General features: G+C 53.2%; 3 protein-coding genes across 6 annotated transcripts; 1 reads left to right on the top strand and 2 right to left on the bottom strand.

The window, feature by feature from the left end:
* Positions 1 to 74,691: 74,691 nt before the first annotated feature.
* Positions 74,692 to 154,746, bottom strand: SETD3 (SET domain containing 3, actin histidine methyltransferase). Of its 4 annotated transcripts, none has more exons than XM_044232152.1 (14): positions 152,637 to 152,905; positions 151,311 to 151,425; positions 139,672 to 139,781; positions 137,828 to 137,920; positions 134,360 to 134,508; positions 131,771 to 131,843; positions 131,220 to 131,476; positions 91,438 to 91,496; positions 90,072 to 90,186; positions 85,224 to 85,298; positions 84,019 to 84,185; positions 82,995 to 83,080; positions 76,713 to 76,873; positions 74,692 to 76,023 (listed from the first exon to the last, which is right to left on the bottom strand). In XM_044232152.1, exons 3-14 carry the CDS (start codon positions 139,772 to 139,774, stop codon positions 75,589 to 75,591), a joined length of 1,773 nt encoding a protein of 590 aa, XP_044088087.1. In that variant the 5' UTR covers positions 139,775 to 139,781; positions 151,311 to 151,425; positions 152,637 to 152,905; the 3' UTR covers positions 74,692 to 75,588. The 4 variants fall into 4 exon arrangements, with proteins under 4 accessions (XP_044088087.1, XP_044088086.1, XP_044088090.1 ...); XM_044232151.1 differs by lacking the exon at positions 152,637 to 152,905 and adding an exon at positions 151,809 to 151,938; XM_044232155.1 differs by lacking the exons at positions 151,311 to 151,425; positions 152,637 to 152,905 and adding an exon at positions 154,649 to 154,746.
* A 541-nt stretch (positions 154,747 to 155,287) lies between these two features.
* On the top strand, positions 155,288 to 182,884 carry CCNK (cyclin K). Its single transcript, XM_044231627.1, has 11 exons — positions 155,288 to 155,369; positions 165,946 to 166,194; positions 166,868 to 166,949; positions 168,347 to 168,478; positions 172,945 to 173,050; positions 173,565 to 173,622; positions 174,335 to 174,504; positions 174,813 to 175,084; positions 175,843 to 175,876; positions 178,513 to 178,584; positions 181,528 to 182,884. The coding sequence occupies exons 2-11, from the start codon at positions 165,998 to 166,000 to the stop codon at positions 182,151 to 182,153; spliced, it is 1,749 nt and encodes a 582-aa protein (XP_044087562.1). The 5' UTR covers positions 155,288 to 155,369; positions 165,946 to 165,997; the 3' UTR covers positions 182,154 to 182,884.
* Positions 182,885 to 183,303: 419 nt separating this feature from the next.
* CCDC85C (coiled-coil domain containing 85C) lies at positions 183,304 to 257,237 on the bottom strand. The gene is made up of 6 exons (XM_044231628.1): positions 256,442 to 257,237; positions 200,660 to 200,733; positions 191,594 to 191,701; positions 188,240 to 188,335; positions 187,344 to 187,442; positions 183,304 to 186,659 (listed from the first exon to the last, which is right to left on the bottom strand). Exons 1-6 carry the CDS (start codon positions 257,235 to 257,237, stop codon positions 186,570 to 186,572), a joined length of 1,263 nt encoding a protein of 420 aa, XP_044087563.1. The 3' UTR covers positions 183,304 to 186,569.
* Between the last annotated feature and the right edge of the window lie 28,431 nt (positions 257,238 to 285,668).

Raw genomic sequence — 285,668 nt, 5'->3', positions numbered from 1 at the left:
GACCCAAATAAATAAAATTATGGATTAAAGAGAAGAGATCACAACCAACATTAAAGAAATATAAATAATTATAATAGGATATTATGAGCAATTTTATGTCAATAAATTAGGCAATCTGGAAGAAATGGATGCATTCCTAGAAGAATACAAACTACCAAAACTGAATTGGGAAGAAATAGAAAACCTAAACAGACCCATAACCAGCAAAGAAATTGAATCAATAATCAAAAGTCTCCCAACAAATAAGAGTCCAGGGCCAGATGGCCTCCTAGCGAAATTCTATCAAGCATTTAAAGAATTAATACCTATTCTTATGAAACTGTTTCAAAAAATAGAAATGGAAGGAAAACTCATTGTATGAGGCCAGCATTACCTTGATCCCCAAACCAGACAAAAACCCCACCAAAAAGGAAAATGACAGACCAATATCCCTGATGAACATGGATGAAAAAAATTTGCACCTAGATACTAACTGAAGGATCCACCAGTATATTAAAAGGATTATTCACCACAACCAAGTGGGATTTATCCCTGGGCTGCAAGGGTGTTCAACACCCACAAATCAATCAATGTGATACACCACATTAATAAAAGAAAGAACAAGGACCATATGATCAACATTAGTCAGCATCAAGGAAATACAAATCAACTCAGGAAACAGCAGATGTTGGTGAGGATGCAGAGTAAGGGGAATCCTCTTACACTGTTGGTGGGAATGCAAACTGCTGCAGCCACTGTGGAAAACAGTATGGAGGTTCCTCAAGATGTTAAGAATACATCTATCCTATGATGCAGCAATTGCACTACTGAGTATCTACCGCAAAGATACCTGGATTTAGGCTTTATTTGTTGTTCTTTTTCCAGCTCCTTTAGGTGTAAGGTTAGGTTGTGAATGTGAGACTTGTTCCTTGTTTCTTGAGAAGGATCTATATTGCTATATACTTCCCTCTTAGGACTGCCTTTGCAGTGCACCATAACTTTTAAAGTAACCTTTCACTATCTACTTTTGAACTATCTGTCTTTTCATTTAATGTACATCCATTGCAAATAGTAGTTAGCTGGGTTTTGCATTTTTGTCTAGCCTGACAGATTTGCCTTTTGGTGTAGAGTGTGATCCATTTATATTTAATGTAATTACCCATTTGGAGGGTTTAGGTCTATCATTTTCATGTAAAAATGCATTCCCACCAACAGTGTAAGAGTAGTCTCCTTACTCTGCATCCTCACCAACATCTGCTGTTTCCTGAGTTGTTAATTTTAGCTATTCTGATGGGTGTGAGGTGGTTTTGATTTGTATTTCCTTGATGCTGACTAATGTTGATCATATGGTCCTTGTTCTTTCTTTTATTAATGTGGTTATTTCATTTATTAATGTGGTATATCACATTGATTGATTTGTGGGTGTTGAACACCCTTGCAGCCCAGGGATAAATCCCACTTGGTTGTGGTGAATAATCCTTTTAATGTACTGATGGATCCTTTAGTTAGTATTGAGGTTCCTTGAAAAGTTAAAAATAGATCTACCCTATGACCCAGCAATTGCATTACTAGGTATTTTTCCAAAGGATACAAACACAGTGATCCGAAGGGGCACATGCACCCCAATGTTTATAGCAGCAATGTCCACAATTGCCAAATATGGAAAGAGCCCAGATGTCTATCAACAAATGAACAGTTCAAGAAGAGGTAATATACATATAAAGATATATATGTATAAAATATATATAGATAAAGAAGAGAATACGCACACACACACACACACACACACACACAGCCATCAAAAAGAATGAAATCTTGCCATTTACAATGCTATGGATGGAACTAGAGGGCATTATACTAAGTGCATTAAGTCAAAGAAAGACAAATACCATATGATTTCACTCATATGCAGAATTTAAGAAACAAAAGAGATGAACATAGAGGAAGGGAAGGAAAAATAAAATAAGAGTAAAACAGAAATGGAGGCAAACCATAAGAGATTCTTAACTATAGGGAGCAAACTGAGGGTTGTTGAGGAGAGGTGGGTAGGGGAATGGGTAACAGAGTGATGGACATTAAAGAGGGCACTTGAAGAAAGGAGCACTGGGTTTTGTATGCAACTGATGAGTCACTGAATTCTACCTCTGAAACTAATAAAACAGTATATGTTAATTTAATTGAATTTAAATAAAAACTTTAAGAAAGAAAAAATTATGTTGCATCTACACTCTAAAATACCATGTAAACAATTTTTTTAAAAAAGATTTTATCTATTTGAGAGAGAGAGCATGAGGGGAGAAGGTCAGAGGGAGAAGCAGACTCGCCATGGAGCTGAGAGCCCGATGCAGGACTCGATCCCCAGAATCTAGGATCATGACCCGGGTTTAAGTCAGTTGCTTAACCCACTGAGCCACCCAGGTGCCCTGTCATGTAACCATTTTTTAATGCAGTAACTTTCCCTATATGTACTAATTTGAAAATGTTCTTTACATACCTTAAAGAAAAATAACCCCCCTGAAAAAATCATATAGCATGATATTAAATTTTAGAATGATCTATTTATTACACACATAGGCGTGTGTATGTATATGCACACATTCATTTTAGAAGGGCGGATAGCTGAAAAAAGAGGTACTAATTGATAGTTTTGAATGAAGCACAAACATAATAAATTTGAAATTCAGAAGAGTCCCAACCAATATGAAAATTTTCAAAGAAAATATCTAAGTCAGTGGCATATCATGGCATATGAAATATAAGTTCATGAGCATATTCTACCCTGTGTACAGGCAATTATCTACAGATAATTTTAAAACAATAATAAAACCAACAAAAAGTTGATATGCTTTTTATTAACACCAGGCTTTGGCTATTCTAAATAATGTCAGTAATAAAATACTTTCCTTGGAAAAAAAATTTTTTTTGGTCTAAGTTCTAAATAATTGCTGTTATTACATTTGAGTTTCAATAATATGTAGTTTCAAATTAGAACATCTTTATTACTTATCCTTTCTTGAATATTGCATCCTACAAAGAAATTAATTCAAAGAACTTCTAGTTAAATGATTTGCCCCCAACACACATGCACTCAGTTACATGTGTTCATTTGGAAAGTGAGTTCATAATGGTTGGAGTAATTGTTCAAGCTTGTAAACTGGAAATGGGTAGCAGTTTTGTTTGATAAATGAAAATTTTAGATCACAAAAGACTTTGCTGAATTTAAATATATTTAACATTGGTATTTCTTCTTTAATTGTTAATTATTTTAGAACTAAAAAATAATCAACAAAATAATGAGTATTACTGATTATTGCATAATTGTTACTGAAAATAATTTTATTATATTGAGGAGGGAACATGTTTAAAAAAAATCATCTGCTGCAGGAGTTAAACACACATATATGCTACTATTTCCCAAGGATACTATAAGCACTCAGTAAGAAAAAGTATACAAAGCTCATGGATAGTGCCTAGTATATAGTAGATACTCAATGCATGGTAGCTTTCATTGTAAACATCAACAAGTGTTGGTCCCCTATCCACCTTCCTCAGCCTCTTATCCCTCTATTTGAGAAGTTGAGATTCAAATTGAGATCAAAGTTCCAAATATGCACCAAGTCCTGTGATTAGTGTTTTAATTATCTGATTATTTCTCATATTATCTAATTTATTTCTCACAAAAATCATGTGAACACTATTTTTATCCCTATCTAATATATTACAAAAATACAGACAGTTCAATTTTCTCAAACTTAGTCAGCTCAAAATGGAAGTTTTATGATCAAGCCTAAGTGTTTCTCATACTAACCCTGCACTCATTCTGTGTATCCATCCTGCAACTTGTGTTTACCATTATCATCATCACCATCATCACCATCATCACCATCATCACAACCACTGATGAACACCTATTCTATATTGCACACATTGGGTGTTCCCATACTTTGTTTTATATACTCCATATAAAGCCCTTTCTACCCACATTTTAGCACTTTCTTAGTTCTTCATTCCTTCTCTCACTTCCCACCTTTCATCTGGGATCACTTCCTATCTGCTTAAAGTATATTTTTTAGAATTCCTGTAGTGAGGGTCTACTGGTGACAGATTTTCTGGGGTTTGTTTATATTTTTTTAAAAACCTGTATTTAATTCCCATTGTTAAAAGATACCTTCACTAGGTATAGAATTGACTTTTTTTTTTCCTGTACATTTAAGATATCATCCCACTGTACCTTGGCTCTAATTGTTTCTATTGAGGTCAACTGTCACCTTGTCCTTCCTTTATGCTAAATCTATTTATACTCTCCTGCTTACAAAATCTTTTCTTTGTTTTTACTACAGTTTCTTGGCACTGTTTTTCTTTTAATTTAACTTGCTTAGAATTTATTCGGCTTCTGAGGATTGTTCTTCTCTCAGTTCTGGAAAGTTCTCAGCTATTATCTCTTCATATTATTGGCTTTGCCCCATTCCCTCCCCTCCTTAATCTCCCATTATTCCTCTACTCTCTTCTCTCCTTTCCTTTTCGAGATGTGACTAGGCTACATTTCATTCCTCACTGTATCTTTTAAGTCTCAGTCTTAATGTTTTCATCTTTGTCTCTTTATCTGGGCTGACTATCAATAATTTTCTTATTTCCATCTTCAAATTCACTAATTCTCTCTTATCCTTCATCTAACCTGGTGTTAAATCTGTCCTTTGAGTTTGTAACTCCATTTAAATGCATTTTCTTTTTTTTTTTCAGGAATTCACTTTCTAATCTACTTTTTACTCACTTATTTTATTATTTTTTTTAGATTTTACTTATTTATTTATTTATCAGAGAGAGAGGGAGGGAGAACACAAGCAGGCAGAGCGGCAGGCAGAGACAGAGAGAGAAGCAGGCTCCCTGCTGAGAAAGGAGCTGGATGTGGGACTCGATCCCAGGACCCCAGGATCATGACCTGAGCCAAAGGCAGTGCCTTAACCAACTGAGCCACCCAGGCATCCCTACTCACTTGCTTTAAACTTCCATTTACTTCTCAAATATATTAAATATATTTTTTCATTCATTGTATAATCCTAATATCTGCAGTTCTTCAAAGTCTGATTATCTGATTCTGTTCTCTGTCTGTCTCTCTCTTCTGTTTCCTGGTATGTCAGTGGTTTTTAATTCAGAGTTTCTCATTTTCCATGGAACTTTATAGAAATTGTTTAAAGCCTAGGATGGAAGTGATTTCCTTTTGAGAGAATTTGTGTTCTCTTCCGTCAAGTACCTGGGATCACTACCAGGATGGGACCACTTTAAGATAAAGTTTTGGCTTAAAGTTCTTTGGATTCCCAGATTGTGTTAATTGAGGCTACAAACTGTCTTGGTGACAAATTCTGAGAAGAATTGTCTTCCACCCAGTCCCCAGGTTCAAGACAGGCAGTGCTCCTTGTGGTCTTAGGAGGGGATATTGATTTCTATTTGACTCTTAAACTTTTTACTTCCTTGTCTCAGAATATGTAAAATCAATGTTCAATTATATCTGGCTCAACAAATATCCTCAAGTCCAAGCTAGCTTCGGCCCTCTGCTCACTTTCCTGAGTCTCTGTCTTCACTTATTTACTGGCTGTGTATACCTTATTTCCTTGCCAACTCATAAATGCATTTAGGATTCTTTCAAACCCAAGACTTTTAGTTGGCTCCAGTAAGAGAAGTATCCTTTTGGTCTACAGTGTTGCTAGAAATAGAAATTCCTGGGCCTCAGCTTTTCTATCTTCAATGTGGGTTACCATCCTTACTCTCCGGGTTGGTTGGAGGACCAAATGAGCTAGCGATTTTGTAAATAAGCTGTAAACCAATGTTTCATCTGTGAGAAAACAGGGTCAAACACCTCAGAAAACAATGGGGATGCACACAAAGGCCCAAAGTCCAGGGCTTCAAGTGAATCCCATTCCAAGAAATGGAAGTCATTCCATGCCACAGAAACCCTTTGCATTGCCCACTGAGACCCTTGGCATCTGAGTGCCATGACACTCCATTCCCTGCAAAAATTGTGGGAACACACACAGGCTTCAGAGACATTGTGGCATATGAGCCAGGGCTTGAAGGGGCTTCAGACTGGGTTAGGAAGAGACTGGGAGAGAGCATTCCAAGCAGAGGAAACAGCACTAACTGAAGCACAGAGGCCTGCAAAGGCAGAGTGATTGCAGGGAACCACAGGTCATCCCATGAGGGGAGTGAGGTTGCAGTTAGAAGGGAAGGTGTGTGCTGGGTGGTTGATACCTGAAATGCCAGGCTGAGCAATTCCCTCCCTGCTCTTAGGCACTGGGGAATCCTGGCAGGTTTGTGAGTTAAAGTAAGATAGCAGCTATGTCTGTTTCACTCATCACTTTCTGTCCAACACAGCACATTGTGGCACTCAACAAACATTTGATGGATGGATAGATGGATGGGTGGATGGGTGAAGTCTATTGGTCTGGCTTCTTTTTTTTTTTTTAAAGATTTTTATTTATTTATTTGAAAGAGAGAGAGAGAGCGCGCTTGAGATGGGAGAAGGTCAGAAGGAGAAGCAGACTCCCCATGGAGCTGGGAGCCCAATGCAGGTCTTGATTCCGGGACTCCAGGATCATGACCTGAGCGGAAGACAGTTGCTTAACCAACTGAGCCATCCAGGCGCCCTTTGTCTGGCTTCTTTAAATTGAGGCCATATAATGTATCTTTGATAGTTTAGTCTAGATTTCTTTGTAGCCAAAATGTGGATGGGACATTAAATAATTTTAATAAACATTTCTAAGCATTCATTCAGGGGTTCCCTGAGTGATCTGTGTTGCTGTTGGTTACTCACTGGCAGTTCCAAAATTCCCTTGCTATCTTCAAAGAGTTTCTCTAGACATTCCCAGACAATTCCCTGGACATCTACACAATTTTCTGAGGCCTCCCATCTTACTGCTTTTTTAGCTTAGCACAGCTCCCCTGTTGGGTGGCAGGGGAACTGGTCCCACCTCCTAACCACAGGGATGAGCTCAGAGTCAAGGCTGAGTCTGCTAGTCACTGTGATCAGTCCAACCATGGTTGTGGGATACAAGATGGCCAGTTGGGTCCTTCTCCAGCATGGCTTACAGAGAAGGCTCATCTTCCCTCTCAAGTCGCTAAATGGAAGGGTATGATTCTGGAACTGGCTGGGGTCATAAACTCCTCCCGGATTTGTTTTGCAGGCCATGGAGGCAGAATGCAGAGAGAAACTGAGATTATAAGATAAAGAGAGAGAAAGATGGGAAGAGGAGAGAACAGTGATGTCTAAGCCTTTATCTCCCTTCTCCAACTATCCCGAGGGCAGCTGTACCCCTGCCCTGAAGGACATTTTATCACATGAACTCTTTCTCCCTTAAGGTAATTTGAGTTGGAAGTCTATCATTTGTAATCAAAAGATTTCAATGAATTCAGAAAACTGTATTGTGTGTTACTTTGATGACATATATAGGCTTCTTTGTTCATTCAATCAATTATAGTCTAAATGCAAACAGTTCTCCATCAATTTCCTCTGGCAATTAGCAGCACAGAAGTTTTCCAGATACCACCTCCACTTTCTTGCAGCTACCTATAACTCAGGAACTCAGACCAGGTGCTCTGATCACCAACCATTCTCTCTCTCTCTCTCTCTCTCTCTCACCCTTGCTCTCTTGTTCTTACTCCGTGTGTATGTGTGTGCATGTGTGTGTGTGTAGTCACCGAGCTTCCCCAGGCTCTGGCTCTTCCCCTGGCTCTGAACCCCACACACACACGCCTGCACACACATGCACACACATTCCACTGGGGTGGCAGCAGCTCACCCAGAGGAGATGCCTGGAGCTCCACCCGAGTGAGAGCCCCGTTCTCTCCAAGTGCGTCCGGCATGCATCCTGCACCATGCACTCATGCACCCTGCATGAGCTTTTCATGACTTCCCTTTGCGCTGTCCAGGCACTGAGACCACCATCTTCCAGCCAAAAACACTGAGACTCAGAGATGTTCAGATGCCCCACACCAAGCAGCTACCAGGAGGTGGAGTTGGAAACCGAGGCCGGGCTTCCCAATTTGTGTCCAAGATATTTCTTCTGGAGACTAGGAGGTTTGTAGGAGAGGATAAACGGAGATATGGACACAGGCGGCCCCCGTTCTGCCACCTTTTTTATTGCTGAGCAACCCCAAGCAATTACCTAACCTCTCTGACCCTCTGCTTTGACCTCTTTGAAGAATAGAAAAGTGCTTGGTCAGTACCTGGAACAGGTTAACTATTGCTATTTGTGCATGATGCAGGACAGATTAGTGGGATGGAGGGGGTCATGAGGAAAGGGGTGGATGGAACTAAAAAGGGGCTGCAGGAGAGAGCTTCTCCATTATGAAAGAGAATTCTGCATCTTGACATTGACGGTGGCGTTACTAATCTACAGGTGTGATAAAATGTCAGAGGACTATTCCAGAAACATGCTCCGAAAACCAGCACATGCACACACTGGAGAAATCTGAGTTAAGTTCTCTAGTCTAGTTCATCATATTGTGCCCACCAGTGTCCTGGTTCCGACAACGCACATAATCATGTTAGATTTCACCCTTGGAGCAAGCTGGGTGGTGGGTAAATGAGACCTCTCTACTCTTTTTGCAATTTCTTGTGAGTCTATACTTATTTCAAAATAAAATTGTTTGCAAAGAAATCTAGGCCAAAAAACAGAGGGGGGAGACCTTCTCTGAGGTACAAAATAGTGCCTATAACTTTGCTCTTGCTAATATCATGTGATGTTCGCTCATCCTTACTTTCAAATTACAGTAGTTGATAATCTAGTAGTTGGTAAGCGCTTATGATTTAATACACTCAGAATGAAGCGCATGTATTTCTATATCTCAAACTGGATTTTAATACGTTGGTCATTGTATTTCAATATAATCAATTTCCTTTGCAATCATTTGGTTGTATATTATGCATTAAGAAAACATGGTTCTAGGAAGAGGTCCTTCAGCTTCCAACAGCACAGGAAAGATTAAGAACCTTCCTGGGGTGTGGACTGTAGGCTGACCACCATGGTCTGGACAAGGAATCTGAAGCCTAGACAGGGGGTCTAACAACGCCTCGAGGTCTCTGATTTGCAGACTCACCTGGAAGAAAGTATCTCTTCCAGGAGAAAAAGAAAGCTCTTCACATTGCCACCGGCCACCTCTGGGTGAGTGTTTACTCTGCCAGGTGGAGTCCATCTGGGTCCACTCTGGGGCCACACGGTGGCCTTTGAGACAGAGAACAATGCCACATTGTGGCCCTGGCTTCAGATGAAAGAGAAACTTGGCCTGATTGCCCAAGCAGCAGCGACTGTCCTCTTAATATTAATACAAGGAGGGTGTGCCCCTCGCCCACACCCTCGCCACTTTCACCGTTGTGGCAGTTGTGTAGAATGTGATCCCACTGCCTTCTAATGGATGGTCAAAGGCCAGAACACCGGGCACTTTTATTGTCAGCTGCCTCAGTAATCTTTAACCTCCCACTGGCCAAAGGGCTGAAACCCAGAAAGACAAAACAAACATGGGTTGGGCACCGGAGTAGAATGACTCAAGAGAATCAGGACTGGAGGAAGACCATGCACCCCCCACGATCCGCCGGCCATGCCTTCCCAACATCCCCAAGTCACAGAGCTGGTCTGAATGTTGGGGGACAAGTGCCGAGACCCACCCCCGAGATGCCATCAACATCTGTCCCTTATTGGTGGTGGAACACAGGACACTGGGGAATGGCTATTAGCTTGTCACTGCAGGTTCAGGGAACAAAAGCAGATGCCACACCGGCCCTGCCTACCCTGGCCTGTGGCTAAGATGCAAGTCTAGCTGGGCCCACTCCAGGAGCAACCCTTCTGGGGTCAGTCAAGGGGGGAGAGGCACAGGGTGGACAATAGGATGGGCGAGCATCAGACAGACCTGGCTGGCTCAGCTCGACCATTCCTCTGACCATCTCCCTGGAGCCTCAATTTCCTCCCTGTGAAATGCGACCGCTCACATCTCCTCTCAGCCTCAGTACCGGCTGCCACCATTGCTGAGCATTTACTATCACTGAGGACACGCTTTGCTCCAACTCTCACAACACCCAAAAAGTGGGTCTCACTGTCTCCGTTTTGCAAACTGGCAGGTGTCATGCAGAGGGCGGACTTGCCCAATGGCGATGCCGAGAGCTGAATCCAAGTCTCCATGACTGCAAATCTGTCCTCTTTCCACCTCACTGCATATGGCAAGCCCTTCCAGCAAACATGCATGGAGCCCTCTCACGGCGGCTGTGAGGTAGGGATCATGGCTCGACTTGGAGGATGAGGACAGTGAGGTTCGGTTCCCGTGCAAGTGAACAGGCTTCTGGTTGAAGCCTGGGTCTTTTGATTCCATGTCCAGTTACTTCCTATCAAACTGAGGAGGGCTGCCCACACCCATGGGCAACTATTGTAACCATCATAAGAAGGTTTAGACACAGAGCCAGGGTCTGAGTCCATTTTAAGGTGCAAAGAGGAGACCTGGGGGTCCCTAATGGGCCCCGGTAACATGGGAGTGCCTGTCCCAGTCAGCCACCTCACTCTTTGATCAGAGCCATTGTCACTGTGCAGGGAAAGGACAGACAAGGAGAACTGGGCTGAATTTAACCCCATCCCCACCCCCAAGGAGCAGGGGCCACAGACAGTTGGAAAATACACCAAGAGATAGGGATTGGATTCCTTAATCCCTTTCCTTCTAAAAGCTGGGCAGCTCTGGGTCTCTGCTGTGCTGGCAGAACTACCCCCCCCAGCATCCTGGGCTGGGGCCCCAGCCAAGCCCTCACCAGCCCTGCTAATAAAGTTACTTTCTGTGCCTGGGGCAGAAGGTCAGGAAAAGCCAGCAGCAATTTGAGGAAGGTTATGGTCTTGGGATCTGCACTGGGGTGGGGCTTGGGGAGGGAGAAAGATAGGAGTGGGCCATAAAAGATAGTCAGAAAGAGACAGTATGTGTGTGTGGGGGGTGCGGTGCTGGCACAGAAGCATGGTCCCCAGCGGTACCATCTCTTTACGACCTATAAAGGGCACATAAACAGGCATCAACAGCAGCTTTATCTCCCCTCCAATCTGTAAATGATCATCCAGAGTCCACTACTGGTCTCAGAAACACACCTGTGCTGGTCAACCAGTGGGTGCTGAGCCACAGGGGACAAGGCAGCCCAGGATGGAGGGGCTCTGCTTGGCTCTACCCACAGTGGGGAAGGCCCTGGGCTGCTGGACTCCCTCCCTGGGGCCTCAGAACCTGTGGCTGCTGAGTGAGGGGCCCTGGACGTTTCCAGTGGAACATAGTCTTTTATAGGCCAGGGAAAACCCTGTGTGGGTGGTGGGCACCCTGGGTAAGGAACCCCCTCCTTTGGATGGTGAAGATTGCCAGGGGTCATCCTTTGTGGCACAAAATGTGGCTAGCCTGCAGGATCATAAGGAAGGGGGGACCGATCCCTACTGTGTGAACAGCCCTTTGTGCATTTTGTGAACCACTAACTCAGAGGCATCCCAAACACACAGTCAATGGTCACTGTGCTTTTTGCTCATTGTAATCCTTGTGCCAGGCCTGTGAGCCGGGCCTTACTCTCTGGAGCCCATGCAAATGCCCCGATCGGCCTCCAGTGTCAGGCGGCCGGATCAACCTGTGCCCTCCATCCTCCCCCCCACCACCCCCCATGCCCTGTGGTGCTCTGGAAACCGTCACCACCGCATTCGCATTAAGGCCAAGACCTGGCTTCCCACAGGCAGCTCCAGCTGAAGGATGAACCCACAGGGTCCTCACATCCACCGTGGAGGCCCCCCCTCCTCTACCACCTCTTTAAAACATGGGGAATGTCACGGATGTGGAATGAGCCTTTTCCTGATGCCCCGGCCCCCAGGGATTAGGTGACTGACTCTGCGGACTGTTTCCCGGGTGCCACCCCTTGCCCACCCCATGAGTCACTCTCTGCCCTCCTCCGTCCTGCTCTGGGGCCCAGGGGCCAGCTGCTGGCCCTTCCTAGGCGGCTCTGCCCTCTGACTTCCTGTTGGGGACCAGCCAATAGGAAGTCCAGCTGGGGACGAGATGGTGGGTCATGGCTGAGGTCGGGGTATTCTCGGCTTACTTAGCTTTCTCCTCACGTGACTGCAGCTTTGTCAGGTGACATCCATCTCCGCACACACACCCCCCACCCTGAGCCGGGGTTCCCAGCCTCCTGCTGCTGCTGGCCTCTGTTAGTGCCTTTAACCTGGTTCACACGTCTGTAGAATGTCTCGGTGTGACTCTCCCTTCCTGCGGACCTCGGCTGGTGGAGAACCAAAGCCCACCCTCAGGGAGGCTGAGAGGCCGGTGGCTACCCCGTTGTCCTTGGCCATCACCCCCAGGAAACAACAGGGAGTGACCCGGTCGGTTGTCTTTTGGGGCAGTGGGTTGGCTGACCGGCCACAGCCCGTCTCCCTGCAGGGGGAAGAGAACAAGAGGCAGATGGCGGCAGTGGGGAGAAAGCAGAGGGAATTCCGTTTGGCACGACTCTCTCCCTGGGCAGGCACACACCATGTGCACCGTGCACAGAGCAAGGTGATGAGGTCTGAGCTCACCCGAGACAGCCACCTTCGAGGAGAGGGGATGCCCATGGGCCATGGGACAAGGCTGAAGAAGGCTGCATTGGACAAGGCTGAATAAGGTCAGCCCTGCCAGGCCAGCAATGGTGCAGTGGGACAGCCCCACGCACCCTCTCTACTCCCCCCACTCCCCATGAAAGCCAGCGTCTGGACGGCGCCAGCCGCCCTGGGACCAAGAGGTCAGGGGTTAAAAGAGGGCAGGGGAGATGTGGCGTTGTCCAGATGGGGCCAGAGAGTGGAGAAAAGGCAAGCCATTTTGCGTCTGGGCCCCGCCCAGCTGGGGCTGGTGAGTAATTCCTGTAAGGCTCCGGCCCCTCAGCTTTGAAAAGCCTAAGCCCAGAGCATCCCAGCCAGTGTAGCTGGGATAGAAGAATGACTACGCACCTCCACCTGCGCCCCACTGTCCCTTTGCCTCTGTGCTCAGTCCCCTCCTGGGGCCACACTGTCCTTTGCCAAAGCAGCCGCCTCAGAGCCACCTGCTTTACTCCTGGGGCCGCTGGTGCATGAGCCCGCTGAGTCAGGCTGTCTCCTGGCTGGGGTAGAGCCCACAGGAAGGAGGGCGCCACACAGGGGTGAGGAGTTTGACCTTGAATGTCAGAAGACGTGGGGGATGAAGTCACTATGTACCTGTCTCCTAGTCTTAAGCACTTAATATGCACCTACTGTATACCAAACTGACCCGGGCCTCCCCTTGCTATGCAACCGCATGTCTCTGAGCCTCCGTGTCCTCTTTGACTGAGCATGTGGGGCCCTGGTGTCTGGAGTGCTTTGGAAATGGAGTGTCTGTGAATGTCTCTCCTCTGAAGGGCTGTGGGCCCTGTGTCATTGGCGCCCCAGCCCCATGGATAAGGCCCAACATGGGGCAGGAAGCAGCTGTGGGAAGTGTTTTCTGGGATAATGAATCCAGTTATTTTACTTTTTTAATCAATCGTTTTGGGGTTTATGATTTTCAACAAGAGTTTAAGCCCACATACAGGTGACTTCCATCTTCCAGAAACCTCAAATACAAGGATTTGCTGCGGCATGATCTGGCCACATGAAGGAAGTCGCAGCGAATGGACAAGACTGAAATTAAGAGAAACTCCCCTGCTTCCATCCCCCATTTAAAAGCTCCTCAAGGAACCAGAGAATTTCAGCGTGGGTGAGGCAGAGGGCCCTGTGAATGTGTTTGTTGATCTGCCACAAGGGGGCGCCACTCTAGCGGGTACTCCCTGGTCCCAGAACCTGGTCCCAGCTGCCCTGCTGGCGGGAGGTCTGAAGACTGGCAATGGGGGTGCAGAGAGCAGGTGGGTGGTTCCAGGGGACCGAGGTGGGTGGGAGGCCCACTTGGAGGAGCTCCAGGAGGACACCCTCTGGGGTTGGTTAGGATAGACGGGGAAGCAGGCGAGCAGAAAATGGTCAGTCCCAGGGAGGTCAGGAGGCTTCTCAGGGGCCCAGGGAGGCCAAGGTCAGAGGCCTGGGACAGCTGCAGGGTGGGGTGTGCAGAGCTGTTATGTGAGCCCCAGCAGAGCAGCACCCCCGCCCCCGCCAATGCTGGGCAATTGTGGGGGGCCACAGAAGGGTGACCTTCCGGAGTCAGAGCCTGGGCCGGCTGGCTGACCACACAGATGGGCGGCCGGGCCGGGCCTCTGTGGAGGGGTGAGAAAACCCCCGGAGCTGAGCTGTGTTCTCACCTCCGCCCACCCAGGTGGCCCCTGCTTCCACTTCCTCCCTGGACTGTCCTCAGGCATCTGGCCCTGGCAGGCCACTCTGCTGGTGTCCCTAGGAGGACATCCAGGAGGAAGGACATGCTTCCCCCGACCAGACGTGCCAGGGGGCACCTCACCTGGCACAGCTTCCCTGCTCCACCTGTCAGGGCTCAAGGTGAGCTCACGTTTCCAGGATCAGACGCGAGCCCCTGCCTGCCCAGAGTGAGGCGGCTCCTCGGCTGCCCTGGGTCGTCTGCCATAGTGACACTAAGATCCCGGCCGCCTCCTCAGGTCTTCCTGCCCTGCTTCTGGCCTCTTTTCTTGGGAGACAGGCCAGAATCTCTGAGGTCAGCCAGCTGAGGACACCTGGCTCGCCTCAGCCCTCGTGGATCCTACAGTCACGGGCGATGCCGCCGAAGCACGGGTGACCAGCTGTCTACATGCCGTCCTCGCCCACTCACAAGTGATCAGCAGATTACAGGGCGTGAGCCCACCACCACGCCCTGAGTGTACAGTCCCGTGCCTGCGGAGCAAATACACCCGCCCAGTCTGTGCCCAGACACGCTCTGGGTGCCACGGACACTGGTCTGCCCAACTTGGACCTTTCGTGCATCTGTTCATTGACCACCGCTTTTCGAGGGCACTCTTGTCCACATGCACACACACAGCCAGACGTGCATGCACACACACTCAGCCACGCATGCGTACACACACTCAGACATGCATGCACACACTCGGGCATGCGTGCAGAGACACACGCACACACACTCAGACATGCGTGCACACACAGACATGCATCACTCAGACACGCAGACGTGCATGGGCACACACACCGAGACACACACGCACACACTCCCTACCCCAGCGAACACTGGCGGCCTCAGGAAGGCCTGCTGTACGATGTCCAGGTCCTGCTGTACGATGTGTCTGGAACCCCAGCCAACGCCTTCTCCCACTGCTGCCTCTCACCTCACTGGCCCAGCCCCTGAGACAGAGGATGTCCCTTCCTCTCTGTCCCAAGACCCACTCCTCAGGTCAAGTCCTAATATGGGTAAGCCCCTCTTCTTTCCCAGCATCCCCCTGGTTCCATGGCCCGGTTGCTGGGAAGTTTCTTCAGGAATCAAACTGGCTCCACGCACCCAGACACAGACCCTGGCCTCAGGCTGGCCCTTGGGTTTAAATCCTGACCTCACCGACCTGTTGCTTCCTGTGTGCTGCTGGGCAAAACTCACCTAACCTTCGGAGCCTCCACTTCTTTGTGTTTGCATTTCAACATCTCAAATAGATGCATAGGTGGAAACACACTTGCATCCCCTCTTTTCCTCTGGCTTAATTCCAGCTTACTTCCATGGCTGCTTCCTCCTGGAAGCCCTTCTTGATCTCCCCAGGCAGTCAGCGACTTTGCTTTCTGACTATCTGGTCCCTGTCACCTCTTATCCCTGTGTCTCCCCATACACACTGTGACTCCCTGAAGGCGAGGGCTTGGGTGACCCTGATGCCATTGTCAGAAGCCTCTCAGAGCCAGGCCGTAGAGACTCTAGTCACTGTCCCCGGAAGGCACCGGAGGGAACAGAAAGGAAATGGGACAGCAGGCTGTGGAGGGGCGGCTGCCTCTCCCGGCAATGTGGAAGACGCTGGTTTTTCCATATGTTTCTCTCCCCCTGTTTCTCCCCCAACGGCATTCGCCTGAGGAGCGAACTTTGGTTTTGGCAGCGACCCCAGGACTCTGTGTTTCTCAGTTCCTTCCAAGGCTCCAGGAAGCATCTTCCTGCCCAACGAAGTTTGGATCCTGTGAAGGGGGCTCCCCGTTCCCAAGGTGGTTCTCCCTTCCGGGCACCCCCGTTTCCTGCCTCTGGTTCTCTGGAGTATTGGAAGGAAGCTCTGGGAAGGGGCCAACTGGCCTGAACTAAAGCCCCTGACCTGACCTTGCCCTGGGAGGCCTGCCACAGCTGAGGGTGCCCCCTGCCTTGGCTTTGTCTTCTGTGTCCCGGCCCACTTCCTCCCAGGGACGGGCACCCGACCTGACCTCTTGCAGGGGCCTCTACACCCCGTCACATCTCTCGCCGGCTGCAGCTCTGACCCCAGGCCCTGGCCTCGGAAACCACGCTGCTGCAGGGAAGGGAGTAGGCCACAAATGAGACACTGAGGTTTGACCTTGGCCTGTTATGTCACTGTGAGACCTGGGCCTCAGACGTTCTCACATGCAGAACAAGGACCTTGGCCCTGACCCAGGGAAGACTGCAAGGCTCACGTGTGCAGGTATGTACCTGTTCCCGTTCCTCCCGCGCTGCTTCTCTTCCTTGCACAGGCCAGCAGCCCACGCGCCCCTGCACCCTGACTCTGGCCAGACGCAGCCTGGAGCCCATCCTCGTCTCCTTCCCCGCTCTGGTGTCTCCTCCTCCAGGAAGCCCTCCCGTAGCCCAGCCTCAGAGACGGCTCTCCCCTTGAGCCCCGCCCTACTCAGCATCAAGCCCCAGCCTTCACCGGATGGCCTGGTCCTCCTCAAACTCTTCCCCTATTAATTTCTCAAGAAATTAAGAGAAGGCCAAAAGGAGTTTGGCTCAAGGCCAAGCACTGTGTGCGGCCCATAAGGGGGTTTGGTCTGGGTGTCTCGGGCCTCAGGGAGTCAAAGGAGCCCTGACTCCTCCCCTCTGGACTGCCAATCACTTCCCCTCTCCGATCTCAGCCTCAGTTCCCTGCCCTGTCTAATGGGGATAAAAAGGTGCGGCCTTCTAGAATGCAGTGAGAATCACAAGGATTGCCCCGGGCGCTCAGCCCGCACCTGGCACGCATTTAAGAACCAGCAATCTAGAAAAGTAAAGCCTGAACCGTCGGGCTTCTCCCTCTTGTGCCTGTCTTCCTTAAAGAAAAGCTGTCTGGTGATCCCTCCTTGCATTCCTGTCCTGGGCCGTCCGTCCAGCAGTCCGCCGGCCTGTCTCCTCTTCCCAGGAGCTCTAGCACCCCGTCTGGGGCTGTGAGGACGTGGCCAGCAGACACGGCCCCCAGACGGGCTGTGTGGGTCTACAGTGTGACTCAGGTGCTCAGCGGTCACGAAGGAGCCCAGAGGCTCCAGGCCAGGGCAGCAGGGAGGCCCAGCTGGCTCAGGTCCAGCCCAGCTTCCTACGCACCAGAGACCACAGCGGGAACACCGAGTCTGCCTTGGCCTCTGGCTAAAACCAGGCGTCCAGGGAGGCTGGCAAGAGGACAGGCTGCTCAGGGCCACAGCTACTCCGGGAACATGTATGTCACTCACAGGAAGACATGAAAAATGTATGCATTAGCGCGAAGGGCAGGCCGCCCGGTGTCTTCGTCGGCTTGCATGCCCAGTGAAACACCACTGACCTGGGGGCTTACCCAGCAGACATCGACTTCGCGCAGCCCTGGAGGCCAAAGTCGAGGTGCCTGCAGGGTTGGTTTCTTCTGAGGCGCTTCTCTGGATCTGCGGCTACTGTCTCCCTGCGTGCCCACGTTCCTAGCACGAGAAGCAGGAGAGCCAGCTTTCTGAGGCCCTTTTCCTGAGGACGCTAATCCTATCAGATCAGAGCCCCACCCTTCTGACCTCATTTAACCTTGATTACCTCCCAGGAGGCCCCATCTGCAAATAGAAGCACACGGGCCATCAGAGCTTCAACACGTGCATTTAGGGGGACACAAACATTCGGACCGTAGTAGCCACGTTCGGATCCTAAGATGCCCCCCGCTGTCAAGAGAGTCAGGAGGGAAGCAAGGGAGAACGGTGCCCCAAAACGTCCCCTGCCAGCCCTCATTTGTTCCCTGGATTTTCAGCCCAGGGAGGCCAGGGGCTGACCACCTGGGTGTCCACCCCCACAGGCCCCCTCCCAGACACACACACACACACACACACACAGGAACGGCCCCGTGCACACTGATGCTTGTTTGTGTGGCTGCATGCACGGAGGGATATCCTGGCGTGTTCTTGGGGACACACGTGTTGTTTTGTGGCCAGGTATACACAGGAGATCACACGGAAGCGCACAGACCATGTTTCCCTACGCCCTCCCCTACGTTTTGCTACCGTTGCCATTTTCTGACGATGTTTTCTGCCAAATTTGAGTGCCTGCCCTTGTCCCATAGTTTCAAGACTCATAGCTGGCTTTTAAGAACCTCAACTTGCAGAAGCAAACAGGAACTTGAAAAGGAATGTGGGTGGATGGGGTCTGAGTCACCGGGAACTTAACGGGCAGGTTCAAGGGCCCAGCATCCCCTAGAATGGCTCCCCAGACATCCCCACTCACCTTGAGAGCCCACTGTGGCACCCACGAAGGCAGAGCTTTGCCCGCACCTCTGTGGGCTGTTGCCAGAGATACTCAGCCTCCGGGGTCATGGAGCACCTGGCCCAGGCCCTGGCAGCCACAGGAGGCTGTAGCTGAGCGTATCCCCGGGGAGGACCAGAGCCAGTGAGGAGGAGAAAGACAGAGGAGACAGAGAAAGACAGGTACGGCAGGTAGCGTGGGGCCATGGAGATACCGCCTAGCTCCTGGATCCTAACTCTTTGTGCTCCCTGATTTTGTGGAATAGAAAACACTTTTGTTTTTCCTTACTAGGAAGAAAAAAAGAAAGTTAATTGGGAAATTCAGCTCCCGGGAGGACAAGCCAACCACCGCCAGCCCCTCTGTGCGCCTAAGGATGGTCATTGCGGTGCCCTTTTTCCCACATAGACCTACAAGAAGAGATGTTGTTCATTTGCTCAGCAAATGTTTACTGAACGCTCTGCCCAGGCCACACCGTGATGATTCTGTGTCGAGCAAGGCAGACGGCGTGGCCCTGCCCGAGGAGGGCTCCCTGTCACTCAGGAGGCCCAGTCGCCCGGAGCTGCAGGAACACGGCCTTAGAACCAACTGCACAGACTCAGGTTCAGATCCCAGGTCGGCCCTCTCATGCCGGGACTCTGCTTGCCCATCTGTGAGATGGGCACAGCAAGCCCGCTCCCCGTGGCTCCTGGGAAGTTCACAAAAAGAGATACCTTTTTCTGAAGTTTTAAAAATGTAAAAGCAGACATACCTCTTCTCATACTTCCGTGTGGAGACCTGGATCACTTTCTTGTTTAATGTCACACACGAGTTCAGGAGTGTGGCCCCGGGGTTAAGGGGAGAGCAGAGGCCCTGGGTCGGGGGAGGAAGTTATCGACAATGTCCTGGTTCTGTGTTCAGTGGTGGGTCCCAGGGTCTCTCACTGACGTACATAAACCATAACACACCGGGCCGGTCACGAGCGTGGGGCGTAAACCGACGACCGCCTCAGGATCCCGTCCTGTGCTTGGAGGCCCTCGCCAGGATGACACCAGAATGAAACGCTGTCTGTGGGGAGCCTGGCTCACAGAAGGCACTAAGTGAATGCCTCCTCCCCATCTGCCTTCCTGCCATATGACATTTTCCTTGCTTTTACGGGGCAGATCTGTGCCATCCCGGTGCATTATAGAAGAGAAGAGAAGCCTGTCTCCCTCCCGAAGAATCAGTGTTCACCGCAGAGCCCCTCAGTGGCCGTGCGAGCCGGAGACAAGCGCCCACTACGCCGGCCTGTGCTGGGCCCCCCCAGCGCCTCAGCTGTGTTCTGGTGTCCACTGGCCCTTAGCACACTCACGTACATGGGGCCTGCCACAGGGAGCAGCGGCAGCTCCTGGGGGCCATGAGGACGGGAGCTTCTGACTCCCCGTCACCATGGCTGCTGTCCCAGTCAGAGCTCCCCAGACAGGTGGGACCCACACGTAATACTTAGGAATTAGCCTTCATGTATTACTTATATTTATTATAAGGAATTATTATTATTTTATGATAAGGAATTGGCTGACATGATTATGGAGGCTGAGAAGTCTTCAGCTCCGCAGCCAGCAAGCGGGACACTCAGGAGAGTCGACATTGTGACTCTAGTCCAAACCTGAGGCCTGAGCCCCGGGGAAGCCAAATGATGGTTCCCGTGTGGTCTGGAAGGCTTGAGGCCCAGTGATAACTTGCATTTCAGTTCAAGTTCAAAGACTGGAAAGAACCAATGTCCCAGCATAAAGCCGGTCAGGAGAAAGAAATCCCTCTTACTCGGAGGAGAGGCCCCCGTTTTGGCGCTCGTCGGGCCTTCACCTGCTTAGGTGGGGCCCACCCTCTTCCGGGACAATAATCTGCCATGCTCAGGCTCAGCACTCACAGGAACACTCACAATAATGTTTGACCAAGTATCTGGGTACCCTGTGAACCAGTCAAGCTGATATATAGCATTAGCCATCATGGCTGCCAAGTGTCCACACGGGAACTCCGTCTCAGAGCACCCACAGACTGGGCCTGGCAGAACCCCACTGTGCGTCATGTCCCCGGGCCCACATTAAAGACAAGACAGGAAGTTGCTGGGACGGTTGCCGGTGGGCTCCACATGGGGCGTGGAGCTGCTTTTAAAAAGAGAGAGATTTTTAAAAATGCAGGACGCTCCGTCGATGTAAATTTCAGGTGCTTGATACACAGTTTTAGTGTAAGTACATCCCGTGCCTGCTTCTTACGTACTTTCCGCACTCATGGTTTCACTTGATTTTCCTTCATTCTGATGTTCTTTTGTCTTCAGGTTTAGGGGATGGACAGAGAGACTGGGAATGGGGCCCGTCTCCTCACCCTGCCCTACTCTGCACGAATCACCCTTAATGTGGCCCCATGGTATCCACAGGACCCCCGTGCGGTTCTCCACCTCGGCCTTCCCTCTGCCCTGGCAGAATTCCCCCTCTCCTCTGTCTCTGCCTCTGTCTTTCTCTCTTCACTCTCCTTGGCCCTAAGGGCTTTGTTCCCTTGGTGTTCACTCTGAATCAGACCGTGCCGGCTGAGCACAGGCTCCTTCCTCCTGATCGCCGGCCCGCAGCCCCAGCTGTGCTGGTTCCTTCCCCCACCCCCGAGTGTCTCCTGAGGATCCAACGCCCTGAGTCCAGAGTCTGATGGAAACGCTAGCGCTGTGGTTACCCGGTGGAGAAGATGCGTCTGCTTAGGGGACCTGCAAACCTCAAACCCTGCCAGACAGACTTGCCTGGCTTGTGACCAGCCAGCAGAGGTGCGAATCCGGGCAGACCTGTGCACACCCCACGGCCACTTCAGGTTACTGCGTGAATTTCAGCAATGACCCCACCCTTGTTTCTTCATCGCCATCGGCAAGGGTCCTGCTTATCGATCGTTCTAAAGTTTGTCCTTCTACCCCAAATTCTGTGATTCCGTAGAGGGGTAGAGCGGATAAGCTGGCCGGTGCCAAGATGAGCAAGACGGAGAGCCTCAACCAGTATTCAGTCTGCCCCAGAATAAACATTCATCCATTTGTTCAACAAACACCAAAGGTTTGCTCATTGGTGGTGCACAGAACGAATCACCCACACACTTGAAATGCTCACAAATGCTGACTTCCAGGGCTACCAATTTAATGGTGGAAATATCAGAAAGGCTGGTTTGGTCTTCCAAGTTTAGACACTGGCCAGGCCTCTCTGGCTCATGCCAGAAGGAGCTGGTGAGCCCTGACCTTAGGTGGACGCCACGTGTTGCCGCTCTGTTCATTTCGTGTTTCGAGGAACCAACGGCAGAGAGGAGAGGGTCCCAGGCAGACTGGGGCTGGGGCTGGAGGCCGCTGACCGTCCTCTCTCTCCTGCCTGCACCACACAGGATATAAAGTGAATCTTTGCGGGACAGGTCAGCAGGTCAGGGATCGACTCCCCCATCTGCCGCGACGTTCAGCACCATCTTGGTTTTGCCAATTATGTCCCAAAATGACAAATTACTACCAAGTTCCCCATAAGAACGTCCTACAAGTTCCTCAGATCCTCCGCCACAGACAGAAGTCATTCAAGCCCTAACGAACCGCTAACCTTCAAACTGAGAGCATGTTTGCTGGCTAGCAGGGGTCCACACCCAGGAATCAACCTAATGGCTCCAGGAAACAAGACATCGTTTCGAAGGGACTCTCTGTCCAGTGTTTAGACGGGGACGGTTAGACGATGGAAAGATTTCTCTGCTGAGACCACATGACATCGCGCTGGCTGGGCAGGGTCTGGAACCGATGCTGCAGGGGGAGCCCCACGAGCCCCTCCCTGGAGCCCCAGCATGCCACCGGACTCTCCCGGGTCTCTGAGCTTGACAAAGGGATGGCCCGAAAGAGACAGACGAGATGAATTCCAGGAATTTGATCTTTCAACACCCAAGTTGCTGGAGCCTGGAGCAAAAAATTCCTTCCTGCCTCTTTAAATGGCTTCTGTGCATCTGGGATTTGGTGTGCGCATGTCCTCTTCTGATCTGTGGTCATTCATTCATCCGTCCACAGAGGCAGTGAGGGCCTACCGTGTCCCCGGCCGGCGGGGCACAGCCGTGCTTCCCCACCCACTCCCGGGGTCGGGACCCTGTGCCCTCTCTTTCGGGGAACACATCACCCCATCTTCCACCAACCTTTGGTGTGTCTGATTTTCCCAGCAGACCATAATGCTCACAGGCAGAGTTAAAACAGAATAGGGTTAAGGTGAAGTCCTGAGGGTAGACCCTAATCTAATCTGACCTCCTCTTTATCAAAGATGAAATTTGGACACAGGCACCTGGGACAGTGCCTTGCGAGGGTGAAGGCAGAAATTAGCAGGATGTGTCTGCCAGCCAAGACCACCAAAGACCACCGGCAATGAGCCAGCCACCTGGGGCTGACCCAGGAACAGATTCTGCCTCCCAGTCTCAGAAGGGACCAGCTCAGCGGACACCTTGACCCTGGACCTCCAGCCTCCAGAACTGTGGGACTATCACGGTCTGTTGGGTGAGCCCCCAGTGTGTGCTGCTTTGTTACAACACACCTAGCAAATGGAAGCAAATTTTGGTGAGAATTTGGTGGGAATCAGAAGGCAATGACGTGTGTGCCAGCACCCCCCCTCAGACGGAGGGAGGAGGGCTCCGGAGTCAGATACTGACCCTAAGAACAACGGGACTCGCTGAGCACTGTTGTGCCCCAACGCTCTCCGTGTTTCCTCACCGGCCCACCCCACCCCACCCCCATAACCTGCGAGGTGGGCGCTGGGCTCACAGAGGTGAGGAAGCAGAGGCCAGCGGCTGGCTTGCTGGGGAAGCGTGGGATTCAAATACGGGCAGCTCAACCCAGAGCCCGCCTTCTTCAGAGTACACTCCCTGCTCTGTCGGGCAGGTAGGGGGGTCCCCACTCTGCCTCCTCCAGCTGTGCTGTTTGAGCAAGTCGCACACCCCTCTGAGTCTCAGTTTCCCCGTCTGCAAAAGGGAACCACCCCGGCCTTCCGTAAGAGGTGGTGAGCAGAGCCCAGGACCCAGCCTGCAGAAGGGCTTCCCTGGGAAGTGCTACATTCAGGAGGCTTCCGTGCTTAGACCCCTGCCCTCTGACCTCAGCATGCTGGATGCTCCAGTTCCCTGGGACCCCCAGGGAGGACCCACAAGCCCACAGACCCTCCCCCATTTCATGCAGGACTTGCCAGGGAGGGGTTAACCGTCTCTCTAGCCCCCCAGGCATGTCTGAAGACAGCTTGGGCAGGAGAAGGGGGTAGAGGTGGGGGGCTCTGCATCCTCTCATAGCTGGCGACCTGGCCTTGAGCCCCTGCAGAAGGAGCCCACTGCCCCCGCAGTTGTACCCCCCCCCGCCTCCAGCAATCCGCCTCCCTGTTGCTAGTATGGATCTGGGACCCCTCAGGGGAGAGCCAGTGTCCCCAACAGCACTCACAGCCCTCATGCCTGGCCTCCTGCTGGCGGGGACCCCCAGATCCCCATGGGCCACCTGGCTTCCCCAACACCGGGTGCTGCCCCCACTGCCATAACACCTGCATTTCTTCTGCCCGGATCACCCCCCTGCCCTTCTTCACCTGCTGAAGCTCTGCTTTCCCTCCATCCCCCCTCAACAGGCCTGACCCTGTAGAGCCTCCCAGAGTGCCAGGGGACCTCCCAGCTTGGGTCTCGCCGTCCCACCTAGAACTACTCAGCACCGAGGAGAGGTCAGCTGAGGTTCCCTGAAACATGCCAAAGAGCGCGTGCCTCTCCTGCTCAAAAACCATCCATGGCTCCCACTGCTCATGGGACAGCCCCGGGTCCTCGCCTGGTCTGCCGCCTTCCCTGGACCTGCTGCCGGCCACCCCCCACCGCTCCTGCTTACAGCCTCTGCTTATTCTATGTCCCCTTTAGGGCAGGACACACCTGGGTTTGCTTGTCTGCTCCGTGTAACCTCAGACATGCTGCTGAATGTCTGTCCCCAGCTCTGAGTGGGAAAGATTCAAGACGTGAGACTCTGAAGTCCCTCACAGCTCTGTGACTCCAAAGCCAGAAGGACCACAGGCTGGGAAGTCCCTTCCCAGGGCCACCACGCACCCCGGAAAAGTCTCCCTGGCCACAGCAGCCAGCAGGAACATCTGCGAAGGGCTCCCATGTGTGACCCTGAGGTCTGCTCTGCAGAAACCACTAACCTTTGGAGTCTCACAGAGACTAAAATAGGAAGCCGTCTCTGCCTCCCACACGGGGTAGACAGTTTTCACAGTTCACACGGCACTTTGGCTCAGAGAACCACGGCTGCCATTCCAGCATTTTCAGACGTGACAATCAATACTTGAGATCGGGTAAAAGCGGAAAGGTGAGTGGTGGTGCCGGCAGGCTGCCCGCTTCCCAGAGCCTCCACCTGCCTTCCAGAACACCTCCCCTGGCTTCTGAAGGGGTCCAAGGGGGGACCTGCACACACGTGCACACACATGTGCACACACACACACGATGAGCATGCGTGCAAATGTACTCACAGAGAAACACGTGTCAACACACACACACACACACAGCCACATACACATGCGCGCGCGCGCGCACACACACACACACACACCATCACCTGGGCACAGGCACGGCTGGTGGCCAGGCGCGTGGCAGGTAGATCATCCGCTTGTATACATACCCCTCTCCTGGGTGTGTCCCGCCTGACCCTCTGTCCGTTGCCCCAGTGCTCCCCTCTTGATTCTGGCCCCCCTCTGGCCAGATCTACAAGGTGACGTGCAAAGACACACACCAACACACGCCCATGCACCCTCTTTGCTCCCTGAGCTGTACACACATGTGCAAGCGCACGCCCGCGGGCCGATGGGGGCACACGTACAAGCTCTGAGGCGGCCGTTCTGTGCTGTGGACAAGCTCAAGCTTCCAGGAGCCCCAGAGGGAGCAGAGGGTGGGTGGGCACAGGGGAGCCACGAGTCAAGGCTGGGAAGTCAGGTCCTGGAGAGGCAATTGTGCGACAATGCTGAGACTGCTCTGCCTTTGGGCCCCGAGCTGGTGTCCCATCCTTCTACAAATGGAGAAACTGAGTCCCAGAGAGGGGCTGCCAGGGGCGGTGGGAAGGGCTTCTGGGCTTGGCCTCCAGGCCACTCCAAAGGCTGGGCTCCTGGAAGTGTCCTCTGCTCCCTGGACACAGAGACTGGCTGAACCCCTCCTGTGTGCCGGGGTCCCTGGGTATGGAAAACAAAGGGAGGGGGACAGGCATGCAGGGAGAACAGGGGCGGGGGCGGGAGGGGCATTCAGGAAGGGGATGCAGGAGGTGACGGGGACAGGAGAGCTTGCAGAAGCTACAAGTGGTTTGAGGCGGGAGCGCGCGGTGGGCGGAGCGGGCTGCTGGCGCTTGCCGGCAGTTTGCCTGGGAGTCAGGGTGGGCTTCTGGCATCCAAACCGCTTCTTCTGGAGCTGCTGGCGCCAAGAACCCAGAGGAGGAACTTCCCTCGGTTCCTAGCTGACAGTTTGCTTTTTGGGCAACCTTTACCATCTCTGAGTTGCACGCTCGGCAAAGACTGCGGGGTGTCGCGCTGACATTTCAACTCCTCCAAGCTGCTTGTCACCTCTGTGTTTTATTTCTATGCAGCGAATAAGAGGGTGGTGTCTGGCCAGCCCCGGAGCCCAATGAACAGGTCTGGCCTTTTCTTGGGGAACATTTGAGAAGCTCTTGGCAGGACCCTGAATACACATGGTGGGGGGGGGGCTGCCGGGCCCACTGGAAAGACTCCAGCGGGGGAGAGAAGAGACTTCCAGAAAGCGAGGGAACTTTCTGAGCCTGCAATCTCAGGAAAGCACCTGCTGGCAGGCTCCCCCGATCACGGGTTCGCCGCAGGCAAGGCCATAAACCCGAGAAAGTAACCCCTGTCCATTGCCATGTGACATGGGACCCGTCCTCTTTGTAGCTGCGGGGGGCTGGTCCGCTCGGCGAGGGCTCTGAGCTTCGGCTCGTTATTTACAGAACTGGGAGAATGATCAATCGCTCAGAGGGGTCTTGCGCTTTGTACAACATCCATGCTTTGTAAAGTGGAAAACACCATCTGCACATAAGTGATTATTGTTTTCGTTAGTGACAGGAGGATGGAGGAACCGAATGCCTGAGTCACTGCCAGGAGCGGAGCCGCCCACCCAACGAGACACCCCTGCGGGAACGCCGGACCCCCTTCCGGTCTCCATGGAGTCCCTGGATCGGGGGCTCTTCATGAGCACGGTTTGCCCCCGGTCACGCGTGTGCCTCTGTACTCACCATCCCGGGCTACACTCCTTCCCTGAGAGCCTCGTGTCCCACCGGCCGGGCAGCGTGCAGGTCACCCGGCAAATTGGTTCAGGGGCTGAAAGAAGCAAAAAGCAGCCCGGGGTGGGCCCAGGGTTGGAGCACCAGAAAAGAGGATGAACAGACAAAGCTTTCAGGAAGTCTTCAATGGGGGAAATCACAGGGGGTCAAGGAAAGAATTTTAAGATTTTATTTATTTATTTGACAGAAGACAGAGAGCACAGGCAGGGCAAGGGGCAGAGGGGAAAGTAGGCGTCCAGTTGAACAGAGAGCCCGATGTGGGTCTTGATCCCATGACCTTGGGATCATGACCTGAGCCGAAGGCAGACACTTAACTGACTAAGCCACCCAGGTGCCTCCAGATAAAAATTTTAAAAAGATCTTTAGTGTGTTGAAATATTGATGGGAAAGAGCCAGATTTGGGGGGGGGGCACGGAAAAGGTGCAAGTATAGGAAAGAGGTAGTTAATGGGTTGTATGAGGTCCCTGAGTTGGGAAGGAGTTAGGGTCTAATGAGAAGGTGGAGGGTCAGGCTGTGGGTAGAGCAGGCCCACGTCAAGGTCACCATAGGTAGTTAATACTGTGAACCCCATTAGTGGTCAGCACCCAGGAAAAACTATTCTCCTGTTAAATGGTGCTGCTTAAGAATGGGGTTAAATGATCATTTTGGCCAAATGTTTTTTGGGCATCAGTTGAGATCATCACATTTTTTTTTTTCTCATATGACCTAGTGATGCGATTCTTCTACGATAGATTACCCACACCATTCTCACACTGCTGGGACAAAGTCGACCGGACTTTGATGAAAAATTAGCATGCTCCTGAACTTGACATGTGCATGTTTTATTAAGAATTGTCATATCTGTGTTCGTAAGTGATACAGGTCACTTGTTTTGAGGTTAGCTTTCATAGATTTTGGTGATGAGATTATTTCAGGTTTGCAAGATTATTTGGGGAGCGTTTGGTCTATTCTGTGCTTTGGAAAAGTTACACGTCTGATCCTAAATATTCTCAATAACTTTTATACGCAAAACTACCAGGCCTAGGAAAGTACCTTCTTTTGAAAGTATTTTTATTAAAACTTCAATGTGTGCAATAATCATGGAAGAGTTTGATATTCTCTCAAGATTTTTGGTAATTTATAGCATTCCAGATAATTGCTTATTTTCATCAAGATTTCCAAAGCGTTAGCATAATTCCATATATTATTCTTTTCATGAGCCCCCTCTCTGCAATCACATCTTAGCCATGTCGTACGTGTATTGTGTCTTTTTATTTAATTAGAGTCCCTGGATTATTAAAGTTTATTTTTATTTTTCAAATCCACTCACATTTCCCTGTCAACTGTGTTTTTTTTCCTGCATTAAGTTGGGCTTTACCTTTTTTATTTTATTCTGGTTGCATTTCCTGCTTCTCTAGATTATTGAATTGAATGCTTCACTCATACCTGTTTTAGCTTTCTTTTTTGATAAATAATGCATTTAATACCGTGAACCTGCGAAATTTATGGTTTGGGGGTTGTTTCTTTTGCTGTTGTTGGTGGTGTTGGTTTTTGCTGGGTTTTTTTGGAATGCAGTTGGATTTTTTTTTTAAGATTTTATTTATTTATTTGACAGACGGAGAGCACAAGTAGGCAGAGAGGCAGGCAGAGAGAGAGGAAGAAGCAGGCTCCCCGCTGAGCAGAGAGCCCGATGCGGGGCTCGATCCCAGGACTCTGGGATCATGACCTAAGCCGAAGGCAGCGGCTTAACCCACTGAGCCACCCAGGTGCCCCGCAGTTGGATTTTTTTTTTTTTTAAAGATTTTATTTATTTATTTGAGAGAGAGAGACAGTGAGAGAGAGCATGAGCGAGGAGAAGGTCAGAGAGCGAAGCAGACTCCCCATGGAGCTGGGAGCCTGATGTGGGACTCGATCCCGGGACTCCAGGATCACGCCCTGAGCCGAAGGCAGTCGTCCAACCAACTGAGCCACCCAGGTGCCCCGCAGTTGGATTTTTAAGACCTAACATATCCTGGGCTCTGGTCATGTCCCACGGATGCCTAAAAATAAAGTGAATTCTTTATTTCTGTGCACAAAAGGAGACACTTCGTTGTGACTATTATTCTGTGAGTCTTTAATTTTTATTAGATGTTTTGCTCACTTTTATCTGTTCTGTGGGAGGGGAGGGGCTATGGAGGGAACGTCTGGGGTGACGGCTTCGTGCACTAACGCGACAGCCGCTCTGGTGTGCGGGCCAGAGCGTGTGAAGCATCGAGCTGTTGTTTGCACATTCTAGTATACGTCAGTAAAGATGTTTTTATTTTTGAATTAATTAATTCATTAATTAAAGTAACATGGGGCTCAAACTCACGACCCCAAGACCAGGCGTCCCATGCTCCACGGACAGAGCCAGCCAGGCGCCCCAGGGAAGCTGCTTCAAAATGCCTGCGGCCTTGTTGTTAAAGATTTGCCAAGTGCCTGGAGATGCGCCCCTGGGACCCCAGCCCTCCTCGCCCCTCCCCGTGGCAGCCTCCCTTCCTGCGGACAGCAGCAGCGAGGGGACCTTCCCTTCTGAGGCAGACATGAAGACACCCCTGTCGCGGCATTCTTCATCTAGCGTGCCTCGTCATGATTCGGGTTCTAGCAGCTAGCTCTCCCTGAAGAGACGCGAATGCACACCCCGGCTTCTATTTCTAGATGTGCCCACGTCGAGAGCAGTGTAGCAGAGCCTGGCTGCGTGCTCTGTGCCTGGAGTCCTGCTCCAAAGCCTCCGTTCCTTGCTGGCCCCCAAGTCTTGGTGGCTCCAGTTTGGGGTTTCAGATCCAGCCTCTTCTTCAGATAGTTTTTAATTTTATAAATCTATTTTTTTTTTCACGAATTTTGGGGGGCTTTTTCCATCCTATCATGCTGCTCTGCGTAGAACAGCGCTCATACCTCCGCCTGTGTTGGCCTCAGCGCTGGGGGCCGGCCCGGGACACCACCGTCTTCATTTCGTCTCCTCGCTCCCTCGGCTGCACGTCTTTGGATAATTGCTTCCCAGGAAGGTGACAAGAGCCATCGTTCCCCAGTCTCTGCCTGTCTAAGGATATGTCCCCGTGCCGTTCATTCGCAAGAGACACGTGGCAGGCACATAGCTCCCGGCCCCCAAACGTTTCCCCCTCAAAGGTCTGAAGAGAGCTTGTATTTGCTTCTATCCTGCAGTAATCCGAGGAGAAATCTGGAGCAACCTGTGTTCTCTCCCTGCTTAGGGAGCCTGTTTTTTAATACCTCTCCGCTCGGTGAAAGAAACTCAAGAAACACAAAGAAAAATAACCAATCACCTATAATCACCCCAACCATGGATAAGATTTAAATACTTCAACGCCTTTTCAATCTTTTTTTTTTCCTCCCATAGGTAAGACAGTGCTTTCCATTCAAAGCTGACCAGAGAAGAACTACAAACAACAAAAGTGTAGGAAATATTTGCTTAAAATTTTCAGCGACTTGGAAGGGAATTAGCAAGTGACTCTGTTTCTGAATACAGTTTTTATTAATAGAAAATCACCTTCTCTTTGAGCTCACAAACTTAACTTGAAGCAAATATTTAAAGAAGATGCATGGCCCTGGGGAGCAGCATTAATGACGAATTTGTGTGTGCTGACCACAGGCCTCGCTGTGAAGAAAAAAAGCCATCTGTCATTTTGTGCAGCGATACCAGGCCAACCATTTCCTGTTGGCCTCCTCAAGGCCTCTTCAGCCTCTTGTCCTCCTGTCCTCTATTTTCCCCCTCCGTGGCATCACCCCATCCCTCACCGGGACCGCCACCTGGTCTCATCCACTCTGCTCGCCTCCTGCCCTTTCCAGATTTCTCATAAGCATCACAGATATTTCACCAGAAAGATCTTTGCATGTCATGTGCTCTTCCTTCTTCCAGAATGTTCTTACCTTCCATGACCAACTCCTTGTCATTACCTCCTCTCTGGAGTTCCAGCCACCCCGCAAGACCTTTCTTCCATCCCAGTTCAACATTATTTCTATACCTTGATCAGAGCCCACCTCCTCCAAGAAGTCTTCTCTGACTTCTTCTGAACTCCCCAGCATGTTCCGCTTCTCAGAAATGCATGCCACTTTCAAGGATGGTTTTAAAAGGTTAAGTTTTCCCAATGACCGGTATATTCGCCAAACCAGACCTCAGTGTGTGTGTGTGTTCTTTCCAGAACAAATATGCTCTGAGGAGTGGAAGAGAACACAGCATTTAATGAACCTAAATTTTTTCTGGGAAGTCTAGGATATGTGGTTTCTAGATTGTTCTGCTTCCGCTAAGAGAAAGTACAACAAAAAGGAGCCAGGCAGAGCAGCTTCACCACTTACCACCCCACAGCCTCAAGTTTGTCCCTGTAAAATGGGCCTAATATTGATATCACCAGGAGCATTCGCTGAGAGAAGGAGAGGCAGGAGTTAATATGTTTATAAAGAATGAAAATGGGCTTTGAAATTACAAACTCTGTGAGTGCAGATAAAAAGTCCCCTGTGATGGGTGCCATGAACATCTCTTCTTTGTGTCCTCTTCTTCTCCAGTGTCCCTGTTAGGGGACACTCAGAGAACATCCCCTCCACCGGCCTTAGAATTTCTATCATCACAATGTAACTAACCATTTCCCCCTCTTATGGAAAACAGATGGGATTAACAGATTGTAACTATTGTCTCTTGTTCTTAAGCAAGGTACACAAGGATCTGTGTGTCCCCTTGCAGAAGACAGCCTTGAGAGCCACCACAGAGAAGGGAACATGTGAGGTCCGCAAATACCCTCAGGGTTCCCCTTTGTTTAGAAATCAAGTTTGCTTGGTATATCTATTGGACCTGCGTTCAACCACATGTGCCTGAAAACCCCAAAAAACAGTAATTCAAATGCTAGAGAAATTTATTTCTCTTTCACATTAAAGAGATCCAGAAGTAGAAAGCACAAAACTGGTAAGGGACACAGGGCCATCAAGAATCTGGGCTCTATTAGCATACTGTTCCACCATTACTATGGTGTGACCCTTATGATATGAAATGGCTGTTGGTGTTCCAGCCATCACATCTACATTCCAAACAGCCAGACAGAGGAATGATCAAAGAAGGGCATGCTTCTAACTTGTTAAGAGAAATTCCTTAATTTCTCTTAACAAGTAGTTAAGAGTAGTCCCACAGGACTACTGTGGGTAGTAGTAGTCCCACAGGATATTTATGCTTACCCTTCACTGGCCATAAATTATTCACTTAGCTGCAAGGGAAACTGGGAAACAGTCTTTCGGATGAGTAGCCATTTACAAACTAAAATTCCAGGTACTGAAATGGCTCAATCATAGGCCCACTGACAGAAAATTCCAGGGACTCCTGAAGGGGAAAGCACAGTGAGGAACAAGAGATCTTGTGAGGTGACCCTTGGTTTCTTGAGGGGGCACGGGTTGTTGCTGGAACATGATCTGGTTCAGCCACTCCCCCCACCCTACCCCCCCACCCCCCCACCCCCACCCCCACCTCTCCCCGCACAAAAAGGAACGGATGGGGGCCATCCCTCTCTAGTGGCTGTGATGAAGACCTCCGGCCTCAAGGGGGGGTGTCTGAGTTGGATTTCGGTGTGGACTCAGGGACCAAGGTCTTCACAGAGTCCACAGGGGCAGTTCTTGTAGGTGATGGGAGACTTTAGGAAGGGAAGCAGCACAGGGCACTCCAGAAACCACCGGGAGGGGCTCAGGGTGGTTAATATAAATACTACATGGCTGTGGGTTCATTTTTGTAGCCCAGTCTGCTGAAAGAGAAATGAGCAATTTCGGGTGGAAATGCGGGGTTGGGTCTGAATGTTTGTGGGACCTGAACCCCTTTAGGTGGGGCTTCTTCAGGTTGGAGGCAGGAGAGTGTGATGGGGCCAAAGGAGACACATTTGCATGTGTGAATACCATCACTTATCCCAGAAATACAGAGAGCCAGTGCCAGGAAGCCTGGAGCCAAGAAGGGCCCTTGTGGACCACACGCGTGCACACACAGGCACACACATGCACCCTCACACATGCAACCTTCCTTTACAGGGGAGCAGTGTGGCCAGAGAGGGAAGGACCCGGATGGGGTGGCACAGGCCAGCATCTACTATCAGGAGGTAAGTATGAAGAGAGTGCCTGGGAGCTACCAAGGTGTGGAAATGAACTCCCACCTCCGTTTGATTGGGAAGATGGTGGGAGATGATTCTTCCTGAAGACAGATCAGCCGGTCCCCAAGGAAGTAGGGGGAGGGGGCATCCAGAGCCTTCCTGATGACGGTCACATGTCACACCTTCCGATGATGGTCACCCATAGAGCCCAGCTTGGAATTCAGCAAATGAAATCTGTAGAGACGCAAACGTGGCCAGCCAGCTTCCAAGCAGAGGAGTGACCAATTGTGACCGCGTGTGACTACAGGGCACATTGGTGTGTCCTGAAAATGTGCCAAACCTAGTGTCCCATGTTCCTCCTTGTCTGTCCCGTGGGGCATGCAGGTTGATGGAAAGAAGGCTGCACCAGGACCCAAGTACCTGACCCTGGCCTCCAAGAAGTCTCGGGCAGGTCACATGGTGTTTCCGAGACTCTGTGCCCTCGTCCTCCATGCAACGCGTCTGAACCGACTGTCCCCAAATACCGTCACATCTCTGAGAGCTCTGCTGTCTGCAGGGAGCTCAGTGGGAACAGTATAAGCCTGATGCGGGACGCAAGGATGGGTCAGGGTGTGGGGAGGATGGAAAAGGGAGAGAGGGAGGAAGCATCCAGGACGTCTGTGCGCTGGGATCGAAATTTCAATCTCCAAGGAGCCGTTTCTTTGCCAGTGTACCTGTTTCCTCATCAGCAAAATGAGATGAAAGTCTCCGCCCCGATTACCTCCCAGCATCATTGTCAGGACGGAAGCAGAATGCTTTGCCACCTGCCAGCCACTAAGCACCGTGCACAGGTGGGCAGTTCTCAGATTTTATTTTTAGCTAATTGGATAGAGAATGGAGAAATGCAGGCTCCAGTCTGGTGACCTTGGGTGAGCCCTTCTCTCCGATCTCTGATTCTCATTGCTCCAGGGGGAGGCCGGCCCCGCTGGACTGGCCCCAAGGCTCCTTGCGCTCATGTCTTCTGCAAGCCAGGTTCCTGCTCACCAGAGCCTCAGAGTCCTGGGAAGCAGCCGGAGGAGGCCGTGCAGAAACGGGGTCCCAGAACCTGCAGGGAGCACGGCGTCTTGCTGATGTCACCGACTGTCCTTCTCCACCCTGCAGGGTGGGTGGGGAGGCTTGTATCGTAGTATCTAGAATGGCCCACTCATGATTACATTTGTGCCTTAGTTGACTCTCAGTGCCTTGTGGACACACTCATGTTCCCAGAGGAGGCATCCGTCTTGCTGATCCTGGCTTTAGCTCATTTATGGGTCCATCCTGGCTGGCTTGAGTTGTAAGTCCCTTTAGGTAGATGCAAAAAGTGAGGCCCATGCCATCTGTCCGTTTTGACCCCATCACCCTGTTTAAGCAATGCATTCTTTGTAAGCCCTTGAGGACCATCCTCTAGAGGTCTAAAGCAAAACAAGACTACAGAATGCTCTAGCACTCTGCCAGGGCTTCTTGACATGTGGTATTGTCGCCTGCATGGCGATGGGGTTCTACGTGGCGTCCTGGGTCACACTCGTGGGGTTCTCAGAAACCCTGCCAGTGTTCTGGGGGAGCTGGTGGGAGATCTCCACAAGGGAGATCTCTCTCTCATCCATAAGGTGAGAGAGAGCACCCGCTTGGTCTCAGATGGGACGTGGGAGGAAACCAGAAGCCCTGGTCTGGGCATGTGGTAGATTCCAAGGGCTCGAGATGCCAGGGGTCAGGGGTCGGGGTCAGTCAAGCCTATAGTATTTTCCTTTATTCTTAGTCTTTCAACTCCCAACTCCCGCCTTGACTCATGGACTGTCCCTCCCTTTCTGTCACCTCCTTTCCCACCCAGGAGCTTGGCTCTGTGCACAGAGGCCGCGAGTCACCAAGACCAAGGGGCTGAGTGCAAGTCCAATGCTCACCCGTGCTCCAGCCTCTGGAGCCCACTAAAATAATACATGACCTTGCTTTTAGCGAACCTTCCTCAATCTGGTTACATCAGCGCCCACAGACAGTTGTGTGTATCTTTGTTTAAAAACCCCAGGAACAAATTAAATATTAAAGGTTTTTCTGTATGCAGAGTAGCCTTCTATTTCCAAAACATGGGACATCGGGTGGAGGGACAAGGGTTGGATTAAGCCAAGAGAGAACCACTGTCCTCTGTCCATGGTCTAACCCAGCGTCAGGAGACCAGGGGCCCAGCTTCATCACGCTCCCAACCCCCTCCCCCAACCCGCCCAGCTCGAGACTGTGCTCCAAGCCTGGTAAGACGTCCACCGATACGTTCGCTTAGTGAACACACGTGGGCCCACATTCCACTGTTTCCTGCTCCTGCCAACTGATGTGGCCCCCAGCACCGCGCAATCAGCCCACTCCACACGCACGCACACGCGCAAACACACACACACGCGCGAGTCTTTGGGGGGAATCCCTCCTGGAGGGGTCCTATGGAGGCTCGTGCGCAAGAACACAGCGTCATACCCCCCGTCCGTGCACCAGGACTCTGAGCGCCAGCATGAAGTGTCCTCCTGGCCTCTCAGACGGTTCTGGGAGGAGGTGGGAGAAGCCTTCTCCCCAGGTTATGCTACCTTTCCCCACGACGGAGGCTGGCAGACCCGGGGAAGACCCTCCGCATGGCCCGATATCTGAGGCGTAAAGCATGAAGGAAGGAAATGTCGGTTTTTCCTGGGAGACTCGGCCGTGGAGTGTCAGTGGAGACCCATGACCGTCAAGCAGGATCCGTTCACCCACGAAACGGTTTTCTTTCGACCTATACCGGGCTAGGTGGTCTCCGGGCATGACGTAGACAGACTCACTGATTATGTTTTAGAGCTTCATCAGGTAGAGGAATCCAACACCGATTTGATTTGAATCAAATAATCAAATAATACAGAAGAGTACATTAGTTGAAAGCAGGAGTCAGTAAATTTTTTCTGTAAAATGCCAGAGAGTTTCCAGCCTTGCGGGTTGCGTGATCTCTGTCACAGCTACTTGACTCCGCCACCGTGGCTGGACAGCGCCCCTAGACCCCGTGTAAGTGAACGGGCATGTGTTCCAATAAATCTTTATTTATAAAAGTAAGCGGCAGGCAGATTCGGACCTTGGGCTGTGGTTTGCTTATCCTTGATGTAGGGTAATGTTAGCTGCTGCCATAAACCAACTCAAAAGCATCCTCATGGAAGTTTTTCTTTCTCTGATGAAAAGCCCAAAATAGGCATTTCTGGTCAGTGGGCAGCTCTCCTCTAAGCTCTGATTCAGACTCCCAGACTCGTGCCCCTATGGAGTTCTAGCATATTCCAGCAGGACTCTGAGCTCTGTGCTCATCAGCCCATGAAAGGGCAGCAGAGAGGTGGGAGTCCTACAAGCTAGGGGCCAAGCCTGGAAGGGCACAGAACCCTTTCCCTCGGGTCCCTTGGCAAGAGCTAGTTCTGAGGCTCCACTGAGGTGCAGAGGGGCCTGGGAAAGTCCCCACCGCAGTGACTCCCCTGAGTCAACTCCTGGCCTCTCTGCTCTAAGCTGGTGGGAGGGAAATTGCCAGAAGTATCTGTCTGTAAGACACAGAAGGAATACGGATTAAATCCAGAAAGGACGCAGATTTTGAAAGAGTCACTGGCATCTCTGAGACTCAAGAGGGTGGAAAGGGTGTTTTTAACTGAGAGAAACCCACCTAAAGACCAGGAGCGAGTGGGAGATGCTGGGAGCCAAAGGACAGTCCCAAGCAAGGTGCACCAATGCTCATGGCCCCAGGCTTCACCTTGGGGGGTGGGGGGTGGCGAATGTGTGAGATGCGTGTCTCGGGTTATTCGTGTCGTTGTCAGGAGGACGGCTCAGGAAGGAATGAGATCAGAGATGGGGAAATCACAGAGTTCCTCAACAGGATTTACCAACAGGAGAAAAGAGGGAGCGGCCTAGAACGTTTAGGATGGAACCCCATAAAATGTGTCAGTGACCTTGTAGGCATGCAGGTTTCTTGGTTGGTGACTGGGTGGGTGGTAGGGACCCGTGCAGAAATCAGAAAGCCAAGAGGAGCAGACCTAGAGAGGGGGGTGAGGTTTTGGACCTGTTGGACTGTCAGCGTCGGGGGACATTGGGTGAAGAGGGAAGGCCCACCAACACTGGGCCCAGCGAGCTTCCAACCGAGACCCCAGAAGCCGTGTCGCCGGCTGGGCCAGCAGGGAGGGGACCCGCCAGCCAACGCTTTAATGGGGAGCTGTCTGGAGTGAGACTGGACTGTGGCACAGTGCAGAGGAATACTGACCAGAGAATATTGATTTCAAACAGGTGGGAGACACAACCAGCAAGGGAGACGGGAAAAAGACTTCATCACCCATTCATCAAGGGCTGTGGGTCAACAAGACCAGATGTCGCTGCAACAAAAAATGCAAAGAATTTCATAATTCATCCCACAGACCTGTAGAGTCTATTAAGGCTGGAGCAGGCAGCCCGGAGTTCCAGGTCAAGCAGGACGTCCAGGCTGGGGAGGGGTGGCGAAGGTGATTGCCCGTTACCAACCCATGCCAGGTGGGGTCAGACTTGCTCCTCCTGTGACACCAGCGCTGGAGACACTGCCATGGAGAAGCAGCAACATCTGGATACAGACATACCAACGTTGGGCTCCTGGGGGGAGCCTTATGACCCAGACATTCTGAACACTTTTCCCAGGGACATCTGTGATCCGAAAACCCGGTGTTACTACTGTCTTCCTCCAGCGGGGCAGACCCCCTGCTGGGCAGGCCCATCCTACATTGTTGGGTCCCCCCACAACACAGGCCATAGGGACTGCTCCTTCCATTTGCCTCAAGAGGAGTCCAAGGGATTGAGAAGGAAGGTATTTGTTTGTTCCCACTGCTGGGACCCAGCAAAGCCCATTTCCACACACGTTTTGGAGGTCAAATAAGTTATTATTTCTAAAGTGCTTAAAAAAGAAATGTCTGGTCAATTAAAACTCAGCTGGGTCTCCCAGATCCAGGTTCACTCTATGAAGCTGGACTGGTGTCCATGGCACTTGTGATGGTGTGTAAGAGGCACCTGGCTGTTTTACACAGGTGATATTATTTCCCTGTGCATGTGACAGAAACCAGAGTTTTGACATTTATCGTCCATCAGGGCAAAGCCTTGTGTCCTGTAAAATCTAGACCTCTCCGTTCATGGGGCCCAGATTCCAGCTGAGTCTGTGACCCCCTGGGGAGGGACCAGGGGGTACAAGCTGCAAATCTCCAGTGGCCCAAATCCTCAATAGCACATTACAAGGATCATACACCATGACCCAGTGGGACTTATCCCAGGGAGGCAAGGATAGTTCAACCTCTGTAAATCAATCAGTGTAACCCAAATGGAATGAAAGGTAAAGATCATACAATCATCTCAATAGATGCAGATTTGATAAAATACAACATCCTTTCATGATAAAAGCCCTCAACAAACTGGGACATACCTCAACATAATAAAGGCCATATATGGCAAGCCCTCAGCTAACATCACACTGAGCATTGTAAGGTTGGAAGCATTTCTTCTACAATCAGGAAAGACAAGGATGCCTACTCTTTCTGCTCCTATCCAACCTGGTCCTAGAAGTCCCAGCTGGAGCAATTAAGCAAGACAAAGAAATAAAGGTATCTAAACCGGAAAGGAAAAGTAACATTGTCTTTATTTGGAGATGATATGCTTTTATACATAGAAAATCCTAAAGTTCCCACCACAAAACCATTGGAACTAGCCCAAGAATTCAGTAAAGTTACAGGATATAAAAATCAATGTAGGGAAATTGGTGGGGATTCTATGCACAAGTGACGAAAACTCTCCCATTCAAATTCAAAATAATAGAATACTTGGGAATAAATTTAACCAAGGAAGTTGAAAGATCCTTCCCATTCCATTGTAAATAATGGTAACTATAAGACTTTGATGAAAGAAATTCAAGAAGGCACAAATGGAAAGATAGCCCATGTTCATGAAACAGAATTAATATTGTTAAAATGTCCATACTACCCATCCGCAGATTCAATGCAACTCCTACACAAATTCTAAATGTTCCAAATTTGTCCTTGAAAGAGACCTCGTTATAAGTCATTGGCCCATCACAGACCCTCTCCCACTCTCCAAATGACCCTGCAGCCATGGCTACTGCTCTGCTCAGCCCACCAAGAGTTCTGTGGGACGGCGTCCAACACATACTGCCCACCTGGGAGACATCCGCAGCAGTGGGGTGTGCACACAAGTGCCCCAGAGAAATAGTGATGGGAACCTGCAGGCCAGGGAGAAGGACATACAAATGACTGTCTTGAGGTCAGAATGTGCCCGCAGGGAAGGGACTGTGTGTCTCTGAGCCCACCCCTGGGCCAGGAAGGTGGCAGGTACCCAGCAAGCACATGTGGTAGGGACTAGAGGAAATGGTGAGTAGAAGAATGCAGGGGAGTGGGGGCATGGTGGGCAGGAGGCATGGAATTTGGTAGAAAGGAGCAGATTACAGGCAAGAAGACCCAGAGTCCAGGGGGATCAGAGGGTCCAGGAGTGGCTGTCTCCATGGTCCTTAGGATAAAGAAGTCCCTGTCCAAGTTCTACATGGGCCCTGGTCCTAGTCCCCTCAGACTGGGTTAGGGATCTCTGCTGGTTCCCATGGTTGTTCTCCCCTACAACCCTAACATCAGGGTACCACGTTCTTGTCCCAATTTCCATCTCCCCCACCTGCCTGGGGCTCCACGGGTGCAGGGGCACAGGGTGGGCACATGCGGGGACTCAGTACCATCCGTGAGAAGAAAGTAAGGGGGGGGTGAGGGCTTGGAATGGGGCTGGTCAAAGAGGTGGGAGGAGTGGGCTTCCTCCTCTGCCCCCACAGGCCCCCTCAGTCCCAAGTGGCTGGGCCCCAGCGAGGAAGCCGGCAGACAGCGGCGTCTTGACTGCCGGGGGCGGTGACTCAGCCGCCATCTGTTATTGAATGAGAAGATGACAAGCCAATTGGCGTGTTTCCCCCCTTCTCTTTAATATGGCAAATCGAAAAATGTGACTCTCTTGATCTATATTTTAATGATTCTGACTTGCTCGCTCTTACTTCTCCTAATTCCGCAGTAAATAAAGCTGTGACCTGCCCAGGAATCCCTACGGGGACTTCTGATTCGGCCTAAGGGGGTTGGGATCTTTATATGGGGGCGGGGGGGGGGTTGCCAGGTCGCCCATCTTGTGACTCCCCCTGGAAGGGACCAGCTCAGTCCCAAAGTTGGGTCTTTGAATCACAAAGAAACGGGGCCTGGCAAAGCCCCCCAGCCCCAGCCCCCTCCAGAGAAGACAGGCTGCCGTGGCCTCACACTTGGCGACAGGCTGGCCTTGAGGCGAGGACGGAGCCCCAGGCTGCCTGTCCCAGGGGTGTGCTGCAGCGGCCCCCACCGGCCTTCCAGAGCTGATCCCTGAGCTCTCCGGCTGTGAGGGCCTGAGACCAGCCCTGCAGCCGGGCTTCTTGCTCCTCCACTTTCTAGCGGTTTCGATGAGCACCATGCTCCAGTACTTAAGAGCAAACCCTGCGTCCATCACTCACTCCTCACGTGCCCTGGGCAGGCTCCCCGCACATGGGCAGGCTTTTGGTTGGGGTCTGTGAACGGGGAAGGACAGCGCCCACCTTCCTCGCAAAGCCCCAAGTCGCCCTGCCCAGCGCCCCGCGGAGGGAACCCCCCGGGGGGAGCAAGCTGCACCCCATTTTTGTCACGCGCTTCCTGTTGTGCGACAGTGGCTTCCATCGGTGACCCAGACACCCCTCCCGCCCTGTGCCCGTCTCTGATCCCCAAACCCCAAGCAAAGTGGGCAGTAGTCCAGGCTCAGGAAGCTGCCAGGCTTACTTGGAACGTGGAACGCAACAAACCAGGGTTTGAATCTGTTTCTCGGCTGTGTGCCCTTGGCAGGAGACAGACCTCCGAGACTCAGTTTCCCCACCTGTTCAGCAGGGCTGAACTGCCCATTCACCACGGGGAGGAGTTGGTGAGGAAATGCAGGGTTCAAAAAACGAAAACTCGGGTGGGGGTACTGCTGTGTCTGGAGGAGAGACTGCTGGGTTTTCCTTGTTGGCAACAAATTTGGCCCGACTGTCCAGGTGCCGCCTCCCCCCTGCTCCGGTGGAGCCGCTAGACCCCCACCTGGACGGAGGGCCTGTGGGGGCGGGGCGGGGGAGCTGCTGTGATCTGGCCACGTGCTCTGCCTCAGTCCAAAAGCCACGCTCACGTGACCATCGGCAGTGGATTGATGAAATTAAGCACAGATGGCTACTTTGTTGTTGTTCTTTGAACTGACAGCTGCTGGTATAAAAATAAATTAAATTAAATTTCACATAAGTCAGACTTTTTTGTGTTTTTTTTTTTTTTTCAAATGATCTAAGTTTTTTTGTGTTGTTGTCGTTAAATTGTTTTCTTTCTTTTTAACATACGGAGGCAGAGAAAACTTCAGGGCAGCAGAAACAGGAATCGCAAGGACAGCGCCCCCGGCTGAACCCCGGACCTGGAGAAAGGTCCCACCTTACCTTTCCGTAGCCCCACACCCTTCCAAGCTTTGAAAGCCACAGAGCTGTGAGGTTTAAAAAAAAAAAAAAAAAAAAAAAAAAGTCTTGGCTCCTTTGTCTGAAGAGCCACGGGCCAGGGAGTCAAACAGTGCTGGGTTTGCATCCGGATTCAGCCACCTGCTAACCACGCGCCCTGGGGCAAGTCATGCAGCCTCTCTGCACCCCGTTCTTCCCATCTGAGGAGGAGGGATAGCGAAAATGCTTCCCGAGGAGACACCTAAGTGCTAGCAGTTCATGGCTTATTATCAGCCGCAGGCCCTTTAGTAAGCAGAGAGTTTCTACCCCAGGGAAGTAGCAGCATTCGGATTAAATGCAGGAATATGTGGAAAGAAGTCCCCTGGCCACCTGTGTCCGGCCGGAGCTCCAAGCCCACTCGCCCAAGCCCTCACTCTCACTTCCCACATCCTGTGCTCCTGGCACAGGGGGCACGGCCGCACGTCTACCCAGCGTGTGGGGCCCAGGGCTGGAGCGGGCAGCCCTCCATCCCCCGCCCTGGGGTCTCCGTCCCCCACCCCATGACTTCACTCCCCAGCTGACGGGTCCAGCGGTGAGCATCCGGCCCAGGCAGACCAATCCGAGCTCTTCCCTGGGGTTTTTCTTCCAGAGGGAGGGTGGGGAGAATCATCTTGTGTTGCCCGTTAAGCCGTGAGTCTTTGGAGAAGGTTCGGAAGAGACGGAGGATACAGCCAGAACACGAAAGGGGCAGAGATGAGAGATGGGGCGTCAATGCCCTGGGGGCCTTTCAGACCCCGGCCGCTCTTCCCTGCATCCCTCCTGCGTCCTTACCCTTCCCACCGCGCAGCCGGTGAACCGGACCGGGCCTCGTTCTGCCGGAGCTCGGAGCTGGCTCCAGTGGGACCCGCACGCCCTGCTCATCGCGCCCTGACGCGTGGACGAGGGCATCTGCTGTCGATGAGAACGGCAGGCAGACCCACGGAGGCCAGAGGAGGGCCGAGCCGCCCCGTGAAGGAAGAGGCCCGTTACGACAGACTATGTGAGCTTCCTGGAGGAGGCGGTGCTGGTACTGAGGCGGGAGAGCCAGGCGGGCTTTGGACACGGGACACAGGGAGGGGACTTCCGGGACACAGGCAGGGGGCTTCCGTGCAGGGGGAGAAGAGCAAGCCCCAGGCTGCAGAGGGAAAGGTAGGCCTGGTGTCGTGTGCATGGTGGGGTGAGAGGAACAGGAGGAGAGAGGGCTAAGGGGGTGGGCAGGGTCAGATCATAAAAGGCCCAAGTGCCACGTAAGGGATAAATGTCTAAAATAAGGGATGGCAAGCATATGCACGCGCGTGCGCACGCACACACACACACACACACACACACACACTGCTCTTCCCTCCCAGGCCCCTGGCAGGCACTTCTAATTGACCCCCATGCTCCTCCCCACTGAGGTGGGACACAGCTTTGGATCTCTTCTTACGGCTAATGCTCTAGGCTGACTAGAGGTAGCAAATGAGGTCAAGTCCGTTTGCCATCCTTGTCGCCCATGATGGGGAGCTACTGAGCTGCACGCCCCACCCCCTGGCCTCAGGGGTGTGACTTGGTCTGGTCTGGATGTGAGCACGGCACCCCAGCTCCTGGGAGCAAGCCAGGGAAGAGACAGAAAACCAGTCAAGGCTGTAGCCATAAATCAAACGTCGGATGATGGGACTGAGGAGGCAGAGACAGGAGAGGTGAGGCGCGGCAGGTGCTCAAGGACTTGGCGCCCAGCGGCAGGTGAGCGAGAAGGGAAGAAGCAGCGGAGGCGTCGAAGATCACGCTTGGGGTCTGAGGGCAGGACAGGGTTTGGGCAGATAATGGGTTTGCAGGGAACCCATGACCCCTCCAGATGCCTCATTCCCAAGCCATCCCCTGCCCCAAGACTAAGGCTCAGGCCCCAACCCTCCTGGGCAGGGTCCTCACAGCCCCTCTGTTGAGAAGGGCCCCAGGGCAGCCCGCAGCATTGATGAAAGTAAAGATTATTTATTCATTTATTTGACAGAGAGAGAGAGAGAGAGAGCATGAGCCTCGGGCACAGCAGAGGATCCCGGGATCACGACCTGAGCCGAAGGCAGATGCTCAATGCCTGAGCCACCCAGGCGTCTTAAGGTTGATCAAAATCAGCACTAGGGGGGGCCCCAAGGTCAGGAAGGAAGGTGAGGTCACCCGCTCTTGAGAAATACCTTCCTGAGAATTTAAAAGGATGGCCCAGGCGCCGGAGCCGGCTCCTCCATCCGTCTCTGTCGGTCTCCTTCGGTCTCCGCCGGTCTCCGCCAGTCTCCGCGGGCTTCGGGTAGGACCCTGCCCTTCCCTGGCCTCCGATGCCGCCCATAAAACAAGGGAGAGGAACAGGACCAGTAGCTTCTCGGTTTGTTATTTTATTTTATTTTTTACTTATTTTTTTTAGGAGAGAGACCGCACACACAGACGCACTGGAGTGATGCTGGGGGTTTGGGGGAAACGGAGAAGGAGAGGCAAGGCAGCCTCCAGGCCCAGCACAGAACCCAACACGGGGCTCGACCCCTCAACCCCGAGATCACAGCCTGAGCGGAAGTCAACAGTCAGACGCTTAATGACTGAGCCGCCCAGGCACCCCCGGAGTTTGTCCTTTGAAGCAACCCTTTACTCAAATTCCACAAACCCCCTCCCCAAGTATATAGAAAGGGGTCCCGCTCTTCTCTACTCTAGGGACAGGTGTCAAAGACTCACTTTGGTTGTCATAGCTCCCTGTCCTGAGGGCAGAGCTGGGTCCCCTGAAGGTGGACAGAGAGAAACGAATCAGGACTCCTGAGTCCCAAGGGTAAGGAAGGGGAAAAGGAAAAAAGGAAAAGAAAATGGCCCACGAAGGCCGGGCCCAGCCCAATTCTGATGGGTCCCCTGGACTGTGGCCACCTGAGCGGCTGACGTGCAGAGCCCCAAATCCTGCGGCAAAGCTTGGCCCGGGGAAGTGGGCGCTGGGCTCCTCCCATGGGCAGCGGCAGGCCGCCATCCTCCAGCAGCCCGACAGGAGGATTCTGGGCAGCACGGGCCACGCCACGAGGGAGCACGGCACTCAGAGCCAGTCTGTCCAGTGGGCAGAGAAGGAGGACGAGCGGGTGCCCACTGGGGGGGCCTGCGCTCCGGGCTGGACCGGCTCTGGAGGAAGACGAGCAGAATCCAAGGCGGAGGCTCGAGACCTCCTGTCCATCGGGGAACGTGTGCTGTTTCCTAGCAAATGATGGGGAAGCATGAGAGATTTCTCCTGACTCCCGTGCCTGCCCGTCTGCCCCAGCCAGGTGGCCCTCCCAAGTGCCTGATGGGAAACCACAGGCCCAGAGAATTTCTAAGAGACACCTGCCCCTCCCGCCAGGAGCCGCAGGTGCCGACCCCGCATTGGGAGTGCGGCCGGCACAACGGAGGACGCGACTGTTTTCAGATGTATTGGATTCTAACTGCAATAGCCCCGCGGGGCCACCAGACAGGCCTCCCGTGCTGAGGAACACACAGCGACCTCCGATTCATTCCTTGCATCCTGACGAGTCCCAGTGAAGTACCAGGCGCTGGGCTGGACCCGGGGATGCAGGGTCTGAAGGCCCCGTCCCCCTCATGCTCGCTGCGATTGTGAGAAGTACAAGGACAGTCCGGTCTGTCGGTGGCAATGACGTGACTCTGCTCCTCGAAGAGCAGCTGCCTCCGACCTGTTCAGGGGGTCCCCCGTACACATCTCGGGTGGGACCCTCCCTCGCCCCATGACATTACCCTGCCCCAAAGGTCCCCAATGCGGACCACGGGGGCCCCACTCTAGAGGCCTCTGCTGACCGGGCACAGGGCTCCCCCGGCTCTGATGTCAGCACATCGTCCAGCAGGCATTGCCCCAAGGGTCGTTCCCCTCAGACATCAGGCGAATCCCGCCGGCTGTTTGCAAAGCCTGGTGCCCTGGGTTGTCCACGCAGAGGGGAGAGGAGGCAGGAGTGTGAATCCGGCCCCACTCAGTCTCTGTGGAGCCCAGGTGGAGCGGGCATCCCCTTCCCCTGACTTGGTTTCCCAATTTTAAAATGATAGAGGCTGGACCAAGTGACCTTTTGGTATATGACAGCTGTGATTTTCTCCAGTCATCTAAGAATGACGATGAAGATGATGGTGGTTACTGCTGTTTTAGGAATATTTCCCTGCTGCCAGACGCTAGGCTCCCTCCCTTCCATGCAGGGAGGAAGGGATTATTACCTTCCTCTTGTGGGCAACAAAGCCAAAGCTTGGAGAGGGGAGATGGTAGGCCCGAACTCACGGAGCCCCCTCCCCTGGAGCCAGAGCCCACAGGACAACTGCAGGCCAGTCCCCACGCCACTCACGGTCTGATTCTACTTGGGACACCAGGTCCCTCCCTCCCTGCCTCGCAAGGGTCGGGAGAAACGGGAGACCAGGATGCCCCGGTTCCTAAATACCAGACCTAGAGGCATCACGTGATCCCATGCCCTCAGTCAGAGGGTGGGAACCATGACCTTGAGGCCGGAAGGAACTTACTTAGGTCCCATGGCCAGGGCGCAGTGGCCCATCCGACAGAAGATCAGGTTTCTGTCACTTGTGATGGGCTCCTTGCTGATGAGTGAAAGAAGCCCCTGAAAGGGACAGACAGACTGACCTAGACATAGCCAAGGCTCCCGGGTTCTTGGAGTCCATCTCCCATCTGAAAACAAGGTGGCCACGACTCTCTCCCACTGCAGGGACAGTGGGAGCCCTGTTGGCACAAGGGAGCAGCTCCAGGCCCCTCTCTGGGTGCACTGTAGGTGTTCGGAGAGTCCTACCATCCGAGGACTCACAACCGCCGTCCTCTCTGTGAAGCACAGGGCCCACGGATGCTCAGAAGTCCTGGCCAGGTGAGGGCTACCTGGCCGCCAAAAAGCTGGGTCCTTGGGAGAGGCACGGGGAACCCAGCCTAGGCCCCTTCCGTCCCCAGGCTGGTCCTCAGGGCTGAGTCCCCAGTCGCGCGGACACCAGAGCCTGGCAGCTGCCCGTCCCAGTAGCACCAAGAGAAGAGGATTTCAAGTAAATTAAAAACAAGCATGTGTGTTTCTCCTTTGCCCATCTGTGGCAGTTTCTCGAAGCACCAGCTCTTGGAGGGGGGGAAAGGAACAAGGCGGAAGTAGAATGGCTCTTGGAGAAGCTGGAAAAATTAGCAATTAGGAGGGAAAATTGTAATGAGAAAATGAGCCTTAATAAGGCAAACACAATACTGCGGCAGCTTTTTTCTTGCTCTCTCGCCGAAAACAAGCGGTGACTTCATGTCTGGGTTTCTCTGCTTTCCTGTGGCAGAGCCAACTGGGAAAGAGCTGGAGAAAAATGTCTCCATTGTCCCTAGACAGGGACCCTGGTATCCGGGAAGGAGAAGCCCCCTTCACTGTGACAGGCAGGACAGTCAGTCCTGCTGCCTTCTGGGGAGCACCCACTCTGCCCTTGGCCCCGTGGGCTGGGTGCGTCCACTCCATGAAGTCGGGGGGCTACGCGAGGATGCAGGAGCCACCCAGACCCTCGTGGCTTAACTCAACAAAACTGACTTATTCACTGGGTATTGACACAGGCCGCCCACGAGCTCACCCCGTGTCATCCTTCAGGAGGGGATTAGCGGGAGGGGCCACGCAGGTGATCACCGGTTGCCCTGCGGCAGGGGGTCGGGGGGGGAGGGAGGAGCATGGAGAGGGGAGTGAATGTCTCACTGGTGCTTCTTACAGTTTTCACCCAGAAAAAAACACTTACACTCACACACTTACACTCACCTTTCATTCACCAAACCTTGAACTGGGCCACGTCTCACTTCAAGGAGACAGGGAACCACATTCCTAATCCACCCAAAGGAGGATCTAGAAAATCTGTGACCAGCCCTAATGACTTCCACACGTGTTCTCTGACCCTCCCCGCCGCAGGCGGACAGTCGTTACGAAGGCTGCTCTCCTCCCTTCGCGGGGAAGACAGCCTCCGAGACGGGTCGTGTCCCGTCTGGTCACTCACGCGTGGATGCGGCCGGCCTCGATCACGCACCCCGTCGTGCCACGACCAATGATCTCGACTTGTTAATTTCCTATCATCCAATCAACGTCCAGCCAGAGTTTCTCAAGGACTAGCCCAGTGCTGGGCATGGGGCCGGGGGGCCACAAAACACACAGACCCTCGCGTCGGGGACCTCACATTTTGCAGGAGACTCGTGGATAAACAAGAAAAGGACAGACGCCGACGCGTAGGAAGGACGTTGTAAGAACTGTGCGATCCCCGCTGGAGGAACGAGTGTGTACGGGGGTGAGCAAGTGAACGCTGTGCAGCCTTCCCCGTCCAGACCCGACTCGGGGGGCTGACGGGCCACGACAGCCGGGCTTCGGAATCAGAAATTGAGTTGCAGGTTCCTGCTCTGCCGTTTCCCAGCGATAGGGTCTTAGGTACCTAATCTTTGCAAGCCTCCGTTGCCCCGTCTTTATAAAGAGGGTGAGGAAGCTCGCCAAAGAGGGCTTCACGTATTTCGAGTTTCGAGTGTTTGCATATATTGTCCGGCACAATCCGGGAGCCAGGGTACACGCAGTACGTGGGGCACCGCTCACTGCCGCCCACAGAATACAGGTCAGGTGCAAGGAGAGGGCCCTGGGGTCCCTCAGACGCAAAGGAGGCCGTGAGCGGAGGACTGGGTGTGTGGGGGCCGGGCTCGGCTCCGGCCGGTGAAGGGGGAGTTCAGGTTTCCTGGCTCTCGGCTCTGACATCCCTGGGCCCGTGAATGACTATCTTTAAGGGTCAGCAGACAGGCCCCCGCCGCACGGAAACAGCCGTCTCTTTTATAAATATTGATGTGGGTCAATGCCGCCGCGTCCTGCCGTATCTAACCTCCCGGGCTGTCTGCGGACGCCGGAGTTCACTAGCGGCGACATCGGGCGAAGCCGTGCCTGGCTGGCTGCCCTGTTCTGAGCTTCTGATCACTTCAGAGGGCCGGTCCGGGGACGCCCGGTGTTTTCACCCACGAGTGTCAGCACCATGGGGAAATTCGGTCCCAGAGCACTGGCAGGGCATGTGAGCCACTGGGAAGATAGGGCTCGGCCCGCTCCCATGGTGGGGACTCCTACACAGTGGCCTTCCTGGAGGAGGTGAGCCCCAGCGCATGTGGGCATCCCTGAGTTTTTAGTGTTCCAGAATAGGGCCAGCTCCTACGGGACAGAGCTCATGCCCACCACCGCCCACCTGTGCTGGCCTCCGGCTCCGCCCCTTCCCCACCTACCCCAGCAAGACTGGGCCCAGCTCTGCAGGCCGGTGAGAGTGCGGCGCTGTCTTCAGGAGAGCAGGAGATGCCCACTCCCAGCCCCTTCTACAGACGGGGGACGGGCAGCCCCTGCGCCTTGTCGTCTGGCCTCTCCGTGCCCGCTTCCTCTCCCATCTGGCTTTGCACGCCTCAGCCCTGCTCACAGGCCCCCACGCCGTACCTGCTGGGGATGGAAGGCTCCTCTCTGCCAACGAATGACAACAGGGGCGCGTGAAGGCCCCAGAGTGGCAGTGCGTTTCCGGCCCTCCCACAGCCAAGCCCGTCCTCCAGCCCGGAAAGGCCAGAGTGAGGGAAAGAGCGGGGCCGCCTGTGCCAGGCGCGCTAATGGGAGTCATAACTCCGGCTCTCCATCCAGAAATGGGAGCGGTGTGCATAATTTATGGGGGTCTGGGTCTGCGCAGCCAGGCTGGGCGCCCGCTTGCTCACAGAGGAACGGATGTGGGAGAATGGAAAAGCACCCCGAGGGGGTCTGCCGGGAGTGGCCGCCCTGACCGGGCCCCTCCACCCTGTCCTTTAGGAAACCAAGCATCGGGGGCTGAAGGAGAGGCCAAGCGCTAACATGACCCAGGGCCCCCGTGGCTGGGGACAGCAGGGTGAAAAGGGGTCCTTGGGTTATATTATGGCTTTTATAGCTCCGTGGCCCAGCCCAGCTGAAGAGGGGGCATTTGAGCAGTCATGGGGTCCTTCCATCCTGATGCCGAGCCGGGTGTTTCTCCCCGCCTCCCCCCGCTAGAATATCAGCGACATGAGGGCGAGGGTCCCTGTCCGGTTTGTTGGCTACTGTTGCTGCAGCATCTGGAACAGGGCTCGGCCCACAGTACGTACCCCATAAAGATTTCTTGGAATCTTTATCCTGAGGTAAGCTCAGGGTCGGAGCCGAAAAGAGGAGGGTGGTGTTTTGACTTCCAAGAGACGGACGGGAGTCTGAATCCTAATTCTACCACTGACTTGCTGTGTGACTTTGAAAATTTAAACCCCTTTTAAAACTCTCTGGTCCTCTGTTTCCTTCTCTGCAAAGTGGGGCTACCACGATTATTCTTCTGGGATCCTCGTGGGGCATCTTCAAGTCAGGAACAGGGGCCAGTGAGGCAGCAGGACGGTTGCCGGGGCAACCATGAGACCCACCTCGGGAATCAACACGGAGCTCAGGAATCCATCCCCTAGACCAGTGGCTCCAACCCGAGGAGGTTTTGGCCTCCCAGGGGACGTTTGGCAATGTCTGGAGACGTTTTTGGTTTTCACACTGGAGGACAGCCCCTGCCTTCTAACGGACCGAGGCCAGGGCTGTGGCCGAAGACTCCAGAATGACAACAGAAGGTTGGCTGGTCCAAAATGTCTCAGCGCTGAGCTTGAGAAGACCTGGACTAGCCCAGGGCAGCTCAGAGTCCCCCTCTGCGAACCAGGAAGAGGACAAGGGGATCACAACACGGTGAGACTCCCACCAAGTAGGAGCCTTCAAGCCCCCCAAAACTGCCATTGCCCAGAGACCCATGAACAATGGGTGCCCCCGGGGGGGAGGTGTGCTCCCCCAGCTGCCGAGGGAGCAGACGAGTGCGCTGTGGTCTCAGGTCTCCTGCCCCTCCCATAAGTCAGCACAGAAAGGCAGAGACACCCACAGCCCTGACTGACTGCAAGTAACTATGTCATAGCTAAAGAACTTTCCAGTATTTCTTCCTTAATCGTGTCTTTAATGGTAAACCATGGGCCTTCCCTCTAGCCAGGGGCCCCATAAACCAGGCTTCCTTAGATGGACTCTGCCCCAGGAGGGTCAGGAGGGAGCAGGTGAGCTCTGCACAGTGTGGCTCAGTTTTCCAGCCTGGGCAGCTCCCCCGGGTTCTAGAGCCATCCACTCTGAGGTTCAGAAAATTGCCCCAAAGTCCTAGAACTGCCCATCGGGATTCTAGAGCCCATGACTCTGGAATTCCAGAACTATACACGCCATGACGTTTGGGCTCTCCAGAGCCATACCCAAGGTGATTCTGGAAGCACAGGCTTTGCTAGTCTCTCTTGGGTGCCCCATTCACACAGAGCTCAACTGTCACAGAGAACCAGGGTTTGCAACCTGACGGTTCTAGCATGCCCACAGCTCATGGCTGACACAGCACTACAAGCAGGATATCTGCCCCGAGTGCCTGGTTTTCTTGCTAGAGGTAACTCCGTGCAGGAACTGAGCCAGGAGTCTCTGCCTCCCTGGTCCCCACTGGTCTGGCACAGCGACCAGCTCCCCCTGGGGGTGGGTTCTTTGAGGCTCCCACCAGGGGGACACAGCTGCGCCATTTGGTCCAGGAGTCTGGCTGGAAAGAGCCCTGTGCTCAATAATACATTCTCCCCAAATGAGGACATCCGTCAGGTGGCAGAGGCAGCGTGCGCCCCTGCCTGGGTCGGGCCAGGATGACGTCTCTGCCCCAGAGCCTTGCAGCTTCCCCAGCCCCTGGGGGCCTCTGGGAGGGAGCAGCGCCGCCAGCCCTGACAGATTGAGGCTCTGTCCAACAGCCTGAATATTCCATGGGCTTGAATAATGCAGGCCTCCCGCATCCCAGCAAACCAACCGGGGCTGGCGGGAACCTGCAATAGGAAGCCGGCGGGGGTGGGGGGGCTCCCGATTTGTTTCCTTGACCATTCTGAAGTAGAGGAGGTTCCCATGATGCTGGGGAGGAGGCCTGCTCCGTGGGGCAGGTTGGGGACCGTGGGCGGGAGGGGCACCGCTCCCCCACCTGCCACTGCGCTGTGGGAAGCAGCTGAGCTGCAGGGCAAAGGCCGTTGAAGCCAGGCCCACTCAGGTTCAGGCCTACTGGTGGTGGCCCCTACGCAAGTCACCTGACCTCGTGGGGCCTCAGTTTCCAAATCTGTACATGGAAGCTAGTCCCTGGAGCACTGCACATGGGTGGATGGAGAAGGGAGCGCGCCAGCCGGAAACCTCAGCCTGAGTCAATCCCCTTTCCTCCATCACCTTCGCCAGCGTCTTCGCCATCGTCCTCGTCCTCACCCCCACAGTGATGGTCCTCCGTCCCAGGCATGCTCCTGCCTTGCTTTCACCATATCCCGTGTTTCACAGAACTTTCCTGCCTGCTTCAGAGAATACGGCCAACCCATGTGGACGATGGGAAGGAGGAGCCTCACAGAGGATAGTTAAAGTATCTAACCCTGGGGCACCTGGGGGCTCAGTCGTTAAGCGTTCGGCTCAGGTCATGATCCCAGGGTCCTGGGATCAAGCCCCGCGTGGGGCTCCCTTCTCTGCGGGAAGCCTGCTTCTCTGTTTCCCATTTCCCCTGCTTATGTTCCCGCTCTCGCTGTCTCTCTGTCAAACTGATAAATTAAATCTTTGAAAAAAAAAAAAAAGTGTCTGCCTTCGGCTCAGGTCATGATCCCAGGGTCCTGGGCTCCCTGTGCGGAGGGGAGCTGCTGCTTCCTCCATCCGCCCCTGCTCATGCTCGCTCGCTCTCTCTCACGCTCTCGCTCTCTCAAATAAATAAGTTAAATCTTGAATAAGTAAATAAATAAATGAAATGTCTAATCCTAGAAAGTAAAAGAAAAAATGGAGAGTCTTCAAACTTTGCAAGCAAACCTCTCTTTTTTAAAATCCTTATTTTACAAATGCAAAAAAGAAAGGGGGGGACAGGCTCGTTACAACAATTCAGACACTAAATGCATATTTAACAGGCTCGCTAACATCCTCTTCTCTCCCCAGTCCAATCCCATAAGATAACCAATGTTAACAAAGTGAATTAATACAAATTCATTTCTATTTCCGCTGTTACTCCACATGGATCTGTGAGGGCTGCCGTACCCGAGTACCACAGACTGAGTGACTCAAACAGACATGTGTTGTCTCGGGGTGACCTGGCCTCCCTGGAAGTCGGGGATCCGGTACACGCAGGGCCCCGCTCCCTCTGAGACGCTGGAGAAGGCTGTGCTCCAGACCCCTCCCTAACTCCCGGTGTCTTCTTGGCTTGTGACAGCCTAACTCTGATCCCCACCGACGTGTGTCTGTGTCCGCACTCCCCCTTCTTATAAGGACCCCAATCACATTGGATTAGGGCCCACACTACATCCGCACCCAGTGCATCTACAACAACCTTATGTCCAAGTCAACTTCATTCTGACGGGTTAAGACTTAAATGTATAAATTGGGGCGGGGCGGGAGGGTGTGGAATACAGTTCAACCTGTAACAGTTTGCAACTTTCTTTCTTCACTTAAGTGTTTATCATAAAAATCTCTCCAGGTCAGTATAATTGCCACAACGCATCCTTTAAACACACACAAAAAAACAAAAACCCAAAAAACCACACACACACGCATACACACCAACAGTTTTATTGAGATATAATGTACACACCGTACAACGGACCCGTCTAAAGCATGTAATTCAGTGGTTTCTAGTGCGCGCACAGGTATGTGCAACCATCATCACAAAGCATTTTAGAACATCTTCTTCACCATACTGTTCACCCCCTCGCTGTTTACCCTTGATCCCTCCTGTCCTCCCCATCCCCCACCAACCACTAACCTACCTTCTGTCTCTGCCGATTTTCTCATTGTAGGCATTTCGTATAAAGGGAACCATGTGACTGTGGTCTTCAGGGGCTGGATGCTTTTCACTGGGCAGCAGGTGTTCAAGTTGCTTCCGTGTGGCAGCAGGTGTCTGTCCTTCCTTCCTCTCTGTGGAATCCATTTCACTGTACGGCGAGACCACATTTGGTCACCCCATCGTTGGTTAGGGGACGCTTGGGTTGTTTCCACTTTTGGGCACTGATAAATAATGATGCAATAAAAGTCCATGTGAATAAACATCTGTATGAAGGCTTTGTGTAGACAAATCCTTTCATTCTTCTTGGCAACCATATATGTGTGAAATCGCTGGGTCATATGGTAACTGTGTAATCATTCAAGAAAACTGCCGGGCTATTTTTTTTTTAAGACTTCATTTTTAGGGGCACCTGGGTGGCTCAGTCGGTTAAGCATCTGACTTCAGCTCAGGTCATGATCCTGGGGTCCTGGGATCGAGTTCCGTATCGGGCTCCCTACTTGATGGGGAGTCTGCTCCTTCTCCCTCTGCCCCTCCCCCTGCTCATGCTCTCGCTCTCTCCCAAGTAAAAAAAATAAACTCTTTAAAGAAAAAGATTTTATTTTTAAGTCATCTCCACACCCAACATAGGGCTTGAACTCACAACCCCCAAATCAAGAGTCACTCAAGCCACTGATGGAGTCAGCCAGGCGCCCCCACCAGGATTTTTGAGGTCACTGCCCCGTTTTATATTCCCAACAGCTATATATGATGGTCCTGATTTTTCCATATCCTCATTATCACTTGTTATTGGCTGACGTTTTAGTCTGTTCTTTATAGGTTGTGGACACAGTTCCTTTCTCAGATAGATAATTTGCAAATATTTTCTCCCATTCGAGGTGGGTTGCCTTTTCACTTGATTGATAATGTCCTTTAAAGCACAAAAATTTCTAATGTTGATGAAGACCAAATGATTTAGTCTTTCTTTTGTTGCTCATGCTTCTGCTGTCGTACCTAAGAATCCATCGCTGAAACTGAGGTCCTGAAGGGTTACCCTTGTGTTTTCTTCTAAGAGTTTTATGGGTTTGGTTTGGTTTGGATTAACTCAGAGAGTCATTTTGAGTTAGCTGTTGTATGCGGTGTGAGGTAAGGATCCAGCTTCATTCTTTTGCACATGACCATCCAGTTGTCCCAGTACCGTTGGTTAAAAAGACAAAAAAGACTGTCCCCCATCAAATGGTCTTGGCACCTTTGTGAAAAATCAGTTCCCCATAGACACATGGGTTTATTTCTAGGCTCTCAATTCTGTTCCACTTATCTGCATGTCTATCCTCATACCCATACCACACCGTCTTCATTACTGCTGCTCTCTAGTGACTTTAGAAAGCAGGAATGTGAGTCCTCCAGCTTTGATTCTCTTTTCGAAAATTATTTTAGGCGTTCTGGTGCCTTGTAATTCCACGTGAATTTTAGAATCACCTTGGCAATTTCTATAAAGAAGTCAGCTGGGATTCTGCTACGGATTATACTGAATCTGTGGATAATTTGGGGAGAATTGCCATCTTGACAATAATAAATCTTAACTTTCTACAAATATGGGATGTTTTTCCATTTGTTTAGGTCTTTAATTTTTTTCAACAATGTTTTGTAGTTTTGTGTGCTTTTTTTAAAAAAAAAGTTTATTCCTGCATATTTTATTCTTTTTGATGTTATCATACATGGAATATTTCAGAGTTTCTTCAAATATTTTGGAAAAATAGGTTTGTTCCCACTGTGAATGTGGCTTTTACTATTTCCATTTCTGTCTATTGCTAATATAAAGAAAAGTTATTTTTTGTTGTTTATTTATCTAGTAACCAGCCACCTTAGCTTTTTCTGTTGAATTGCTTGAATTTTTGAGACACGCTGTTATATAACCTGCAAATAAAGACAATATTATCACTTCTTTTCACATATCTAGATTGCTTTTGTTCATTTTCCTTCCTAGTTGCCTTAGTTAGAACAGTGTTGAATAACTGTGGTGATAACAGGCACCTCCCCTTGGTCCTAATTTGAATGGCAGTGGCTTTAGAATTTCTGTTTACTGTTTGGTTTTGGGTAAAAGGGCTTTACATATTTAAGTACTTTTCTTATATTCTGTTTTACTTCGGAGAGCATAGTAATTAGAAGTGCATATTCTGGGGGCACCTGGGTGGCTCAAAGGGTTAAGCCTCTGCCTTCGGCTCCGGACATGATCTCAGGGTCCTGGGATCAAGCACCGCATCAAGCTCTCTGCTCAGCAGGGAGCCTGCTTCCCTCTCTCTCTCTGCCTGCCTCTCTGCCTGCTTGTGATCTCTGTCTGTCAAATAAATAAAATCTTATTTTAAATTAAATAAATAAATAAATAAAGTGCACATTCTGGAGTCAGACAATGTAAGTCTGAGTCATAAGTACATTCGTTACTAGATTTGTGACCTTACTCAGTCCTTCTGTTTCCTTATCTGTAGAGCAGGGCTAATAGCAGTACTGACCTATATTACAGGGTCAGCGTGAGGACCACATTCTTCTGTCTTCTGACTTACAGGGCATCAAAGGAGAAGTCTGATTTTTGTCTAGATTCCCTTAGTAAGTTAACTTCATTCGTCTGTCTGGAATTTTGAAGGCTTTTTTTTTTTTTAAGATTTTATTTATTTATTTGACAGAGAGAGAGAGAGATCACAAGTAGGCAGAGAGGCAGGCAGAGAGAGGGGGAAGCAGGCTCCCCGCTGAGCAGAGAGCCCGACACGGGGCTCGATCCCAGGACCCTGAGACCATGGCCTGAGCCAAAGGCAGAGGCTTAACCCACTGAGAAACCCAGGGGCCCCATGGAATTTTGAAGGCTTTAAAAAAGTTTTCTCTGGAATTTAAGGATTGCACCAGGCGAATCCTACCTAAAGCTTGGTGTGTCCTTTTGATCTGAAAAATGGGAACTTCATACTGGCAGGAGTCTACATTACAAGACACTTTTTTTTTTAATATTATGTAATAATGTGAAGACAGGCATACACCATGACCCCTCCCCCCCAAGGATGCGTGCCTTCGAAGGCTCCGGCCCATGAGCACTAGGACACTGGTCCCACGCAAGCAGCACTTTTCTGATGACACAAAGCGCGTGACTGCTGGCAGTACCAGGTGGGGAGGGTCCACAGACGGCCTCAGCGTTGGCGCGTCACCTCGTGTCTTCAGCTAGGTGATGGGTCACGAGGGTTCCTCTACGGGTACTCTTCTTACCATATGTATTTTCACAAATACCCTTTTGTTGACCTCAGTATTTGACTAAGCAGACATTTTATAAAGAATGTGGTTTATGAGGGCCCAGGGGTCTGCCGTGGAAGGAAGTCAGAAAAGCAGGCAGGTGCTGGGGGCCACGTGGAACAGGCTGGGAGCGGTAGGAGGCCCCCCCCAGCTGTGCTGTTTGTGGGACTCCAAACGTAGTTAAATAAACTGAAAGCCAGTCCCATGCTCAGTACCACCACGTGCTGCGACTCTCGACGATGTCAGTGATAAGGAGCCCTCCCTGGGGAAAAATCCGCCGCCGGCCCTAGTCCTAAACGGTTGCTGCAGTAGCTTTGTAATCGGCACACATGCAAGGTCAGGTCAGCACGTGCTATTCCGTACCCCTGCCTAAACGTGGAAGTCTACGTGGAAATAAAATTCCATCCGCCGCAGAAGCTCATAGACTCAGCAACTCCCCACACAGAGCTGCGGGTCTCCTCTGGGTCCCCAGCCACAGGGACCCAGCCCAGGCCTCCTGCACCCAGGCCCCGGCATCCCACCTCACGTCCTGGGCACCCCCTCCTCGGCACATAAGACTCCCGGACTGACCTTGGCATGACCCAGCCGCCCCTCCCCCGATGCAGGCCACCCCACTCCTCCCACTTCCCAGCCACATGGCTACGTCGAGCACGAAACATCCAACCTCTCGCTGCACAGCCCCATTCCCAGCGCTGCCTGGGAAAAAGCCCGTCTGTGGGCTGTCCCCTTCAGGAAGCAGTCAGTGGCTCTTTCCTCACGGGTCCCGCACCGTCCTCCACAAAGCACGATTTTGTGGCCTGGCCCCTGCCTGGGTCATCTTTGCACCCGGCACCTGGACACCCTCTGGCAGACACTTAGCATGTGTTGAGTAAATGAGCGGTATTGGAATCGATCATCCCAGGGCAGGATGTCACATCCTGATGAGATCCCGCGAGAGGCGTTCTGGTGGCTCTGCATGACTCGGGCCACTCACTAGGCTCATTCCTGGGCCCCAGGGCCTGAGATAGGCTCAGAGGCCCAGTGAGCTCAGGCTGTCCACCTTCAACAGAGAGCCTGCTCCTCACTGCAGCCTTTTTCCGGACCCTATCATAATGCTAAGCATTAATATTTTCTCTCCATTTTAACCCCCCCCAATAAATCTATAAATTCAACACAATTCTAATCAAAACCTGATCAAGATTTTAATAAGATTTGACAAGCTGATTCTAATATTCAGATGGAAGAGTAAATGCTCCAGAATAGCCAAGACAGCTTGAGAAAAGAAAAAACAAAGAGGGGAATTTTGCCCGACAAGATGTCAAAGCATATTATAAAGTAATTTTAATAAATATAATGTGATATTAGCACATGAATAGATAAATAGATCCTTGGAACAAAAATAGAAGATAAAAAAAATAGACCATGTATATACCGGAATTTAGTATGTGAACAAAGGTAGCATTTCAAATCACTGGGGAAAAATGTGGATTGTTCAACAAATATTGGAACAATTTATTACCTGGAAAAAAATAAAATAAAATTCTGACTTCATGCCGTTAACAAAAATTAATGGAATAAAGACATAAATGTTTTTTTAAGAACCCTACAGGAGTCATAGAAGAAAGCTTAAGAGGATATATTTATGAACTTGAGGAATCTTAAGCAAGATTTAAAGAAAAGCAAAGTTCATAAATTTAACTACAGATTTTAAACATCTGTATGAAGAAAGATAATGTAAAATTAAAAGAGAAGTAGCAGATAAGGTGAAAATATCCGCACCATATGTAACACACTACGGATTAGTATCCAAAATACATAAAGAATTCCTAATTTAAAAAATATATATATATATATATAAAGAATCCCTTTAATAAGAAAATAGAAAAGGATCTGAATAGACAAGCTGCAGAACAGAAATTATGAAGGGTTAAGACACGTATTAACAGATGCTCAAATTATTAGTTTAAAAAGGGAAATGTAAATTAATTAGACATATTTCCCCTCCCCTCGATTGGCAAAAATTTAAATGCGTCACCACCGAGTTTTAGAGAGCATGTAGGGAAAAGAGTTCGCTCATGCACTGCTGGTGAGGTTGCAAATGGATAAAGTCACTTTGGAGACCGATTTGGCAACAGTTACTCAAATTTAATATGAAGCTTGCCTGCTGGGGTTTTTTCTTGCATATTCAGACCAGAAGCCCTTTGATGAGGCTGCGCAGGGTAGACGTGCCTTCACCCCTGAAGGAGGAAGGGAGTGGGTGGCCCAGCGTGGGTGTGGGAAACCAGATGGGCCCTCACTGGGTGCGAATTTCCTTGTTGAAGGCCAATGATACGGGGTAGCAAACGGCCCTAGTGGGCTGGGGGGGTGTCCGGACGACAGAGCAGATGTTTATCTCCTGATTCCTTGAGGAATAAGTCAGCTTTGTGATTTGGGGCAAAATCCTGTAACTCGGTTTCAACTTTCTCGTTGGGAAAATGGAAACCGCATCGGAATTGGACTGGTTGGTCTTCTGCAGCTACGTGGAGAGAAGCTAAGTCACAGTTTCCGTGGGGAGAGGAGGGGCTGTTCCCCACCTGGACCCCTGGACCAGAGAGGCTCCTTCCTACTCCTCAGAGACCCAGTCGGAGCCAGCTCCTCTCTCCCCCAGGAAAGGCCCCAGGACGCAGGTGGACCAGGAGAAATCAGACAAGTCCCAGCTTCAGTCTGGTCAAGGCAGCAGACACAGAAGCAACCACGACACAGCGGGCCGTGACTTGGGGACCCCCGGCGGGGGTGGGGGCAGGTGGGGGAAAGAGAAGACCACAGCTGCCCGGGGTCGGAAGTGCAGGACCCCTAGACTCAGCTGGAAGGCAGGGCATCCTGTCCAGCTCAGCAGGGGTGCACAAAGTGACCAATGGCTCTGGCCGCCATCCGTGGGCTCCCAGCTCTGGGCTAAGCCGTCCCCATAACGCATCCCGTGTCGTCCGTAAAGCAGCCTCGTGATTCCGGGGCTGTCGAAGCTGAGGCCCGGAGAGGCTGACTCACCTGCCCAGGCAGCCCCGAGGCGACCACAGGCCATCCTGCTTCGTCCCACGCATCGCTTCCCCGCAGCCGGGCCGTCCTGGCGGGGCCGGCACCTGTCTGCCCCCGAGAAGGGTCTGATCAACACCTCCATTCGTCCAGGAAGATTCACACTTTTTTATTAGAAATGTCATGGGAAGTTCACTCGAACCCTCGAAGCCACTGCCAAGCATGGGCGCGTTTGATATTAATTAAAGCAAAAGATGACAGACTCCAGGAAAAGGAATAATTTTCTGCTCTTGGAGAAGTGACCTTTCAGGAGAGCCTGTTCTTCAGCTCTGGCTGGTCATTACCAGAAATTACTGAGCGTTTTCCATGAGGCTGGGTTTGCCAGCTCTGTTTGCAGCGCTGGGCCCTGGTCTGGGGAGGGGCCGCGTGCCCGGGGAACCCTGGCCCAGGGTGGGTTTCTCCCGGCCCAGCCAGATGATGTCCTTGGCAAACAAAGAATGAAGTCAGCTTGGAATGCTGCTCTCTGTCCCTGGAGGGTCCCCACGGCCACCTCAGGGACAAGTCCTCACCCACCAGCTCAGCCTCCCTTCCAGCTCATCTCAGACCCCCTGACCTTCCTCACCCTCCCCCCAAGAAGCAGCTCCAGCATGCCCCTCCTGCCCTCCAGCACACACACACCCCCCTTGCAGTCTGGAGCTTTGGCCCCACGCTGTTCGCTCCCCACCCCCATGAGGCCAGGACGGCCTTTCTGTGCTTGAGCAAACTCCCACCCAGGTGCCCTCCCTCCCCGAGGGGCCTGTCCGCTCCAGCCACCTGCCAACCTGCCAACCTGCTTCCTGTTCCTTTCGGAGCTTGTCGTCGTCTGGAAGCATCGTACCTGTTACTGCTTTGTTGCAGGATTCTCCCTCCAGATGGGAACCTCGCGAGGGCCTGGGACTGCTGCCCCCAGCCCTCCCTGATGCAGGACCCACGTGGTCCAGGAGCTCCCCAAGCAGGGTGAGGCATCGGCCCCGCCCAGCCGGGTGGGAGCTGGGGTCCCGCAGTCCAGAACCAGCCCGCCCCTCGGAGCCCTGTGTCCTCACCCACAGGTTGGCCGGCCCCTCCCGGCCCCCACTTGTCTCTGGGCAATGCCGACGTCTGATGGGACCGCAAGTCTCCGCGGGGTGTGCTTGTGAAGCTTCTGCAATGAACCAGCCTCACGCTGGCCTCTCTGGGCTGAGCTGCCCCTGAAAGCTGAGAAAGGCCCCAGCGGTACCCATTCTGTGCTCGGTAGGAGCGCTCCCATGCAGAAACCCTTCTCCGTCCTGTGGTCTGAGCCTGCTTCCCCGGTCCCTCGGCGATCTGGGCGGACCATCAATTTCAGTCTCGCGGACTCACTTGATAGGAAACGCTGAACCTCTTTTCTCTAATGGAGAGTAAGCATCTCCAGGATTATGATTTCTTTTTCCAAGATGAATAGCGAACGGAAAGCAACACTGCGTAATAGAACACAGCCAAGGAGGGGAGCGTTTTAACAGAGCTGGATGCAGCGTGTGGGTGGTGACGAATAGTTTCGTTTGTTTTTGAAGAAGAGGAAGGAGAGGTGAGAACTTCATCCTGCCGGTAGCACCGGGGAGGCCGAGGCCGGGCGCCCACAGCCCTGGGGGGAGCTCCAGAGGCCGGTCCCGATGTGCTGGAAGGAGACGGGGAGCAGTGTCCCGGGGCCAGGCGGCAAATCACGGCTTCATCTTCCCATCAAATGCGAGGAACGAATGTGACCTCCGAGGCCTCAGTTTCCACCTCCAGAAAATGGGGTAATAAAATCTACCTTCCTCCTGGCCTAGTGATTTCACATCATCTTCCAGGGTGTGGGGGCAGGGGAGGGCTTGTAATGTGAAGGAGGCAGGAGAAGAGGCTTCCGGCCGCGAGGACTTGGGGGACGGCAAGAGCCACGCCGTGGTCAGCATCCGTGGGTGCGGAAACGAACGGCCTCCGGGGTGGGACCCCGGGGTGGGCAGGACATGGGGTGCAGAAACGTGGCCGTGTCAACGCCGCATCGGTCGCGTCTCTGACTTTGAGGTGTCCGGTTTGGCGGCAGGGGCAGAAGGGAACGCAAATCACCAAAGGCCGGCTGAGAAGACCAACGGAAGGGGCAGCCGGAGGGACGTGCTGATTTTGGGGAAGGGCCATCTGGCGACATCCTGTAGGACAAGGGTCTCCATGGCCACCGCAAGGTGCTCCTTAATCATTTCAGTCACAGTCGCAGGGCCCGCTAATCCCCCAGGGGCGGCTTGGACCCAGGGTGTGCCCCCCGGAGGGACGCCCCGCTGGGCCTCTCCCTGTCTCTGCCCCTCCTGGGGTTTAGTTTCGCCTGGAGAAAGCAGGTGATCCGGTTTGCGGCGCCTTGTGGGGCTCTGCCGCGAGCCCCTGGGTCCCAGGCGCACGTGTCGCACACTGGCAGGAGCACACTCGGACACACGCGTGCACACACACACACCTGCACTGACCTCGCCAGGCCCCAGCTCCCGTGGCTGGTGAACGAGATTGGAGCCTCTGAGAGGTGAGCCTGGCCCCTGTAAGCGCCTGATACGTGGGCAGCCACTCGGTCCCAGAATTAGTTCTTCCTCCTGTCTCTGCTGCTCACGGAGGGACCCCAGGCAGCCATGGAGGGACCCCAGGTGGCCTCAGAGGGAGACCAGAAGCCAGTCCCCATGCACTGCCCAGGTCCTGGGGCAGGAGGGCTGCGGTACCAGACTGGCAGGCTATTGGCTGCATTTTTTTTTTTTTAATTTTGCCCTAAAGATTGTGTCCTTTTTCCTTTGTGTGGTCTACCAGCCTCCCCACATTTCATTTGAAAAACAAACAAAGCACCACTGGGATCCTGATGACAGTCACGGGCCCAGGGCCCTGCTCTGAGAGCTTTCTGCCCTCTCACTGAAACCAGTCCCCGTGAGCAGGACAGGGACCTGAGGCACAGTGCTGAGTGGCAGGAAAGGATTCAGACCCTGCTGTATCAGCCAGGACACAGGGTTTTGTCTTGGTCTCGAGAACTGCCTTGAGGCTTACAGAAAAGCCCTAAGAATGGTGCCGTTTCCGTACATACCTCCCCTAGCAACCTCTCAAGCCCTCAGCTTCCACGTGTGTCCAGAGTGTGGTCAGCAAACACAGGTTTTCCACTGGTGTCCTTTTCCACCCCAAGACACCATGGGGACCCCACTTTGCTTGTGCTGGGTCTCCCGCCCCCCTCCACAAGGCTGTAACACTTTCTGGGTGGTTCTTTGTTGGCAACAACCCCACAGGGGCGATGTTGTGTCTCGCTCATGCTGGCTGTCGGGGTTCATGGTGTCCATGTCCGGTCACCGTGACGATGACCTTGGTCACCGGCCGTGGTGGCGTCTGCCAGGCTTCCCCACCTTCAAGCTTCCATCTTTCCTTGGTAACTACGAATGTCTTGAGCGAGATACCGTGAGAATTCCCAAACTTTGGTCCGCGGATTTTAGCTCCTGTTGGCAGACTTTGTCCAGAACAGTTACTGCTTCTATACTGTCTGCAAAATGGTGGCTGTTTTTCATTCCCGCCTTGTAACCGTAGGAACTTGACTCTAAGGAAGAACTGTCCCTGCTCCCCATTTACTTACCGACCTGAGGCGATCCGTGTGGGTGTTCATTGTATTCTGTCTGTTCTCATCCAGTCCTATCATTATTTATTTTCTTGCACAAATTGTCTCTGTTTGTGCTACGGGACCCGCTTCCTTTGGCCTCCTGTGTTCTCTCCACAAGCCCCACCATCTTCCTGACACCGCAGGTTCCCCCAAGCTCATCTGGTATCTTTGCTGCCCCAGGGCTGAGACCACCCGTCCAACGAGCTCTTACTGGGGGTGCTCCTTCGAAACCAGGACAGGGCTCCGGGGGGTGCCCGTTGTCCCTGCGGCTCACGGCTTGCAGGCCACTCGGCAGACGGAGCTGGGCACACAGGCGCTCGCCCTGCGCGGAGCTCCAAGCACACGCATTTATGCTTCCGCGTCCGCGCGTCACAGCGCACCGTGGAGCCGTGAGTTCACAGGGACTGGCGGCCTGGCACCCTTCTCCGCCGCTGTAGCTTGCTTCTCCAACAGAAAGAAACCCCCCTGTGACTCTCGAGAGTGGTTTCAGAGCAGCCCACCTGCCCCGCCGTGAGAAACAGCCCAGCGGCCCAGCGGTGCACCCTGCAGGTGCGGCTCCTCCGCCTGCGTCCCCGCGGTCCCCACCAAGACATCGCCACCTGGAGGGGCCTCCCCATGCCTTCCAGGGTGCTCACCTAATTCACCTGTGTGGCTCGTGGCGGGGTTTTACTCCATTCGGGGCGCCCCCCATCCCGGCATATTTGTGTTATTTGGGGGGCTGTGTGAAGGGCTAGGAAACATTGCCCAGCTGGCGAGTCAGCCCCGGACTGCAGGGCACTCAGAGCCCTGCCAGCCCTCCCGCTGCTGGACGCGTCTTTAGTGTGGATTTTGTCCTTCCCGTAGAGATGGTATGCAAATGAGCAGGTGCGTGTGGCATGTCGTAGACCTCCCTCTTTCTTACAAGGATCAGGTGCCACAGAACTCTCTCGTTCTCTGTTGTTTGCACTTAACGGTACGTCCTGGAAGCCACGCCGCATCAATCCACCGAGCTCTGGCCCTGCTTCTTCACGGCTGGGTCATGCTCCACGGTGTGTGGTACCAGACTTACGCAGTCCTTCTCCTATCTGTGAACTTCTGGGTGCTTTCCCTTATTTTGCACCTACAATGTCGTCACGAGTCACCTTGTGTAACTCTGTATTTTTGCAACTGTGTCTTCAAGACCGAGCCCCAGGAGTAGGACTGGGGGGCCCCCACAGCCTCGCCAACAGAGAGTGTGGTCACGTTTTGATGTTTGTTAGTCTGATAGGTCAGAAACGGTGCACAGGGCTGCTTTGATTGCATTTCTGAACAATGAGTGGGTTGAGAGGCTTTTTCCAGGTTTGATGACTTTATGTGTAAACTGTGTATTCCTCTTTTCCCCAATTTCTTTCAAGTTTTTGGTCTTTGGTCTCTCAGTTTGTAAGAGGTTTTTTTTTTTTTTTTTTGTAATTTTTTTTTTTTTTTAGTGTTCCAAGATTCATTGTTTATGCACCACACCCAGTGCTCCATGCAAGTAAGAGTTCTTTATGTAATAGAGATACTAGTCCTTTGTTCATAGCAAATGTTGTAGATGCTTCCTCCCAGTTTATTGACTTTTGACTTTATTGTTTTAAAGATTTATTTATTTTTGTTTGGGGGTGTGCAGGGGAAGAGAGAGCATAAAGCAGGTGGGGAGAGACCGAGGGAAAGAGAAAATCTCAAGCAGACTCCAAGCCCAGCTCAGGACCCTGAGATTAGGACCTGAGTCGAAACCAAGAGTCGGACACTTAACCCACTGAGCCACCCAGGCGCCCCTTGACTTTGTTCATTATGATGGAGTTTTCCTCTATGTGATTAAAGGGAAAAAGTCCCATTTATTCATCCTGAATCGTCCCTGGGCTTTGAGGGACAGTCCCAGCCCCTTCTCCCATGCGTGCAGGCCTTTACCTCAGACCCCAGCACTAGCAGGGCCAACAAGAGGAAGGTGGAGGCTTTGCTGGAGAAGGAAGACGGGGCAGCTTCACTGTGACTTTGAAAAGATGATGAAGGGGCTCCACAAACACTTCAGATTTGGGTAAATTTGCCAAAACTGAGTGAAACACCCACTCCTCATGAAGAATGTGCTGTGTTTCCTGGTGAGACACGCCTGTGCCAGTCCCCACATTCCTCCCAAGGGTTTAGGTTCATGCTGGTGCTTTCCACCCTCCTGACCTCGCTCCTATTCTACAGACCGAGAAACCCGAGTTCAGTTAAAGACCTGCCTCGATCGAAGAGGCAGTGGTGGAAGAGGGGGTCTGAGGCAACCCCCAGGGCGGCCTTTCCTTCTCCACCTGCCCATGTCCACTGCTGCAGATACCCAGACACCGCCGTGCACCAGCCTAGTCCCCCCAGTGCACCAGAGGGCCCCACAGGGACCTCGGAGAAGTTCAGAGACTCCCTCCCTGGAGAAAAGCCAAGCTTGCCTGGCATGGACAGTCCTGTGACAGGGCTTGGGGTCCCTTTGGAGGGCCCTTCCTCTACTGCACTCAGCCCCTGGATCAGCCCCCCAGCCCTAGAATAGCCAGGCACCACTGACCTCCCTGCCCACCGGGAAAACCGCCCTGACTCTCTGCTGGGGTCGGGCACCCTCCATGTGGTCACTTGTCCTTCTGATGTGCCCAGACCAGCCCTGGTCCCATCTGGGGGAGGAGGGGGCGGTGGGGAGTCTGGGTCCCAGTAAACACTGAGCAAATTTTAGGTCAAATAAAATCCATGAGGTGATCCCGTTTGTAGCAATGGGAGCCGTCATCGGGGTAGCAAAGTGGGAGGGACAGCGTGGGGCGGAAGAGCTGAGGAGGTGGCCAAGGAGGCCAGGAGGAGAGAGCGCAGGAGGGCAGAGCGCAGGTCCCGCACGGGTGCTGGAGGACCGAAGGAAGAAAACTGCGAGACCAAAGTCATCTTTCCTGCAGTTTCCTGGCGAGGACACGACAGCTTATTTTAACACCAAGCCCCCCAAAGGGCTCAGACATCAGGTGCGCTCAGATGGAACCCACGTCTGCAGCCCGCGGGGATATTTCGGGGATCGGCAGATGCTGCTCTGCTCCCCGGCTTTTCCTCCCTGTGCCGTCCGTGCAGGTGGCACTCGCTGCAAATGCCACCCGTTCCCGAGGACTTGTCGCTTCCGCCCTGGCACACCGTCCGCCAGCGCAGGTTGGTGGCATCGCTGGGAGCAGAGCAGGAAGGCAAAGTCACCCCTAACAATCTCTAGCAGGACTGGTTTTGGTTTTAGTCACACTCTCACGCCCTCTGGCTGGGCTCACAACTTGGACTTCCTTTTACTTTGCCCTTTTGTGGCCCCCGCCACATGCAAGGACAGCAGACAGGGCTGCTAGGAGGACCTCGGAGAGCCACTGCCAGGGGTCAGCGTGCAACGCAGGGGCAGCCCAGGCCTCCGTTCTAGAGTTTAAGTACAGAGAAGCAGGTGGGGACGCGGGGGAGGGCCAAAGGGTGGGGGCGGAGGATGCAGGGCGCTGGCTGTGTGCACGTCATTGGTGTAGCGGGGTGCACGGGTGCAAGGTACGTGCGTTTTTGACGTACTGGTTCTTTAACGTTGCGCACATCGGTACCAAGAAGGCTTTATTTCTGCAGCACAACGGCAGCCACAACAAAGCCTGCCTTCGGGTCAGGCTCTTGGCTACGTCCAGAAACGGACCTGCTCCCCAGGGTACGGGATGCAAGCACTGGACTCCCTTTCTCTGGGCAGCCTCCTGGGGACGGTTGGTCTTGGGGACGCTGCCACCAGGGGGCACTGTCGGAGCAGGGGACGGGGAACGGGGTTGGGGGTGCAGGCAGGAGTCCGCAGGAAGGCTTGTGGGGAGTTGAGCCTCAGCACTGGGAGGTTTTCATGACAGCGGGAAGGGCGGTTTGCTTTATCTTGTTTAGATGGCAAAGGAGGGCTTTGTGGGCTCTCTCTGCTTTCCGTTGTCCATTCTGGGGGGTGGGGGTGCCCACGGGGGCGATGTGGAGGAGGGGGTGCAGGGCTCTGACGGCGCCCGCCCTCTGGTCAGGGCTACTCGGCTGCCTTGTCTGCCGTTGGCCCATCTGTGGGTGCATCTGAAGGACGCAGCCTGGCAGGTGACACGCTGGTTCTTAACTCACATCGTACTTGGTGCGAGTTTGCAGAAATCGCTTATTTTAAAATGTGCAGATTCAACCGCTGAAGCCTGAAGTCTGCATAGCTGAATGGCTAGGACCCGGAGGTGATTTAACAAGCGCACGTACTCATATTATCCTACTAACTGTGCACAGTATTGGGGCTTAATTTTCCTATTTCCTCAGCTTGTAATCTACCCCCGGCCATCAGATACACAGCCGCTCCCTTCTCCCAGGATCGGCTGTTTCACGACCGTCGCTCTGACAGCGGGACTACAGCCTGCACTCATTTAATAACTACTTATCATCCTCTATCTGCCCATTTTCAAAAAGGAATAAGTTAAGTGCTCCAGAAATTGGAAAAAAAATTGAAATTTGACCTTTATTAACTGGGTTAATTGTCAAAATCTCTGCTTGTAAAAAAATTAATGACCAAAAAGTGTAACTTTAAGAGTCTCAAAGATTAGGTTAATGTCCAAGGAAGTATAAACTTTGACCTTCCTGACACATGTCGTAAGTAACATCTATCCTAATAAATTGCTACCTGTGGGCAATTATAAAAATTTCCCTGTATCCAATCATGCAATTTAATTGCTGCTGGAAGTCCCGGCTTCCTTCGAGTGAGGCTGCAGTTATCTGATGCCTTTGCGAGTCGTCTTGTATTGGTTTCAGGGAAGCACGCTTGTTCACTTGGGTTCTAGACACTGCAAGACACTGTTCATGGACAGAGAGCCTGGCCACTTCGACCAAAGGTGGCTCGAGCCATGAACGACAGGACGAGCCCCAGGAATGAAGCGGAAACTGAGGACAGCCTCCACGCCTGACTCAGTCTGTCGCTGACCCCGGACCCTCTCCTTTCCTTGTTAGCGGTCCGTGGAGGATGGGGAGGCTCTGTGATTTGTCCCGTTAACTGGTAGACAGTCAGGTCAACACCCCCACGGGATCAACAGGTTGTTTCTCGAATGCTGTCATCCGGGGACGGGTGTCTGCCGACAGGTCTGGGGAAAAGGGGACAAAATCCCCACGGTGTACGCTCTCCCAGGCCAGCCTCGAAACACGTTTGTTTCCGCAAAGCACACAGGGACTTCGCTGTCACTTACGGGGTCCCTCTAAAGCGGTGATGTCGGGTCCCCTCTTGGAATTCCACCGCTCACTCCGAACATCCCAGAATGCCAGAAAACCTGAAGATGACCCCTGTTCCCGGAGACATGTTCTCAGAGCACTGAAGTGGAGACGGGGAAAGAAATCAGAGTCACATTCTCTGTTGTTTGGTGACAGAAATGAAGGGGGGAGGGCGGGGGAGGAAAGGGGTAAAGGTTAGACGGAGAAAGAGCAAGCAGGTCATGTGTGATGTTGTAGACGGTGGAAAGAGAGCCCTGGTGGGCTCCTTCCTGTTACGAGTAGGAAAAGGGAAGCCGTGACATCCTCGGGCCGGGCCGGGCCGCGGGGGGGGGGTCCTCCGTGAGCCCCCACCCCGGTCGTCTGCGAGCACCTGCGCCGTGTACTCCGGAGCGTGGTGTGGCGCCTAGTGCATATTGGTATTGGGTCACTGCTGGTCACTGCCCCAGAGTGCATCAAGGAAGCAACAGGGGGATGAGTCCCTAGGACACTGAGACCCAGGGGTGACCCACCTGGGAGCTCCACATCATGACCGGACCTGCGCTCTGTCGTCTGTCCAACTGGGCCTTGGCCATCTGCCTCTGCCACCTGGGTGGGGGTCCCTGGGCACCACCTGGGCAGCGGGTCAAGTCTGTCCGGGTCCTGGTGGGGAAGCCCCTGCCCCTGGAGCCTGTTCAGTTAAACCCCCGCTGTCCCGAGCCCCTGAGAAGACGGCCTGGCCCACTGGACGTCCTTCCTCACCCCCTGCCCCTCCCCTGGCCACATCCGACTGAACGGCCCAGTGCGTCCCTGAAGGAGACAGCCTCTCGGCCACGGCGAAGTAAGAGCCGAAAGCCAAGTGTTCCCGGGCTCCGGCAGGCCGCGCGCTCACCCCAGTTACTAGCGAACAGGCCGGGCCCACCGCGTCTGCAACCTGGCGCCGAGCTGGTGGCTTTTTGTGGACGTCCCTGCCGCAGGGGTCCCGGCTTCCACAGCACCTGCCCGTGCGTGCGGCCCAAAGTGCGCAGCACGCCGCCGCACCCCACCCCCGCCCAGCACCCCAGAGCCGGGACAACAGCCGGAGGTCAGGGCTCTTCGGTCGAAGGCCACCTCCATCGGAGCGGCCGATACGGTGAGGGCAGCACCTGCTGCGGGGGGGGGGGGGGGGGAGGCGGCTGGCGACATGGGACGGCGGCGGCGAACGTGCCCTGGTTGACTGGCCTGAGGCCCGGCACCGAGCGCAGAGGGGGCAGGAAATGCCAGCCCCCCGCCCCCGCTCCGACTTTCCCGAACACCCGTCCTGGTCCTTGGAAAACCCGAGGCGTGTTCCACCGTTGCTCCCGGACCGCCGTGACCTGTGGCCTCCGTGGCGTGAAACTTAATTCGTGAGAGGACGTAACCCGAAGCTGCGCGTCGTCACTACGGCCGGGGACCGAAGAGACCCAAACTTGCCCGGCAAGTCTCTTGTGAAAAAACGGGTGCCGATCGGGACTCACCGACACCAGGACCGGAGCGGCTAGAGCACGGGGGTCCGCGGGGGCGGCCCTCCCCCGTCACGGGGCCTGCGCTCCGGGGAGGGTTTGCTCTGAGCTGCCTGCGAGGTCTACTTGAGAACCGAGAGCCAGGAAAGTCCGACGTGCCTGCGCTAGGTCGGTCTCCGTGCTCGGGACAGGCACGCGGGAGAGACGTTTGGGAGATGTGCCGGGTCGGGGTGTCGCCTGGGGGATGCGACCGTGGCACACGGTGCGGGTCCGCCTCCCGGGACCGCAGGCCCGACGGGAAGACGTGGCGTCCACTCCCTCAGCATGTGGAGCTCCGGGTTCACCGCCACGACACGTCCGTGACGCCGGGAGCGCTTCCCTGAGCACGTACTCTGCTCCTGGCACCGCGCCGGAGTCCCCCAGAAATGCACGGCTCCGCCTCCCGGCAACCACCGTCGTCAGCCCAGGCTGCGGAGAAGAAAATCAAGGCCTGGAACTCAAGAGGCTGCCGTGGCGCCCGGACCGCCGTGGAGAAAGGAGCGCTCAGGGTTCCGCATTAGGTCTGCCCGGTGTCAGCGCCCGTCGGGTTTTCTGGACGAATAGCTTCTTCGGGTCTGTAATGTGGGTTGTAGGTTCAGACGCAAATATTCTTGGACGACGGAGCCTCAGCGGAGCGTCTGGACGTTCATGTGAGGGTTTCCTTCCCAGAGAGCAAATGTCCCGCGCATGAAAGGCAGACAGCGTGTGAGGATGGGGTGGGAGCTCTGGCGGGGGGCGGGGCACGTGGGGGAGGGGCTTCCTGGCCCCGTCTGCAGAAGGGGAGGAAACAGGGCACCACCCCCCGAGAGCAACCACCCGGTCGGGCACCCCGACGTCAGCAGCCCTGGTCAGCCTAGAAGTAGCCTCTCCAGAGCCATGCCCTGTTCAGACAGGAAAGGCTGCTTTGAGGTTCAAGCCACGACACAGTCCTCTTCTACTGGAACAGTCTGGAAGGGCCGGGGTGCAGAAGGAAACAAGGGGAGAGACTCCACGCCAACCTGGTTGCGGGAGGAGGAGGCGCCCGCTTCGTGGGGGAGCCGTGCAGGGCGCGCCCAAGGGGCCGGTTCCTAAGCCAGACACCGGGGGCGCGAGGCCGAGCCGGCACGGGCACGGAGCACCACCTGCACGTGCCCGCGAGCCGGGGTGCGGCGGGCCCAGGTCGTGCCCGGGGGTCTCTGTTGCCCGGACGTGAAGACGCGCGTCTTGACAGAGTGCTGTACGCGCGCACGTATGCACACACGCAGCCAGGGGCACGTATGCGTACGTTCGTGTCTGTGTGCGAGTGTGCATCATAAAATGTACGCACACGCACACGAGCACGTGTGAGTCGAAGCCGATACGAGTGTGACAACCTGCGTGAACGCCCCCGACTCCAGAAACCATGCTGAGACACAAGCCTCTCTGCCTTCCTGCTTCTGAAGGAGACACAGCGGCGGCACCGGTGTTTCACGGGGCTGGCGATCGTCCCTCCTTCCACCTAAAGAAGCTTCTTCATTCCCAGTTGGTAAAACCCCTGCTGGAAGCTGGGCACAGGCTTCGGGATTCAGTCCCTGCGGGATCCCTCCTCCCTGGGAGGCGGGGTCCTCCTGGCTGTCCCTGTCCCCGCCGCAAGGTGCACAGACCCCGAACAGCCCGTCGGAGGTCCTTCCTCTGGCATTTCCACCCCCCGCCCCCCGCCCTCTGAATACCAGAGCACAGTCCACCCCTCTAATGACTTGTGGCAGGGTCGGCCCGATCCTTTGTTCAAGCGGCCGCCCCGCCTCGAGGGCAGCCAAGGGTTTCCTGGGAATCTCGAATTACTCACAGGAGCCGCCATTGCATCAGGGTCACAACGCGCGCTGAGTCCGGGTCGGAAGCTCCTCCAACCCACGGACAGAAGTTGCGTGTTGGCAGAGCGGGGATCGTTTTTGCTATCCGCAGTCCCCTGAACATTTCCTGCGTCCTGATGACGGCTCAGACTTAGAGCAGGGCAGTAACACACATTTCCTGAATGTTCAGCAGGTCACCAGCCTGGGTATGAGCTCACTTGCTGGGCCTGGACCTGGGAGGGACCAGAAGCACGGATGCCCTACAGGAGGGTACCGACACGTCCAAGGACTGGGCCTGTTCCCGCGGCGAGAAGACCCCGGGTCTGTTTGGAATCCACACCCTGGGCCACCGCAGATGGCGCTCCACGCCTCTACAAAGCCGTTAGTAAAACCAGAGCACCGGGACGCTTAGAACGCCGTCTTCACCAGTCACCCTGGTGGTTGTCCTGAGAAAGTGCTCCCTCCCTCGGGGGCCCTCTGCCTCCCCACCCAATGGCCCCGGCTGTGCCTCTGTGGAGACCGTGACTGAGCCCACCGCCCCCTGCTCCAGGGACATCACGACTTCCTCCCCCTCGGCCCGGCGCACCCAGGACCGGCACTGCAGCGCCCGTCATGGGAATAACCCGTCCGCCAGTGCATTGAGACACAATCCCAGTTACTCCGTTTCGGTTTACACCCAGGATTTTAGGGCTACGTTACGTAAGGGGCTGCGGATGAGAACAGTCGGCTGAGCCTGGTGAGGCGAGTGGATTCTACTCTGTGCTGCCCGAAGCTGACAGGCAAAGCTGACCGAGCCCACATCCCGGCTTGGGGCATCCGCTACACCCGACTGAACGGGCCGCTTTGCCGGATCAGTAATATGAACAGGGCACAGTGTATCCCATAAAAGGCTTCTTCCCGTAGCCATGGTTACAGCACTTTAAGATCTGGGCTCTTTAAAACTCACCCCCCACCAGACACCACGATGACTCCTCATTTTCTTTACAGACCGTCCTGTTTTTAGTGCTAAGTTCAAGTCACAGGTACTTTCTTCGGTTTGGGGTTTGGGGTTTTTTTTTCCTCAATTCTTTCACTCCAACAAGTGCATACTAACCACCAAAGAAATACGGTAAGTCACGATTTACAGAAAAATCACTACGTTTAGTGGAGGCTTAATTTAGCATAACCCTGTGCATCGCACTGGGAACCTGAGAATATTTTTAATGTTTTACCCTATCTTTCTCTCAAAATACATACACACACACATACACACATACACACATACATACGTCGTCGTGAGCCTGCTCTAGGAACTATTAGGGCAAGTCACCTATCAATTGCCAGTTTGCGTGGAGAAACTGGGTGGTTTTTCTAGGCTGGTGAAATCTAATTGCTAAGTGTTTACACAAATAACACACAAAGCTGAGAAACAGAAGCAGAGGCTGGCATCCGTCCAGAGACTAGCCTGAACAGCCTCATATCCAAAAGCATTAAGAAAAAAGTAAACTTTGTTAAATGATTTGAGAGAAAGGTCTATTTTCATGACAGATGGCAATGAGGGTTCTTCAATGCCAATTTAATCACTTTTGCTCGATTTTCAAACGCTTGAGCTGTGGTTCCAAGTGTTTGTGCACCAGCATTGGCTCTGCGGTGCCCAAACGGGGCAGGAGGGTGACGAACGTGTGCCACAGCCTCCCCGTCGGCCGAGGGCAAGTCCGGCCAACTCAGGGAAGCGAGGTTGCTCGACAGATACTCTGTCCTCCTACTGCAAAAAGTTCTGCCCTTGGGGTGCCTGGGTGGCTCAGCGGTCATGATCCTGGGGTGCTGGGGTGAGGCTCCCTGTTGGGCTCCCTGCTCAGCGGGGTATCGGCTTCTCACCTTTCCTCTGTGTGCACACTCACGCTCTCTCTCTCAAATAAATAAATCTTTAAAAAAAAAAATAAGAATTTAGTTCTTATGAGTGTCATTTCTAGGTCACAAATGCAAAGACTGTCCTTGAATCAGAGCCTAATTTATATAATCACTTTTTGGTCCAATTATCTGCACAAACAGACCTCCACGGGGCAAGGTAGTGGTCAGAGCAATCTTCACATTTTTAAGCAGGGGCTTCTGATAATCACCGTGCAAGGAAGAGAAGAAACAGAGTCCGGGGGGCTGTGACGAGCCCCATCAGCGGTGCGGTGCGGCCAGGACCCGGAGCCCGACTCCCACCCACGGCTCTGCCGGCTCCGTCTGGACTCGCGTCTTTTCCGGGGAATATTCTGACAACCACCCGATCTCCTGACACTATTTTACATCTCAGCTGTACATAATTTTTCCAAGGTTGTATTTAATCCAAGACTTAACTTGGAAACCAACGAGAAAATGTATCTACAGACGTATCGGTGACTCAAGTCCTGGTCTCCGGGGGGCTTCCCCGCCGGGGCAGACAGTGCCTCGAACGCGCAGCGCTGCCGCTCGGAAGCTGACCCGTGGGTTTGACAGGCGCCGCGCACCTTGGGAAAGCGCTGCGATGCGAGCTGACGGGCGAGTCCGCCGTCGGGTCGGAGCCGCGGGCCGGAGCCGCAGGCCCATCGACGACGGGCTACGGGCGCCAGCCCACACGGGAAGACGCGGCCAGCGGCGCGGAAGAGTGACACCTGCCCCTCGGGTCAACCGCCCCCTGGGCTCTGGGAGACAACGCGTCCTCGCGCGGGATCAAGCAAGTCATCCGCAGGCCGCGTCTCCTCGTCCGAGAAGCAGGGAGCGCGTCCTTAGGCCGGCCTGCGCGCAGCACTGGTCACAAGACGGCGGGGCTCGCCACTCACACGGGAGGGAGGCCCCGCACGGACCCCAGGGACCATGTGCGAACTCACAGCCGAGGAAGACCGGCCGTCCGCGGCCCGAGAACTGGGGGCTTTCGGGGCTCACCGTCCCGGGCCTTGGCCTCCCCGAAAACGTGAGAGAGCTCCCGGCAGCCCCTGCAGGCCGGGGAGCGGCGACCTCAGGCCCATCCCGCTCCTCTGCCTCCCCAGGGCAGGCAGAGCTGGGGCGCAGGCCGCGCTCACACCGGCTCCAGCCTGCTCCGAGGGCAAGCGGGACGTCTGCATCACGGCTCAGCTCAAAGGCTCTGTCCCCACTTAAAGAAAAGGAATAGACAGAAAATATTAATCATGTTTTCCTTTTAATAAGGCTTTTTACTCAAAAGTGTAGCTTTGAAAATCTCTAGCTTGTTGTGAAAACCAGAAAAGCCAGGGAGCCGCCTTGCTTCGAACACCGCCGCGGCGAGCTGGGGGCGGCCGCGTCCGCAGCCGCTCCGGGACAACGCAGGCGATCACACGCGACACCGTAAAATCAGAGTCAACGCTGGAAATTAGAATGATGCGTGTCCTACTGTGATTCAAGGAGGAAGGACAGGTTCTTAAAACAGGAAAACAAAACACAAAAGGTAGCTGAATCTTTAGAAATCACTAGGGGTGTGTGTGTCTGTATATCATTAGGATTATCATCAACGTTTAAAACTATTAAAAATAAGGTTGCCACCTTCACTTTTCTTTCAGTACCAGGTGTTATTTTTTTAGCGGGGGAAAAAGGGTTTTGCCCCGACCCTCAAGTTGCCAAACCCCAAGGCCGTTGTGTGCTGTGCCACCACCCGCCGCCCCGCCCCCGCTGAGCTCCGGAGCGCGGCCACCCGGTCCCGCTGCAGGAGGCAGAGCAGCTCTCTCGTGGCCAGGCTGACGGGCCACAAAAGCACAGCGGACAGCAGAACCGCATTCTTCCCCAGGAAGAAAACACATTTGCCCACAATGGGTCTACAGAATCTTCCAAAGCACCTCGTGGTGGCTTGATAAGTTGTTTTGCCCAGAGCAAGATGGCAATCTTAAAGAAGGAAGCTAGATTTTTTTTAAATAACTTAAAAAAAAATCATTTTTATATAAAGCAGCAAAAACATCTTTTCCTCTCTGCAGAAAGAAGAAAGTGAACAAGAAAACACAGCGATGCACAGGGACGGTTCGCGAACTTCCGCTCCACCGCACTCCCCGCCGACGGCGCCCCTCCGGGCTACTGCGCGCCCCCGCCCTCCGTGCTGTCCGTAGAACATTCTTTGGTGCTTTCCGTCGCTCTTTTACTTTCCTCCTGACTTAAACTTTCCTTTTCTGACCTGGTCCCGTTGGGGACAGAGTTTTCGCCATTCACGAGCCCGTTCTCCACGGCCTTCGCCCTGCTGACGGCCTCCGTGAGGGTGAGGGCCTCCTGCGCGCCGGCCTCCTCCTCCTCCAGGTTCCGCAAGGCCAGGGGCAGCCTGGCGCCCGCCGCGCCGCTCTCCTCGCACCGGGGCAGCGCGGCCCCCGCCTGCATCTGCTTGCGGTAGTGCTCCCGGTTTGCAGCCGCGCTCTTCACCGCTTTTTCCAAAATCTCCTTTTCGCCCAAGCGCAGCTTGATGGCCATTGCTGCGCGAACAGAGAGGTCGTGGTCTTTCAGGAAGGATTTATCTTCCTGGGAAATGAAAATGAGCAAAATTAATTATAAGAAGCCTAAATCAGCAAAAGCACAGCGACAGAAGGCAGATCAGCTGTTGCCAGGGACGGGGGCAAGAGGGAAATGCAAGGGGTGACAGAAGGTTCTAGAACTTGACCGTGGCGGTGGCTGCAGGACTATGTGCTTATATCAAATTGTACATTTAGAAGCGTACGTTGTGTTGTATTTAAATTACATCCCAAGAAAGTGATCATAAAACCACAATGATGAGCCCAAATCAAATGGCGTTTTTCCCACCACATCTGACAAGGAACTTGACTTATTTAAAAATGGTTCCATTGTCTGTCTCCTGCACTGCCAGCCCTAGGGCTCAGCGATGGGCTGAATGAATGAAGGAAGGAAGGAAGGAGGAACGTGTGAAGTTAGTGGTGCAGTGGTAAACCTAGAAAGCACAAAAGAAAACTTAAAATTCCAGATAAGTGTTGAATCATTTTTAAGATTCTCCTTCTAGCCAACAACGCCTCAGTAGAATTCTTTTGGTCAAGTATAAATGTGTTAAGTAGGAAAATATTAATAAGTTGAATGAACAATGTCAGATATACAACAATTTTGCTGATAAAAGCCAGTTACATTTAGGACAGAATCTCTTCTTTAAAATCCCCAAAAACATGCCAAAGCTCAAATCCTCACTGAAGCCATCGAATTACCTCAATAGTTGTTTTGTATGTTTTTAAAAGAAGCGAGGCTCGATCTTCAAGAAATGTCCAAAGTCTGACCTCATTGTCCCAACTAACAGGGTATTCAGAATTACCCAACGTGAAGATTCTGTCCAGAGCATTATCTCCCAGCAAATGTTCCTTCAGTTCTTCTGCAGAAATACAAACAGCCATCTGTGAGGGAGGAAACAGCACGGCTTCTCATTTTAACAAGCAGCCCACCTTGGAAAAGATCTTCCCCAGCGACGTCACCCTCCTGTGGCGAAAAGCTCCCCCGGATGACGGGCCTGGCCGTCGCAGGCTCTTCCAGAGAAAGTCAGGCCCGGCTTGCCTGAGTCGGGTCCCGACCACGCCTTGGCGCAACCCGCCATCCCTCGTAGCCTTTATGAGGGACGCTGAGAGCTTTTAGGCAGTTTCACAAGATACGTTTTAAGGACAATCTACAGGGACACATCCCCTATTCTGACCACAGCGGGCTGGCACACCACGCACTCAGTCCCACCAGCGGGGTCAGACACACGTCCCGGTGCACAATGTAAACAGTACGAACAGGTGACAGCACCTGATCCAGCGACCCTTCTAAATTTAAGTCAGACTGGTGCTCACGGCAGCAGGGGACCCGACCAAGCTCCTGATCTCCTCTTACAACACATAAACCACAAACTGAAAGAAACAAGAAAATGGACTAGAAGAACCTTAGTTAATGAAAAATGTGCCTCTATCCCTCACTTGTCAGGAATTTAAACAGAAATTACAAATAAACACCAGGGAACACCTCAATCACCTTGAAACACAGTTCAGAAGAGGAAAGGACGGAGCAAGTGCTCGGAGCACTTCCGCGCCCGGCACATGATCTTCGAGACCCAAACATGCCGATCCCGCTCATGCTCAGGAAATCCGCCCGCCTCCTTATGTAATTACGAGACACTACCCCTTTCCGAGCGATGCCCCACAGCTGTCACTCTTTACAATTCAAACTGAAGACCCTGCTGCCAGCCAACCGAACTTTTATTAGTATTAGAGGAATTCAAAGAAGAATACATCAATTGTCTTGACATGACGAATTGTCTTTCTATGACTAAAGAGACACGAAAAACAATGAGCAAGGGTTCCAGCCGTTTGTTTTTTAAGGAAAAAATAAGTTAATCTAATGTTCAAAAAGGAGATTTATTAAGTAGCATTTGTTAGCAGAAGTTCATGATAAAATTCAGGGGTTTTATATTTTGGATCCTAGTTTATATAAAGCCCTGAAAATTTTACACATGCTTCCTCAGTGGTAGAGAGTTCTTTTCAGAAGCCCCTCACCAAGGTCACCGGTTTTGTCTTCTTCCTAAGCCCACCCAGGTTCTGCCCTCAGTGCTGGAAAACTAAGGGGCAGGAACAGAGCCTTCTCTCTCTGCTACTTTTAACAGTGAAACTGGGCTCGTTCACTCTACTGGGGACATGAAACCCCACGGGGGGACGTGAGGCCGCGTCACCATGTGACCGGAGGCTTCGTGAGTAGCCCCTTCCCCTGCTTGCCTGCAGCTAACAAAGCCCTGACAGATCCTCTCTGTCCCCACGGGGGCTCTGCGCCTTCGCCCAGTACCACAGAGCGCTCGTGTGGTCACCCAGAGAGTGGGCGGGGCCCTCGCTCCTCGGCCTGGCTCCGTGTCAAACGCTGGTTCGTCTAGACCCCCGGGGCACCAGATCTCTTCCACGGATCCTGTTCTTTGCAAACCAGCAGGAGCCACATGGGATGCTTGGGACGCGGGCTCTGGGTGCGCAGCGCCGGTCCTGGCGTGCGGCCTCCACCTGCTAGCTGAGGGCCAGGTCACTCCTGCTCTGCGAACCAGACTTCCCGCATCGGTCACGGTGGGATCCCTACGCCCCACAAGCCTGACGGGAACGAACATGACGCCCGCTCCACGCTGAGCACCACCACAAACGACAGGGACGAGTATCACCGTCACCTCTCTTAGCTATAAACTCCTTTAGGGTATGAACTGTGACCTTCGATTTTCTACCTTGCCTCGTATACAAGAAGAGCCCACAGGACACCCTTGACTCGGGTGCGCTAAACTGAATCAGTGGGCCCCAAAGTACACACCTGCCGAAGCTCTGACTTGAGGGGCCCTGAGTCTCCAGCAATGTGGCCCCTCAGAAGGGACAAGTGCCATTTCGCCACTCTGTGGGCTCTGCAGTTGGCGTCTGCGCTGCCTCTGTCTGGGGACGGTCTCAACCACCTCCACCCTGATGTCAAACCCTGCACTGGCCAGCATTTCTCCTGCATCCAGACGTGAGGACAGGGGCCCGAGGACCGCAGAGCCCGGCAGACTCCCCACCACAGGCCACAGCTTGCCTCTGGGACCAATCCATCCTTTCCCGGCCGCTAGGGCAGCTTCCTTCGGAGGAGTGACTGTTCAGTCAGACGGTAACTCACTTGCCCACTTCTTCCTACCCAATCTGGTTTGCACAGGATTTAAGTTAGTTTACAAGAGCGAATACGCATGTGCGCACGCGCGCGCACACACACACACACACACACACACACTCACAAGTGAAACCTCAGGGAAGGGGATAATAAAGATCAGAGCCGAAATAAATGATATAGAAACAAAACAAAAACAGAAAACAATAGAACAGATCAATGAAACCAGGAGCTGGTTGTTTGGAAAAAATTAGTAAAACCGCTAAACCTCTAACCAGACTTACCGAACAGAAAAAGGACCCAAGTAAGTAAAATCACGAACGAGAGAGGAGATGTAACAACCACTGCCACAGAAATACAGACACTCTTAAGCGAATATTATGAAAAATTACAGGCCAACAAACTGGACAATTTGGAAGAAATGGGTAAGTTCCTAGACACATACAACTGAAAGACACCACCAAAACTGAAACAGGAAGAAACAGAACATTGAGGAGACCAATTACCAGCAAAGAAATTGAATCAGTCATCAAAAGTCTCCCAAAAAACAGAAGTCCAGAGCCAGATGGCCTCACAGGCGAGTTCTACCAAATATATAAAGAAGAGTTAATACCTACTCTCAGACTATCAAAAAAATATAAAAAGAAGGAAAGCTTCCAAATTCATTCTATGAGGCCAGCATTACCCTAATAAAGACACCACAGAAAAAGAGAACGACAGGCCAGTATCCCTGATGAACATGGAGGCCAAAATTCTCAATAAAATACCAGCAGATCGAATCCAACAGTACATTAAAAGAATCATTCACCATGATCAACTGGGATTTATTCCTGGGCTGCAAGGGTGGTTCAATATTCACAAATCAATCAACGTGATACGCCACATTAATAAAAGAAAGGGTACGAACCATCTGATCCTCTCAACAGATGCAGAAGAAGCATGTGACAAAGTACAGCATCCTCACCGTAACAACCCCTCAACAAGGTAGGTTTAGAGGGAGCAAACCTCAACGTCACAAAGATCGTACATGGAAGACCCACACCTAACATCACCCTCAACGGGGAGACACTGAGGGGTTTTCCTGTGTGGTCAGAAACAAGACAGAGATGTCCACTCTCCCCATTGTTATTTAACATAGTCCTGAAGTTCTAGCCACAGCAATCACACAACACAAAGAAATAAAAGGCATCCAAACCAGCAAAGAAGATGTAAAACTTTTACTATTAGCGGAAGACATGATACTATATATAGAAAACCCAAAACACTCCACCAAAACATTGCTAGAACTGGTAAGTGATTTCAGTGAAGTTGCAGGATACAAAATCAACATACAAAAATCTGCTGCATTCCCATACACCAATAATGAGACAACAGGAAGAGAAATTAAGCAATCAATCCCATTTACAATTGCGCCGAAGACAGTAAGATATTTAGGAAGAAACCTAGCCAAAGAGGCAAATGATCAGTACTCAGAAAACAGTGAACACGTACGAAAGAAACTGAGGAAGACACCAAGAAATGCAAAGACAAGCCATGTTCGTGGACTGGGAAGACAAATACTGTTCAAGTGTGGACACTACCCAAAGCAACCCACGCATTTAGTGCAATCCCTATCAAAATGCCAGCAGCATCTTTCACAAGAGCTAGAACACACAACCCTGCAATGTGTATGGAACTACAAAAGTACAAAAGACCCCGGACAGCCAAAGCAATCATGGAAAAGACAAACAAAGCTGGAGGCATCACAACTGTGGACTTCAAGTCATACTATAAAACCGCAGTAATCAAAACAGCATGGCACTGGTATAAAAACAGGCACAGAGATAATGGAACAGAACAGAAAACCCAGAAATGAGCCCACAACTACATGGTCAATTAGTCTTTGACCAAGCAAGAGAGAATGTCCAATGTTAAAAGACAAGTTACTTCAACAAATGTTGCTGGGAAAACTGGACAGCAACATCCAAAGAATGAAAGTGGACCACCTTCCTACAGCACACACAAAAGTAAACTCAAAATGGATTACAGACCCAAATGTGAGGCAGGAAACCATTAAAATCCTAGAGAAGAACACAGGCAGCAACCTCTTTGACATCAGCCATAGCAACTTCTGAGGCAAGGGACACAAAAGCAGAAATGAACTATTGGGACTTCATCAAAATTAAAAGCTTCTGGAGAGCAAGGAAAACAGTCAACAAAAGTAAAAGGCAACCTAATGAATGGAGAAAGATATTTCCAAAGAACATATCTGGTAAAGGGTTAGTATCCAAAATGTATAAAGAACTTAACAAACTCAACACCCAAAAAATAAATATTCCAGTTTAAAAATGGGTAGAAGACATGAATAGACATTTTTCCAAAGAAGACAGGCATGCACATGGCCGACAAACACATGGGAAGATGTTCAACATCACTCAGCATCAGGGAAATGCACAAAACCACAATGAGATACCACCTCACACCTGTCAGAACAGCTAAAACCAACAACACAAGAAACAATGTGTGTCAGTGAGGATGTGGAGAAAGGCGAACACTTGTGCACTGTTGGTGGGAACACAAGTTGGTGCAGCCACTGTGGAAAACAGTACAGATGTCCCTCAGAAAATTGAAACTAGACTACCCTATGACCCAGCAACTGCACTACTAGGTATCTACCCAAAGAATACAGAAATACGAATTCAAAGGTATACGGGCACCCCAATGTATACAGCAGCATTATCTACAGTAGCCAAAATATGGAAAGAGCCCAAATGTCCACAGACTGATGAATGGATAAAGAAACTGTGGTATATATACACAGTGGAATATTACTCAGCCATCAAAAAGAATGAAATCTTGGACAGAGCTAAAAAGTATAATGCTAACTGAGATAAGTCAGTCAGAGAAAGACAAATACGATATGATCTTACTCGCAGGTGGAACTTCAGAAACAAGACAAACGGGCAAAAGGGAAACAAGAGAAATAGACAAACCAAGAAACAGACTCTGAACTCTACAGAACACACTGCTGGTTACCAGAGGGGAAGTGGGGGGTGCGGGGGAGACGGGGAAATCGGTGATGGGGATTAAGGAGTGCACCTGTGATCCGCACACGGCATACAGGGGAACCACTATGTTGTCCGTTGTACACTGTATGTTAACTAATTGGACTTTAAATAACAACTTAAAAAAAGTAGAAACCTGAAGTGAAACTTCAGGACCATGGGATTTGTGGGAGGGAGGAGTAAATTTTCAGACAAAAAAGGAAAACACAACCACGAGAGGTCAAATCTCAGTATAAGAAACCCCAAATGGCTTGTCTTAAGCAAACATAAAAAGTAGAGGCTCAATACATAGATTTAACACTTTCTGTACCCGAAATCAGACAACAACATTTTGTGATGTAAACAAACTCTGTTTGCGGCGTTAATGACTCTCAGGATGCCTGACGGTAAAAAGCTTGCCGGCAGCTTCGGATGTGGAAAGCGAAGCCGGTTGCCTAGTGAAGTCCTGGGGCCCCCGTACACCACACTGACCCCACGACGTCGGGGGCCCTCACAGATGTCAGCGCACCGTGAGAGAGAGACTCCCGTGCACAGACACAGAGTTTTTCACGCACTCAGGCGATCCCGGATGTTTTAAGTTTTCTTCCAACGCAATAGAGAATCCGTTGTTTATGACAAATGAATATTGCCGACACATCAAGGACTGAATGAAACGTTTCCAGAGTCCAACAGATCCACTCCGGCAACGGTGCCATCCTCCCCTCTCTCCAAAAAGCGCTCTAGTTGAACACGTGTATCTTTAATCTGAATCTATGATTTACACTTCATTCATTTTTTTAAAAGTCAACACCCCCCCCGCCCCCCGCCGACATCATTTACCTTCGCTCATGCAGAACACGCGGAGAAAAGCCAGGAGCTGGGCAGAGACCGGCGGCTCGGTGGAGTGCAGCGCAAACACACTGGACCTGACAAAAGTGGGAGCCGAGTTAGTCCCCCCGCCTGGGCACCTGCTCCCGGCAAGCGAGAGCCCTTCACGCCACACTCACACCATATGATCTCCCTCACACATGGAACTTAAGAAACAAGACAAACGAACAAAAGGGAAACAAGAGAGACAGACAAACCAAGAAACAGGGGGGTCACCCTCGAGGGGCGCCAACCCGCGCGACTGAGCCTGTCCCCGGGCTGGAGCCACACGCAGTACAGCCCTGGCTGCCCGGGAAGCACACAGGGCAGGCTCCCGCGGGGGACGGCAGGGCCGCCTCCACCGGCCTTCACCTCCGGTGCACACGACACACTCACAGAGTCAAGTGTGCCCGTGGTTCTCAAAAAATGTTAGCAATAAGTTATGTTGAGTTCACATTTTAATCATTAATCAAATATTGACAAGTTCAATAAAAATAGGTCCGGATAATCCATTTTCATTAAGAATGGTTCCTCTAATCCCTGGGGAACTAATAAATCATAATTCTTGTCTTATCATTTTTGCACCTCAAATGCAAGAAAATCCTCAAGAATTTAGCCAGAAATTCTTGAAATCACTGGGGATCATGACTTCATTATAGAAACTAATGGTGGCAAAGAATTAAATGGAACAAATTGATCCGGGTCATGAACCTTTTCAAGGTGACAGACACTAATGATCCACAGTGTTTATTTAGCTGAACGCGGAGCGCAGGCCGCGTCCCCTGGAACGGACCGTGAGTGCCCCCAGCGACACCAGGAGCTTTCTCTCAACACGCGGCTAAGTCTCCCGGCGCCTCTGGCTAAACGTGCAGTGTCGCAGGGACGAGACACGGAGACAGCGCACTCTGGAGAAGCTGTGTTCACAAAGCAACGACACACTACGCAACCGGAAACACTGCCAGCAACGCCGGGAAGCGGTGAGCACGCGCATACGTACGTGGGGATGCCGGCGCGGGCCAGGACCTCGGCCTTCATGGCGTACAGCCGGTCACTCTTACTCACTCCCAGCTTTATTTTCACTCTGTCGTGTGAATTATTGTCAAAGAAAAAACCACTGTGGATCACAAACTCTGCATTTGACCGAGTGCCATAAAAAATGTAAATCTGAGATGCGGTAAAGAAAAAATAAAGGGATACAAGAGAAATTTAACATCATTCTCGATACAGAGCAGGGCGATGGATCAGTTCCCTACTTCAACCGGCCTTCCCGCTAGGGACACACCACAGCCCTGCAGCGACTGCACCTCTCCTGCGGTCCCGCGACCCTCCGCCGCCTGGCCTGAGACAGGTGACGGAGGGCGTCCACTCCCGCCACCGCGGGCGCCGGACTGCCTCCCAGAGGAGCCTGGGCCGCGGGCGCTCCCTGCCTGGCCCCCTGACCCCCCCCCCACCCCGTCCCCGGGACAGTGAGACTAGTTCCTGACGCTGCACCTGACAATTCACGACCGCTCCCCCCTCCTTCTAATACAGGGGTCTCTTCTGGAATGAGGTCTCAGACAACGTCCATCGGACGCTGTGGCACCTAGCAGGAGGGCCTCTAACTCCTCTGCAGGAAGAGCCCATCGGCACTTTGTCAGAGGATGATCGTTCGTTTTGTCTCGGTTGGAACGTCGGCGGTGACGTCAGTTCCGCTTTTTGGGATTAACTGCTTGGTCATAAGCCCGACAGGCAGAGAGCAGGCATTCAAAGATGCGCGTACAGAAAGGCTTGGCCCTGCCCCCACCCAGGTTAGGGGAGAAAAATCCACAGATTAAAGTGGAGTACCCGACCCACGGCTCTGTCCCCTTGTTTTTGCCATTGATATAAACAGCCTCTTTATAAATAAACAAGGTTCTAATCAACACAGAGTACAATGCAGCTTATGGAATCGAAAACTGTGTTCTACTGTCATAACACAAAGTTTATTTTCAGCTGACCGGATCACAAATGTTAGGTCAACTGTGCAAATACATGTGTTCCCATTTTATTCTTTGTGGACCCAAAGCACAGTACATTTCTTACAACTTTAGGTCACAAGATGTATTCCCTAAGCAGTCCTAAATACATATACCCCCCATTTTCTGTCTGACTTAACACCCTCTCAAGCCGATCAACGCATTATTAACCCTGTGCCCAGTGGCCAGCCCACCTTCCGCCACCTACCTGCTCTCCCGCCCGGAAGTCCCGCAGGGCAACACACTCACAGCGGTCATCTTCCAGGTTGTAGCCGGTGGTGATCTAGGCAGGGGAGTGGGGGACAGCTGTGAGCACTGTGGTCTGCGGTCCCCTCACTCATGAGGGTCTTTGTCGGCATTTAGAAGATAAAGGTAACCAAACATCCCGCACACCGCGTGCCTTACTAAACTGCAAGAACACTGCTTGGTTATTTTCATTAACCCTGTTTATACCAGAGATTCTTATACGAGATTCCACCCCTTGAGTAAGGGCTCACTCTTAGGAGAATGGGTGTGTAGGTTCTCACTCACTGGCCTCCAGCAAGCACAGTCACTTGTCACAAAGCAAGCCCCACAGATAGAAGCGAGGTCTCCTGGAGAACGCTAGCTGACTCACAAGTGTTTCTCCCATGTGTGGCCACCAAGAAACGACAGTGTGTCTTCCGTTGGATAAAGAATCAGGGAAAAAGATTACGCACATATTTTACCCTGAAATTAGAGGAACTGAAACTTTCAGAGAAGCACTCCCAGCTGTGTGCTGTGTTCTTAGCATCTCTAAGAACTGCGCGCTGCCCCAGACCTGGCCCAGACCTGCCCCCTCCACCAGAAGCTGCATCTCTCCCCCAGCTCTCCTGTTCTGAGCGGCCAGGCGAGGCCACATCTTGACACATAAGGCACAAAGATATTCCTGGTGCCACTACTGGTCAGCACCTGAACTCCCAAATTATCCTTTGGGTTCTCTCCTTCCTTGTCATTCCCCTGCATGGCCGAGGTCCTTACCATCTGCACAAACCTTCCAACTACCTTCAAACTCCTTACTGTCCTCCCGTATCTCTAGTGACACGGCAGTGTTGACTTCCTATTTCAAACCTTTCGGGGGCCTCCACTCTACCCACAGGAAAAAAATCCAAATTCTTGAGCATGGCCAAGGAGGAGGTGGCCCCTGTCGCCCTCGGCCTCCTGAGCTGCTATCCCCCGCTCCGCCGGCCTCTGCTCCAGCTCCCCCACGCCCAGGACCTTTCGCACCTGTTTTGCCTGAGTCTTGGCTTTGTTAGGGTGCCCGCCCTCACCCCACCCAGCCACCCTGCACTCCCAGAGCCCCTGTGCTGTCACTGCTCTCACCCAACACCTGCCCCACCGGCCAGACCCAGAGCTCCCTTGCCACTTCGGTCCCCAGGGCCGAGTACTCTGTACCCGACACCTGAAACTCTTTGATAATATTTACTTGATGCGTGAACCACCAGGTCAGGAACAGGATCCCTGATTTAGGTCAAAAGCTCCTTCTGAGACATCTGCCCTTCAGAGCAGCCCCCCAATCTCTCAGATGGTCTGAAACCGCTGTTCATGAATTACTCTGACCTCCTCATTCTGTCCTGAGAATCAACATTTCAGACCATTACAACTGCTACTTGCTAATAAAGGTATCAACAGCTTGGATCCAAAAAATTACTTCTGAGTCCAGGGCATGGCATTTTTAGGAGGGCGGGCCATGTGACGATCATCCTTAAGGCCAGTATCCCCAGAACTAACGGTCCATGAACCACATCCGTAGAAATCCCTCACGCTGCTGCTCTGCAAACCAACAGAGACACAAAAGCCACGACAAATGAACGCAGCCAGGTATCCGGCACGTCTTCACTCACAGCACAGTTAAGACACTCGATAACATCAGCTCTGTGAAGATCCTGCCCAATGTCAAAATCACTCAAAACAGGATTCTGATAATAAGGATGGAATAGGAACCGCCCATGAACTCCCAGCCCTGAAAGTCTGCAGCTGCAGTGTGTTTACACGGGGCCTGGCAGGAGCAGCAGACAGCAGGAGTGCAGTCAGGGAAGCAGGAGGGACAGGGAAGGGCCAACAAGAAACAAAAAAAAAAAATAGGAAGAAACACAGGAGACAGACAACAGGTCGGGAAGGTAGGCTCACTGAAGGGGAAGCATGGCGATGTTATACAGGGCACCCAGGGCAGCCTGCCTGGAGGAATTCTGTGAGTGGTCTTGTGGATATCAGAGGAGTAAGTGTTTCAGGCAGCAGAAACAACCCGTGCAAAGGCCCTGAGGTGGGCGTGTGCTGGTATCTGAGGAAGCACAGGGTCTCAGACCTGTGTGTGTTGGGAGTAGAACGGGGACAGGCTGAGCAGGGAGCCTTGTCTGCTACTTACAAAAACCTGAGACTGCAAGTCTTTGAGACTGGAAGTCTTATATAAACCTAAATGTTTTGGATGTTTTAATACTCAACTAGAAAGACCTTGAAAAAGAGACTCTCTCAATTCTGCCTGAATTTCCCAAGGCCCTTCTATCCCGACCGGGAGAGTTACACAGTCAGGGCAAGGGCTGGCTCCTCCAACACACTTTAACTACTGGAATGGACACAGCGGCCTATAAACCACTTGGTGTGTCGCTCTCTGCACAAACGGAACGAGCTCAAGAAAGGAAACCTGCAGCTGAATTCTAAACCAGCCGCGCAGAACTGAAAAATACATCACATCTTACAATTTAATATGATGTCCATGAACTCGTCTGAGTCTAATCTGTTTCTCTGAGTGGCTAGCAAATGGGTTCACATGTGCCGCCACTTCTGGCCCAGGTGCGAACCCTGCCTTTTCTGTTCTTCCCCGATTCCCTGCCACTCCTGGTTTGGAATTACTGCCACATGCTCGGCTCCCCCATCTCCACTCCCAGCACCAGGTTTTCGTCAGAAGCACAGCGTTGCTGGGTTACAAATTTCTACCTACTCCCTCGGTGACAGAACAGACAGACAACGAGTGTCAGGATAGACACACACACGACAGACAGTCGACTGTCTGAAAAGCCAGGCCTTCATTTCAAGGACCTTATTTTTAAAAAGAGATGAAATGTTATCAAATGTGATATACTAAACTTCATAGTGTTAAAATGGATTCTCAAATTCTATCAGATGCAATCTCCCTTCAAGTCTCAGAATGACCACGGAAAATGGTTCCGGCGAGGTGTACGGAGTTCAGCATTCAGGGAAAACAACCGCTGTAAGAAAAGGCACTACCATCCTGCAGACACCTGCTGAAGGCCGGCAAGCTTCGCCACTCTGCGGCGGGACGCAGACTTCACGAACAGCCCGAGACAAAGACAGCATTCGTGCTGGTCTCCGGCGCTTTCTTTGTATTTCGAGAGGAACTAACTTTTTGTTTTTTACTCTTAGAGGCAAAGAGTGAATAGTTTAATCCCATTTACACGAAAGCAAGACCAGCACCAGCATGGGTGTGAGGGTGTGAGGGCAAAAATGCACACAGAGAGAAAGGCTTGCACAAAACCGCGGACCGTGTACCTGCAGGGTGCTGAGCGGAGGGACCCGGGCCACAGGGAGGCCGGGTGCTGGTGCTGGCGGGTTCTGGCAGGGAAGGGAGCCTCCGCATTCCATTCCCACAGGGGCATCCGTTAAACTCCCTTTTGTTTGTTTAAAGAGAGTACGGAGCTTTTTAAATTTTAGAAATAAAAAAATAAACTCGAATGATCAATCAAGTTTGGGACCCAGTGAAGCGAAATACTAAAGTCAACCATTAAAAGCTTTTTGAAAAATTTTAAAAGTTTGATCTTGTAACCAGTATAAGGTAGCCCTGAAGGAAAAAAAAAAAAAGAAAGAAAGAAAAAAAGAACGGAAGTAAATAAAACATGCCGCTCCTTCCTACGGCTAACTGACTGAAGCACAGCTAAACTAAGGCAGAAATACAAGTACGGGGCGGGGGGGGGGTCTCTCCATTCTCCACACGAGTGCGCTTGCTGCTGCACCTTTCCAAATTAGCACCAGCATATTCTAGCTTCAAGTGTCTGGCACAGCTTAACATGTGTTCTGGCCATTCTGTGGGTTTAGACGTGAAACACTCACAGCATTTTTTAAGCCTGTTCATAGGACTGCTAATAATAATGAAGGGAGCTGATGTTGAGAACAAAATGAACGAAAAGGTAACCAAGCTGGTATTCCCGCATAATGCTTAAAAATGCAAAATATTCTGAAGTTGATCACATTTCTGTGCGCGGGCATCAGGAAATCTTGCTCAGACAACCACCTCAGCACAGAGAGCGCGTCAACCTCTGCCGCTGCCAGGGATCCAAAGACCGCGGAGGAACAGGGAGCCGACTTCCACGGCTTCCTCCCCTCCCGCGTCGTAATTAACAATCATCCCCAAATTCCCTTATTTTCTTAGTGTCTCCTACCCGTGCTTCCCACGCCTGAGATGCCAACGCTACAGGCGAGGCCGGGAGCCAGCCGCCCCGGTGCGCCTCCTCCTGCCCCAGCACCAGGGAAACCAGCAGCAGCTCCTGAACAAAAGCAGGTTACTAAGCGGGGCCGAGGATGTGGCAGCGTGTCAGGCGGAGGGAGAGGGAACAGGAAGCAATCAGAGAATGCACACAGCCGGGAATGTAGTCAGCAAAGAAAGAAAACAAGGAACAGAAAAGGAAAAACAAGAAAGAAGAAAGTTGTTTTTTTTTTTTTTCTTCAATCAATCAGTATTTTAAGGAGAGTAAGAAAAAAAAAAACTTTGGTTTAGCCTGTGGTTCAATAACATAAGAAAATGAATGTTTAGGCTGGAATTATGGCTTAGCAAATAAATGCAGTTCACTGTGGTTTTTGAAAGTGGAGTAAGATTCAAGTTCCTGGTTTTTAGGATTAAGCAAATGCAGAAAGAGAAAAACACCAGCTTCTCTTTGTGGGAGGCTGGAGGGGTGTCTCGGCTTGGTTCTGCTTGTTCCCTATGGAGAGTGGCAGTACAGGGGCCTGATCTGTCGGTGGAATGTCTCCTCGAAAGCTTATTCACCCCAGCTCCCCGGATTAAACACAACGCAGAGGGGGTCATTACCAGGCCGTTGGTGTGATTGCACATGTCCCATAACGGAATCAGCGCCAGGGTCACCCGGGAACCGTCCTCCGTGGGAATTTGGTTTTGTCGAGTCATAACAGAAGAGACTGCCCACCTGTAACGACCAGAAGACAGGTGAACTACGGTAAGCACACGGCAGAGCCCAGTGCAAGACCTCAGCCAGAAACTACGGTTTGTCTGACGTCTCACCAATGTTCAAAACCTTCTCCTAAGCGCCCAGGGGATGGTTGCCTGCCTTCGCCATCATTTAAAATTTAATCTAGGACTGAGGGGAGGGATGGGGACCCAGAAGGGAAAAGGAGACAGAGAAAACTCGGGGGTGAGGATTAAGGGGGGATGTTCCAGGGAGACAGAGGGTCTGGAAGGAGGGCCGGGGACAGAGCTCGCCAGTCTTCACCATGGCCGGGAACCCCGTCCCTGAGCCCACACCACCTTCTCCTACCCAGATGCCGACTCTGCACCTGTACAAAGCCTCAGTGAAAGGCAAACAACATAACTCCTTTTTGACCAGAAACCCCCTAAGAAGTCAATCAGATGTGGCATGTTATTTTTTATTATGCTGCACAATTAATTCTTTTTGTTTAAAAATTATATGATTTCACTCATATGTGGAATTAAAGAAACAAAACAGAGGATCATAGGGGAAGGGAGGGAAAAATAAAATAAGATAAAATCAGAGAGGGAGACAGACCATAAGAGACTCTTAACTCTAGGAAACAAACACGGCTGCTGGAGGGGAGGTGAGTGGGGGAACGGGGTAACTGGGTGACGGGCATTAAGGAGGGCACGTGGTGGAGTAGGCATTGGATGTTATACACAACTGAAGAATCACTCAATTCTACCCTGAAACTAATAATATACTATATGTTAATTAACTGAATTTAAATTTTTATAAAATTCACTTTATACTGAAATAGTCTATTTATAAAGGGGAAAAAGTCCTCATGACCACCCCACATGAAAGTTCATCTCCACTATCACTTGCCCACCTCCGCTAACCCCACCTCTACAGGGGGAGGGCAATTTGTGTGGTTATAAAAATGCCGATCCTTACCCCAGCTGCCATTAGAACTTCAGCAAGACTACCTGTCCCGGGGCTTTAACTGGTCACAGCAGGTCACCTCTTACTTAATACTCAAGTAAGTACTTAAGTATTTAAGTAATTCCCACTTCCAAGATCCCCAGATCACTCAGAACCACCCCCCAACACACACAATACACAACACACACCAAAGATGCAAACAACCACACCCCGCATCCATCCCTTGCCACACCCCAACACACACACGCATAAACACACGCGCACACACACACACACACACACACACACCCTCCCCACACCAACCTGTAGTCCTCATAAGTGAAAGCATCTTTCAAGGGCAATTTGTTGGCATGAGGATGGGTCTGGGAATTAGAAGTTTCAGAAAGCAGACGTGAAAAGAGAAAAGGGGAAAACAGAAATCAGTCAGCAGAATTTCATTATTTAGCTGCCTAACAGATCCTAACAAGAGCCAAATGAAGCAGGAGGCGTCCAGCCGCACTACGGAGGGATCACCATGCTCCCCGGCTCTCATACATCACTGTCAACTTAATTTGTTGTGCCCAGCAGCCGCCATAAATCTGCTTCCTCATATTTCGATACCAGAACCCACAGACACCACAGAAAGAGGATTTAAGGTGGACTGACTTTACAAGCGGTGGGCAACCCACATTCTGAGAATCGGATCCAAACGGAAACCGGGAGCCTCCAAAGTTGGGGCTGTCCTGGCCTTCCTCGAATCTTCTCCCCATAACAAGCCGCACATCCCTCAGGAATACATTGCAAATCTCGTCTTACATCGATAAAAGGAACAATTAAAGGCACTCTAATAAATTGAAGGTTCTCTCATTTATCTCCAACTTAAATCATTTGGACGGAAATCAACTTATGTGCAAATGAATCATAGACGTAAGCGTGGCTCAAGTACGGAGAATCAAGAAAACGCGTTTTGTGAAATCATAAATTTTACAAACAAGACAAAGATAAAACAGAGATTGGCCCACACTACATTTCTTTCCCTCTGGACAAAACAACATTTGGTAAAAATGTCCCAAACCTCACACTTACGAGAATGTTTTATCCGTTCCTTTTCTCTCATCACAACAACCCTCCCACCTTGGACCTTTAGAGCGGACAAAAACTTTGTTTCAGTTAAGAAATTAGAAGTTGTTCGGGGACCGGGGGGCTCAATGGGTTAAGCCTCTGCCTTCGACTCGGGTCAGGATCTCAGGGTCCTGGGATCGAGCCCCGCATCGGGCTCTCTGCTTGACAGGGAGCCTGCTTCCCCCCTCTGTCTGCTGCTCCCCCTGATCCTGATCTCTCTCTATCAAATAAATAAATAAAATCTTTAAAAGAAAAAAGTTGTAACAGCATAATTTTAATCTCTGGCTCCAGTTCCGGTCTGACAGACAGACGGCAGCGAGTGACCAAGTGAGCACACGGCCATCTCTGCGCCACGACAAGACCCCGCGGTCCGGTCTCTGCACCGCTGTTCATGCTCGGAGTCCGCGGGCACGCAGTCTGGACTCCTGACACATTAGCATCACAAGTGCACGGCCATTTATCATCGCTCCCTGTAATGTACTCGCTGGCACTGCGCGCAGGACAGTAGGGGATGAGGTAAAAGTGGCTCAAACCGTAAATCAATTAGAAAACAAAAGCTTGTGCTCAGTGCGCAATTTTAGGCAAATTATATATTACAAAAGGCTGCCAATTGGGTGTTAGCTCCCAGGTGCCTGCTCTCCCCTCTAATTCTTCACCCAGTTTTAACCCTTCGGAAGGAAAGTCAAAATATAAAATTATATGTGTGTAATTTGGAAATGCCGCAGGAACATAGATGAAATTTAAAAAGGTATGTTTCAAGTCAATATATAAAATGACATATTGCCCAAAGTAAATTTCTAGCTGCTCGTGGTAGATCGGGATTTTCTACCTCTGTTTTTAAAAAAAAAAAAAGAGAGAGAGAGGAAAAAAAAACAAAAAACAAAAAAACAAAACCTGATGCTCTGGTCAACCCCAGCAAAGATGCAAGAATCCCGGAGCCTGAAGCTTCTTTCCCTTTTCTCTGTAATGAATGAAAATGCAAAGGCCATGTTCTAAGAGCCCTAAAGATGCTGTCCATTTACCTTTATAAAATTTAACCGTAACAGTATTCAGGTTTTTCCTTATAAAAGTACAAACTCAGCAGGTAAGAACTGCCCCTCCACAAACCCAGAACCACTGTGGGGGTAGGAAGCACCACAGCAAGGGCCTCGGCTGCCGAAACCCCCTCACTTACAACACGGTGACACCTCACAGCTGTGCCACCGCGGACGGGGGCAGGATGGCACGCACACACCATCGCTCTTCAAACTCTAGGAGGTGGGAAGCATTATTGTTTCTGCTATTTTAACATGCTTTAATTCATTTCAACTGTGGAATGCACTATGGTATTTGAGAGTTGGTAAATTCCAACACTAAATCCCATAGGTATTAAGAATTTGACCCACCCTCCCCAAAAAAGTCTGACTTACTGAATGAGAGGAAGGATGACAATTTTCAAAACTAGAATGCTGAATGTCGGAACGACCTGAGCCAGGGTCTCCCACCACTCAGGACTCTGAAACCTCTTTCGATCTGCAACCTTACTCAAATAAGGCGACCTCCTCAAAAAGGCCAAAAAGACGGAAAACTAACTCTCCAAAATGTTTCCCTTCCTCCTATTTAACTACCTTTCTTACCAAAAACAGAAGTTTATACTCATTGTCCTGATGAAGTCATAACGACAACTCACGGGGGAAAATAAACAAATGCTTTCTTCAGATTAATTGTGACAATTATTTTGGCTGTACGGTTACACAATATTTGCAGAATCTGTTAGAAATAGTTGTTCTTACATGCTTAAAAATTAAGGTGTGCCTCTTGTACGTAATTCTGATATAAAAAGCTATTCTGCCACAGAACACAGGCACTTAACAGTTATGCTGAAGCCCAATTTAATATGACACTATGGAGAAAGGCAAACGCCTTCCATTTCAACAGGGCTCTCACCACTGTGGCACGATCGCCACCTACTGGCCGCAGCTTAGAATAGGCAGAGCCGAAGAGTTCCCCAACTCCTGAATTCCTTCCCTGGGTAAGGCCTACATAACAACTTACATATACCCAAACTAGGGTTTATCTAGAAGAGCTACTGTTACAGCTTTACTCAAGCAAAATTTGTTTTGTTAAAAAAAAAAAAAATCAAAACAAAACAAAAAACCTACCCTATCTCTTAAAAGTATTGTATAATACTTTTACAAGAATCCTGAACCATTGAAATACTTAAAATGATTTGCATGTGAAAAACATTTAACTCTGAGAAGAACTATTTTCATATATCCTGAAGAAATGAACAAGAATAAGAAAAACACCTCTTTCAAACACTCTTGAAGCTCTGGACAGAATGATTTTTTTTTTTTAAACACCAAGTCTTTTTCCTGTTGAAGATCAAGTTAAGGTTTAAAACCACATCTTGCAAAAATGTTAATACTAACCCAAAGTTATTTGAAAGCTCCTAAAAATGTCCTTAGATAGTAAGTCTTTAAGGTCATCCTTTACAGGCAAGATAACAAACGTTCCTCGCTTTATAAAGCAAAATCTGATCAAGATTTTGTTTTTCATGACCTATCTTCTCCAAGAGAACACATTCCTAACTTGTACTTCAGAAATAAAAAAGTTTATTAAAGCAGAAAGCTTACACATTGTGCCCAGTTAGTTTCAGCTGTGGCTCGTTCCCGAGACCCGGATCTACGTGGGATGGCAGGAGCGCCACCACGCAGTGTCAGGGCAGGTCTGGGATCTGCCAAAGCGTTCGCTCCCTCCCCACCTCCCACCCCCATAAAGACAGGGTTAGAAACTAGCCACAGAGTTTTCTGCAGATTTTCAAATGACTGGTATTTTTGCTTTCTTGAGCATTCTAAATATTTGAAGTTGGAGAAATAAAGAGCTGGTGAAGCTCATAACCAGTCTTGAAGCCCGAAAGAGCTTTTCCTCTTGAAAGAAGACTCCAGTTCCCTTACGCCAACAGGCAACCCAGTGAAGTCCTCTTCCGCTCCCTTTTCTGCCAAAAGGAGGTATTCCAGATGAGACACAGTAATATTGTATCTAGTACAAAATAATCACTGTGTTTGGGAAAGATTAATATCTAAAATCGCTTGTTTGGCTTCAATAAAAAGAAGTAATATTGCTAAATATGTAAGTATGACATTTTGAAGAATTTACCATATTGCATGGGTCTGGTAGCTATGCTTAAGGAAATTAAAAACCACTACAGTCAGCATATTTGATCCTTATTAAAGTTCTGTCTTGAACTATCACTCACATAAAACAAAAATAAACCGAGAGGAAATTTAAATAAAACCTATGGATTACAAGAGTTTGAAGATGAAAAAATGAACAATATTCTGGCTTTAAAAAATTGATTTAGCATGCAGCTTCTCTTTATAGTCCCTTGATAAAAATGAAATCTCCCTAACAAACACTTAATAAAACCTGTCAATATCTCTGGAAAGAAAAATGACACAAATGCATTAAGTATTAAATACCCTTGGAAAAAGTCACATATTCCATGAATTTTTGATGCACTATCTTGACATTAATGTAAAACCTTGATATTTATAATTGACAGAGATTTAATAAAGTAGAAAAGAAGATGGTTGCCGCCTAGCATGCCGATTGCTGGGCTGATCCGAAATGAGAGACACAGACGCGTGCTTAAACTAAATCAACAGTTAATATGTGTTACACAGATCAGCTGCAGCCTTATTTTAAGCTCATACAACAAACCTTTGTGGAGAACCAAAATAAGCAGACTTCGTTATTATGTGAATTCCTGATTCAGAAACATCTAGTATGGGAAACAGCTTTGCAACAGCTCTGCACACGAACAAAATGCGTTTGACTTAAAGTTTGTTTTCTTTTTAACATCTAACAGAAAGCATTTTTAAAATAAACCAAACCAAAGTTAAATGCTCCCACATACAGAGAGAGCAGCATTTCCTAAAATAATTCTCCGAAGGAACGTATTCAACCTAAGGAAGGATTCAAAACCCTCTAAGGGGGAAAAAAAAAAAGGATTAAAACACGCAAACGGCCTCTGATATACAAACACCAAACACTTTTCAAAATCAGATCTTTACTTTTCTAAAGAACACTCACCTCCCTCTATGCAGACTTTCATGAGGAAGTCAAGTTGAACACATTCAATAATCACCTCACAGAGGCATTTAAATACACTAAAAGGAGAGTGGCTCAGTTCATAAAAATGATTCCTAAATACTGTATTTTAAACAATTTATAGCCTACTAGAATATGTAATTGTCAATTTCAAAAATATATGTGGTAGTTCAGTGACTCAGTAATGGCTCCATAGTACCAGAGAGGGCAAAACACGTCATTCAGAAGCTGTACCTGGTTTAGGCTGATTTAAGAAAAAAAAAGGTAATAGCATGCAATTAAAATTTTCCAACTAAAGTATGATGAAGATTATATTCAGCTTCACTTCTTAAGTCTATATTGAAAGGGACAGCACAGTCAACTAGCTGTGGGCGGTCACACCTAATTCTGCTGACGGGTCACTTCTCTCATTTCTACAAGGATAAAATCCGTCCCCGCACCTCAGATCTGAACTGTGGGTGGGCACAATGACACGTCTGGGGGCCGTGACTCCTCCTCACAGAAGCAAGAGCTCTTGGGCGCTTCCCATGCCCCGAGACTCCTCCAGAGAGCGGCCCCGCGGCGTCCTCCCTGGGCCCAGCGTGGCTCGGGTTCGCAGAAAGGTTAGGTCGGCGCAGACTAGGAGAAAAGAGAGGCGAAAGGCAGCTCTACCCCCCGGTCCCGACGCGGGGGCGGACCCTGCTCCAGCGCGATTCCACAACGTCCCAGAGGGAAGGAGGCCAGAGGGTGATCAGAAGACAAGAAGGGTTTCCCCCGCAGGACGATGAATGAAGGAGACAGGGCAGGAGGGAAACAAAAAAGAAAAAATGGGGAACGTGGACAGGGCAGGGGAGGACAGCAGGAGAGAAAGGGGGAAACGCAGAGCGGGGTGGGCGGTGGTGCAGAAGCGAGATTTCCACGGGACACGGAGGCGTCTGGCCGGGAAGGCCGCCCGGGCAGCCTTCTCAAGCTCAGGCGCCCTGCGTTTTCTCAGCAGACGCAACACAGCTGAACGGAGGGACACACTGCAGAAGCGCCGCGGGATGTAAAAGCTGGCTCGGGTGACCACACGTCAGGATCAGAGCAGGGCTCGTGTATTTGGCTCTCGAGGGGGAAAAACATCGATTTTTAAGACTTTTATTTTTCAAAGGCAGATTGCATTCAATTCTTCAGGGAATTTTCCACCATAAAGTTCTTTGAATTCACTCAATCTGATCAAATAAATATGTCAATACACATAAAATTAAAATTATTTGCTTTTTACTTATACACACATATTTAATTTTTCTATAAAAATGTGTATTACCTTGAAATAAAAATGTTTAAATTAAGAAAATAAGATTAGTGGAAAAAATATCAACATTCAATAAACTTACAAAATTACCCTAAGATGGAAGAATTGGTTTTTTTATTAGAAGTCACTGAAATCTGTAACCTGTATTCAGTTTAAATTAAATTGAAATTTGCTGAAACACTGCAAAAGATATGCCTCCTCAAAAACTTTACTAGTCACCAACTGTAAACCCTGAAGACAGACAACCAGGAACCAAATACAGTCGTGATCAATCAGCATTTTCTGACCGCCAACCGTGTATCCACTCACCAAATGTTTACTGACTCAGGGGAGAAAAAAAATGAAGATAGGTTAGGACCAGAAATTCATTCATTGAACAGATATTTTATTTACTGACCATGTGAAACGGAAGATGCTCTGGCAGGTGCCGTGTGACGGGTGGACAAAAAGGCATGGCAGTGCCTCGGGAGTTCTGCCCAGCGGCAATCAGGGGAGTCCCTTAACACAAGCCAGGAGACCCCTCTCCGGGGCCACCCTCGCCAACCACCCTGGGTTCCCTGCTCTGCCTCCTCTGGGCCGACCCCGGCCTGCCGCCCCATGACTGTGCGTGTGCATGTGCACGCGTGCACACATATGTGCATGCGAGAGAGCACCTCAGGCAGGTTTCTAGTGAGGCAGGGGCCGCGCCTGTTCCGACCACCAGAGACTCTGCAGGGGCTCGCGTGGTGCTTCATTCAAAGAACTCTGCCTCCTTCAAGGGCGAAGGAGACGTTCTACCCTTTGCTGGGCGGCAGAGGAGGCGCAGACCTTGTGGAATTAGATTTCCTCTCTATGGCTCCCCTAACAGCCCAGACCGGAGGCAAGACACAGGAGGTGACAACTTCCCAAACCACCATGCCTCCACCGGGGGGTGAGCGGCAGGGCCAAGGGACCAGGTGAGCTGGCTGCAGTGCGGCTCCCACCAGGGAAACTGGGACCTCACCCTCCTGGTCTGAGAGGCGTCCACACAGGCTGCAGAAACACAGCTTTCCTTCTGCGTTCCTTCCCCTCCCATCCAGTATGATGAGGATAGTCTCCCAACATCTAGGGGCCAGAGAATATTCCTTCTTCCTCTCACTCTTCCCCCAAATCTACCTTTAATTTATCTGAGAGCGCTCTGCTCTAAGCATCCAAGAGGGAGCAAAGGGGACCACGCGCGGCAGTCCTCTGTGCCAGATGGTCACCAACACCCCTCCTCCACGCTCCACCTCCCCCAGCAGCGTGCACCTGTGCAAAGGTCAGCCCGTCCCTTCCTGTGTCATCTCTCACCGCAGCCCAGCACCCTGCGCCTCCGTTTCCCTGCTTGGAAAGGGGGCTGGACAAGTAACCTCTATCTTCTTTTAAGTTCTAAAATCCTTCGTTTCGTTCTTTTGACACTCCCCACCTATCTCAATCTACCGATTAAGCTAAGGACTCGACTCCCTAATCAAGGAGACAATTCTAGGACATAATCTATGCTTCTCGATAAGGTACTTACACTTGCCGCTCCTCCAACTTATCAATAATGAAAGAGGAGATACACAGAACTGGTAAAAATCAGTTACTGTTTCCGAAGGACACATCTGCATTAAGGAAGCAGGCTCGAATTCCTCGTCATCAGCTTCTTAGTACCTTATGTTTCATTTCAGCTATTTCAGATTTCAGTGATTGAGGATAAAGACTCTGGACTCGGGTCAAATTAATCAATCCAGCATGGTCAGAGCCCCCCGTCACTTGTAAGATGAGAGCATTATGACCACCACCATCGGTGAAACCGATCTCCTTGACGGGGTGACGGACACTCAGAGCATGCATAGAAACTCTTGTCCTAGAAAAGGAAGTACCGTGCTCGGTGCATAGGACGGCTCTCTGCATCTCCAGGAGAGAGACAGAGAGGAGGCAGGGAGGGAGGGAGGTTGGTACCAGCGATGGCCATTCGCTAAGCACTCTGTGCAAGGAACTCTTTCGAGAACTTTACATGTATTTATATACGGCTGACCTTGAACAACACAGTTTGAATTGTGCAGGTCCACTTATCTACGGATTTTTTTACAGTCCAGTCCTGTAAATGTATTTTCCTCTTCCTTGGTATTTCCTTAATAACATTTTCTTTCCTCTAGCTTACTTTATTATAAGAACACTACATAATACATATACAAACTACGTGCTAATCAACGGTTTCCATTATCCTTAACACTTCTGTCAACAGGTTATTGGTAGTTAAGTTCTTGGGGAGTAAAAAGGTGTAAGTGGATTTTCATTGGGGGTGGAAGGGGTCAGTGTTCCTAACCCCCGCATTGTCCCAGGGCCAACTATAATTTAATCGTTGTGATGGCCGGGAAACAGGCACTGTTATTACCTGTGCTGCCGCCATCACTGATGGGCACAGAACAGTATGGCCAAGGTTGCCCAGTAATAACTGGTGGGACTGGGGAAAGACTCAGGCCACTGTTTTCTGGATGTTACTTTAAGGCAAAGGACAATCAGTTGTCCTACTTTCATAAATACAGTGTAAGTTCTGATATGGTAAATACATTTTTTTTCTTGATGGAATTCTAGAAAAATGTTTGGTAAATATTGCTATCATTTAAAATTCAACGTAAATTCCTGGGTGGTTCAGTTGGTTAAGTGTCTGCCTTTGGCTCGGTCGTGATCCCAGGGGCCTGCTCAGCCCAGAGTCTGCTTTTCCCACTCCCTCTGCCCCTCCCCCAACTTGTGCTCATTCTCAATAAATAAAATCTTTTAAAATTTAAAAATCTTTTTCAAAATTAGCAATTCACAGACCCATACCCCTGGGGCTAATAATACATTATATGTTAATAAAAAACTAAAAACTTAAAAAAAAAAAGAGGGAGCCTGGGTGGCTCAGTGGGTTAAAGCCTCTGCCTTCAGCTCAGGTCATGATCCCAGGGTCCTGGGATCAAGCCCCGCATTGGGCTCTCTGCTCAGCAGGGCGCCTGCTTCCTCCTCTATCTCTCTGCCTACGTGCGATCTCTCTCTGTCAAATAAATAAATAAAATCTTAAAAAAAAAAAAATTTTTTTTTTCAAAATTAAAAAAAAAAAAAGTAAAATTCAGCATATTGGGCCACCCAGCTGGCTTAATCAGAAGAGCACATAGGACTCTTGATCACAGGGTTGTGAGTTCAAGCCCCACACTGGGCATAGAAATTAGTTAAACAAACAAACAAACTGAAAATTCAGCATAAACCCAAACCTGCCACCCCAGCAGAGCAGCCTGCTCTGGGAAACTCCCCCGTGCACCAGAATGCCTACAACAGCCAGAGCCAGGACCGTGCTGCCGGCCGCGCCAGAGACCTGCCCTACACACAGTGGGTGCGCACCAGCTGCAGCCCAGCCACAACAGAAGGGTGCAGGCAGCCCACACAGGGCTCATCCCCGGGGCACCTGGCTTGGGTGACCATGGCAGTTCGCTCTAGTGGGTCCCACAGGACACCTTCTGCATAAAGAAAATCCTTCAAGGCCGGGAGACATAACTGATCAACCTGATACATAGAAACAAACAGAGTCAGGCAAAATGAGGGGACAGAGGAATATGTTCCAAATAAAATAAGACAAAACCTTCGAAAAAGAATAAATGAAAGAGTTAAGTGATCTACCAGAGAAAGAGTTCCGAGTAATGATCATGAAGACGCTCTCGGAACTCAAGAGAAGAACGGACGAACACAGTGAGAACCTCAACAGAGGTGAAATAGAAAAAAGACTCGGAGCTGAAGAATAGAGTAACTAAGATGGAAAACACCCTTCAGGGAATCAACAGCAGATCAGAAGATGCAGAACAGAGCAGCAGTCTGGAAGACGGGGTAGAGGAAACCACCCAACCGAAACAGCAAAAAGAAAGAAGAAATTTAAAAATGAGGGTAGTTGAAGGGACCTCTGAGACAACATAAAGTGCACTACCATTCACACTACAGGGCTCCCCGAGGGAAAAGTAAGAGAGAAAGGGATAGAAAACCTATTTGAAGAAATAATGGCTGAAAAGGTCTCTAACCTGCTGAGGAAACAGACATCAGATCCAGGAGGCACAGAGAGTTCCAAATAAGATGAACCAAAGAAACCCATACCAAGACACATTATAATTAAAGTTTCAACAGTTAAAGAGAGAATCTTAAAAGCAGCAGGGGATAAACAACTACTTTTGTACAAGGGAGCCCCCGCCTAAGACTCTGAAATGAGTTTTCAGCAGAAACTCTACAGGCCAGATGGGAGTAGCACAATATACTCAAAGTCCTGAAGGGCCAAAACTTACAATCGAGAATACTCTACCCAGTAAGGCTGCGTTATCTCTAAGGAGCTTAGCAGACAAGCAAAAGCTAAAGCAGTCCATCATTACCAAACCAGCTTTGCAGGAAATGTTAAAGGGATTTCTTTAAACAGAAAAGGCCATAACTAGAAATTAAAACACACACACACACACACACACACACACACAACTCACTGGTAAAGGTAAATGTAGAGTTCACAGCTGATATGAAGGTTAAAAAACAAAGTAGTAAAATCATCTAGACCTACAATAATTCATCAAAAGATATACAAAATAAGATATGCACAATATGAGGTCAAAACATAAAACTCCACCAAAAACCTATCAGTAGTAATAAATGAACTCAGTACAAATAAATACAAATTATTTGTATTTGGGATACAAATAATACACATAAACTAATAGTACATAAATCTGTTACATTTCTAAATTCTAATAATAAATTATCAGACAGAGAAATTAAGGAAACAATCCCATTTACAACTGCATCCAAAACAATAATATAGGGGCACCTGGGTGGCTCAGTGGGTTAAGCCTCTGCCTTTGGCTCAGGTCATGATCTCAGGGTCCTGGGATCGAGCCCCACATCGGACTCTCTGCTCGGCAGGAAGCCTGCTCCCCCAACCCTCTGCCTGCCTCTCTGCCTACTTGTGATCGCTCCTTGTCAAATAAATAAATAAAACCTTTAAAAAAAAAAAAAAAAAGAATATGCCTAAGAATAAATTTAACCAAGGAGGTGAAAGACCTATACTCTGAAAACTACAAACACTGATGAAAAATATTAAAGATGATATTAGAAAAATATTAAAGATGATATTACTAAATGGGAAAGATATACCGTGTTGATGGACTGGAACAATTAATATTGTTAAAATGTCCATACTACCTACAGCAATCCACAAATTTAATGGAATTCCTATCAAATACCAACAGCTTTTTCACAGAACTAGAACAAATAATTCTAAAATTTGTATGGAGCCACAGAAGAGCCCAAATGGCCAATGCAATCTTAAGAAACAAGAACAAGGCATACCCATCCCAAGTTTTGAACTATACTACAAAGCTACAGTAATCAAAACAGTATGGTACTGGCAAAAAACAGATGCATGAACCAACAGAATAGAATATAGAGTTCAGAAATAAATCCACAACTCTACGGTCAATCTTTAACAGAGACAGGAATACACATCGGAGAGAAAGACTGTCTCTTCAATAAATGGTGTTGGGAAAACTAGACGTTTACATGCAAAAGAATGAATCTGGACCACTTTCTGACACCACATGCAAAAATAAACTCAAACAGATTAAAGACTTATATGTAAGAGTAGAAACCATAAAACTGCTAGAGAAAAAAACCACAGGCACAGGCAGTAACCTCTTGAACAAGTGGTCTGAGCAATATTTTTTGGGTATGTCTTCTCAAGCAAGGGCAACAGAAGTACAAATAAGCAAAATGGGACTATATCAAACTAAAAGGCTTTTGTACAGTGAAGGAAACCATCAACAAAATAAAAAAGCAACTTTCTGAATGGGAGAAGATACTTTCAAATCACATAATCAATAAGGAGTTAATATCTAAAATACATAAAGCACTCACCTAACTCAATATTTTAAAAAAGCCAAACAAACCAATTAGAAAATGGGCAGAGGACCTGAATACACATTTCCTGAAATCTTACAGACGGCCAACAGACACATGAAAAGATCCTCAACATCACTCATCATCAGGGAAATACAAATCAAAACCACAATGAGATACCACTTCACACCTGTCGGAATGGCCAAGATCAACAGCACAGGAAACAACCGGTGTTGGCGTGGATGCAGAGAAAGGGGAACCCTCTTACATTATTGGCAGGAATGCAAACTGGTACAACCACTCTGGAAAACAGCATGGTGATTCCTCAAAACATTAAAAATAGAAGTATCCTATGATCTAGCAATTCTACTTCTTGGTATTTATCTGAAGAAAATGAAAACACTAATCCAAAAAGATATACGTAACTATGTTCACTGCAGCATAATTTACAACGGCCAAGATAGGGAAGCAATCTAAAGTGTCCATCGATAGATGAGTGGATAAAGATGTGGTGTGGAGGGGCGCCTGGGGGGCTCAGTTGGCTAAGTGTCTGCCTTCGGCTCAGGTCATGATCCCAGGGTCCTGGGATCGAGTCCCGCATCGGGCTCTCTGCTCAGTGGGGCGCCTGCTTCTTCCTCTCGTCCCTGCTCATACTCTCTCTCACTCTGTCACTCCCTCTCTCTCAAATAAATGAAAATCTAAAAAAAAAAAGATGTGGTGTGTATGTTTGTGTACAATATCCATTATAACATATTAATTATAGTGATACGATCACATATTATTTATTATACCCTTCACCATAATACATAATATTTTAATTATATATATATATACAAAAACATAGAAAGAGAGAGCTCATGCGAGAGAAAATGGAACATTATGCAGCCATAAAAAAGAATGAAATCTTGCCAACTGAAACAGCACGGATGGACCCAGACAATGCTATGCTAAGTGAAATGAGTCAAAGAGAGAAAGACACATGTGGTGTCTAGATATGTGGAATCCAAAAATGAAACAAAACAGAAACAGACTCATACACACAGAGAACACTCTGGTGATTGCCAGAGGGGAGAGGGGTAGGGATGGATGAAACTGGGGAAGGGGATTAAAAGGTATAAACTTCCAGTTATAAAATAAATAAGACCCGGGGATGCAACATACAGTTTAGGGAACATAGTTAATGATACTATAATAACTTAGTATGGTAATGGATGGTAGCTAGATTTATCATGGTGATCATCTTGTAATGTATATAAATGAATCACTATGTTGTATGCCCGAAACTAATGTAATATTGTATGTCGATTACACATCAACAAAATAAAATAAAAATAAAATGCAACAGAGATATTCCTAAGGACAATATAAAGCTTAGAGGTAAGTGATATTAGTGAGACCAGACAGTGAATCTATGATTTTGCAACCATCAGGAAGGATACCATATTTACTTAAAAGTAACTTCCACTGTCATAAAATACCAGACCTAGACAGTAACTCAGAAATCACCTGGCCCAATTCCCTTCATGTTGGACAGAAGAATGCTGGCCCCAGAAATCACGCGTCTATCAAATACATGTAGATACGTATGTTCCCCTTCCCTGCATTATATTTGGAATTTGTATTGGTATTCAATACCAAATAATTGGTATTATTTGGATATTATTTGGTATTATTTGGATATTGGAATTTCTTTCCAGTATTTCCAGTATTTTCTTCACTAGAATTATACCACACTACTTCCAATATTCCATTATCTGGAATTCCCATCATTCGCATGTTAAGTCTGAACAGCCTCTAAAACACCCCACAGGTGTATCAATCATTAAACCTATACTATCTCCAAGTTCTTAAACGACAATATCTTTTTGGCTACTTTCAACTCTCCTAGTTATCATGTTGTTAGGGAAATGAACCTTGGCCCCTTAAATGTTCTGCCTTTAGGCCCAAAGGAAACTGAAGGAGTCTGGAAGTAGCGAGTAAGGCCGAACTCCAAGAGTGCAGCCTGGAAGCTGAGACCCCGCAGCGCTCAGACTGGGGGGTTCTGATAAAGATGGGCCAACCACTGACGGGATCCACCCTAATGTCATAAAAGGACCCCCACAGTCGGAGCCTGTGAAACGCCCACATTCTCAGGCATACCACTGAGGTCCCCACACATGCTGTCACCAGCTGCCACAAGTTTACTTGGTCAATCCCAACACAACAAAATCTAGGGCAAAGGTGCCTGCTGGTCACAAGAGGTGGGTGGGGATGCGTGTCCGAGAACCCAGCTCCAAGGTGAAGTTGGTGTCCCCACGGCCCCTGCAGCTGCTTCTATCCACAGAGAGTTCGTGGACGTGTCAGCTGTAAACTGTCCCAGCGCTATTTCCCTGGGTCACTGGTCGGACAGCAAATTGCAAAAGTTCCAAGGGAAGAGAGGGGTAGAGGCCTCTGAACTTCCGCTGGCAAACTAGGTTGCCGATAAAAAGCCTAGCTCAGAAGTCTTAATAACCTTTGTACCTCCTGAAAAGAGGACTTTCAAAAGTATGACCCTGAGATATGACAAATATTCAACATTACTGGTAAAAAATATCCCCATTAAAACTGCAATGAACTGAATTATAAGATTATATTTATTCGAGTCAGAACAAAACATTCTCACACTCAGTCAGGACACTCACTGACTAACCAAACGTAATTTCAAATGTCCATGACTCTGGATGGAGTGGCTGAGAAGCAAACAGATCTGATATTCGTCTTTGGTTGATAAAATTTCCTCTCTCATCTCATTAGAGTCCAAAATAGGTACCAAAACTCTTTAAACATAGTTGTACCCAAAAAACCCAAAAACAAAAACCAGGCCCCAAGATGCCATCAGTACGTACTGGCTATTTCCCCATCAGTATTAACACTTCCTAGGGGAAAATAAAGATGTCATTAAGAAAAATTCTTCCGTGAGAAATAGAAGAGTTAGATTCACCCTGAAACCACGCAGGGCAGGAAGTGATGTAGGACCCGGCCAGGCCACGCAGGCACTGCCCTGAGCTTTACCGGCTCCCGTCTCAGCACAAGACTAGTGAGAGCCACGCGGAGCCAAGCAGTACCAGGCAGAAAAGTCCCATCTGACTGCTTCCTTCTCCAAAAAAATTACAATTTGCCTTATATTTTCTTAATTAAATGCTTTACTGATCAACAGTTATGGAATGGATTTCACTCTTGTTTTGTTTTTGGTTTTCTGTTTTTTGTTTTTCAGAAGAAATGCAATCTCCCATCCTTAGAATAATGCTATTTTGATGGAGCAGTTTCTGGACACAAATTTCCAACGGAACAGTTTAAAAACGTATTTGTGAGAAAGAGAGAGAGCGAGCATGAGCAGGGTGAGGGGCAGGAGGAGAAGCAGACTCTTCACCGAGCACGGAGCCTGATACAGGGCTTGATCCCAGGACCCTGAGATCACGACCTGAGCCAAAGGCAGATGCTTAACCGACTGAGCCCCCCGGGCGCCCCTCCAATGGAACAGTTTAATCAGTGCCTCTTCACTTGGAACAGAGAGCTAAAAATCCAATATGTTGACTTAAGTCATCTTTTGATACAAGATGATTTTTGATTACAGTCACAGTGAGAAGAGATTTTAGAACTGGGTTTTGAAATGCAGATCTGACTCCTGACCCAGAGTCCTGCAACTTGGAGAACTCGAGGACACTGGGCAGCGAGAACAGACACGGGAACGGGTGACTGGCAGTCCCAGCATCCATCAGAGGGCACGGCAGGGCTGCGGGAAGGACCTGGGCTACAGGGGCCAGATGAACTCTCGAGTGTGGAATGTTCTTGATAAATGGCATTAAAGGCAGAAGGAGAGCAGGACATTATGTCAAAGGACAGGGACTATGGGTCAAAGCTAGGACAGCATCATCAGAGAGCTCCTGGCATGGGCCCCAGCTTGCCTTGGCGACTGGTTGGCGGGGTGGGGGAGGCTGTTCTTTCTCAGCCGGATGAAAGAAGGTAAAGACACAGCTCCGACATAGAGACAAGAGTTGGCAGGAGAGGTCTCCGTTTTCCCTGAGAAGCAGGATGGAGGGGAGCCTGCAGGGAGTCTGAAACAACCCCCAGGGAGAGAGACCCAGGTTGGCAGGCCGAGACACCATGTCTCTCTGCCGGGCTGAGAAGCTTTGACTCGGCTCACGACCCCCAGAGGCGGGAGCTGAGAAAGTGGGCTGTGAGGATGAGCAATACGCAGGGAAGTCAGGGCAGGAGAAACTGGGGACTGCTGTGGGGTGACTACCATGGAGGCTGCGGTAAGTCACCCACGGCGAGGTGTGACTGGCCATGTCCTTGGCAAGGCCAGGTGTTCTCCAACTATGCCCCACGACATTGAAACCAACCCGTGGCGAGGGGCACCCGGAGGGCTCCGTCACTGAAGCATCTGCCTTCGGCTCAGGTCATGATCCCAAGGTCCGGGGACCGAGTCCCACTTTGGACTCCCGGCTCACCGGGGAGCCTGCTTCTCCCTCTGCCTGATGCTCCCCCTGCTTGTGCTTGCTCTCTCTCTCTCTCTGTATCTTACAAATAAAAAATAAAATCTTAAAACAAAAAACAAAAAAGCAAATTAAAAAAAAAACCCGCAGCGACAAAAAGCAACCAGGCTAGATATGACTTCGGTGCGGACGGCAAACTGCCACACCACCCCCAGAGTAGCGCTCCACCCCCAGGTCGGCCTGCCAGGAGGCAAGCAGACGGCCACTCTGAGGTGCGCGGTGGCCGGCAGGACCTGGCCGGGGCACTCACGGCCCTGCTCACAGCACCGCGCGCACAGCCCCGGCCCGGGCCCCCAGGCATGCGTTCCCAGCCAGGGCCAGGCTGCGCGGAGGACCGGGGCAAGCGCCGAGGCTTCTGTGCAAGCAGTCAGTGTCACCGGCTATTTGTTCTTCATTCCCGCAGCACTGGCGCTACCCATGCCGGTGGCGGGGGGCCCTCGGGCTCCCAGGCTGTGCCGGCAGATGCCCTGCCGCAGGCCTGCAGACGGGCCCGAGCCTAAGTAAAGAGCAGCAGCCGCCTCTTTCCTGAGAGACAGGAGGCAAGCGGAGCTCAGATTTAGTCTCAAACTACGCAGGCTGGGGAAGGTGTGGAAGAGAGCCTCTTCCCAAACACTTAATGAATCCACTGCAAAAAGAAAAAAATCTGTTTTCCCATCTGCACTTCCAGACACATATAATAAATGACATTTTCCAACATAGGTTTTTCTAGATCATTAGCTTTGTCAGTTAAGACTCCACGCTTGGCAAAATGACCACTGCATGTTTTTTTCCGATTCATCCTTCAATTTCTAAAAAAAAGTTGCAAAATCTGGAAGTAACCTTATTTATCCTTGATAAAATCTGATGTGGAAAATAACCATAGTCGCCCCTTGAACAAGACGGGATTAGGGCACCAACCCACAGACACTGTCAAAAATTCAAAAAATTCAAAAATCCAACTTTTCATTCCCCCAAACTTTGCTAAGAGCCCACTGCTGACCAGGAGCCTTATTGACGACACAGTCAATGAGCATATATTTCGTATGTTTTTTTTTTTTTTAAGATTTTTATTTATTTATTTGAGAGAGAGACAGTGAGAGAGAGCCTGAGAGGCGGGAAGGTCAGAGGGAGAAGCAGACTCCCCATGGAGCTGGGAGCCCGATGTGGGACTCGATCCCGGGACTCCAGGACCGTGACCTGAGCCGAAGGCGGTTGCTTAACCAACTGAGCCACCCAGGCGCCCCTTGTATGTTTTTATATACTCTGTTCTCACAACAGGCAAAGCTAGGGAAAAGAACAGGTTAATGAGAGAATCCTGAGAGAGAGAAAATACACTTACACCTGGGCTGCACTTACTGAAAAATATTCACATAGAAGTGGATCCACACAGTTCAAACATGTCGCTCAAGGGTCAACTGCATTTTCACAACTAGTATTTGATATTACTTTACCAGTTAGGATAATTTACCCCTTGTACTGATTCACTAACCCTCGGATGGCTTAATATGACCTTCATATGACCTCCTGACCTCTGAAATTCTAACACACGCACCTGGCAAACCACCTGGTACCCGCTTCCGCACATCACTGCACTGCCCTTTGCTGCCCCGGGCGTCGCTCCGCAGGATTCACGGAGCGCCCGTCTGTGGGGGAAATCCCGGGCCAGGAACGGAACACAGCGAGCAGGACAGCTCTGGCTTCTGCCCCCAGGCAGGTGGAGGTGGTCTAATGGGCAGGGGTTAGGCGGCCGGAGGGGGTCAGCAGGGGGAGGACTGGGCTCTCCCACTGAACCTGTCAGATACAGGGAGTGGAATCCATGGGCTGCCGTGCTCCAGCGGGCAGCACCCACGTCCCCCTGCGCAGCAGGTGGGCGCAGTCAGCGGGAGCCGGTGACACTCTGGCTGGTTCTGAAGTACGGGCAAGCGGGGAGCTCAGTGTGCAGACGGGAGCATCCTGGGCACTGACCTGTCTCCCTCCAGTTGTTACTATGATTCCTACTACTGCCGCTACTGCTACTATACTAACTACTCCAAGTGTGGTCATTTTGCAGATTAATCTTTTGCTTTGAAAAATAAAGCTAAGTACTTCAATTTACACCCAGTAACTTAACGGGCACATGGTGCTGACAAGGAAAATGTCCTCTGGAGAGAAGAGGACAACTTCACATTTGATTTAAAAACGCCCACTGACGCTGAGTGGACGTAAGGCACGCATCATAAGAACAGTCAAATTAATCACATCTTTTAGCCTCCTCACTGTGCTTAAAATTTATGTCCATAAAAAAACAGGACATGATGCAATAAATGTAGTGTTGACCATGACGCTCTGTGTCCTACAGGATGAAATTTATCTGCAAAAATATAGAAGAGGAACAACTGTTACCAAACTTAAATACAAAAAAAAAAAAAAAGGCATTTTGATCAGTCTTAGGGAAGCTGTGAAGGCAAAGCAGCTATTATTTCATATAAAATAATGATAAATGAGTAAAGTCATAGAAGGGGCACACTTTCACCCCAGATCTGCGAAAGCACATTTCCGTACCTTCCATGCATTCTAGCACAGCTTCATCCATCAATTCTTCAAACATCTCTGTCTGCTAAATGTAAGGCACTGTGGGGGGCACAGTGAGTAAGACGGGCTCCCTACTCCCGAGAAGCTAATAGCGTCGTCGCAGACAGTCCAGATGGATAAAATATGACGCATCGCACCAGAATAAACGACATGTGTCGGCATTACAGAGAAGAGGTTGCAGACATTGCTGGAAAGAGAGATCTGGCCATGACTTGTCGGAGAGAGGTATGTGAGTTGGGTCTCTGAACAGGTGGGAAGCAGATAAAGGGGGTGGGGAACGGGGTGAAGTTCGAGAACCTGATCAAGACTATGGGTCTGACAAGGCAATGAACTCAAGGCAGCCTCCGGCCAACTGCCAGCAAGGAACTGAGGTCCTAGGAAGGGAAACTTGCCACCAGTCACGTGAGTGGGCTTGGAAGCAGATCTTCCGAAGCTGAGCCTTCAGACGGGACCACAGCCCGTGAGAGGCCCTGAAACAGAGGGCCCAGCTACACCATGCCTGGGTTCCTGTTCACAGAAATAATAAATATGGGTTTATTATAAATATGGGTTCTTTTAAGCCCTGACAAACAAATGAACAAACAAACGTGGGCCAGGGCTAACTTCTGCAAATAATTCACAGGAGCGTATACATATGGTATCGGTCAGCACAGGCTGGGGTTTGCTGTGGTAACGAAAGTCTCTGAAATCCCAGGGGCTTCAAACAATGAAGTTTTCTTTCTCGCTCGGCTCAGGCCAACCGTGGCTCAGCTGTGCCTCTGCTCTGCAGCATCCTCAGTCCGGGCCTCAGGCACTCAGCACACGCTAGTACCCTTCTGCCTTTTAGGAAAAAGGAAATGAACATATCTGCCGGAGAAACCAAGGTCAATGCAGGGCGGGGAGGAAGCAACAGAACAAAGACTTGGGGGGCAGGATAATCACCGTGGGCACAGGGGGCAGGACAGAAGAGGGAACACAAAGAGAATGTGTGCAGGTAAGGGGGAAACTGAGAGGGGCAGACAGAAGCCAAGGAAGCTAAAGTAACAAGACACCCCAATTCTCTTCTAATCAGAGGCAGGAGACTTTGCTCAGAATGAGCGGCATTTGGTCTGTTTTATGATCATCATTCACGTGGTGATAAAATTTCTGACCCCTTTGGCCCTCACTTATGCTCAGCACTTAGTCACCAGAGAACTAAGACTATTTCCATCCCAAAGCCATCGCTTCCGGAGCTCTCTGCGTTCTGATTCCGATGCTGACTGCTCTGAATAAAGACAGACACAGGAGCTAAACGGAGAGAGACGGTTGCTTTGGCAGCCTCAAATCCAGAGAAGTCCTCGGAGTGTCTTTAATTTCTAAAGTTCGGAGGAAAACAGCCAACCTGAAGGCCTCCATAAGGCCTGCCTTCTATACCTATGAATTTATTTTGGTCTCTTTAGTTCCATACACCTGTTTTTTCCTTTGAAACAGATGAAAATCATGAAGCATAGAGGAAGCTGTAAGCTACTCCAGACAGGCTCCGACAGCAAGAGCCCTGCTATCCTTAGGTCGTACAGCCCAGGACACTGATGTCCGGTGCGCTGCAGCTGTGCCCGCGGTCTAGACCGACGGACTCCTGAGTGGAGTCCTGGAAGCACTGAGTGTGACAAGTGTCCCAGCAACACATGCTCGCTCAAGCTGAAGCCAGGACCTGGGTCTACTGCCAGCTGCCGCCAAGGAAGAAAACCGGAACGATCTTTGCTATCTGATGAAACCTCTCCCTACTCTTCACATGTGCGATGGACACACATATGAAGGATGGCAAAATGCTGTCTAAGAGAAGCTGCATTTCCCACGAGGGTTTCCGGGCCCTTCTTCATCCAGATTGGCCCACTCGAAGCTCTGAGTCACTGAAACCCTGCCAAACAGAGTAAGACTTACGTTTTCCTCCTTAAGCTATTACACTAATATTTTCTAAGATTTTTCTGTTATACCTATGTGCGGTTTAAAAGTTTCACATTAAAAAAAAGTCAAAAAGGTCGCTGACGCCATATGACCGAAGATTCTTGCCACATTGCTTTTTCCTCAAGATCGGGAATACAGTTTTGGACCTGACCTGCAAAGAAACAAAATGTATCCAACAGACATTGACTTTGTGCCAAACATCAGGCTAGGAGGTGTGGGAACAGAACGGGAGCGAGTTGTTCTCAGCCTTCCTGGGGCTCGGAACAGCCCTGTAAACTGGTGAGACCAGGCAGGTGGCATCAAGGACCCATCCAACTCCTGAGCCAGCTCCCCAGTAAGGAGGTAGGCCAAGTTGGGCGTCTGGCTCTCATCTCTTTCTCTCCCACAGCAGATGCCCCATGGCCCACAGCACCTACTCAACTTCACAGTGCTGACGACCACAGCTTTGTATTCCAACAGCTAATCCCACCTGTTTTCAGTGGACTGGTCAGTCTACTGAGCAAAGTGCTGACTGAGGCAGGACCTGAATTCCACTTTTCCAAATCAACTCGAGTAGCAACAATAAAAATAAGAATTAACATTTACTGAGCACCTAGTGTGCACCAGGCACATATACTGTCCTAGCCATTTTACAGAGATAACCTCTCAACCTCACAGTAACCCTGTTAAGATAGGTACGAAGAGCGCCCTCACGCTACAGATAAATGACGTGCCAGCCACCCAGCTGGGAAGTGGAGGAGCCTCCGAACCCATTCCCTGAACCCCTCCATGTGCGGTCTATTCACAAATATAACACATATTGGAGGGAGAAATTTTTTAAGAGTGGGGTGGGCCCACAAGGTGGGTACCTTCCATTTGTGTGCAGGTTTACGCTTCAGGAAGGAATCTCCACTTCTCATTTACTCTTCCCAGTTCCAACGTGAGGCAGCAGCTGGTGTCACCAATACCAGAGGAGATAACGGGCTGAGTGACCTGCCAACCCTTGGGTCACTTAGAGGCACAGCTGTGACTCAAACCCAGCTATTTCTATTGCACGCCATTCACAACTGTAGTAAAAGGGGAACTAGCAATGCCCCCAAAACAGCAACATGTGTTCTTAGTGACTTTAAAGTAACACCAAAGGCTGTAACCCTCGATCAACTCACCCCCTTGTCCGTTTCAACAGAAGAGCAATTAGCAGCCGACACCACATCTGGACAAGGTGGTTCCCCATCTGACGATGCTCCAGCATTAGATTTTAATGTGAGAATGCTATGAACAGAGTCGGCATGATCATCGAACAGAGGCCAAGGTTCTCCAGCAACTCTCCCCTCCTTGCCATCCTCGTGAAGCACAGCTTCCACATGTCGGAGGACACCGCTCCTGCAAGTACTTCCTCCTGCTCCCAACTATCCAGTTAGGCGCACGCTGTACAGAAGATCTGATGAGCAGACACACAACCGAACTACAGTAGGGAAAAAAGTAACAAATTCCCCTCGGTCTGGGAACCACGACAGTTATACGCAAAGAACCAGGTAAGAGTCTGATAAAAACGGCACACTGTCAGGTCACTGTGTTTCATGAATTGTACTTTTTGGTGGCGTCTGCCCTATGGTTGCAACCTGACAATTACAAAGCAGCAACAACAAAGCTGTAAATCAAGTCCTTACTAATCACGCTGGAAGGAAAAACCTTCCATCTTCTGCACATGCCAGGCCATTGACATTTATGCTCCAAACACTGCTCTTAGGCCACCAACTCCAAAATTTCCACTCTGCACGTTACTACATTCCATATAAAGCTCCTGATCGTGTACCGAATTTTGGGTTAAATAACAGGTTAGGGACACAGATGTGCAAGAATCCAGATTTCTCTCAAGTTCTCCTCACATACACAGGGGCTAAGGAGAGGTGGGTTCTGGACTACCTGTGCAAGGTGAAGCTGTGAAGCTTCCAGAAGCACACATTCCTGGTCCCGTGCTAGACAAGTTTTGCACTGCAGCACCATGGCCCCGTCAGGCTGCACCAGGCTCTGCTGTGGACTGTCCTGTGCGTCACAGGCGAACAGCATCCCTGGCCCAGCTGTGACAGCCAAACTGTCTCTGCCCCCGAGTGGCAAACCGCTCTCAGCTGAGAACCCTGGGGCCAGGCAAACAGTTATTTAAAGAGACACAAAAAATACCATATTTGGAAAAATAAAACCAATACACCGGATTTTCTTAAAATGAAGAAACTCCGATAGTCTAAAGCTTTCATTAAGAAAGGGATGAGGCATGCCAGCAGGACGACACAGGCATAAATCATAAAGGACACAGACCCAGAAGAAAACACCAATTACTAATGAGTGATTCAGAAGGGGGCAGGGGTATGGGGAGTCCTTGCCCAGTGTTTACAGAGGTTCTGTTTGAAGTGATGAAAAAGTCTGGCAGACAGCGGTGACAGACACACGGCATTATGAATGGAAGCAACACCACTGGCTTGTACTCTTAGAAACAGTCAAAATGGCAGACTTTCCGTTACATATATTTTACCACAATTAAAAAACTTAATGTAATATACTCCCTGCCAAAAAAAAAAAAAAAAATGCACTGCACTGTCAAGATTTTCTTATAAAAAATGTAGGATGTATCATTAAGTATTTAGAATACTCTTCCATATATACTGAGTTAGGTAAAATACTGATTATAATCGTGTCTTAAATGAGTAAGAGATTTGGCTGGACACTCCCAAAGGAGGATATCCAAGTAGCTAATAAGCAAACACAGACACGCTGGACCCCACAGTCACCACGGAAGGGAAGTCAGAGCTCTGAGGAGACACCCCTGCACGTGCAGAAGAAAGCTGAACAGAGCACTGAGGGCGCAGGGGGAGAGCAACCAGAACGTTCCTGCACCGCTGGTGGCGTGAGCCCTGGTTCGGCCAGTGTGGAAACCAGTTTACCAGTGTCTACTGAAACTGCACATGTGACTGCCCGATTCCCCCCCCCAGAGAGGGTCCAGAGGAAAGGGACACGTGTCCGCAAGCAGATGACACAAGATCTCTGACAGCAGCTTCCTATACGGTAACCCCAGACCAGAAACCGTCCAAACGCCGAGGCCCAGGTGGACACGGGACGGGGGGGTGCACATGATGGAGAGCGTGCAGCACGGACGGGAGCGGGGAGTCCCGGCGGACAGCGCAGGCAACGGAAGCAGCCAGAGGCGAGCAAGTGCCCTCCGTGGGTCTCCCACTGGAGCACTCAGATTTGCAAACTCAGCGGTGCCGACAGCCACAGCCCGACAGCCGGAAGCGTGTTCCTTCTCGGAGAGGGAGGGTGGGTACCAGCTGGGACAGGGTGCCGGGGCTTCCTCCGGGGCCAGACACCGGCCACAGCGTGATCTCCGTTTTGGTTACTTAAGATAAAAACTAATCGACAATGAATCCATGTACTTGACATGTGGAAGTTAAACCTCAATTAAAGACAATCAAAAATCAACAGAAAATGACCCAAACTATTCATCTTTACTACAGGGGGTTACTAAATGTCCCCAGGCTTTTTTTCTAAATATATTTATTCTGTTACTATGGGCCATTTTCAAGAATAGCTGATTTAGTCCAAAGCCACCTCCGTCTGACAGGATATCATCCATCCGTAGGCACACATACTCACCTTCTTCTGTTTCTTGCCATGCACGGTGTCTGGAGAGACGGTACATTAATCTTATCTTTAAAAGTTTATAACGTTCAACGTGTGAAGCTGTTGTTGACCTTTACTGCCTTTAAAGTGTAGTAATGCTTTTTATGTGGTAAACTCTTAAATCACTAAAATCTTTCGGCTTCTGAAGTTCTCTTAGCAACTTCCCCCTGGAATTTTGGTAACCGATCCTATCCGAACGAGTGAACTCCTCCTACTGCCATCAGCTGTCAGCCTGACGTACTGTCAGCTTCCCTCACTTACCGTAGCTCCCCCACTAGCTTGTGAGCCAGGGACTGCGGAGAGACAGGTTAGGTGCGTGCCTTCTATGCACACAGGTGCCTTGAAGGGACGGTCCTCCCGCAGTTCACCGCACTGAAGAACTACCAGGGGCCAGCAGCGCCTTCCGTACCTCACCCAAGACGCATGCGGGGACCCTGAAGGGCAGTGACAGGAGCTTTTTTTTTTTTAAATAAATACGTATTTGTAGAATGCTCCCCATCTAAAACCCCTTCCCCTCCATTTCTCACCCGGCCTCTCATTTCTATAGGGGAAACTGGGCACAAAGCTGAGTTTGTGACTTGTCTGTGGTCACAAGTGAGCCAGCAATGGAGAACAGGGGCCAGAGCTCTGATGTCCGGTCCCCAGGCTCCCCCACCACACCTCCTGCCTCCAAATGACTCCGGCTCAATCCCATCCTTCTTGCGGATCAGAGTTTTCTGAACCAAGACAGACTTGATCCACTTACAAAGCCTCCTTGATTTTCTACCATCCAGAAACTTGAGCGGCGTGCCTCCTAGGTCTTCACCCCTATCCCACCAAGTGTTAAATATGACAAGGCCACTAAGTCAGCCTCAGGGGCCTCTCTGTGGCCTGACACCTGCCATCAGCCCTCCCTAACTGCATCCACACAGCACTCTACTACAGAATCTAGATGAGTCCTGTCTGCTGGGATTAAGCACCTCTTTAAATTAAAAAGTCAATAAGGGGGGGCACCTGGGTGGCTCAGTGGGTTAGGCCGCTGCCTTCAGCTCAGGTCATGATCTCAGGGTCCTGGGATCGAGTCCCGCATCGGGCTCTCTGCTCAGTGGGGAGCCTGCTTCCCTCTCTCTCTCTCTGCCTGCCTCTCTGCCTACTTGTGATCTCTCTCCGTCAAATAAATAAATAAAATCTTAAAAAAAAAAAGTCAATAAGGTTGGCTTAGAATGCCTTTTCCTTGATGCACATTTGATGTGGTCCGTGGTCCTGTTTTTAGGGTCCTTTAGCATGTAAAGCAGCCTCTCCAAGAAGGCAGTGCCTGCCCACACTGGAGAGAAAAATGCAGAATTGTGTCGCCAACTGCGGAGAGTGCGACCTCAGTCACCACCCCCTCTTGGCCCCAGCCTGGAGCTGATGGCTGAGTCCTCCGCTGTGATGGCACTGTCTCGTGCCTGAACAACACAGGCCGACCCCTGTCCCTGCGAGCTTCCATTTCAGCAGGACTCCAGAGAACGGCAGCCGAAGCCTGGAACATCGCAGCAGCCCCTGCTGAAATACCCACCAGGTCCACAGCGCGGCTGCTCGATCGGCGCTCACAGCATGAAGAGTCACGGGATGAGGGCCGGGCTCCCACGGTTATGAGAAGTCGGCAGGGCACGGGGGAGGAGACACCGCGGAGCCGGACGCGAAGCCCCGCTCTGGCGTGCCCACAGCGAGGTCTGCATGTAAGTCCTAGAACAGGCAGACCTGCCAACGGGCCTCCATTTCGACACCCCCCAAACGGGAGTAAGAGCCAACCGACGCCTGTGAGGCTGCTGGGAGGGTCGGGCAAAGCTGGGATGATGCAGGCGGCCCTGACCGCCGCGGCCAGTCCTGCCCCTGCCCTCTGTCCCTCCACATTCTCTTCCTCTCCCCGGGCGGCCAGGCTGTGCCCTCTGCCTGGTGAACTCCCAGACCTTCTTCAGGGCCAGGGGCCATCCCCCTCCGCGAAGCCCCTCCTGACACCCACTCTTCCTGCTGTTGCCCCTGCCTCTGGGCTAGCCCGGCCCCCTCAGAACTGCCACTCCGTCCCTGTCCTGACTGGGCTTTCCACCAGGCTGGGAGCTCCGAGAAAGCAGAACCCACGTGGTGAGCTCTGTACGGCCCAGCAGCAGCCCACGTGTGCTCGTGTCTCAGCAGAGCTGCCAGAGGAAGGCCCCGAGGCGGTGAGACTTCTGGTGCGGGAGAAGTGCGCGGAGACGGAGACGGACTTCCCGGCAAAGCCTCCTGGGCTCTGGAATGCTGTCCACAAGTCCCCAGTGCACCCTGCTCTGGCACCTCACTAACCCAGGGCAACTCCAGGCCATGCCCGGTCCCTGGAATCCTCCCTTGTCACTGCATGGCCCACATTCAGGTGATGGTGCTGGTATTTAGACACAGCAGCGGGATCTAGGTGGTCTGGCGGGTAGTCAGCTGGCCCATTACCAGGAAGTCGATGTCCAGCATTTCTAGAAGCCACGGCCACTACTTCACTCTAGGGGAATGGTAGGACCACACAAGAGCGAAGACTTCAGAGCCGATGGTAGCATTTCTGATGCAGACGCTGTCAAATACGAACTGGTTTATTAATTTTAAAATGATTTAAAGAAAAAACATGAAGCTGGCACAAAGATTTTAAAACTCATTACAATCGGTCCTGAGATCCTGGATATATTTAAACTGAAAGCTGCTCTTCGGACAGCTTTTCCTTCAGATGTGCCACTGTGTGCACGCCACTGTGGTTAAGGTGGGGCGAGCACTTCCATTAAAACCTTCACTTTCACCAGCTTTTACGTTCACAATAAACATTTGCTCCAGGCTTGACTTTTGCATACAAAAGATTTCTGCTTAAAATATGTATTCCAAAATACAAAATAAAGCTGTCTGGATGGAAAACTCAGATACAAGTTATTTCTGGTGGGTCTCGGGTTGAAACAAGCTAGAGTAAGTTAGAAATTTAGGATCAAAAATGTCCTTTCTAAAGCACAGAAGTTATAAATAGAGGCTGGTAGAGTCAGTCTAGGAGCGAGGGGAAGAAGGCGCACCTGAGCCACAGCACACTCTAGAAATCTCACAGTCATTCTAGCTCCTCGGATCCAGTGTGTCACCAGATGCTACCAATTCTACCTCTGAGTACCTCTCACATTGCTCAGGCCAGCTGGTCTTCTGGTCTCCCCGCTTCTGAGGTCATCGACCAGCAAGCAAGCAAACCCAGGCCGCTGTGGCCCGATGGCTGCCGTGGCTCCCCACCGTATGAGGACACAAACCCAAGGCCCGCTAACAGCCCTCGAGCCGGGCTCCTGCCGCATTTTCAGCCTCGTTCACTCCCTCCTTCTGTCTATCCCTACCCCTCTGTGCCCTCCAACCCAATTCCTGTGAGCAGTCCATTCTGTTGCATCTTCTTGTTTTTTATATCCAGTGCAAGAAATTCCCTTCACAACATTGATGAAGGGCACTCAAACCCAGCAGCTCATTAATGACACCAAGAGCAAGGTTGGCATTTTATTATTATTTAATTTATTTGAGAGAGAGAGAGAGAGAGAGGGAGAGCGCACAAGCAGGGGGAACAGCAGAGGAGAAGCATCCCCACTGAGCAGGGAGCCCGACGTGGGGCTCATCAGGACCTGAGCCGAAGGCAGACACGTAACCAAATGAGCTGCCCCAAGGCTGGCACTGTAAAAACACATTTATATCCACTGATATCTCAGCTGCACTTGCAAAGACAGCCTGGGACAGGCTCGACTGTAATTGTGGAAACTGAGGCTCGGGGAGTTTGGGCGACGTGAGCAGGTGTCACACACAGACCACCTAAGCCACAGCCCTCTCATCCCAGGCACACTGGCCTGAGCCACAGAAGCGACAGACACCCTGCGGGGGTTCAGGCGTCAGACTTCTGGGAGCCGGTCCCCACAAACCTGCAGTTACTTCCCTCCACTCGGGGGCTGGGGCCTCTCCTGGGCTTGGGCTGTCCTCCCAGGCTCCTCTGGCCCTGCTAACCTCCACACCCAGACCTTCAGTGCTTCCCTCGGTCAGACAGTCCTGCCTTTCAAGCCACAACCATCTGACAGCCCCAGGCATCCCAGAGCTCAGAGAGTAGTCACTGCCTCAGTTTACCATTTGTGTTCTTCTGTGTTTCCTGCCAACTGGGTGCCTCCCATCTCTACCATAACTTTGAAAAGACAAGATCTCCTACTCTTTGATCTCCTTATAGCACCTGCCACTGAACTGGAGACCCAGGCGCTCCGTAAAGCTCCATTACTATCCGCAAATATTTCAGATAGTTATTGGACTTACTTAAAAAAAGAGAAACTCTTACAATTTTTTTCCCTGATGAGATTCAGTGTAAATAAAGAAAATAAACACAGTTTTCATGCTGTGTTTCGGACGACTACTCCTTAGAACTCACTTCTTTTAAGCTGAAAAAATACAGTTGACTTGCGCAAGGAAAAACTACCCAAATCAAATTACGTGACAAAGCCTGAGGACTACAGAACAGAGGGGGCCAAATGCAACAGCTCTCCACGCGCCGATGGTCACAGGGCACTCTGCGGCAGTCACACGTGAGGTGGGACGCCCAGCAACCTCCAGGAGGAATCCCTCAGCAAGAGGGTCAGGAAGAACTTCCCCGCCTCAGGTGTCTCCAGGTCACCAAGCAGAGCGGAGGAGGGGCGGTTCACTGGCACGACACAGAGAGCCCCCGTGAGGCTCACCGCACTCACAGGCCCTGCTGGGGAGGCTCACCAGGGGACCCAGTGGCGGGAGGCTGTGCATCATCTAAAAGAAGATCCACTAAGAAGGGGTGGGAAAATGGCCCAGGGCCTACCCTCAGAGAACTGTTGGAATCCGAGCATAGAGGCCAGGCAGTGAACACGGCGTAAGGACGAGAAGAAAACAGGAGGGACGCCTGGGTGGCTCAGCTGGCTGGGCGGCTGCCTTCGCCTCAGGTCCTGATCCTGGGGTCCTGGATCCAGCCCCATGTCTGGTTCCCTGCTCAGCGGGGAGTCTGCTTCTCCATGTCCCTCTGCCCCTCCCCCTGCTCATGCTCTCTCTTGCTTGCCCTCTCTCAAAAATAAAATCTTCTTTAAACAAATTAAGTAAAAGCAGAGGATCTAATAAAATTTTCCTTCACTGCAAACTTCTCTGGGAAGACACAGGAGAAAGAAAGGAAGGACAGGGATGTCCATGGCCACCGAAGTCTCAAGCAGAGGGAGGAATGTTCTGTTAGACATGGGACAGTCCTCACGTGGGCTTAGACATGGGACAGTCCTCACCTGGGCTCCTCTGCTGTCCCATCAGGTTTAGCATGTGTCCCAGCAGGGAGAAGAGTGTCTGCCAGGGACCTCTGTACAAACCAGAAAAAACTGCCTGTCTGCAAAGACGCAGCTCTGCAGAAACCAACTTGGGGAGTGAGGACAGCCCAGACTCCGGCCCCTCACCTCTCCCAGAGGCCCTGGCCACACCTGGCTTCCGTGTGCAGATCTGGAAGGCACCTGGTCCCCCTGCTCAACAAGCTACGGCCCAACCTCCTGTGTGGTGGGCACTGCGCAGAGCAGTGGCCCACACGGTGCCCAGGACAGAAGGGCCCTGCCCGTGGAGCTCGCACTCCAGAGAAGAAATGGATAAATCCGAGAGCAGGTGCCGTGGGAGAAGCAAACAGTATGCTCACTGTGATGGTTCGCTTTACGTGGCAACTTGGCTGGGCCTCGGGGCCCCGACACTTGGTTGTTCCGGATGCTGCTGCGAGGCTCTTCTGGGTGCAGCTAACATGTAAACTGGTGAGCTAGGAGGAAAGCCGACTGCCCTACCTAACGCGGGGGGCTTCAATCAGCGACGGCCTCGGCAGAGCCAGCTGCAAGCCAGAGGGAACCCGCCGGGAGAGCGCCTCTGGACTCCAACAGCAGCACCCGCTCCCTCCAGGGTCTCCCCCTGCTGGCCGTCCTGTAAATTCCAGAGCTACCAGCCTCCAGAACTACTTGAGGGAACTCCTGAAAATACAAGTACGTACTGTCGCCTTCCTTGAGAGCAGCTGATGGCTACACAGCGGCTGCAGCCTAAACCATTCACGCCAGCAGACATCATGCACAGCACAGCTCTGCAGGGAAGGAATGGAGTTTGGGCAACAACATCGGCCAACAAGGGCACTCACAAACGCGTTTACTCACAAGGGGGCTTATCCCGGGTCTCAGAAACATGAGCAAGTCTCATTCTCCAGCATACAGGAAAAAACCAACCAAAATCCTGTCCCATAGGTGAGGGAATTTACAAATCCAGACCTTAGGGGAGACTGATAGAAAAAAGCAGGTTTCAAGAAAGATTTTTCTTTGATGCTTGTTTTTAAACTTGCAGGGATTTCACAAAGTTCTATTGCTCCGAGTAGTGGGGAGAGCCAGGGCTGGTAAAGCGGGGCTGGCAGAGGGAAGGAACTGTAAGAAGGACGGGTCTGCAGAGATGGGAAGTGGGACACACAGCCCCCGGGGTGGGTGCGTGGGGCATTCTGGGGCGTCAGTCCTGACTCACCATCAGCAGCTCTGGCCAGCGTTCCCACCCTCAGCCTGTCTCCTCCCCAAAGAGGGTGATGCCCAGCGATGAGGTAACAAGAAGGACTAGAAGAGCCTCACCAAGGACCCTGGCCCAACAGTGGCACATAAAGGCCTAGGCTCAGTGAACAGTGTCTTAGGAACGAGGCCCCGTCTCTGACCTCTGAGGCTTGAACTACTCCACACACAAATTTAACTACCAGGGACCTGCTCCTAGCATTGGGGGTTTCTTTGAAATCTAGTTTGGCTAATTCTGTGTCAGATTCATATGGGAAGACACCAGTTCCCAGCTCCGCCTCACCACGAGAATAACAGGAGAGAAAGTCCCCGTCACAGTGCCTGACACACAGCAGGCATGACCACAAATGCGGATTCCCCTTCCTTCCAGAGTCCTGCCACCAGGGACACGTATGCACAATCTTGCCCCGTGGCTCTGTCTGCCATACCTGTGGAGGTGCCTCTAAGAACATGCTTACGCCTGGGTGATACATAAAGTAGGACACGGGGACAATTTACAGGTCTGCTCTGTTGGACTTCTGTTCCTGACCCTGATTAGGCACAACGGAAGATTTCTGAAGGATCCCAGGATCCCAAGTCAGGTAAGCAGAGAAAGGGGAGGGAGGCTGTGGCTCGGGAGGAGGGCTGCAGGGACAGGCAGGGGTGGGAGACGGGACAGCTCTAGCAAGCAGGGCAGATGGAAGATGCCAAAATCTGTATGTGAGAACTTCAGCAGGAGGACATGGAACATGGGACTGCCCAGCCTCCCCCTGTACACACACCACTAAGTGCCCTCCAGCAACGTCCTCCCTCAGTCGGCAAGACAGGAATACCAACCACTGCCAGGATATCAGGCCCACTCTCCACAATTAGAACCATGAATACAGAGAAAAAGCACTTCATTCCTTGAGCTCCCCAAAGGCTGCTGAAACTTAAGCTGGGAAAAAACAGAGGAAACAAGGACCACTCACTGGATTCCGGAAGGTAAAGTCCATACCCGTCTGCCCTGCTCTAATGGTATGCAAAACAAGTGAACAGAGTTAAAGACACAAATTAGATTTTTTAATGACATATCTGCAGCCTTTTTTGATGAAAATAACATATACATTTAGAATGGGTAGGGGCACCTGGGTGGCTCAGTGGGTTAAGCCGCTGCCTTCGGCTCAGGTCATGATCTCAGGGTCCTGGGATTGAGTCCCGCATCGGGCTGTCTGCTCAGCAGGGAGCCTGCTTCCCTCTCTCTCTCTCTCACTGCCTGCCTCTCTGCCTACTGTGACCTCTCTGTCAAATAAATAGATAAAATCTTTAAAAAAAATTTTTTTTAAATTAAAAAAAATAGAATGGGTAATTTATAAAATCAGGAAGCTTAGGTAAGGGCATGATAAGGACAACACGCTTGTACATTTAACACAAATTAATAATGGTCAAGGTCAGCTATCAGGAACAAGCAAGGATGCAGGTCAGGCCGTTTCAGGGAGACAGCCAGAGGCTCTAACAAAGACTGGAAGGGCACTGGAAACTCTCCAGGGAATCCGCAAGCTGCACGGATTTCCTAAAGCTCTAGTGTTTTCATGTTTTCCACATCACTACAAATGGAATCAGTAAGGATAACAGTAAGAGAGGAGTGCCGGCTTCCCCACAGCTTGCAAGGAAAGCCAACAGCAGTGGTGTGGGTTCCTCTGAGAGGGAGCCTCTCCAGCCTCTGCACAGCATGAGACAGGCTAGCCGGGAGGGGCATCTCTACAGGTGGAAAAAGTGACCAGAAGGTGAGCCCCATGCGGGCTCCTGCCCTGACCCCAACCAGCAGTGGCCTCACACCCAGCAGGCCACCCTCAGCTTCTGTAAGAGAACCCAAGGGAGATTTTAAATAAGAGTGTTCTGCCCTGGGGCGCTAGGCGGCTCAGTGGGTTAAGGCTCTGCCTTTGGCTCAGGTCATGATCTCAGGGTCCTGGGATCGAGCCACGCATCGGGCTCTCTGCACGGAAGGGAGCTCTGCTTCCCCCCCTCTCTCTCTGCCTGCCTCTCTGCCTACTTGTGATCTGTCAAATAAATAAATAAAATCTTTTTAAAAAAAAGTGTTCTGCCCTTAAAACCAGAACACTTCTTTGTCTCAAAATTAAGACCAGAAACAACCTCAGAGATTCAAGGACACAGGCGCACGGGCATGGGGCTAGCAGAAGTGCTCTGACCCCAGCCCAGGGTGTGGGCGCCCCCGGGCTCTGGCAGCTGCCCCACACCCTCACAGCTGTGAGTCCTCAGCTGCAAAGGGTGCACGACCAGCCTCTGGCAGGTAACTGGAAGGATTACAGTCCTCCAGAGAGGGCGAGATGGGCTGGGCTCTGGGTTTCCTGCCCCGTGTTCAGGAGCCCTCCTACCCACCTCAGCCCGGCCCAGCCTCCTCCGCCAGGCCCAGGAGGCACACAGCACGGAAAGTCCTTACCTGATGGGAAGGGCCCCAGCCAACTCAGACGAGCAACCTGCGAACAGAAATCTTCCTGTCTCTCTGCATCCTGCAGCCTCTACCCAGCCCGTTACCATGGCAGCCAAGGAATAAATACGGGCTCATGCTCTCGCATCCGACACCTCCCAACCTATCCATCAGCCTCCTCTGCCCTCCCCGTCACCATCACCTGCGACTCTGCTCCCTCCCTCTTCACTTCTTCGCTAGTCACAGATGTGGCGTTGCCGTGAAGCTGGCTGAGAACAAAAATGTCCCCTTCGGAACATGTTTGCCTCTGAGGAAAAACATGCAAGCGGGAACAGGTCAGGAGGATAGAATCCTCATGCGTCCATTTTCAACTTTGTGCTACGTGTGCAACTTTTCTGTAAGCCTAAAAGTCCGTTCCAGAGCAAAACACTGAAAAAGAAAATCTCCGGGCGCGCCTGGATAGCTCAGTCATCTGAGTGTCCAACCCTTGATCTCAGCTCAGGTCCTGGAATCGAGCCCCACATCGGGCTCCACGCTCAGCCAGGAGTCTGCTTATTCCGTCCCTCCGCTCCTCCCGACCTTGTGCTCTCTATCTAAAATAAATATAAGCTTTTTTAAAAAAAAGAGAAAAGAAAAAAGAAAATCTCTATATTCCCAGAGATCCAGGTGTGCTGCCCACCCCGCCACACACACTCAAGTACAGCTGAAAAATGCAATAACCCAGCAGGCACACGGGCTAAAAACAAAAGACAGAGCAGTAAATCCCAGCTTGGGAGGAGGCGGCAGGTTGGTGTACCCGCAAAGGAAGACTCTTAGGGCAGTTTCCAGGCAGAGGGGAAGGACCACCAGCACAGGAGAAGCTGACCACGGAGACCCCACGCCGCCTGCCCACAGGCTATCTGCCTCCAGAGGAGACAGTGACAGAAGTACACACGCAGGTTCTCCCTCTCGGGGCTGCTCCGGCACACGTTACCCACACGCAGCTCTACAAACAGCTCTGCGTGGTGAGGGGTGTCTCCCGAGAGGCTCTGGGTGCCGGGTCTTCAGAATAAGCTAGGGCCCAGAGCCTTCTGCTCTAACTGGACACCTGGCCCCGAAGGCGCTGTGTGGGAGCAGAGTCTACGGGCGGACTGGAGCTTCAGGAAAACATAGGCTAAATCCATCCGACAACGCCCACCTCATGCTACTCTTGTGTGCCTCCATCAGAGACCGTTAGAACAGCGAGAAGCGGGAAGAGCAACTCTTGGTACCGAGCCACAGCCGTCACGGGGCGCCAAGAGCCGAGCGTGACATCTTCCTGTGCCTCTTGGTGGGCTCTGTTTGCGGCCAAGTTGTGAGTATGACTGCTCAAATCTTCTGCCACTACAGCCCGGGCTATGTGGGAGACGCGGCCTGTTCAAGGAAGAAAGCCAACTCAAGGCCACCTAACTCCGTCCCGAAGCACAGGGCAGGCAGAGTGGAAGCTCGCTCAACCGAAACTCACGGCAGTTAACACACAGTGGGCTTCTCCATCTCCATCCCTTCCGCCCGACCTCTCACGCTGTCTGATAGACACAAAGGACAAAACCCAAGTAAGGTGGACAAATCATGCAAATTAGAAGATCAATGGAAATGAGTCATTCTACAGCTATGCCTCTATTCTGACAAACCTCACACAGTTGCATTTCCTTCTGCATCACATTCAGGCTCAGCAACACCGGAAAATGTGCATGTCCCCAGAGAGCTCTTAACCTCAGGACAAGCGGGCACCCCACAGCGCGGGGCCTGGTCCAGCAGGTGGGACTACAAATCACACTGTCCACTCATAAGACCTGTTCATTTCTTTTTCACTGGCGTGGGGGAGCGATACACAGACTACGGTTCATCTGTGTTAAGTCAGGTCAAATCTGATGGGATTTCTTCCCTTCACACAATTACACTACTTCAGAGCTGGGTTTAAGACAAATCCTGCTTTTCCACTGATGTCTGTCCCAACATTGGTCCCATATTTCCAGGCAGGAGTCCTACCTTAGAGTTGAACTTTCGAATGTCCTGGTCTGCTAAGTGACTTACGGGTTCAAAGTTCTGCTCTGGTTTTAAAGGGCCAAGTTCTGCCTTCTACCATTAATCCTCTGTCCCGCGCTGGTCCCCATTTCACAGATTGACAGAAATTTTACCACCCCTTAGGGTTCTCAAACCACACGAGCCTTTCCCAGGATCTGGCTAAGCCACGGCTCCTAATTTAGCTTCCCAAGTCTGAGCAGGGACACTTCTCAACTGTCGGGCTGCAGTACCAGACTTCACCAGCAGGCGCTCTGTCTGCGTGCACAGTCCGCTCCCCCGACTCCCTGAGTCCAAGGCTCCCGGTTACACGCTATCATCTGCTGAACACCTAAAGGAAACCCTGTCTACTGAACATCTCAAGAACACCATGTCAATACAGGATAAAAAACTGGAAAGACCATAAAGCCCAAGCCGCTTCTCTACCCATGAGAACCAGCAGAGGCTCGCAAACACTTCTGAACACAAAGTACGCTGAACTAACACCCGGCCGCTCTAAAACTCCCTCGACTATGAAAATAACTCTGGCAGAAAAGAGTGCAGGGAATTATTCTTCTAGTGTTTAGTTAACAACAACCGAAGAGAAAGACATACAAACACAAAAATAACAAAATTCAATGAAGAGAAATCTACCTAAAGGAACTTACAATGACTAGAAGGAAGCACTGCTGCTACTTTTCTTTTAGAATAAACACTCTAGCACCTGAAGCAAGACATAAGGCTGAAGCAAATAATACCCTTTTTTGCACCCTTTTCCCAGGGTCTGGGGATCACTGGTGCAGACACCTGGAACCAAGTCATGCCCGCACTCACGCTGCTGGTGCGAGCAGAGACAGTGGCTAAGAGCTGTGGCTGGCAGACCTTCGAGCCAGCATTCAGCTCAGAAGAAAAATAACGGGTTTCAGGTGCAATGCCCAGGTCCAGGAAAATGACATTAAATGGGACACCGCAAAGGAACTGAGACCCCCCCTCAAATGGTACATAAACATTCATGCTAGAGGGCATGCGTCCATTTCTCTGGGAAGAGGGACGCCAGACCCTTAAAAGGTTAAGAGCCACGGTGCCCCACAAAACAAAAGTGAGGGCAGGTCACCGCAAGGAAGACATTAATATGAACTGAGGCAACACGGCTCACTCTCTCTTCCTGAGTGGTGACGCCAGTACTGACGGAGCGACCCTCTGCAACGGAGCAAAAGCCTCACAGCTGGTCCTGGGACAGCATGAGAAAGAGGCAGAGTCTGGTGCTGAGGTGAGAAAACCTGACCTACAAAACAATGCTAACATTTGTGTTTACACAAATGTGTTTACACTGGATCGTTATCGAAGATTCCACGAGCAATGACAACATTCTACGACCAGAAGAGCAGTTGGTCTCAAGCTCTAATTTTTAAAAAGATAACTTTTGCTTGAGTCTGTTTTACTTGGTGAGGAATGCTCATGGGAGAGGAACCCTCCCCCACCCCAGCCTGGATCCTTCTCGAGCCACGGCTACTTGCCCCATCAGGCTTCCTGTGCTCCTACTTCGACTGGCACTTAAATCAAACAGCTGACTACGAAATTTCCCACAAAATCTTGTTAGGATGTACTTCAGTTTGTAATGATTCCCTTCTACTAATGTGAAGGGGGCGTCCCATGTTCTTCTAAAAAAGGACCACAGTTGGACGGACCATGATGTCAGGGTAAAAGTGTTTACTACAGGCAAAGCCAGAATGGGGGCCCCCCAGGGCACACACAGGGGCAGGTACAGTCCCAGGAGAACCCGGGCCGTTCTCCTACAATCCCAACCTGACTTGATGGTATGTCACTGAACAAGGTTTTTAAACCAGAGCAAACAAACATCTGCATGAACTGTTGATATTTTAAAACGTGAAACTGAAGCCAGCAAGAGTAATGACTAGAGCACAGGACTCTGAGACAATTCGGAGTCTGTAATGGGCCGCTCGAGTCTGTAATGGGTCTGTAATGGGCCTCATCTTGCAGGAATATCCTTCATCGTTCTTGGTGGCAAGGGTGTTCAGTTGGGAAGGTTAACACACACTAATGCAAGTCCCTGCAGACACAGGGGGAGAAGCCACGAAAAACAGTAAAGAACTCGAACTGAGTGACACGGTCTGAAGGAACAAGACACAGAACAGTAACCCAAACTGAGAATTTCTACAGCAAACACTGCTGTCATCAAGGGCCGTACATACTCATCTGGTCTGCTCCGCAGCCCTGGAGTGTGGTGCTGTATTATCCCATTTTACAGATAAGGAAACAGGAGCACAGAGACACAGGCAAATGGTGCAGCTCTCAAGGTACTGTGGGGTTTGGACCCTGGCAGGCCAGCTCTGGAGCCCAACACTCCAAGGAACACGTCGCCCCCATGGAGGTGGCTTCAATGGAGATATCCTTCATGGTTCCCAGAGGAAACTGCACTCCTAATGGCCACAGGCGCCGAGGCCCAGCACCACGCTAGGTGCTCTGATGAATAGCCCTAGTTGGGCTGACAATAGATACACTGAAAAATGGGGCAGATATTTTAATCCTACAGATGAGGAAACCAATCAGAGGGGTAAAGCACCAAGAGCTGACCTCCAAGTTAATGCAAGGGATGCGGTGCTGACCCCCACCCAAGTAAAAAAATCTATGTATTGGGGCACGTGGGTGGCTCAGTGGGTTAAGCGTCTGCCTTGGGCTCAGGTCATGATCCCGGGGTCCTGGGATCGAACCCCACATCGGGCTCCCAGCTCAGCAGGGAGCCTGCTTCTCCCTCTCCCTCTGCCTGCTTGTGCTCTCTCTCTTTCTGTCAAATAAATAAACAAAATCTTTTTTTTTTAATATACATATAACTTTTGACTCCCCAGAAACTTAACTACCAATAGCTTACTGTTGACCAGAAGTGCTACCAATAAACTAAACAGTTGGTTTATGTATGTCATACATACTATATTCTGTATTCTCATAGTAAAGAGGGAGGAAAGAAAATGTTATCAAGAGAATCCTAAGAGTAAATACATTGACAACACTGCACCGTACTTATTGAAAATGACCGTGTATGAGGGAGCCTATACAGCTTAAACCCATGCTGTTCAAGGGTTAACTGTAAATCCAAATTCTATTTCAATAGCAAGTGAGATAAGGAATCTAGGTTTCAACTCAGGCTTATCTTACGACAAAGCCTGAGTTCTGTCTGTACAGTCAGGTCCTAGGCCCCCATCAGTCAGGAATGATGGCGATCTTCGGCATCACGCTGGCACCTGAGACCCTCTGTACTATATATACCCAAAAAGCAAGATTACTTGACTTTAGCAATATTAACATTCTGGGTTGGAAAATTCCCCATTTGGGGGCTGCCCTATACATCCAAGGAAGTTTAGTCTCACCCCCACTGCCATGTATCAGATACAGCAGCCCCGGAGCTAGTTCTCGAGCAACTGAGAAAGGGGAGAGTCGGGGCAGAGACACTCCCTGGTCTCAGCTCGGGAGGGAACCGTGACACTTGCTCTGACTCGTCTCATGACAGTTCAACAGGAGAGGAAAGTAACACCCGCTGAACTGCCAAGACACAGAAAGGAGTAACCAGGTAAAACGCCAATGTGCACAACCATACGGAAGTTTTTATATGACACTTTCGCTTAGAACTAATTAAAATTAATACATAGCACACTCTGAAAGACAAAAGAACTCGGCATTCTAAGTTAGCAAATTAACTGTCACTATATTTTAGTAAAATACATGTCAACCTTTATATGAAAAACCCAGAAAGGGCCTTTCATTTCCCTGGAAAATTTATACACGGAGCACCTTTTTGTATTAGACACATTTTATAGCTTCTCAAGTTCTGTTGTAATCTTTCCTTTTCAGAAAAGCTTGGAGACTTTCCTAACTTAGGAACGAGGGCTGCTTATATTAACACCGGAAATCAGATATATTCAAACCACACTTCAGGGATATTTCTGTACCAAAACAGACAGTGGACTAGAATCAGAATGCCTTTTACCTTAAAGAAGCACAAAGTTTAAGCGTGTGTAATAAAATGTGAGGCAGAACATTTAGGCCATCAATTTCTCTTTCTTCCTCACTCTGTTAAGTGTACATGTGAACAGTAAGCAGCCACTCACCTGAATGACCTTATAGAAGTAGGCGTACTGCCGAGCCGTGTTCTTATATTGGCTGAAGACGTCGTGGATAGCTTGTGTGGACTGGAGGTCTCGGACTTCATCTTCCTCAAAGTAGAGAGGAGTGTCGTACTCGCTGGGGAGGGTCTGAATGTAGGGCTGCCAGAAAGAGTTCGGGTCGGCGCGTTCACACAACAGGTGAAAGGCCAGTGTGATATTTCCCATAGCTTGAAGAATCCGGTCTTGAGAATACAAGGGCCCTGAATGAACCCAGAGGTTAACAGCGTTAAGAAAGCGCCTTAAAAAGTATTCATTCAAAATATACATTAAAGTTACAGAAATAACTGGAAAGTTTTGTAATATTTAAAGTAACATGCAACTTTCTTCTGACATTCTTCTACTATGTCGCATACAAGCATGCAAAACAATGTGAATTTGGGGGAATATTTCGCTAGTTTGAGAAAACACCCAAATATGGTCCTTAGCACCACAAAATAAAATTTCATATTTTTATCATTTGCACTTTGCCTTGAACAGTCAGAAATTATTCTCACCCAACACTGAATTTTTAGCAGATTCAACAGTCATTAGTAATTTTCGTGGAACCCATAAAAATAATTCTTCTGCCTAGGAGAAAAAAAATAAGAAAATCATATAATCATCAAAACATGTCACAATCTTCAGCCCCCTTCATCTGCAGTCAGAAAGCCAATCACACAACCACACATGAAATACTGTTTAAGGTTGCACGTTAGCACTCTGTTTCTAACTATCAAATGTACTTTTATTTTTTTTAAGATTTTATTTGAGATAGCAAGACAGAGAGAGAGCATGAGCACGGAGGAGGGGCACAGGGAGAGGAAGAAGCAGGCTCTCCACTGAGCAGGGAGCCTGATGTGGGGCTTAATCCCAGAATCCTGGGATCTCGACCTGAGCTAAAGGCAGATGCTTAACTGACTGAGCCATCCAGGCACCCCGAAATGTACTTTTAAATATAAGTATTTGTGGATTACTTAGATAAGTAGAAGCAGGGTTTAAAATCCTACTTCCAAGAGAAAAACTAACCATAGGGGCACCTGGGTGGCTCAGTTGGTTAAGCGTCTGCTTTAGGCAGGTCATGATCCCAGGGTCCTGGGATCAAGCCCCACATCAGGCTCCTTAGCCAGTAGGGTGCCTGCTTCTCCCTCTCCCTCTGCCTGCTGCTCCCCCTGCTTGTGCTCTCTGTCAAATAAATAAATAAAATATTTTTTAAAAAAGAAAGAAAGAAAAACTAACCATATATATTGAGAAAACAGATGAAAAAAACGGGACTTTCAACTTTAATCTGAAGTAAACATAGCCATTTGGAGTGAAGCACAAAACTATTCTTTGCCGCACTTGCGTTTTTTAAAGTTCAAAAAGCAAAACAAAACAAAACCTCTATCTCTTACAAAAACCTGAACCTGTCGACGTAAACTGCTCCTGCTATTGCATTTCTGAAGCCAGAGGAACATTCCTTCCTCAATCTGCTTGTCTTCTGCACAACGGTTACCAGCAAAAGCACAGGTCTCTAGGACACATTTTGGTTTACTGAGTTTTTCCCCAAAATATTATTTCTTAGATAAGTAGAAGCAGGGTTTAAAATCCTACTTCCAAGAGAAAAACTAACCACAGGGGCACCTGGGTGGCTCAGCTGGCAATATGAGAGGTTTCTCTTTGGTACGTGCCGTGTATGTACCTATACAGCTTACTACATGCCAAGAGCAGTGCCTTGACGGTGGTGACGATGTCACAAGCACGTGCACACGTCCGACCCGTCACAGTGTCACCGCTGAACATGCAGTTTCCCCCTTCGACCTCAATAAAGCTTAAACATGCACATGGTGAAGACAGACCACAGCTAAGATAACTGGGGCGGCATCCGCAGAAATGACGCTTCTCAGATGTACGAGAAGAATGTGCGACATCCTGGTTACTCTCGCCTTCTGCCAAGGTCTACCATTTGGATTCTGTTTATGCGTGTCTCTTCCCCTACTACAGATTATAAACATCATGAAGGAAGAGACCGCAGTTTTTTTGGAAGGCTGGTGAAATAATGAGCAAGGTACTCTTCACATACCAGACATTTAATAGGCACCTAGTAAACAGGTATATGCTTTATCAACGTATCAATGAAAGGTTAACTACAACTTGACCAAAAGCGTTGCCAAGGTTTGAGGGGGCCCGAATAAATAACACTCATTTCCTCCATCCAAGTTCTGAACCCACTGAGAGAGACACAAGACGACAACAGATGGTCACCCAAAATATCACCTACTGAATCCCAGAATTAGACCGACTCCCCCACCTAGTTACAGGCAGAACTGGAGCCCCACGGGCCTCCCCACGTGTGGCCTGCCCTGTAAAGCGTGGAGTGGGGAGAGCACAGTGGATGCATATGGGCAACCAGCTCCCACCAAGAAACAGGCCCAGACCCGTTCCTTCTTCCCAAATCATCAGACAGATTAGGTTACACCTCCTCACTAAGAGAGGCAGGACTGAGGGGCAGAGAGAGGCTGGGAACGTCAGGGTGCTGCTGCTGCCTTCATCTGTAAGGAAAGACCCAGAGCAGAGGAAAAGCATTTGTCCCTTAGCAGACGTACGCTGCTCCCCTTTCCCCTTCCGCTCTGGTGGGACGGTGTCAGCAGGTGGCACTGCCGACCACTCAGTTACCCCCTCCAGAAACAGTAAGCACCCTGGACCCTGCCCAGCCTACACCCCAATGCCCCCACCTCCACATCCCCTCTGTCACAGGTCCTGTGCGCTCCTCCTCCTAACTGCCTGAGCCCACATCCTTCTCTTGAAGCCTCAGAATCCTTTGAGGCATGTTCTGTGGTCTCCTAACAGAGGCTCTGAAACATGAGCTGACTTGCCCTAGCTCACTGGTTAACAGCACAGCTCCCAGGGACGATACACCGGAGGGGGCTGCCTACAACACTGGCAAGGCTCTTCCAGGCCCCTGGTTAGCCCAGAGAAGCCACGGCAGGAAGCGGAGTGTTAATGGCACGCTGCCTGTCGCCTCTGAGGTCAGAACCAGCCCAGACACCTCTCTCCACAACCTGTGTCTGCCCCGTAGCACAATCCAAGCATGCCGAGGGTCCCCGAACCAAACGGTCAAAACTCACCTTGATATCTCTCGTCGCTCTCAAACCAAAGCCCTCTTCTTTGAAGTTGACCATTTCAAAACCCTCAACGGAGGCTCCATTTTCAGAGGCCCACTTCATTAGGTCAGGAAAGTAATCTTCTCTTTTTCCATCAAAAGTAACAGACAGACCTGTTTCAATCCATGTGTCAGAAAACAAGAGCTACGTTTAGGACCCATATCATTCTTTCTGCTCTCAGAAACTAAAAATCACACGCTGAAAATAGTGATAACGCTATAATCTTGAAATCAAAACTCATCACCAGGTAGAGACTTATGGGGGTGACCATTCTGTAACGTATGCAATACTGACTCCCTGGGACGTACACCTGGAACTAATACAATATTGTATGACAATTAAGCTTTAATTACAAAAAAAAAATCTTTGGGCGCCTGGGTGGCTCAGTGGGTTAAGCCGCTGCCTTCGGCTCAGGTCGTGATCTCGGGGTCCTGGGATCGAGTCCCGCATCGGGCTCTCTGCTCAGCAGGGAGCCTGCTTCTCCCTCTCTCTGCCTGCATCTCTGCCTACCTGTGATCTCTCTCTGTCAAATAAATAAATAAAATCTTTAAAAATAAAAAAAAATCTTTAAAAAAATCTTTGAAAGAAAAGCTTAAAAAATAAATTGTTTAAAAATTGCTTAAATTGAAAAGGACTGAAGTCATACAATGTTCTCTGATTACACCATAATCAAATTAGAAATCAACAAAAAAAAAATCTTGAAAATTACCAAATATTTGGAAATTAAACAGAACACTTCTAAATAGCCCCAAGGCAAAAGGAGAATCACATGGAAAGAAAAAAACAAAACAACAGAACAGTAAGTCACCCACCAAGCACAGTATACATCCTAACTAGTGGCAGGAAAAGTGAATTACAATCCTAAACTCCCGTCTGCTGTGGAGAAGCATTTGCTGAGCCCAGGACACAGGACTACTGACTGCTGGGCTAGGTGAGGCGACACGGTGGAAAGGGGAGGGCTCTACCACCTCACACGTAACAGTAGCCATCCCCCCCACCCCCTGTTAAGGCCGGCATGCCCAGTCTCATAGGCAGCTTTGCTTCAACAAAATTCCCAGGAAATCAGAAATCAGTAGCTGACATATGCACAGGAGGCACACTACAGGCCTGATTCTGAGAGCACAGAACTGGTCAGCTCTGCAACCTAACAGGGTTGAACAGTTTAAATGAGTTGGATCACACGTATCTACAAAGGTAACAAAATATAACATTGTGTTTTTAAAAATTCAAATGCTCTGGGGCTCCTGGGTGGCTTGGTCAGTTAAGTGCCTGACTCTTGGTTTCAGCTCAGGTCGTGATCTCAGGGTCGTGAGATGGAGTCCCGCTTCAGGCTCTGCAGTCAGCAGGGAATCTGCTGGAGAGTCTCTCCCTCTCCCTCTGCCCCTACCCCACTTGCGAGCAAGCACTCTCCTCCTCTAAAATAATAAACAAATCTTTAAAAATTCAAGTGTTCTCATACCATTTATGCAAATTTTTTAAAAATACTACTTGACAGCCTACATTTTTGTGGGGTTATACATGAAAGAGAACAATAGTCTCCACTTAGACAAACTCCCAAGGAGCACAAAGGGATTGGGACAGAAGCATGGGGCTTCAGCTACATCTGCAACGTTTATTTCCTAAAACCAAATAATGAGGGGCACCTGGGTGGCTCGGTGGGTTAAAGCCTCCGCCTTCGGCTCAGGTCATGATCTCAGGGTCCTGGGATCGAGTCCCGCATCGGGCTCCCTGCTCAGTGGGGAGCCTGCTTCCCTCTATCTCTCTGCCTGCCTCTCTGCCTACTTGTGATCTCTGTCAAATAAATAAATAAAATCTTTAGGAAAAGCAAATAATGAAAACAGAACAAAGGATGGAGGGAGGGATAGGGATCAGACCAGCAGGTGGAGGGAGGGAGAACTTGACTGGTGGGACTAACACAGTTTGGGTAGAAGATTCTTAGGCGTTGTGTTATTTTTTGGACTTTTCGGTACGTTTGTGATATTCAAGGAGATGAAAAGCCATGCAGAAGAAAAACCAGGTTTATCTGACAAACAAAAGGAGAGGAACAGGAACTTCACACACGTGAGGAGCGGGGTGTGGAGCCCAGCCCAGGCGCCCGTGGCCACGCCAACACGCCACCGTCGGTCATCACCTGGGTCTGGGCAGCAGGACGGCCCGGCACAGGCGGCGCCACCCTGCATATGCAGAAAGCTGACTTTGTTCGGGACATGCTGAGACCGAAGTCACTCTTTGCTGAGAACTCAGGAACACTCTAACCTCAGGGTGAGTTGTAGTTAGCGGTCTCTGCTAACAACAGACACTCAGGACATTCAAAAACTGCCACACTATAGATCTGGAGAGCCAAGATTGGCAGCCGACCATTTAGAGCAAAGAATCACACTTTAAAGGAACCTGTCACCATTTGCGGTTCAAGACCATCTAAGCTAAAGACTGCATGTTTACAGAAGTACACGGGAGAGCAACGAAACCTCAGAGAGCAAATAAAAAAACAAACCCTCTTCTGACTCACTTTCGTAGCAGTAAATAAAAATTTAAAAACCCTAACCCTAAGAAGGTTCTTCTCACCCTTTTAAACGCAGGCTACTTATTATGTTTTCTCCTTCCACCTTCCATGTGGTCCTGCATACCAATCTTTATTTTTTGTGCTTTACAGAACAAAAACAATAGGTATATTGAATAGGCTTTTTCAAGCTGACACTTGGCCCCATTGCCGGCCTGGCTGAGAATCATTAAGATGCCTACTGAATACACCCTGTAAAAACACAGCTTCAAAAACAGAACTATATCTCCTATTTAACCAAGACAGGTTTGAGTTCTTCATAAATCCTGCTAAGACATTAATCTATCAGTGTTTATCTGTGTGTCGACCACTCATGGCATTATGTACTCACCTCAAACCCTCAAGGAAACACAATGTGGAAAAAACAGATCTAAATATATATTTCATAGAACATAAATAAAAGTTGTGTCATTTTATTTATTTAAAGATTTTTTATTTGAGAGACAGAAAGAGCGACGGGAGGACTGAGGGAGAGAGACAAGCAGGCTCCCCGCTGAGCAGGACACCCAATGTGCAGCTCGATCCCAGGACCCCGAGATCATGACCTGAGCTGAAGGAAGGCACTTAACCAACTAAGCCACCCAGGTGCCCCAAAAGTTGTCACTTTAGTCCCTAAATACAAACACTTTCCCCCTATGGCTCAACATTTTTACCCTTTCCAATGCAGGAAGCAGCACCTCAGAAATGGGAGAGATCCTGGGACAGCTTCCTAGTCCATCCCTCCCAAACTCCGAGCCCCTTCCGCTGTGACCTTCTACTGTGATCTTCCACAGGCAAGAATGACAGCGAGGCCTTCACTAACCTCAAAACATTTCTGACTTGTGCCAAGTCTTTACATGATTCTACTAAAATAATTTTTCAAGAAAACGTACCTTTTTGTTTTTTTCGTATTTTCTCGACTAGAGACCGGATCTGCACATACTCTTCCCATTCCTTCCCTGGGCCAGGTGCGGGACTACTGCATTCTGTAACACAAAAGCCACGGCACTCAAACACTGCTTGCTTTCAACTTCACCAGCTAGCCTGCAGCACAGAGAGGGCTGGGGTTTTGTTACTGCTGCTGATTTCCTTTTAAAGGACAAAGATATCACAGCCATGATGATAAACGTGGGAAGTATAAACCAGGTATACTTTTCAAAGCATATAAACCCTCCAAAGCCATCCACGTGCCCCTTACTGCGCTGGGACTCCCGGGCCTACGTGTGAACACGGGGCCCGCAGCTACCTTCCTCTTGCTGCTCTGAAAAATTTCCCTCATAATATACTTGAACATGGGAAAATCTAAAAAGCAAGGCTAAAAATGCAAAACATTTCCCTAAAAACTCTTCTGGATGGATTAAAAAAAAAAAAAGGTAATCTTAAAAGTCAACGTTTCTTCCTAGTTAAATCCTAGAACAATGGCTCTGTAAAGCAACCAGTTAAATTGGACATAAGGACAATTACTCAACAAACATTTCACATCCATGTGTAAGGCTCTATATTAAGCACTCTGGGGGAGTCGCAAAAAGAGATGGCACAGGCACTGCTAAAAAGGAAGCGGAGACTCTGCTGGAGGGCCAGAAGCAAAGACCAGCCCTCAAGAATGGTGCCGGTGGTTCTGGAAGGCTGGGTCCGGGACACCTGGCCTATCACATGATCTTTCCGTTTTAAACAACTGTATGAGTTTAAGGAGAGAGGCTTCTTCCCATGGCCATCTTTGTTCTCTGAAGAAAAGAGTACATGTGGTATGTAATTACCACCACCAAGTCATAAGGCTGGGCTGACTCCTATTAAGGTTAACCAGTCATTCTTCCACCAACAAATACCAGCCGGCCCTGCACTACAAGATGCCAGAGCCTGTCTGCAAGCTGCCCGCAGTCCCGTGCGGGACAGAGGCGGTAAGCAGTTAGTACCTCAGTGCTCTACGGGGGGCCCACACTGCTCTGAGGGCCACAGGGGTCCACAGGAGCATCTGAGGAAGGACCTAACCCCGACCTGGTTGCTGCCTGCTTCTGGCAGGGAGAGAAAGCTAAATTTCTATTTGGGGTTTGACCTGTCTCATGTGAACAGAAGAGGCAAGGAAAACGAGACAGTGGAGTGAGCAGAGTGACCACAGCTAAGTCCGGAACCTATACAGCACCCATTTAAATTCACAATTAAGAAATTACCAATTTATACAAACTTACTAAAGCAAGTACAAGCACTTAATAGATACTTAGTTTCCTTGAACCAAGAAACTGGAAAACTATTACTGAATCACTGAAACTAAAGGGGAGACATTCGAACAAGGGGGCAGAGCTCCAAAGGTCTGCACCTGGGGCCTGATAGCCACGGAGCACCTTGATGTGCCCCAGCTCGCATGGCCCTCCCCTCCCGAGATGGTTTTCTGCTGTAAACACGAAGACTCAGAGGGGCTGCATGATTTGTCCGCGGTAGTCAAGTAGGTCCCTGGAGCCCCCAGAAGCCCATGTTCTGGGTGGTTCAGTGTTTCATCCAACCCTCATTAATCCCTACACACTACCAATATCCCCGGCTTTACAGAAGGAGGAGGCCGAGGGTCAGAGAAGTTCTGACGCTTGCCCAGGTCGCATGGCCAGCAAGCTGGGATTTGAACCCAAGCCTGTTTCATTTCCTCACTGCGCCAGAGTCTGTCCCTCGCAGCCCAAGGAAGTGAAGGCATGAAGGTGTGAAGCCACACTGCCCCTCAGGAAGGCAGGAAGCCCTGGGCAGAACTTACTCTGCAACAGCTCACTAGTCAGGTTCAAGGTTTCCTTCGGTGACACACTTGCTGTAGCACCAGTGCCTGATTTTTGCGTTTTCACTCGACTCTTCTTACCCATTTTCTGACTGTAGAGAAGAGAGAGGAAAGACAAAAAGCGTTACATCTCCAAAGAATCAAATCAAATAATAAAATGCGGCACAGCAGTGGCTTAGCCTCGAGAGACTAATATCTTACCTCGTGTGTGCCACAGTCTGAAGTTTCCTTCCAGCAAAAGAAATGTGTACTAAATATTAGTATTTGGAGACTCTCAAATGAAAAAAAAATCAATTTGTAGTATCTGGAAGAAAAGTTCATTCCTTTTCACCTACACAAACTGCAGTACAGGCAAATTTTACTCTGGAACTTGGTCAGCTTACACAGATTCTACTGTGTATACTAAAATGTGTATCCCATGACATGAAATGATAAAGGTTTTGTATACACACATGTGCCACAAACTGCCATATGGACGCCAAAACCTCCATCTCCTACCCCCAGGAGGAGACAGAATCTTCAGAAGACTAGATTCTTTGGAAGAGTCATCTCCCGTGAAGAGCGGCTGTACCACAAGTGGCGGACAAGGCCTGGGGACAAACGCTGCAGACACAGGGAGCTCCGAGCCGCTCCCGAGAGCCACCGCACCTCTGCAGGGCAGCCTCGCTGGGAAACTCAGGGCACGAGGCCCTGCGAAGCACGGGAAGGTGATGGCAGATCCTACACTGGAGCAAGGTCTCCCAGCACCTCCCACCAGGGGCAAGTAAGGGATTGGGATGTGGGAAGAAAGGGGAGGGCGATCCCCAGGTAAGGTCAGGAATGCAGGAGGCCAGACAGAGCCCCAGGAGGAACCATGCCTGCCTCAAGGGCAAGAGGCCGAAGGTGAGCAGTGGGGGCTAAGCTTGCCCTACGAGTCCGCCCCCTAAAGGAGGGCTACGGGTGCTGCCTGAGGAGTCTGGCCCGAGGGGTCCTCCTCCAGAGAGAAGCGCCCCAGGCTGAGAGCCCAGCAAGACGGACGGTACTCAGCCAAGAAGCTACTGCAGCAGTCCACACGCTCATTAATAATCAACACCGCGAGGTCTCTCCATGAAGCCCTACAAGTCACACGTGACCTCAAAGGGGAACCAGAAAGCACACTCTGACCCATTTATTTTTGCAAAAGGAAATGACTCTTAGAGTGTGGAGATGAAGGATGGGATAAAAGCTTCAAAAGACAGACTGTCCCACTGTATCAGAACCATAGGCATGCAAACACAGCCCCTGTGCCGACTTAGAGAAAGCCGCCTACCTCAAAGGGCCGGGATAGGTTTCTTCCATCTCTAAAGTGTGGAATAGAACATGTAACTTTATGTATCTAATAAGCCTTCTAAAACAGTGAGCGATACACAGTGCATGTCATCCTGAAATCAAAGGGAACAGGGAAGAATAGCTACGTCTGCCACAGGGAATTAGTTGCTTTGAGATCAAAAGCAGAAAATAAATAAATAAGTAAACAAATGGAGGTGGGGGGCAGAAGGAGGAAGAGCGTAAGCAGCTTTTTCTGAACTGAAGGACTAGCCTCTCGAAGGAGCACACAGCTCCCCAGAGCACAGGCAGGGCTGACGGGGCGCCGCTGCTTCTGCTCTTCTCCGATCTCAGGCTCTCTGCGGAAACCCGCGGAACCTGACCCCAAAATAACTAAAACTACCCAGAAGTCTAGAGAGAAAGACTTTTCTTAATGTGGTGATTTTTTTTTTCTTTTAATTCTATTCTTTTTCTTTCTTTCTTTCTTTGGAAGGGTAGCTGACATACAACATCAGATTACCTTCAGGTGTGACATAGTGACTCCACATTTGCATACACTGCAAAGTCATCACCACGAATCTATCCACCATCCGTCACTGCGCCAAGTTGTTACAATATTAACTATGTTCCCTATGCTGTACATTACACCTCTGTGACTTATTTTATTATAACTGGAGGCTTGTGCCTTTTAATCCCCTTCCTCTATGTTACCCGTCCCCAGATCCCCCCTTCGAAAGGCCTTTAATCACACGTCCAAATACAGCTCTGCAGGAAAAACCACAGAAACCAGCCACCACCAGTGATGGCTTTGGCCTCGCCCTCCAGCCCTGCCTGCAACACTTTTGCGTATCAGGCTCCAAACAATGTGAAAACATCACTTTGATGAGGACTCCCGGACCCTCGCCTTCCCCTAGCAGGCCTGGGGAAAGTGAGCCCGAGACAGCCATCAGCCTACACTGGCCCCCACAGCGTGGGGACCCACTAGCAAACAGGCTTCTTCCCTCTGCCGCAGTCCCCTACCTTCCCCCGGTCTTCGTGCTCGGATTCCCGGCCTGCTGTCACTCCCAGCACGTAGACACCTGTCCCGAGATAACGGTCATTCATGACAGCAGCACCCATGACCCTATATGCATGTGGTGCTTACAATCTGCCGCGTGCTGGGCTAAGACACATCTCATTGGATCTTCTCAGGCCTCTATCAGTAGATCATAGCCTCATCTTTTTTAAGATTTATTTATATGAGAGACAGAGAGGGAGAGGCAGAGGGACAGAATCCCCAAGCCGACTCCACCCTACGTGCAGAGCCTGATGTGGCGTTGGTCCCACCACCCTGAGATCATGACTTGAGTCAAACCAAGAGTCGGATGCTGAAGTGACTAAACCACCCAGGTGCCCCAGATCACATCCTCATCTTCTGGATGGCATTCTCAGAAAGGCGAAGTCCTTCAGCTTTGTCCAATGTCACACACACATCAGGTAAGAAATGAAGCTAGAACTGGAACTCAGATCTGCATGACTAAAGTCTGGCCACTGCCCCACTGTCTCTGTTTAAATGCAGAGCAAAAGCACAGCACACTGCAGGGGGCAGAGAGGCTAAAAGTTCTTCAGACGTGACACTCAACGACACCCTGCCAAGGGCCCACCCCCTGGATGTAGCCAACTGCCCGGCACCTGCTCCTGCCTGCCTCCTGAATTCGTGTCTTGCTTACACTGTAACACTAGCCTGTTACAGGTCTCTGTGGCCAAGCCCATCCCTCCCACCCACGTCTGCGCCAGCCCTTCAGGCTCCACCACAAACAACGGCACCTAGTCCCTCAGACAAGTGTCCTCTCCTGCCTCCTCACCCTGTCCCTCTATCTCCCCCACCCCACCCCTTACCAACAATACTTGAGTCACTTGTTCAGTAACCGGCTTTCTCTAAAGGCCTAGCCTGGGTTTCACCTCTTCCTGGTCCTCCTAGCTGTACTATTCCCCGCTCTGTACCACCACTACCACCACTGGATCTCACTGCACTGCAAGACTTGCTCACACACTGGCTTTCCTCCTGGATAAAAGGCTCCTTGAGGCACCCTGTCCTATTTCTATTTGTTTCCCCAACTGCCAGCCCAGAACCCAGCACACAGCAGGCTCTCAGCACAGGGCTCATGAGCTCCCGGGGAAAAGCATCCCCTCCTTTGGGCAGCTCTTAGGTCAGAATCTGGATTGCCGAAGCTCCTACCCAAGCTTCTAGCTCATGTCTAAGACCCATCGCAGGTGAGAGACCATTAAAGATCTGGTCACAGTGGTTTGAACACACAACAGATAACTTTGGCAGCAGAGCGATACTCTATACTGTTGAATGCTTAAAATTCAACTGTTCTCAAAATTTCTTTTCCTTAAGCCAGAAAACTGCTGGCTTTTAGAAATGAGTAATAGGCACAGAGATACAACGCAGGCCAAATTTCCAAACACAACCGTCAAGTAGCCCCAGGGAGAGCAAGTACATGGAGCATAACCTTCAAAGGCGGGGGAGGGGGCTTGGGGGGTGCTCCGTTCATAGAAACGGTCTGCGAAGCCGCACCCAGTTAAGACCGTCACCTCCAGCTCCTTCCATCCACCTCCACTCTCCTTCCCCACCACATGGGCAGTCAGCCTTTATACATGGCGGTATAACATGCGCTGCCGGCTAAGTGCTGGGGCAGCACCTTCAGTAAGGTGCCAGCCCTCACGGAGCCTCCCACGCTCCTTCCCAGTCACAGCCATCCCCAACAAGGCTCCGTTGTGCTGACCCGAGTGCCATCACTTAGTTTGGTCTGTTCCTGAACTACCCATCATGAACATGCAGGCTTCTTTTGCTCAACACAAGGTCTCTGCACAGCTCACAGGGTGGTCCCACCTCCCCAGCACAGCCCTCGAGGTCCTTCACGCCCCTCCCCATTTTACCCGCCTGCCTTCACTCAACCCATCACCCCCTATTTTTAAAAATTTATTTATTTGACAGACAGAGATCACAAGTAGGCAGAGAGGCAGCCAGAGGGGAGGGGGAAGCAGGCTCCCTGCTGAGCAGAGAGCCCAATTTGGGGCCTGATCCCAGGACCCTGAGATCATGACCTGAGACGAAAGCAGAGGCTTAACCCACTGAGTCATCCAGGTGCCCCTACCCATCACCCCTTTACACGGCATACTCCCGGATCTGCTCGCTCCCCCCATTTACTGGAAAGAAGTTATCCTCCACCACCCCCTCTGTCTCCTCCTGACAAAAAGTTTTACAAACTTAAAGACGCAGCCAAAACATCCCCAATGTCCGTGAGGAAATTCTAGGCTCCTCTATTCATTTCATAGACGGAACCGATGCAAGTCAGTAAGAACAAGCCAAGTTCAAGGTGATTAGCAGATGCTAAATTCTTTTTTTTTTTTTTTAATTAATTTATTTATTTATTTGACAGAGAGAGAGAGAGAAAGATCACAAGTAGGCAGAAAGTCAGGCAGAGAGAGAGGGGGAAGCAGGCTCCCCACTGAGCAGAGAGCCCGACGCGGGGCTCGATCCCAGGACACCGAGACCATGACCCGAGCCGAAGGCAGCGGCCTAATCCACTGAGCCACCCAGGCGCCCCGCTAAATTCTTGGTTTACCTTGAGATTCAGTCTTTTGCAATTCTCTTTGGACTGTTTCCCTCCCACAGGGATATAGACCCTACTGGAGAGAAAGCGGCTTGCTTGGGAAAGGCAATAAAAAACTTACATATAGACGTTAACTCCCTTCACCTTAATTAAGGTGAGGCAGTTGTCTGTCCTTGTCCCTAGTGAATGTACTTTCTGAGGGTACAGAATCTTAGGTCCAGGCCAGGTCTCAATCTGTCCTTCCAGAAACCGGGTTTGCACTGACCCCCTCCCAGAAAGCTCCCCAGCTGCCCTGAACTCGCTCTGCCTGGGAGTCCCCACCATGCTCGGGCCCCTGTGCACTGAATCAGAAGGAGTCACGGGCTTATCACCCAGCCTTTAGTTGGAGGGAACACAGGATTCCAAAGGGAGGGGCTCTCTGTGCCCGGCTCTACAGCCCGGCAGCCAATCTTCTGAACTTGCTCAGCCATCATCCATGTCTGTGACACGCATTTACCTCTAGATTAGATATGGTTTGGCACCAATTCTAGTTTCCGCAAGATACCACTAACTAAAGTATACCTGGAAATATACATACTTACTTCCTTTCATCCCACAGACCATCGCTACCACCATCTGCCCCACGCCAACATCTGTCACAGTCCACCAGCTCCCCTACACACTGCCCTCCCTCAGCCCCTGGCCTGGCGGTCATTCCCTGACCCTCACTCTTTCCTCCATCACTGAGGCCCGCATGCCTTTCCCGCAGGGTGAACACCATGTGTCCGAGTCTCCGCCAAAACCCCACCATGCCTATGGCCGCCCTCCCTGCACTGCAGGAGCCCAGCTCCGCAGCCTCTAGGGGCTTGCCCACCGCATCTACATTACTGATGTGCCTATTTTGCCCGCTGTCTCATGGCAGTAAGAAAACCAAAGCTTCCATCTCTAAATTACCTACAGCGTCTAGCATAGTGCCATGGACACATATGAAGTCAAATACTTGTTGAATGATATAAAATCTCAGGATATCGTATTTGGATATATCAGTGTTACTACTTGTGGATGAGGTTTACCTCCCATCACAGCAGTAACATTTTGTGTCAAAGAACCACTTCCCTATGTTCTTCCATCTGTGAATAAAACAGTAGTCAAGGGACGCCTGGGTGGCTCAGTGGGTTAAGCAGCTGCCTTCGGCTCAGGTCATGATCCCAGTGTCCTGGGATCGAGTCCCACATCGGGCTCCTAGCTTGGCAGGAAGCCTGCTTCTCCCTCTGCCTCTGCCTGCCGCTCTGTCTGCCTGTGCTTGCTCGTGCTGTCTCTCTCTCTCTGACAAGTAAATAAATAAAATCCTAAAAAAAAAAAAAAAGATAAAACAGTAGTCAAAATGCAACATTTCCTAAATATTTACCTACTTCTGCTAAAGAACTAAGAGGACTCTTAAAAGTAACAATGTAAATTTTTATATATACATGAAATATACAGAATTTACCCTTAAAATTAAAAGATAGTTTCGTTTGGAAGTCCCACAGTTTATCATTAGAAGTTTTCAGATATTCTCATAACAGAAAATTTCTGATAAACACAAACACAAATTTTTTAAGTGTCTTTAGTCTCTTAGAAAGCAACAAAGCAGGAACCAGTCCACTTCCAATAGGATTTAAAAAAAAAAAAAAAAAAAAAAGAGTTATGGCCCAAACACAGCTTGAAACTCTGTGGGCCTTCGTGACCAGGGTGCTCCATGTGGCCAGATACATTCGCGGCCACAGCTGGCAGAGGCCAGCACTGCTCACGAACATGCTGGGGGGCTTCAACATGGCTGTGACTTGGCTAAGAGTCCACAACCACCAAACCACCATCCACAGCTTCAAACCTGAAACGCTGTATCACTCCCAGCACCCAGGCAGGCTCTAAATACAGACCCCTGCTCTCCCTCACCCAAGCCCTCCTGCATCTGTGTGCCTAGGTCTACGCCAGCCGCTGGAGAACACAAAATGAAGGCAGGCCAGGCCTGCAGGCTTCAAGGATGATGAGGTGGGGAACCGAGACTCACAGCACGGGTAATTCCTCAAAGACCTAAGAGAAGGAGCTGAACCGAGAGGGGCAAGGGAAAAAGTACAGTTAAAGAAGAATGACTAAACTTTAAGACGCAGTGTGAAAAGGTGTCAGAATCCAGTCTGAGTGGTGTCCTAAAGTCAACCGCCTTCTACCTTTTTTAGCTAATGAACATTTCCTCCACATTATGGATTAGAAGTAACTACCTGCCCTTTTCATTTATGATTCAAAAACGTGTTACATACAATGAATAATTTTCATTGTGATTTTAGCTGATCTGGGGCTAGATTCCAAGTTTCAACAAATGAACAAACCAGTAGCCTGAGCTTCCTTTATACCCCCACTAGAAAAAAAATGTCCTATTAGAAATTCATCAAGTTCCTATGAAGAGCAAATATTTACCTTGAATTTTTATTTCAAATATTTATGTAAGCATAAAGACATCTAAATCAAGTATGTGTACATACATGTATACACAGACACACACACACTCAAGTTATATTCCAGATATTACCCAGAAGGTACAACACTAATTGAAAGGTTTTCTCCCCAAAGTTTAGACTGAAATTAGGTACCATTTATAAATCCTTATGGAATTACCTGGAGACAAACCAAACTGTACAGTAAAAAAAGAACTTAATCAATACATAAGACAAAAGAAACTAAGCAAAAAGCAATACAGGACTGCTAGACACACGGACTCTACAGTTGAAGTTCAAAGGAAGGGAATCTATGAAAATAAACAGGAAGCCAGGAGTTTCACACAGATCTACATTTCTTCATCATCAAGATATTTTAAAAATCTATAGAATCTCAAAATGTGGCTCCTGAAGACACTATAAACTATATAGGAAGCCCACCAACAATCTCTCCCTTTAGTAGATTAAATACATTAGAAACCATAAAATAAGTACAACTGTAGAATATTCAATTATTTAAATTACTGGCTAATACAAACTGGCATCTATAATCAACAGCCACTTCTGACCAAGCAAGTGATTCTTTGCATAATCTGTACAGTGAAATAAAAAGTCAGAGGAATAAGATAAAGCACATTCAGGAAACTGGGCTAATGGGTGAGGGGCAGTGAGAGAGGGAGCTACTTTACCCATCGTTAGAAAGTCTAGCTCACATACACTGAACACAGGGAGATACGATTCAGCTGGGTAGTGTTTTTTTTTTTTTTATTCTAAATGAGAAGTATAAAAATTAGTATTTTTCTTAAGTTGCTTTCAACTAGATACAAATAGAATAAACATTTTTGATTATACTTATTTGGCAATTTAACCAAAAAATTTTAGCTCTAACCCAGCATCTGTTTTTCAATGTATCCTGAAACTACCCTACTTTACAGTTGTATTAACTAAAGTAGAGAACTGTCCTATGGCTTCCTCCTCCTACCTCAGGCACCCAGCTATAAAAGTACTTGAAGGGAGTGTGAGAGCCTGCCTAATTTTTGTGCAGGAAGAAAAGAATCTCACTAAAATATCTGGCAGGCCATTAGAATAAGATCACTACACTGTGAATTAAATATACCAATTACAGGATGATGGCTTAGGAAAACGAAAGCACTCTTAAACTGAAAAGTATTTTTGCAGTGTTTTCTGTCCTACAGAAACTGACAAGGCATCCACAGACCTGTGCTGCCTGCGGCCATGTTAACTGGAACTAGCATGCGGAGAAACATGTACTCTCTACACGGTAGCAGAGCCTAACAGTGGGCTCAAGCCATACTAACTTCACCACTTTAAGTAGATACCTAGCATCCTTCATCCCAGTCCCTATCAAAGGAGGTGCTGATGTGCCACAACTCAAAAGTACCAAGAAGTCAGGGCAAGCAGGCAGGCAAGAAGGTGGAATTAATTTCAAGTCAGTAGCTACTTAAGAAGGGGGATGAATAAAGCTGTAAGTTGCCTGTAAGTAACATTTCCATCTCTATACAGAACAATTTGGGCTGTCATATGAATAGGTAGATAGACGAATAAGGATAGATAGATACATACAAGTTTGAGATTTAACAAAATACAGATGTTTCTTGCTTTCTATAGGGTTTTTTGCTAATTTTCCACTAATTTACATGGTAATTTTAGAAGCGCTTAAGCCATTTCTGATTGACTTTTCAATACATAATAGTTTCAGTTTAAACTGCTGTTCAATTAAATTGTAAATACACTTAAAATAAGGCTCCTGTTTAAAGGAAGTTGAAAAAAGAAAACCTCTCATAAAGCAAAGAATCATTTGCTATCATGAATAATCATTTCCTATTATCTCTTTGAAAAATAAAAAAGAAAAATGTTAAGGGAAGAAACAGCTGTAATCTGTCAAGAAATTACCTTCAAACCACCCACATTCCTCCCATAAGGATTCGAGATCCTAAGACTGTGGAATACCAGGTTTGGAAGAGACTTTCGGGGTAAGCTGTGTTAACCCTCAGCTCGCACATGTTTAAAATAACAACACCTAAGGCAGGAAGCAATGACAGGTGTCAGAGCGCCCTGCTCTCCACTAGCAAACTCCAGTCTGAAAGTCCCCGGGAGAGGCAGGGAGGAGCAATGTCACGGACAGGAAGTGCACCCCCTGAGGCCTGCTGCTGCTGAGCGGCCCTGGCAGCGCCCCCTGCTCCCCCACACGTGGCGCCGCTGACTGCGAGCTGCGAGCTGCCGCTGGTGCACCTCCACATGGCGAGCTGCTCCGGCACACGGTCGGAAGGTTCATCATCCTGACACCTCCTAATTCCGCCTCTCAAAAGAACTTCCAATTTCAGAAGACAGCTCTGTCCCCCCAACAAAGTCTTCTCTTCTCCAGGCCTAGCATATCCTTTCTCAAAAGTGGACAAAACCACTGTGGTGAACAGCTTTTTCCCAAGGCAACAAAACCCTTCGGATGAACTCTGAGAGGGACACAGCTCCACGGGAAACCCTCCCGGAGCTCAAACCAAGGGGATCTTCCTCGCAGGGGTAAGGGATAATCAAGGGATATTATCAAGGGGACAATACTCGGAGACTGCCCTAGCTTTCCCACGAGTCAGGTAAACAAAGGAGTGCGTCATTTCAGGGCACACTTCTCAAGCATCTGATCTGAAATGCACAGATGAGTGACACACACATGGTCCTACAGCCTTTAGGGTAAGACGGTAATCAACTAAGACCTTTGTCACTTAAGCTATCTTCAGCAAGACAGACATGCTATATCAAACCAGTGTCTGAACCCAAATGCAATTTTTCATGCTATTACATTGTTTGTTTCCAGGCTACTGAAGCCATCGTCCTGCCACACAGAGTCCTACGGCAGGACCCAACTTGATCTTCTTCACCATAACTGCATCAGTCAGGCACTTACCACAACAGGACTCAAGGTAAGCGTTCTACACAACAGATAGATGTCATACCCACTTTGCAGATGAGCAAGCTGAAGTTTAGAGAAGTTAATAAATTCTATGCAAAATGAAGACTCAGTTGGTGATAGAGCCTTACCAGCACACCTTGATGGCAAACTTTACTAATATTCAATAGTGTTTCATGGATTCAGCTCAAAATCAACCCACTTGTGAAGGCTCTGAAGTTCAACGTAACAGTATTCCCTTTACAGCTGTAAAACATGCTTCACAAAGGTTTTATCTCCTTGGCCTTTGAAAAGTATAGAGCCATCTTGCTGGCCTTGTCCAAATAAACAGGAGTGGCCTCGGCTTAAATGTGAAACTATGAGCAAAACTTCCAAATAAACTTCTGCCCAAGACCACATAGCCCACGTTAAGATTTGCAATGCTCCACTCTTGTCGTCGATCAAGAAACCGCAGTAGGGGCACCTGGGTGACAGTGGGTTAAAGTCTCTGCCTTCAGCTCAGGTCATGATCCCAAGGTTTTGGGATCGAGCCCCACATCGGGCTCTCTGCTCAGTGGGGGAACCTGCTTCCTCCTCTCTCTCTGCCTACTTGTGATCTCTGTCAAATAAATAAATAAAGTATTAAAAAAGAAACTGCAGTAACCTCTTAGGTGACTATGACATGTAGCAATGCTAAGTCATTAGAATCCATAAATGGAAAACTTTGTTAATCATTAGTAAGTATGGCAGAAGAAACTTTAATGATTATTTTGCAACACTAATCCTTACTTTCTTTTAACTGTACTCACTGGAAAAGTATTGACATTGAAGAGTCAAGCCTATTTTCTGAGACTGAAACCTTTAAACCACTTTGTCATACAGTTTTTTTAGACCTTGCTATGGTCTAACAAAATATATCCTTAAAAAAGTTAAAAGTGGGGGCGCCTGAGTGGCTCAGTGGGTTAAAGTCTCTGCCTTTGGCTCAGATCATGATCCCAGGGTCCTGGGATCGAGCCCCACATCAGGCTCCCTGCTTGGAGGGAAGTCTGCTTCTCCCTCTCCCTCTCTCTCTCCCTCTTCCCCTCCCCCTCCCCTTGCTTGTGTTCCCTCTCTCACTGTGTCTCTCTCTGTCAAACAAATAAGTAAAAATCTTTAAAAAAAAAAAAAACAGTGAAAAGTGAAAGTCAGGATCGTAGATAGGTAATAAGCCTAAAACACTGCGTATTTATTAAGAGTTCTGTGTGGACACCTGATTACATTCTCTGGACAACTCCTTAGTCCCTTCTGAAAAAGAATGAGAACACTTGTTCCACTTTGTCCCTTTTCCCTGCCCACCCTCCACATCCCCATCACTGAAGCTAGACAAGTAACAGGTTAGGGTCTTACCTGGCTTGGTAATCAGTTATCACTCAGATGCCTTTCAAAATCTTAACTTCAGGGTTGGATTTGTCTTCCACTTGGGACTTATCCTGATTATTAATTAACTTCTATTTAGAAAGTACTAAAATAAGAAAGAATTTCAAGGTCTTAACTTTGGTATTTGAATTTATAATCATTTGAAATTATTTCTTCCATTCAAATATATTTTAGTAGCAAATTGTCAATACTTATGTTTGTACCTCTTGTTTTAAAGCTGTTTATTTCTAAAACCTAGAGGAAACCCCCAAATGGAAATACAGTTGAGACAGCTAATCTCTGGCTTGAGTTACTGGATAAATTTAACAACAAAAGTAGGACTTCTAATCTTGCCAGTTCCGCTAACTAAGCTTTCTTTACATAATACTAGTAAGTGACTAAAAAAAAAAAAAAAAAAAAAAAAGCTCAATTCCATTATAGTAGAAAGATTATGTATGTATTAATATTTAGTGAAAAAATCATTTTTACCTTAATAAACACGAAGCAAATTAATTCTATTTTCACATCAAAACATTTATCATCCCCAATTTTAGGAATAGGAATACAAGATGTCAGGCATGCCAATGTACAGAAGACACTTCTGCCAAGTAAGGTACACCTATAACCACAGCAAGAATGAAACCTAGAAACATGTGAAAGCAAGGAACCCTTAGTTCATTACTCTTAACTGGTTAAACAGAACTCAGAATGAACTGATGTCCAAGATAAATGCATCCACGACTGTAGCAAGAGAAAGAGGTTGCAGAGCAAATCAAAACACTCTTCAATGGTAAAATAACTGGCCCAAATACAGTGTTAGCAAACTGCGAAAATAACTGGCCACAAGCAACTTCCAGGGTGACGTAAGAACAAAGATGTATTCGCTGTCTTGTTAAAAATGTTTAATGCCATAGTAATAAATGACTTCTGCTCCTCTAATAGGGGAACAAAATCATGGCTTTATTCCCAGGACTTGGGTACAAGGAAGAGGAGACACACTTGAAACTCTTCGTCCCTACAGAAGCTCCACGCACAGCGGCCAGAGACAAGAAAACCAGTTTCTAAAGAAAAAACCTCCCAGTCGAAGACAGTCCTCAAACTACACACACAAAAAAAGATACACTATGATTAGTTACATTTCTAAAAGCTACTTCAGATTAAAGATAAGAAAAAAAGGAGACCATGTAATTCAAACATTTTAAGAAACTGGAAAACCTCAAAGTAAATGGACATCTAGTAAAAAGAATCCAGAATAACCCTCTGCTAGTAAGATTTTTACTATTTCTGCTAAAATTCCACATGGTACAAACTGCATACCTGGTTTCGCTGAATTCAGTCACTGCCCGCTAAACATTTCCAGTACCAGCAGGCCTCTGTTGTGCTGATGCTGACGCTTTCCTCTAGCTGTCATCTGTCACGCTCTTCTAGATAGGAAAGCATCAAGTTTTGAGGAGGCCGTTGAGAGTGCTCATAACCAAAAGTTTTCCAGGGGTTGAACTTTAGAACGGGAAGATGTCTGAGTACAACCTTTACATTTCCCTCACTTTCCAGGAGCTTCTAAAGCAAAGATTTAACTACTTAAAACATGGCCTAATGTTCACCACATGGAAGAGAAGTTCAGTAAATGTTACTTTCTTATTGAGGATCTTACTGCACTCATTGACAGAACTGAACAGAAACTTTCATTTCCATAGCATAAATGTTTCAGTCTTCAAAGCCAACATCATTCCCCCACCAGGAGCAAAAGCACCAGGAGATGTCAGCAAACTGAAGAGATGAGAAGCAGCAACCCTTTTACCCTCTTGGGCTAGAGTTGCACTTCAGACATTAACTTCCAATTCCACGGAGAGAAAGGAGGGCAGGCAGGAAGGGGTAGCAGAAGGCTAAAAACTGAGGTTGTTTGGAATTCCAATGAAGAGGTTCTGTAGCTGTTTGAGAACTTGGCTTTGCAAACTACTTTCTCCCGCCAGCGAAAAACCTCCTCCTTAAATTGTTGGAACTTGACCAGAATATCAATCACAGCAGTCCCTGGGACTAATTTGGTAAGGCGGGACTGCATACACGGTAGCCCGTATAGACATAATACATCATGGTTCAAGCAAAAGTCCTGCAAACTCTAACAGGGGAAAGCTGCTTTTATTTTGCTGTATTCTTGAGTTAAACGCATTCACCTAAAATAATAAGAAAAACCTCCCCAAGATTATTACTGGTTATTCCAATTTTGAAATACCAGTGGGGCCACTGAGAAGAAAAATAGGAAAGGAAAAGGTAAAACTCACTTTTCGGTGTCCACGCCTACACGTTGTGACACGCGCACAGCTGTATAATCGTGCACCGTGATCAAGCCACGAGCAGGTTCATCGCTCAACGTTTAACTCTTCGGAGGGTTTTACAAAGCACAAGCAATCTGTCAACACACTTCGCACGTACGTTTGCTTTTGAAACACCCCCTTCTTCCTTTGGAAAAGCAAAGCAATACCCTGCAAGCGATCCCACACGTGTCGGCGCGCGGCGGGGGCGAGGCCGCGCAGCGAGTGGCCCTGCTGCCCTGCGGCTCGCGTCCCCCGAGGACAAGCGGGGCAAAGGCAGAGTTGCAGCGCCGGAGCCGCGAGGAGGAAGAGTTTACGGCCAGAATGACAAACTCCAAAGCCCCGAATTCTTCTCCCTAGTAGGGCGCCGAGCGTGTGGACCACGGCCAGGGCGCGTGGGAAGAAAGATGACCTATTTTCAACGCCTGTTTTTATAACTGGGAAGTGAGGGAGAGAAGCAGGGACTGGTCCCCGGCGCCCCGGCGCGCACCTGAGGTCTGGGGAGCTGAGCACAGAAGCCACAGCCTTCACGCGGGCGACCGCGGCGAGGGAAGGAAGGGAGGAAGGAAGGGAGCGCGAGGCGGGCCGGCCGCACGCACAGCCCCGCCGCCCCGCCGCCCCGCCGCCCCGCCGCCCGGCGGCCCGGCCGCCCAGCGCCAGCCAGAGCGGCCCGGGCCCCACCCGGCGGGCGTCCAGCGGCCGCCGCTCCCTGCACCTGCCGCCGCCTCCGGGCCGGGCGCCCCGAGGGGCCCCGGGGCCGGGGCCAGCGCTCCCCCCGCGCCGGCAGAGCCGGGGACCAGAGGCCGAGCGGCGCCCCCGACCCGCCGGGCCCCCACACCCAGCCCTCCCGCCCGGCCCCCGGAGCGCACACCGCCCCCCGCACCTCGCACCTCGGGCCGGGCGGCCGGCGGGGCGCGCGCAAGACCCTGGCCGAGGGGCGCGGGCCGGGACGAGGGGCGGCCTCACCGCGCGAGTCTGCCCGCGGGCCGCGCGCGCCGAGGGGCCGCCGCCGGCACTCACCTGTCCGGTTGCCCCCTTCGCGCAGCGGCGGCGGCGCCACACTCGGGCCCGGACCCACCGTCCGCCTCAACCAAGCCCCAGGCGGCGGCGGCGGCGGCCGGACGGGAGGGGCGGGACGGCGGCCTGAGACGGCCCCGCCGCCGCGGCCCAACCCGACTCCGCCCGCCCCCGGGCCCCGCCCCCGGGCCGCCGCCGCCGCTGCCCATTGGCCCGCGGCGCCGACGCATGGGGGCGCCCGTCAGCCAATCAGGAGAAAATAGAGCTCTCCAAAGAGGAAAGTGTCGCCAGTCTCTCTCAGGCCCCTCCCCGCGAGTCTGCGGTCGCCGCGGGCCGGAGGAGGAGCCAGTCAAGGGGTCCATCCTGTCGGTCCCGCCCCCCGGGGCAAGAGGGAATTCGGGAGCAACCGAACATGCTAACGGAACTTAGACACGGGAGGCGGGGCCGGAGTCGCCCGTTCCCCAATCAGCGCCTGGAATGGGTGCAGCCCAGCCAATTGTGGCCCCGAAGCTGGCGTGGGGGGCCGAGACCGCTCTGGCCCGCAGGCCCAATGGCTGGGGAGAAAGCCTAGCAGAACCGTTGGGGGGGCGGGGCGGGGCTGCGCCCGGTCGCTTGTTTTTCGACGCGGACGCAGCGCGATGACGTGTTTCCCCGACATTCCATGTCCAAAATGGCCACAGTCGGCGAGGAGAGACGTCGCTAAGGGGCTTGCCTGAGGCGAGGGGTGAGTGACCGACGGACCGCGGGCGGCGCCGCTCACCTCCGCTTACTTGGAGGTCGGAGTAGGGTATGACCTCTTTCCTCCATCCACTGGCAGAGTCGCTTTTCTCGGATTCCGCCTCGCTCCGCTATCCCCCGTGCAAATCGAAGTTAGCGGGCGACGGCGGGGCTGCGGGACGGACTTCGGGAGAGGGTCTGAGGCACGGGCGCGAGGCAGGGAGGCCGGCGCGGACCCTAAAAACAGAGAGCGACCCTCGGACTGAGGGGCGGTTAGGGTTCGGGGACTTTCTAGCAGGTGGGGAGGAGGGTTGGGGGTCTTTCCGCACGCGCAGGCACGCTCGGAGCCGCACAAGCGCAGACCACCCACGTCTTCCCACCAGTTCTTTCGCAGCGTGCGGGTCCCTGTGGTGGTGAGGCCTGGGACTACGCGAATTATTCCGCATCTGGGGTGCTCCGACTTTGGGATCCGGAGAACCCTGTAGCAGGGTGGAACTGGGGATAAGGAAAAGGCACTTCCGCGATTAGATTCTTTCTTGCCGAGACGTGGTCCTTAACCGATCCTTGCCTGGTTTGGGTTTGTTACTAAAGGAACTGTCCTTTAGCAAGTTGAGGCCTAAGTCCGGAGCTTGTCTAGAAGCTCTTAGACTACCACCAGCACGAAAGCGTGGTGGGTAAAGCTCCCTAAATTTGGACTGCCAGGTACACCGAGCCTTCGCTAAATCATCCGACTTCAGGCACGGTTTCTAAGAGCAGTTGCTCGAGAGTGGTGGGTGGTCTTCTGTGTTTTTAAGGTAAACTTGATAAAGCTCGTGTGTCTTGCTCTAAATCGCTCTTTAGAGATATCTAGCCTAGTGCCTTTCAGTTGCAGACGCTCATTAAAGGTTTGTGGGCATGATGTTGTTAGAATGAAAACTCCAGGAGCACCTAGAACGCCGCGTGAGCTGTAGTAAGCTTTCTGGATCGCTGGATGACGGTGGTAGTGCTGGTATTGGTAGACATTTTGTCAAGATCGTTAGTGTTCTTGGGATCTTGCATGTTAAATAATCTCGATTATAAATGTAAGAGTTATCCTGGATTATTTTACTTTCTTCAGAGTGAGAACTACTGATATCTAATTTTAAGTGGGGGAGGTTGTTGTCTCATTTTGATTATATTGCGATGCATTATTCAAACATATTAGTTGATTTTTTTTAGTTGATTCTTGCATAAAATATACTTAACATTTGTTTCATTTTGAAAATGTAGTTTGCGCCAACAAGCAATAAAGAAACATTCTAGTTGCTAATAAGGTCCTTAAATGCCACTTCTGAAACTGAATGTCCTGAAGAAAAAACTGGTCATGGTTCTGGCCTACTAAATGAACTACTTTGCTTCAGGAGATTATGTTCAAAAGCATGGAGTTCACTGAGGAAGAAAAACGTTTTGTTTGCTTTCTCTAAAAACTGGGTAAGGACAACCAACCAAAAGGAATTAAATTCAAGGTAATTTAGGAGATTACAAAGAATATTAAGCCGGGGCGGGGCCAGGGGGGGTGCACCTGGGTGGTTCAGAGGGTTAAAGCCTCTGCCTTCAGCTCAGGTCATGATCTCAGGGTTCTGGGATCGAGCCCTGTATCAGGCTCTCTGCTCAGCGGGAAGCCTGCTTCCTCCTCTCTCTCTGCCTGCCTCTCTGCCTACTTGTGATCTCTGTCTGTCAAATAAATAAATAAAATCTTTCAAAAAAATATTAAGCTGGGTTAAATCCAGTTCATATTTTTAGGGTCAGATAAATTATTCCAGAGTACTCACAGGTAAAATTGTAAAATTGTTGTTCATGGGATTTGAGGAATCAAAAAAACACAGTTAGTGAGAAGACCGGCGTCTGGTAAATGTCTCAGTGTTTTAGAGAACAGTTAGATGGATGGCTCTTGGATGCTAGAACTTGTTAAAATTTGGGGGATTATTTTTGGGAGAGCAAAAAGAGTTTGTGAATACTTGGGAGAGGAGAGCTGACTCCCTCAAACTGGCAGAGTTTTAACTTAAAAAAGCCAGGTGATATACATCTAATTACTTTTCTTAGAAGTTTACTGTACCCTGGTGGTGAATGAGGGATTGTTAGACACGGATCCATTCAATTTTCTTTAGGATCCTGAACGTAATCTCTCTTTCTTTCCTAGTAGGCACAAGAGATAAATGTGCCCTGGGCAAGGCCTTTTTGGATGGATTTATATCCTTTCCAATTACTGAACCCAAAATGTTGGTTAATGGTTTGATGTCAGCCTTAAGAGAGGTCTTCAGAGATGACCTACAGGGCTCTGGTCTTTTGCTTTCTTATTACCAACTTAAAATATATGAGGCATGCTTCTCAAATTAATCAATGCACCCAAAACTTGTAGCTATAAAGAATCCTTAAAAGTTGAAACAATAGACCAAAACTAATAAGATGTACATTTGCCAAGTTGAATTTACAGAAACTCAATTACGTGAATTTGAGATAAGGAAGACTTGCCTTGAAAAAAAGGATTCTAGGATGTAATGTTCCATATGTGGAAGGGAAGTATAGACTTTCCCCAGATTGAAGGAAAGCAGTATCTTCGTCTAATGACAAATTATGGCTCTGCCATTTAAGACCTTTGTGAATTAGACAACTTGCTTCTTGTCTCTTCAGTTCTGTTTTCTCCGCGATAAAGTATGAGAATAAGAAAATAGAGCTTGCAGGCATGCTGTGTCTCAATGGGCACACAATGGACATGGTGCTGAATATTAGTAACTCCCTTCCCCCATTTGCTATGAAGATCATATAAAAAGTGCTGTTTTCCATTTTGGTTGCTAACGATTAGGGGTTATCTTGAAACACTAAAAACCATGTTGAGAAAATGGAGATGTTTGTTTACCCTGGAGAAGAGAAGGGAATGAAAAAATTCTCTTCACATATTCAAAAGGCAATCAGATAAGGGAAAGGTATTTTCAAGGCTTAGAGAGCAAGGTAGGAGCTTCAGAGCATTGTTGAAAGTTAGAAAGATCAATAGAAGATTAATACAAGAATTAAGGTGCAATGCTATAGGCTGCCTGCTAAACAATTAACATCCCATTATTAAAAGTGGCTGGATGAAGGTTAGTGACCAAATATTACTGTTATTTTACAAGAGTAGTGCTCTAACCCCTGAGCTATGGAGCCCTCCCGTATTACTGTTACTTTAGAGAGAATTTCCGTACTAAGTAAGAAGGTTGATTAGTGACTTATACTGTTGTTTCCAACTTGTAAGTGTCCATAATTTTAAATTTTAAAATGCATTTATTCTTTCATCTTGTAAAATGATACATCCAAAGCACATTCCTGAAAAGTGTTGCCAAAATGCTTTGACATGCTACTTGTTTATTGAGAGATTTTTACTTTGTGGAGCTCATAAACTTCTCTGTCATTTTCATGGTAATCATGAACTGCTAATGAGAAAACCTGTAACTTTAGGGTCTCATGGAAAAATAAAGAGTAACCTGGAACAGGGCTATCGAACTGATGTAAGAACTTTTTCAGGTGATGAATGATTCAGAGGGCTGTTTTTATTCTGTTTGTGTACATTTATTTTCACTTCCCCTCAGGTATTGGTTGGTTTGGCCCCAGAGTCTAAAGGCACCTACACTGGATCATTAGCATGGGGTTTGGCCACTGACAGCAGGCACAACAGGCTTGAAATCTGTTTGTGGTTTATCTGCTGGGGACTGGGATTATCTTCCATTCATGTTTCACCCACACTGGGTCCCAGCCCTTATCGTCACTCTGCCTCCATCATCTCAGTGGGTGACTTGGCACTCTACTTCCCAGTGGAGTTTTATGATTTATTTCCTCCCCCCTTAAATGAGTTTTTTCCAGTATCTTCCTCAAACTTTTCCTTCCCTCTGTCTCAGAGCTTCCTTCCTAAGGTTAACTTTTTTTAACTGTGCTCTCCATGATCCCTTAGCGAGTGAAGCCCTCAGGGGCTTATTTAGCCTCTAGTGGCTCTTTCCCTTCTTTTTTTTTTTTTTTTGGCTCTTTCCCTTCTTGATTCAGACATCTTCCTTCTACTTTATGCTGAATAAACAAGAATAACCTGTTTCATAGCCTATTCATTCCTTGCCCTGGGAGTCTTCCTTCTCCCCCGTTGCACTTCTGTAAAGATTCTGCTATTTGTGCATGTGTGTATTTCTGCTATAATTATTGAGATGGTTCACATACCATACAAATCACCTGTTTGAAATAGTGCGTTAAGTCCGTGGTCTTTAGTACAGAGTTGTGCGGCCATTACTTTCACTGTCTCTAAACTAATCACCAAAGTAACTTTTCCTTAATTCTTGGTTCTTTAACATTTTTTTAAGCAGTCGTCACTGTTGACTACCACATCTGGCTTACGGCCAGCATCCCTTGGTTTCTCTTGCAGTTGAAGCCGCAGATTTCCCACCTCTTTGACCATTCCTTTCCTTTCTTTCCTTTACTGATTCTTCTGCTTTCTCCGGTTCTATTCCAGACCCATCTGTGTTCACTCTCCAGCCCTCCACCTGTCATCATGACTTTAGTTGTCAATTCTATATAAATGAATCCCAAATAGATGTGTTCTTTCAGATTTCAACAGTCCCATTTATCTGTCTGATGGGTGTTTCCACACAAATGTCTTATGGGTTCTTCAAACCTAATATTTTTGGAAACAGACTTCTCCCTGCCCCAGGTCCCCCCCATCAAAACCATCAAAGCCTACTCTTTCTCTTCCCGTTTTTGTATGTGTGTGGGGGGGGGTTGGTTGTTTTTTTTTTTTTAGTATTACCTTTTCTGTCAGGCAAACAAACTTGAAATCATCTCTTGCCACTTTTTTTACCCCACAGCCGGTTGTGGCGCTTCCTCTTTCATTCAACACCATCTTGTGAGGACAAAGCCTTCATCATTTCTCCTACAGCTGCTAGAGTCTCCTAACTGGTTTTCTTCCTGCAAATCTCCAAACAGCCTCTGCTTCATCCATCTCTCCCCTTACCATACCTTATTTTTTTTCATGGCACTTGCTACTCCCTGACAAGTAATAACATACTTGTTTTCTCTCTGTTTCTACCACTACAGCATAAACTTGTGGTAGGGCAGAGACCTTGCCTCTTATTTCCTGCTGTGTCTTTGAGGCCTGGCTTGTAGTAAACACTCAGTAAATAGTTGAATGAGTAACTACATGCAGAACTGGTGGGTTAATGTATCCTAACATAGTATTCCCTACTTGTGTACTATGAATAAGTTACAGATAGTTTGAGATGTTGATTCCCTCAAGCCACTTGGCCACTTGCTTTCTGCTCCACAAGAATGTGCATGAATGTTTGTTACTATTAATAATGAAAAACCAGAAATACCTCAAGTCTTCATTCACAGTAGAATGGATAGGTAAATTGTGTTTTATTCATAGAATGAATACTATACAACAGAGTTTCTTAACTTCAACACTTGATATTTTGGATCATTTCATTCTTTTTGGAGGGTTGTTTCATGCCTTGGAGAATGTTTGGCAACATTCCTGGCCTCTACCCACTAGATGCCTGCAGCAGCCCCCTAGTTATGACAACCAAAACTGTCTCCAAATATTGACAAATGTCCTTGGGGAACAAATTGCCCTTGAAAATCAGAATGAATGAATGGTGTGCTTTATGCAACAACAAGGATAAACATAATGTTGATCAAAAGAAAACAGTTGAGACAGAGTGATACCCTGCCATTCCACAGTCTTTCAGAAACCTGCAAGACTAGTTGCTGGGAATAGACGTCAAGATAGTGGTTATCTTTGGGGAACACGGGATTAGAAGAGAAGTAAGGAGAATGCCCGGGATGTTGGCAGTATTCTGCTTCTCAGCAGGATGGTGTTACACAATTGTGTTCACTTTGTGAACATTAGTAAACCATACACTTAAAATTTTCTTTCTGTAAAATGTAATGTAGTTACACATTGTTTGAATTTATAAATTCATAAGCAAGCATTCTTTGGCTGCTGAGAGAGTCTGATCCAGAGGGGATAAGGAGGACCTGGTCTGGTAAGCCGGCTGACCTGAGTCTCTCCCACTTTTTATGAAGTGAAAGAAGAGTACAGGGACTACTTGTTTACCTATGGTCTAGACCAGAAACCTGGTCACGTTTTATTACCTTTACTGTGCAAGCCTGCGTTGTAGCTGAACTTTTTGTGAGTAAATCGCAGACATGATACTTTACCCCTAAATACTTCATCCAGCCTGAGAACAGTCATTTTTGTATATAATCACAATATCATTATTACACCTAAGAAAGTTAACAGTCCCTAATAGTCTCTAATATACAGTCCATATTAAAATTTCCCTACTTGTTCAAAATTCCTTTTATAGCTTTCCTTTTTCTTTAAAAAATAAGGATCCAATCGAGATTCACATATTAGTTTGAACATTATGCTTCTGTAGTCTTTCCAGATCTAGGACAGTTCCTCCCATCTTCTTGCTTTTTCATGACTCTTTTGAAGCGACCAGGTCAGTCATCTGGTAGTGTCCCATTTCTGGATGTGACTAATAGTTTCCTTGTGCCATTTAACTTGTTCTTCTACTCTCAGCATTTACGGTAAACTAGAAGTTAGGCTTAACCAAGGTAGCTTGTTTGGATATAGCTTGAGCTTTCTGGAGGTAAGAATCCACAGGTGGTTGATATTTGCCAAGCTTGATTGTTTTTGTTAAGGTAAAGGTACTTTTTTCCACAATAACTAATACCAGTGCTAGCAAAGAAGACTCTTGGGTCTTTTACAATCAATCCTTGCGGTTTTTCTTTTTAATATTCACATTCCCTGGGTTTGTCCAGTGAGAGCTGATGCTGACTCCTGTGTCTTTTCGTAAGCTTCCATTATTCTGAACACATCCCGGGCAGACCCCTACCCCAAACCAGAAGGGAGAGCGGAGACGTCGTTCCTTTTAGAGGGTAACAAGATGTGGGCCCTGATGTGTTTCTGACTATGGGAGTGTCATAGCTTCTAGATACTTCCAGTGGACAGGGCTAAGATGTAGATATAGATATCGATTGTGTGTGTGTGTGTATTTTAGCCATGATTTATTGTGATATTTTCAATTAATATTTGATCTTACAGATTATCCCTTAACCTTTGATCTTGTGCATATATGTTTCCTTTGAGCTGAAAATCTTGATTCCTAACATTAACATTTATATGTCTTTGCTTTATCCTACAATAGACACACACACACACACACTCTTATGGGAAAGTTTAGGATTTCTTTGCAGTTCTTTAGTCCTTAGAATATATCTCACTTAGGATGGAACAAGATCAGGAATTACTTACGATGATTTTCTGGTGGTTTTGTTTCCAATTTGTTATACACTGGGTTTATTTTGAGTTTTAGGGTTTGCTTTTTTCTGTTTAGTTAAGTTCATGAATATGTTCAGTATTTACATGATTTGAAAGCAAAGTTGCAGAAGGACTCCTAACCCAGCCTGTAAGAGCTGCTTTCAGGGGCTGTAGCAGGAATTGTTTGGGCAGCAAAATAAATAATGACCATACTGGATTATAACTCAAAGAATGAAACAGATATTATTGAGTCCATACTAATATAAGTAAATGATTGAATAAATAAATGAGGGAGAAGGAAAAGATCTTTCTTTAAAAAGAAACCAAATAATGTTGAAGGACGAAAGGAAATAGAAAGGCAGGCATCATTAGAGCACCGTGGTAATTGTTGCAGGCAAGATCCTCCAATGAATGCTAAAATTAATAGGCAAAACTTTAAGAAAAACAGGTAATTTGCTTAGTATTTTCCATTGCAAAATGTTTTCTCTAAAATGCTTACTAATTACTGTGGTAATGATAGCCTGTGTCCCCACATTCTTTGATACCCCTCCTTCCAGGAGATGTAGCCTAATTCCCTGCCCTCTAGGCTGGGCTAGATCTTGTGATTCATTTGTAAGGAATCGAAAATGGCAATAAGGAGAAAGCAGTGGCTTACAGTGAGAAACTGGGCAAACCCCATCTTCATATCAGCAGGGGGATGTGAAGTGAGGTGACGGGCACTTCAGCTCTGTGCCAGTCTTCCTCGGAACTCCAGGCTGTTCCTGGGAAACGTCAGACAGACCTAAACCAGAGACAGTTCAGTCACCCTAGGTTCTCTTCAGAACTGGTGAGCTCATGAAAAACCAGGAAAGATTGAGAAACTCTTACCAGAAGATGCTAATACGGCTCCTAAATGCTGTGTGGCATCCTGGATTAGATCCCGGAACGGAAAAGGGATTTTTGGAAAAACTCAAAGTTTGCATCAAGGCTGTAGTTGATAATGTACCAAAATTAATGTCTTAGTTTTGGTAAATGTACTGTGGCTGCTTAAGATATTAGCAGGGAACAGAGTCAAGGGTATACAAGAATTCTTTCCTGTCTTTACAGCTCTTCTGTAAATCTATAATTATTTTCAAATAAAAGATACCTTAAAAAGTCAAAACTGTCTAAAAATGTATACCCAGAGAAGTACTGCTCCCATCCCTGTCCCTTCCATTCTGTTCTTCCCTGTTCCCTAGAGTAACCTTTTCTTTGTGATGAATTAAAAAAAAAAATAGATATTTATTCTAATTTCTTCTCTTTTCTTACATGTATACTAATGGACTCTCTACACTATCTTGTGTCTGGCTGATCCTGGAAATGTTTCCTTACCAGTACTTAAAGAAAGATCTTTCAGTCTCTTAATACCTGCCTGGTACACCATTAGTGTTGATGTTAACTGTATTTTATTTAGCCAGTGTCGTATTGAGGGACATTTGGGTTGTTTACAGTTTTTGCTATTATAAATGACATTTTTGTGAAGAATCTTGTGCATATGTTGTTTTATACTTGTAATGGTATTTCCAGAGTGGATTCTTCGAAGTGGGATTACTAAGTAAAAGAGCAAACGCTTATGCAAGTTTGTTAAGTAGTGCCAAATTCCCCTCTGTGAGAGTTGTTGCATTTTGTGTTCCCACCAGCGCTATGTGAGATCACCTGCTTCTCCCTGGCCTTGCCAACAGAGTAGTCACGCTTTTAGATTTTCTGCCAGCTATGAGTTGAGAAGTGTATCCTAGTATGACATCTGACTGTGAACTCTTCATATGTACTGATCATCTCTTTGTGCCCTTTGCATATTTACCTAGACTATCTGACCCCCCTCAACCCCCAGTCATTGCCCAGTTCTGTCACACACACAAGTACATGTTAGTTGAAGAAGATTGCACTTCTCCTTAAACTTAATTTCTTCCTTTTGGAGGAACAATCAGATTTTTAGGGTTCCCAAGTACAAGGAAGAGGAGGGATGTACTCAACCTGCTGAAATGAGGCAGAAATGAGGGAGCACACAGAAGAGGTTAGGCTTCCAGATTAACTGATGCCTCTGGCCCAGACCCGAGGTAGGGAACAGATATATTCTTGCTGAGCAGACCGACCTGGTTCTAATGGCCTCTAAAATCCTTCCACTGGCCTATTTGAAAATTGCTATTCTCTGATCACATTGACAGTTTACATATTCCAGTGGCCTGTTGATGGGAGTCCTTATTTTTTATTTTCTTTTCTCAATGGGACCCTTTTTTTTTTTTTTTAAGATTTATCCATTTGCATGCACGAGAGCACACACGCATGCGTGCACACAAGTTGGGTGAGGGACAGAAAGAGAAAGAGAATGTCAAGCAGACTCTCTGCTGAGCATGGAGCCAGACACAGAGCTCAAGCTCGTGACCCAGGATCACTACCTGAGATGAAAGCAAGAGTCGGACACTTAATCCACTGAGCCACCCAGGCACCCCAGCTGACACTCTTAGAGAAAAAGAGGATGAGAAAGCTAGAACATACTAAAGGAACTCCTCCTTCCCTTGTGGGCCACCTCTTTCCACCCGCTCCCTCAGGATCCCGGCACCCGTACCTGAGTTGTACTGCTCAGTTCACTGACTCATGCACAGCTGAAATCATCCAGTCTGGTGGCTTTCTTTTTCTTTTTCTTTTTTAAAGATTTTATTTATTTGACAGAGAGAGACACAGCAAGAGAGAGAACACAAGCAGGGGGAGGAGCAGAGGGAAAAGCAGGCTTCCCGCCAAGCAGGGAGCCTGATGTGGGGCTCCATCCCAGGACCTGAGACCATGACCTGAGAAAGCAGATGCTTAATGACTGAGCACCCAGGCGCCCCTCGGGTGGCTTTTCTAAGTGAAATGAAGTAAACCAAAAAAGCAGAATTTTGATTGGGTGGTAAATGGAAGAGATGGATAATTTTAAAGCATTAGTCTTTTTAGTGGGGTAAGACAGGCCCAGGTTTTACTGAAGAACAGAACTAGACCAGCATTGAGGGGATTGGAGCTACCGAAGAAAGGCAGAAAGGTACATGAGACGGAAATGCTTTTCCTTATAAGCTACCATGAAATTTGGAATTTATTACGGTGTGGGTCACTTAGGTGTTAACGTTGGCTTTGGAGGTGAACCTGGGCTTGTATCAGTCACTCAGTAGTGTTGCCTCTCTGGGAAATTTTGTTCCAAAATTAAGTATACTCTGTGACTGTAGACTGTTTATAATAATCGGGATTGTTTAATATGGAAAGTTCCTTTCCTGCTTTGCTGTTGCTTCTCTTTTAGGGTTCTAACATTTTCAGAAAATCTTTTGGAAAGAACAAGTCTACTTCAATAAATGAAGGAGAATAAAGAAAATTCAAGCCCTTCAGTAACCTCAGCAAACCTGGACCACACAAAACCATGTTGGTACTGGGATAAGAAAGACTTGGCTCACACACCCTCGCAGCTGGAAGGACTCGATCCAGCCACTGAGGCCCGCTACCGCCGAGAGGGTGCTCGGTTCATCTTCGATGTGGGCACACGCTTGGGACTGTATCCTGAGTCTCCCTGGAATTTGTTATAGACAGGCTCCCCACCGCACCACCACCAAGAATTAAATTAGATATTATAGACAAAGTATATAGTACTGTCTCTGTACTGAAACAGTTCTTAAATTTTTATTTATTTATTAAGATTTTATTTATTTGATAGAGACAGCCAGCCAGAGAGGGAACACAAGCAGGGGGAGTGGGAGAGGGTAAAGCAGGCCTCCTGCAGAGCTGGGAGCCCAGTGTGGGGCTCTGTCCCAGGACCCTGGGATCATGTCCTGAGCCGAAGGCAGACACTTAACGACTGAGCCACCCAGGTGTCCTTAAATATTTTTATTTAAATGTTACTTCTCATTTACTTGGCTCTTCAGGGGTTTTCTGTTTCCCATTCATCATTTAAATGTGTAGAGTTAGCCGTTGAGTGAGTGGCCACCAGGCCCAGTGACTATAGTAGAAATGTACCTAAAGGAAGGTGAAGCCCGGCCTTGTTGTAAGTATAAACTTCACCTTGCCGATTGCTGTGTCTGACACACTAAGATCCCCCTCTGCCCACTTGGCCACAGATAGTATGTACTTTAACACTGAGTTTGTTTTTATTATTTGTCTTTATTTTTCTACTTTTAACTAAAAACATAACCAATAAAAATTCTTGGTAAAGTACTTAACCAGAACAACAGTCACTATGATACTCTGGCAACTGGAATAATTTATTTTCATCGCTTCTATATGTTTCATTCCTTCAAGCAATTCCCAAGATATGTAAGTGTTTGAGTTTTATTATAATTTTCTATCACATGTTATTATTTTCACAGTTTAGTGGACTGGTTATAGTAGTCTCTTTTTATTCTGTTTTCCCAGAAGGTATTTGTTTTTCTATAATACGTGCTATCTGTAAGCAATCAAGTTGGGAGTTTTTTGCTTTTTTCCAATTAACTATATTTAAATCTTTTTTTATTTAGGCCACTGTGGACCATAATCATATTGTACTTTGTGTGGAATTTACTTCCTTCTTACCTTTCACAAGATAAATTTGGGCTTATAATTAAGACACACACACCCCCCCAAAAAAGGCTAAGATGGAAGAGAAGTTCTTTGTGCCGTATCATTCTTCAGTTACTCCTTAAAAACGTCGTATGTCTTATACTCTTTGAAGAGTCAGACAGGGAACCTGTAGCCAGGACACATAGTATGACATGTACAGAACACATGGTCAGTAGTGAAGCCATAGGAGAGGTAAGGAAGGAAGGTTGGCGCATTCAAAGGAGAGGTTAATTACATTTTAGAGGGATCAGGGGAAAATGCCAGTGAGAAGTTGCCGGCAGTTAGGTAAGCCTTGACTGCAAGTAGGGCGTAGACGTGCCGAAATGGGCAGAGCAGTTAGTCCAACAGCAGCTGGCGTGAGCCTCGACAGCAGGACGCTGTTCAGTGTCGGCCCAGCCAGGGGTCCGCCTGGCGGGAGGGGAACGGTGGAGAGGGAAGATGGATCCGCCCATAGTGAGCCTTGGAAGCTGGACCAGGGAAATCTGACTTTAGTAGGTAGACTGTGAAGGTATCGAAGGATTTCAGGAGGAAGACAACAGAAGTCTTACCAGGAAATTGGTCTGTTGGAGATCCTTCCTCTTAGTTTTACCGAGTTTTGTGTCCGTCTGCCATACTAGTTTGTGAAGTTCTAGAGGAAGGAGCCTGTAGCAGAATCAGCTTGCTGCCCCGCACAGCGTCTGACGCCCACTGCGCTCAGGGTCCTGTGGACAGGGGCGTGCCGAGGAGGCTGGCGCAGGCAGAGAACAGCCAGAAGCCGCGCAGCGAGAGGCCGGTGGTGTAGGGACAGTGTGGGGTCCGGGCAGTTGCAGCAGGGAGAGAAAGGGCGGGCAGTGGTGTCAGGATGGATCCTGCAGGACGCGCATTTATTGTGCTCTTTTTCTGCAGCCAAGCTCACTATTCAGGGAGCCGTTATCTTTAAGACTGTGATATAAAATGACAGTTTGTTCCTGTGAGTCTTCTCCTTCCTGGCATCTACTTTGTTTACATGTTGTTTTCTTTAAAAAATTAGATTTAAAATAATTTATGAAGTCAAATGGGGAAGGCCAAAAATCCTTGCTTCTATTTCTCTGTGAGTTTTGTTAACAATATCTCAAGAGATTCTGTCTCCGTTTTAGGTGACGGGAGCCTGTTGTCTCTTTCTGGCTGGGAAAGTAGAAGAAACGCCAAAAAAATGTAAAGATATCATCAAAACAGCTCGTAGTTTATTAAATGATGTACAGTTTGGCCAGTTTGGAGATGACCCAAAGGTAAGAATCTTAACCTCTTGCCTTCAAATCTTGATTTCTCATAGCGGCATTGTGGTAAAGTTCCTTGTGTGGCCCCTGGATCTGCCAGTCCCCTGAGCCCTGGGGCCCAATGCAGAGGGTGCTCATGCTTGCTTCTGTCAGAGGAAGGAAGATAATGGGCCTACATTTAAAGCACTTGCTAATGCACCGTGCTGGGTACTTTGGGGGGGCCAGAGCACATTGGATATGCACAAAAGTCCCCTCATGACCACTGGCTCTCCTAGATCCAGAAGTGGTTTGGTTTCTTCAGGTCAGCAATGACGGCAGGGGCCCAGTCTCCAGCCAGCCTCTGGGCAGGCAGAAAGTACACATGATAGATGGACATGCACTTGGGTCTGCCTATGCTGTGTGTCTTTTTGCTTCCTAAGAATATTGGCAAATATTAACATTTGCTGCTATTTTCAGACACCGAGACACTGCTGTTGGACATACCGTCCATCCTGTCCCTGCCCCACAGTCCCTGACAGTGTCAGGAGATGGTACTGAGATAGCTGTACACATACTGTCATTAGGTGTAAGAAGGCCAGTGTCCGAGCCCAGGGGCAGCTTTCCTCCATCCTTGACTCTTGCCAGGGTCCCCCCATTGTAACCCTTCGGCTCCTGTGCGTCGTGTTTCACAACAGTGATTGCAGCTGGTGGTGGGGTAGATGTTAATCAGATAATCATGCCGAGAACTGCCCGCTTGTCGACTGAAAGATCTGAGAGAGCAAAGACCATGTCTGTTTTGCCTGGCGCCTGGCACAGAGCCTGGGCAGGGTGGGCACTCAGCAGCTGCTTGTTGAACGATGAGAAATTCAAAGGCACAGGTAGGGCAGAGCTGACCAGGGCAGGGAGGTTCGGCGCCGTCCGCTCTTGCTTTTCCTCCCACGCTGCTGTTGCCCGCCACAGTAGACACCGCTGTCTGCCGAGCAGTGCTGATAGGTGTGTGTATTAAAACATGTTCATTCTCCTTGCTTCAGGGAGGTTACAGAGGCTCAGAATGCTTTTGCATATATTGTGGCTGCGAGGAATACTCACAACTCTATAAGTATTGTCGATATGCCTAACTCTGTTCCTTGTACTGATTTATAAATCTGTTCACCTGTTTATGAAAATGTGAGTCTGTTAGGAATTCTTGCTAACAGTGATCAAAATGCAGTTTCATAGAAGTAATGTAACCATCGGTTACCTGTGGGTGTCTGATTCTGATGCCGTACCAGACAGCGGTGGGAACGCGTTACGGGCACATGCAGCACGCTGGTGTGTGTTGTCCTCGGTGCCTTTGGAGAAGTCCCCTTTGACTTCAGCCTTTACCCACCCACTCTACTTAAAGACCCGGAAACCAGGACCTGGTCATACGGAGTGAGGTAGAGGGTCTGTAGCTCCAGGGCCCCAGAGGTTGGGAAGAGGGGAATGGCCGTGCTATTCAGACCTTTACAGCAGGGCCTAGCCTGTCCCAAGTGGACAAAGGGGCTTTGAAACCTGCCCCTCTTGGCTATCATGCACCGTCTCCCCAGAAACAATCTGGAGTCCAAGGCCACACGAAAGTACCGTGGACCTGGGAGCAGTGAAGCCTCAGTGGCGGATGTTTCCTTTGCTTGAGAGGAGAGTGAGCGGGCCCGTTACTTGGGGGAGGCAGTGCGAATAGTTAGGAAAAGAAGATCAGGGCTCATGTGGGTCATTTTTGCCTTAACTAGCTTTGCTTCAACTGTGTGGTTCCCCCCCATCATATTAATTTCTCGTGTGTTCAGCAAATACTTATTCCAGCCACTGTGTGAGGCCCTAGACCTAAAAGAGGTGGCAAAATAGACGTGGTCTTTGCCATTCTTGAGCATTTTGTAGTGGAGTTGAGATAGATTTTAATGAAATAATCCTATAACTGTCTGATGATGAGCTGTGGTGAATGCTATAAAAAGATTATTTAATAGTGTAGCGAGGGCGTTCAACCTGGGAACCTGGACAGGTCCCCCCAGACAAGTGTTGTGGGGCTGAGGGCAGATTCCCTGAGGAAGGATGCTGCACACAGACCTATCATTACCCCATTACTTGAATATTGGAAACATAAAGGGAGGCCAGGCCTCGGGCGATCCTGTAATATTGTATGGGCCACAGCCTCCAAACCTGTAGGTGCACTTGGTGAAAGGCTGTTTCTAATTTAGAAGTCATGGTGAGACTTCTGGGAAACAGGTAGTGACAAAACCAGGCAAAAATACGCCAAGGTTAGCAGGATGTTTTATATGGTGGGGAAATTTCTGAGGTGGTAGAAAGCTTTCTTGAGAGAATGCTTGCAGTGCTAGGGTAGAAGAACCTTTGTCCTGCCGTGCTGCTTGGAATAGCTCATCTGAGAGAGAACTGTGTTCTGTCAAGTGAGGCCAACCTTAGTGTGAAAGCCGTTCCCGGCTCCTCTTCTCTTTCTGGAGTTAATGGACTTGTGCATCTGTTGGTGATGGGATTTCAGGCCTCTACCAAGCCCTGTCTTCCGAGGTGTAAACAAGGCATTGTCCGCGCAGACCACATTGACTGGGATGCACCTTGTCTTTCAGTGCCGGGTGTGGCCAGGCTGCACAGAGGCGGGGCTCAGGAGGTACCTCTTTGTGGGTGTTAACTAGTTCCCAAGCACAGTGAAAGGGGAGATTCCATTTACAACAGCACCGTAAAATAAAATGTCCGGAATGAAGCCTTGTAAGAAACTGTGGAAACCATGGGAGCTGAGGGAAGGAACTTAAAACCACTGAAGGAATGAAAAAATTCCAATAAATAAATGTTTGATAAGAAGATTCAAAGTTAAAAATCTCCATTTTCCCTAAATTGTCCTAGGACTTGATGAGTTCCCAGTCAGAACACTGATAGCTTCCTTTTCTTCTGGACTGACACTAAGTGAAACAATACTAAAATGAAGTGTGGGGGCCGCCACGAGTCATTACTGCCAAGATGACCAACAAAAGAAGGAACAGTGTTGTTCCAAAAAGCACCGTGGCCACGTGCAGCCTGTTCACCACACCAGCTGCACCCATTGTGTGCCCAGGGACAATGCCATCAAGAAATTCATTATTGGAAGGGCGCCTGGTTGGCTCAGTCAACTAGGCGTCCAGCTCTTGATTTCAGCTCAGGTCATGATCTCCGGGTTGCGGGATCAAGCCCTGCATCAGCTCCTCGCTGAGCATGGAGCCTGCTTAAGACTCCGTCTTTCCCTCTGTAACGATTAAAAAAAAATGAAGTTCATTATTGGAACCAAAGTAGTGGCCGCCACTGTCAGGGACATTTCCAAAATGAGTGATTTCAGTGCCTTTGTCCCACCCGTGATGTATAGGAAGCTCCTTTCCTATGTGAGACAGGCATCGTTCTCGCGACTCCTGGAAGGACCAAGTGCCTCCACCCCGTGTAGACCCTCAGGTGCTACCCCACAACCTCCACCAAAGCCCATGTGAGAGCCAAGATATTATTAAGACTGAAGAAAAACTGTCCTCTAGAAACAGGAAAAGGAGAATTATACTTAAAAAGTAGGTAGCGGGGTGACATGCGAAACAAGGAGTAAGGATTACACCTTCCCTTCCAAACATGACATTCCTTTGATCCTCGGACAGAAGGAGACAAACATACGAGTAATCAGAAAAGGTTTTGTGTGTATGGACAGGTTAAGAATGTAGTTTGCTAGAAGAGAAAGTGACGACATATTCTGTAAAAACACACATGCTATGTATGTACGATCAGATACTGAGTCTGAGTTTGTGTGAATCTGCTTCATCGTCATTGCTTGTTTGCTTTAAGTTTTCAGTAGAAATCCCTGAAGGATTGTGGGTTTTGATGGAAGTTTGGAAAGAAACTAAAATTAAATTGTCTATAAAGTGAAGGTCTGTTTTGTAAAGAGGGGCTCGTATATGCAGAATAATGACATTTCCAGGGTGCCTGGCAAGCTCAGTTGGGGGAGCCTACGACTCTTGGTTTGAGCCCCATGCTGGGTGTAGAGACGAATTAAAAAATAAAATCTTTTGGGGGCCCCTGGGTGGCTCAGTGGGTTAAAGCCTCTGCCTTCGGCTCAGGTCGTGATCCCAGGGTCCTGGGATCAAGCCCCACATCGGGCTCTCTGCTCAGCGGGGAGCCTGCTTCCTCCTTTCTCTGCCTGCCTCTCTGCCTACTTGTGATCTCTGTCTGTCAAATAAATAAAATCTTTTTTAAAAAAAATCTTTTAAAGATTAAATATAATATTCCTAAGAATGTTTCCAGTGTTTTTAAAAAAAACCAGCTTCGATTGTTTCATCTTCCTCCTTTTAGTTCTTTTCAGAATTTCTCTTTGTCTCTGAGCAAGGTGAAAGCCTGGGAGGGCCGAGGAGAGAAGGAATGAAAAAGAGATGCTAAGATGGAGCTAGAAGAGAGGAAGTGGGAGAGCTGAATGTGGCTTCAGACCTGTGATGGAAATGCTCTCCCAACAGTTGTTATTTTATTTTTAGGAAGAAGTGATGGTCCTGGAGAGAATCCTACTCCAGACCATAAAGTTTGATCTACAGGTGGAACACCCGTACCAGTTCCTCCTCAAATATGCAAAACAACTCAAAGGTAAGGGGGAGAAGTTACTTAAAGAACTTTTCACTGTGAAATCAAGTCTTTATAATGATTTGATGGTGTTCAGATCATGCTTCTCAAAAGAGTCCGAAAGCAGAAGAGTTGGGTCTGTGCGTGTGCGTGTGCGTGTGCGCGCCTGGGACATCAGGCTCGCAGACAGCCGGTATTACTGTAACTGTTAGTACCGCTTCCTGTCAGCTACAGACAGATTCTGCGATTCAGTTGCCAAGTGATAGGAGGCAGGAAAATGAGTCAGAGTTTTTTAAATAGCCTAATAAAATCTGCCTTGGAGCAGGCTTCCCATAAACGGTGGTTCAGCGCAGGTCGTGTGGGAAGAGAGTAGACAGAACTCAGACCCACCCGTGTGCCCTCCGTTCCCAGGCAGCAGCCCTTTGCTGTGTGTTGGGGCGGTGCGGAGCGCAGCGTGGGTTTGAACTAAATGCTGCTTCTTATGCACTCTCTCACTGTTGCTATCACTACTATTTTGCCTTTTTCTTCCTGTTTCTAGGTGATAAAAACAAAATTCAAAAGTTGGTTCAAATGGCATGGACATTTGTAAATGACAGGTACGTGTGTTCAAGTGTCGATCTAACTGTAGTTCTTAAAATAGGCAGGGACTGTATGGCTGATTGGATCCAGGCTCCCTAGTTTGTGTCAAGGACTCTGACTCACCCAGCCTGAAGGGCCAGCTAATGGCAGAGATGGGGCCAGCGTCCGGGAATTTGGCTTCCCAGCAGAGGGATGCATGGCCCTGTCCAGATAGAAGAAGCAAAAATGTCATCCCCAGTTTAAAACATAGTCCAGAACACCAGAGAATTGTGACAGCTAAATACTTAGAACCCGTTTGGTTCTGCACAAATAGAATGCCTTGTAAATGGTTTTAGAGCCTTGCCGTTCTTAGAACCAGGGGTCCAATGAGGTGGTATGTGGGGACGGATGGCCTCTGCGTGGAGCTGCTGTCATCTGAAAGCACAGTTCAGTGACGAAGACTTCAAGTTTGACGGACATAAGCTTGTTCATTTGTATTTCGTGGTACAGCAATTTTTTAACGTACTAGCATTCTGATTCTTCAAAGAACGTATTAGTAACTGTGGCTAAAGTCACTTATTTTGGTACCTTTAGAAGACTTAAAACTTGCTGCTTTTATTTCTAATTCTTTATGTGGTCATTTAGAGAGGAGTAAGCAAACCGACATTACACGTGGCATCTGCTCTCCATTCATTGGATAACACAGCTGTTTGCTCCAAGTCACGTCACCTCTTTTTCTTGTTGAACTAGTCTCTGCACGACCTTGTCACTGCAGTGGGAACCAGAGATCATAGCAGTGGCAGTGATGTATCTCGCAGGACGTTTGTGCAAATTCGAAATACAAGAATGGACCTCCAAACCCATGTATAGGAGATGGTGGGAACAGTTTGTGCAGGATGTCCCTGTGGACGTTCTGGAAGGTACTGGCATGCGGGGCTTTCCTAAGGGGCTTCCACGTTTGGGGGATCCTTCTCTGTCAGCCTCAAGTCCCAAGAAGGCAATTCCCCACATAGGTAAATGTAAGCCGTTCTTCAGAAGCACCTTTATTAGTTCAGTTCTCTCCTAACGTCTGCTCTGCCCACACTGTGCACAGCAGAGTTTGGGAGAATTGCAGAGGTGATCCCCTCTCATTGGTCCCTGTAGGGGAATCCTAGCTGAAAGAGAAATGGGTTGATTTTTCCCTAGGCAGATGAATTTGTGACAAATGTAATTGTTGTCCACCATTCAGACATCTGCCACCAAATCCTGGATCTGTACTCACAAGGAAAACAACAGATGCCTCATCACACACCCCACCAGCTGCAGCAGCCCCCACCTCTCCAGTCTACACCACAAGTGCCACAAGTGCCACCTCCCCAGCCACCTCAAGGCTCTGACCCGCCCCAGCCACAGCAGAAGGATGCACAGCCGCCTGCCCCACAGCCCCCACCGCAGCAGGCCCCGCAGCCCAAGAAGCCGTCCCCGCAGCCCAGTCCTCCCCGCCCAGCGAAGCGAGCCGTGGTGAGTGGGCCAGGCGGCCCCGGGAGCGGCCGGCTCTCCGGGGTGGGGGAGTGGCCAACCCCACAACCGAGCACAGTCCCTCTTCTGATCTTCTGAGGACTCATGCAGGACACTGAGCCAGGGGCACCCCAACCTCCTGGCTGTGCATCCACAAGGAGCCTGAGAACTGCGGTCAGAGGAGGGGGGCCACAGGCAGCTGGGGAGAGCTCCATACCCCTCCAGCCACCACTGCCTGTGTGTGTGTGTGTGTGTGTGTGTGTGCGCGCGCGTGTGCATGCGTGCGCGCATGCGTGTCCCATTAACCGGCAGGATATCACATCTGTGTGCTACCTGCTAACATCAGTCTCTCCAGTCTCTCTGGCTTTTCTGTTTGGTGCTCTGAGTGACGCGGAGAGTTTGTGGAAGTTTCTTCCCACAGCAACAGCCCAGCCAGTAGAAGAGACCATGAGGGACAAACACATGTCAGCAAACCACTGATCGAATTTAGGCCCGCACATTAGAGGCCCTGAAACTTAGTGTTGTTCGGAAGCCACTGTTGGAAATCCTCGGGGGTCCCATCTGACCCGGGAAAGGGAAGGAGGAAGGAAGCAGAGGGTGGTTTCTCAGGTGTCTCTCTGCCCTGCAGCCCTAAGCCAGAGCTGGTTCTTGTCTGGAGCCGGAGCCACTATTGCTGTGAGTTCGTTCGGTCCTGGGTCATCTGTTCTTCCTCCCTGCACCCCCAGTCTTGGTTAACACGTGTGTATTATCTCTTGTAACAGGTTGTTTCTCCCAAAGAAGAGAACAAAGCAACAGGTAACTTCCCATTCTAAGGGGGCTTTTTTAGTTTCTATGTCCGTTTATCAAAACTTCAAATTCTTAGTTAACATTTCTGCAAGATTTAGATTGCCCTTAAAATTTATCATTATGGTCCATCCAAAACTTCACCCTGCCTGCCAGAAAAAATGCCCTGTGTGTTCAGATTGTATTCGGACCAAAGTTATCAAAAAATAGGAGCAGCGATAAAAGTGTACTTAGTAGCCTGTGTACACATGTGGTCACAGGCGAGGAAGGGGGGATGCAGCAGCATTCCTTTCTGGAGGTTTGGTTCAGCCCACCGCGGTAGACCGATGGGGGCCTGGGGTCCCCATCTTGAACACCAAGTGGCAGAGTGGGGGGTGGACAGGATGGCAGTGACAGGCAGTGCTGGTGCCCAGAGAACCACCCTGTGTCCCAGCCCTGCTGCTTATGTGGGCCAGACCTCTTTAAATACAGCTTAGGTTTAGGTTTGGGGTTTTTTTGTAGAGCCCAAAGTTGGTTAATTTGTTTCTACATTGGAAACAAATGGAAAGGGTGAGTAAAATCTAGAAGATCACAGAACAGAAATTTAGAAGCATTTGTCCATGTGTCTTGGGCCCTGATGTGCTGAACTCTTGGAAGGCACAACAGTGTTTACTCATTTCTGTTTCTCTTTTGCTTAGTTCCAGGGTGGGAGTTCAGTGAATCATTTATTGAACTGTTGTGAGATCTCCAAGTTACAATAAAGCTCCATTTCTCGCAGGGTCTTTGGGGAAGTGCTGAGTTCAGTACAGGTGAATTTTTCTTCTGCTCCATCTGGGCAGAAAGTAAGTGTGAGACCCAAGATTGGGCTGTGCTGCTTGCCATGTGGATGTAAACTGAGCTGAGCTGGTGTGCGGTATAAGGCCGAAGCAAGCCAGTGGCGACCTTGGAGGAGGATGGGCCTTTGAGCACCTGGGGCTGAGCTGGGGGGTTGAGCCTGTAGGTGGAAGGATGCACGTGGGCACAGGAGCAGGACGGGCGGACAGGAGGTCCTCCCGTATGAAGAGGTAACAGCGAGGAGCTCTGCTGGGACTTAAAGTGGGACCGGCACCAGAGTCCGTGTGGGGCAGTGTGGGTGTTTGCAGAGGCAGCGGGAGCCGCTGAAGATGTTTGAGCAGGAGAATGGCAAAGTCTGAGTTCATTTTAGAAAGTTTGCCGGCGGCAGTTATAGGACAGATGGTTGGGAATGCGGAGGCGCTCGCGGGTCTCTGAGTGAGACGTGGTGAGGGCAGTCAGGGTAAAGGCCTGGCGCCCACAAACGGAGGGTGTAGACACAGCCTGCAGGTAGGACCTTGAGCAAGCCGTCTGCCCTGTGCGACTAGCTGCGGGTGGCTTTCAAGCCCGGAAGTGTAGGCATCCCAAATCGTGGTGTGCCCTTAGTGCAAAATACACGCCAAATTTCGAAGCGTTACTAAGAAAAGAAGTGTAAAAACTCTTACTGATGAATATTTATGTTGATTACACACTGAAGTGATCAAATTTTTATACACTAGGTTAAATATTAAATTAATTCACATCTTTTTAAGGTGACTCCCAGAAAATTTAAAATCACAAGTGTGGCTCTTCTCTTTGGGGGCAGCACTGATCTAGACAGCTTCAGCTTGGCTGGAGGGCAGGGTCGCAGGTGGGTATCTGATGTGACAGTGACGGCAGTCACAACAGAGGTGGGGAAGGCGTCATGTGAGCTGCTGGGTGGAGCTCAGAAGTCAGGTCCACGGCTTTTAGGAGAGAGAGTAGCTTGAGGCATAGATTTACAGTTCATCCACCTAGAGAGGGGACCTGATCCCCCAGAAAGTGAATACAGACAGACATATCCCCGAACTTTGAATATTTGGCCTGTTTGGAACAGGAAGCAGGACAGGCTCAGCAACGCTAGAGCAGAATCCCCTCAGGACAGTGTAGAAGCCAGAATAATGTGAGCTTCTGGAAGAAAGCGTCAAAACATACAAGCTAGCACAAAGACGAGAGTTCTTTTTCCATGAGGTGTACTTTCCCTACTCCCTACCCTCATAAACACCAGCTACCGGGCTTGGTGTAGCCTGCCTTAGTGTTGTCGCTGTGGATGCTGGTGGCCTGCAGCCTCTGGGTCTCTCCTGGCGTCCTTAATGTCCTGCTTCCGACATGCTGCCAACGGGAGCATGTGTCTGTGAGGAAGAAAATAGACTCAAAGTGTGCACAATGAAGAAGACCAAGGTGGTGGCTTCTCCCGTGAGCCCTCGGGGCTGGGTGATAGGACTGTGCTCTAATCCTGTAGACCCGGTAGACAGACAGACAGACATACTCCCCATAACTGAGATGGTACTCTGCTTCTCGCCTTGTTGGAAGGCCTTGTCCAGGACCGTCCGCAAGGGAGTTGGGAAGCTGTGGAAACAGCTGTGAGAAGCCGCGGCCTGAGTATTTGGGGTGGAGGATGTGTGTTAGACTCGTTTGGTTCTGGCGCAAGGGTTAGCACCTAATGGTTAGGCTGAGCCTCCCTCACTTTCCTAAAGCCTTGGTTATATTGGTTCTTTTTCCCCAAAGAAACTTCTAAAAGGCACATTTCCCTTTTTGTCTTCTGTGACATGTTTATTCACATGAAGAAGTTGTTTTTTAATATCCTTTTCCTTTTTTAGAACCACCACCACCTAAAATCCCCAAGATTGAGACCACTCACCCTCCGTTGCCTCCGGCCCACCCTCCTCCAGGTGAGTGGCTGCTCAAAGCAGTGTGGGAGGGCCGGCCTTCCCGTCAGCTCTTTCAAAGGCCAAGTCCATAGAAGGGAGACTTGGTAAGCCAAAATTTTTAAAGAAGATCGTGACCAATTATCTTTCAAAAAATGGTGTTTGTTTGTCTTTCACAAACCAGATCTTTTGAGGATGTTATAAATTCCAGGTATATCTGGATATTCTCTGGCCTGTCACGTGTAGAAGGGCTAAGCTACGCAGGATAAATGTAGAATCAGCTTCAGGAAGACAAAGCCCGGGCAACTTAGGAACATCGACCTGGCGGGATCGCTGTGGGTCTTAGACCCCAGTCTCTCTCGCTCTGCTTCCGGGGGGCGGGTGCCGTCCGGGTGCATTTGGAGGAAGGAGCAATTGCTCAGAGTCGAGCGGAGAATAAAGCGTGAGGAGTTCCCACCCGGACTCAGGGAACCAGGAAGCTTCCTTGGTGCCACGTAAACCTGGAGGAGAAGCCATGTGAGGGATGTAGCATTCTCTTCCTGGGACAGCGCTCTGGAGGATGGAGCAGGCCATGGGGTGGGCGGGAGTCGTGTGTGTTCTGAGCGTTGCTGGGCCAGCCTGCCTCACCCAGCGGCTTGCCTGGGGCTCCTAGCGCCATGTGCCTGTGGCAGAGGTACCACGCATTCTCTTTCTTTCTGCTTATGGTCAGTCCTAGCACTTTAGAAGATTGGGGAAAGTAGGGGCATCATTTGCTACTTTGGGACAAATCCTACAGTCCTCAGTCTAGGATGAAGCCTGCTTAAAAAGACACCTGCAGTGGGTCATTTCTGTACTTCCATGGCGTCTCCGCCATAAGCGGGCACGGATCCTCATCGCCTGTGCCAGGGGTGTGGCTGAGAAGAGGTGTGGGGTCCTGGGAAGCCCAAGGCAGGGAGAGCTGCACACTGTGGGGCGGTGGGGGTGGCCCGAGCATGGTGTCGGGAGCCCCGCAGAACGCACAAAGCTGGCAGGAGGGGTGAAGGCATTGGTGGCAGGCGGTGGGAGCCGGCTCGGCGGCCGGAAGGGCCGCGGTGGGAGCCGCGGTGGAGTCTGGCAGCTGCAGGTGCTGAAGGCGGAGGTGGAAGCGGAGGGGTCGGTGGGCCAGGCCGCAGGGGCTCATTCCAGCGAGGTCCCGTCACTGCTTCATAGGGGCCTGTGGCCGAGGGGAGGCAGATGGAAAAGAAGACTCAGGAGGAACAGGGGTCTGCGGTTCGGGGAGCCACAGGTCCTGATGAGGCGCGGGAGGCAGGAAGAGACAGGTCACTGGGGATGTCTCAGAGGGCGGCGGGTGGCAGCAGGTGTCAGAGCGAGGAGAAGAGAGCGCAGGTGCCTGCCGAGACCACTGTTCCGCGTTCGGTTACAGAGGACAGGCGAGTGAACAGGTGACTTGTGGCGGCGGCACGGTGTGACAGGAAGTGACATCTCAAAGATGGACGCGCGTGTTCGTGGACCCAGGCGCCCTAGACTGACACAGGAGGAATTCAAGGTGGTGGACCTTTTGTCCACAGGCGTCCAGTTCATACTCCGTTCCCTCGTCAGCTTCGGAACTAAGAGGCCACTGGCCCTGCCCTGGAGCCCAGACACAGTTCTCCATAGGCTTGCCCGACCTCCCGACTTGGCTGGGCGTGCTGGTTCGTTCAGGCCGGGCCCCAGGGCCGTGGCTGGCGCGGAGAGACGTGCTAGCCAGCCGGAACCGCTGCCCTCACGCACGTGGCGAGAGCAGGGAGGGTCCCGCAGACACCGCAGCGCCACCCTGGGCGCGTGACACATCCGTGTCTGTGCAGCCGGGGCTGCTCCGCGCTCCAGGGAGCACAGGAGGCCAAGTGCTAGGACACCCAAAACCCCCTTCATGGCCCTCACTTTCCTGTGTTCTCTGGACCCTGAGATCTTGGCTCCTGTGATTTGTCTTTGACTCTGGGCTGCCATAGGAATTACCCAAAGAACACACAGTGATTGGCCTCCCCTAGTGGAATGTCTCCAGTGTCCTTGTCCAGGTGTCTGGTCGTGAATGCCGAGGGGAGTCGCAGGGGGAAATGTGTGTCGTGAGGCTGTGGACGAAGGGAGCCAGGGGCTGCGCTGGGAAGCCCCATGGGCGGGCAGCCCCCCAGAGCTCGGCAGTGCTCCCGGAGAGCACGCACTGGGGGCTGATGTGTCCCTTCTCTTAGTGAACTCGAACCAGAGTTCCTCCTTTGGTGGCTTCATCGGGAATGTCAGAGACTTGCTCATTTTTTTTTTTTTTTTTAAAGATTTTATTTATTTATTTGACAGACAGATCACATAGGCAGAGAGGCAGGCAGAGAGAGAGGAGGAAGCAGGCTCCCGGCTGAGCAGAGAGCCCGATGTGGGGCTCGATCCCAGGACCTGGGATCATGACCTGAGCCGAAGGCAGAGGCTTTAACTCACTGAGCCACTCAGGCACCCCAGCTCATTGTGTTTTTTAAATGTTGCCTCATTCACTTGACCAGCTCGCAGGCTCTGCGCTCGCTGCCGGTGCTGCAGGCAGTGAGGTGACGCGGCCCGGGCCTCGTGGTCTCTAGAGGCAGAGACAGGCAGGCACAGGGCCCCGCTCCCATCTGTACTAGCAGGGGGGCTCCATGCACTGCAGGCACTGCCTTGGCCGGAGTGGTGAGGACCAAGGGAGGGAGACCCGGCCATGCTGCGTGGAGGCATCAGGCACTGGCCACAGGGGGGACGGCTGCTCGCTGTTCTCTGTGCAGTTGGCCCTGGGGGAGGAGCAGCAGCCCTGCCAGTGCCGTAATGGGGGCAGGAAAGTGGGGGAGGGTCGGGGAGAGCACGAGAACGGCTGTGTGGAGCTCCTGGCTTCCGGGGCGGCCTTCCCCACCCTGAGGTCATCAGTGGACACATCCCCTGCACAAGCAGACCCAGGAGCAGCCCAGGGCCAGGCAGTAACTTGTCTCTTCTCTGCAGACCGGAAGCCTCCCCTCTCGGCTCCCTTAGGCGAGGCAGAGCCCCCGGGCCCTGTGGATGCCAGTGACCTTCCCAAAGTCCAGATTCCTCCTCCGGCGCACCCAGCCCCCGTGCACCAGCCGCCACCGCTGCCACACCGGCCGCCGCCACCACCACCCTCCAGCTACATGACCGGGATGTCTACCACCAGCTCCTACATGTCCGGAGAGGGTTACCAGAGCCTGCAGTCCATGATGAAGACCGAGGGCCCCTCCTACGGCGCCCTGCCCCCAGCCTACGGCCCGCCAGCTCACCTGCCCTACCACCCCCATGTCTACCCCCCCAACCCGCCCCCGCCACCAGTGCCCCCTCCCCCAGCCTCCTTCCCTCCACCTGCCATTCCGCCCCCAACTCCTGGCTATCCCCCGCCTCCCCCCACCTACAACCCCAACTTCCCACCCCCGCCCCCACGCCTGCCCCCCACCCACGCAGTCCCCCCCCACCCTCCTCCAGGCCTGGGCCTGCCACCTGCTAGCTACCCACCTCCAGCTGTCCCCCCAGGAGGACAGCCACCTGTGCCCCCACCCATCCCCCCACCTGGCATGCCTCCCGTTGGGGGGCTGGGGCGGGCAGCCTGGATGAGATAACGTGATGCCTTTTTTTTTCCCTTTGTTTTTTTAACAAATGTTTTTCTAATCAACTTGAAGAGTAGTTTAAGTGGGTAAGCAGCAGGGTACCTTATCTATTGCTAGAGAGTTGCAGTATGGGAAGAAACGGACCGGACCCGAGATGAAATTGGGCTGGTCCTCCACATCTGGAGAATGGGGCCAGCGGCTTTCAGCGTAGCCTGGGCAGCGCCAGTCTCGACCCCACCGCACATTTGGTCTCAGCTGGTGGAGTCCTGCGCTGGGTTCTTTGTACTCATGGAAACGTTAACCAGCCATATTGGCTCAAGAAATAGCTTCAGTAAGGAGTGAATTTCCTTCTAGAAATCAGTGCCTATTCTTCCTGGAAAATCCATTTTAAATAGTCCCGTTCCATCTGAAGTCAAGCTGTTGTCATCGCTTTCATTCTGTGACGTTCTTTCCCAACACCCAGTAGGTCAGACGAACCACATTTTTGATTTAGAGATATTTACGTCCTTTGTATTAATCTTATTTTGAAGGGGTTGCCTTGTTGGATGGCTTTGTTCTTTTTCTTCCAGAGAGAAAGGGAGAAATGTACTTGGAAAGTAATGTATGTTTACATCAATTTGCAAATTCCTGTACATAGAGATATATTTTTTAAGTGTGAATGTAACAACATACTGTGAATTCCATCTTGGTTACAGACGCGGCTCCTTCGGTCAGTTATCCAAATAAACCTGTTGTGAAACGACCGTTTTGTTTCTTCTGCACAGAAGGTGGAGCCCCAAGAGGCAGCTCTTGCCCTTGGCCCTGGGGGCTGAGGGGCGGGCAGCAGAGGGACATTGGCCATGCAAGCCCCAGACCTGACCCCATGTCACCCAAGGCAGCGCCCCCAGGGGTCTGCCCTCACAGACGAGCTCTCAGCCCCGCCCCATGCCTGCATGGGCTCCCCTCGGAGGAACCTGGGTCGTTCCGAACCAGCATGGAGCTCTCACATGCACCCATGCAGATGGGCTCCTGGGTCCCACGGGGGCTCGGATTGGAAATTTCTTTCCACTCACACCATCTGAGTGGCCGTCTGCAGAACCCCCATGCCCAAGGTGCTCCCCAGGGCTGTGGCCCTCTACCCAGCGGCTCCCCAACCCGAGAAAAGCACTGCGCACCCACCACAGAGGCTTACAAAGAGCCTTTATTTATCTAGCGCAAAGTATACACTATCACAATCTTCTGTTACTCCTTTTACTAAAATAGTTCAAATCAGTGTTTTTACCACACTATCAAAAGTTCTAGCGCTTTTTCTCTCCCCAAATCAAAGTGGTTCAGTGGAAGGTAGAAATGGGCACAGGGGTCTACAGCTCCCAGCTCCACCCGGAGCCGGGCGAGGGGCCGGCCCCGGTTCTCACGGCGGGCACCCACCACAGAAAACAGCATGGCTGATGGCCCGGGGCCGGGAACCAGACGTTCCAGCCTGATTCCAGAAAGCAGCACAAATACCCCCCCACCCACCCACAGTATGAAAAATATACACCTCTACGGCTCCGCCCATGCATTGCGCTTGTTTCCTTAAAAAAAAAAAAAAAAAAATCAGTAGTATGTATTTTGTTTCTTCTCAAGTTTCCAAGAAAAAAAAAAAAAAATGAAAGGTCACTTTTTCTGTTTAAACACTGATGTGTAGCTAATAACTTTTGGATAAAAATGTGCCACCCTAAAAAAATGTGCTCAGCAGATTCTGATCCCAGGAAGGGCTTGGCCACCTGGGGCGAGGCTGGAAGGGTGACATCCATCACAGTGGGAACTGAAGCCCCAGTCCAGATGTCACACGGGGCTTCAAGATCTAGAATCAGAGTATGAAACGTCAAGGGACCTTTATGAAAGGGCACCGAGTTCAGCAACCCCCGTCCCCCACCATGAGCTTCTACAGCTAAGGCTCCAGAGGGGAGATCACCCCACATCACCTGATGCATGTCCGAGCTGCTGGCAGGGCTGGGACTCATGCTTGCCTGGCCCCTGGCTGTCCCCGCAGTGAGGCTCCTCTGATCCCCTCCAGCCTGTGGGCTCCCACTGCATCCACCCAACCCCTGCCCTGTGGGGCCAGGCAGAAGTGCTGCTGGCTTTTTTTTTTTTTTTAACAGCTTATTACATCAGATGACTGTCACAGGTACAGTTCTGTCCTTGAAAGCCATCCCCATGCACTTGGCTCAGGAACACGAGCAGTGGTGGGAAGGAGAGGTCTGCGCCCGGCTCTGTTGCCTGTGTGGCACACAGGAGGATCCAGGCAGAAACGCCCCACCTGACCCCCAGGTACCCCACAACATGATGGACAGGGTCACCTTCCTGAGGCGGGAACGGTCCCTTCGAAGCTGTTCTCTGGGCCAGTGTGCAGGAGACCTGCAGACACCAGGGCCCTGACTTATTGCTTATGTTCAGTGGTGGCCAGGCCGGCCTGATCCAGACATGACAAATGGGCTCCCGGATGTGGGTTCCCCCCAAAATGGACCCACCCCCCACCTCGGGCTGCTCTGTGGTTCTTTGGACTCCCAAGATCCAGAGGGGAGCCTCTGTGCCCCAGCTCACTGCCCACTAGGGCAAGAACTACTTGGTACCATGACCAAGGATGTTCCCTAGCTTTCGATGCACACCCTAGTGAGAGGGCACTCACCACCTGACCTGCGGGCAAGCTCCCTTCAGGGAGAGCCCAGAGCTCCCTGTAACACCCAGGGCAAAAGGAACGTGCCTGTTGCTGTCACTACACCCACTTAGCACTCCCTGGGCACAAGGAGGGCTATAAGCCTTTCCCCTGAGAGTGTACAACTCCCACCCCGGGCGCCGATGGCCGACAGGCGGTGGGAATGGCGCAAAGTCCCCCCTGGGGCTCTAGGAACAGGGTGGCCTTCCCCATCCCCTCGCCTGGCCCCCGTCCCTCGTGCGGGCCTGGATGAGGCCTGCCCGCTGCAAAAGTGGCCTCCTGCGCTCTTCGAGGCTTGAGGCATGGAGCCAAGCCCCACCAGCCAGTGGAGGTGGCGGCAGCGAGCAGCTGTCACGGCCGGTGCCCCCCGCCACTTCCCAGCATCTGTGAGCTCGGAGTAACGTGCCCCGACCACCCACCCTCTGGGCCTCACCTTCCTCAGCAATTTCAACATTTCTCTGTCTCATCTGTATTTGTATATGGTCATTCACACGGAAGGTCTCGTTTGAACCCGAGCCCCACGAAGAGGGCCTGAGGCTGTCCCTTCCCAGTGGAGGACACTGAGGCTCAGAGAGGGGAGGTGGCAGCACCTGTGAAGAGGCAGCAAGGCAGTGGACCCCACTTGGTCCCCGGCTCCGTCCGGCCCAGCCAGCAGCGGCTTCTGCAGCAGGGGGAGCGCCCGGGCGTGCGGGCCACGACGGAGGCCCGGGCTGAACCCAGCCGGTGGCCTCGGGTGGTGAGCGTGGCCCAAAGAACCTGAGACCTCGTCTTCCCACCAGGGGCCTGGAGAAGCTGAGTGACTTGCTGAAGGTCACACAGCCAGTTAAAGCCAGAGCCAGGTCGGGCTCCTTCCAGAGAGGGCAGAAGTCCTCCACCGGCCAGCCCATGCAGCTCCGTCCACAGTGACCCCGGCTGGGGCCGGGCTCTGGGGGATACCAGAGGCCCAGCTCGGCCCGGTGCCGCCCACCTAGAGAGAGAGCGTGGGGCTCGGCCCAGAGACTCTCCACACAGCCTCCTAGCTCCCGGGCCCATCATGTGAAACCACAGAGATGGAGAGGCCTCGGGTCCTGGGCAGGAGGGACCCAAAAAGCTAGGGCATGACCTGCCCCGGGGTGGGAGGGGAGACTCTGCAGCGAGTGATGTGTTCGGGGCTGGGGGAAGCACCCTGAAACCAAGCAGCAGCTTGCAGCAGGGAGCTGGGCGCGGGGCGGGGCGGGGGGGCAGCCGTGCCAAAGGAAGGGCCTCAGGGCCTCCAGCCGGCCACAGACACCATGCGCTTCCCTGTCCACGAGCGGACGCGGGCTCAGTGAGCTGGGGTTCAGGCCGCAGACGGGGGAGAAGGGGTGCCCCTTGTGTCAGGTCCAGCTGCCGGTGGCCTCTGTCCAGTGTGGGCAGCAGCCAGCGGGTAGAAGGCTCGATGAGGTGCCCCTCGGCCAAAGCCGGGCCCAGCCTGGGATGATGCCAGGCCCTGAGTCCCCACACAGCCTTCAGCCTCCCGGCAGCGGGGCCCCAGAGCAGGGACGAGGCTGTTTGGGCCACTCTGCCATGGGGCATGGCCGCAGCCTCTCGTCTTCGTGTGCTGGTGCGTGAGGAGGGAGACGGAGGCCCGGCTGTCAGCGTGCTGGACCCACAGGAGCCGGGGCACGGCGGGCAGTGTCCTATGTACAATTCACCACAGGAAACAAACACGGGGGCCTGCAACTCATCCTGGGTGCCCTGCAGGGCCAGTCCACGTCCACAGAGAAGCAGCCCTACAAAGGCCCCTTGAACTGGTTCCCAGACAGGTGCTGCCGGATGGAGGGCTTGGAGCTAGCCGCGTCCCCTAGTTTTCGCCAGACCACCTGTGGATGGGGCGAGCTGTGAGTGCAGAGCCCACCTGCTGACCCGGGCCCCCACACTGCCTCGGGCCCCTCAAAATCACCCAAAAAGTCCCCACAGCCGTGGGGCCCAGAGGGGAAACTGAGGCCACGTGAGGTCCAGAGAAGCAGGAGGCAGCAGAGGAGGTGAGTACAGAACACCTGGCCACAGGTAAGGCCCAGGTTCTGCCCCTGCTGCCTCCTAAAACGGTCCAGAGATGACACACCGGAGCCAGGCAGGTCAGGGCTGAGCTCTCTGTTCTGGGCAGCCACAGAAACAGTCCAGCTTCCAGAAGCAAATGCGGCCCGAGCCTTGCAGGCCCTCAGAGCAGAGGGTCCTGCCCACACCTCTGGTCTGAACACCACCTGTGCGGCCAGCAGGCACTGGGGGCCACTGGGGGCCACGGGATAGGACATGCAGGGTGAACGGACCCAGTCTGAGGGGGCTGGGGGCGGAGCTCCGGAAACGGACAGGCCTGGAGAGGTCAGGGCCCCCGCTCTCAGGGGGAAGTGGGACAGGCAGTGGGGGGAGGACTGGCCAGGGCTGTCCAGGCTCCGGTGCCCTCCCCCAGGCCTCCAGGTCACTCCGGGACCCGCCCTGCTCACAGCCCCGCCCCCTGGGCCCCAGACCCCAGACCCCCACCACCAGGCCCTGGGGAAGTGTCTCACGTTGCACATCTCACGGACAATGGCCTTCTCCTTCTCACTCAGGTCCTCCTCACAGCTGTCCTGGAGCTGCCGGTCCAGGTTCTCGTGCACCTCCAGGACCTGCGGGGAACCGGCCCCAGGGTCAGGGGGAAGGCTGCCCACGGACGCCAAGGATCCCGAGCCACTGGGTCCCAGCCAGCATGAGGGGCATGGAGAGACCCATTGCGGGGGGCGGGGGGGCCTTCCTCCCTCACCCTAGCGACCCTCCCCCAAGGTAACATCACGGCTGGGGGTGAAGCTGAAGCCGGGTCCCCGGGGAGCAGGGAGGACAGGCTGGGGGGGGGGGAACTACCCTCAGACAGGAGCGCTCATGCCAACCGAGGACCCCCAGCAAGCACCCACTTGCACACACAGGGTGAGTGTGTGTGTATGTGTCCCAGTCACTGCCCGCACCAGTTTAAGAATGCTGTTATCTGTGCAGACAGGCCTGCACACCCGGGGCACCCCGGTGGGTGTGGCCCAGTGAGCCAGCACCCCCCCCCGCCCGGGAGCTGTACCTGCAAGCGAGGACGGGCCTCGGAGGCCGGAGCCTGGTCCCACCCCAGCCCTGCCCCCACCTCTCTGACTTAGAGGGGGTGCCCGCCCTCCCCTACCTGGCCCAAGTACATTTCCCGTCACTGGGATGGCAGATGGGTAACAACCTACTGCCAACCGACACCTCCAACTCCCACCCCAAGGTGTTCCCGGCTCAGGGCCCCGCCCCACCGCCCCGCTGCTCCGCCACGCGCGGACTCAGAGCACGTGCGGCCGTGGAAGGTCCGGGGTCCGCACTGTACCAGGGACCTGGGCACCACCCCCCCACCCCCGCCCCCCGGGGAGCAGCTTCGGGGCGTGGGCGGGCGGGGCCTGGCCCTCACCTTCATGGCGTGCACAACAGCCTCGGGCTTCTGTCCCGCAGAGCTGTAGCCGGCGGAGGGGGGCGAGGACAGCTCAGGTACCGTGCAAGCTGGGCCCTGTGGGGAGGAATCGCGGGGCTTAGCTGGTCCCCAGCGGCTCCCCCCGACTAACGCAGGAGAAGCTGGGGGCCGAGCGCTGCTGGTGAGGAGACGGGGTGCGGGGCCCAGGCCGGGGCAGAGGACAGGGGCCGCCCCAAACCCCACCACAACTCGGAGGCTCCTCTCCGCAGCCCACGTGCAGGGTCTGTTCTCTGTTTCCCAGAGGAAGTGAGGGCAGCTCAGAGAAGGGCGGGGACTGGCAAAGATCTCCCAGCAAACCCCAGGGCTTGCCCCCTTCCCCCAACACCAGGTGAGTGGGCTAGAGTCCCCCTCCGCGGGGACACTCTTCTAGCCCTGAGCCCTGCCTCCCAGCCCGGAGCTTCCGGGCCCGTCTGGCCACCTGAGGTGTGCCACCAAATTCAGCAAGCATTTTTTTTAAAATAAAAAAAAATAATGACTGCGTTTATTTATTTGAGAGAGAGAGAGAGCAGAGAGCATAAGCGGTGGGAGGAGAGGGGCAGAGGGAGAAGCAGGTTCCTTGCTGAGCAGGGCGCCCGAGGGGGGACTCGATCCCAGGACCCTGGAATCCCAACCTGAGCCGAAGGCAGATACTTAACCTACTCAACCACCCAGGCGCCCCTCAGCAAGCACTTCAGATGGCAACCCGGCGCCCAGCTCCCCACAGCCCGGGGAGCAGGGGACAAGGCCAGGTGAAGAGGGGAGTCAGCCTTCTGGAGTCAGGCCCACCTGTGTCAGAGGCTGCGTGTCTGCCCAGGGCCCCCAGCTGCTTTTCAATGGAATTACTGGACGCGTTGGTGTGCCTCAAGCTGTAGGGGGACCCCCGACTTCGGGCCCCAGTGAAGGAGGACTGGAGGATGGAGCTCCCTGGGGCCAACACAAGCCGGGAGGTCAGAAGACCCGGGAGTGGGTCTAACGGGAGCCAGCAAGTGCCACACAGAAAGCGGCAAGTGCCCTGGGAAGCGTGGGTGCAAGCAGCCGGGGAGAGGCTGGGGAGCCGGGGTGCCCTGCACATCCATCCCTCCTCTGAGTCTCAGTTTCTTTCTCAGTCACTGGACCCCAAGGACCAGGTGGACTTGGTGAGCTGGTTTCTGGGGCCATCACCCAGGGAGCCTGCCCGGCCCGGCCATGCTGTGTGGGCTTGGGCAAGGCTCTGAAGTAGGGCCCAACCCACTCCGTGCCTCCGTTTCCTCATCTGGATAATGGAAAGGGTTCCGGTGTCCCAGGTTGTGTGCAGAGCTCCGGCACGCTGTCCGATGGGTGCAAAACACACACACACACACACACACACACACACACACACGTGCACGCACACGCCTGCCCGAAAGCAGGTGCACAGTCTTGAGGCAAAGGCTGGGCGCCCTCCACCGTTGGCCAGGAGGGGGCGACAGCCACACGCGCTCAGCCCTGGAAGGTACCAAGATGCCTGGCCCCTGGCACCTCCGGCCTCTGTCCCATCTGTGAGTAGGGTTCCCTGAACCGCCTGCTCCCTCTGTAAGGGCACCGGGGGCTGCTTCCCAGAGCAAAGGCAGGAAGGAAGCCAGGAGTGGCCCGGAAAGCCTTTCCCTGACCCGCCTCACCAGGCTGCCAATGAGCACGTGGCTGCAGGTCCTGTCCACGAAGCCCACGCCGGACGGTAACGGGTCAGAGGTAAACGCCATGGGGCTGGAGCTTGCAGGGGGCGCTCCCCACAGACAGCTTCTCCCAAAGGCCTCTCCAGCTACGACGGGAGGGCCAGCCCGGCGACACCTCCCACTTTCTCGGCACCCACCCCCCCACCCGAGAAACCCCCTGATTTGCTACCTTCCTGCACCCCCGTGTGACAGATGAGGGCAGGACCATGGGTCTGACAGAAGGCTCACAGCAGGGCTCAAACGGGGTCTGGGGTTCCAGAGCTGGTGGCCAAAGTGGGGAGCCGAGTGTGTCCCCAAGAGAACAGAAGCCACACGACCACACGACCGCTCGTCCAGAGCATTCACAACAGTGCTCCCCATCCACGAAGCGTGGACACCGCCCAGATGGCCAGCCGCTGAGCGGGGTGGGGGAGGGGGTGCCTGCCCCCATGGAATATCGCTCGACAACACAAAGGTAGGAGGTTGGAGCCCACAGCATCGCCTCCAAAACACAGCACCCTGCGGATGTGGCCAGTCACAGAGGGTGGCCTGTTACAGGGCTCTGTTGCTAAGAAATGTCGAGAATGGGCAAGTCTGCAGAGGCAGGAGCACACCAGTGGTCACCCCGCCAAGGCAGGGGAGAGTGGGGAGGGGTGGCTAAAGGGGGCAGAGTTCCTCTATAGGGTAAGGAGATGTTCTATTGTGATAACTACAGCAATCTGCAAATATGCTAAAAACCAGTTAAGTGAGTCCTCAAAAATAAAGTCAACTGACAGGGCGCCTGGGTGGCTCAGTAGGTTAGGCGTCTGCCTTCAGCTCAGGTCATGATCCCAGAGTCCTGGGATCAACCCCTGCACTGGGCTCCTTGCGGGAAGCCTGCTTCTCCTTCTCCCACTGCCTACCGCTCGCCCAGCTTGTGTTCCCTCTCTTGCTGTCTCTCTGTCAAAATAAATAAATTTTAAAATGTTTCAAAAATAAATAAATAAAGTCAACTGACTCGAAAAGAAAAACGGCAGACGACCAGTCTCCCCCCAGGGACTGTCAACAGCCTTGACCCTGCTCCCGGCAGACTGGTACTCAGCCCCCTTCCGCGGCCAGCTCCTTCCACGGGGCCTGGAGTCCCAGGGCCTGCTGGACCCTGCCCCACGGCACCCTGGCCAGTGACCCCCATCAGGGAAAAGCTCGGGGGCCCTGGGCAGACACGCAGCCTCTGACTCAAGTGGGCAGGGAGTAGGGAAAGTAGACAGAGACAGAGGTAGGGAGGGCGGGGACAGCCAGCCTGGTGAAGAAAGGGGGTCCAGGTCCCTCCCTACAGGGTCACCCGTTTCACCATGGGATCCTCTGACCTGTGGGCTATCTGTCCCCCAACTCCCAGGACCTGCAGGTAACCTCACAGAAGACACACCAGGTGCAGGAGATCTGGGCCCCCAGCAGCGTCAGGCATGGAGGGTCCCTCCAGGACCCAGCAAGGGCTTGCTGCCCTAGCAGCTCCCCAAGAGCGTTCCTATAGAACCTCCGGGCCTCCCCTGGCCCCGGCAGGTCATGAGATGGGCTGAGCCTCACCCCTGCCCTACAATGTGGACCAAGGATCCTGGAGGTACGGGGTCCCCAAGTGAGGGGTGTGGCCCTAGGGAGGGGCTCTTACGTTCTGCAGGGAGTCCTGGTAGGAGGGCGGGAGGCTTGCCAGCTGGGACTCCGAGTGGTACGGGGAGAAGCCTTTCCGCAGCGTCCGGAACTCTCCAGGGCCTGCCTGCTGCGAGGGAAGGGGGACAGGTTAGAGGTGAGTGGCTGTGCTGAGGGGGCCAAGGGCCATGCCCTGTCCGGACATGGTCAGCTGCTCCTGCCTGTCCCTCCCCCAGCACCGGCAGTGGGCTACACCCTCCCTCCCCTCTCCCTGCCCCATCGGCCCTCATGGCCACCACGTGCTTGTGCCACAAGGCCAGAGGACTTCAAGCTGCCCCCCAGTGCATGCTTTATCAACATTTCTCGAACAGAGGAAACGAATAAATGAGTATGGCCTCCCACGCCCGCCCTCCTTCCTCTGCTCCAGCATCCTGCACTGGGGCCCCCCCGCGCCTGGCCTGCAGAACACTCCCTCCAGCCCCAGGGGGTGCTCCCACCTCTCACAGGTGAGTCTGTCCCTGTGAGGTGCTCAGGCTGCCCTCAGCCTCTGCCATCAGACAGGAGCTCCCAAATGTGAGCCCTGTGTCCTCCCCTCCATGTCCACAAGAACCAGTGCCTGCTTAGGAAGGGGGGAGGGGGGGCTGCAGGAGGGACGGAAGGCAGGATTGCACAAACATCTATTTGGCCACAGGGGATTTCCCTCAGGGCAAAGCAAATGCCCCCAGAAGCTGGAGGCCGGGATCGGCAGAGGGAGGGGACCCAGGGGTCACGCTTAATCCGACACAGGCCCTCTGAGAAGGAGCCATGATGGCCTCTCGGGCCCTCCGCTTCACTCAGAGCCCAGGGGGCGTTTCTGGCCCAGACATCCTTTTCTACTTCAAAGGATCAGAGGGCATGCTGGGGGGCAGACAAAACACACAGAAGGTCCTGGAAGTCCCTAAACAAAGCCTGGAGGGCAGGGGTGGGTGGTGAGCAGGAGAGCTCAGCAGCCACGCCCGGGGGGGGGGGGGTCCCTTCCTCCTACACACCAGCCGACCAGCCGCCTGCACGCCCCGCACTCCCCGCCGGCCGGGAGGGATGCGCGCACAGCCTGCTCCCCTCCGGCCAACTGCCAACTGCCGGACCCAGACCCACGTCTCACGAGTCTCCAGCCTCACTGACTCCCTGCGATCTGCTCTCCTGTTCCCATCAGACCCAGGCCCGACCCCTTGGTCCCAGGGGCCAGGTCAGAGAGCACAGAGCAGCACCCTGTAAGGGTCTGGGGGACCAGAGTAAAAATGCAAGGCAGGCAGGTGCGTGGAGGCTTCCCGAGCAAACACCCAACAGCAGATCCAAGCCCTCACCGCCGGCTCTCCACCCCCACCCAGGCACCCTGGCCAGAGCGGAAGGATTCCCATGGCCTCCAGGAGAACCTGAGTGTGAACAATGGTCACCAAGAGGCACAAGACAGAAGTGGAGATGCCCCCTCCAAGGATGGCCCCTGAAGTGTGGCAGGGTATCCCCAGGAACCCTTGATCTGTGATTGCCCCCCACCCCCGGATTACGGCCTCTAACCAGAGCCATGTTAGTCCTCCCTGTCCCAGCCAGAGGTCCGACCTAGCAGCGCCCCGTCACCAGGCACCAGAAAGAGGCCACAGTGCTGACCGTCACTGCCCACCCTGGGGGACTCCTCTGCCCATCAGAGCACCTGTGCCTCCCTGACTCGCCCACCGTGGGCAGGGGCGTCAACCCAGCTTCAGGCGAAGGCAATTTTCTCCCTTCAGACGCCAGGCGTCTGCTCTTCTCCAGCAGTGTGTGTTCTAAACCCGATGACACTGCGCATCAGCGTCCAGTGCCACCAGGTCCTTGTCGGGCCCTCTGACCTCATCCTGCGGGAACACGCCTCCCTGGCCTCACCAGGCTGGCAGAAAGGGACCAGGTGCAAGGCTCAGCCCAGCGCACACACATTGACATTTGGCCACATGGCCAAGGATTTGAGCCACCGCTCTCTCCGACCGGCCCCTGGCACCAGGACAGCTGGACGTTGCCCTGCCCTTCCCCCTCGCCGTCTAGATCCTTCTCTGTGCTCAGTCTCACCTCCCACACAGCTCCTCTGGCCCAGGACCCAGTAGGTTCAGAAGCAACTCACGTGCTGTTACTGAAAACAAAACAGGTTTGTGTTGCCTCCTCCCTCCACACCAGATAAATTCCTGGGGAGGATGTGTGTGTACAGGGGGGCGGGGGGAGGGTTTAAATCAGCGCGTGCAATTCCCACCCCTGCCTTCAGCGATCATCTATAAATATTCGCACATCCACAGAACTTTATTAGCGACCCAAAAAGCTGGCGGGAAAAACACACAATCTCTCTCATTAGGGGCAATGTGACTAATGATGCATCAAAATGAGGGACCATAATTGCACTTAAACCCAAATTAAAAATCCTGCGATGCGCCTGTTGGTGCCCTGGAAGAATGAAATCCCGAGGTTTTTAACGCAGAGGGGCAGTGGAGCTGAAAGGGCCTTCTGGGGTGGTTGGGCCTGCACCTGCGGGGGGCTCAGGATGGTTCAGGAAGCAGGGAGAGGATGTCTGCCCCGCCACAATCCCCAACATGGGTCCCTCAGGACACAGGGAGAAAGGATCTGTCACACAGAGTGGCAGGACTCCCACATCCTTAAAAGTAAAAGAAGCATCACGTGTGGACAGAGACTTGCCCCCTCTGGCCGGGAGGGAGAGACCCAGGTGGCCGCAGGGCTCCCAACTCCACTTAAAGACACAGAGCCTCTGTCCAGGGCTGTCACTGCACCGCCCCCAGGCTCCGGGCCGCCGTGCACTCCGGCTACCCCAGCCTCTCTGAACCCCCCGGGGTCCTGCGGCAAGCTCCCCAGCCATCGCCTTCCAGAGGACTCCTGGGGAACACCGTCAGAGGGGTGCTGGAGCAGGAAAGTCAGGATACAGAGGAAGGACCCCGCCCAGCTCCCCCACCTGCCTACTTGGGGCTTCCTGTCAGGGCAGCAGCTGCGAGGGGGCTCACTCCGGGCAGCTAGCCTCACCTCTCCTTCCTGCCCCCAAAGGGCTTGGGTCCCCGTAGGACCACCTGCCGCAAGAGCACTTCCAGTGTGCACCTGACAGGGAGGCAGTGTCTGACAGGTGACACGGGGACTGCTGTGGGGGCTCCGGGGTGAGGCCTGATGCAGGGACATCCGGAGACCACTCAGACCCCCAGGCACAGGCTGGGAGAGCTGGGTGAGTAGGGCCATGGGAGGCCGGGGGTCCCCGCTCTACTGCCATTATGTGCAAAACTGCCCGTGAATGCCAGCTCGGAGAGGGCAGAACCAAGGCACCCTGGTGGTGGCCCGCTCCCAGGAAGGGACAGGAGGGGACCCGCAGAAGACAGAGAAGCACACGGCACTCAAAGCAGCCCCCACGCCAAACACCACTGCAAACATGCCCTGCCAGGCAGCTCTACCTGAAGCCAGCTTCTCGGGCGGCCGTAGGGACGGGGCAGCTGGAAGGGAAGAGGAGCGGTGTCACCCAGCGGATGCCAGCCACGACCCCCCTCCCTGCCATTCCCCTCCCCGGATACCTGTTCACCCAAAGCTGCCAGGACCTCAGTTGGGCCGGGGTGGGCACCTCCAGAGAGCCCCCATGTTTTTAGAAACCCCCGTGTCTCCAAGGGCTGACCGGGAACCCGGCCCCCTCCCAGCCCTCCCAGGGCTCACGCGGGGACCCCGCAGACCCGAGAGGCCAGCCCACTACACTGGCCTGGAGGGGCCCCAAGATCCCGGCATGGCAGCCGGCAGAGGCAAGGAAGGGGCACTGCGAGGCTGCTCACAAGGGCGTCCTGCTACTACCTACCAGCCAGACTCAATCTCCCTTAGTTTTCAGAGAACCCGTCTGCAGACCATCAAGAAGGACGTGGCTGCTGCATGGCTGGGGGCCCAGAAAGTTCTGCCTCGTGAGTGCTCCGAGCGGGCCAGGGAGGTCCCATGTGTGGCTAACAGGACTTCACAGGGAGATGGCACCACATCCCAAAGCCCCACGCCATTTCTGGCCCTAAATCCCAGTTTTCAAACCTAGGGGTGTGTTTGCTGCCAGGACCTCGTGGCTGTGCCTGACGGGACAGCGTGTGGTCTCACCCGCCACAGTCATCATCGGCCCTCACAAGTCCCCATGACAGCCCAGTACTTGTTCCAATAAGGTGAGCGAGGGACAGGCGCAGGACCCCGCAAGAAGGGGGAAGGGGTGAGGGATTTGGGGGGCAAAGACTCATGAAAACCAAATCCCACCCGGGCTGGGGGAGTCTGGGCAACTCCTCAGCTTTCCAGGGCTCTGTTGTTTGCACATAAATTAGGGTCAAGAAGGGTACCCGGCCGCTGGGTGGCCCACGGCTCTCACCGCTGGCCAGCCTTGGTCCTCGGGCGTTGCGGGATTGTTGTCCCTTTACACCTGGGGCAGGCGCTCTTAGTGTCCCCATCTGACAGACGAGAAAACTGAGGCCCAGAGAGGTGAAGCCCCTGGCCCCACACCACCCAGCTAGTAAGGCAGCACTTTGGTGATCTGAACCTGGCCCTGTGGCTCTGCCACCCAGCATGGGGCTCACAGTGGACAATGATTAAGGCTCGGGGACAGAGGTAGAATTCCCCGTCTCTTTCTGCCCACGTTGCTAGCAGACCATGTGCCCGGATGCCTGAAAGAAGAGGTTTCCTCCCTGGCTCAGGGAGAGGCCGGACCAGCTGGAAGGTTCTGCTAACAAAGTAATGAAAGCTCTCCAGGGATGCAGAGACCACCTCACCCCAGCAGAGGGAACAGGACGTGGCCACCACCCTAGACAGCAAAAAGGCAGAGCAGGGACGGCTCAGAGCCGGAGAGCCAGCGATCTGTGTGGGAACACAGCACCGCGGAAATGCCGGAGGCCAGCTTCCCTGGAGGGCCTGGGCAAGGAAACCAGCCCTCGGGATCACCCGTCCTCCTCGGGGACTCAGACGACAGAACCAAGGTCCCAGCACAGGCTGAGATGGTGGCAGACTATTCCCCTGTCCCCCAGCCCAGATGGCTCAAAACGCAGACAAGGGCCATGGAGGAGCCATTCATCTGGGGACACAGGGGTGAGGAGGAGCGGGGTGGACCCGCACAGCCGCCTCCACTCCCTTCCATGGCAGCTCAAGTTTTCTCGGCTCCTGGGCGAACAGGGAGGCTTCATTCATCAGCCCAGTTGGTTGGGGGGGGGGGGGGGAACCAAGAGCCAAGCCCCAGCATCAATGCCAGCCGCCCCCACCCCAACCCGGCCGGGCACAGAATCCCCCAGAAAAATAATAACGTGTGCAGGGGGCTCGAAATGAATCATCACAGAGGAAGCAGCTGTGTTGATGAAATTTTAAAGCCAACGCGAGAAGGAAAACACGAACTGCAATATAGTAATTTAGTTCTGTGAACACGCCGGCACATTTTTAATTAAAGCTATTTTAGAGTTAAATAGAGGCCATGAGGGGAGGGGCGGGGGCAGCGGGAAGTGGGGGCCGCAGAGGATCTCCGCCCTCTGGCCCAAACCCTGAAGCCACGCCCCCTGAAGGTGGTTCGAAGACAAATCCTGCTCTCTCCCGCTTTTCGCCAAAAGGGAGGTGCTCTCTCGGCTCTTGCAGAGCTGGAGGTTTCTGAGCAATTTGATTTTGGTGAGGAGACTTATGTGCCAGCATCATCAAGTCAGACAAGCCAGGGCCCATGACGTCCGGGCAGAAATATCTCTCTCCAGGATTCCCAAATCAATCCCTTGATTACCTCCAAAGATGGCACACTCACTACCTTAGTGAAGCAGAACTTCCTTATTTGGGGCAAAAGCCAGCCTCCCCTCCTGCCTAGGACTCTGGGTGGGTGGTGGCCAGGGCCTCCCCAAGATGTATCCACCCCAGTCTAGCTGTGCTAAGGACTGGAGAGGCCGATGTGACCACTGAGAGCCAGCATCCCAGTACTTGAGTGGCTGACGGTCCCTCAGACCTGGGGGCTGGGCTCCCCAAGGGAGAATCTCAACAACTAGCAGCTCACAGGGCTGAGAGCCCAGACTAAGTGCCGAGCCCCCTGCAGGTGGTTGGGGAGGCTGTCGGTAGGAAGCCATGCCTGAGCTGGAGGCCAGGAGAAAGAAGAAAAAGTAAACCCCTTCTTCTCTGGACTCTCCTAGAATGGGGCCAGGACTGTCACTGTGGGCCTGCAGCAGCCCCCTGTGCACACAAGTCCTGCTAGCTGGGGAAGGAGGTGGGCAGGCCTGGGCCTGGTCACCCCCATGCCCCTAGGACCATCCGTTACACGTAACGTGTGCACGCCCATTTTCCAGGTGAGGAAGCAGAGTGGTGCCATCTGAGCTGCCACAGGAATATGAAGCAAGTGACATGTGAGTGCCACCAGGAAGCCAGGAGCAGGCCAAGGGGCCCCCTTGCTGTCCATGTCTCTCTCTCTCATCTCTCCTGCGTGGCTCAGAACAGCGGCGCCTGCTTCTGCAGCCAGCTCCACCGACCCACCCTCAAGGCCAAGCTCTGGTGACAGCAGGTGATAGGGACCGACATCCTGCCAATGGTCATGGCTCCTGGGAGCTTTTGCAGACTGTAGGTGGAGGGCCAACACTTCCACGGCAATAAGGCCCTGGGAGGGGAGTGGGGCGCCGAGGCCCCAGCACCACGAGGCTGCCCCCTTCTTGGCGTGCTGGGTGTGGCCCTGACCCCTCTCACTGGGAGACCCCGAGCAGAGGCCCCACGGAGGAAGAGGCCGGAGAAGGGCCCGGGGTGCTCCGCTCCCCAGGACCCACACAAGCCCACACAACTACCATCGCGGCAGCCTGCCTCCGAGAGTCTCCGTTCATTCAGGAGAAAGGAAAGTTCTATCAGGGAAATAAGAGACTTGGGGCCCATGTGGCGGGTCTGGGCTCCCAGCATTCGCCTGCACATGGCCGTAAGCCAGGGAAAAGCTCGTTTTTGTGCCGAATCCCAACCGCCTGCAGCAGCAAGCCGGGATCCCAGCGAGGGCCTGCATCCCTCCGTCTGATAGACATCCTTCCCCAGCAGGCCGGGCGTGGGCACAGGAGGCCGACAGAACTTCTGCTGCTGCCTCGGGGCCACGACCCCACATCTGACCCCTGGGAGCAGGTCTGAGCAGGCATGGGGGAAGGGAAGGGGGGCGGGCAGGAAACCCACTGCCCAGGTAGCTGCCAGCCCCCAGATGCCCAGACACAGGCACCCTGACAACCTCCCCCTCTGTACATGTGGGCATGGGACCAGTGGACACAGCTATGGGGGACCTCCCTTGTGACCCTGGGGTGCCCCCAGGCAGGATGGAGTAGAAGGGCCACCCCTCTGTGGCCTGAGCATGGGCACATTTCCCCCAAGTCCACGGCTAGGTCCACCACTGGTAACTGGGGTGTATTTTCCCAATGGGACAATGTGGCCAGGACAGCAGGGGCCACAGGGTCAGGGACACTCCCGTCTTCGTGGAAAAGAGGCCACAAGCAAGGCCCAGTTGGACTACAGAACAACATGGCAAATAACACCCTGAACCTGGGGCTCGGGTGCTCACCCCGCTTCCACATGGGAACCGTGAAACAACAGGGAAAGACTCACAAGGCCACTGACCCGAGGCTTCAGATCCAGATCGTGGTCCTGGCCTCCACTCTGCCGTCCAGTGGCTGCAGCGTGCAGGACGGGCACCTACTCCAAAGCAAAGGCCCCTGAGCCTTAACGATGGCCCCCACCACCCCCACTCCTCCTGGCGCCACGTCGGCCTCCGCTCTCGCAGCCCAGCCCACACCCCGTCCCCAACCCACGCCAGGCCCCTGTGGAATGGAAGGTGCCCCAGACCCCAGCCGGGTGAGACCCCAGCCCCCAGGAGCCAAGGGAGCCAGCATGCCGGTGGCCAAGCCCTTCTGCCACACAGGACTGAAAACCATATAAAGTTCCCAAACCAGCCTTGCAATTCGATGCCTGGCTCTACATCCGAGCGAGGGCGCGGCAGCCGCGGGGGTGTGGGGGTCGGGGGTGAACCATGCACTCTGCTCCATCCTGTTAGGCTCTGGGAAGGGCCCCCAAGGCCCATGCAGAGACGAGGCGCGGGGCAGCAGTGGTGGGGGCTGTGCTCCGTGCCGGGGCCCCGAGCCTCCCAGCAGCCGCCCAGCGGGCAGACACGGTGCCGCGGGCTTCCGAGCAGGACAGCCAGGACAGCGGCGCCAAGCCTGCCGGTCGCCTAGCAACAGGGCCAGGCAGCTGAGCCCTCCCTAGGGTTGGTTCCCAGAGAAACGCTCTGGGCATTCTGGCCGCCACATATGGGGGGGTGAGGGGTATGGCAGGGGAGGGGGAGGGGAGATTAAGCCCAGGATGGGTACAAGGGAGAGGGAGGCTGGAGGGGCTGGCCAAGCCAGCTGGCCCCCCGGACCTCGTGCAGGGCTGACTGCAGCCTCCCATCTCCGCCCCACCCACACCACAGAAGGCCCTCGTCCTAACGGTCACGACCTCTCTGTGCCAGCCACACTCAGCAGGACTACAGCCGCCTGTCCCCCGTGCAGGCTGTCCCCCTGCCCGGCCTCCCCACTGCGCTGCCCTCATCTTCCAGCCTCTAACCCGCCGTCCCTGTGCTGCAGACGTGCTGGGGATGAGACAGAGCCTCATCTGCCTGTGGGCACCGGCCAGGCCCAGGAGGGAACAAGCTGCGCCCCAGACGGGACAGGATCAGCGTGGCGGGAGCAGGGAGGTCTCCGTGTGGGTGACAGTGGGGGTGTGCCACCCGCTTCCCAGCCTCAATCTGCCTGCCTGAAGCCAAAACAGCCCCTTCTTCAGCAACTGTGCATTCCACACCATCTCTGGGACAGGCCCAGTGCTGGCCCTAAGAGCTCACAGACCACCGGGGGACACCCCAAGGCCATGGAGTGAGGATTAGGTCCATGACCCCCAAGTTCCAGGGGATGCCTCGGATGGCTATGGGTCAGGTGGGCAGTTATGGGAGTGAGGGGGGAAGGAAGGCCCCGGTCAACTGGGACATGGGTGGCCCCTGGAGTGGGGGCGGGGGGCAGGGCTCATGCTGGACCTCAGGGTGCAGTAAGCACTCTCCCCTGCAGTCTCCCCCCAGCCGGCCTACCTGTACGAGGGGCTTGTCCCCCTCCAGCAGCCTCACCTTGGTCTCCAGCTGCCTGATGTAGGTAGACGAGGGATCTGTAACGACACAAGTGGGGAGCACGTTAATCACAGCAAACTCGGTCTCCCCTGAGACACCCACACGCCTGCCTGAAGCCTCCCGGCCAGGGTTTCCAGAACCTGCAGGAAGGACAAGGGTTCCCTGCCTGTTCCCTTGGCCTCTGTGCTGTTTCACATCCAGAAAGTACTCCCCAGCATCCCCTGACGGGACCCTCACAGCCAGGGGGCAGCGCCCAGCAGGGCATGGGGTCCAGGGAGCCCCCTCCCCAGCACCGTGGGGAAAATGAGTCTGCTGAGCATACTGGGTCAGTATCCGGGGTTCCTCTGCTCCCCCCCGCCTGACACACAGGAGCGTTTCAACAATCTGCAGCCGGAGGGGGATGTCCATAGTGCAGGGGAGATGCCATCCTTCCTGATGGACTCTAAGAACGAGAGCAGCCAGGGGCCGGGGCCCGGGCCAAGCCAGTGACGCACTCCCCATCCACGCACCCCCAGTTTCGGAATGCGGCAGGGTTCCTGAAATCCACCCTTCCTCACCACGCTGACCAGTTTTACAATCCCATCAGACAGGCAGGCAAACTAACTCCCAGATCAGCTCGGCCAGTAGAGGAGAAAAGCAAGGACTGAGTCACTCCAAGCCAGGCTGGGATGAGGGGGACTACTGGGGTGGGACCCGAGGGCAACCAGGAACAGAGGGGCCCAGGGATGGGTGCGGACCACGGGGCAGGGAAGGCGAGGCGACCTGACCATCTCGGCAGGTGCGGTCGTGCAGGTGGGGCATCAGGTCCCAAGGCAGAGGCCCGGGGCACCTCCGCGCCTGGTCTGCAGCCGCCCAGTATGGGACAGGCTAGGTGCCTCTCGTCCATACCAACACCTCACTGGAGCTCACACGGCCTACACTCCCGTCCACCGGGCCAGTCACGGCTCCCCTCCTGCACCCACCTCCACCCGACAGGACACAGAGCCCATTATACCAGCCTTGTAGCTCAGAAGTCACCAGAATTTCAACCAAAGCCACCTCTCTACACCGCAGCCTGGGGAGACGGACCCCACAGGACTTTGAACTCACTGGGGTGGGCCAAGGGCATGGGCGCTGTGCAAGGACACGCTAGGCTGTCATGCAGTGGCGGGAAAATGAAGACTCTGTCCATCCCGAGCACACAGCTGGCACAGCCAATGAGCCCGGGCCCTTGCGGACACGGATGTCATGCCCCTCCCACTGGTGCTCACCTGGCAGCCCCCTGCCCAGAATGCCATGACCTCACTCCACAGGGGCTCAGCCTGGGCCTCAGAGCTCCTGCCCATCGGGAAGGCCATTCTCTGAGGGCACCCCCGCTTTCGCACACAGGTGCCCCTCCGCCCAGTCAGCGACCGGCTGTGGGGCACTCTGTTATCCAAGGCCCCTCAGGAGCTCCGCCCACCCAGTGCTGGACCAGGCCCAGGAGCAGCAGCCCAGCCTGGGTCAGGAATTGGGGGCGGCCGGGCCCACCCACTAGCTGCTGGGGAATTACACAACCGGCTCCTCCCGCCCCAGGTCCGCACCAGTCAGCACTCAGGAATGCCGGGGCCTTCTAGAGAGGGAGAAGGGCCACTCCCCACCAGGCCTGCCGCCCTCAGCCTCGGGGATGGCACTGGTAAGGACCTGGCAGCTGGGCCGGGGGTGTCCCACAGCAGGGGGCTGTGCCCCCCCCAAACCACCTCGCTGAGCCCCCAGCCCTACAGAGCTCCCACTGACGGCCAGGAAATCATGGTTCTGAGAGTTGAAGGGGCTTGTTCACGGCACAACTCAGGGCAGCAGGAGTGTGACCCCAAGGGCCTCCCCGCCTGGACCCTGCGTGCGTGCCTGGCAATCGGCAGATCCCACCTGACCAGGCGGGGGACCGGTGGCCGCAGCTGTACAAAGGCCTTCCTCGCACCCTTCTCCAGCCGGCGGTCCCCCGGTCCACGCCCTGTGCCTGCCTCCCCTGCCCACCCCAGGGCCTCCGTTCACTCAGCCAGCCGGGACGGACAAACACTTCTTCCCACATGGCTCCCATGAGAACGCGCCTGATGGGAAAGGCCTCATCGCTCAGTGTGCCAGGCCCCCCCGGGCACTGGGAAGGAGATGGGTGCAGCCTGGGCTCCCCACCTTTCTGGCTCCTCTGCGTGCTGTCAGCAAGAAGGTTTCCCTGGAACACCCACTGGGGAGAAGGACAAAAACGACCGAGATCCCCCAGCTCTCTCACCTTCACACGTTAAGAAAAGGAGACCCAAATACCTAGCAGACCCCTGCGTGGTCTCCCTCTGGGTGGGCCCAGTGGGGGAGGGGAGACCCACCACCCACCTGGCAAGGGTCCAGCAGACCTCCCCATTCTCCAGAGGGGGGGGCTAAGAGGGACAGTGTCCCCCACCTGCTGCCAGGTGAGCTGGGGAACCCCGGGCCCAGCCTGCCAGACCCTCTCCCCACCATCCAGCTCCGCCCCAACCCCCCTGTGGGTCAGTGCTCAGGACCCCAAGGGTCTGGCCGCTCGGAGCGGAGCTGACAGCACCGAGCCGTTGAGAGACACTGGTCCCAGAGAGAAGACAGGTTCCTGCGCACGCCTCTCTCCGGGACGCCGCACGACTGCCCAGTCCTCGGGCGCCACGACAAGCCGCCCCCCGCCACCCGCTCTCCGCAGCCCCCACCGTGGGCCCACGCTGCCAGGCACGGGAGAGGACCCAGGACAGGACAGCACCCATCCCCTGTGTGCACCCCGGCCACTCACTCACTGCCCTGTGCGGCCACTGAGCCACTGGAAGAGGGGCCCGCTGCCCCCGCCCCCAGTTCCCTGGTACAGGGACAGTTCTAGCTATCCTCTGCCAATTTCTCTGGGGCCAACAGGGAGCTCCCAGCACTTCCTTTCTCGGTCAGACTGCAGCCAGAGTCGTGGACCAGGCCGGAGTCAGCAGATGCGCCAACCGGCCCCCGCACCCTCGCTGGGCGGCAGGCGGGCCTGACACACCGCGGGTCCCATCAGAGCAAGGGGGTCCCCCGGCCCCAGCAGGGACCACCACACTCCCCAGGATGGCAGTGAGGACAGAAGAAGGGAGGCCAAGGGCCGGAGCAAGGAGAAGGGGCAGAGGCAACGCCATGGGGGACAAATGACCCAACATCAGCCCACCTGCCCACCCACGGCCGCCAGGGTCCACGGGCCGGCTGTCCTCCTTCACAGGCCACATGCGGGCACCAGCCGAGGGGCTGTCCCTGACCCGCCGGCTTCTGTCAGCCCCGAACCCCGAGCAGCTTCAGAGAACCAAGTCCACTTGAGACCGCCGGGCTTCGGTGGGCTTTCCAAACCACAGGGGCAGTCTGGAAACATCTTAAATCACCCGACGCTTCCAATGGCAACCATCCTAAAGAACGAATTCTAATAATAAAGACGGTGTAACGGCTGCGGCCAGAAATGGAAATAACTGTTTGTCTGGGAGCAGTGGAGGGTCCAGCCGTCACTCAGAAGATGTTCGGGAAGGTTCTCTTCTCGACAACACGGAAAAGCCTTCACAGGCCGGTGGAAAGCTCTGGACCCAAAGCGAGAGGTAGAACTGCTCTCAACGTTTCCAGATACCTCTGCGTTGAGTGAATTCCGGAAGGAGGCGCGCGGACATGTGGCTGGTGGTGCTCACAGGAGGGAACAAGGGGGGTTTATTTATTCACACCCCTTCTCGTTAATTTCCAAATAATCTATTTCCAATATAGGGGGAAAGTCTTTCTTTTATAGAAAAGGAGAAAAGATTAAATGACGGCAATGGCGCGGTGCAGGGCCCCCCGGTGACACCACAGAAGCAGAAGGGTGGCCGGAGGACAGCCCCTCGGAATTCTCCCAGCTCCGCTCTGGGGGCCCCTCCGGAGGCCCAGGGACAGCCGGGTGTGCCCATTCCCAGGGAGGTAAGAAGATTCGGGGCTGCCTCCCCATGTCCCAATGTCCTAGAGGGGCCTCCTCTCCTTCTGCCACATGCAGCTCCCCAGACCAGGCTCTGACCCCTGCCCGGGGCCCAGGAGCCAGACCCCGGGCTACCGGTGGGTCAGAGCAGGTGTCCTGCGGCAGGGCAGGGTGGCTGCAAGACAGGCCTTCTGGGGCAGGGGTGGGAGGCCCCCGAGGGCTTGGCTCCCTGGGTGGATGATCCTTCCCAGCAGCCTTGGGCAACTCGTGATCCCGCGGGGCGCCTCGGAGCCCCAGCCTCTCAGAGATGAGCGTGTAATTAAATTAATCCCAGGGTTTGCAGTGGTGAGGAACAGGGCCCCAAGGGAGGCATGCGTCATTTCCCGGCTTGGCTGCTTGCAGGGAAAATGAAGGAGGTGACTACAGAAGGGACCCCAGGATGGGCTGGCCAATGTGTCCCCTCAGACCCTCCCCAGGCCCCCCTGGACCAATTCTGGAGGAGTCACAATCCAGCTTCCGTCTGGGCGGGGGAAGAGGGTGGCAGCAAGGGGCCGGGCAGGCAATGCTCTTGCTTAAAGCGCCAGAACGTCAGCCCTCGCTTCGGCCTCCTAGAGGATCCTGTGTTCCCCGGGGAGGGAGGAGGGCCGTGCAGCCCACGGATGGGAGGGACTCATGGAGCCCGCAGGTCTGCGAGCTCCCCAGTCCCCCTGCCCTCTCAGAGGCTGTCTGGGGCCAGGTCCCATCGCTCCCCACTCTGATATCCTGATAGCCTCCTCAGGTAGGCAGCGTGGTCGCAGCCTCACTATTAGTCCTCATGGTAAGAACTTGGCAGCCAGAGCAGGTCATGCCATCCCATTAGCCCCGGAAACCCTCCTTGCCAGCTCCGCTCTAGGCACGTAGTAGCCTCTTGTGTGGGAAAAGCCTGAAGACCTAATAGGAAGGTATGGTGCCAGGGGGCAGTCTCCTAGCCTATAGGTTCCGGCCGGCAGCAGGCGCCCAGCCTGAAACAGCACCCACGGCCCGCACAGAGCACCCCGACACGGCACTGCCAGAGACACAGACGGCACAGCATCCTGGGTGCGAAGGGCGAGTGTCACTCAGAATGTCCCTCGGCAGCAACAGTGGCCACACCAGGAGCCCGCATCTCCATTGGGGTGAGGCAGGGGGTTCGGGTCCACACAGGGTATGGGGAAGGTGACCCCAGAAAGCCCAGGGGCAGGAGTGGGAGGCAAGGCAGGGACCAGAAGGAGTGGATGAAAGTAATTCCATTCTGCTGGGGAGTTTGCGGGGCTCAGCGTTACCCCCTGCACCAGGGTTCACTGGTGGGGGAGGCGCTGCTCACAGGGGACAGAGGGGCTAATTCCCAGCACTGCCCCATTGGACAGTGGACAGGATGAGCTCCCAGAGTGGCAGGTGCCAGCAAGTTCCAGCAGGTGCCGCGGGCCGTGGACACAGAAGCAGGAAGTGCCACGGGGATCTGGGCAGAGTGCCAACCATGTCTGTCGCTCCTTAGGAGAAAGTAGGACCGCCCCCAACCCCACCAGAGGAAGAAGTGGGGGCCGGAGGGGGGGCCACACAATGACGCACGGTGACACACAGGGCCTGACCCTCCAGCTGCTTCCCCTTCTAAGCCCCCTCCCGCTTAATGAGGCTGCCCACAGGGTCTTGGGGACAGGCGGGCTTTGTGGTATGTCATCAGCCGGACAGCCAGCCGCACCCAGCCTCGGGCCTCCTCCGTGGGGGTGGCTGACACTTCCCCGCCACCACTCAGTGATTCAATTCCCTTCTCCTTCCACTTCGTTAAGAGGGGTCGGCATCAGGCCGGGGGCTCCATGGGAGCAGACGGGCCTCGTCGGATAAGGCCCCCTCATCATTCCAGGCTTCCATCTCTGTCCCCGGAGGACAGATATGATTCCTGAAAGCATCTTCGTGACTCCTGAAAGCTGGCTTCTTCGCTTGCCTCCCTTCTCCTCCCGAGCCCCCAGCCAGGACTCAACCCCAGGGGGAAGGCAAGTGTTCACCGGTACCCGCAGGTCAGGTCGCGGAAGTCAAAACGTCACAGCAGGCCCGGGAGGTGGGGCAACTTACAGACGAGGTAAATGAGTCCCGGGGAGGTGAAGGTCATAGACCACACAGGGGCCTCACCTTCCCCCTGGCTCAGTGGCTCAGGGCAGCCCCGGGCTCTAGACAGCAGCAAAGGCCACACTTCCTGCAGCACCTGGTCCTGCTGGCGGGTGCTCGGTCCCCAAGTGGCTTCTGTCCCCCCAACCTTGCCCACAGACCAGACTCAACAGGTCTTGGAGCTGCCTGCTCCAGCTGCCCTTGCCTCTGACCCAGGGCACTTCTAGGCGTCCCTCAACAAGGCCCCAGACACGGATCCCGCAGAAGTTGGAAATGGTCCATCTCCTTAAAGGACTGACTCGGAGGATGTTCTAACCCCAGCAACTCCCTGAACCCTGGGCCTCTGCTGGACAGAAGCCCCTAGAACGCTGAAGGCTCCAGACACAGGTGAGGAGGCAGGAGAAGCCACTTCCAAGCCCAGGGCAGTGTGCTCGCTCTGCCCCTCCCAGGAACTCTGCCAGGAGGGTGGCAGAAAGCCTGGCCTCCAGAGGAGGAAACAGAGGCTCACAGAGGGAATGGGTCTGCCCAAGCTCATAGAGCCGGTCCCTAGCAGGACCAGCAGTCACACCTGCTTGTCCAGGGGCATGGTCCCCCTCTGTGAGGATGCCTCTGCCCAATTAAGGAGCCACAGGAATAACCACATTTGCTCCAGGGCAGAGAGAGCAGAGGTACAGCCAGGGGAGGGGGGCAGAGGGCAAGGAGGAGCTGACAAGGAGAAATCAGGGGCTCCGTCCTGTAGGAGGAGGCATCTGAGCTGAGTCTTGAAGAGCACACAGGACTCTGACAGGCAGATCGAGACAGTGGGGTGGAAGGCAAGTCTGAGCAGGGCACAGCAGAAGCAAAGGCACGGGGCTAGGACCGGGGCAGGCAGGCGCAGGAGCCTCAGAGCCGACCCCGTTAGCGTCTGCTTCCTGGCACGCACTGCAGCCCTGGAGATGTGGGCTGAACGTGAGACACGTATTATTTATGGATGAAGACAAGGGGGCTGAGGGAGGCATATCAGGGGAACATCAGATTCCCAGGAGGATGCCTCCAGGAGTGGCTGTACCGAGCCGGGCACCTTGGCCCCCACTGCCCCCTCCTCTGCTGGGCCGCCCACCCGAGCTGCCCTCAGACCCATACAGAGGGGCCTGGGCCGAGACAGCCAGTCACAAGCTCAGCATGGACTTGCAGGGCTCTAGATGCAGTTAAGAGTTCTCTCGCCCACGCGGGGCATTGAGAAGGGAACCCGTCCTCCCCTGGGCACCCACAAATTCTACTGAGCATCTACCGGATGCCAGCAGGCACCGAGCAAAACCCCGACAGTCGCCCCTGATCCTCACAGCAAGTCGATGGGCTGGGCCCTGTTATCACTATGCCTGAGCCTCAGAGAGGTTAAGTACCAAGCCCCAAGTCACACAGTAAAAACACTGCCCAGCAGCCTCTGGCCAACAGGCTGGTACCCGGCCCATCCATGCCAAGACAGGCAGGATCACGGAAACCTTAGATCCCACCCAACTCAAGAGATGAAACAGAATGACCACAACAGGAGCCCTACCCTCTCCATCCACAAAGGAAAGAAAATGAACGGGGGGGGGGGGGGGGGGGCCTGCGAAAAACAATTGCATTAATGAAAACAGGGAGCTCTCAGCCTCTCCTGAAACCCATGGCCGTCCCCTGGCTACCTACCTGCCCCTTTGCTGGCTCCATGCGAAGTCCCAGGGACCCCGGTGGATCAGCACCCTGCTTTTCAGGACCTCAGGAGTACCTGGCGTTTAACTCCAGGGAAAACTACAACCCCCACCTCCACCACCATACTGCAATGTCAAGGGGGCTGTGCCCAGCTTAGCTGATGGAAAACGTGCCCACTTTGGATCTGCTTGGTAGCCTCTGGTGTTCTTGGCCCAAACATTCAACCTCATCTCTCTGTCGAGTGCTTGGGAAACCTGGTCATTCCAAATGAAACCGTGCCATTATTTCCAGCCAGAGAAGAGGGAAAAAAGAATCCCCTTCCGGTTAATGTCATGCCCAGAAATTAACCTGCGTGTGCCCGTGGCGGGCACTGTGAGTCTCTTCTCCCAGCAACCCCAATCCACTCTGAATGATTGGAAGTTATGGAGAGAGGCCAAGAATGGAAGTCTACCAGCCTGTCCGGCAGGGTCACCTAGCCACACAGGTCGAGTCACATGCAGCCCGGTGGCTCCTGGCATAGCTGCACGTACCCTCCCTGGGGACTTTCTAACATCTGATCTCTTCCCCCGTGAGACCAACCGTATTAGACTCCAGGGGAGGCTCCTGGAGGTCCATATGCATTTTAGATGCCCTCCAGGTAATTCTAACACACAAGTGAGGCCGGGAGCCCCTGATCCATGATCTACGCTGAGCGGTGACTGCTGAAACCGTCTGCCTCTCAGCTCCATCTCTGAGGGACCCCGTCGGGCCCTGATTATTAATTGGGGGGGCCCTAAAAACCCCTGCAAACACCGCCAAAATGCACGGATTCGGACAGGGCTAAGGTACGCAGGACTCACATCTGAAGTGGGGTGGGGAGAGAGAAATATTTACTGAGCCCCACATCTACACACCAAGCCCCTTGGTAGCAAGAAAGGGAGACCTCAACTAGTTTGGGGGGAAAGGAGGGGCTTTGTTTTTATCATTAGTTGTCAAGCAGGTGTCTCCTGAGTGCCAGGCCCTGCATGATGGGGCCAACTGTCCTTCAGAGGAGGCAGGAACAGTGGGGGAGGCGCTGGCGGGGGCAGGACACCAGGGGACTCCAGTCATGAGCAGAGGAGGCAACGTGTCTGAGAAAATCTAGGTGTGGCAGGGTCATCAGAGCCAGGAGGTCCCTGTTCCCAGACACTGGGGAGCCGGAGGTAAGGCTGAGAGCTGTGACCCTGTGCATGAGAAGCAACACTGGGGCTCCAAGGCTAGGGAGCAAGAGAAGGTGGGGCTCCCGGCGGTGACCTCAGGCAGCAGCATCCCCTCCGGCCAGTGCTTCCCTGATTCAGTGAAAACAGGAATAAATTATCACGAGCCAGGTGGTGGGACCGCGGGAGCGGTGACAGTCCGGAGAGCTCCATGTGGAACAGACTCCATGGAAAGACGCCCAAGCCCCGTGGGGGGGGGCGGGGAGGGAGGAGAGGGCAGACAGGAACCCAGAGAAGCTCGCACACCTGCCATGTGGCCCATGCGGCACTCTGCGCCCGCGGGGGAGAGACGGAGCGTCTCGTGAGCGGAGCTACAGCCGCTGCCTGGCCACCGTCGAGAACAAAATTGGATCCCAACCTCACACCACACACAGAAAGCAGCTCCAACTGGGTCAGAGAGGGCTACGTGGAAGAACAGAGGGACAACTGGGGCTTTTCTGACACAGTCTACGACATGGGGAACGAACCTTAACAACCTGATGCTCTAGGAAAGAAGTCGATCACAAAACACCCCATTTGGTACGATTCCATGTGTATGAAATGTCCAGAATAGGCAAGTTCACAGAGACAGAGTCGGTCGGCGGCTGCCGGGGGCCGAGGGGAAGGGGGACTGGGGAGTGACAACGATCGGGTACAGCCTCTTTCTGGGGTGATAAAAACCCTCTGGAACCAGTTCCGATGGTTGCGCATCTCTGTGATTATACTCAACAATGCTCAACTGTCATATATATACAAACCGTGTGAATTCTGTGTCAGAAGCAGACAACTTCTGCTTCCAGGTAAAAAGCCTTTCTCCGTCAAGAAGCAAAAAGAACAGGGGTGCCTGGGTGGCTCAGTGGGTTAAGCCTCTGCCTACGGCTCAGGTCGTGATCTCAGGGTCCTGAGATCGAGCCCCACATCGGGCTCTCTGCTCAGCAGGGGGCCTGCTTCCTCCTCTCTCTCTCTACCTACCTGTGATCTCTATCTGTCAAATAAATAAATAAAATCTTAAAAAGAAAAGAAAGAAACAAAAAGCACAAACCATCAAAGGAAGCTCTGTCAGCCCCTGTTGCGGGAGCATCACAGCCGCTCCCGACAGCAAACAGATCCGTGAGCACCGTCAGGAGGGCAGTGGCCGTCCGGGAAGGGCTGCGTGCAAGTCGGGCGCAGAGCGGACGGAGGGTCGCACGGACGACTCACAATGCTCCTGCGGATCAGTACGGGAGTACGCGGGTACTGGGAGCAAAGTCTCCACAGAAGGTGAGTCACAAGGGGAAATGAGCGGCAGGACACCTGACAGCACCTCATCAGAGAAATGCAAATGAAGAGAGGAAGATGCCACTGCAGCCAAGGGAGCAGCAGAGAGCGTTACCGTGGGAATTCGGCGACGGCGAGCGCTGAAGAGCCAGGGGACGCAGGGTACCCCCGGCGCAGCAGATCGGAGAGCCGCCCGGCGTGGCTGCGGGCTCTAGAAGCCACACACGCCCCCAGGGAAGCCCGAGGACGTAGGTACTAGAGCATATCCCCAGCACCTACTACGACAGCAAAAAATTGGAAACCATCTAAATGTCTTCCCAGAAAACAGGAAAAACTGGTTTCAACCAACAACAAAACAGTAGAGGTAGAAACAAAGAGCTAGAGGTACCAACGGGGACAGGTCTCAGAAGCACAGTGGGGGCAAGTAGCTAAAGGCCATGAGCAGAAAGGACATCGTTCCTACAAAGTCTCATCGTCACACGTGGTTCATGGACCTGTGACAGACGAGAAGTAAAAAGCTCTGCAGGAGAATGATGGGCACTGAATTCCAGGCTGAGGGTCTCCCGGGGGGATGGCAGGGACACGGGAGCCCCTCATCTACACCTGTGGCACTGTGTTTCCTGCAAGGAAAGGCTCTGGAGCGGACATGTATTCTTTAACAATCTGATGAAGGTAGGCAGTGGAAAAAATAGTTGTCTCATTATTGTCCAAGCTTCTTGCTTTTTGTAGAATTCCTAACAAAAAAAAATAATAATGAGTAATGCTTTTTAAGTAAAATGGGAAAAGGGCAGCACACAAACTCCTGTGCTCAGCACATCTCCCTCCCTGGCTCCTGGTGACCAGGCTGTCTCAGAAGACCCCCAAACGCCCCCGGCCCTGGGCTCCTTGGGGGCCATCCCCACCCCATGGGAGCAGTCCAACCTCGGCAGGTCAGGAGCCCATCGGGAGGGGAGGGGTCCCCAGGATGGAGAGGCTGACAGGTGGAAGTCGCCCTCCTGCGCCTAGTTAGGGGACAAAAGCAGACCCCTCTGTCCCACTTGCTCTGCGGTCTCAGATAAGCCCCTTCCTCCTAGGCCCCTGAGAAGTGGGGCGGGAGTCCCAGATGTCCCAGGGGGCTCCCTGGCAGGACAGGGGTGACTCAGAACCCCTCCAAGACAGCGCCCCTACAATTAGGTGGGGCAGTGAGGACCCGTCCAGTTAAATGACGCAGAGCTGGCCTAGGGACGGCAAACCGTACTTCCCATTTCACAGACAACCCCCAGCAGGACGACGACTGACGGGGGGGTCACAGGCTCAAGGCCATCACCGCTCCCCCAAGGCCTGGGGAGGTGGCGCCCCTCCTGCCACCGGAGGGCCAAACCCCTTCCGAGCCTGGAGTCTGTCGCAGAGAAAGACCCAGGTGGCCGACGCCAACAACAGCCACCATGTGCCCGCGGCCTCGGCTGCCGAGGGTCCTGCAGGGACAAGGCAGAGTGGTGCGGGAGGACCACGGAGGGGCCCGTCCCTAGGAGCGCCGTCCAAGAGGCCTTGACTTCCCCATGTGACGTCGTGGGGACTTGTTTGGGATGAAGATCGCAGCCCGGACTCGTGACATGTACTCAGCAGACAAGCGTCCCCACAAAGGTGCCCACACCTGAACCCCTGAACCCCGGAGCCTGGGAGCCTGGGAGCCTGGGAGTGACCTCCCCCGGCAGCAGGGACTTGACAGAGGGGACGCCGAAGGCTGCGGAACTCAATGTGGGAGGGCCGCCTGGTCCATCCCGGGGGCCACATGTCTAAGCGGAGACAGGGCGCTCCCCGCGGCGGTGCCAGGGTGGTGTGACCACGCTCGGAGCGGGGCGGGAGGCCGGCTGTGGGCCCGGAGGGTGGGGAAGAGGCCCCGAGCGAGGACTGGATGGAAAGGCAGGAGAGCAGAGCCCTGCTCCGGCCTCCAGGAGGAGCGCAGCCCCCGCCGACACCCCGACCTCAGCCCTGGCGACCTCTGGAACACGTCTGTGCGAAGACACCAACGTGGGGTGTCTGTGACAACAGCCCCAGGAGCCGGGAGTCGCGACTGTGACTCGCTGACTCACCCAGGCCCACGGACGCCACGTGTCACTTAAAAATAGGATAAAAACCAAGCTTGGGAGGCTTGTTTCTGAGAGAGAAAAGGGTCCGAAAGCTCCTGGGACGAGGCCGGGCGCAGAGCAGACACTCCGTAAACCAGGCCGGCCGCTCCACGCCTCACATGCAGACGGCGTGACCTTGATGGGAAGGAGGGGCGAGCGGAAGCTTCCCCGCCTCCAGGACGAGCCAGGACGAGCCTGGGGACAGTGGTGCCACCTGGGGCCACGCCCACCTCCACGGGCTCACCCAGGCCTACAGCCTTGTTCCCAGATCTCAGCCAGGCTGGGGCGTCACCACAAACCTTAGAAAGTGGGGTATGAATCCGACTTAGCCCTGGGACCCTGCTAGGATTTTTTTTTTTTTTTTAAAGATTTTATGTGTTTATTTGAGAGAGAGAGATCACAAGTAAGCAGAGAGGCAGGCAGAGAGAGAGGAAGGGAAGCAGGCTCCCTGCCAAGCAGAGAGCCCGATGCAGGACTCGATCCCAGGACCCTGAGATCATGACCTGAGCCGAAGGCAGCGGCGTAACCCACTGAGCCACCCAGGCGCCCCCTGCTAGGATATTTGAAGCAAACAGAGTCCTCTTTGGTTATAAAGCCAACCGTCCTGCCTGCCAGGCACCTGGTCACCCCAGGTCTCTGAGCACAGGCCGGGGTGGGCTCCTCAGTAGAAGAGTGATCTCCCCTGGCAGAGGCAGAGACAAAGGTCAGGAGAGGAGGGGGGCCAGCTGGGCCTCTCTGTAATCACAGCTGTGTGACCTCGCACTAAGGCATCAGCGTCTCTGAGCCTCTGCACCGTCCTCTGTTAAGGAAGGAGTGATGCCCCCCCACAGGCTGCCAGGAGGACTCTGGAATATGCGGGCCACACCATGGCAGCTCGGGAACTTGGAGGGCGCTACCAATCTCCTCACGGGTCCTTCCACAGCCTTTCCAAGCAAGCTTGGAGTTCGAGTCCCCTTATGGCACTTAAGCAAGGGACATCCCCTGAGGTCTGGGGGTCACCATCTCAGAGGGACACCCCTTTCTCAGAGCTATCCTTTAGAGGAAGCCCACACTGGGGGTCCTACCAGGGTGGCACCTGGTGATTCTTGGACTGTGTGCTGAGCACCTGTAGGCAGACCCCAGCTCCCCCCCACCCCCCACCGACCTGGGACCACCGGGGCAGTCTTGTTCCTGTTGCCCCATGGAGCTGTCCCTACTGCTTTCTGCCCAGTGGTACCCTCCCCGGTGCTGCTCCTCCTCTACCCCTTCCTGGAGGGCTGCTCGGCCCCACACAACAGCCCTCCCATGCAACTCTGGAGAGACCCCCAGCACCCCCAGCCTCGGCAGGCCAGACCCCACCTAAACATTCAGAGTCCAAAGCAGGGCGGCGTCACACACCAAGTCTCCTGAGGTCTGGGGACCGTCAGCAAACCTCACCCCCTTGCACCTTGCTCTTGATCCTCGAAGCCCCGCCCTGAGACAAAGTGGAAATCATCAGCCTTTTCCGCAGGGTCCAACACCCACCAGGGGCTGGGAGACGTGCCCAGGGAGGCTTGTCGCTGTAAGAAGGGCACACAGACACCCAGGCACCTGCCATCAGGGATGCACTCAGAGCACTGGGGGCCTAAGCTCCAGTTCCGGCTGTGTTACCACTTGCTCTGCGGCCCTGGGTGGGCCCCTGCCCTCCCTGGGACCCAGAACACCCCTTTGGACAACGAGGATGGTGAAAGCTTCCAAGGGCCCTTCGAACGCAGGTAGGCACGGGTGGGCGGGTGGGCGTGACGGGCAAGGTGGAGGCCACTACTGCACGCCACCTGCCCGCGCAGCTGTGTTTCTTGAAGGACGATTGGGAAAAGAACAGACCCGAAGGTCAGGAGACCAGGTGCCAGGGTGAGGTCAATGTTTGGTTACTAACTAGAATAAACATGCCTCCGTCTTGCAGAGGAAGCTCCACCCCCTCCACAGCCAGCCTCCCTCCCCTCAGCTAGTGAAGCACCAAGAGGAAGGCAGGCAGCGGGGTGGGGCAGGAAGGAATATGTCATCACTCCCACAGGTGACAGGTGACAGCTGGCCACCAGGAATTGCCCCACAACCAACTCCAGGTCTCAGCAGAAGAACAGCACAAGGCCTGGCAGGGGACCCCGACGGGAACTTGGTTGGGGGTGGGGGTCAGGACAAGGAGGCCTTCAAGGTCAGCCTGTCCCAACCTCCCCTTCTGACGTCAGGGTGAACCAGGGACCCCACACTATCCATCCCACTTGTCTGAGGTCAAAAGCCAACCATGGCACGGCTAGGACAAGAACAGGCACCCCAGGCCCCACAGTGACCCTATGAGGACACGTCACATTCCAACTCTCTGGCCGGCAGCCAGCGGTCTGTCCCAGGCAAGGTGACCATGACAATCCTAATGAGAGCTGGGGACTACAACCACGTTGGATAAAATAGAATCCCTGTGTCCACACTGATAAAAACGACACGCACACACGCCCGCGTGGAGAGGGGGGAGGCCCTCCTGGCAGAGCGCCACCAGCTAAGTATAGAAGGGAAGAGGGAGCCAGAAGTCACCCCTCACAAGCCAGAGCGGCACCCAGTGCAGGCCGGCCCGGCACGCGAGGGTCCGGGGAGGACCAGGCACCGCCGTCTCAACGCGCCCCCCATGGGTTACCGATGAGTCTCAAAGATCTACTGGGCTCACCTCGCAGTGCGGAGACCGTCTGGAAACCTCAGAACCCGACGGACCAAGTCCACTGGGACCGGTGACGGCACACGCCAGGTGCGTCCCGACTGGACGTGCGATCCCTGGGCGTCCCCACCCGTGGTTTCTGCCCCAAACCCACACACACCGACTCCAATAACAAGGCAGCGTGAGACACACCAAACACCCAGCAGGTCCCCGCTCCTCAAAACCTCGGAGGAAACGTCACAGGACGGCTCCGCGGGGAAGAGGCTGAAGAGAGCGCGCGGTGTGCGGCTTGGGACGGGGCCGCATCCGCAGAGCTCCGCGTCGGGCAAGCAGCGCGGGCGCTCCTCCTGCTGCCGCGGACCCCCGGGAGGTCGCCCCGTGAGTGATCGCAAGCGTTCGTTCGGGAAAAGCAGTGCACGCACCCAGCAACGACGATCTTCAGCACCACGTGGCCACGTCCCTGGAGGTACCTGGGAGCCCCGGCAAGAGCCCCGACGCCAGCCGCGCCTGCGCCCAGCCCGAGGCGGGCGGCCCAGCATGGAAACCAGTCCGGGGGACACCAGGGAGAAGCCAGTACATCGGGCGACCGTCCGTGTTTGTCCCACAGCAGGTGAGGGTCCGTAAGTTCTGGCTGGCCCACCCGAAGGGATGTTTATACAAAGACCAAGGGAGGAAAGGGTCTGATGCCACACTGAGCACAAAAACTCAGGCTCCACATTAAACCTGTGGCGAGATACCCAGCAGCCCAAACACACCACCCTGGAGAGAACACCAGCTCAACCAGAGAGGGAAACCTCAGAGCAGGAGCTGGGGGACGGCGCTAGGTGCGTGTTTTGGTTTTCTTGCTACTTCTCCAAACCCTCCTGTCTCTAGCAAACGCACATCCTCTCAGAAGCAAGGAAAGGCCTCGGTCCTCCTGGGCGCACGGCATGGAGCTGCTCTTCTCCCCTTGCAGGAGCCGCTCGCACCAGCTGCCGCCGCCATCCCGGGGACGGGGTCCCGGGGGCTCTGGGGGAAGAGCAGCCTCTCTGCAGACACGGCTGGACGCTGCCCTCCTGTCCCGGCAGCAGACGGGCGCACGAGGGTGGCTGGCACACGCGGTCCGCACATCTGCTCACGCGTGCAGCGTGGGAGGGGTCTCAGCTCAGACAGGCAGCCAAGGTCAGGCCTGGGGAAGGATGGCCCGTGAACCCACTGAGTCTCAATTCTCCCACCAGTGAAACAGTGATGATCACACACACACACACACACACACACACACACACACACACGGTGGGATCTCCGTAAAGAACTACAGCTTCCTGTTACAATTCCAGAGTCTTCCATCACACCAGCTGCCAGACCAGCCCCCAGCACTCCTAATTCTGCCTCTCAGGACATCCAGGGGTCCTGCCCAAGCCCCTTCCATGTGGCCATTTAAACCCATCACATGAGGATACAGAGGAGAAGCGTTCTTGGAAGGCCCAGGAGGGAGCTCAGGGACTCAAGCATGCCCGTTCCACCACCGGCCCCACGGCCCAGAGAGAGAAAGGGCCACGCTGGTCACATACCCTACAAGGGCACAGTTTGGTTAATCAATAGCCATGGCCCAGCTCTGCCCCAATGCCAGAGCCCATGGGAACCTGAGAAATCCCTTCTACAAGAAGAAACCAAAGTCAGGAAAGGAGCTGAGCCTCCCTGGGAGTCACAGAGCCAGGAAGAGAAATCAAGCCCCCACCTCGGGGGGATTCTAGCTATACGGAGCAGGCCAAAGAGCTACCCCCAACCCACGGCCAAAGAGCCTACCAGGGAGAGAGCCATGTTCTGGAGAGCTGCCCCCCGCTTGGCCAGGATCACATCCCACTGAGGCCACAGGCCAGAGCCCTCCGTCCAGCTCCCTGGCACGGCCCCCGGAGAGCATCGGCAGCCTCTCGGCACTAGGCCAGCTGAGCCCTGGCCTGCCACCCCTCGCTGTGTGGCCCCAGCCTGCACCTGGGCTGGGCCAGGTGACCTCTGCTGTGGTTCTCCACTCCTGGCCAAGATCCTCCTACTATAAGGCCTGGCCCCCAATGGCCTGGTCCCGGGAGGGCTGCCCACACCTGGGCTGGGCACTGGGACAAGCACCGAGCGTTCCCCAGGGGCGGGATGCACTGTGGAAGGGGGCTCTGCTGCCCTTTTCCGCGCAGCCCAGGAGCCACTGTCACCAAGTGTCCCCTTGGTGCTGAGGAGCTGCTCTATCACATAACAAACAACGAGGTCGACCTTAGCCATGAGACCAAGGTAGGGGCCAGAAATGGGCAGTTACCCCCCGACCGGGCGACTCTCTGGTCCCTTGGGACCCAAGGCCAGAAGAGCCTCTGAAAGGGCAGATATGAAAAGACGCACCCCAGGCCCAGCGCAGAGGCAGGGAGACCTATGTTCCCTGACCCGGAGGCCTTAGGGAGACCAGCAGGCCCCTCACCCCGCCAGTGGCCTCGGTGGAGCTCGGCACGTGGCCAGTGGCTCAGGGGGTGGCCGGGGGCCTCCCACTGGAAAAATCAGGGCAGCATGAAGCTTCGGTACCTACTCTGGACGCGGGGACTGGGACACCTTCGTTGCTACCCGATGAGACTTCACTACAAGCAGGCAGACCCCAAAGTCCTCAGTTCGTAGACGAGGAAAGAGCTCCCACAAGCGTGCAGGGGCCCCGTCTGCCTGCCCAGCCGCACCCGGTCAAGAGGGCGTTGGGGGATCCCGACCCTCGGGCCTCCCGAGGCTGCCCACTATGGTGTCCCCAGTCGATCACTTGGAGACGTGACCCGCGTCCACCGGATAGAAGCCTGCGGTGACACGATTGATGTGTGTGACTCCTGGGGTCCCCTCCCTGGTGCCCGGAAGCACAGGGCCTGCACGAGCACAGGGAGCCCCCAGAGACGGAGCCGGTGAGAGGCCCACGTGAGGTGGGATCCTCCGCGGTCACAGACCCACAGCCCTGAGAGTATCCCAGCCTCTGCCCTGCCCCCTCAGCAAGCAAAGACCACCCAGGGGCTTCTGGGGGTCCACCCGCAGCCAACCACTTACCCCTAAATGCTGCCTGGACCCGAGCCCACCCAACCATGGGAGAGAAGCCTCGAGCAGCATGGCTGCTTGTCGTGGCTCAGAGGGGAGAGAAGAGAAGGCTCAGCACACATTTCCTGGACTGGACACGGTCCTAGATCCTCCGGACAATCCACGGGGGCCCACCCCCCCAGGCCCACCACGACCTCCAGCCTCTCCACTTCAGGGATCACAGAGATGGGGCAGAGCAGAACAGGCAGCAAGTGCACGGGGAGCCACAGTGCGAGGCGGCCCTGGCCGGGTCAGCCCCCTGCCCCAGCCTCCCTCCCAGGCCCGCAGGTGCCTCCCTTCCTCCCAGGGGAAGAGGACCCAAGCCGGCAGCTCTGTGGGGAGGGGCGCTCACCAGGCGGCATCAGGGGCTGCGCCCGCTGGAGGTCCATCTCCCCCGGACCCCAGGGGCCCTCAGCAAACCGGAGCGCCCCAGGGCCACAGTCTCACGGCGCCGCTAATGTGACAGGCAAAATTCAGCCTCCACGTGTTGGGATCTGAGCATGGGGACAGCGTGAGCTTGGGGAAGTTACTCCGGCAACCGATCCGCGCTGGCATGACTCCACGTCCCCAGCCTGGAAAGGGACTCACTCAGGCAAACTGCACTGGGGGCCACACGGGCCCCCCTGGAGAGGCAGGGTCACAGGGAGGAGCCCGGGGACCCACAGCTATCTCAGGGGCACAGACCCAGGCCCAGATGCTCGTGGCTGCCTCCTCCATGCCAGGCCCTGGCGTCACAGACTCGGAAGACCAGGGTCTGTCCCAGGAGCTCACAGCAGCCAAGGCGGGGTGGGGGGGCACCAGGCTAAGGCATCCACAGGCAGGGGTGGCTCCACAGACAGAAGCAGCTTCCCAAGGCCCGGCAGGGCCCATCACGTGCCACACTCCTCCACAAGCACAGCGTGGCCGTGGCTGGGCCCAACAAAGGCGAGAAACTGCCTCAGACACTCCCGGGGCCTTCAGAAAGCACAGCCCAGGCTGGGGACATGGGAGGGGCCTGTCTGGTCACGCAGGCACAGCTCGGTAGAACGGCAGCCTGGGTGGTAAGCTCACCGTCAGGGCGCCCGGCCGGGTCGGGGGGAGGGGGGACGGGACGTGAGGGGAGGATGCAGGGTCAGCCCAGCCCGGGGAACCCACAAGCTCCTGGCACCGGGTCCGGCCCGGGCTGGGGCCTAGGAAACCTCACTGGGAAGGAGAACTGGGGAGGCACGGACGGGGGTCCAGAAGGCAGGGTGGGAGAGAGAGCACATTATGCCCGGCCTTGCCTCGTGACTGGGGCTCCTGAAGGTCACTGAGCTGCCACTTGCTCAGCTGTCAGAGGAAGACCTCTCCGCAGCAACGCTGGTGAGATGCCGGTCATGTGTGGGACCTAGCACCAGGCCTGCGCCCCAGCAGTCCGTGCGTCCCCTCCATCCTCGCCCCACTTCCCGGGGCCACCCGCGTCGCACCTTGGTGCAGATCCACCAACTGGGGCTTCAGCTGCTTCAACAGCACCCTTGCCCAGAAATGGTCAGCCAGCCCGGAGGCAGCCCCACAGGGTGGCAACACGCTGTGCCACGGTCCACACTGTCTGAGGAAGGCCACCCTTCCTCCAAACAGAAGGACAGTCTGGGGCAGAAAACAATGACATTCTCCCGCAGGCTGATCCCCGCAACCCCGGCAGGTGGAGATGCCTTGGCTGGATGGGGGCAAGATCGCCCCCCACAGGCCTCCGGTCCTGCTCCCCCTTTTATCTCTGCTGCCCATGACCTTGTCCCCCCATGGCACCCCTCCTGGTCACTCAGACCTCAAGGGCAGGGGGGCCAGGGTCATCCACAGACTTGGAGTCCGCACGCCTCTCAATCAGCAAAGGACAGCTGACATGCCCCGGGTGCCCAGCCCCCAGCGGGACAGGCGTGGTCACCTCTTCATCCGGGTGCTGAGACTGAGCCCGGCCACTGCCACACGTCACCAAGAGCTGAGGTCGGAATCAGGGCCGCCCCTCACAGGAGGCCACATCCAAAAGCCAGCTGGTGACAGCCAGCCTCGCAGGTGAAAGGAAGGTTTCTTCAGGACAGGGCACTGCCCGCCCGGATGATGTGTGTGCCACAGGAGCGGCCCTGGAAAGCAGAGGTCCGAGAGGAGCCACCTCCGGCAACCCCCTGCATAGGCACACATGCACACACCTATTCACACATTCAGGCCCATGTACACACACGTGTGCACCTGCACACGCATGCATATACACACTCGTACCATTTGTGCACACACACTCAGGCATACACGCATGTGCTCACACTCAAGTGTGCATGCACATGGCTATGCACAATCACAGCACTGCACACCCATATACGCACACGCAGGGCTATGCATACACGGGTATGTATAGCCACACTCACGCACACCCACACACGTAACAAATACAGATATGCACACACATGTATGCTCACGTGCAGTCACACCCACGTGTGCACCTACACACGGTGCCCACACTCACACACTCATGCCGTCTCTTTCTCTGGGGTCTTGACACTGAGGGAAAACACCATCGAGCCGAGAGCAGTCAAAGGGTCATTTATTTTAATTATTAAAACGGCAGCCACTTATTCTCGAGCCGTCCATAATGCCACTTAATTACCTAGTACATAAAACTGCCTTTGCATCTTAGCAGAGCGATAAATCAGCTCAGAACCAGAGTTGTTTAAAGCATTCTCGCTGAGATTCAGGGGGACAGGGAGTCATCCGTCACAACCCAGGAAGCGATGACCCAGGCCTCAGCTCTGCAGCAGTGGCCTCGCCTGGCTCCTGCGGCCGGTGTGCGCTCGGAGGCTGGCGTCCTCCCCGCTGCGGCTGGACCACTCCCGCCCCGGCCCCGGCCCACCGTGCTCCCTCCTTTATGCTCTCCACAATGGCCCCGCCAGATGGCGCGGCGTGGCGAGCCGCCTCTTGCAGCCAATCGCTCATCCTGTCGGGACCCAGCAGGGCTGCGGGCAGGACACCTGGGCACCGGCCCAAGCCACGGCCTGCACCACGCTCCCCCTGCCTTGTCTGCCTCCCGGGCCCCCGCCCACAGGCATGAGTGGCTTAGGGCACAGCTGGGCCATCGCTGACCTGCACCTAGGTGCACCAGGGGAGCAGGCAGAAAGACCGAGGGACTCAGTGGTGTCTCTGCCTCTGTTCGATATCAGGATGAAGCAGGAGGGCAGGAGAGCAGGCAGGGACGTGCTAGGCACCGCTCTCCCCCAGCGCTGGCAGAAGACACGGTGCGGTGCTTGCCAACAAGCAGACGTGAATAAATCACTCCCTCCCGTGGGCCGCCCAGCCTCCAGGGGCCGGCACCCCCCCACACTTCTCTGCGCACAAGGGGTCCTGTGAACGGCACACGAGAGAGCAGGTGGGCTGTGCTGCTCCTGGGCAAGAGCCAGACCAGACTGGCAGAGCCCCCTTCCCTCGGAGGATGTCCCCCAGAGCGCATGCCGGGCAGTGGGCACTGGCTCTAGGCAGGGACCCCAGGGCTGTCTCCAGACTTGCTGGCAGTGAGTGGCCGGGGCATGTGCCACTTGCACACGTACCAGTTCACCTGCAGGATAAATTCCCAGCAGCGGGAGTGCTGGGCCAAAGGGGACATGCCTTTGCAATTTTCTAAAAATTACTGAATTCACACTCCCATTAGCGTAAATGAGAGCGTCCGTCTCCCATTAGCATGTAATGAGGAAAGTTTTCTGTGTTGTCCTTTGTTCTTTGTGGAAAAGGAGGTAGCCAGTTAGAGGTCTTTGAGCTCTACATGCTGCCTCTCATCGCTTTCTGGTCTTTTAACCCAGGAAGTGCCTCCTTCCTCTGTCCCTTGTTCCCCTACCATGCACAGTGTGGCTGGAGTAGCTGGACAGGGGAGCAAGACCCAGTTGACCCCAGGACATACCCACCTCCCCCGGGCCTACCTTGCAGCTGGGCAGGTGCATCCCAGGGTCAGGCTCAGCAGGACAGAGTCAGTACTCCTCTGAGGCCCCTCCTCCACGGAGCCTTCCAGGATTGCCCCAAGAGGCCATGTGTTCTACGTGCCCTCTGCAATGCTAAGCTTTTTTTGATTCTTACCTCCTCCTGTAATGTTTTCCCACCCCCAAATCAGCCTCCTCGCCCTGACTTGAGCTCCCTGAGGGCAGGAACTCTTCTTCTGAGGTGTGTTGCATTCCCCAGGTCTGGCGTGGTGCCTGGCACGGGTCCCCAGGGTGGGAGGTGCCTGGTTAAGACCGTTAGAAAGCTAAAGCGGGGGGCTGGTGGTTGGTTCACTAGGGCCGATCTCACGATACCAGGAACAATGTCCAGCCTGTTAAGTCCCCTCAGTGACTGTCCAAATTAAATCATCCTTACAGAAAGATGGGCATCCAGCCAATCTGAGACCTTCTGGACAGATCGAGCCGGCTTAGGGGGAGCCAGAGGGGGAGGGGGGCAGATGCAGGAGGAAACAGTCAGTGATGAACGTGCGTTCATCCACAGAATGCTCTGGAATGGCCAGGAATCTGCGCGGCAGCAGCGGCCACCGGGGACAAGCAGTCCCTTTAAAAAAGGGACCCTCCCCCGGCGGCCTCCAGCCTCTGAGCATGCAGCCAAGCGGCTGTGCCTGGGCTTAGTCACAGGCCACTGAGCACACTGTCCCCCAGCCGGCTTTGCCAACGAGAGCCAGCCCACACTAAAACAGAGCCACTTGGGGACCCTATTCCCAGGTGCCTGGTCACCTCACACTACGTGAACCACTGCCACCCGGCTCCCCTCCTACAGCCCAGCTTAAGATGCCGCATCTGGTGGGAAGGAACTAGCTCCCCAGGGTCACCCTGCAGGAAGGCGGCAGGTACAGGACCAGACCTGGTCCCCAAGAGGCAGAACGTGCAGGTACATCACCGAGGGGGAGCTGACTTGTGACTCAGCTGGCAAGGGAACCCCCCACAGCACAGGAGAGCCGAGGTGCAGGGCAGGTCTGGGCCGGCAGTGACTAGGGGGGTCATGGAGGGCATCAGGGGTCCTGAGACGAGCATGCACCCCCACCTTTCCTGGGCCTCACTTGGGGACGAGGCCCCATGGCTCCAGCCCTGGGCACCTCACCGTCACAGGGGCAGGAGTGCGTGCCCCTGACAACATGAAGCCCAGCAGGCACGCTCCATGGCTCTTGAAGGTCAGGATTTACAGACAAGGCTCACTTACCCCCTCGTGATGCTTGAGCCTCACAACAAGCCCACTGACCGGCTGCTATTATGTTCCCCCATCTTCCAGATGAAGAAACTGACGTTCAGAGAGAGGCCATGACTCACTGAGTTTACTGCATGAACAGGAGCACCAGGATTTGTGCCCAGATTATCTGCCTGCTGGCCCAGGGCAGCTCCGTGCCCCGTCAAGAGGCCTGCTGATCCTCTCGAGAGGATCACCCGGCCTGGTACAGACACCCACCTGCCAACTGGAGTGAACACCACTGTAAAACAGGGGACCGGGGGCACCTGAGCACCACCGCCCACACGGCACAGCAGAGTAAAGCTCTGTCCTCACTGAACACCCGGGAGTTAAAAACAGGGGTGGTCTCAAGCAAGCCCTAGACGCCGGCTCCCGGGCCAGGGTCCCTGGCACATGGGGACAGAGCAGCCCAGCGGGTAATGGGACTATAGGCAGCCCAGGGTTTCCTCCTGGAAACTGAGGGCAAAAAGGCAGCTGAGTCCAGCTCTCGGGCTGAGCAAGGGGCTCCCTCTGCATTCCCCAGACCTTCCTACAAGCAGGCAGTGACTGATTTGAAATCTCAACTAACAAGGGCTGCACCAGGCACCAGGGGCCTCCAGGAGCCTTGGGAAGCAGCCTAAGCAACCCTCCCTTCCCTCACCAGCCACCCAGTGAGATGGCCTCTATGCTCATTCATGTGTCTTGACATGCTGGCCCCTCCTTGTGGCCACCGCGGCCACCTTCTTGTGGCCAGGACGCGAGCTCTAAGACAACCTCCCGGGTCACGGAGCACTAGCGTGCCGGGAAGCTCTGACCCCGGGTACTGCGGGCACCCTCCCTGGCACACGATGCCCAGCACTGGGCTGAGAGCAGAAACAGGCAGAAGGTACTTCAATCACTCCCTAAAAGTCGGACAACCAAGGACACCTATGAGGGCGGATCCAAAACCCGAGAAATACTAACCAGGGACAAAAGTAAGTTCTAGCATAACTGAAGGCCTCCAATTCACTCTGGTGGCACACTCCACACTCACAGACCCAGGGGCACCGCGGGTCCCATGACTCACAGGGCCACGGGAGAGGGCTGTGTGTGCATCGGCCCAGGCTGTAGCGGGCAGCTGCCTCCGCCACCTCCTCCCGCCACGCGATGGACGTGGGAGCCCAGTGCAACGCCAGCACCCGCCAGCCCCTGCTGATTAATAACCCATTGTCTGGCTCTTCCATTAACAGAGGGTCTGCTCTGGGCATCCCAACTCAGGTAGAAAAGATACCAGAGCAGACACAAACAGAAACAGGCACCCGACAGGCCAGGGCAGACCCCGAAGTAAAGGCAGAAGGATGCTCAAGGGGCACGCTTGGCGGTCCCAGCCCCGGGCCGGGGAAGGCAGCCGCACTCGGCCGAGGAGACGGCTCCGACAGCGGACAGACGGCTGTGCCCACAACCACAGAAGAGCCAGACAGCAAGCTGCCAAAGGGAGTCCGCACTCTCCCAGCCGGGCGCCCGTGCAGCGTGTTCTTTAAGAGGAAACTGGTCTCGGGGCGCCCACGTGGCTCAGTTGTCAGGCAGCTGCCTTCGGCTCAGGTCATGGTCCCAGGGTCCTGGGATCGAGACCCGCATCGGGCTCTCTGCTCAGGGGGGAGCCTGCTTCCTCCTCCCCGACTCTCCCCGCTGTGTTCCCTCTCTCGCTGTCTGTCTGTCAAATAAAATCTTTAAAAAAATAAAAATAAAAGGAAACTGGTCTTTCCTGAGCACCAAACTTGCCCACACCCATCTCGACCACTAAAGTCCACACCTGATGACTCCATGCCAGGCACTCGGCCAAACAACTGTCTCGGACCTCTGAGGTAGCACTCTTGGTGCTCCGTTTCACAGATGAGGACATTGAGGCTCTGGACAGTGGATAACCTGCCCACATCGCCCACAAGGGCAGTTGGTAGACCTAAGATTTTGAATCCAGGACTGCCCCACCCAGAGCCAGGTTCTTCTTCAGCATGAACACACGGGGTCCCTCCTCACCTCTCTCTCCCAATCCAGGGTGGGGGGTAGCCTTTACACACTCCTGAAGAGTAAGCAAGAGGCCAAGACCCCTCGGCCCCCCCAAGACACAAAAGCCCTTTCCCCTGCCTGGCCGATGAACTCCATACCCACGCATATCAAGAAAGCCTCACGGTATCTGCACCGGCACCTGCCTCTAGCTGGGCAGCTACCGCCTGGAAAGGCCTCAGAGCAAACCTTGGCCCGTGCCCAGGGGCCGCCTTGGCACCTGGACAGGAGTCCCTTCCAGGCAGGGTGCTTGCCTCCTGCAGGTGGCGGGGGCTCCTGGAGGCCGAGTCCTCAGTCACTTCCCCACTGAAGGGAAGGGCCCAGATGGCAGCAGCAGCAGAAGACGTCCACCACCCCCCTGGCCTCCCAAGGTCAGGGGCTGCAGAACCATCCAACGCAGATAGAATACCATGAGGTAGGCCAAGGCCATGCAGACAGTGCCCCAAGAACCAGAGCTGCTGGTGCCTGCCTACCTGGCTAGCTCAGCCTATCCCTGGGCCTCTACGGGGCTCCCTCACCCGAGAAGCAGGAACGGTAGCTGTGCCCCAGATCCTGGTCCAGGCTGACATATGGAGGAAGGGATGGGAGCTGGTGTGGGGCTCTCTGGAAGAGGGCATCTGTTCCCCACACGTTCACAGTCCTGTCATGGGAGGCTCTGGGCGCACTGGAGCACGGCACGGTGACGGCTAAGGGAGAGCTACCCACAGGACCTATGGGAGCATGGCCAAGGGGACCCCGGTTCATCCTGGGGAACCCCAGCAATGACAGACATTCTCCAGGTGGGGGCAGGGGGGCGGTGGCCAGAAGAGAAACCACCCGTGCTAAGGCCGGGTTAAGGCTCATGGGCTTTCCAAGAGAGCTCCGGAAGAGCCTTCCTTACAGCAGAAGGGACCCCTGGCCGGGGACAGCGAGATCCAAGCTCATTTAGGATAGGGATAGGAAACCTCAAGGGCTTGAGTCTGTGACCTTTCCCTGCTGCCACTAGCCTGGGACTAAATCTGTGCAGGGCCACTGGATCAGACCTGCCCACATCAGTGCACGAAGCTGCCTCCGTCCCCTCGTGCCTCTGCCAGAGGAGGGTGCCAGTGGGGGGCTTTTAGCCATTTTCTGGGAGTGAAGGTCCACGGCTGTAAAGCTGTGCAGCTGCAGGACGGGCCTGTGGCCTCGCTGAGCAATCGGGCCTCTGGCCCCAAGGTGGGGGGCTGCTGGCCAGGTGTGCGCCTGGCCATGGGGCTGAGCCCAGGCCAGCTTCTCCGACCTCCTCTGCACCTCCTCACACCGGAACCTCTGCCTGAGGCATCTCAAGGCATATCCCGAAACCCCAGCTCCCCTGTGGGGTGGGGGGCAAGTCCCAGGGGCCTCCTCCAGGAACCCCTGGACACACGCAAACATTCAGAAGACAGCACCCGGCTGACGGGCTGGCAGGCGCACCCTAAAAGGACATGAGGACGCTGCTCAGGAGAGAAGTGGCCGGGGGACCCTGTGTCCACACCAAGGGGAGATAGGGCAGCTGAAGAGGACATGGGCAGGGCCCTCTGGGAGGACGAACCTGGGCCTTCCTGGGGCCAGGGACAGGGCAGGCCAGGCCACACATCCCACAAATGGAAGAATTACTGTGTGGTGCGTTATTAGTGGTTTGGCCAAAATCCAGACACAGGCTCTGAGAAAAGGGCAGATAAATCATGACTTCAGTCAGGCTGGCAACAAAGGGGAGGATTACCCTGTCATCCCCAGAACTAGAGCCGATGCAGGGGTGGGGGAGGGCTCCCGTCGGGCAGAGTTCCCGCCCTCGCTCCACCCCGAACTCAGTCCTTGAAGGCAGGCGGGATCCTCTCTCTGGGGCTCTGGGGAGGCTGGTGCCTGGCACAGAAGCGGGAATGTGGGCCTCAGAAACACAGGTGGGCTGACCGAGGGGACAGGGCTGGGGGGGGGGGCTCCCAGGGATTCCAGAAGGGGGGCAGCTGCAGAGAGGCTGTCACAGGGAGGCAGGGGGCACACACGGAAGGTCAGATCCCAACGCTCAGCCTGACCATCTGGCCCCTGCCCCCAAACGCAGCCACGCAACCAAGAGCCAGGCTTCAGGCATCATGAAGGAAGATCCAAATGCCAAGTGCCAGGGGTGGCCCTCTGGCAAGGAGACAAACACCGGGAACCTGGGATCACGTGGCACAGGGTTGTGGATTCTGGAGTGCTCCTGTCCCTGAGCACACAGGCCGCCCGGCCAGCAGGTCTGCGCTGAGCAGAACCGGGAAGTCTTCCAAAATGTCATCCGCGTCCCAGGGCACCGTGCCACGCCCTCCTGCCTGGTGCCTATAAGCAGGGACAGGCTGGCCCCCGGGGCTGGGACAAACCCGCAGCCGGGAGGACCAACACTGTCTATCCAGAGGGCCTCCCAGAAGATACGTGACAGGGACCGGGCCATCCGAGGCCAGAAAGCCAGGACACTCCAGAGCCCACGTCCGATCGCAGACACATCCGGCCACACACTGGGGGCACCGGCATCCCAGGCAGCTTCATCAGAGCCGGAGACGGCTCCCCATCAGGTCTCCACTCCCCCAAGTGCCAAGCGTGGCGTACCCACACAGAAGATGGGCCGACATCGCCACGAAGGTCAGAGTCCCAGGGCGGGGCTCAGAACCCACAAGCAGCCTCGGGACGTGTGTTGATGCTGGAGGCAGCGAGAGCGATCCTGAGCCAACGGCCGGCCTCCACAAGGAGAAGAGGATCTGGGCCCAGAGACGGCTCCCAGGAGGGAATTTCTGACGAAAAGCTGGCAGTGCACCTTCCTGAGACCCAGCCAGCCCTGCAGTGACGTCCACGCACGGCCACCGTGGCCTCGCTCCTTACACACCTAAGCCTCTAACACACTCATTCTATGCAGCCTAACCACGCCCCTGCCGTAAGGAAGGTTCTAGCATTCACCCACTTAACTATGCGGAAAGAGGCACAAAGAGGCTAACCAGCAAGGCACATAGAGGCTAACCATAGAGGCTAACCTATCCAGGACGCCACACAGCAGCCCGTCCTCGAGCCTGCTGAGAGCCTGGTTGGGCCCCGGACAGAGCTTGCTCCCAGCAGGATCAGAACAATGAGAAAAGTAGGGGCTTCCGCGTGCCTGGCCCCTGCCTGCGCACAGACCCGATGACACTGGTCTCCTACTGATTCCGCTTCAGAAATAAGGAACCACAGCAGGAACTAGAGGGGCCCTCGCAGAGCCCCGGGCAGCGGGGGTGGGGCTGGGGATGGTCATACCAGACTGAGGCTTGGAAGGGGACAACTCAGGAGGGGAGGAGGGTCAGAGGGAATGCACGGAGCTCTAACCTACCAGGCCGGTCCAGAGACACACAGCGCATTCCAGGACCCCGAGAGACAGCCTGCAGGCGCCCGGGATAGCGCTGCTCCCGGAGCCAGTGGCACCTTATCTGGTCCTTAATGTTAACCTTCCCAGACACCCATCACAGGAAACACAGACCTTCCGGGCGTATGAAGCTCTGGAGCAGCAGGAAGACCCAGGCTGAACACAAACAGAGTGACAAAAGCCAAAAAGGAGAGGAGGGCAGGGCCCGGCGTGGTGGATACACGCGCCTCTAGGCCAGGCTGGTAAGCTGTCTGGGTGGTCCCAGGAAGACACACGGGGCCTCCTCCTCTCCCACCTCCCAGATTCCAATCAATCAGCAAGGCCCTCCTGGAAGGTTCCCGCCAGCCCACCTGTGCCCAGGCAGCCCCCCACACCAGCGGCATGCCGCCCCCCCAGCAAACCACTCCCCCAGGACAGCAACGGCACAGAGGAGAGATGAAGACAGAGGAAGCCCAGGCACGGAGGCCACCAGAGATATGGCCCCAGGGAGGGGGCTGGGACACCAAAGACCAGCCTTTCCAGAACTACTATGCCAGAACCCAGCCTCCCCCAGCCCCTGGACCTCTTGCTGAGGTCTGCAGCCAGGGGCCACTATGACAATGTTTCACAACAGCAGCCGCAACACCCCATAATAATCACGGCTGCTAATTTATAACACACACCCCAGCTCCACCTGCTGGGGTGACCAAGTGCCTTATGCATACATGCGGCACCAAATGTGCACAAGAGAGCGGCACCCATGGCCCATCTGAGACGCGGAGGCTCAGAGCCACGGGGGCCAAGAAAGGCGGGGGTCGGGGGGTGTTCCTGGGCAGAGAAGTTCGGGAGGGGAACAGGCTGAGGCCTTGACCTCCGAGAGGGCCTCACCCCACCGTGGCCGGTCGAACAGCCCGCAGCCCCTCAGATTCTTGTCCTCCCCCACCACTGGCAGCAGGATTTATGATGCCCGGAGCTCCTTAGAGAGAAAAAGGTGAGCGGGAAATGGAATCCCAGTACACGGTAATTTCTGGCCTGTCCAGGGCCTGACGGATGTAAGTATTTCGAGCTGGCGGAGGGAGGTTCCAAGCCCCATGACTGCGTTCGTGAGCGCGGCTCCCCCAGGCTGATGAGAAGAACAGATCCCACCACTCCCTCTGTCCTGCCTCTTGGCACTGGGAGCATCACACCTGCCCAGCCTCCTGCCCCTTTATCTTGGCCTGGAGCCACAAGAGGGGCTGACGGGGGCAGGGGGAAGGGACACAGGCAACAAGACTAGAAATCACTGGGCATGGGCATCCTACCCTCACAGGGGTGACTCCAGAAGCCAGAGCCCAGAGCCTCCCCACACAGTGCCTTATAGTCCTAAACTTAAGCCAGCCCCTGGAAGTCTCTGTTAGTCAGAAGCCTGGGTCAGATTCCCCACATCCCCTCCTAAGCCCGCTGGCTCATGACCGCAGAGCAGTGGGCCCCGCAGGGACTGAAGGACACCTCCTGTGACCCCGGAGCCACTCCAGCCAGCCTGGAGGTGCCTCGGGATGGCTTGTGAATGGCCACCCTGCGGCCCGCCCTGGGAACGAATGCCTCTGCTCCTGGGAGACAGCAGCACCTCCTTCAAAAATGAACTGGTGTTTTGTTTTGTTTTGTTTTAAGATTTTTTTATTTATTTGACACAGAGAGAGAGAGAGAGAGAGAGAGAGAAAGCGAGAGAGAACACAAGCACAGGGAGTGGGAGAGGGAGAAGCAAGCTTCCTGCTGAGCAGGGAGCCCCATAGGGGGCTCGATCCCAGGACCCTGGGATCATGACCTGAGCCGAAGGCAGCCGCTTAACGACTGAGCCCCCCAGGCACCCTGAAAATGAACTGTTTTTTGCAAGAAATAACATGAAAGTCCGAAGGTCCAAACGCTGGGTGTGTTCATGCTGCCATGGCCATTTCCTCCCCACAGCTTGTCCAAGGGGCTGACAGCTGTGCCCTCGTCACCGGGACGCCACAGGCCTCCAATAAGGCACCGCAAATCCCATCCCATACCCATGCTCCCCTGGGAAATCACAGAGCCCCGAGAAGGGTCAATGGGGGGTGTCCCCATGGCCCACCTCTAGATGGGATCCTAACTCCCACAGCTCCGTCCACTCCGTCCCCACGGTCACCAGAGTCCGGCCATGACAGCCTTCACCCTGCTCATCCCTCCTCCCCTTCCAGACACTTCCACGGACGCGTCCCTGACAGCTCTCACCAGGGTACAAAGCTGTCCCTCTGCTGACTCAGTGCTAGTTCATCTGTCTCCCCAACAAGACCACTGTCCGTCTTGCTTCTGGAAGGATCCCAGCATAGAAATGGACCCCACACGAAAGGCATGCTCGACACCCCAAACACCATGGAGGGAGGAGCACAGAAGCCCAGGTTACCATTCTTTTTCTCTGGTGGTACCTAGACACCCCGACCAGGCTACTGGACCTCTGAGCCTCCCATCCCTGTGTGTGAGACGGGATGATGGTGACCTCAGACCCAGGCATCAGGGTGACCGTGGGAGACACAACATGGGAAGGCCCAAGGATGCAGCCTGCTGGCGAAGGCAACAAGTAAAGTCGTTGCCATTTCTGGGGGCGCCCAGAAGCCAGGCAGAGCTGGCTACCACATCCCCATCGTGGCCCTGCGGCCACCGTGCAACGTGTCCCCAGCGCCATCCATCAGCCAACACCAGAGGTGCAGAGACAAGGGCAGAGAATGGGACGTCCTGGGGCTCCCTGCAGGGTAAGGAGGCATGGGAAGCCAAGACACCACGAAGAAAGGGAGCGCCCAGGATGGGGCTCTGCCGGGCTCGTGGGCTGGTGTCCCAACGGTCTGTGTGTTCCCACGAAATCCGGAGGTGATGGGCCTCTGGCAGGCGCTCAGGCCAGGAGGACGTTCTCTCATAAACGAGATCCAGACAGGTCCCAGCCCCGGCCACTGTGTGGACACCACGGGAAGGCCCCGGCTTGTGGGGGGAGCGGGCCCTCGCCAGAAGTCAACTGAGCTGGTGCCTTGACCTTGGACTCCCAGCCCCCAGAGCTGTGAGCAGTACATTTCTGTTCCTCGTGAGCCCGCCGGTCTGTGCTGCTTTGTCACCACAACACAAGCAGACTAAGAAGGGTGCTGCCTCTGAGGCCGCACCTTAGGGAAGTCGGCTTGGAGCGCCATTGAAGGTCACTGAGTCCCCCACAAAGCAGCGCCGGACCCTCAGCTGTTACAGAGGACAGCCCTGAGCCACCCGACCAGCAGGAGCGTCAGCTGCCAGGGTCGTGCAAGCAGCCGCTGAGGCCACAGCGTCCACATCAGGTGCCCCGCCCCAGATCTGGGCCTGATCCCCACGGAGGAGAGGGCCGCGATGGCCTTGCTGGCAGCAGGTGGCCAGGGAGGAGGCCCTGTGCCTGGCTGCTCTGGGGCGGGGGGCAGGGGATGGCAATGGCAGCCCTCCAGGGGAGCTCAGTTCTTACACCCACCACCCCCCGAATGCACCCCTCACCCCAGCCCCCGCCCGAGACCCTCCACACCCCTTGTGTCTCCCCCACAGAAGGGTGCAGGGTGGTGAGACGGGCACACTCAGGCAGGGCCCCTGCACCTCTCAGTGAGTGAGCAGCACTCCTGGTGTCTCTGAGCTTCAGATTTCTGGAAATGCCGATGCCTGCTTCGGAACCAACCTGCAGAACATCCCAGGATGCCACACGCTCTCAGAAGCTGCGAGGCAGGGCGCCTGGGGGCTCAGTGGGTTAAAGCCTCTGCCTTCAGCTCTGGTCATGGTCCCAGGTTCCTGGGATCGAGCCCCACATCGGGCTCTCTGCTCAGCAGGGAGCCTGCTTCCCTCTCTCTCTCTGCCTGCCTCTCTGCCCACTTGTGATCTCTGTCTGTCAAATAAATAAATAAAATCTTTGGGGGGGAAAAAAAAAAAAAGCTGGGAGGCTGGGAGGTACAAGGGTGCTGCCCCAGGGCTTCTCCCAGATCCTGCCTCCCTAGAATTAGGCTCTCATCCTGGTGTCTGAAGGGTAGATGCGATGGCCACCGGCAGGAGCCATGCCGTGGAACCCCAGATCCTGACCAGACACCCTCACTGAGAAAGGACACCCCTGGCTGCCTGCCTTGTGCAGGGGTTAAATTCTCAGACAAATCCTCGGTGAAATCCTGCTCTTTAATCCTGGCCCCGGCTGCGCTCTCTGACTTCTCCCCACCCCACGGCCTCGGAGGACGACTACAGGGACCTGCCCCAGGGCGGCTCGATGAAGTGAAACCGCTCTGGGGACTCTCTGCGGGAAGCCCGCCTGGACCGGGAGGCAGAGATACGGCTGGGCAGCATCTCACCGCAGCGCGTTTCCTCCGCACCAGGACCGGACCCACGCCTGGCAGGGTCTCCCTGTCCCTTCCTGGCCGAGGCCCAGAGAACTGCGCAAAGCTCGATCCAGACCCAGGGCAGTGAGGTGAGGAAGCTGAAGGAGGCCCGGGAGGTCCACTGGGCACAGACACGGACCACGAGGGACAAGGAGAGGAGAGCCCGGCGCGGAGGCAGTCGGTGTGCCAAGCACGGCGTGGGGGCCTCATCTGCATGCAGTGATCCGGCTCGTCCTCATGCCTGTCCCGAGGGCTGTACTGGTTGGCAGGCCGGGTCAGCTGGCCTGCTGGCCCTACCACTCCCAGCTCTGCAACCTGGGCCCATTCCTAAGCCCGCTCCCACTTCCACTTCCGCAGAGCAGGACCGACAGAGGGCCTGCAGCGGGGGAATCTGGAGGGTAACGGGCTCACAGGTCAGGTCCTTCCCCAGGGACGGGCCATGGGAGCCGCTCAGGGGGGCACTGGCCATCCCGTGGGTCATCCCACTTTTAACACCCAGAGCCCCCCCCAACAAGAAGTGGGTGCCCGTCAAGGGCACTTAGCAAATGGCTTCAACTAGATACAGGGAGGAAAGGTGGGGAGGGTGGGGACTACACCCTGGAGGGTGGGGACTACAGCCAGGGGGTGGCCCGGCGGAGCTCACCCGGAATCGGGCCAGGTCCCAGCCTCTGCAGGGACGGTCGGTGCCTCCTCCTTCCTGTTTAACTGGCACCGCCCCAGGATCCGTCCTGTTCTGCCCAAGCTCCCTGACTCAGGAGCTGCGGGGTGGGGCCTGCTTCCTGCCCCTGAGCCAGCACTCCAGGATTAGGATGTTCCAGGGGCATTAGCCCAGGCTGCAAGGGGCATGACCAAGACCTCAGGAGACACAGAGGCCCCGTGACTCAGGAGCACGGATCCTGGGGGCCCCTCCCACTGTTCACGCGGGGCCCTGGCCGCTCCTTTCCGTCGCGAGGGTACCCACCGGAGCAGGGCTCGGCAGGCTCCAGCACCTAGTGATCACTCAGGAGAGCTCAAAGCATTACAAAAATGCCTGCTGGCAACATCAGAGGAAATCTCTCACAAATGTTTGTGCGGGAGGCTTTCTTCCCCTCAAATTGGACAACAAAGTGGCAGACGGGCCTGCTGCAGGCCCTCTGAGCCGGGCTCGGCGCACAGCAAACATCGAAGTTCCAGGCCCTACAGCGGGCTGCCAGTACCATGCAGAAGAGATCGCCCCACTCCAGGCTTCCCTGGCCTTGCCTTGATTGGCCTGGACCCTCACAGGCCTTCGGGGATAACGCAGAGCCAACGGGAAGGCAGCTTCTAGAACAAGCGCACTCTGGGACACGGGGACCGATGGTCTGATGCTGCCCCACGGGCTGACCCTCACAGACAGTGTATGGGTCTCGGCTGATGGCTGAGGGGCCAGGGGACCAGGACAGACATTAGGAATGCGAGCCACCCTCTGGGCCAAATCAGATACCTGTGAGCAGAGGTGATCCCCCCACTCCCATCCAAACGCAAGGAGCAGTGAAAAAGCAGCGTCATCCCCACTCACCCCACAGGCCTCCCCCATCCCTGCGCCTCTCGTGGGGATGGCTAGACAGATGGTCCCTTCTCCTTCCACCCCCCGCACAGACACCACAATCCCGAAAAGGGGGACGAGGGCACATCAAAGGGGCTTGAAGGATCACTAAGTCAAGCTGTGATGTTTGGTGAGGAGGCCTAGTTGCCTTAGTAAACTCGGAGTGTGGCTACTAGCCCTCCCCACTGAGCACATCTGAAACCCAGGGCCAGAAGCCCCGAGACGGCAAACATGGTCCCAGGGTCACTGCAAGTCAGGTGAGCTGGCCAGACAGCACACAGCGTCCCCTCCTGCTCTGAACAGGACAAAGCTGGCCCAGGAGGAGCCCCCGGGGGGCTCACCCCCACCTTGACCTGGTAACACCCAGTCCCTGGGAGGTCCACACACATGCCATGAACCCCACTGTGGGCCCTGTCCCTCTGTCCACGACAGCCTCACCTTCAAGAACCTGTGAGACCCAGGACTATCAAAAAGCAGCCCAGTCCACATGCACATCCACATGGGATCCCAGGACAGGTGGGAGCGCTTCCCGAGTCTGCCCGCAGCTCCCCCCAGAGCCTCCCATTTGCCCACACGCAGACCCACCCAACCTCAGAGGCTCCGAGGAGGGCTGCCTGGAAAGCACCGAACATTTCCCTGCGTGCCCTCTTCTGGGATTACCGCACACTGGGGACTCAGGGGTGGGGGCCCTGTCAGTCACTCTGCAGGAAATCAGGGCTCAGAGACGGCAGGCCACATGCCCGAGGTAACACAGCAAGTCAGCAACTCTTCCCATGCCACCTTCCCCACTCCACCACCCCAGATGCCTTCGTCAGAGCCCCTACCCACACTGACGGACACGCTCTCCAACCACACCCAGGCCGCCTGGGGGCACAGGGGGCACCAAGGTCCAGATGCCCCAGGGAGTCCGCTCCCCCATCGGGGAGCCCAAGAAGACATCAGCCAGGGAAGCGGCTGCACCTGCCCCCAGCCAGGCTGGATCCAACCTCCCCAGAAGCAAGACTCCCAGCCCGCCTGCCGTGTGGTTCCCAACCTGTGTCCTGCCGTCACTCCTGTGCGAGGCCCTCAGTAAACGGGACGAACACACAACCCTCTGAGAACCTACTGTGTGCAGGGGTGCGACCCCGATCTGCACTGCACCCCCGGCCTCTCCCGCACACCCCCAGGGCACCTCCTCCTCCACTGGCCGAGGGGTCCAGCCTGTGCCCCAGGGACACAGCGGAGAGGATGGTACCCACCATGGTGGGCGCCCCCACCCCCCCATGTCTCCAACTTGTTGGTCCAGGATCCCCCTGGGCTCCATCTCACGGGGGAAACACACACGCTGGAACCCAGGGGCATCTCAGGGCTCCCTGGGCATGACCTGGGCAGCTTCCGCCATGCTCCATGCCTCAGTTTCCTCACCTGCAATGAGGCTTTGTAAGCACGAGAGAGGATGGGGCTGCATGTCCTCAGTGCTGCTTCCAGCACCCGCCCAGGCGCTGGGCAGAGGGTCACCCTCCACGTGGACAAAGGGGGGGCACCATGAGCACCCCATGTCACCTAGACCCTTCCATGGGTGCAGTCACACCGCCCAGTGGGGAGAGAGCTCAGGGAGGCCGGTTCTGCTCTTGGGAGGAGGTGACAGAAGCAGCGTTGAGATGAGAAGAAACGGAATTGGGCTCGCTCCCATTTCCCAGGCTAAAGGCCACGCACCAGTGGCCAGCGGTGTCGAGCCGTCCACCGAAGGGGGAAGCAAAACCAGAAGCTGTGATGTGGCCATACACGTCCACTCACGCAGACACGCCGTGCAGACACACTAACACACACACTCACACACTCACGGAGACATGCTCTCAGACACGCACTCACATATACTCACACACGTAGACACACCCCCACCGGCACACTCTTGTTCATGTAGATGCGCTTTCACAGACTCATGCATATACTTGCACACTCAAAAAACGCTCTCTGTACATGCATACACTTACACACTTACATAGACACGTGCACACTCCGTAGACACTCACACATGCTTACACTCACGTAGACATGCTGACACTAGTACATCCACTTACACACGCACTCACGCACATACACTTGCTCATGCAGACATCCTCTCACACACTCGTACATACACTTACACAAGTAAACGTGATCTCACACACACTCACAGGCATGCTCTCTCACCTCAGTCATGTAGACACACTCACACTTTATGCAGACACACTCTCACATTCTCACGTAGACACACACTCATACATACACTTACACACTCACACTCATGTAAACACACACTCACACACAGCATCTCTCTCTCTCACACACGCACGCACGCCTTCTCCCACCCCTTGTCTGCCCCAAGCCAACCTCCTCAGCTCCCCTACCACCCAGGGACCCGTTTCCGGTTCCTGCCCCAGGCCGGGCACTGGGCACAGGGCAGGCCAGAGACAAGCTGGGGCCCTGCTCTCGGGGAGCTTGGTCAAGAGCACTGAGCGGCCACGCAGCCCTCACCTCGGCTTCCTCGGTCATTGTCGGCTGCTCAAGGTCATCGTTCCTGAGCAGCTGGTGGCCGCCACCACAGGTGAGGAGAACCAGGGCTTGGGACAGGCAGGGGAGCCCCCACCCCCAGGCTCCTACGAGCTCATCCCACAGGACCCACAGCGCACTCAGGAAGGGCCCAGAGTGTTCCAGACATCCAGGGGCAGCAAGGCAGCCCCTGTCCCCTCTGAGCCTTCCCAGAACCGAGCCCCAAACAGCCCAGGCAAGAAACACCGAACGGTGTAGGCCCAAAAGGCAAGGAGGCAGGTTTGGGATCACTGAAGGCAGGCCAGGGTAGGACAGAGGTTGACTGCAGACTCTCAAGCCCCGCCCACCCACCCCACTGAGGGGCCCTGACTAGAGGGAGGGCAGCCGGGGTGAGGCTCACGCACCAGCCTCCCCCTGCCCTCGCCTCTCCTGACATCACCACCTGCACCTGACTAAGGAAGGCACAGAGGGCTATCAGGCTGTGTGCCCCAAAGTGGCCTGAGGCCAGACCCCCCTGTGCAGCTGGGGTGAGTCACGGGGCCGGCCCCACCCACCCAGCCCCCGCCCCAGCCACACATTCCCAGGGCCACCACTGGAGAGCCACACTTCCGGGAACTCGGCCATCCAGGTGGCCAGAGCCACTGGGTCAGGAAACGGCAAGCCCAAACTCCTGGGTCCCCAGGACCAGCACCGACCTCGGAATCCATGGCAGAGGCCCGTGTTGAAACAGTCACAACCCAGACAGAAAGAAATACATCTCAGAGATCCACAGTGAGCATGGGGGCCAAAGGGAAGAGGACCGTGTGGACACTGGGGGAGGGGAAATGCGGAAAGGGGGGTGGCATTTCAGCCACAGCTGGAAAACAAGCAGGATTTTCCAGCGGAAGGGAGAACAGCAAGGAAGGGGGAGGGAACTGGAGGTCAGGGAGAAGACAGCCAAGGCCAGACCAAGCCCAGGGTGTGGAAATGCCTGGATGGTATTCAGGGACTGGCCTGGGGTCTCAGAAGCTTCAGGAAGAGACCAGAGAGGGTGTGGAAAAGGAGTCTGGGTCAGAGCCCAGAGCACCTCCCAGCAGCCGGAACTCGGTGCTGAGGAGAGGGTCCCTGCAGGGTTGGGGGCAGGGCAGGGACTATGTTTCAAGAAGAATATTCCAGAAGGGCAGAGTGAGAGCTGGAGGGGACAATCCTGGAGCAGAGGATGGGAGCAGGAGGGTGAAACCCCAGCACCAAGATGGACAGAGAGAGCCAAGTGAGACCAACAACTACGATCCCCCCAGTCCCACGGCACAGGTCCACATACAGCACTGTGCTCGGCAGAGTGAGGACCGGGGCCAGGCGGGGTGCACCGGGCCCTGTGAGCAGACCGCCCGTTATGCCACGCCAAGTGGGTCTGGACCCCACGGGCAAAGGACACAGCCCCAGAAGTCACACGCCAAGTCCCACGTCACAGGACGGCGCTGCCAGGCAAGGACGGGGCACGGCACCTCGGGCCCAGGGTCTGGCCTCCATCTGGCCTTCTCCTCCTTCGGAGCACGTTCGTGGCCACGCCACTGGTGGGCAGAAATCCAGCGAGCTGCCCACTGGCTCTGCCTGCCCTGGCCCGGGGCACCCACTGACCCTGACCAGACGGGCGACAACTGGGCCTTTTGTCTTGTGGTCCCCTTTGTGCTCAATTCTCTCGCCTGCCTGCCCCAGAGCCAAAGGAGGATTTCCAGAGGGATCACTCAATGGGCTGGCGTTGAAACATCCTGTCGGCGGGACCTGCTGTTCGTGGCCCGGCCCTCAAAGGCCACAAAGGGGTAGGGTCAACGACCCCTTGGAAATGGCCCCCGATCGGAGTAGCTATTCTAAACCCAGCAATCTCCAGGCTGTGCAGTGGTACTCGGGAGCTGGTCACAGATGAGGCTGCTCCGTCTCTGACTCTTAAAATCTGTGGTCCTAGCTGTTACCCCATCTTGGCAAGTCCCCACCCCCGGCCAACAAACCAGTCTGGGCTTTTCTTTCCACAGGCTGTGAAGGACATCTGAGTGTGCCCGGTTTCCCTGGGGGAAACTGAGGCTCACAGAGGCGATGGGACACACCCAGATGGCGGGCCCGTGCGGGCAAAGCCGCACACTGATGACCTCTTCCTCCACCCTACCCCACCCGACTGCCTCGCTCCGCACCCAAGTGACCAGATTCGGTCTGTCACAGACGCATGTCCTCATGTTCACACACATTCAGACGTTCCAGGCGATGCCCCTCGCTTCGGGGTGGGGGGGTGCTCGTGTGCCTCCAAAGCTGTCCCCTCCTCACCAGGAAGGCTGTGCCAGACCTGGCCCCTAGGACCACCCTGTCAGGACAGGCTATCATGACCAAAGAAGCCAAGATGCAGCTCAGCCCCCCTTGGGAAGCTCCCCTGGCAGGGGGAGGGGAGCGGGGTCTGTGCACGCGATGGAAGGAGCAAGCAAAGACGTGTTCAAAGAACAGTTAGTGACGCAGTGAGATATTCTCAACATCTCATGGAAAAAAGGCGAGATTACCAACTGCAGGGATATTATGTGGCAAACTGTTCTTTTAAAACGTGTCTTGGGGGTGCCTGGGTGGCTCCGTCATTAAGCGTCTGCCTTCGGCTCAAGTCATGATCCCAGGATCTTGGGATTGAGCCTCGCATTGGGCTCCCTGCTCAGCGGGGAGCCTGTTTCTCCCTCTCCCTCTGCCCCTCCTCTCTCTCTCTCTCTGTGTCAAATAAATAAATAAAATCTTTAAAAAATTTAAAAATAAGAAGTGTGTCTCAGATAGGGTGCTAAACAGAAAGAGGACATTAGGTAAAAGCTACGGAAACCTGAAAGAAAGACGGATTCTCTTCCTACTAATGTATCCGTATCAGTTCATTCATCACAACCAAGGTGCAACAGCCGGCGGGGAGGTCCCGGCGGGGACGCTGGGTGCGGGCTTCAGGGAACTCCACCTATCTTCTCAAGGATCTGTGAATCTAAAAACAGTTGCAAACAGCAAAGTTTATTTTTAAAAGAGCAAGACAACTCCATACATGTGACAAGGTCCATGAAACTCTGCACACTACACGCAGGGAGAGCTCCGTGCCATCCGAGTTAAGATCTGCGTCTGGCCACTGTGTCGTGCCGATGTCACGGTCCGGGTTGGATCCCATGCTAAGAGGTCGCCCCGGGGGGATGCGGGCCGAAGGGTACACGGGAGCCCTGTCTACCACTTCTGCAACCAACCTCTTGAGAGGCTGTAGTGATTTCAAAATAAAAAGCTAAAGAAAGATGTGTGTAGCGCTCCCTTGGGACCCAGCATTCCCTGATCTGGGAACAGAGCAAAACGCCAACATCACTTCTCTCCAGAGGGGAGGATTACAGATGATTTTTAAATTTCAATTTTCAGACTCCCGGTGTCTTCCAAGCTCTCCAGACTGAGCCATGGATTGTTTAGGGGGGATGGCTGCTCTGCCTCTCCAGCAGTGATAAATCACGGGGTGGGGGTGGGGGGAGCTGGAGCCTACAGCCTGGAAGGACCAGGTGAGCGAGCAGCTGCAGGAGACACCCCCAGCAGGGCAGATGTCTGTCGGAGAGACACCTGGAGCCTGGAGCCGGGAGCATCCTCACCCCCCTCCCACCCCAGCGGGGTTCCCGTAGCAGCAGACATCTGGCCTTGCGGAACCCCTGTCAGGGGACCCCTGGACCAATCAGCAGCATTACACATCTCACATCAGACCAAAGACAGAGACGACACCCGGGCGTGACATGCCAGAAGGAATCTGTCATGTGGCAGAAGTAAACCCAGCGTGCCCCCAGAGCGAAGAAACCCCCAGAGCCTGAGCTCACCCGAACTCAACGTCCACGTCCACGCACCTGCCCCCCAGCCCACGGAGAGGAGAGAAGTCGCACCAGATACGAGAATGTCCCTGATCATCTCCTGGACACGCCCATGTCTACAGCCCGTCCACCAGGGGAAGCGAGGAAACACACCAGTTACTGACACGACCCCACTGGCCCCCAGCTCAGTGGCTCACAGAGGCCATAAGGTTCCTATTTCTATAAGTTCTCTAGAACAAATGGGTGGTCATTTGGGAAGAAGGAAAGTTATGGCCGGGAAGATGCCACTTCGGCACCCGGGGGTTTACCTTGTCTAGGATCGCAGCAGTGGACCCGCGACCAGAGCTCAGGCGTGAGGACCCGTCCTCAGGACCTGCTCAGGTGCCGGCCAGGTCGCCCAATCATCACGGGACCAGAAGGATACAATCTAGGGACAGGAGGAAAGGGCACTGGGGTGTGTGATTGCCCTACTATGGTCGGTCACTCCCTTCCAAGACCCTCTTCCCGCTCATCCTCTACAAATCATGACCAGAAACAGCTTCAGCGAGTGATGTGAATGGTCAGCATCAAGTCCCATTCAAGGTCTCTGATGGAGACCGTTTGTTAATTTCCTTATGTATTAGAAAAAAAAAAGATGGATTTAGTCTGATGCTGTGAGGTGGCCCTTAGGGGTCCCCAACCCAAGGGTCTGCTTCACAGGTGACAAAGTAGAGTCAGGAGTGAGGTGGGGGGGGGGCTCATCCCCTCCGAGCGCCTCCACAAACCAGACTGCCCCTCACCACTCCCTCTGAGGGAGTCCCCAGCCAAACTGGACCAGCTGTGAGCCTGGTGTGGTGGGGAGCCACTGGCCAGAAGGCACCTTGCTTGGTGGGAGGTGGTCCTGGCCGAGCAGGTGCCCCTGCATCGGAACAACCCCTCTAATGTGCCCTGAGAGTCTCCCTGCCCATGCCTATGGCTCTGCCGTGGCAGTGGGCTGAGCCCACCTCTCCCAAAACCTCACTCCCAGGTGCAGGACGCGGCAGCGGGTGGTCCCGCCAGCCTGCAGCCCCACGCCCTAGGCTGACTCAGAAATGTGTGCTACACCACTGAGCAGAGCCACAGCACACGCGAGCCAAGCCTCAGCTTCCTCGTCTGCAGGGAGGACCCAGCAAGCCCATTTCAGCACCCCTTCCATCTCCCCCCAGCCCTACCCACTCTCCTGGCCGCCCTTCACTGAGCCCTCCCTGTCCACCTTGTGGCCGCCCAGGCTTCCCAGCTGCATTCACCCATGGGGACCCTCCTTCCTGCTTCTTCCAGCGGACAGTCAGCAAACCACCAAGGGGCAAACGGGGATGAGGCTGGGGAGACCGCCATCTCAGAAGGATACAGGGCTCCTCCCTCCCCACAGAGCCCGCCTGCCCACCCACCCCACCCCCACCCCCACCCCGCCCCGGTACCCAGGATGCAGAAAACACCAGCCAGCATGGGAGTAAATTAGCACCTTTCAAAGTCAAACGTCCTTGGCTGGGTCAGTCTGGCGCCCAGATCGCCTCCTCCACACTCCTGGGCCTCCCTTGGATGCTCCCAAGCCTGCCATTTTCATTAAGGCAAACAAGACACCAACGCGGGTGTATTTAGCCAGAGAAAAGGGAGCCTGCGGGACTATTCAAAAGTCACCGGAGGCCCGGTCTGTAGGAGGAGGAAGGAGGGATCAAGGTTGCGTTGAAAAGAAGAAAATGAGAAGACTTTTCCATTTTTATTCTGCTCCTGCTGGCAGCGGCTGCGTGGCCGGCAGCCTCGGGGACGTGGCATGGGAGACCGACAAGAGGACAGGCTGGGAGAGAGAAGCCTTGGTGGGGGGAAGGTGGCAAATGATCCCTTCTGGCTGCTGCCTCCTGATTCTGGGTCAGATCATTCCCCCACCCGGGCAAGCACTTGCATGGAGAGGGCCTGAGGTTAGAAACTGGGCCACAATCGGTTCTGAACGCTGCAGAGCAACAGGTGTATTGGGGGAGGGGCTAGAAAAAAGAAAAAAAAACCCACAACCCAACCCAAGAGATACTGGTTCGGCCTCACGGGAAGGGGCCAGGCTGGGAGCAGCCTCACGGACCAGGCTGATGCCGAGGGAAGGCCCAGGCATCTAGAACTTCACCGGTAAGTCCTTCCAGTGTCTCTGAGTCTCTGAGGACCCGGTCCAACGGCCTCATCTCACAGACGGAAAAACTGAGGCTCCGGGAAAACGGGCAGAAATCAAGGCCAAATGGAAACAACGAGCGAGAAGTCCAGGAAGCAAACGTTTCACGAAAACATCAGCAGATCCCTCTAAAGACGGGGGCGGCCGGGGGCGGGCACAGACCTGGTCCTCCAAACCTGCCAGATGACAGGCAGCCAGCCACCAGCACCCGCGTCCAGGAGGCCCAGAGAGCTGAAGGGAAGACACCTGCACACCTCCCCCGCTGCATGTGGGACCTGAGGGGACTTTCCTGAGGGTGGGCAGGCGGGGAGGAAAGGCTGCAGGGAGGGAGCTCAGGAACCCTCCTACGGCGGTTGCTGGCCTTTCCCGGGCCACGGAGCACCAGAAGTCCAGTCAGAGCTGGGCCGTGATGTCCCAGGAAAAACGCACGACTCCACATCGGTGACTGCACCGGGTGACAGGCGCACACGGAGGGGAGGGCAAAGCTGCCCTGAAGGCAGCTGGGGTCTGCTGAAGGGCCAGAATGAGGCTCTGAGCGGGCCCAGGCATCTCCCTCCTAAAATAAAGCCCAGGTTAGGACATTCCAGGGCCCCAGCTTGTGCCAAAGAGCTGCAGGACAGGAGGGCAGAGCCAGGGGGCTGGCTGCTCCGCCTCTGCTCTCCCGGGGGCTGCACGGAAAACAAGGGGTCTTTTCATAGGCGTTTCCCAGGGCGTGTCATCGGCTCCACACACTGGGGAGCTCCACACAATGGGGAGCGGATCACGGATCACATTGCCCACGGCCAGGCCCTCCTGTACAGAGCAAGGGCTTAACTCCAAAGACCGGGATTAAGGACTCTGCAGGGGGAAAGGCAAGATGAAAGCGGGGTCAGGCGCAGGCCACCCTTGGGCTGGGGACCTGGGTGGTGGGAGGGCCAGGGGCATCCCCAGGGTGTCCTGATCACACTCTCTGCCCCTGGTGGGCAGGAGGGATGCTGAGGCTGGGCAGCAGAGGCAGCTGGGCAGGACGTGCCCTCAGGGTGGGGAAGGGAGCAGCAGCAGGAGAATGCCCACCCCCTCACACCGCCTCATAGGGGGAACCTCCAAGGCAGGACATCAAGGGTCCTCCACCCACCGTAACTCCTCCCACCACGGACACTGTCCGAATTACCACAGTAAGATAAGGGCTCTCCCCTGACCTTCCCGGCCCCCAAGGTCATCGAAGCCAGAACATCAGCCCCTTTTCCCAGGACCTGGCAGGGGAAAGGGCAGAGAGCTCCATCCCGCTGTGATCTCACAGATATCCCACTGACCACACACACCCCCTACACACACACACACACACACACACAGAGCGGGCTCAGTAGCTAGGACACAAGGAGACACAGCAAGCCAGGGGGCCACGCCCAGAGCCCCCGGTGTGGCACACACAGTCACATCTGCCAGAGACGGGCTGCAGGAAGGGCCCACAGCTGGGCACAGGAAGCTCACGTAAACCCCAGTTGAGGCGGCAAGGCCGCCCACTACCTGGCACAGTCACAGCCCGGGAATCTGGAAGGGCAGGCGGGGAGGGGAGCCTGGGTGGCTCAGCTGGGTGAGTGTGAGCGTCTGAGTCCGACTCTGGATCTGAGTCCGACTCAAGATCTCTGGGCTCCGCACCGAGCCTGCTTGAGAGCCTCTCTCTCCCTCTGTCCCTCCCCCTGCTCGCACTCGAAATAACTAAATAAAAAAATAAATAAAAATCTTAAATTAAACAAAAGGAGGGAGCCATGCTCAAATTTGGTCACCCCTGGGCCAGGGTGGGTGTGCAGCCCCTCCAGAACGCTTCTACTTGGGGGCTGGCGGGGAGCACAGGCTGGCCTGGGTACATTCCCCTGCCTGCCCCACCCCACTCTACTGCATTAAAAAGTCATTTTCTTTTTCTTTTTCTTTGTTTTCTGATTCTGCAGGCCTCTTGGCCTGGTTTGGAGGATCAGGAGCTGGTGGCTGGGCTCAGAGCCTCCCGGAGGGCGGGTAGCCTCTCTGGACTTGGGTTTCCCTGCATACACGTGGACCCCCACACAAGGCCACCAGCAGAGGTGGCACCTGTAGCTACTGGGGCTTGAGGCTTCCAAGTGGACAAGAGCACCCCATGCACCCCATGACTGTCCACCTCCAGAGGCTAACCCAAGCCTCAAAGGAAGCTTGGGATTTGGGGGGGAGGGGAGATCAGCCCTAAGGGTCTGCTGTGTGCCTGAAGCCCACAGGAGGGGACAGGAGGAACGCCTGACCCCATGCTCAGGCATCAGAGCTTCCTTCTGTGGACAAGCAGATGTGGCAGGACCCAGCAAGGAGTTACCTGGATCAGCACCGCCCAACAGAAATCTCCAGAACGACGGGAATGTTCCGTTTATGCTTTGTCAGCAGGTGCAAAGCACGTGCAAGGGGCCAGTGTGACTCAGAAAGTGAAACTTTCCATGTTACTTGATCTTAATTAAATGGAAATGAAGCAGCCACTTGTGGCTCGTGGACGGCCTAAGCCGGGAAACCTTGAAGCAGGGCAGCCACCAGTGAGGGAGAGGGTGTGCGCACACAGGTGAGAGAGGAAGGGACACAAATTCAAAGAGCAGAGTCCGCGACTCAGGATGGCGACCAGTGGGCCACTGGAAGCCTGGGCTGAAGGTCGGCAGCAACAAGTGAGACAGACTGAGGGCTCAGGGCAGGAGCGTCAGAGAAAGAGCCAGAAGCTCATCAGAGAAGACAGCAGTAACCAGCACACTGCCTGGTTCTAGAAGAGAAGCCCAGAGGGGGCATCAAACACCACCCGAGGCCAGGACAAGAGGCCACTGGACCTTTCCCAGGCCAGGCCTGCCCAGCAGCAAGCAGCAGCAGGTGGGAAGGAGGCAGGCTGGTCTGGGGATGGGGGAGGGGGGGCAGGACAGAAGGGACAGGATTTTGTTTACTGCTTTGGACGAGGAAACATGAGCCTGTTTGCAGGGGAAAAAGCACAAGAGGAAGGAGACAATGGTGTTGGGAGGTCCCACAGGAGGGGCTGGGGAAGGAGGGAGAGGGGAGGGCACCCTCCTGGCCAACCAGGACAGAAGACACTAAGCAAGGGAGAAACTCGCTGCTTCATTTTCGGTCCAGGTATAAAAGTGGTGTGTGTGTATTCCAGAAAACACAGAAAAAGGAAAAAGGGCAGGCCAGGAGCTTCCCATTGTCCCACCAGCTCCAAGGGACGCTGGGCAGCGGGGAAATGGAGCCTTCTGGAGCCCTGGCTCAGGCAGCGAGGCCGGAACCCATCACAAAGGGCCACTCCCAGAGCGGGCTCATTAGGCAGAGGACAGGACAGGCGGGCACATTCAGGGCCCGCACACAATCGGGCCCTTGTGGGGGGCGGGGGGCGGGTGCTCAGGGAGCTTCTGATTCCAAGACAAGAGTGTGCCTCCTTACCACCTTACAACCTGGGAGACGGGAGACGGAAAGACTGATTTGGGGAGACAAAGAGACGCTTCCCCTGACAGTAGATGGGCTATTTTTGGAAATGGGTCGACTCTTCTCAGTAGCTGCTGTCTCCGTGCCACCGGCCTTGCCTGCATCTGTCCCCTCGAATGCAGCCTGAAAAGGCCCCTACCCTGTCTGGGGTGGGCCAGCACCCCCCAGTGGGGGTGGGGAAGGCGGCGCCTGGCAGTGTGACAGTGGCCAGGGGGTGGAGGGCGGGGAGCAAGCCGGGGGCGGGGGGAGGCTCATCCCCATTCAATCCCTGCTTTCCACTCCCGCCAGCCAAGGTTAACGAGGGGAAATACAAACAGGCCCCTTCCCCCCTACTGCTAATAGGAGCTGACACCAGCCCCAGTCCCACCGGTTGGGGTCTTCGATGCCCGGTTGGGGTCTTCGATGCCCCAGCGTGGGCCGGGGTCCACCTCCCGCCCACCTGCTGACGGGCCATCTCAAGCTTGGGTGGCCCCAGCAGGGCCAGTGGCTTTTCTCCCAAGCTTCCCACGGCCACCGTGGCTCCGAGGCTCCAGCTGCCCAGCAGAACCCCCAGGAAGCTTCTGCAGCCACTGAAGCCTCCAGAACCAGTGGGGCCCATCCCTGGGGGTGCCCATCCAGACATTGTCATTGTCTAAAGTTCCCCGAGTGATACCTAGTATGCAGCCATGGTTAGGAACGACTGGTAAAAGCAAGCGTGTAGTTGGTAGTAATTGTTTGGAGAAACAGGCAAGGGGAAACAAGCAACCCCCGCCCTCAGGGGGGGAGGCCCGAGTTGCTTTTTTTTTTTTTTTCCCTAAAGAAACTGCAGGCCATTTGGCACCAAATGGAGCAAATGGGGAAAAGGGGGCAGGGTGGTGGGGGGCAGGTGGCCCAAGTGGGTTGACCACTGTTGGTATAAAGCAACAAGAGAGGGGGCACCTGGGTGTCTCCGCTAGCAAGCCATCAACCTTCAGCTCAGGTCACGGTCCCAGGGTCCTGGGATGGAGCCCCACATCGGGCTCTCTGCTCGGCAGGGAGTCTGCTTCTCCCTCTGCCCTTCACCCTGCTCCTGCTCTCTCTCTTAAATAAATAAATAAAATCTTAAAAAAAAAAAAGGCAACAAGAAGGAGCACCACATGCAGTGCCTTCCACCACCCCAACCCTCTCCCCATGTACGCTGAGCGCCTACTGCATGCCAGGAAGACGTCCCTGCGAAGCTGATGAACCAGGCAGAAACAGGACTGCACGTAGGGGAACCTCAAGTCCAAGACAGGCAGCTCTGTCCTGGGGAGACCCCACACCAGGCACCAGAGCCCCACATACTCTCCAAGTGCCAAACTGTTACCTAGTCCCATAAGAGCAGATCAGATGGCAGAGGCAGGTAACTCCATCAGCCCTTCATGAGGACAGGCTGGCCAGGCAGGAGCCTGCCTGAGCCAGCGCTGGACGGGTCACCTCCATCACCCCAGAAGCAAAACTGGGAGGCCTGGCCCAAGCTGAGGCCAACCACTGGGCAAGACACAAAGCTACGATATGACCGATGACCATGGAGAGGCAGGAGGGTAGGACGGGAGGCTCCTTCCTCGTGGCTCTGTGCATTGTAGAAACTCCGAGTCAAGGGGCCAGAGAAGGCTAGGGTCTCTGGCAGCCTCAGCACAGCCCACCCAAGCTCCCCAGCCTACGGACGAGAACGTGAGGGCCTGGAGAGAGGAGGGCACTTGCACACAGTGGGGTCGGGAGTGCGCCGAAGCCACTGGCTCTACCTGTGTTGTCCAACGCACAGAACAGCGCCGGGCAGCACACTGTGTCCTCAAACCCCTAGATGTGGGGAGTGTGTCAGCTGACGGGGCCAATGTCAGCCTGAGCAGGTAGCCCAGGGGCCCTGGGGAGTAAAGGAGGGTCTGTTTCCCTTCCTTCTGGCTGCCCCATCAACCGGGGGCCTTTGCCCTTGGCCATTTGCCATTTGTTATTTCCTGGATTCAAAAACAAGCATCTTCCCTCCAGTTACAATGTGGGGCGCCTCTCTCCATGCGGCCGCTCACTGTGGGGTCTTCCCCTCCCAGCAGGAGCTGCTGGGAAGCGCGCAGGGCATCTGTGGCTGATGGTATCTCGGGGTGGAGGAAATGCCGTGCCTGGGAAAGCCGGAAACTCCTGAGCCAACTGACCGGAGTCGTAAGGCACCGGGGAGAGCTGGAAGGGAAGAGGGCCCGCCCCGGGCTTGGCCCCGCGGGAGCTGGAGCCCTTCCTGGCCGCCCTGCCGGGGGCCCTCCATCCATCCTCTACCTCTGAGCTTGTGTGCCCGCAGCCCTGGTCCTCTTGCCTCACAGCCTCGGCACAGAGGGGCAGCTTCCAAAAAACGTCTTTTAATGGGCACCAGATGTGCCCGGAACAGTGCTGGGCGCTTCCTGGCTCCCACGGCAGGGGCAAGTCCTGCTGGGCCCCACTGAGATTGCAGCTTTGCCCAAGAAAAGGCTCAGAGCAGTGAGGCAAGTCCCACTAGGTCACGTGGGGGTATGGGGTGGGGTGGAGCGAGAAGGTCCAGTTCTCAAGACTCTGGAACCTTCCCAGCCGCGTGCCCAGGTGGCCCTCTTGGCGGGTGTGATTATTCGTCAGGCCCCTTCCGCTCCCTCTGCGGGGTGCTTGGAGCTCAGCTCAGACAGGGTGGCTAAAATCGGGAGCTGAGATGAACCTCAAAGGCACAGCAGGTTTGTGCAGGCAAAACAGACCCGGGGAGAGGCCAGGCACAGCAGAAGGAACAGCTGGGGGACCCCAGGCAGGCCCTTGTCTGGCACATCTGGTTCAGTGCGGAATGCAGGACTGGGGGCTGCATGGTGGACAGGCCCGGCCAGGTGGGATCTGTGAAGCCCCTCCCACTGCACCTGCCACACACACATACACACACACACACACACCCCACCAAGTCCCTGGTAGGGCTTCTCCTCAGGCTCTAGGCAGTTCCAGCTGCGACCTCTTCTGATGGGCTTTCCCTAGGGGATCCAGAGATCTCTGCTATCGGTCCGCTTACAAACCTTCACACAGCAACATCCCCTCCCTTCCCCCACCCCACCCCCACTTCCCACTTAACGAATATACCTTTATTTAAACATCACACACCGGGTGAGCCCGAGAACACTTAGAGGAGAGACAATAACGGTCCTGAGCTTTCTGCCCTGCTCCCTGGAGAGCTGGAGTCCATCACTTGAACAAGTGACTTGTTCCAAAACAGGCATCCCCCACTAAGTAGCCCAGCTCCAAATCTGCCCCAGAACCCTGCAGGGGCAGGGGACGGTGGCAGGGGAATGTGTGGCCGTGACAAGCTCTAGGTGCTTGCTAGGAATGGGACCATTCCTGACTTTTCAGGATCGAAGGAGCAGCGCGTCCCTTCAGCAGGCAAGCTTGTTCCTGTCACCAAACCTCTGGGGACGCCACCTAGGTTGCCTTGTCACCCTGCTCCGGGAAGTTGGAACTGCCTAGTTCTCATCTGGGAAATCCCAGAGTCATTCCCTGCCCGGGGCCCAGGCACGCAGGTTGTAGGCGGGGACAGAGAGTGCCAGCAGGTGTGAGCCGATGTGGAAAGAGGCTGCAGCCAGACAGCGCGAGCCCCTAGCTGTGCAGGACAGCCTGAGCCCAGAACTCAGAAGTCACGAGGAGGCCAACAGGGGCTGGGGACACAGCTTCGCCACCTCACTGGATCTGAGAACCTGCAGAGAAGGTTCTGTCCCATGGCAAGGACCACCATGGCCATCTGGGAGCCCCAAGCTTCCTGCCCTGCTGCCCCCAGCCGGGCCTCACCCTGACAGCCGGGGAAAAATGCTCCTGACCGGGCCACTCCCCAAGCCAGGCCACATGAATCACTGTGCGTGGCGCCCACAGCTCAGACAGAGTAACCTCAATAAACGCGCGCTGATGCGGCCCTTCCGGCTTGAAGGGCAAACTCCAAAAACCCGGCCCGCCCGCCGCCTCCTGCTTCTCCGCCCTCCGCTTGCACCACTACCCTGGCAGAGCTGTCTGTGCTGTCCCAACGCCATGGGCATGAAAAAGCCCTCCCTTCTCCAGCTGCCCGGGGTGCTGCTCGCCTCCAGAGCCAACCTGGTCCTCCTGGACCCTCTTCCTGATGGTCCCTGAAGGACGGTCTCTGCCACTCCAGGGCTCCCCACCCGCACCAGGGGCTGGACACAACCCCTGGGCTGACAGCCTGCTCCCTGGCCCCAAGGCTTTCCTTCTTGGGGCTCCACAGTTCTTTCCAGTTCTTTCTGTTCACAGGTCCAGGTCCGGGGCCACCCCAGGTCCCCACACATCATGAGAACACCTCACAGGCCTGGTGCCCTCAGCAACGGTGGTCAGACCCTTGTGCAGACCTTCCTCTGCCTTATTCCTGCTGAAACGCTGCCTCCCTTCTGGTCAACTAGACACGGGCTCACCTGGCTTGGACACAGGGCAGGCACAGGCTGCCCTCGCAAGCATGTGACAGGAGGCCGGTCTGCAGGGCGTCCACGTGACTCTGGTGACATCCTTAGGACAGGTGCAGAAACTGAGGTTTACAGGTTCAGTGTGCTGCCACACCCACCCAACAGGTGAATGGTCAGGTTCACCACACTCCCCACCCCCACGCCCAGTTCTCCAGCTGGGGAGGAGGAGGACTGGCCTGTGGGAGACAGTCCCCACTTCCCTCCCTCAACCCAAAGGCCGGTAATAGTCTCCCACTCTGTGCAGAGGAGAAAACAGAGGCCCACAAAGGTTCTGGAACTCCCCGGAGGTCTCAGGCTTCCAATTCTCTGTGCTGAGGACATCGACAAGCATAGGGCAGAAAATCACCGTGGATGGAAAACAGATTCTAAGCAGCAGAGGATTTCCTTATAATCATGCTGCTCTGGGGACAAGGTTATGAACGAAGTTGTGCCCCAGGAGCTCAGAGGCCAGGCCGTGGTGAGGTGTTGAGTGGGGGCGCCATGGAGGAGGGAAGCCAGCCTGGGCAGAAGTGAGAGAATAAAAACACCCGAAGGAAGGACTCCCAGTGAACACAAGCCTGCCCGGAGCCCACGTTCCCTGTTTTACAGATGAGCCACGTTGGCTCAAGCCAGAACGCACGAATGCAGGAACGAGGCACGGGTCTGGCTTCCCCAGGAGGGAAGGAGCCATACCCTTGCTACACAGGTCCAGCCTCTGGAGCCCCCAAAACCCCCAACCGTCCCCGTGTCCATGTGCAGGTCGCCGGGGCCCTGCCAAGGACCAAGATCTAGAAGGCCTTCTGTTGCTCATGGGGCTTCCCCGGGAGTCTCCCCGAACCCAACAGACCCAGACTATCCCCGCCCAGAGGGGCAGCAGGCCCAGGGTGGCAGGCCCAGACTCCAACACAGGAGACCCAACACCAAGCCCAGGCCCCCCATGCAGTCCCACCGGACCCAGAGCAAGTCACTGCTCTCTCCAAGCCTCGGTTTCCCCATCTACAATATGGGACCATTTAGGAGCTCGGACCACAATGGAGCGGGGACTAGGAGGCTCTGTCTGATAAACTGTGCAGTGCTGGGGACGTCCTGGCCCTCCCCAGGCTGTGAGCCAGTGAGTCCCCCCAGGCCTGTCTTCCTTTTGTGATGGCTCTGGGGGGTCCAACACGCCAAGGGCCCGGATGGAAGGTCAGGGTCAGGTTGGGGAGAGGGGGGGAAAGGCTTATCTAAACCACCCCCATTGTCTTCGCTGACCTTTGCTCCCAGGCCTGACTGGGTTTAGGAAAAGCTGCCTTATTAGTGATCCTGCCCGTGGGGCGCTGAGCTGGGAGGCCCCTAATAAAAGACCTATTCAGGGCCAGCATGCCGACTCATGCTGTCTTTTTTTAAAGGTCCAGACCACCCTCGCTCCATCCTCCCTTTAAACCAACAAAAACACAAGCAGGAGGACAAAACCGTCTTATTTTGAGAAGCTCAAATTTTTAATCCAAACTTTGAAAAGTAAACAGGGCCCATACAAAGGCTTGCTGGAGGTCCTAGTCTCTCTGTGCTAGCTAAAGGGGACGGGGCCACGGCGATGTGGGGGAGGACAGGATGCAGACACAGGGACTTGGGCGGGGGGAGGGGAGGGTGGGGGAGGGGCAGGAGAGACCTTGTTGAAAATGCTTTTGTTTGAAAACTGGCAGTTCAAGGGGGCAAACCTGACTTTCGAGAGTTTGGGGTTGGCCTGCCTCAGTCTGCCCCATCAGGACCACGGCGAAGAGCCCTCTAGTCCAGGCTTGGGTCAGCACAGCCCAGAGCGTGGTCAAAAACAAGGGAGGGGGAGGTCATTTGCATATGCATTCTCGCTGGCCAGGCCCAGCCCAGCCCAGGACTGCCCAGAATACAGATGGACCCCCTCCCACCACCACCCCCCTCCCTCCTTACCCCCATCCCCAACCCGTGGCTGCAGGCATACCCCACAGAATCCAAGAGGGCTAGCAGGCCACAGGCCCCCAGCTCATCAGCAGGTGCTGTGGTCACAAACACTCAGGCGAGCTGTCTAAACAGCAGAGTTCTGAAGACAACACCAAAGTCTGCCTGGCAAGCCCCCAAAGTGGTCCCTCTTGCTTTTTCACAAGCATGACGAAGATTCTGACAACTATTGAGACTTACTGCATGCAGACCCTGACTGCCCTTGGCAGTGACGGCTGAAGGGGGCAACGCCGGGTTTGGCCCCACTTTGCAGAAGAGCAGGCGGAGGCCCAGAGAAGAAACCTGTCCCCAGAGAAAAGCAGGAGGTGGATTCGCACGCAAGATGGTGCGACCTCTCTGGGTGACAGGGTTATCAAGCATCTGCTCAGTGGTCACCGATAAGGAAGTGACATTTCCCAGAATGCACGAACCAGAGCAAACCTGGGTCAGGAACCGAGAATAGGGAGTCACCAGTGCTGTCCGCTGACTAAGAGTGTTAGACAGTGACAGAGGCCAGAGATGTAAGGCAGCTGTCAGCCTGCGCCATGTAGGAACGCCCCCGACGCCCAGCAGCCCCACCCTGGGAGACCCCCCCACACACCCCCAGCCTCACGCTGGCAACCCCACCCAGGCAATGGGGAGCAGAGACACTGCCCGTGTCCACGGTTTCCCCAGGCAAGGCTCAGAACCTTCCTTAGCCTCCACTTGCTTTGTCTGAAAATGGGACTACTACTACCTCCCAGGTTGCTGGGAGGACAAACTGAGACCAGCTGGGGGCAAGGGGGCAGGCACCCAGCATCTGACCCCACTTTCCCCACCACCCAGACTGAGGTGCAATATCTTTCCCACCTCCAACCCACTCCTCCCTCTACTCAAAACTACCTAAAAGGCATTTTTAAGAGAAGGGCCTCTCCTTGTTTCTGGCCATCCTGTTCGCATTTCTGGGAGACAAGCTCAAGGCCATGCACGACTTGAAGAGACCACACTAAACACCAAGCCGCCTGAAACTGAAATTGGTGAAAACAGGGCTCTCACCCAACATCAAGCTTGACCACCACTAGACCAATGGCAGGCCTGTTCCAAGTGAGCATGGGACCCCGAGTGAGCACAGGGGGCTATGGGGTGGCCATGGCCTCTGCAGGAAAACTGGACACCTCAAGTCCCAGTCACCCCCCTGGTCCCCTGCCCTGGCACCATCCCCTGCTGTGGCCCAACACTGAGCCACACAGGGGCCACGTCTCTGTGTCCAAAGCAAGACAGAAGTTCCCTGCAAAGACACTGCGACGCCGGGCACTCCAGTGCCAACAGTCACTCACGGCAAGTGTCACTGATGACGCAGCTGAAAACTAGCAACATTTCCTAGCCAAGGACTGCAGCAATCCCTCCTGGCCCTTGGGAGAAACTGAGGCCCAGAACCTGGCCCCTCACGAGGCCCGCAAGAAGGCGAGGCCAGAGGGGCTGGGGCTGGGACTCCTGACTCCCCAGACCTAGAAACCCCCACAAATGAAACCACCAAACTCTGAGCTGCTTCCTCTGGCCTCCAGCCGCCTGTGGTGGGAGGTGGGGTCGGATACAGAGTTACAATGGGAAACCCGAGTGCTGGTGGTAGATTGCTCATCGGTAACAAAATATCCCTCTCAACCCAGTCCTGCTCTGAACTCAGAGGCTGGGAAGGTAAATAAAGGAAAAATTGCCCCTGGTGGAGCACCCCACCTGCGTGGGTCCGATTCCTACCCCAACACCCCACATAGGCCACTCAGCCACCAAACCAGAGAGACAGTCCCTCCTCTGCTCAAGCGTCACTCTGGGGAAGAACAGTCCTTTAAAGCCTAGACACATTTTTCTCTGAACCAGGAAAGCCTTTAAAGAGAACCAGAAAGGGCTGTTTAATCTCCACCTTCAGGCAAATAGCTCAGGGAGTAGCAACTGCCACTAGAACTGGGAGCCAAGCCACCAAAAATGTGGAAGAACAGGGAGGTAGGGAGAGGCACGGGTGGCGGAGCCACGGATCCAGGGCTGGGAATGGCAGCGGAGGTTCTGCTCTACAGACCCAAGCTGGGGCCCCACAGGTCACATGGGCGTGGAAGACACTAGCCAAGCTTTCCTGAGGCCAAAGGTCCTCCACCCACACCCAGGCCACCTACCACCTACCACACTTCCTCTAAGGCGACCGACAGTTTACAGGTCCCTTGGCATAATCTTTAGCTCCCCCTCAAATCCGCAAGGCAGGGATCGACTCCGCTCTACAGATCAAGGTAACTGAGGCAGGCAGAGAAGAAAAGCCAGGACCCATTCCAAGCACATATTCCTCTGGAAAGTCTTAGAGCCTCGGCTGAGAAAGGTCCGTCCACCCTGAGAAGTTCGGGACTGATAGCAAACTAGAGGCTCCTGGCCGCGTTCCTCTGGCAGGGCTGCCTGGCAGTCTCAGCCCGCAGGCAGCACAGAGAACCGCAGGTGGAATTCCAGCCCCCCACACGCACCGACGCGGCTCAGGTTTGGGGTTGCCTGTTGCTCCAAATAAGAGGGAAATTCACCGGTACTCAAAGGGCCTTTCTTTCCCCGCCCCCACGCACTTCCCCCACGCAAGAACTGTCCACTCCTGGACCAGGATTTCCAGGTTGGGATGAGGCTCCCCAGCCGGCCTTGCAGTGCCGACACGAATGCTGATAATTCCACAGAAGAGAAAATTTGTGGGGTCCAGTGGGTCCCCGGCCCGGCTGCGGACTTGGAGCTGGGCAGGGTCACGCCTCCATCACTTGACCAGAAAAACGTCACCCAAAACCCCACTGCGGGTGGGCGCGGGATCCCTCAGCCCTTGGGTCTGGATGCCAGCTGGAGGAGGGTTCTGGAGTGGCGACCGCCCCGGAGGAAGGGGCCGTGGTCCTGAGACCCGCGCTCCCGGACCGGAGCCGTCCTTACCGTGCAGGCCGTTGGGGATGCTTCGGTGGTGCGGTGGCGCCGACAGGTCGTCCAAGGATCTGCGCATGGCTACTGCCTTGCCGTCGGAGGCCTTGTGCGGCCCCGGGGGCAGCAGCGGGGGCGGGATGTGATGGTGGTGGTCCGGGCTGCCGCCGCTACCCGCGCTCGACGTGCTGCTGCCGTCGCCCACGTCGCGGGCCCCAGCGCCCGCCGCGCCGCCGGCCAGCGGCCCGCTCAGGCTGGCCTGGCTGTCGATGGAGCTGCGGGAGCCCGCGCCGCCGCCGCCGCCGCCGCCGCCCCCACCCCCCGCCAGCGCCGCGCGCTCCTCGTCCAGCATCAGCACCAGCTCCTTGAGCTCCAGGTTCTCGCGCAGCAGGGCCTCCTGGCGCGCCTCGAGCTCGCGCAGTTTCTGCTGCGAGCGGGCCACCTCGTGCCACACGGCGCCGGCCGCGTGGCGCCCGAAGCGCTGCCACTCGCGCGCCAGCTTGCGCCCCTTCTGCCGGTCGTCGTCGAGGAAGCAGCAGAGCTCGCGTAGCTCCTGGTTGTCGTCCTGCAGCCGCTGGTTCACGTCCTTGAGGCCGCGGATCTCCAGCAGGTGCTGCTGCAGCCGCCGGTTCACGTCGCGCATCAGGCCGCCGTGCTCCAGCATGAGGCCCACCTTCTCGCCCTCTGCGCGCCGCAGCCGCCGCGCCAGCTCCTCCTTGCTCCAGCGCAGCAGCTCCTCGTCCGGCACCTGGCTCAGCTCCTCCGACGCCGCCGCCGCCGCCGCCGCCGCCGCCGCCGGGGGCTTCGCCATGGCGGGGCCGTCACCGCGGCATCGCCCGCGCCCTCGCCCGGCCGGCGCTCCCCGCGCCGGGGCGGCGCTGGGCCGGTGCGCTCACGGGCAGGGGGCGGCCGGGGGCGCGTGCGGGCCGCCCCGCGCCTCCTCGCGCGCCCTCACGCAGCGTCCGCCCGGGGCCGCCCGGGAACCGCGGGTCTCGGGGCTCGGCGAGCTGGGACCGCTGCTGCGTCGGCGGCCGCGGTGCCGGGCGCTCTCCGGGTTCGGGCGAAGCAGGCGGAGGCCCGCCCCCGGCCCAGCTCCCGGAGCCCCGGCCGCCCCGCCCACTCCGGGCGGGGAGGGGGCGGGGCGCCTCGGCCGGCTCCGCCTCCGGGGGGAGCGAGGGGATGGGCAGAGGCGCGGCCGGCCCCCGACGTCCCCCAGCGCCGTGCGCCCGCCCGCCCGGCGCCCTGCCAGAGGCGCATTCGAGCCTCGGTCCCGCCCCCCCGCCCATCCGATTGGGCCTCTTCGGGGGTGTGTGGGAGGGGCGGGGCGCACGCGGGGGACGCCGAGGAGATGGTACAGTCCAGCCACCCGGCTTCCAACCCCCCTCCGGGCGGTTCAAGTTTCTGCGCCCGGAGGACGCGGCCTTGGCCAATCCCTGGGCTACAGGGCGCTTTTAAAATGCAGGTACGGCTGCGGGGAGGGGAACGGTGGGAAAGGTAGGGCAGGGCTTTCCTTAAAGGAGACGCGCGGAAATGGACGCCGAGCCCCCTCCCCGGCCTGCGTCCCCCGCGCACCCTCCTCCGCCCCAAATAAACAAATACCCGGGAGCCGAAGGACAGCGCCGCTTCTCCCTCCCGCGGACACCGGAGCTCGGCGTAGTGAGAGACACGACGAACAATGGGACTCTGACTCGGGGGTCGCTGTCCCCGGAGGCAGGGCGGCTCTTTGTCCCCTTCCTTGTCCCCGACTCCTCCGCCCCCATCTCCACTCCCGTTCCTTGCCTGAGCACGCGGAAGGGCTGCGTTTCCACTCCAGCCCAGCGCTGTGGCTCCTGCGTCTGCGCCCGGGAGGGCCAGGGCCTCGCCAGACGTGTCTCCGAGCACGGTCTGTACCCTCTCCCCTGTCCCAGCGGGGCGAGGGCACAGGGAACTTGCCCCCAGCCCGGAGCCGTGTACAGAGCACTGCTCCCCCGCCCACCCGACCGCTAGTCCCCGGGCTTCGAGGGAGAGTCAGGGATTCGGAGGAGGAGATCACTGGAGGGGATGGAGGAAGGTCTCCCACCGGGGCCTTAACGGCAGGGCCGGGGGTCGCCGACACCCCGGCAGAAACCCCGTCCCACCCGCAGCCTCTCCAGGCACCCGGGGTGTTCCCCCAGCCTGGGAGTCTGTCTCATTATCCTCGAGTCCCCCGAAGCGTGTTTACAGCGCGCCTGCTGCTGGCTGGTCCGAGGGGGGCGTCCCTCCCCCGAGACCCGCAATAAGATAAAACCCGCGCGCACTCGACTGGGAGCCACCACGGCCTGGAGCGCGCGCCCGCGCAGCAGCTGATGGCCCCATTTCTAGTTGCTCAACCATACGCTGGCCAACTGCGCACCCAGCACCTTCTCTACACCGGCCCTGTTCCAAACCCCCGGGAGATTCCGCAGGGCAGGACAGCAGAGGTCACTACCCTCTGGGGGGACGTTGCAGTCTCCCGGGAGGAGGAGAGGGCGATGATAAACGCGAGATAAGCAGGAGGCGGCTCCTAAGTGCCGGCGCAGGGGATTAAGACAAGCTGCTGTCACAGAAAGTGATAATCAGTTACTTTAGATCCCGTGGTCAAGGAGGACCACTCAGGAGGTGCATCTAAGCTGAGACCTGAGCAGAAAGGACAAAGATGAGGGGGGAAGGGCCCTCCAGGTGAAGGGAGGAGAGTGCAGAGGCCCTAGGGTTGGCCTATTAGTCGCCTATACAAAGAAGGCAGGTGGGGCTGGGAATGGGCCAGGGAAGGGCTGAGAGATGAGGTCAATGGGGACCGGACACTGCATGATTCTAAGGCAGCTGGGAAAGCAGTAGGGGGTTAGCGCCAAGCAACCTGACCTGATTTGCCTTTTAAGAGGCTCACTCTGGCCAGCTAGTGAAGGGTTGGGGAGGTGCACAGAGAGGTCACTATTCAGTACCTCATTCCCCACCCATGCACCCCTCTTTCCAGGTAGTTGTTCCGGAGGGTGTGGTAGGGAGAGGACGAGTGGGAGGAGCAGAGCTCTGTCGGTGAAGCCCCAGAAGAGTTCAGGGTTCCCATGACTTGGCCCGGGTGAGCCCCAGTTCTCCATAGGCCCAGCCCAGCCCGGATGAATCCGGGTTTGGAGAGGGCTTCAGCTCACATCTGGGAGGCTGCAAGCCTGTCTTCGCCCAGGAAGTCAGATCAAGCAGCTCCTGAAGGCTGTGCCCAGAGCTGCTTCTGGGATGGGTGAGAAGAGGATGTGTGGACTCACTAGGGAAGTGGTGGAGATGGGTCACCCTGAGCTCATGGGAACGCCCTTCTCAGTGGTGCCTGGCCCCCGGTGGTTCCTGCGGCCTGCGTCTCAGGCCCATGCCTCTCCAGGGCCAGCAGCTTCAGAAAGAAACACAAAGAAAAACGAAGCCTGCATCTAGATAGGGTTTGTTTGCAGCACCACAGACTGTCGGACCCAGAGTCCCCCAGCCAGGACCCACAAAAGTGTCCCTAATATCCCCCCTGGTGCAGCAAAGACTAGCACTAGAGATGATGATACCCAGTGGCCTGAGGGAGACTCTCTGCTCCCCGCACCTGATGCTGCACAGGCTTGCGCAGAATGAGATCAGACATCAGGAGGTTGGGAGGGCCAAGCTAAGACAGAGTCCTGAAGCAAGAGGGACTGGTCAAGCCAGGTCCCCTCCCTAAGGCCCAATGTCCCTCAGAGTCCAGCAAAAGGTGCCAAGTTCCCTAGAACATTCTCAGTCCAACAGACCTTTGTATTCCAAGCCATGAGCTCAGAAATGTCCTATGTCTTGGTGTCTAGCTTCCCGGTCATGAGAAGCTCAGCTTTGTCATGAAAACAGTAAAACCGAATCATGGCTCTCTAGCACAGTAATTCTCTCGATGCCCCATATAAATAGTTGGGGGTCTTTTAAATAATAGAGATATACCCCTGACTCTCCTATTTTATTTTCCTTCAAAATCTCCCAGTGTGTGTCCATTTAAAAGCACATAATTATTCTGGAGAGCCAGTATACAGACACATAATAGACAAACTATCTCAAAACACAGGATCCGTGCCCCTGGGAACTGCTAGTAAGACCACACTACGGCGGCGGTAAGCAGCCTGTCTCCCCACTGGGAAGGGAGCACAGAGCCCAGAGCAGATGCCATTTGATGTTTGCAGGGTGTATGCACGACCCTTCAGCACGTGACCGATTCAATCCGAGCACCTCATTTTGAAGTTGAGGCAACGGGGCCCCAGAAGGGAAATGACTTGCTCAAGGTCACTTCCCCTCATTGGCTTACTGAACACACAAACGTAGCATAATTCGGTAAGTCTCCATGAAAGTATATACACGCATCGACATATGCTTGGGCATATATGGAAAATGCTCCTGGCTGCGTTGCGGTGAGTACCCCAGAGAGACGGGTAGGACATACCATCAAGGCAGCATTCTGAAGCACCGGACTGGGCTTCCTGGAGGAGGTGACATCTGAGTTGAAACTTTTTTGTTTTTAAGTGATCTCTCCTCCCAACATGGGGCTCAAACTCAATGACCCCGAGACCAAGAGTCAAACGCTCTCCTGACTGAGGCAGCTGGGCGCCCCCTGAGTTGCATCTTGAACACTGAGTAGGAGTTTGTGAGATTTTGGAGGGGGGGCAGAGAGCACTGGGATAGTCCAAATGGAGGGAAATACATAAGCCCAGACCCCAGAGGTAGGTGACAGTGATCTGGGTGGGGGGCATCAGCGTGAGGTGAGGCAGTAGAGCGGGGTGCAGCGGGCTCTGGGAGCTGCAGGGGACGCGTGTGTGGTCTCCCCCAGGGCCAATAGTCAATAGCAATAATAACAAACCACCTACCACTTACCCAGCGCCCAGAACGAGCCAGGGACGCTAGGCTAGCCCACAGGCGCTGATCAGAGCAACCCGCTAAGATGCTAATGAGTCCTTCTAGGATTCTGTGTCCTTTGTCTTGGCTTGCTTGTCTCCACGAGTTCCGATGACCATGTGAACTTATAGGCAATGTTCAGAGGCGTGTGCACGCGCAAGGACTCTGGTACAGGCAGCCGGGGGAAGGTTACCCGATGGCTGATTGTTTCTTTCTTCTCTGCTCACCCTGGGGAACCCTGAAAGCAGGGAGTCACCACGTAGGGCTGAAAGGCCTCCATGCCTAAGAAATCAGGGCCCATGGAAAAGTGGCCATAACTGCTTTTTATTAGAAGCCTCTGTGTAGGGGCGCCTGGGTGGCTCAGTGGGTTAAGCCGCTGCCTTTGGCTCAGGTCGTGATCCCAGAGTCCTGGGATCAAGCCCCGCAACGGGCTCTCTCCTCAGTGGGGAACCTGCTTCCCCCCCTCTCTGCCTGCCTTTCTGCCTACTTGTGATCTTTCTCTCTCTGTCTCTCTGTCTCTCTCTCTGTCACATAAATAAATAAATCTTTAAAAAAAAAAAAAAGACTCTATGTATTTATTTGAGAGAGAGCCTGGGGAGGGGAGGGGCAGCAGGAGAGGGAGAAGCAGACCTTTGGCTGAGCTGGGAACCTGAAGCAAAGAGGTACTCCATCCCAGTACCCTGAGATCACTGAAGGCAGACGCTTCACCAAGGCACCCAGCCACCCATGACCATAATTATTAATAAAGTGACTGAGCACTTTCCATGTACCGGCATTGCTAGGGTTTTATACAGCTTTGCACGGATTATCTGACTGAGTTCTAACTGCAGCCCCCTTAGGTGGGAGCCCTCGATCCCCCTTTTACAAGAGGGGAAACTGAGGCTCACCTAGGTTAAGTCACTTGTCCAAGGTCACACAGCTTGCAAGCCAGTGAGCTGGGGTTTGAACCCAGGACCACCTGAGCCCAAGGGTGCCCCTGACCTCACACACTACTGCCTCTTCTCAGAGAGGCAAGTGGGCCACATGCTTTGGGCATCCCCCACACTGTGGCTGTGGTCCTACCATGCTGGGGGCCTGCCCTGTGCCAGGCCCACGGCCCCCCGCACCGCTTCCTCCTGCTGCAGGCCTTCCATGTTGTAACCAAGCCACAGAGACTCCCCAAGCCTCTGGATGGCAGCCAGAGTCCGAGCTTCCCAGCTATTCCTGCTGACAAATCACTGCAGATTTGGAGCGCCATGTCCTGGCTCCTCCACTGCTCATTTGCTGGGTGACCTCAGGCCACTCCTTTATATAACCTCTCTGAGCCATGGCTTCCTCCTCTAAGCCCTTCCTAGCAGGGCCAGTGTCAAGCACCTAGCAGAGCTCCTGCAAAGCCCTGGAAAGGTGAAAAATGCCCCTGCCCCCTGCATGTTCTTCCCATCCTCTGGACCAGCACAGTCTTCTGATAAGGACATTTGCACCCATTTTCCAGAGGCCAACACTGAGGTACAATGAAACAAGGGCGGTCCAGGAACCGAGTGCTTGCCCCTGGCAAACTGGACTACAAAGGATGTCGGGCAGGGCCCTGGGCTGCCACCAGCTTCCTCTGAGGATGGGAGCAGCCCAGAAAAGGGGAAACCTCAAGAACATAAGAGTTAGTGATCAAGGGTCTCAGCTCCCACGTTTTTAGGTGAGGAAACTGCGCAGAAAGTGCGGCCACCACTCAAAGAGTGCTTGATGTTGTTCCCCGGAGAGCAGCCGTGGGAGGTCTGGGGGAGGTGAGCTCCTTCACTCACACGGCTGACCAGTGTGCCCACAGGGGGCAGAAGGCCCGCAGGGCACAGGACCCATGCCTAGAAGTGCTGACATCTCGGTGCGGTGCGACAGGAGGAGTTGAAGCCACAGGACCGAACAGGCAGGCAAAACCCTGCAGCTTAACCCAGGGGAGGGCCCTGGGAGGCACAGGGTCCTAGAGCAGAAACCCGGCCAGACTTTTGTTTGGTAGAGAGCGCGTGACAGGTGTGTTGGGAGGCACAGATCAGAGAGGGTCAGCTCAGGCTGCTAGGCTGCAAAACCAGGCCAGCCAGAGACAGGACAGATGGATCCCCTTGGGTTCCTGGGGTGGAAGGCCCTAATAGGGACCAACTGGGAGGTGTGCACATTGGCACCCCTTCCTTCCCAGCTAGAGCCCCTGAAATTCCCTCCTCCCCCTTCAGCTGCCGACATCCCCTCATACCATTGCCCTGAGGAGCAAGGTAGGAAGGAGGCTCCGCCACAAGGGAAACTGAGTCAGGGAGCTCTTTGCAGAACTACCTCTTACCTTAACACACTTAAAAATGTTATTCTTGGGATGCCTGAGTGGCTCAGTCATTAAGCGTTTGCCCTCAGCTCAGGTCATGATCGCAGAGTCCTGGGATCCAGCCCTACGCCGGCTCCCTGCTCAGCTTGCTTCTGCCCCTGCACCCCTGCTCATGCTCTCTCTCACTCTCTCTCTCTGTCTCAAATAAACAAATAAAATAGTTCTTTAAAAACCCACATTATTCTTACTAGGAGCTATCTCAGGAGGTCTTCGCTGGCTCCGTCGGTGCCTCTCTTGATCTCAGGATCGGGAGATCGAGCCCCATGTTGGGTGTAGAGATTACTTAAAAATCAAATCTTCAAAAAAATAAGTGAGAATTTTTTAAAATAAAATCTTAACATTAAAAGAAAAAAGAACTATTTTATATTCTAACAAACAGAGACACAGCAGGAGCCGGCAGCCGCAGCCCCGCGTAGGAAGTCACTGCCACTTTTGAAGGCCCCTGGGGCTCCTCCTGGTCACATGCCGCAGCCCACCTGACCCCACGAGTCTGAACGTTGCATTAATTATTCCGTCAGCATCCTATATTTCCCCCTTATAATAGACCGCTTGATGTTCATGCTTTTGAACCTTATTTAAACTGTATTGTGCTCTCTGTGTTCCTTGGCCACGTGCTTCTCCCTCATTATTTCCCTCGTACACAGAAGCTGTAGTTCGCTCACTTGCTTGGCTGTGTAGCAAGGCCGACATCTTAGACTTTATGTCTTTGGCGTAGGGAAAGAGAGGAGCTGTCTTGTGCATCCTCAAATGTTTACCAGCATCCCTGGCCTCTATCCTTTGGGTGGTAGTAACGCTGCCACCCCTGGTCACTGGGGCTGAGATGACCTCCAGGTCTTGCAAATGGCCCGGGGACAAAATCGCCCCCAGCTGGGGATCTCTTCTAATATCCGCTGCATACCTATGTCACTTTTACCTTTCTCTTAAAGGACATTTGTTTCCCGTGTTTCGCTATAAACACCAACGCCGCCGTAGACATTCTGGTACAGTCCGACGTACGTGAGCTCGAACTTGGAGCCTAGACCTAGGCCCAGAGCGGCGGGGTCGTACGGCACACGGCTTCTGTCCGACTGGCTGAGGCCAAACATCTTCACAGCCCACCCAGCAGGGTCTTGGAATGTTGTCACTCTGGTGGACGAACCTTCGTGTGCTTTCCACACCCACTCCGCCTCCCTCGGGCTGTCAGGGCGCATGAGAAGCCCAGTTCCATTTCACACTCTACGTGCCCACTATATTAGGAAACAAAACAAAACAAACCAAAAACAACAGAAGAGGAAACAGTAGAGCAGGTTTGAACACTTGTAACTTACTTGAAATGTTTGTTTTGATCGAATTGATGCACGTGCAATGCAACGTTGTAGGATAATTAGAGGGTTTACTGCCCGTGATAAGTTCCAGGTCCCAGACACTGGGTTTCTGAGCCCAGCTGTGTATCCCTGTGACTGTCACCACCGTCCTGGGAAGGGCGAAGCCCAGGCTGGCATGTTCCCCCCCCCCCCGTGATGGGTGGTTTCTGCCCGCCTCCCCCAACTGTATGCTCACTCCTTGAAGACAAACCTGGCCCTTCTCTGAGACCCTCCGGGCATGGCCGCGGTGTCTGCAGGCGTGCCATCTGTGTCAGAGACCTCTGGGCCACACCTGCCCGCCCCCATCCCCCCAAGTGCCCTGCACACCAGACAGGGGGTACTGCCTTCACCCCGGGTCTACAAGCAGCAATGCTCCCCGCTGCAAAGATCAGGGACCAATCTCCTCTGAATGTTTCAGGGCCGAGTATGGAATAGAAGTCGGCAAAGACCTTAACTGTTACCGCAGCTTCTGCCGCTGCGGGCCCAGCATCCCAGCCCCCTCCAGGCTGCCCCCCATCCCGTCTGATACAATCCCATCAGTAACAGTAATTCCCTCCACGCCCACCTCCAGCTGAGCCCAGAGAAGACGGGAGATGAGTCACTCTAACAACCATCCCGTCGGCCACCATTTGGTCACCGCTCTTCTCAGGGCCCTCTCAGCACAGAGTCTGGGAATTCAGTGAGTGTTCGTTGAGTGAGTGAATGATGAGAGGGAAAGTTGGGTTAAGTAGAAAAGCCCAGACTCAGAGTCTGGTCTCTGGTCTGATACTCACTGGCAGATGGCCCTGGGCAAGTCACACCCCTCTCCGAGCCTCCGGATCTTGCCTGGAGATGGAGTCAGTTCAAATGCACAAGAAAGGGCTGTTGGGAGCCCTAAGCCATACAGTGAGGCAGGTGGGTTGCTGCTTTGCTGGGGAAATAGCTGACAGGGCTGGGAATACACCAGAGTCCACATGGGACGAGCATTTTGAGACTCTGAAAAACTAGCAGAAGAGCTGCACCCTCTCTCAAGAAGAGCCTCAGCCTGGCTAAGAACCAACACCAGGACCCAGCTTTGCAATGGAGAATCACCATCTTAGCATCCTGCACGTTCAGAGCCCCTGCAGGCAAGTCAGGTCCTAATGAGGCAGCTGGTCAGGTTCTGTAAACAAGGCCGGTGGGTCAACCCAGTGGTTCTTGGTCCCCGGCACTTGCCCCACCTCCCACCAATTCAATCAGAATATCTAGAGGAGAGGTTGCCTGGGTGGCTCAGTGGGTTAAAGCCTCCACCTTCAGCTCAGGTCATGATCTCAGGGTCCGGGATTGAGCCCCGCATTGGGCTTTCTGCTCAGTAGGGAGCCTGCTTCCCTTCCTCTCTCTCTGCCTGCCTCTATCCCTACTTGTGATCTCCGTCTGTCAAAGCAATAAATAAAATCTTAAAAAAAAAAAAAAAGAATATCTAGAGGAGGGAAGCCTGGTGGGCAGGGCGGAGGAGCACTGCGTAGGTTCAAGGTCTTATGTATTGGCATCAGGCTGCACCAGGAGACATCCTTACTTCAGGTGGGGGATGGGGTGGATATAGAGATAGTTCTCTAAGATTATCCAAATTGCCCCACATAATCCTCAAATGTGCTGCCTAGGATAGGGAAGGGGGCTAGGGATTCTGGAGTCTCAGCGGTGTTCACTTAACACCCCCTACTCTTTGTCCTGTATCTAATGGGAGACAATGGAGGGAAGGGAAGTATTAAAGATATAATACCAAACAGGTATCAGGGACTGCTGGACACAAAAGGCCAGCATAGAATTGGGTGGCGGGGAGCAGGGAGATGACCATACTGGACAACCCTTGTGAAATTTCAGAGCACCAAGACTGAGGAGATCCTAAAAGCATCCAGAGGGGCGCCTGGGTGGCTCAGTGGGTTAAGCTTCTGCCTTCAGCTCAGGTCATGATCTCAGAGTCCTGGGATCAAGCCCCACATCGGGCTCTCTGCTCAGCGGGGAGCCTGCTTTCCCCTCTCTCTCTGCCTGCCTCTCTGCCTACTTGTGATCTCTCTCTCTGTCAAATAAATAAATAAAATCTTTTTTAAAAATAAAATAAAATAAAAGCATCCAGAAAGAGAGATGGAGAGAGGAGGCCACACACAGAAGATCAGGAATCGTAGTAACGTTGACAGTCTCAAGGCAACTCCAGGAGCTGGAAGATCACAGAGTGATGCCTTTGGTGTCCGAAGGAAAATACGTCAGTACCCACACCATCAATGGTAGGGTAAGACATTCTCAGATTAAAAAAGAAAAGAAAAGGGGCGCCTGGGTGGCTCAGCCAATTAGACATCTGCCTTTAGCTCAGGTCATGATCCTGGGGTCCTGGGATCGAGCCCCATGTCAGACTCCCAGGTCCCGAGTCTGCTTCTCCCTCTCCCTCTGCCCTGCTCATGTTCTTTCTCTCCCTTTCTTTCTCTTGCTCACTCACTCTCTCTCTCAAATGAATAAATAAAACCTTAAAAAAGAAAAGAAAAATTTTCCTGGACAATCTTTCTCCAAAATTAGGAATGAAACCAAGAAATAAGAAGACTCGTGGAAATGAAATTCAGGAAACGGGAAATCCTCAAGCAATGGGGCAGGAGAAGCCAGACGGTGAAAGTGCTGGAGCCCAGAGCAATCACTGCGGAGTGGCACAGAGAGTGAGGGCTCCCCGAGGAGCTGGCCAAGCAAGGGAGCACAACTCATGGGTTCCCCCCCAGAGCTTGGCTGTCTTAGAAGGAATATTAGTGCCTTGCCGGAGTTCGGTGGTTGTATTAGTGATAAGCACAAAAGTAAACCAAGCAAGTCAAACAAGGAGGCAATTATTAATCCCCTGGAAAACCCGAAAGTTCTACAAGGAAAGAAATGCAGTCATAGAACATCTGGTGGCTCTGTTGACCAAATGTTTATATGTAGAGTGTACTACATAGACAAAATGGCAATATAGCTATCCTAGGATGACAGGGGAGGGCACAGCAAGTGCCTGCATTGACTAAACCCTCCTGGTCCCTAAGAGAAAGGCAGTGCTAACACTGTACTGGACAGCCCGTGAAGAGCAGTGTGTGTTGTTTGCAAATACGCGGGTAAGTCACAGAAGGATCTAGTTGCCTCTGGAAAGCACACATCAGGGGTGGAGACAGGAGGCAGGGGACTAGGTTATTTTGGTTTCTTCCTTTAAAGTCATATAATTTTATTTGATTTTTGAAACTCTGCGCATATGTTTTTAAATTAATTAAATATTTAAGAAGCCCGACATTGGACTTCTCATTAAAAACTCTGCAAGCTAGAAGGTCCCAGAGCAATCAGTATGCCTTAAATGTCTGAGGGATAAAGGATTTCCTGCCTGGATTCTATGCCCACAGAGAGAATCAGCCAAGTGTGAGGCTGGATATAAACTTTTTCAGAAATGCAAGGTCGCTGGGGCACCTGGGTGGCTCAGTGGGTTAAGCCGCTGCCTTCAGCTCAGGTCATGATCTCAGGGTCCTGGGATCGAGTCCTGCATCGGGTTCTCTGCTCAGCAGGGAACCTGCTTCCTTCTCTCTCTCTCTGCCTGCCTCTCTGCCTCCTTGTGATCTCTGTCTGTCAAATAAATAAATAAATAAAATCCTTAAAAAAAAAAAAAAAGAAATGCAAGGTCGCAAAAAAAGAAGAAGAAGAAGAAGAAGTCACTACTGTATATCTTCCAGGAAGCTTTTGGAGCACATGCCCTCGTAGACTCTGAGAACAGACACTGGAACAGGACAGCTAACCTGGGGTGGGGGTAGGGGGGCTTCCCAAGGCTGGCTGGGCTCTGGCCCCCAGTGCTCAGAGGCCCCAGAGCAGAGAAAGGAGCCCTCATCTTGCATGGGCCCCTGGTGAAGACTAGATAAGATAGCCACATGCCTGGGGCGCCTGGGGGCTCAGTGGTTAAGCCTCTGCCTTCAGCTCAGGTCATGGTCTTAGAGTCCTGGCATTGAGCCCTGCATCTAACCCTAACTCTGCATTGGGCTCTCCGCTCAGCGGGGATCCTCTCTGTTCAGAGGGTATCCGGCTTCCCCCTCTCTCTCTGCCTACCTCTCTGCCCACTTGTGATGTGTCAAATAAATAAATAACATCTTTAAAGAAAAAAAAAAAGAGAGAGAGAGAGCCACATGCCTGAGCATTTAACACCACTGTCTCTAGGAGTATGCTGAATCAGCTGGAAAAATTAAGAAGACACATTTAAATGCCTTACGAGGTTGTTCTGTTTTGTTTTTCATGCGTTAACTGCAGGGCACACACAAACAGAACTACAAGAAAAGGAACCGTCACGGGCCCCTTGGTGACTCCCCCACCTCCAGTTAACATTTACATCATCCTAATAAAACCCTTGACCAGTGGTTAAGGAAGAAGCGGGTAGAGCCCTCCAGGGGATGTGAGGGAGAGGGAGGAGGATCCGTTGGCTGAAGAGAGCTAAGCCTCATTTGTCCTGACCAGAAGGCAACAGAAATGACTAGAATTGAAAAATCAAGCAGCCGCAATGGAAATGTCTTACGGAGAAACATGGAGGCCAAAACCAGAAGGAACAAGTATGCGTGGAAACTGCTATTCCCAGGAGCAGGAAAGGAAAGGAAGGTGGCGGGGGGACTCCTGGGGGCTCCGTTGGTTGATGTTCTCTCGGTTTCATCTCAGGTCTTGAGCTCAGGGGAGTGGGACTGAGCTCCAGGGAGCCGGGCTCCGTGCTGGGATAGAACCCTCCTAGGGTTCTCTTTCCCTCTCCTCCCACTCCCAGCCCTGCTCATGCTCTCGCTCTTCAAACAAATAAATACATCTTCAAAAAAAAAAAAAAAAAAGGAAACACATTAAAAAAAAACACACAGAAAAGAAAGGGAAGTGCTAGGGAAACGTTTCATTTCCTCTGATCATGCTGGTGTCCTTTGACTTATTTTTTTAACCTAACTGCATGCATTACTTTGTTTACAACATAAATATAATTTCTCTAAATTATCAAAAAGACATACCTCAGGGGGCGCCTGGGTGGCTTAGTGGGTTAAGCCTCTGCCTTTGGCGCAGGCCGTGATCCCAGAATCCTGGGGTTGAGCCCCACATTGGGCTCTCTGCTCAGCTGGGAGCCTGCTTCCCTCCTCTCTCTGCCTGCCTGTCTGCCTGCTTGTGATCTCTCTCAAATAAATAAATAAAATCTTAAAAAAAAAAAAAAAAAAAGACATACCTCAGGGCAGTGAGATGTGGACCAAGGGAGGGGCAGCAGCAGGAGAGCTCCCTGATGGGTGCCCCCAGACCTGACCACCCCTTTGGCGGCCCCCAGGCCATAGGGTCTCACCTGCCGGAGGGCACCTACCGAGCTCCATGTGACCCAGAGGCTGTCCAGTTCACAGAGCCATTGTCTCCTGGGCCATTTTCTCCTTCTGTCCTCCCAGCAAGCCTGCTAGGGAGGCAGGAGTCATCATGCCTATTTGACCCCCAGAAACTGAGGTTCAGGCTCATATTTGGGGGTCCATGGTGGGTCCCTCCCATGGCAGGTGCACCGTCCTATAAACGCAGGTGGAGAACCTGTCCAAGAGCCAGGGAGAGGTGGCACACAAGGAATTTCAGAGATGGAGTCACCCCTCATGGTCCAGGGGTTCTCAGCATGGTGGAGATCCCCACAGAAACATTCCAACAGCTCCGGGGTATTTGACGTCCTCAAACCAGTCCATGTGGCCTGGATGGAGTGGATTGATGTAAATTCCTTTTTTTTTTTTTTTTAAGATTTTATTTATTTGACAGAGATCATAAGTAGGCAGAGAGAGAGAGGAAAGCAGGCCAAAGGCAGAGGCTTAACCTACTGAGCCACCCAGGCACCCCACTGATGTAAATTCTTTGGCAGTTCCAGGACAGGGAGAGAAGGGAGACTGAGCCCCAGGAAAGGGAGGGAGGAGGGGGAGGGGGAGAGGGAGACACAGGCTGAGTGAGTGTGAAAGCTGCCAGAGCCCAGCCTCATTGGGGCCATCGCTAACCCTGTCCCCACCCCAGGGGCAGGCTGTGGAGCTAGGCCCATTTCACAGATGCAATCACCAAGGCTTCACAAGGCTTAAGCAAATGGCATCACTAAAGCTGTGATTTGAGCCAGGACCAGGGTTTCTCACACATACCTGGTGATAAGAATCTTGTGGGATGCTTGTCAGCCTGATTCCTTTCCTGGAGGTTCAGACCCACCCCCTCCGGGTGAATCCCAAGAGGGAGGGGTCTCTTCAAGGAGTGGCAGGTTGGGGGTGGGGGAGGGGTGGAAATGCGAGGGGGGGGGGACTTCAGGATTCACAGGGGGGCTGATCCAGAGCCTCCAAGCCCCCCTCCCCGCCCGGCTCACCCTATCTCCTAACCCTGTGGTTTTTAACCAGCTGAAGAGCTTGGCGGCTCCCCCGCCGCTGGACACGGGGGTTATTTCCGGGGCTGGACCATTATAAATAACTCCTGTGTGGGACATGTTTGTGCACAGCATGGTTTTCCTGTTGGATTGTTTCCTTGGGATAAGTTCCCAGAAGTGGGATTCCTGAGTGGAAGATGGCCTCTTTCCCACTCCTAAGCCCCAAACCTAACGTAGCCCAGCCCCAGGACGGGGAACCGGCCTTCCCGTGGTTTCAAGGAGGGGCTGCCAGCAAGTCCCACCTGGTGCGTCCAGAGGAAAACGACCGATTCCTGGAAGGGCTCCGGCGATGCGGGCCCAGGGGACTCAGCGCCCGACTTCCTGGGGCCGGCCCAGGCTGCTCACCAGCCGGGATGGGCTCTCCTGTGGAGGTCACGGCCAGTGAGGAAAGGGTGCCTCGCTCCCTGGGGAAGCAGGTTTGTTGGCAGCTTCGGGAAAGACCAGAAAAGAGATTTGGAAATCCGGTGGGCAGATCATTTTTGGTGCTTTCTGACAACAAAGGGCTCTGGCCCCAGGCCCCTCTGACCTGCCTGACAGGAATGACCTGCTGTTCCCAGAGGAGGAGATGGCCCTGGGGCTGAGGGTTAAGGAGGCCCCTGCACTGACCTGGGCCTCTGGCCCCGTGGCCTTCCACCACTTCCCCTTCCAGGTTAGTGGCCTCAGCTTGGGGGCAGGGTGTCCCAACACTTAGGTTTCTCCCCAAGGCAGTCCCTTCCCCCCACTGGCGGGGCAGGGCAGGAGTAGCCCCTGACTGCTGTCCCTGAAATATGCCTCTAGTTGGTCACCCCGGGGAAGGGGGTCCCCAGAGTCCGCTCTCTCCTGAGGGAGCGGCAAGTGAAGGTGGGGTACGGTGAGTTGTGGAACAGTCCCACTGGGGGGCTCTGGCTTCCTGGCTCCCCACAGGAGGGTTGGGGGCCCAGCCTTTGCAGGCTCTGGGCAATTGCCTGAGCATGGAGGGCCACTCCCCCAGGGCCTCTCCATGGGAGACTGGACCTTCTCCTGGGAACACCCCCTATCAAGACAAGAGGAGTCAGCCCTGTGAAGTCATCCTGATGGAGCCTGATGCAGTTTGCTTCCTGCACAAGATTGTGAATGCTCTGAAGGCAGGACCCGTGTCTGCGGTGTTTCAGACTCAAGGGAGTGAGTTCTCCGTCTCTGGAGGTAAAACAGCTATGGTGTGGACATGTCTCAGAAGCAGAGAGGGAGTGCTTGCTGGCTGGGTGGGGGTTCCCGTGAGCTGAGTGCCCAGCCTACGCCACCATTTGGCCAATACTTAGCCCCGTTACAGCTGAGCAAACAGGCACAGGGGCTGGAGAGGCCTGGAGATCTAGAGCAAGTGGACTCTTCATGAATCATCAACTGTTCACCCAGCGCCTGCCGCTGTGTGCCAGGCCTCCTTGCTTCCCGAGTCTCCCCTGACCAGCCCATCTCACGGATGCTCCTAGTCCATCACAGGCAAAAGTGGCTGTCCTCCGCCCGCTCCCACGGAAAGGGAGTCACCCCCGACACCCACCCCCGAAGCTGCTGTTCACCCAGCCGACGTGCTGCCAGGTCTCGGGGCAGCCCGCATGCCCTCCTGGGTGGGGTGGAGGCCTGTATGTGGGCTCGGGGTGCCCCAGCCGTTGCGAGCTCACTAGCTCTGCTGGGCAGGACCCCTGCTGGAAGGCATTGGCCACCTTCTCTGAAGGACTCTCCTGAGGCCAGGACACGCAGTGATGCAGAGCAGGAGCAGCGACAGAGGCAGACAGAGGAGCAGACTCCCCGCTGAGCAGGGAGCCCACCCGATGCGGGGTTTGATCCCGGGACCCTGGGATCATGACCCGAACTGAAGCCAGACGCTTAACTGACTGAATCCCCCCCCACCAGGTGCCCTGTGACCACAGACTTTTTATAGAAGACCTTCTGTGCACAGGGCCAGGAAACCCCTTAGCCTCGGGAGATGCACGTTTTAAAGACAATGAAGGCCAGAAAGAAGTCTGGGCAGGAACTTGTCAGTCTGGGCAATTGGTCATTTGTACCCAAATGCAGGTTATTCTGGTTTTCCTTCTTCAACTGTGTCCGTGTCAGTCCCTAGTTCCGTTTGCTGAGGTTCTTGGAAATGCCATGTTCCCATGCAAAGCGGCCATCGGCACATCAGCACAGCAAGCCTCCCACGGCCCAGTCCAGATGCTTGACTGAAGCAGGCAGGCCCGAAGGCTGAGACCCGTGGCCGACCCTTGCAGACTCTCAGTTCAGCTGTGGTGACTGCGGTTCAGCTGATCATCTCCGGCTGTCCTGTCCAGGGAGCTGACCTGCTCCTAACCGCCCCGCTCTCCAGCCTGCACTTTCCACTCTGCCGAAAGGACAACATAAAGAGCTTGTTCCTCAGACACACTATTATCGGTCACACCTCCACGACTCGGCCTACAGTGTTCGCTTTGTCCCGGGCATCCTGTCCCTCTTCCGCACCTGGCTGACTCCCACATCAGGACAAAGGTTTGTCGAGTTCTGCTCCCTGGCTCCCTGGCAGCCCGTCCGGCTCCGGCAGGCCCCTGGGTTCCCCGACTGCGGTACTGCTGGGCTGTGCCAGGCCCCGTCTGCCTCCCCGCCTCACCCCTGTCTACACCCTGGCATCCTGGGGTCTGAGAGCCCCCAGGGTAAGGCCCCTGGAAAGAAGGCACAGTGCTCAAGGTGGGGGCCCACCAAGGCTTGGGCAAGTGACCCTCGGATTCTTCCTCTGTCACAGGACGATCCTCACCACGTGAGGGGTTATGGGAAGGACCCTGCACCGATGAAGTGTTCAGCACACAACCTCAGTGTTCACCGGCCGATGAATGGCTGGGAGTGGCTGGAGTGGGGGGCAGGCAGAGGGACACGCCAGTGTCCTCCGGGAACCTCCGGGAGGGCACAGTGATTCTGACCGGGGCTGAAAGGGCTTCGCAGTCGCGGAGAAGCGTGGCTGAGCCTGAGCGGGGCTACCCCGTTTTATAGGTCACGGAGCTGGGGAAGAAGAAATCAGGAGGAGAGCCTGGGGGGTGTGCTGTTTCCTGCGGCCCCACCAGTGCGGGCTTCCGTCGTTTTATGGGTGTGCGCCCCTGCGGGTCCGATTTCAGAGCGGTATAAGGGTGTTGGAACACCTAACTGCCTTTCTCTGAGCGTCTGTTTCCCTTTAAGGCTGAGTCTGAGAACTGTAATCCCTTAGGGAATGAGTCAAGAGAAGTCCTTCATTAGCTCAGAATTGTGACATGAGCTCAGCCCTGGAGAATGTGGCTGATTTGGGGGAAGTGGTCCTTCAGAGATGAAAAGGCCACCCTTGATGGGGGGAGGGGCCGAGGACCCGAGCCTGGCCCCGGGGGGCTACTGCCCCTGGGATCTGAGGAGCAGAGAGCGGTTTTCCCAGCTGCCGCCTGGCCAGACATGCCCCAAATCCCACCAGCATGCCTGCCCCTTCTTAGGACAGGCGCTTCTCTGAACACGTAAATATTTTGTCTGGGAGAGGGAACGCTTTGCTCTGACTACGGAGGGAAAGGAAGACGGAACTGGTTTATGGCGTGCCCGCTGCGGGAGATGGGCACCGGCCACACCGCCGTTGGGATCCACGGGGCAACCTGGTGAGGGGAGAGTTACCCCCGCCCCTGCAGGTGGGAGGACGGGACGCAGAGGGGTCAGGGTGCAGGCAGGCGCTTGGCAGAGCCCGAGTTCAGACAGCCCCGCCCCAGCCTTCTTGGCAACCGGCTCCCTGTAGGAGGAGACGAGACAGCGCAGCGCGAGGGTTCTGGGGGCACCCAGCCCTGGGTTCCTGGGTGGTGCTGCCTCCCACCAGCTGTATCTTGAACAACCTTCACCTCCTGGGCTTCTCCCCACCTGCGGATGGCGGATGGCGTGGTCAGGGCACTGACACTGAGCCCCAGCCCCAAGCTATTGTGGGGACAGAAGGAGATCCACGGAGTTGGTGACACCCTGTTGTACTGAGGCTTGGTAAAGTAAAGGACGGTGTGCTTATATTATTGTTTGTTTGGCAAAGAGAGAGACAGCGAGAGAGGGAACACAAAAAGAGGGAGAAGGAGGTTTCCCGCTGAGCGGGGAGCCCCAAGCTGGACCCAATCCCAGGACCCCGTGAGCATGACCTGAGCCGAAGACAGATGCTTAACGACTGAGCCACCCAGGAGCCCCAGCCTGCGTGTTCCACACAGGTTTAGGAATGTACAGCCCCAGCCCCCAGCCTAGGGATACCCCTGCCCCTTCTCAGACTCGGGCAGCAGCAGGAGTCCCCTGTGGGATCACCTCGGGATCTGTGCAGAGAAAGCAGGTGATGGAGGGAGCTACAGGCCTGGAGTGGGGCCTTGTTCATGGGATGGATGGCTTCTGGAAGCTCCCTGACCCCCGACAGCCACCCATGACCCTGTGTGCGAGCACTCTCTGTGTCCCATTCTTTTTCTGGGAGCCTAATTCAGGAACTACATTAGGGAGGCCAAGTTCAGAATCCTTACATGAACCCTGAGCTTTTGCCCCTAAGGCCAAATGCAAGGGACTGGCCTCCTGTGGGCCTCAGACACCCTATCTCTAACATGGGCAGCCTGTCCAATTCCCATCTTCTTGAAGGAAAGGGATCTGGAGAAATAATGAGATCTGACCTAATTAAAATTGCAAGGTGCCTTGAGGATGAAGTATGTAAGCCATCAGCCCGAGGGCTGTCGTCTCAGGGCCTGAAATTACTTATCGGGTGATGACGGCAGCTGCGGAGGCTGTGGGAACTCTGAGGCTGCAGTTTCTGTGGGATGCAGGGGGCTCACTCTGAAAGCCCAAGGCGGGGGGTTGCAGGGCCTCCCTTGCTCAGGCTCTGTCCCTGACAGGCTGGCCGGGAGCCCCAGGTGGCCCGCAGAAACAAACGCCCCCGGCGACTTCATCCCACCTTGCAGAGGAGGAAACTGAGGCAGAGGGAGGCCCAATCACTGGTCCAGGATCCTTCAGCGATAGGTGTGCCACGTCTGCCTGACACAGAGTCTGGTCTCCTGACCACGACGCCAAACTGTCTCCGTGGTTACTACCATCATCCCAATAGAATGTTAATGATAGCCCTAATTAGCATTATTGCTGAGGGCAGTGCCCCAGGCAGGCAGATCTGGGTGACTGCTCACTGGGGCCACGTCCTGGGCCAGTGCCTAGAACTGGGCAGCGTCTTGTCCCAGCTGGCCCCAGGACGATGCTGAGGATCAGAGGTCCCCGTCATGCAGCCTGGGTCACGGCATGGGGTTCTCCGCGCCCTCCATCAGACCCTGCACCCAGGCAGCCGCTCCTACCCATCTGCCCCTGGATGTGTCTGGTGACGGACCAGCGGAGATCTGTGAGTGGGAAGAAGGAAAAGTCAAGCAGAGGCAATCACTGTTTTTATAAAGCACAGTTCCCTCCCTCTGCGCACACTTAGCACCCCTGCTCCCAAAGACCATGCTTCCTGCTGGTTAAGAACATGGACCAAGGCCCAGTTGGCCTGGCCTCAAGTCCTCGGGCTTCTGCTCACTCCCTGTGTGCGCCTGGACAAGTGACTCACTTTGCTGCCTCTCGCCCTGGGCACAACAGGACACACCCCAAAGCCCCTAGGTGGACTGGGTGAGCTCGAACTGTGCCTGCCCCAGCCTGGCTGGTGTCCAGGAAGGACATGCATCTGGACCCCTCCAGGCCGTACCCCTGAAGCAGCTGTCGGCCTGCTGCTGGAGGGACACGGGGCTCCCAGAGATGTGACTGTATATCGACTTTGTGGCTGAGTTTGACTCTGGAATGGCTGGCTTCCTGTGTACCTGATGAGGCGGGGCAGTCCCGCGGCCCCAGCAGGTGTTGGCTCTGACTAGGGGAAGCGGGGACACGGGGGGAGCTTGCTGGCCGTGGGGACCCAGGCCCATGCTTTGTGATCCCCCAAGGCCATAGCAGAGTCCACGGAACAGGTTTCCAGCTTCCTGGCTTCAGGGCTCCAGCTTGATCTTGTTCTGCTAAGGGAATGAGAGGCAAATAGCACATGATCCTGTCCTGGCCTCTGGGACACGGCCCACTCCCCTGCCTCAGCTCTGGGCTTGGAGGCAGAGTCTGCAGCCTCAGGATGGGGACATCTCGGCAGGCATGGGGTTGGGAGGGACAGGGGTGCCCGGACAGAGGCACCAGCACCAGCAGGAGCAGGAGAGGTAGATTTTCAGGGAGGTTTCAGGAATAGGCAAAGGGCCAGAGCCGAGGCCATGAGGTCCCCCAGGGAGTGTCACTACGGCTGGGCCTGAGGTCCAGGTGTCGCAGAGGGGATAGGACAGGGCAAGGCGGTGGCTCTGGCTGTGTGGGTAAGACCACCTGTTCCTCTTCGTCTCTCTGAATGAAAGCAACAACAGAATCGATTGCTTGAGAACTTCTCTTCTTTTCAGGAGAAGTGAGGGGGTCCCAGGGAACCTCAGCGGCTCGTCCCCGTATTCGTGGACGAGGAAGACGGCAGGAGGATGGAGGAAGACAAGGCAACTCTTCTGGGAATTGGAGACTCCAAGGCCCAGCCCAGGTGCCTGCCCGGGTGCCTCCCTCCTCAAGGAGTCTCCCGGGGTGTTCTGGTCATCTCCAGTGGTTGTGTGGCCACCAGCACAACCGGGCAGCTCCAAGGAGCCCCCTGGTGGCCCAAGAAGTTTCTGCAGCCGCATGGGCGCGGGCTCTCGCTCCTGGACATCCCCTGATGTGGGACCTTTCTCAGGACCCAGCCCTGTGCCAGGCAGCTGGCTGGGTGCCACCAGGGAAACATCATCGTCGGCAGCCCTGTGAGGTGGGCGTTGCCCCATGTTATAAACACGGACCCCTGGAGGGGACTGGGTTAGCAGGTTGCTACCCAAAATCCATTGTCAGGGAAAGAAGTGTATTTACTTTTATTTTTATTATTTCTTAAAGATTGTATTTATTGGGACGCTTGGGTGGCTCAGTTGGTTTAGCGGCTGCCTTCGGCTCAGGTCATGATCCCAGCGTCCTGGGATTGAGTCCCACATCGGGCTCCTTGCTTGGCAGGGAGCCTGCTTCTCCCTCGGCCTCTGCTGCCATTCTGTCTGCCTGTGCTCGCTCTCTCTCCCTCTCTCTCTCTGACAAATAAATAAATAAAATCTTTTAAAAAAATGCATGAAAGATTTGAACATTCGTGGATCTTCAGTGACAAAAAGAACCTTGGGAGTGACCGAATTTCCTCCCAGTTACAGCAGCACAGACAGGAGGCTGCTCAGCAACTACTTGCATGCCTCTGGTGGTGGGGAGCTTACCCCTTACTTGGGCAACTCCCAGTCTGGAGAGATCCTTTCTCTGTGGGCTGGAACAGATCTCTCTGCTCAAAACTCCCTCTTCTGGGATAAACTTCTGGCTATCTGCAGGCTGTCTGCTATTTGCTGAGCACTCTCTGGGTGCCAGGGGACATGTTTCCAGCTCTCAGCAACCTCGGAGACCAGTTTTTGGAATTTTAGGAATGGCCAGGACTCTGAGGCCAAAGCAGGACTCACCCTCCCCACATAGGGCAGGCCCCTGTTTGTAACAATGGAGAGGAAGCCTTGTTGCCCCAAACCCCTGTCTCCTTATTTTGTGGTGTTGCATCACCTCGCCCTCCAGGGCTGTGGGGGTGAGCCCGATCTGAGACCAGCCAGGGGCTCTCTGCAGTGAGGATTATGATGCGAACTGCATTTGGGAAGCCCCATGGGTCGCTGTGGAAGGGCTCTGGGCAGAGGTGAGACAATCTGATGAGACTTGACAAATGTCCTAAAATAGGTTTCCCTCTCCCACTTATTGAATCATCAGGTAAGGAGAGCTGTCTCCACGGACTCAGGGCTCCCATCCTTGCGGGAGACTGAGAGAAAGCAGAGGAGGGGAAGAGGCAGCCTCCCTTTCCTGTCTTTAAAATGATAGCCTGGGGGAGCCTGGGTGGCACAGTCCCTTTAAGAGCCCAACTCTTGGGGACACCTGGGTGGCTCAGTGGGTTAAGCCGCTGCCTTCGGCTCAGGTCATGATCTCAGGGTCCTGGGATCGAGTCCCGCATCAGGCTCCCTGCTCAGCGGGGAGCCTGCTTCCTCTCTCTCTGCCTGCCTCTCTGCCTACTTGTGATCTCTCTGTCAAATAAATAAATAAAATCTTAAAAAAAAGAAAAAAGAAAAGAAGAAAGAAAGTGTCCAACTCTTGGTTTTGGCTCAGGTTGGAATCTCAGGGTCATGATTTCAGGGTAGTGAGATCAAGCCCCACGTTGGGCTCTGTGTTCAGTGCTTGAAACGGTCTCTGCTCCTCCTCCCATGGTCCTCTTCTCTCTCTCACATAAATAAATAGATAAATAAATCTTAATTAAAAAGTTTAAACTATGGGGCACCTGGGTGGCTCAGTGGGTTAAGCCTCTGCCTTCGGCTCGGGTCATGATCTCAGGATCCTGGGATCGAGTCCTGCATCAGGCTCTCTGCTCAGCGGGGAGCCTGCTTCCCTCTCTCTCTGCCTGCCTCTCTGCCTACTTGGGATCTCTCTCTGTCTATCAAAAAAATAAATAAAAATCTTTTAAAAAAATAAATAAAATAAAATAAAAAGTTTAAACTAATAGCTTGTTTTCCAGCTCTGACGTCCATGGATTTTCCCTGGAACTTTGGTTTTGAAACAAGTGCTCTGCTATTTTTTGGTTGGGATTCCCCCTCCCCGGCATGCCCAGGACAGGATTGAGCAAACCATGCACAGTGTGTGAGAAGAGCACTGGGCACAAAGTAGGGCAAGGCCGTAGCTCCCACGTCTGGGACCCTGACAGGACGGGAGCAAAACTGGTGTTTACTCCTCTTGGGACCTGGGGATGAGGATGGGGAGTCCGCACTCGGCTTCCTAGGAGGCTCTCATGGTAGCCTCCAAGAAACTCTCCCAGTCCCAAGCCCATGGGGCAGCACACAGAGTTTGCGTTAGGTCTCCCCCGGGGTTTCTGTGCAGGAACCAGGGTGGGCCTCTGTCTGGGGCAAAGGGTGGAGGTGCCTCTGCTCTCATGATGCCAGGGGCAGGCAGCAACAGTCAGCCCCTTCTGGGGCCCCTCCCATGGCATCTTCCACCTAACTCTTCTCTGCTCCTGCCAGGCAAAAATTCCTTTTTACAGACAAGGAAGCACAACTCTGAGAGTTCTGCCTTAGTTGTGTATGAAGGCAATGGAGGAGAAGAGTATTAATAGGTGTGCTGGGAATCAGATGTCTTACTTGAATAAATGTAAGAACAAGGCTTTGGCTGCAGGACATTTCAGAGCCTTTAGCATGCAGAGGTATGTCTTGAATCTCGAGAAGGGGCTTGGAATGGGGCGATTCCAAACTTACCTGACCACGACACCCTATACAGCCCTGACCCCTGATAAGAAGACCCAGAACCCTTGGTCCGCAGAACAGAGCACGGGGAATGTCGAAGGAGAAGCCTGGAAATCTCAATTCCCCAGAACATCCGGGCTGTCTGGTGGTGCGGATGTGGACACTGAGGTTTAGGGTGGGACTCCCCCAAGGTCAAGGCAGAAGCAGAGTGCAGATCGAAGCTCAGGGCTATCTGGTGTCCGGGCCACTTTCCTGGGGGAGCCAGGGCCCTGGACAATCAGCAGGCAGTGCCCACTCTGAAGGAAGACGCCAAGACCTGCTGTGTGCTCGTAACTGAACCAGCCACTCAGTCAAAGCCACAGGGAGCAGGGAAGAAGCAGCGGATGCTGGCCAGCCTGAGTCCTGAGAGGTGTCACGGAGGGCCGGAGCCCTGAGTCCCCACGCTGGCGGCGAGTGGGAGGACCCAGCAGGCCCAAGTGACAACCCACTGTGACTCTACCTGGGCTTTCACCCTAGAGGCCTCAGGGAAGGGTCCTGCCACTGAGCCCGGGTTCAGATTCCGACCTCTCCACTTGCTGACCCCACTACAATTCCTTGTTGTCAGCAAGCTGTGCCTCAGTTTCCCCATCTGCACGTGGTGAAGAAAGCAGGGGTAACCCAGCCTGGTGTGGGCGGGGCAGGGAGGGAGATGGTGGGGCCACAGCACACCAGCAGATGTGCCCCTGAGTTCATGTGAGACCCCTGAAGTCTCAGAAGAACAAGGGAGACCCGGGGAGGTCCTACCGGCCCATGGGTGGGGGTGGGGTAGCATCTGGGGGGAGGACGATCCCCGTTTCCGTGGCCCCACTGGCACCTGGGGCTGACCCGTGTCCCCGGCAGCTCCCCCGTACGGGTAGTACAGGTGTGAGGCCGGCAGGAGGTGGCCCGGGCAGAGCCCCTGGCAAGCCACAGTCTGCGGTAAACACTAGTTCTGTCTTCTGCTTTTTTTTTTTTTTTCTTTTTCCAGGTTTAAACTTAAAAATAGAGGTTCTGAGAAACCAGCAGATTGGCTAGCAGGCCGGTCTTCAGGGACGGTCTGAGCTGCCTTTCGGGGATTTGTGACATCCGTAGAAGGCGGCAGGTCCGAAGACGGACACTGCAGGCAGCAGTTAGAGAGAGTGCCCTGACTGGTGGGGACAGATGCCAGACACCGGGCGGAGGGCAAAGAAGCGAGTCACAAAAGGAAAAGTGCAGCAAGAGATCATTTATACAAACTTTAAGAACATACCAGGTGACCTGTGTAGCCTGTGGTCGGCACCTTGAGGAGAAGCTTCCAGTGCGGGCAGAGGGACAGGCCATGAGGCTGGTGGGAGGGCGCGGGCGTGGGTCTGTAATCGCTCCCACTCACTGAGGACACGCTCTGCCACGCTCTCTTCGGACAGCCTCGCCCACCATCCCCATCTCACAGATGAGTAAACTGAGGCACAGAGAGGTTAAGTGGCCCGTCCAAGGTCACAGTTAGCCAAGTCAGGGCTCGAGGCCATTGCTCTTGGTTAGTAACTCACACGGCCTCTCGCCTGTGGCTCACAGAACCCTCATGTCTTAAAATGACTGAGGACCTCTAGAGCAAAGGCAGCGAAGTAGTCAATTTGGCAAAGCCTGGTGGTGTGATCTTGGGTGTTCTTTCCTCTCTTCTTTATAATTTTCTGTAGGTGTGAAATGTTTACAAAAGCCCTTAAGCTCTGGTCTGAGACCTCTGCTGGCCACAGGTCTTGTCCAGCCATAATCCACACCACACAGGCTAGTCCGTCCAGTTGCCAGGGTGGCAATGACCGACTCATTTCCAGGGCTTGCCAGGTGCCTTCTAGCATGTTCTTTTGCTGCAGCTGATGGCCACAGGAGGCCTGGGGCCTGGAAGAAAAAGACTATTCAACCCCTGGCTTGAGACTGGGAGGGCAGGTCGCCCAGTGGACAAACAGGCTGCCCAGGGCCTTCTGATCATTCTGGAGAAGGAACTAATGACCATGTAATTAACAGAGGTCTGGTCGCCAGGAGCTGATGGCATAGCTGTCCCAACTGACCCAGTCTGAGCAGAAGTGGGTGTCCTGCTGGCCTGTGTGTCCTGGTTTGGGCACCTAACAGTGCCCACTAGGTTTCTGGAAATGTGGACAAAGCTCCTGGACCCTGAGGCAGCTCTCAGGACCGAAGGGCTGGGACCCAGAGAGGCTAGCAGTGGCCGGGGCTCACTCAAGAGGTGGGAAAACTAGGGCTGAGGGTGGAGGCCGGTCCTGCACGGGGTCGGCGGGGTAGTCCACAGCAGCGCTGTGTCCCCTTCATGCCACACTACCTCTGGATGGGCACCAAGGGGCCCTGAATCATTTGCTGACAGCATAAAGCCTGTATCGGGGGAGGGAAATCTATAGGTTTTTCTCAGGCACGGGGCTGGCTACCATGGTTGTTTCCTGGGGTTTGCGAACACACAGGCTCAAAGGACCAGCTTTGTTCCCGCTCCCAGGCAGTGTCCTCTTCCTGTGTCCCCATAACGTCCTTGACTCCCAGAAGGCATTGGGTGAAATTGTCCAGTCCATCTGACCCAAGGCTGTGGGAGGAGCTCAAGCCTCACGGAGACAGCAAAGTCTGAGCATTCATTCATTCATTCATTCATTCACTTGCCTACTCCTTCCTTCATCCCACCCGTGTGCTGACGAGTCCATACAACTGATAGAATGCCTGGCACAAGCCAGATGCTCCCCCCGGGGGGCGGGTCAACAGCCACGACACCTGCCCTCGGGGAGGTGAGTCTAGTAGGGACTAGAAGATCCAGTTCTTTTCTTTTCTTTTTTTAAGATTTTATTTATTTGTGAGAGAGGGCATGAGGGGTGTTGGGGGAGGGCCGAGAGAGAGAGAAACAGACTCTGCACAGCGTGGAGTCTGACTCAGGGCTCGATTCCAGGACCCTGAGATCATGGCCTGAGCCGAAGGCAGATGCTTAAGCACTGAGCCGCCCAGGCGCCGCTAGAGGACACAGGTTTTTTTTTTTTAAGACTTTATTTATTTAAGAGAGAGAGAGAGAGAGAGAATGAGCAGGGAGAGCAGCGGAAGGAGAGGGAGAAACAGATTCCCCACTGAGCAGGGAGCCTGATGCGGGCCTCAATCCTAGGACACCAGGATCATGACCCGAGTCGAAGGCAGATGCCTAACGACTGAGCCCCCCAGATGCCCCTAGAACCCAGTTCTAATCCCGATGTTTGCTTTGTCTGAAGCTAACATAGCGACTTGGGTTTCTTTTGATTAATGATAGTGTGTAGTATCTTTCTCAACCCCTTTATTTGCAAGCTTTCTGAGTCTCTACATTTAAATTGGGTTTCTTGTACATAACCAACAGCTAGGCCTCGTTTTTTTTGTTTGTTATTTTAGATTTATTTATTATTTATTTAGAGAGAGAGAGACAGAGCATGAGTGGGAGGAGTGGTAAAAAGGGGGAGAAAGAAGGAGGACCTTTAGCAGACTCCCTGCTAAGTGGGAAGCTTGTCTCAGGGCTTGATCTGAAGACCCTGAAATCACGACTGGAGCTTAAGTCAGATGCTTAATGACCAAGCCACCCAAGGGTGCCTGCACCTTGTTTTTTAATCCACTCTGACAATGTATGAACTTTAATTGGTTTATTTCAACGATTCACATTTAAAGTGATTAATATCTTAACACACTACCATACCAAACTGTTTTCTTTTTTTTTTTTTTTTTAAGATTTTATTTATTTTATTTGACAGAGAGAGAGATCACAAGTAGGCAGAGAGGCAGGCAGAGACAGAGGGGGAAGCAGGCTCCCCGCTGAGCAGAGAGCCTGATGCAGGGCTGGATCCCAGGACACTGAGATCATGACCTGAGCCGAAGGCAGCAGCTTAATCCCCTGAGCCACCCAGGCGCCCCTCCAAACTGTTTTCTAATGATTATACATGTTCTTGGTTTCTCCCTTTTTCTCTGCCTTCCCTGATTTTAATTGAGCATCTACTACTATGATTTCATTTTACTTCCTTTCAAAGAATATCCGTTGTGCTTCTTTTTTAGGATGACCTTAGTGGTTGGTCTAGAGTATGCAATTTACATTTTACTTATGACTTTATTTCAGAACAATTTTAGATTTATAGAAAAAGTCCAGCAGAGAATTTTCCCCTGTAGGACATAGACATTTTTATCGAATGTAAGTCCACCTTCAATGGATACCGTTCTGTTCCCTGCATGGTGCAGGTACCTTGTAAAGAAGTATTCCCACTTCCTGCTTTGCGCCCAGCAGTCCTGCCGTCACACATTTACCCAACCATATGCTATCATCATCTGATACATAGAGTTTCTGACTCTTATCATTTTTCTTCTCCATGAAGAATTTCTTTAACCTTTTTTTGTAGGGCAGGTCTGCTGGTGAGGAATTTTGGGTGGATTTTGGTTTGGGTTTTTTTCTGTTGTTTCTGTAAAGCTTCTGCTCTGTGCTCTTCCTGCTTGCATCAGCGATGTGGTATGGAGCTCCTTTGTCCCTCTGTAGGTAAGGAGTTGGTCTTTACCCCCCACCCCCCCATCTGGCTTCTTTGAAGCTTTTCTTGTCATTGGTTCTGAATATGAGACACCTAGGTGTCAATTTGTTCGGTGTTCATCCTGCCTTACATTTTCTTAGATTCCCAGATCTGTTGTTAGGTATTTGCCATTAACTTTCATTTTCAGCCCTTGTTACTTCAAATTTTTCTTCTGCTACATTGTCTCTTTCTTCACTTTCTGGTTTTCCAATCACGCATGTGTTGCACCTTTTGAAATGGTCCCGTAGATCTTGGATGTTCTGCTCTGTTTGCCTCTTTAACATTTTCCCCCTCTTTGTGTGTTAGTTTAGGAAGTCCCTACTGACAAGTCTTCCGTGAGCAACTTGAGTCTCCCCTTGACAGCGGCCGGTCCCCTGATCATCTCATCAGAGGCGTTCTTCACTTCTGTTTCAGTGTTTTTGATTCCTTTTGAAATAGTTTCTTTTAAATTTTTTTCATCAAGTTTTCTCTCTCCACTTCCATTT

This window comes from Neovison vison, chromosome 13 (genome assembly GCF_020171115.1).
Source record: "Neovison vison isolate M4711 chromosome 13, ASM_NN_V1, whole genome shotgun sequence".
Taxonomy (NCBI): Eukaryota; Metazoa; Chordata; class Mammalia; order Carnivora; family Mustelidae; genus Neogale; species Neogale vison.
This window is presented reverse-complemented; position numbering and strand designations above follow the sequence as displayed.

Coding starts and splice junctions, on each gene's coding strand:
- SETD3 (XM_044232155.1), bottom strand. CDS start 139,774: ATGGGTAAGAAGAGTCGAGTGAAAACGCAAAAATCAGGCACTGGTGCT. Junction 91,497..131,219: donor ACTTCTATAAGGTCATTCAG/GTGAGTGGCTGC, acceptor TCTAATTCCCAG/ACCCATCCTCATGCCAACAA. Junction 76,874..82,994: donor CGTGTTCTGCATGAGCGAAG/GTAAATGATGTC, acceptor GTATTTCTGCAG/AAGAACTGAAGGAACATTTG.
- CCNK (XM_044231627.1), top strand. CDS start 165,998: ATGAAGGAGAATAAAGAAAATTCAAGCCCTTCAGTAACCTCAGCAAAC. Junction 166,195..166,867: donor GTGGGCACACGCTTGGGACT/GTATCCTGAGTC, acceptor CCAGAACAACAG/TCACTATGATACTCTGGCAA. Junction 173,623..174,334: donor TGGACATTTGTAAATGACAG/GTACGTGTGTTC, acceptor TTGTTGAACTAG/TCTCTGCACGACCTTGTCAC.
- CCDC85C (XM_044231628.1), bottom strand. CDS start 257,237: ATGGCGAAGCCCCCGGCGGCGGCGGCGGCGGCGGCGGCGGCGGCGTCG. Junction 191,702..200,659: donor GGGACAAGCCCCTCGTACAG/GTAGGCCGGCTG, acceptor CTTCCCTCGCAG/CAGGCAGGCCCTGGAGAGTT. Junction 186,660..187,343: donor TTGTCCGTGAGATGTGCAAC/GTGAGACACTTC, acceptor CCCCATCCACAG/GTGGTCTGGCGAAAACTAGG.